The sequence below is a fragment of the Lissotriton helveticus genome, chromosome 9 (genome assembly GCF_964261635.1).
Source record: "Lissotriton helveticus chromosome 9, aLisHel1.1, whole genome shotgun sequence".
In the NCBI taxonomy this organism is placed as follows: Eukaryota; Metazoa; Chordata; class Amphibia; order Caudata; family Salamandridae; genus Lissotriton; species Lissotriton helveticus.
Window position 1 is genome coordinate 425623677 of NC_136070.1, and position 288358 is coordinate 425912034.

Genomic DNA, 288358 nt, shown 5'->3' on the forward strand with positions numbered 1-288358 from the left:
AAAAATTTCCAGACAATGGAAGTGTACCTCTCAGGACGTGCAGGCTCCTGTAGAAATCCTTCATTATTGGAATGTTCAGAATCAGATGATTCTTGCTGTCCAGAAGCCATTGTTTTTTAATCAAATACAAAATCAGGTCTCCAATCATCAAAAAATCAAGTTCTTCCTAGTAGAGTTGTTGCTCCAAAGACGATCTAAGAAGAATGATTAAAATGGGTGGAATAGTGAGAATAGGAAGTGTTATGAACCAATCAAATCTCTTTTTTTCTGGTCACATGGGATCCGCATAGGGTGCGCACAGACACCACACACCCAGCACTACTTAGCAAAATTGCATTTAAAAGTAATATAAGTTTATTAAAACTAAAAGAATATTATTTTTATGATTAGCTCAGATAATGTCTTGTCTTAATATTTATATTAAATAAATATATATATATATATCTTTTTAGACATAAACACATTTCGCGGGAGTCGCGCACCCACCGCGTTGAACACGTATATGACGTCACGCGGAAGCGCGTGAGTATCGCGAAGCGTAATACGTATATGTCGAGTATGCGCTTGGAGTCACGTACGAGTTGTATAGCAATCGCGCTGGAAAATACGCACCCATCGCGCACCCTATGCGGATCCAACACAATAATCCTAAAATGACGGCTAGGTTCCGTGCAGTGATCGAGGAAGGTTCGCTTTTGGTGTGCGACTCCCCCCTAAAATATGAGACAAGAAAACAATAAGGAAAATAATATACATATATTTAAAAAATAAAAATAAAAATATAGAATTTCAATATTTAAAAAAAAAAAATCAATTTATAATAAAAATATGTAATGTATTTTTAAAAAAAGATCTAAAATATTTTTTAAAAATGTAGTAAATCAGTATCAAAAAAATAAATATAACAATTAATACATTAAAAATTTTCATAAAAAAACCCTTTGAAGTTCACTGAAAACAACATAGATTTCAGACGTTATAGTTAGAAATTAGCATTTAAAAAACCTTTAAAATTCACTGAAAAAAACATAGGTTTCAGACCTGTTATAGTTAGGAATTTGCATTTAAAAAACCAACATAGGTTTTAGGGGTGTTATAGTTAGCTGGACATTTCACTCGTACAAAACCAATGAAACTCCTCCGTTATAGTTAGTTGTACTAACTATAAGTCGCGCACCCGCAATCCACTGCTGATGATGTCACATATTACATCATTCATGACATGGTTAGTGACATCACTGATGACATCTCAAATGACATCACTGATGACATCATCCACTTGACAATCAGATACACCTCATCATACACTAGTATAACCTTTCATCACTCACTATAAAATGTAAACTACCATTTTTTAAACCATTGACATACAATAGAAGTTTCTAGAAACCCATTCAGTGATTTGTAGATGTACACACATCTAAACACTTACCTATACATTCACTCATACTTGTTGACAAAGATCAAAAGAACAATGTCAAATATACTTATACACCTATATCAACATTACACAGCAGCACATATCCTACTCACTTACGCAGTCATCCTACTCACTTATGCAAATAATTGATCATACTTACATTTACTCAGCTACACACTTATACAAACATAACTTTATTGATATAGAAACTAACTCATAGTTAGTGTGTATACAATGTTCCATACAGTTACTCAGACAACAACTGATTCTTATATATACTTATTTATAAACACCACTTGTCACATGCAGTGCCTTTTGTATTTCAACATCATTGGACATGTATCATTGAGAAATATATTTACTCATCAACACACCCATAAAGAGATTCACTCACCCAAAAAACTGTTTCCACATGCAGTCTTAACATCATATACCTACGAAATCAACTATTTACACATCTTTGGAGAGTCACACACCTCCCACCCAACCACATACACATTTAATGTCCCATACAAATACTCACTTAACTAATTAAAAACTAATATAGAGTTTCACATAGGTAGTAACCAACTTATGCAGTAGTTTACACAACAAGAGACAGAGTGATACAGATATTCACACAGTTTAATCACGATCCCATATATTTAGTGAGACACTTTAAATTAGTCACGTTGACAGTCAATCACAGTGCTACTAAATTCTCCATCCAGACACTTATACATCCACTCTTCAATACAGATTCCTATATATATAATACTTATTTAAATATGGAACCAAACCACATTCACTGGATGATGTCATCAGTGATGTCATTTGAGATGTCATCAGTGATGTCACTGACCATGGCATGAATGATGTAATATGTGACAACATCAGCAGTGGATTGTGGGCGCGAGAGTTATAGTTTTACGGGCACATGCATCATTCGTTTTTGCATTCTCAAACGGTGCGATTCGCAGAAATCGGCCGTTTGCGAATGCAAAATTGAAATTTTGGATGCATCAATGTTAAAGTTCAATTTGCAAATTTAGGAATCGCAATATTGTTTGCGATTTCTAAATTAAATCGCAAAAAATAAGGAATCGCAATTTCAGTACAAAAAAGTGCATGCATGAAAATTCGCAATTTGCGATTTTCTTAGAAATCGCAAATTGCAATTCTTATTTTTAGAAGAGGTCTGAGCTGGTGGTATTTTTTTTTTCTAACAGTGAATCAGGTGAAAGTGTTTAGAAAGGCATATAAGGGGAACACCAATGCATCTTACATACATTCACTATGGCTGCTGTCATTGTAGTTGCACGTAGGATGAGGTTGAGAGCTGCTGCTAGGAGGAGAAGGATGATTAGTGAAAGAATTTTTAGATTGTGCATAACTTTATTAGGGCAGACAGAGCCAGAGATATATGATAAGTATAGGCTCAATGGTGATTCTATTTTAGAGTTGATTGCAGATTTGGACCCAATTTTGCAGAAGCAGACACGTAGGACCCAAGCAATTCCTACTCATGTTCAGGTACTTTGTTCGCTCCACCTTCTTGCCTCGGGGTCTTTCCAGGGTCTCATAGCCATTGCTGGTGGGGTCTCCCAGAGTTCACTGTCTAGGTTTTTAAATAATTTTCTAGATGCTATGTTGCAAAGGATAAGGCATTACATTACTTTCCCTACAACTGCGCAGGAATTGCTTCAAACCAAGTTAGACTTCTACAACTTGGCACATTTCCCACATGTCATAGGCTGCATAGATGGCACACATATTCCTATTTGTCCTCCTTCTGACAATGAGTACATTTTCCGCAATCGGAAATGTTAGCATTCTCTCAACATTCAAGCTATATGTAACTCCAAAACTATTATCACTGATCTAGTTGCTAGCTTACCTGGAAGTGCCCATGATTCCTACATTTTTAGACACAGTGCTATTCATGGTAGACTGCTGGCTGGAGAATTTGGTGATGGTTATTTGCTTGGTAAGTGATTTTTATGGAAATAAATTTAAGTAGTGAAATAATACTTTCCATTAACACTAATAGCTTGTATTCCACCTTTTCATGTACTGTAGGTGATAGTGCTAATGGTGTCAGATCATTCATACTCACACCCTATCTGACTCCTACTACTCGCAAAGAGCAACAGTACAACCACGCCCATATTTCAACATGCAATGTCATTGAAAGAACTTTTGGAGTTATGAAATCTAGATTTCGAATACTACATAAAACAGGAGGTGCCTTACAATATCGCCCTGAAGTTTGCTGCAGGATTGTTGCAGCATGTGCCATGCTGCACAACGTAGCAACTAAGAGAGGACTTGAATTGGATTTTGAGGATGTCTTGCAAAACAATGATAACCAACCCCAACAACCCCAAGCCAGAATACATGGACCAGACGCTGCAGAGGGAAGGAGAAGGAGGGCAGAGATCACACAACATTACTTTTAACACAGGTATGACACTTACAATGCTTATATTTTGGTGACATGTTCTGTTTATTAAGGTTAATTTGAGATGAATTGAAAAAAAAATTTAGACATCATAATGGCTCTTGGGTAAAGTAAAGTTACATGTATTGAGTTATTGTAAACTTTTGAAAAGCATAAATCTTATGATGACAAATGTATCATGTGACTTTTGGAAACATGCTATATCCTTCTACCTCTCACCCCTAAGGCTTTACTTGTGACATTGGCAGTGCCCTTGGTCATGCTGGTTCCTTTGCCACTTTTCCTATTGCTGCGGCGTTCCACAACTTGACTACTACTCCCTTGCTCTGCTATATCTGCCCCATCATAATTGACCTCCCCTTCCACAGGTATTTCACTATTTCTCACAACTTGCATGTTATTTGTGAAAGTCATGAGTGAGGACATTCCTCTGGAAACATCATCACAGCACTTTGTCAGGCCCTTCTGCATGGCAACTGCATTCTTGATAAGCTGTGCTGTGCTCATGCACATTCTATTCATTGCCCTACTACATGATTGCATAGAGATGAATGACCGGTTTGACCTTTTTGACTGTGATAAATATCGTGCCTGCATTGTTGCACACATGGAATCCATGGAAGCTGCTATTCGGTCCAGTTTTTGAGAGGACACCATATGTGCATTTCCCATGAGTGCAGATATTTGTGATACACTTCTACTAATGGCACTAAAATCAACACTCATGTTACTCATTTTTCTTTTAATGACCCTAATGACTTTTCCTTGCAGACGCTGAATTTTTAAAAGCTTCAATTCTACCACACTGGCACTGGTGTCATCATCATTATTTGATCTGCGCTGCCCATGACGTGTCCTGCGCCAAAAGAATTGCTGCAGTCTATGACGTCTGCCAAGCTGTCTTTGTGGAGGAGCAGGGTTTTGTGGAGTATCTTGAACTTGAACAATATCATTTTGTGGTATATCGCTGTCTGACTCTGGAAGTTGACGTACTCTGTGACGTGAATTACTTCTCTGGACTGTTGGTGAGGATGCATCAGAATGATTTTAAACAGAATTAAGCAAATCCTCAGTAAAAGACTCAGCAAAGTCTATGAAATGTGTGTCCAGGTCTGCATCTATGGTTAAAAGAGTGCAAAAATGTGGTTACTATGTGTGAAATGTACTTTATGTTTCATTAAATAAAGTACTTAATTTGTATCTTCAATACATGTTTACAGCCTACTTTTGTTGCCTATTACAACATTTTTTTTTAAACACAATTTACAAATGTTTTATGCAAATGTCAAGAAAAAACTACAAGTACCATGATGCATTGCAGCTACTATGAAAAGTAGTATTGCACACACATCCATAGGTAAAACATTGAAGCAGATGGTGAAACAAACCAACATCACTTATGATGTAGTTTGGAATGGCCAGCAGAGACAAACATTACATCTAAAAACACAGAAAGCATCTTTACCTTGAGAAGTTCCTGGAAGCTCTGATGTGTCAATGTCTATTAATCCAATCACCGCTTCTGTGGAAAGGGTTCCTTCAACAAGGTCCTCAAGGGGTGTAGTTGGCTTGTCTTTGGGAGTTCCTCCACCAGTCTTTCTGGCAGACTTAATGCGGGTCGCAAGTCTTTCTTTTGCGCGACTGCGCAGATCATACCATCTTTTTTGCAGGTTGGTGATGTCTCTGTGTGCTGCGCCTACTGCATTAACTTTGGCTTGTATTGCCATCAAAGTTTCCTTTTCACCCCTTCAGGCACCTTAAGGGACTGTTTGCCAAACAACTGATCCTGTCTCGCTGTCACCTCTTCTATTAGAATCTCTAACTCCTTTTCACTAAATTTCAATTTTCTTTTCCTTGCATGCTGCTCTTCGGACAAATTTTCTGAATCCATGCTTCAGAAGTAAACACAGGCTCCTCCACTACCAACAGGCACAGCTCCAACTGCCAGAAGTCTCTCCTGCAGTTCAAATGCTGAATCAGGTGCATTTGATTGCTTCCCTAGCTTCCTGGCAGTAATTGTATTGAGATGCATCATGTGTGCGATCTCGCTAGTTGCGAATTCGCAAAAATGCGAATTCGCAAATAAGAATTCACATTTTTATGCGATTCGGTAAAAATTGGGATTTTAACCGAATCGCATAAAAATTGCGAAAAAATCGATGCATTCCATTTTGCGATTCTTTATTTGCGATTCCATACATTTTGCAAATTAAGAATCGCAAAATGTACCGAAGATGCATGTACCCGTTAGTCTCTAAAATGCCTGGCAACCTTATACAATTCTGAGTCAAAAAATATACAAAAGATACTTTCCAAGAACTGGGACATTCTCAAATGTGACAATGTGATTGGAGAAGAAATCTCAAGCAGACCACGAGTTACCTATAGGAAAGGTAGAAGTATACTAGATATGCTGGTCCACAGTGATATTACCACCTACTCAACAGGGCATGAACATGGCCTCAAGGGATTTTTCCCTTGTGGCCATTGTAAGGCCTGTAAGAACAGTTACTTTACTAGCAAGGCCAACTACAATGGCATCCAGAGGGAGATCAAACAATTTCTCACGTGTAGTACCACCTTTGCTATTTATGTGATTGAATGCCCGTGTAAGTTGAGGTATATAGGGAGCACTACCTTGCTAGCAAAAAAATGTGTATTGGAACATTACCGCACAAGCATACATAAAGATGAGAAGTATCAGGTGGCCAGGCGTTTTAGAGACAGGCATTTCTCTAATCCCTCTGATATGAGATTTTTTATTCTTGAACAGATAACGAGAAATCCTAGGGGAGGTAACAGGGAACTTAGATTGAGACAAAAGGAATTGAAATACATCATAGAGTTCCAGATTAAAGACCCAGGGGTCCTCAACCAAGACGAGGAATTAGCCATACATCTCAGGGCATAGGAGCATCAACGCAGCTCTTGGATGCATGGGCTATGCTCATTTACTCTGGTTTCCATTTACTGTTCTTGGCCTGGAGCAACGTGACCATACATGATTTCCCCTTTCTGTGTGTTGTTTATCCCGACCATCTCCCCTTTCCCCCTTTGCCATATGTGCGCTGATAATTTAGAAGAATGAGAAATTTATTATCATGTTTTAACTTCAATTCACTCACCCTAATTTTCTTTCTTTCTTTCTAACAGACGAAAAGGAAGGGGCCCAACCACAGCATCCACTATCACGGCCATTGCTACCCTTTTCACCGTTGATTCACCGAGCACGATAGCACTGATGAGCATTGGCAGTACTCTGAATCCACATTTGCATTGCAAGCACTGTAAATATTTGATTTTTGCAATTCCGAAAATATGCCACATTTGCATTTAGTTTGGGAGACCTACTACCACGTCCCAATATGGATATTGTTGTATTTTATATGATAACTGGCTGTGCAGCTGCAGAAAAAATCATTTGGTCTTTCTTACATTCTGCAATGTCACTGCTTAGGCATTACTTTACAGCCAAAGACGGATAGGACACACAGAAACTTCATGTCACAAGATAAATTGTTTATTGGTATCTCGTATAGATAACGGTGCCTTTCTGATAGTAGTATTTTACACTTTCCAGTGACAAGTTGTGTACTTGGGTTTGGACTTCATAGTCCAGAGACCCGTTGAATTGTCGTGCGCATTAGTCCCCTTGCGCAGAGGCATTTACGTCATTATAACAGTACAGGCAGTGCCGTTCTTTGGTGCATTTGTATTTGCATTTTACTTGTATCCAGTCAATTGCATACATGCCCGCATTGACTAACATACAGTCTAGATGCAAGTTAACCCAGGCAAGTTACAGCAGAGGTCTCAATAATGTCCCACCATTGTATTAAAGGAGGTATGATTTAAATTCTTATTGGAGCGATATTCAGGCTGTGATATCATGTTTAGTTAATTAAATGAAACACTGGGAATCACATGTCCAAGGAAATTACAACGAGTAATGTATGTTGTTATATGCTTTTTTTAAAAACAGGTCTGACCCGTGCTTTATCACATTACAAGATGGCCACCGCTATTTTGAATGATCTTGCTGAGATTTAGTCTTATGTTTATGTCAATTGCAACAGAGTCACTGAATGCTTTATTAGTTTGTTGTATGCACATTCATTTTGACGAGAGCAAGGCTTTACAGCCGAAACATGTTGTCAGAGGATTAAACACCCTAGGAACCATTCCTGGTGTTTTTTCGTGCTATTGAGAGCGTACGACATTTGGGACGTTTTTGGAAGTTTTGAATACTGGAGTGTACGCCAATTCCCGCGGGGCCCTGGCCAATCGGAAGGAGCATCTTTTTGGTCGCCAGTAGGTATATATAGTTAGGATTTTTTCTCTATGGGATTTTTGAAAATTCTATGTCTAATAACTTTGGCGTTTGTGGACGGAATTGGCTGAAATTTTCAGGAAAATTGAACATTTTGTTTCTGAGCAGCCACTGAAAATTTGGGGGGGGTTTGTCAAGGGGGGGCTGAGAAAAAAGGGGGGTCCCAAAACGTGTTTTTAACATTGAGTTTTCCATAGGGCGGTTGGCCTCACTTTTAGCCCGAACGGCTGAATGGATTTGCACGAAACTTGGCAAAATTGTAGGGACTGGTAGCCCGATGTGCCTTTGCTAGGTCTCAATATATGTGCTGCAGTGGATTTTGAGAAATTAACGTTCAAAAAAAGATATATATCTGTAACAGCGGACCGGGCAGCGCTCCAGTTCGCGTACTTTTCGCGTTACAGAGCTTTGTGAAGCGAAGCTGATTGGTTCTCCGGCGTCTGTAAACATTCCAAACAGTCCGTAGCGGCCGCCATCTTGTCTCTCGGTAGGATCGAGAGACAAGAGGAGGCCAAAGCGAAGGGGCAAATGACCATAAGGGGGCATAGTAGATCCTCCCTGACCCCCTAGGTTTGATGTGGAGGTTTTAAAAGGGCCCCGCGGGGCAAAAAAAATAAAATAATAATAATCGAACGGCTGAATGGATTTGCACGAAACTTGGCAAAATATTAGGGACTGGTAGCCCGATGTGCCTTTGCTAGGTCTCAATATATGTGCTCCAGTGGATTTTGAGAAATTAACGTTCAAAAAAAGATATATATCTGTAACAGCGCTCCGCTTCGCGTACTTTTCGCGTTACGGAGCTTTGCGAAGCTGATTGGTTCTCCTGCGTCTGTAAACATTCCAAACAGTCCGTAGCGGCCGCCATCTTGTCTCTCGGTAGGATCGAGAGACAAGAGGAGGCCAAAGCGAAGGGGCAAATGACCATAAGGGTGCATAGTAGATCCTCCCTGACCCCATAGGTTTGATGTGGAGGCTTTAAAAGGGCTCCGCGGGGCAAAAAAAAATCGTTTTTTTGGTGGGGTGCGCCCGGTTAGCGTAACGGGAAGCGGACTGGGGAGCGTACTACAAGGAATGAAGAATGATTGACTTTTAACTTATTGTATGTTTATAGACTTTTTTTTAACTTTTTTTTCTGCTGAGTGACGTCTCGGCCTATCTTCACGGGATGCAGTCCCTACCATCTCGGCGTTTAAGCCCAGGGGGACCGGTAGTGTGGGAGAGATAACGGGGCATATTATCAAGGGGGTTTATCTCCGCTTTTTTGGCTTTAAAAGCCAAGAAAGCGGAGATAAAATTATCTCCGTATTACCTAGCTGTCGCTAACACCAGTTAGCGACCGCTAGTAGGAGATAGCGACTATCTTGGGCCCCACTTTGCATGTCAGTGATATTTATCACTAATGACATGCAAAGTGGGCATGCCAAGATGTTAGCGACTGGAAACCGTCGCTAACATCGCTATCTCCTATTATCAACTTTTGGAGATATTCGCGCTAAGCGCGAATATCTCCAAAAAGTAACACCTGCCCTGAGCAGTTCTTAGCCATGTTATCCAATGGGAGGTGGATAACATGGCTAAGAGCATTAGCTCGGTAATGCATGAATATCGCTGACTTTTCAGCGATATTAATGCATTGCGGCCGTTTTTTATCGCATTTGCTATAAACCTTGATAATAGCAAGGTTTATCTGCGATAATTTCTGACGATGCTTAGCGGTAAAAAATTCGTTGCTAAGCATCGTTAGGGTAAATATCGCTTAACTTTGGTAATATGCCCCAACGTCTGTTAACGTTCGATTCGAAGGAAATCAGGAAGTGTTGAAAAACATTGTCTGCGCCATCTTGCCTTTTTTCAAATGCCACACTTTTGTCGTGTACGGCAGCCATTTTAGATGACTTGACCAGACCCACTCTCTGCACGCTGTCGATCCTTAGCATGGCTCCCCACCCTCGCAAGCATCTCCCCCAGGCACTGGTCACCCCCGCTCTCTGTCTTATGCATGGGCAATAAACCTCCCCCCATCTGCGCTGCTCTTCCCTGAGAATCACAACCTGTGCCCGCCCGACACCTCCCTTTCGCCCTATTCACTACCGCACCCTCTGACACTCCTCTTCCTCTGTGTCCGATTGTCCAGGCTGGTCCCAGGCTATCAGCTAGCCCTGCAGATGTAGTTTATGGCCCCAGCTGTAAAGAATTAACCCTCTTCAAAGGAGTTATAGTAGATCAAGGCCCACACCCGATGAGATCCGTCACACCACACGCGTTCCTACTATCTGAAAACCATCCTGTATTGTGATTGGGGAGGGGACCGAGCCTGAAGCGGAAGATTCCAGGGATGACTCTTTGTACATCAAAGTTTTTACAATTATGTGTCACATTAAAAATATATAGCACTCCAACAAAGTAGTAGGATTATAAAACTTTAATAACTTATAAATATATACAACAAAACAAAAACAGTAAAAACATTTAAACATTTTTAGGGAAAAAGAAGGAAGTAGCGGTCGGTTGTGCGAATAGTCCCAAGGCAGCATAACGTCCAGATTTCTGGACGGCACCCAGGTGATGTTGCCTGGGTGCCGCACTGATTTCGGTATCCGGCGTGGGGCGTCGCGGGGGGTGGGTCATCAGTAGCGGTCTGTTGTGCGAATAGTTCCAAGGCAGCAGAACGATGGCACCAAGGTGATGTCCAGTAAGTTGCCGCCCTCCGAATAACGGCGTGGGGCGCCCCGGGGGGGGGGGAGGCGGCGTGAACGGGCCTCCCCAGGTGGAGCCTCGTCTGCTGTAGTGGGGCGCCCCTTTACCGTTTCAGTTGCCATTCCGTCCGCTTTTGGTCCACTGTGTCAAAATCCGCAATTCAGCTGAGTTGCCGCCCTCCGAATAACGGCGTGGGGCGCCCCGGGGGGGGGGAGGCGGCCTGAACGGGCCTCCCCAGGTGGAGCCTCGTCTGCTGTAGTGGGGCGCCCCTTTACCGTTTCAGTTGCCATTCCGTCCGCTTTTGGTCCACTGTGTCAAAATCCGCAATTCAGCCGAGTTGCGCCCACTCTTGCGGTGCAGCGATAGGCGGCTGTCACAGGACTCTCAAAATGGCGGCAGGCTCTTTCCTTTTTGGGCCTGGTCCACTGAAATGGCCCTGGGACACCTTGGAAATCGGACGCTTGTCTGCTAGGTCTTGGACCCCATTCTTGAAAGCGTCCCCTCCGCTTTGAGGATTCTACAAAAGTCTTGGGGGCCCCCGACTCCTGTAGGCTTCCGGTGGGGAGCGGCTGCCATGATTGCTCGCGGAATGACCACGACGGAGCCACGAGATGGTGGTGCTTTCATGCTGACGCCAGCTTCAGTCTGAAACATCCAGAAACAAGGTGGGGCTTTCATCGTTTGGGGAAAAAAATAGTTTTCATCCAATGAAAAGTGTTATTTTTAGGTCATATGATCAAGCCTTCCATCATTAGGAAACCAAAAGTAAAATGAACCAATGAAAAGTTTTATAAACAAGTCACATGACCTGTTATGCGGCATAGGGTATAAAAAGCGTAGAAAATCCGTTGGCACGTGAGGCGGCGTCAGTAGCGGACCGATGTGCGAATAGGCCGAAGGCAGCACAACGCGCCAAGATCCGGATGGCACCGAGGTGGTGTCCAGCAAGTTGTCGCACTGGTGTGGCCATCCTACAATGCTGAAAGTCGGCGTGGGGCGCCCCGTTGGCCTGTGAGATGGCGGCAGTAGCGGACCGATGTGCGAATGGGGCCAAAGGCAGCGCAACAATATTTTCTGAATAGAAGACACCACAAGGCGCTGAGATGCCAAGATCCGGATGGCACCGAGGTGGTGTCTAGTAAGGTGCACTGGTGTGGCCATCCTACAATGCTGAAAGTCGGCGTGGGGCGCCCCGTTGGCCTGAGATGGCGTCAGTAGCGGACCGATGTGCGAATGGGGCCAAAGGCAGCGCAACAATATTTTCTGAATAGAAGACACCACAAGGCGCTGAGATGCCAAGATCCGGATGGCACCGAGGTGGTGTCTAGTAAGTTGCACTGGTGTGGCCATCCTACAATGCTGAAAGTCGGCGTGGGGCGCCCCGTTGGCCTGTGAGATGGCGTCAGTAGCGGACCGATGTGCGAATGGGGCCAAAGGCAGCGCAACAATATTTTCTGAATAGAAGACACCACAAGGCGCTGAGATGCCAAGATCCGGATGGCACCGAGGTGGTGTCTAGTAAGTTGTCGCACTGGTGTGGCCATCCTACAATGCTGAAAGTCGGCGTGGGGCGCCCCGTTGGCCTGTGAGATGGCGTCAGTAGCGGACCGATGTGCGAATGGGGCCAAAGGCAGCGCAACAATATTTTTGGAATAGAAGACACCACAAGGCGCTGAGATTCGGTTAGCACCGAGGTGGTGTCTAGCAAGCTATGCAGCTGAGTTGCGTGCGCACTTGCGGCGAATAGGTCGAAGGCAGCACAACAATGTTTTCTGAATAGAAGACACCACAAGGCGCTGAGATTCGGTAGGCACCGAGGTGGTGTCTAGCAAGTTGCCGTACTGGTGTGGCCATCCTACAATCCTGCTCCGAATAACGGCGTGGGGTGCCCGAAGGGGGGGGGGGAGGCGGCGTGAACGGGCCTTCCTAGGTGGAGGCTCGTCTGCTGTAGTGGGGCGCCTCTTTACCGTTTCAGTTGCCATTCAGCTGAGTTTCGGCCGCTCTTGATGCTACAGCGACAGGCGGCTGCAAGAGGACTCTCAAAATGGCGGCCTGTTCTTTGGATTTGGGCCTGGTCCACTAAAATGGCCCTGGGACACCTTAGAACTCGGACGCTCGAATTTTTTTTCCTTTCCTCTACATGCAAAAAAAGGTAAATGCCCGGTACGTTACACGCTTCATCTGCCACGATGTACTCTCCAGAGGAACCGAAAAAAAATATAGTTATGGTAACTATACCATGCATCGTCATATGGAGAGGTGGCACCGATTAATTATAGTGCTGCATAAAAGAGAGATTTGGAGGAGAACCCCCGACCTGCCAGTACATTCATCAAAGAAGTGGCACTGACAGCATCAGAGGCAAGGGAAACGGTCCCAAATATTTAGAAGAACTTTGGAAAGATTAAAATGACATGTTTAGATTGTGGCAAATTAATTTCATGTGGACAGATGAGTGTTACTCTAATAAATACAGCATATGAACATCATCATAGTCGATGGTTGGTAGAGACATTTTGACTATATCCTGGACCTGCCCGTCCTCGCCCAAAATGGCGCCGGAATAAATGGGACTCGTAACTCCTTGTCGTGTACTGGTTGCACAACCTTGATATCACGAGATACGTATGCAGTTTTGAAGCACATGGCGGGCGGGGACGAGAATAGATTGAATATTTCGATATCCCTATTGATATTAAGTTCTGATGTGTTATTGATTACTGTACTATTGAAAGTTCGAATTAACGTCACCCATGGTACTTGCCTGCAAATGTATATCTAGATAATTTTATTGTAAGTGGCCCTGTCGTATTTTAATTATAAAATGTACGTCCACCGATTCCGCAACTGTTAGACACTTTAGTTCTTGCAACCTAATGGCCCGCCCGTTACGTTCCTCTACAGTGTAAATGTCTACTCATCATATACGATTACAGTTTGCTCCGTGGCCGCCCACGTGGTTATAGGCCCGTATTTGTATAATGACATTTTCACAATAAAGGTTTTTAAAAGAAAACATGGTAGTAGTATATACATTGGTAAAGTTTTTAATAATAGTCACTGTTTTCGAATCAGTAAAAGGCAAGTGAAATAAAGCAGTCCAATTACATGAAGGGTAAAAGGTATAATACGCAGGAACGCAGTAAAGATAAATGGTCAAGGGCTGTTGTGTTTTCTACTCCTGCAACATAAAGTGATCGATAAGAATCTGATATTCAGGCGTATCGGCGACTAAGACAGCAGGCCGTCGCTCTTTTGCTCAACGGCTCCGTCATGGGACGAAGAAACGCCCTTTTTCTCGAAAAAGGAATATATTTTACTTGCAGGACAGTTGTAAATTTTCCGGGAAAGTACATTAGCCTGGAACATTATAACATATATTTAAGAAAAAATAATGTTCGAAAGCATCATTAGAATAAGAAAAGTAAAATTAACCAATGAAAAGTTTTATTAACAAGTCATATGACCTGTTATGCTTACGTTACGCGCTGCGCGTCGCGCCCCGGATGACTTCCGGATGCGCTAACGCGGCGCGTCATATGACGCATTACGCGACAACGCAGGTCTAGAATATAGTCAAAATGTCTCCACCAACCAGCGGTCGGAACACAACCCCTTTCAGCAGGCTAAATAGTTCTGTTAAATGACAACAGAAGGGACAGGCAACAAGAACCATCAGCCAAAGAGGGGAGGGATAGTTCTTCTTTACCGGGTCACGTTGGGGCGCTACCGGAACTGATCGAATTGGTAGTCTACAGTGTTTCTGGATGTTTCAGACTGAAGCTGGCGTTAGCATGAGAGCACCACCATTTCGTAGCTCCGTCGTGGCCATTCGACGAGCAATAATGCTAGCCGCTCTCCACCAGAAGCCTGCGGGAGTCGGGGGCCCCCAAGACTTTTGTAGAATCTTCAAGGCTGAGGGGACGCTTTCGAGAATGGAGCCCAATCTCTAGCAGACAAGCGTCCGAGTTCCAAGGTGTCGCAGGGCAATTTTAGTGGACCACGCCCAAATCTGAAGAGCCGGCCGCCATTTTGAGAGTACTGTGGCAGCCGGCTATCGCTGCACCGCAAGAGTGGGAGCAACTCAACTACATGGTGAGCGAGACGCTGTAGTCGAAAGAGCGGGCGGTAAACAGCTGAATAGCGGAAGAGGCACAGTGTAGCAAAAGCGGGCGGAATGGCAACTGAAATGGTAAAGGGGCGCCCCACTACAGCGTGTCTTTAGGTGAAACGGATTGTGGGACAAGGTCAAGAATGGAAGAGTTACCAAAAGGCAAAAAGTTCCGCTTGATCCCGGGAGCCGGCCACCTATGTCGGGGGCGATCTCAGGCTACACCAGGAGAACACGACTTGGGGAGGGAGCCGGAGCCAAGCGCCCCCTCCGAGTCCGCGCCATCACACCGTCCCTCGGGGGCCTCCGTCAAGCGGTTCAGGGTGGCACCGCATTACATTGTTCACAAATGCAGTCACGTCCTCAAACAGTCCCCACTTTACTTTGACAATAGTGAAGCTGAAGCAAGTGCAAATAGGCTTCAGACAGTGTTACAAGCACTCCTCAAAACTTTGAACCATCAGAGTGCATGAGTTTCATGCTCGATCGATTGAGCTAGCCGGATCGGGCAACAAAAAGTATAAAATAGTTATGTAAATAGTTGTTTAATAAAATGTTTTACCCTGTTACTTTGCTGGTGTGTTGTATATATTTGTAATATTTGCATAGAGTTTATCGTTATTTTGGGCGGGGTGGGTGGCGGAGCCGAGCTGTATTGCAGCCATCATGGTGTGGAGTTCAGTTCATCTCAATAGTTTCGTGTTTGTCATGAGGGGTTGTTCCTAATGTTTCTATTTTAGCGAGGTCAAAAAGAGATCCCATTAGTGGCCTACTGATTTTGCTCGATTCCTTTTGTTTTTTTACACGATTTTTCGCTATCTGCAAAGACTAAACAGAGTATTGCGACTCTTTGCTTGTTTGTAAATAGAGAATGAACCAAAGAGAACCAATTCTAAAACAGTAAATGCTTGGATAACAATCAATCAAATGGAGAGAGAAGCAGGCACGACGGATTACAACGGGGGCAAAGGCCTGCGTTAACTACCCTTCACTATCTGCAAAGAGAGAGTACTCCTAATAGAAATGAGGGGGAGGGGGGGGGCAGCATTCAAAGCAGATCAGTGTGCATAAACACGAAAATGTTTTTACTTACCACGTACTTGACATTCGACAGCTTATGATATTTGCTATTAAAAAACCATTGAAATTCACTGAAAAAACCATAGGTTAGAGACCATATATAGTTAGGAATTAGCATTTAAAAAACCTTGAAAATTCACTGAAAAAACCATAGGTTATAGACCATATATAGTTAGGGCTTAGCATTTAAAAAACCTTATTTTACTCACACAAAACCATTGAAATTCCATATATAGTTAGTTGCACTAACTTTATATCGCGCACCCGCAATCCACTGCTGATGATGTCACATATTACATCATTCATGACATGGTCAGTGACATCACTGATGACATCACTGATGACATCTCAAATGACATCACTGATGACATCACTGATGACATCTCTCATTTGACATCTCAAATGACATCACTGATAACATCATCCAGTGACTGTGTGTTTCTGTAAAGTTTAAATATGTTTGATATATTGAAGAATGAGTGGATGTATAAGTGTCTGGATGAAGGATTTAGTAGGTGCGTGACTGACTGTATGAGTGAGTGAATAAATGTGTCGTACTAAATGCATGGGTTAGTGACTAAACTGTCTGAATGTGTGCATCAGTACGTCTGTTGTGATGTAAACTGCTGCATGTGTTGATCATTAGCTATACGAGAGGCTATATGTGTTATTGATTGGTTGCCCAAGTATTTGTATGGGAGATTGAGTTTGTGTGGGGGTGGCTGGGAGGTGTGTGACTCTGTGCATAGATGTGTGAGCAGTTGATTCACTAGGTGTATGAGTTCAAGAGTGCATGTGGAAACACCTGTATGGGCGGTTGACTGTGTGCATGAGTGTATTGGTGAGTGAATGGATATCTCAGTGCTACATGTCAAAGTAAGTACATATGTAAAACAAAGTACATGTGAGAGTTGGCATATATAAATAACTGTGCATGAGAGCTAGTGAATGTGTGAGTGGCTGTATGGATCATTGTGAACTTGTATCAGGGATTGTATAAGAGAGTAAATATGTGTTAGTATATGTTTGAATAAGTAAGGTGTGTATAACTGTATAGTTGAGGAAATGGAGGTGAGATTGTTTCTTTGCATGACTGACTAGGTGTGTGAGTAACTCCATGGATGAGTGACAGTGTGTGAGTGTCTGTATACACTGAGTGTATCTAAGGTTATATTAGAGTCTGAAGAGGTTTATCGTATTAGCACAAGAATGATGTCAAATGAGATGTCATCAGTGATGTCATCAGTGATGTCATTTGAGATGTCATCAGTGATGTCATCAGTGATGTCACTGACCATGTCATGAATGATGTAATATGTGACATCATCAGCAGTGGATTGCGGGTGCACGATATATAGTTAGTGCAACTAACTATATATGGAATTTCAATGGTTTTGTGTGAGTAAAATAAGGTTTTTTAAATGCTAAGCCCTAACTATATATGGTCTATAACCTATGGTTTTTTCAGTGAATTTTCAAGGTTTTTTAAATGCTAATTCCTAACTATATATGGTCTCTAACCTATGGTTTTTTCAGTGAATATATATATATATATATATATATATATATATGTGCGCAAACTCCAGACAACGCCACTGCAGCTCAAGCGCAAGAACCGGAACAGCGAGGCAAGCAGGAGACGGACCACAGCTGAAAATTCACAGGTCTTTTAATTGCAGGAAAGGTGTGGGGCAAGAGGGCAAGACGCGTTTCGGGCTTACAAAGCCCTTGTTCACATGCCTTTTTTTCAGTGAATATATATATATATATATATATATATATATATATTGATCACCAAACACCCACTCGCTGTTCAGAGGGCACACACAGCTTGCCTGCCATCCGGCATCAGAAGCTCCAACTCGCCCCCATGTTCCGGTGAATTTGTTTGCCGACGTGTTTCGAGGCTCTCTGTCTCTTCTTCATGGGCATATTCACAACCAGCAACACGCACTCGCCTTTCTCCATTATGGACCATTTAATTTATTTCCTTGGTGGCCCCCTAGTGGGCCTTGCTTATAACACATATATTTCAAGGTGTCCTGGGACATGTAGTCCTTCCAAGCGAGTAAACAGTCTCCCCTCAGTGGGTGTGTCACTGTTTGATAGATATATATATATCTCTGACATAATATTGATGTCAAAAATATCAGAGGCGTAATATCGATGTCAAGAATATCGAAGTCCTATCTACATTATGGTAAGTACAAAAATATCGAGAAAAAAAATATAGTCAAAAATATTGTTAAAATTATCATTTTTGAAAAAAATGTTTAAAAATAATGTACAATTAATTAAATAATACATATAATTAAAATGAACATATTTAAAAATATGTTTACAATTATAAGTAGTACATAGAATGTAAAATAAAACTTAAACATATACATATAAAATATAATATATATACTTACTTAATAATATTTACAATTAATTATTATAATAATTTATACATTGTTAAAAAACATTTTATAAATTATAAATACATACATACACATACAAAAATAATATTAATGAAAATATCCAAACTATAAATAACAAATTATTTAAAAAAAAGTTAAATAAATTACATACTACATCAACTCAAACAGTAAATATTGGATAACGAAGCAGTAAAAATTACTATTCCAACTCCAGAGATTGCAACAGTGGGGAAAGGGTTGGATTGCGTAGGGGTAAAAAATACTATTCAAACTAAAGGAAGTGCAACAGTAGGAAATGTGTTGGATAGCGTAGGGGTTAAAATTACTATTCCAACTCCAGAGGGTGCAACAGTAGGGAAAGTGTTGGATAGCGTAGGGATTAAAATTTCTATTCCAACTCCAGAGGGTTCAACTGTTGTAAACATATCAAGGACCCTATTTAAATATTCCCGATGTATGCCCTTATGTGGTTATATCAAATCATATCCTTATAAAGGCATAAGAATCATACCCATATTAAGTCATAGCCAATGCAGTCCAAATACGGCAAGGCTACTCCCATAGACTCCTAGAAAGCACAACGCGTTCTTAAACAAACCAAGCCTCCAGCAGCCCGGGAATTCCCCCTGCTTCTGTATTGATTTGTCCTAGAACTCCTGGAGTCCTGAAAGAACTGCGAGTTCTTAGTGACGTCTTATGTCCAACCTTACGTTAAACCCGGCACCTTCCAGGTATAAAAGTACCAGCATCTGCCCCAAGAAAAACACACGGTGGTTTGGAGCAGATCGGCTATCTACTTGCCCAACGCCCTGCTGTAGCGAGTGCCGAAGGAAGCCGACCCTCCCATTGACGCACTGAGAGAGACGCTTTCTTTTCTCCTGCTGAGAAATCTAGCTCCAGTGTTTCCCTGTCACCCTTGCGGGTTGCTGGGAGATCGAGTCCTGAGAGAGAGATACAAGACCTCCTTCATTCTATAACCAAGGTACGGAGCTGATTAGACCCTTAGAGAATTCTTGATTTAGATTCTTGGCAGAAACTATCTTAACTCAAACTACATCTCACTTACTCCTTCCCTGTACTAGGCTTAGGTTAGGTACACCGGGGTAGGCGTATCTTAGAAGGACCAGTTGAGTACTGTTAGACATGATTTTATCATTTTATGTATTTTATCCATTTTAACCACCGTATGGCTTAGAAACCATACCATGCTTTTACAGTATTATTTCATAATACTCCATTTACTGTACGCACTTTACTTTATGACAAGTATTGCAATTGTAGCAATTCACTTCTCTTGCATGAGAAAGAAGACTGCTCAATAAATAACCTCTTTTATTGAAAACGCCTATCTCTCTGTTTCTCTGCACTTCTGGTGAAACTAAGCATGCACGATTGACTGAGTAAAATAGTTATCTATTGTTTCCGCGACTCTGGAGATATACTCCTTGTTATAGGGGGGCAATGTTGTCATGTTTATGCGGTTGTCAGAAACTAATCCCTTCTTGTGTACTCGAGAAAGTTTCTACTGACCTCTGAGCTAGCTCCAATAGACGTCTGGAGTGGGTGAAAGGTTAATATCCGCCAAAACTTAGTAGGATGAGAATCCTATGTATTAATTTTTGGTTTAGTCAACTTTGAAGGATACAGTGTTCCAAAATATTTTGCACCTAATCTTTGCTTACTTGAAACTTGCTCTGCAAACTTTCTGTCAGCAAGATGACGGAATGTGAAGAGGAAAGAGAAAGAGAAGCGTTAGCAACTCAACTATTAGCTGAGGACACAAGTCTTCAACATAATAATCCGGATGCTATAATCATCCCAGTCAATGTAAGGAAGAGTGTAACTTACAAACTTATAAATAATGGAGTATCATCAAGAGGTGGTACAGTCATATTTGTGGTATAGGCCCATGAATATCGGCAGACAGAGGTATTCTACTCATGGATAAACTTTCCGGCAGCAAATGCTGTGACACGCGATTTCCACTACTACAAAGCAGAGGAACCTCCAGAGGAATACGTCCCTTTCGAGGACGTTGAAATTCCACTAACTTACCAAGAGCATCAGCTCTGGTTTAATGACGCCCTAAACCATAAAAATCACATCACCAGGCTCGGTCCACTAGGTAGACCAGGAGCCACATGGCCGGTTCTAGCCAGCTATACACCGCATCCTGACATTGAAAAAATGCATAGACAATTGGTCCAATATGTCATGCGGACTTTAACAGTCCAACCAGCAATAAAAATTCCACAGCACACCCCTCACCAGGGGAACACAAATAAAATTACACCACAGACTATACAATCAGTCATTGGCAAATTACCCGCTAAACGGGAACAAATTCCGTTCTGGTTAGCTCAAAAAATTACTCAAATAGAGGCAGTATTTCCTGATACTACACCTAATGAGAAACACAGAATTCTGACAATTAGTCTATAAATGGGGATCGCACCACATGTGGAGGACTGTGACACTTGGGGAACAGTCTTTGCTTCAATATACACAAAAACACATGGTGTCCCATTTATGGCGTTTATACCAGACGTACTAAAACAGATTCAAAATTAATACGGTCCAGAGCCTGCTTAAAATCTAGGTATGAAATTACTGAAAGACTTTAAGCAAGTCTCGGCTATACTACTAGCCAACATAAAAGGAGAAGCAGCATCTGTGGCGATCCGCCAAAAATTAAAAGAAACAGAAGTAACAGAACAACCTTTCGAACTTGCCAGAATAATTGAAAAGTGCTATGAAGAATTAGGTAGAGATAGTTTGAGTAGGAAACCACTAAAACCACAACTAACTGAAAATCCTGAAAAAACCTTTATTAAGAATAATCTCATTACTCCAAAAAAGAAGTGGGAGGGTAATAAACAAACCGCTCCCAGAGAAAAACAGTTTCAGTCCAGAGGAAGGTCTCCCCAACGGAGAAATAGATCTCCAGGACAAGGGGACAGGTCTCCACAACGGGAGCCCTCTGAAAAAAGATACAACCTTAGAAATAGGGATAATTTAAGAAAACCTGGCGGATATCAAGATAATGATACACGTCCCTCTCGATCTTTTCAGACTTCCTCACAGAAATCGGAAAGAAGAGGACGGTCAGAACATAAAGAAGAGCGCGTCAAGTCCAAAGACAAGGAACCTGCTCATCAAAGTAAAAAATTACAATTTCACAAAAAGAAGGTAGCTAGTATTAAAATAAAACATGCCGAGGATTCTCAGGACACAACTCAAGAACGGAGAATGGGCCCAGACAATGCTAGACAGCGCAGCAGAAGTGACCATAGCTCGCAAGATCCTAGTGAATCTTCTGGAGACAGTGGACACGAATGAATACATTCAGGTGGAAACTGCAGACACCAGAGTTAGTGTACCCCATAAATTATATGAGATAACATTACATATAGAAGGGGACAAAACTAGGAAAATAAGAGGTCTCTTTTGGAAGAATCTATCTAAAGGCTATGATATCCTTCTAGCAGAGAAAGACTGGCCACTAGAGTTTGTCAGGGAGTGCCCACATGGCGAAGAAATGATTATGCCTGCCTTCTCAAATCACATTCCAATTCATAAAAAATACATATATGCTAGAAAATGGGCAGTGGCCCAAGCCCCTGCATTATATAAAATACATGTAGGATGGGATGAGGATTCTCCTCACCATAAAATTCAGTTAAAGAATCAACCTACTGCACAGAGGCACTATCCTGTTAAACAAGAAGCTAAAAAACAAGTCAGGGAGATCTTAGATCAACTTGAATACGAGGGGGTGATTGAAACATGCACCTCACAAATGAACAACCCTTTGTTTCCTGTCTCCAAACCAGACAATTCATATCGTCTAGTTTTGGATTACAGACACCTAAACTCTTGTTGCAAAACATTTGCAGTATAAAACTCACACAGTGCAGCACTAATGAATAACATCGTGCGCAAAAAATATAAAACGACATTAGATATTTCAAATGGTTTCTTCTGTCAAAACATTGCACCAGAAAGCAAGTATTTGACCGCTTTCTCAAGTATGGGGGCACAAAGACAATTCTGTCGTCTCCCCCAGGGATTCAAGAACAGCCCAGGATTATATTCAGCCAGGGTAACAGAAATACTACAAATGTATGATGATGAGGCATTATCTTATGTTGATGACATCTATCTTACAGACAATGACCTGGAGACTCACCTAAAAAGGGTGAACACCATTATACTTGGGTTCGCATCTGAAGGGTATAAATTCAACTTTAAAAAATCACGAATTGCCCACCTCACTGTCCTATTTCTAGGATATGAGTTATCCAGTGAAGCATAAGCCTAGCAGACAACTTCTTAGAGAAGTGTGCATTACTCCAAGCTCCAAAAACGCTGAAAAACTTACAATCAATTCTAGGTTTCCTGAATTTCGGAAGAACTTACATTCTAAACTACGCAGAGAGGGTTAAACCCCTCTATGAGTTAATAAAACCTGATTTCAAACCAATTAATTGGACCCAGAAACACACAAAAATCTTACGATCAATACAATAGACATGTTAACTAAAACAAAACTGCAAACACGCGCAAACGAACGCAACCTTGTAATCCGAGTCATCCCAGGAAGATGCTGATTTACGTACCTGACCTCTAATGAGGGAGAAACTGTACCAATATGAAATTCAGTCCTACTGAATAAATTCTGACTGCGGTCCAAACTGTTGTAGCAAAAGAAAGAGCCCTAGCCCAAGGGAAGAGCATATCTGTTTTAACAGCAGTATCAGCCCTTGAGGCAGTAACAAGACCGAGCATTCCAAATGCTATGGCATTAAATCCAAAATGGATACAATGGGTTAATTCTCTTACTGCAACAGACGTGATACACGCAGTTGATCCCAAAATGAAAAAGCTCGAACATCTAGAATACGAACATGAATTTCCTCTGTCGATCAAAATTCTGCCTCTCGAACTGTACAGCTGTGTAATTTACACAGATGTATCTGCACAACACTACGTTGTGGATAAACAAGTTTACAATGCAGCATGCGCGATTGTTAAAGGTCGCTGGCGCTTAGGTAAATTTAGACCAATGGTCACTAAAACTGAATCACTCAGAAAATGTCCAGCTCAGCGAGCTGAACTACGAGCTTTAAAGATGGCGCTTGAAAATGCGCGAATTCCCCACACTAATAGTGTGCGATTCGTATTATTGCGTCCAGTCTTACAATAATTTCATGCAGACCTGGATTGAAAACGGTTACAAAGATGAGACAGGTGCCACAATAAAGCATAGGAAACTATGGGAACAAGTAGTTCTTTTACAGAAATAACTACAAAAGACTCACGTGATACATACGCAGAGTCTTCGACGTGATGGCGTTCACGTTGCAGGGAATTCATTGGCTAACAGAGCCACAACGGCAGCTGGTCAACCGGCTTCCGTAGCTACAAAAAAGCGTTCTAAAAAAACAAATAGATGGAGAAACCATGCTGGCAGTGAAAGCCTCATTAAAAGGCGACTATGCGGCATTACCTCTAAACTATCCACTCAATAATACATATATAATTGATGCGAACTCCGTTCCTTTTGCTCAAATCCCTGGAGTGGGGGACAGAGTAATTCCAAACACGAACCGGAGGGCTTACTTGTTTCAAGAAGCACACATGGGAATGGGTCTGAAGCACCAAGAGATCTTGAAATCTCTAATAGAATTGCAATCAAAATACTGGTGGCCGAGGATGAGCGTGCATGTTTTTAACTTTGCATTAGATTGTCAGGACTGCAACAGAGATCACAGTTGTGAACCGGACCAGATACCAGCCCAGACACCTCTATTAGACAGAATTAGGCTATCTCCACGCAGACATCCACATGGAAAGAAGCGATCCCATAAATATTAAGACGAGATTCATTTGGATGTGGCCGCAGCGCTCGGCTGACGCCAGAACTGTTATAAAAGATTTGCGAGTCTTTATCGGCACATACGTAATTGAAATGCTACATTCTGACCAGGGTCCTGCGTTTAGCTCTCGAGCTTACAAGGAGGCCATGGCCAGCTTGGACATTGCATTGCGGTACTCTAGTCCATTCCATCCTGAGGGAAATGCGGTAGTGGAGAGAAAAAACTGGGACATAAAGCAATCTATAACAGCAAGGGTATTAGGTTCGGGTGATGGGTGGGTCAAACATCTAATAAGTGTCCAACGTAGTCTTAATAATCTGCCAAGAAATTCTCTGGGTGGAATCACTCCGTATGAACTTTTGTTTGGTACTAGAATGATAATCGAAGACCTCGATAGTCAGACTTCAGTGGTGGAACAAAAAACCTTTGATATCAAAGATTGTTTGGCTGTTTTACAGGACTTAAATGAAACAAGAAGTCTAAGTAACACAAAGCTAAAGCCAACGGCCACTGAAGAAAAACCACCTGTCCCAGCAAGACCTGTCTGGATTCCAAAGATTGGGGATCTGGTCAGAGAAAAGATCGTGGTGAAGAAGGAATTTGGGCCTTCTTACAGAAAAGCAGTACCTGTCTTAGCTATCAGCGGAACAAGATCAGTAGTACTACCACCCCTTGCTGGTAAAAGAGAGAACAGAGTTGTATCAATCGACCTGGTAAAACCACAATCATGTGGCCAATAATAAGTAGTAGGCCCAGTGGACTCCCAAGATGTAGCAGACGACCAAACCTTGCTACAATTCAAGAGGTTCAAACTGAAAGACTAATCACATTTGATAAACCTGCAGTGAATAAAGAAGGACTTTGCAACAAAGCCATGGAACTTGCGCCTCTTGAAACCCAAATCGCAACAATTCATCATGAAACACCTGTCTACGGGGGCGTGGCTAAGCACGCAACTGTAATGGTCGCCTTTGGGTAGAGCTCCGCTCCGAGCTCCCCTTCCCGGCGAATTTATCCGACAACATACAACTCACAGCTTGCCGAAAATAGCAGGCGCCGCTACAGGACATTGAGACCGTGCATCCTGCCGATTTTGAAAGAAATCGGAGGCGACGACCGACACCGAGGCATTTCCGGAGCAGTGGCCGGGCGGATCGGAGCTGGGCCCGGCGCGAGCGCAAGAAAGTCCGAGGCTCTGGCAAGAGAGGTAGGCCCAGGAGTGCGGCCTGCAGCTGACGCTGACGGAGTTGGAGAACCCGGCGGGACACGCATGGGCAGTGCCTAAGTCATGGCCCTGAAGACCGGAAAGTGCAGTTTCTGCACGCAACCTGCCTTGCTGCCCGCACATGAGGGGTAAGAAGTGGTGACACGGCGGAAATACGGAGCGGACGAGCAGGGAGATTGAGTAAGGGACCCTGAGCCAGCGCCTGCCGGGGCCCCGGGCCGGACCCCCAGACATGAGGCCAGCGCCGGAGCGTTTGTAGACAGTGGGGGCGAGCAGCGGCACCTGGGGAGTCGCGGACGGCTGCAGCCTGCGACATAGGCGACAGGAGCATACCAGAGTGGGAGACCGAGGAGGGCACAAACAACCGCCGCCACAGTAACCGCAATGACTAACCCCAAGTACGTGGAGACAAGAGCAGGGAGGCGAGGTGTGTAGCACCCATATATCCACTTGCCCGCTGGCGGAGAAACCACTTGTGGGACACGAGAGGAGACACCGGACCGGACGGCGTGGCCGCGTCCCCCCCCGGAGAGGAGGCCCCGACGCCACGTGACACAAGAACGACTGCATTCCACCCTGGCCGACGCTGGGAATTACCGGACACTCAAGCGGTAACCGGGGAAACGACCACAGGTACCGCGGAGCACTAGCAGAGTGCGAAAGGGCGGTGGCTACCCCTGGACTCATAGCGCTACCGCTCCACACCTCAGCTCGCCATCCGGTAGACACGCCATCGCTGCGCCCGCGGAAGCAATCGAGAGTGTGACAGAGCGCCGATGTCCGGCGGGACCAGAGCCCGGACTGGAACCGGGGGCACAAACTTTAAAGGCAAAATGGACAAGACTGGGAAGAGCCCCGACCCGGACCAAACGTCAACCAAACTCGACACAATGCTGGCCGCCATGGAGCGACTGGAAGAGTCCATCCAACTGACCCGCCACTTCCTTGGCTACCAAAATCGATAGTGTCGTGATTGACATCACGCACCTGAGGGCCGACCACAAGAAACTGGCTGACCGCACCACGTCCCTGGAAGGCGACATGAAAGACATCCAGCCCCAAGTCAGCCAATCGAATAAGCAGATGCAAGACCTCATGAACAGGGTGGAATTCCTAGAGGAGAGGGCTGAAGATGCGGAAGGTAGGGCACAAAGGAATAACGTGCGCCTTGTGGGAGTGCCGGAAAAATGGGAAGGAAAGAACCCGGAAGAACGCGTGGAACAGTGGTTGAGAGACATACTACCGGAAGGGTCACTCTCCCCGCACTTCGTGGTGGAACGTGCACACCGAGTCCCGACGAGACCACTACAGACGGGCTCCAATCCACGACCAATGCTGCTTCGCATACTGAATTACAGAGACAGAGACTCCATCCTGCGGGAAACACGCAAACTCCAGGACATACGGATCGAGAACATGACAGTGATGTTCTTTCCGGATTACAAGGTGCAGGTACAAAGACAAAGACATTCCTTCCTAGCGGTGAAAAGGCGCTTGAGGCAGCTCGGCCTGCAATACTCTCTTATGTTTCCTGCGAAGTTGAGAGTGGTGGCAAATGAGAAAACACACTTCTTTACCGACCCAGACGAAGTGGAGGCATGGCTCGACAGCGGCACAGACACAACCCCTCGGGAGCCACTGACAAGTCTGCTCGACGTCCCACCGGGGGAGGCCGGCGGAGACGCAGACCCCGACAGAGAACACGGAGCGGCACGAGAGACGCGACAGGAGGCCCTCCCCCGGAGGACGCCGCACAACAGGAGAAACAAGACGCCCTTCGCCTGGTGATGGAACTCAGTCGATCCCCCGCGCAAAGTGCAGCGAAGGGCGGTAGCCTGCGGGATCTCCCTAGCGACGACGAAGCCATATATGGCGTACCGGACTCTCAGGCTTCGGAGGACCGACCAGACATCACACCTCAAACGGCGGATTACATACATTGACTGTGCATCAGGCTATGCTGCCCCAGGGACGCCTGCTGAGGAGCACCGATGAAGATACAGAACAAGGGACCGATGGAACAGTGGCGTTCCGATCACGAGCGACACTAGCTGCGAACAATGACACCCCTGAGCCCAACCACATATCAACAGGACGGGACCGCACCGGACGACCCCTCGATGGCCTCGAGAAAAGAGGACAAGACAGGAGCCCGTGAGAGACCGAAACATGGGGCCTGCGGTGACCTGCCTGGATGCAAATTGCTTGGGACACGTAAAGTATGATGACCAATACATGTGCAACAGGTTACCTACTTGCACGAATATGGGCTAGACTGATATATATATCCCGGGAGGGTGAGGGGCCCTCACGAGACAAACTTTGCTAATTCAATAACTGTTGTAGTGCTACTTGCACAGCACCCCCCCTTCATTTTAGACTTTGTTACTCTCTTAAGGAGTATGGACGGGGCACGTTTGGCAACCGACCTTTTGGTATTTTACATGCACATTGCATCCCATGGCTACTCGTTCTGCTAGTCAGGTTTCTCCCTCCCCCCTCCCCCCCCTGTCCAAATGCTGTGGTGTATGGATCTGGACACGTTTTCGAACTGCACTGGTGGGAATGTTCTTCTCGTCCGGTACCCGGCGGTCTGCTGGGAGGTGGAGGGAGGGCCGGAGAGGGAGAATTGTTGATAACTTGCAATGTCTACTGTTAAGATCTGTACATGGAATGTAAGGGGCATGCACACACCGTCCAGACGCTATCAGATCTACGCATACCTCAAACGCCACCACATTCAAATAGCCCTCTTGCAAGAGACACACCTCAGCGAGGCGGAGACTCGCGTCTTACGGCGTAGATGGCGCGGGCAACTATTTGCCACACACTACTCCTCCTATGCTAGAGGGACGTTGGTATGGGTAAAACCGGGCACCCCCCTGACAGTATTGGACTCACATATAGACCCCAGCGGAAGGTACGTAGTGGTAAATGGCAGTCTGGACGGGAGGCAAGTGGTCTTGGCCTCGATTTAAGCACCTAACACAGGCCAGGCAGAATTCCTAGCTCAGCTCACAGACACGTTGGCACCCTGGCACGGTATCACGTGGGTGCTGGGTGGAGACTACAACTGTACACTAGACCTGATGCTTGACCAGTCTCACCCCCCGCCACCAGGCACACAAGCACAAAACGCTGCGAAAACCTTACAGACATGGTCTACGCAATGGGACTTGCAAGATGCATGGCGCAGTCGGAACCCCCACACCAGGGTATACTCATTCTTTTCAGGAGCGCACGCCTTACACGTACACCTAGACAGGTACATGATCACCAGTGAACTGCTCCCACACGTGACGGACACCTGCTACATGGGCCGCACGCACTCAGACCACAACCCACACTTCATGGACCTGACGTGGGACCAGCCAAGACCCCCGGTGCCTACCTGGAGATTACAACCAGATCTGCTCCTGGACGGTCCATTCAGAAACTCCATTTGCACACACAAAGTGCAATACTTTGAGGATAACACGGGCACGGCGTCCACTCCACAATTGGAATGGGACGCGTTTAAAGTGGTACTTAGGGGACACTGCATGGGCACACAGGTACGCTCACGGCGACAGATAGAAAAAGATCTGCAGCGTTTGGAATTGGGCCTGCTACAGGCAGAGCAGGAGGCGGCCGAGGGTACTGACGGTGGGCTATTAGAGGCACGGGCGGAACATGACAAATTACTAGATAGACTGCGACACGTAAACTACATAGCACACTCGGCCCGCACACATCACGCGGGAGATAAACCCGGCAAGTTACTGACCTGGTTGATAAGTCGTGAGGATCGATCGTCACCTGTAACGGCGATACGCCCCGCTGACGGCCCAGTGGTGTACACACAGGAGAAGATACATGAGGCATTCGTCAAACACTACCGCGCGTTATACGAGTCGAGACTGCAGGTACCTCAACCGGGCATTACCGCATATCTCGATGAGGTCGCGTTACCTGCTCTGACTGACGACCAGCGGGAAGACTTGGGGCTGCCGCTTGCGCCGGACGAGCTACGCGACGCCATCTTTGCCCTCTCGAATGGCAAAGCTCCTGGCCCGGACGGGCTACCGGCCGAGTACTACAAAGCATGCTCCGACATTCTGATCCCGGAGCTCCTCCGGCTATACTCTGTGGCGCTGGAGGACTCGTCCTTACCCAAGTCAATGAACGAAGCGACCTTAGTATCTCTTCCCAAGCCAGGCAGGGATGGCACACTCCTCGGCTCATACCGGCCCCTGGCACTCTTGAATACGGATTACAAAATCCTAGCGTCGACCCTGGCCCGACGGCTGGCGTTCTTGGTGCCCGCCTTAGTACACAAGGATCAGAACGGCTTTGTGCCCACCAGGTGCACCTCCCACAATATCAGGAGGTTATTCAGAGTGCAGGAATATGCGGTGCGACGATGGCCGCGATCAGGATGCTTGGTCTTAGACCTTGAAAAGGCCTTCGACTCGGTAGAATGGCCCTATCTACTGACATTATTGCGCAAATTTGAACTGGGGGACGACTTCATAGAGATGGTCGGTCTACTTTACAAAAGCCCCGAAGTGCGAGTTCGCACGGGCAAATTGCTATCTGAAGCCCTTAAAGTCAGAAGGGGCACCAGACAGGGATGCCCACTGTCCCCTTTGCGTTTCTCGCTGGCGATTGAACCCCTCTCAGAGATACTGCGAAGTAGTGGCGCAACCTGGGGCATCCCGCTAGCGGATGGCATGCACGCAGTCTTGCTGTACGCAGACGACCTGCTCCTGTACGTCAGAGACCTAACCCGAATGCCACCGGAGCTGTCGGATATCTTTAACACATTCGAGGCAATGTCAGGCCTAAGGGTGAATTGGGCCAAATCAGGGGTGTACTAATTCGACCCTGACACCCCAGAACCGGATATCAGGATCAGCGGCGAAAGGCTACCTTGGTACCCCACCACGTTCAAATATTTAGGAATCTATATATATAGGACCTCCCCAGACATATTAGATGGCAACCTGACGCGAGCCATCACGTCCATACGGTCACAGGTCAACTTTTGGAAAACCCTCCCTCTCAACGTGCCAGGCAGAGTGACACTGGCGAAAATGATTGTGCTACCTAGGTTACTATATTACTATGCCAACATTCCAGTATACGTCCCAGCCCGCACGTTCAGGGAATTGGAATCCATGGTCAGAGAACTGATATGGAACACCGGGAGACCCAGAGTGGCACTGAGAAAATTATATATGCCTGTCAACGACGGGGGTCTCGCAGTGCCGAATCTGGAGCTTTATTATCTGGCGGCGCAGCTTCAATGGGTGGTGGCCTGGCTTGATGGCAGGAACCTGGAAGATACGGCCACTGACACAGACACGATGTCCCCTCTACAGATCCACACGATGTTTCATCCACTGACAAAAATGAGGAGGCAGGTACAATTACACGTAACAATAGCCGCAAAATGCTATAACAGGAGCCTCCGGCTTACGAAAGCGATTAAGCCGTATGCCCCATCACTCCCGCTCCTAGGCACCCCCAGGACCACAGGCGTGGTAACCGAAGCAAGGATGGAGCACTGGACACGATCGGGAGTGGACACCATGGCGGACCTGTACGCCGATGGTGCCCTGATACCTTTCGCGACCCTCGTGGACGACACGGGACTACCGGCTGGCCAATTCCTACAACATGCTTCCATAATACGAGCATACACGCAGCGGTGGGGGACCATTGCGGAAGAACCGCCCACGCACCAACTAATACAATACCTACACATCATGGGAAATGGCACACATGTGGTGCATTGGCTGACGCAGGCACTATTATCGCACACGCAACTCGCTCTGCAGCAACTACGCGACAAATGGGCGGTAGATAGGGGGAAAGAATGGTCCGATAAGGAATGGGCGATGGTAATTGCGAGCCCCAGAAGCATCCCACGCAATGCACGCTTTAAACTAATCCAATTTTACATATTGCACAGAGCGTACCTCTCACCAGACAGAATCAACCACTACTTCCCGGGCGCCTCAGCGAAATGCCCGAGATGCTTGTTGCCGGGAGCGGACCTGTTGCACATGTTATGGCACTGTCTGAGAATCCAGACGTACTGGCGGACGGTGCTGCCCTTACTTGAGCGTAGTACAGCCATGCCAATACCACACACGTGGGAGGCATGTCTACTCGGCCTATACAAGAGAACTAAACTTAACAGAGTCCCCTCCCGCTTCTGGGACTTAGGCCTGCTTACAGCCAAGAGGCTCCTCACTAAACATTGGAAACACACTGAACCACCACTGACTGAACACTGGCGCGCCTCCCTGGACAACTGGGCGAGAGCGGAGAGCATAACCCTCCATAATGAGGAGACCGCAGGCCTGCGGAAATTCCACATCGCGACACTATGGGACGAGACATTGGGCTCCTTCCATCAAGAATGCCGAACACAGGGAATCCCTTCGAACACTAATCCCCCAGACACACACACGACGCAACCGTCAGGGCGGACACAGTGAGCCACGGCCCCAACGGCCCCATTGCCAACATGCATGAACATCCAAATTGAGACAACCTTGACCCGATGACAGAGCTTAGGCCTAGCCTGCAAGGAAGCGTCCCTCATCCAAACAGCGGCCCTCCCGCCGACCGACGCACAGCCCACACAGCAATGGACAAGCAGTCATAGACGACATGAGACGGCACCTCTTAGCTCCCACCACCTTGACACGTTCTCACCATACCACACGACACACACCTTCTAGTTGACTACCCCATCCTCCCCTCCATATCCCCCCCAGTTTCCTCTTCCTTTCCCAGCGGCATCCCGACTTACCCTTCTACTTGATTCTCCTGCCTTCTTCACTACTCCAGACACGGTCACAAGTTTTCCCCTCATCTCCTGACCGATCTCCTGACCACACCGACGGAATATCGTGGGATACAACTGTCTATGAGGCGACTGACACCACCGACCGTTCCCAAACGGTGCTGGAAAGGTACTGAACCACCGGAACGGGGGAGATACACATTATCACACCTGGCATGGCGTTGATCGCCACTGGCAACCAGGTCTAGGGCCACTCTGTGGCGACTACAGGTATTCCTACTCGCCCTGACACATGAGTATGGCGTGTTAGTCCCATATCCCGACCCAGCAGCTGTCACTGCATTATCACACCAACTGCAACACCTACATCGAGGTATGTGGTATCAGACAGCTACCCCCCCAACGATCGAGACCTAGTGGCGGACATAGGGAGCAGGGACCACAATACCCCACATGATGCATGGATATAGGGATTGCGAGTGTATCATTACAGACCAATTGCATACGCCATGAACCGGGTGCTACACCAAATGTGATGTGACGCTATAATACATGTAATGGCCATGTGAAGATGCCACACATTGTTTCACTGTAAGCTACGGAAAGATGCACAGTTTGTATTTCCTTTTTTTGTGTGAAAACAATAAAGATATATTCAAAAAAATAAAATGAAACACCTGTCTACAATGATGTAGCCTCTGACTATACTAATATGTCACAAGAAAAAGAAACTACAAAGATTAATATGAATCCTGAAGCAATTCCAACAATTGACAGAACTGCATCTGGCTACTTCATCAATTTCGATGACTTTTCTGAAGATCCAAGTGAAAATGAAGAAAAGCCAGCAAATAAAACTTTCAAAGAAAAAATAACTGAACTCTTTCATCAACTTGGAGAAACATATCTGATTTCACCATGGATTGAATTATGGATTGTGTTAGGTGTACTTTTCCTCCTACTCTGGCTTGGGAAGATTTATTGATGGAAAATTTAGTACAATGGACACAGCAAGTCAGAAAATCAAGTTGGTTCTAAAGCCTCACAGATCTTCTCACATTGAAAAAAGAGAACTATCATCAGTAAACATCACAGCCATTCCTATACCTGGTGGTGTAGCATGGGACGCTACTGATTACGACATCTATGGCCCGGTTGAACTCTTGAAATATCCACACCAGTTCAAGGTTTCTTCAAGTGACTTTGTATCACCTAGTACTTTCTCTGATGATTGGGACTTTGAAAATATTAATAATATGATGTCAGATTTAGAAATGTCAGCAAAATTTACAGAACATGATTATTTAGAAGGTTCATCAGATTATGAAAAAATGTATTGCTTTAATCATTATGGGCACCACTATTTGCATAAATCTGCTAATCCTAGAAATGTTTTCACTTATAATCAATGGGAACATTGTCCAACACCGCCAAAAGGCAGCTCAAAAACATTTTATGAGAAATTCCCATACTTCTCAGGGTTTAATAACACTGATCCAGAAACGTTTTATTTTAAAATCATGAATAAGACAGGAATGAAAAACATGTTGACAAATACTAAATTGATATATTCTACAAAATTATATGAAAAATTGTCTACATTTGGTTTTGAATTTTGGAAAAACAACATTGAGACAAAAACTGTCTGGCGTACAAAAGACTGGCAGGTACAAGGTTTAGAATCATTATTCAGAGCCTGCATGATCCCAGAACAGATAATGTTCCTGAATGACACCATTCAACAAACAACCTGTCTTGGCCTAGCCAAGATAAAGGACTTAAACAGGGGGCGTGGTTTAGGCGCCGATGTAGGTGGAAGCGGGACTCCGGAGCTCCTCCGTGCCCGCCTCACACCGCCACATATCCTGAGCCCCGACTCGCGCTCCGTCCCCCCACGAGTGCTCAAGAGAGCATCAGGAACGCGCAGTGAGACTTTGGGGGTCTGGGGGCCTCTGCAACTACCCCTGCCGCACTCAGAGCGGTGGGCACGGCACCCGGCGATGGGAGCGCCTAAGATGGCGGCCGCCGTCCTGTAACGACGTGCCTGGCGCCGGAGCCTACGAGGCGGGGGAGAGCTCCCCTTATGCTGTGGTGGCTGGGGTCTACCGAAGTTGCCTCCGGAACGCAAACGGAGGTGAGGAGAGCTGGCGGACATCCTCGCGCACGGAGCTGCGGGGCAGAGGACGACCTCACTGCCTGACCCTAAGATGGCGCCGGCCGGGACACGAAGACCGGCTTGAAGCACTGACTGCGGAGTCTCTGGGTCCGTGAGGGACTCGGGGTCGGCGCAGAGCACCTGGTCCGCCCTACTGAGAGGACTCCTGAGGGACCCACACCGCGGGGGGGGGGTGTACAGCTCAAGAGTGTCGACAGAAAAGAGTGCAGGGGGTGAGAGGCTGGCTGCCCGCCCCTGCGACGCATTGGCGGGAGAGAGCGTCTACCTGCTCGGGGGCGCCCGAGACCAGTGCGCCCAATTAGCACTGGGGCCCGTAGGTGCACATCCGGCCTGAGCAATCTCGACGCGGGAACCTTGTCAGGAGCCCTGACCCGGGACTATTGTGCCCCACAACCCTGGTGGAGCGAGCCCCAGCACTTGGGTTACTGCACGGACTGGTCCCCACGGGGCGAGGGCCCAGAGATTGGAGTGGGCGAAGGTCGTGGGGCGGACCAGGGTCTGGAAGAGGCACGCGACGCTAACTGCCCGCCAGGATGACACGCGGCAGCAGGAAGAAGGGCTTCGAGGCACTGAAGCTGGACGACCCGGGGCACCCAGAGGACGAAGTCCCGCCGGGGGCGGGGGCCGGGAGTCCATCCCGCCCGCGGGACCCCTCCCTGGGGGACATAATGCAGGCGATAGTGGCGTCGCGGGAGGCCCTTGAGAAACGCATGGACACCATTGGGTCGGACCTGTCTCTGCTAAGGGACGACCACAAGAAGCTGAAGGAGCGGGTAGCGACGACCGAGGGTACCCTGAAAAGTTTGCCAGGAGACGTGGCGGATCTAAAGACGACCCTGGCGGAAATGGCGCAGAAGGTACGAGTGCTGGAGCTCCGAGCTGAGGACAGTGAAGGGCGCTCTCGGCGCAATAATCTTCGCCTTGTGGGGGTCCCCGAAAAAGCCGAGGGGCGAGACGCGGTCACCTACCTGGAGGGCTGGCTACGCTCAGAGGTGGCCCCGGAGGGACTTTCGTCGTTCTTTGCCATTGAACGGGCTCATAGAGTCCCTGCGCGTCCTCCCAAACCGGGGGCGCCTCCGCGACCGATCGTACTGCGTCTTCTGCACTTCAGGGACAGAGACCATATCCTGCGGAGAGTGAGAGACATCCCGGACCTGAGCATCGACAACAGTCGGATCATGATCTTTCCGGACTTCACCAGAGAGGTGCAAAAGCAGCGGGCCTCCTTCCTGGCGGTCAAGAGGAAACTGAGGTCGCTACAGCTGCCCTACGCTATGATGTTCCCGGCGCGGCTGCGGGTGGTCGCAGGAGAGCGCACCCACTTTTTCCTGACACCACAGGAGGCTTGGAGCTGGCTGGATTCAAGAGGGGCGTCGGCAGAGGACCGCGCTACGAGGACCCCCCCCAGGAGACACGCGTCGGAGACGCCGCCGGCGGGACGACCTGGCTCCCCATCGGACTGGCAACAGGAACGCGCCAAGGCGGTGCAGGCAGTGGCGACCATTAGCCAGGGGGACGCCAGCCCTTCCAGTAGTGCTTCGGAGCAGTCGAAGGCCAGTGCTCCCAGCCCTGGCTCCAGCAGTGGGCATGAGTTGTCCGAGACAGACCTGCCGGTTGTGACTCCCCAGACTGCGGATGGTATCCTGGACTGAGATGGTTCGCGGGACATCGATCACATGAGTAAGGTACCGGGATATGTGGGCGGAGGAGGGCCGCTTCAGGACGCTATGCTGTGGGGTGCGGCTGCCCACTGGGACTTCTTACTGAGACCTTGGGGACGGGGAGAGTCGGGGGACATCTCCTGTTGGTTGCTGGGGGTAGTGGGGCGGGGGCGGGGGACTTCGGGCCTGTCTGGAGCCGGCATTGCCGCCACTCCAACCCTATTTTGTAATGATACGCTTTTTTGCTAACTGTGTTTGGATGGGGTTTCCATGTTGGTTATCTGTCCGGGGGAGTGGGAGTTGGGGTAGGTTGCTAGTACAAGTTGGGGGGGGGACAAGGGGGGGGCCTAGGCGTGCTGGAGGGGTGGCTGAGAGGGGGATGGAGATATGGTGGTCTCTGCCATGGGATCCGACTTAGGCTACAAATGTCTCACATGGAACGTCAGAGGGATGCACTCGATGCATAGGCGTCATAAAATTCACTCCTATCTGGTCAGGCGGGGCATTCACATCGCCTTCCTTCAAGAAACACATCTGCTGGATAAGGAGGGGAGGGCTCTGCAGCGGCGTTGGAGGGGACAGGTCTTTCACACTAGCTACTCTGCCTATGCTCGGGGGGTGGCCATTTGGGTACGGGCGGGGGTACCCTTCCTGTGCACGCAACAGGTAATTGACCCGGAAGGGAGATACGTAATGGTGCGGGGCAAGCTGGACGGGAGGGACCTTAACCTGGGTTGTTTGTACGCCCCGAATGTAGACCAACCTGCTTTCCTCTCCCTTTTGTCCCACAAACTGGCTCAGTTCTTAATGGAGCCCTTGCTCCTGGGCGGCGATTTTAACAGCGTGGCCGATGTTACCCTGGACAGGTCCCACCCCCCCCTACAGATTGCACCAGCTGGTAGACTTGCACTTGCGCGCTCCGCCTGGCAACGACAGTGGGGTCTGGTTGACTCTTGGAGGGCTAACCACCCACTAGACAGGGACTACTCATTCTTCTCCGGCATTCACGAGCTACACGTCCGCATTGACGCCTTCCTGAGCTCCCAGGACGTGCACGCGGAAGTGAACCACAGTGAGTATCTCACACGCTCGATCTCGGACCATAACCCCCTCCTCGTGCGGCTGCGCTGGTCGCAGTTTCGCCCGAGGATCCCGGCTTGGAAACTACGTCCTGAGGCGCTGGATGACCAGCTCTTCCGGACCACAATTGCGTCAGGCATAGAGGGCTATTTTCAGGTGAATGCGGGCACGGCGGGTTCAGCTGTAACGGAATGGGACGCGTTCAAATCGGTGTTGCGAGGCCAATGCATAGCAATGGCGTCGGGAGTGCGGAAAACGCTTCTGGACGAAATTGGGAAGGAGGACGAGACCCTGCGGAGGCTGGAGAGGGAAAGACCTGAGCGGCCGGACACTCACGGAGACCTGCTGGGGGCGCGAGAGGCGGTGGCGGCGTCGGTGGAGCGCCTCCGGTGCTTTGACTACAAAGCCTACCTCACACGAGCGCACTCGGAACGCGACAAATCGGGGGCCCTCCTGGCCTGGCTGGCCAACCCGGCCCGCCGGGGCTCGGTCATCCTTGAGCTCCGAGACCACACGGGAGCGGCGAGATTCGATCAGCAGGGGATCAACGCGTTGTTCTACGACTACTATACTGAACTATACCGCAGCAGGGTCCTCCCTTCGTTGGTGGAGTTCCAGACCTTTATGGAGGATCTGGACCTGCCGGTCCTAGGTGAGGAGGATGCGAAACGGATCGGGGACAAGATCGTGGAAAGAGAGGTACGGGTTGCCATTAAGAGTATGGCAAGGAATAAGACGCCGGGAACGGATGGATTCCCTGCGGAATTCTATCTCACCTACGTGGACCTCCTTGCGCCCCGACTGACGTGGCTGTACAATGAGTCGAGGCGATTGGGCTGTCTACCCGAGACCACGAGGGAGGCGTTGATTGTCCCCCTTCTGAAGCCGGGCAAGGAACCATGGGACAGATCGGCATACCGCCCACTGTCCATGCTTAACCTGGATTACAAGATCCTGAGCAAGATCTTGGCGGCGCGTTTGCTCCCTCACATGTCCAAACTGGTGCATGCGGACCAGTCGGGTTTCATCCCGGCCCGCAATACGGCGCTTAATGTGCGGCGACTCTTACATATACTGGAGGCCGACACTTATGATGGTGACGAGGCGGTGGTGTTCGCTGTCGATATGGAGAAGGCGTTTGACAGCTTGGAATGGCCTTACTTATTCCATGTATTACGAGCGTTGGGCCTTGGGGAAGGCTTCGTAGGTTGGACGAGTCTGCTCTACCAAGAAGCGACGGCGAGAGTCAGGTCAGGGAGGGTTATCTCTGAGTTGTGCAGGGTGGGCAGGGGCACCCGTCAGGGATGCCCTCTTTCCCCCTTACTATTTGCCTTGGCTGTCGAACCCCTTGCAGCACGAGCCCGGCTGGGCCGGGCGTATCAGGGACTGGACGTCTATGGCCAAGTACACCACATAGCGTTATACGCAGATGATCTGCTGATGTTCCTGGCGGACTCGGCGAACTCTCTGCGTGGTGCTAAGACTCTCCTGCAGTCGCTGAGCAGTGTCTCCGGTCTTCGTGTGAACTGGGCGAAATCCCACCTATTTCCGACCCGCCCGCGGGGAGAGTGCCCGCAGGAAACGGAGGGCGTGACTTGGGTGGAGAGAGGCCTACGATACCTTGGCACCACGATCTTCCACGACAGGGCCGATATCCTTGAGGGGAATATCGGGTCGGCGATCAGGCATGCTAAAGGGAACTTCGACTTTTGGGGCACGCTCCCGCTATCACTCATGGGGAGGGTGGCGCTGCTCAAGATGGTGACCTTACCACGATTGCTCTACTTCTTCGGGACCCTCCCGATCTGGATCCCGGCGAGCTACTTTCGGCAACTGCGATCGATGGTCATCGGCTTTTTGTGGGGGGCAGGCAGGCGCAGGGTGGCTCACGCCACACTTCTCCGCCCTAGAGCGGATGGCGGGCTGGCACTGCCGGACTACGAGCTCTACTACTTGGCGGCACAGCTGCAGTGGCTGACGCAATGGGTAGCACGGGCCAGGAGAGGGACAGACGGATCGGGAGAACCGGCGGGTCCAGTCCAGGTGCTGTCGCGGATCGTACTGGGTCTACCGATGGGGGATTTCCACCTCACACAGGAGTTTGCGACGGCCCGGAAATGTTGGAACAGATATCGCCGGAGGTGTGGTATTGCGATTCCGTACGCACCTGAGATCCCTCTTGGGCTCTGCGGGGCACTTCCGCATGGGGGCTCGTGGCACGGGCTAGAAGGATGGGACCAGCAGGGGCTGTCATCCATGGGTGACCTGTACGAAAACGGGGCGATGTTACCCTTTGATCTCCTCCAGGACCGCTTTGGGTTGGCAGGCGGGGACTTCCTCCTTCATGCGGCCCTAACGGCGGCGATCCGCAGACACTGGAGAACGGGCATGTCGGAGCCACCATTGTCTCTGGGCTGCCAGTACATCGTGATGATGACAGGGACGGTCAAGGCTGTCGCGTGCCTGTCTCGTCGCATGGTCTCGGAATCTGTCGCTCCACTGCTGGCCTTGAAGGCGAAATGGGAGGCTGATTTGGCGATTGAGATCCCCGAGGAGGCATGGAAGGGAATACTGGAGGGGGCCCGAAATAGCACACGCAACGCAAGGTTCCAGCTGGTGCACTTTTATGTCCTGCATAGGGCCTACCTGACCCCTGATAAATTGCATACATACTTCCCGGCCCACCCGGCATCCTGCCCACGTTGCCCGGCAGATCCTGCCGACTTCCAACATATGTTCTGGTCGTGTCCCGAGCTGGGGCCCTTTTGGGAGGAAGTAGTGGAGGTTCTGAGGGAGGTGACGGAAAGGGACCTGCAACTCACCATGGCGCATTGCATACTACACTGGTTCCCACACACTTCAAAAAATAAAGTCACTAGCAAGTTTCTGGACTTGGGGCTTCTCCTGGCGAAGCGAGCCATCACGTCCCAATGGAAGGCGTCCCGGGGCCCTGTGATAGGGCGCTGGAGGTCTGAACTGCATAAGTGGGCTAGATGTGAGGGTGAGGTTCGCCTGCGAGCCGCGCTCAGGGCAGGCAACGACACAGCACTGGAGAGGGCCAGGGCGTGGGAGGGGATGGTCCTGGGACTCACTCTCGTGGACATGGAGGAGGAGGACTCCCCGGGACATAGTCCGGCTCCGGCGAAGCGCCCTTCCGACGGGGGGACGGTCTAGACCTGATTTGCTGCTTCCCTACCTTTGAGTTCCACTGTGAGGACTTACGAATGATAGCTGATAACTCCTGGTACTAAGTTCCGGATCTGGTCCTGTGATTGGGATTAAGATTCTGATTGGACGATACTCTGGCACGCCTGGGGGGGAGGGGGGTCTGGCTAGGGGTGGGAGGGCTATTAGGGGTGGTCCTGGGCGAGGGTGGAGGGGTAGTTGGGGTTGAGGGTGTTGTGGGAGAGGGGAGGGGGTTTGTTCAGGTTGGGTGACAGGAGGCTCTTGGTTCACCTGGCTTTGGGACAGGGAGTAGAGAAGGTTAGGACCAAAAGCGGCCATGTTATTCCTCCTCCGATTGGTGGCTACGGGCATGTACTGAACGCCCCTGTTAAATTTTTCTTCCCAACGTGTTATTGCCGCTCGACCTCTGGGTTGTGAGCTGAATGGCTGTGTAATACTGGGGGGAGGGGCGACACACCTCAGGCGAACCAAGGAGAGACGATGGAACATGCTGTTTGATTATATGCTCTTGCTGCAATAAAAAAATATTTACAAAAAAAAGATAAAGGACTTAAACAAACTGTCTATACCAAAGTCCATACCTGATAATAATAGCACTACAGATGTGGAAATAGACGTATCCCATATTTTACGCCAAAACAAAACTAATCCTGATTGGAGAAAATGGTTGATCTGGCCCACAGACACTAATAACTGTCAAGATAGATTCCTGAACAAAACACAGGGGTTCAAACAGAATAGGCCAGACCCAAGATATTCCCAGAGACAACATCCAGGGATAATAACAACATACAGTGTAGGAAAACTATGCCTCGAATGGCTACAGAAATCCACACTACCTGAAATTAAGCAACACTTGACTTTACTTAAAGAAGGTGCTGACTTGCGAGATTTCTTATTGGGACCTCGCAAACAGCGTCAAAAACGTTTCATATACGCCGGTATATACGCTGCTTACAACGAAGCTTGGAAAGTAATGCAAATTGAAACTGCAGAAAAGATACGAGAAAATGATCGTATTCATTTGGAAAAATCACTGTCTGTAGTGGACAATGGGTTAACGACTCTGTACTCCATAATTTATTCACTGGACAGCATTGTATCATCTGCTATTGTTATAATAGAACATGATATGCTAATGTTACAACATGGCAATCCCAATTACGTTCTATTGTACAGTTAGGCTGGACGTTACAAAATCTCCGTTCAGGCTACGTGCCATGGCGTCTAATCAACACAACGTCATTATTTTCTATCTTTAACCTTACAGATAAACAAATCTCTTTGGCACAAAAAGGAGCAGACTATACGGTGCTGAGCATTAAAAAACTAGAAAGATTGCCATTGACAGTCTCCGAAAGACCTGTCATTGAATGGATAATACATGGCACCATTACAATTCCGATAACGACTTTTCAGTTTCAATATTGCCAAAAGCACATACCAGCGGGCATGTATGAAAGGTTGGGTAAAGGGTACATCAAGTCAATCTGGAATTTACCTTACACACATAGATGTTGGAGTGGGGGGAAAAAGAGGTATTTCTTAGTGGTAACAACTGTAAAAATTCACTGAGCGGTACACTTCTGTGTCAAGGAATTAACTGGCATGGAGCCTGCGAAAGTTCATCGAATAACCTTTCATGTCACCTGCACGGCACTCCTGCTACAGAAATAGAGCCATTTTTCAGACAACTTTCCAATGGCAGTTACGTTATGTTAAGTGACCGCAGCTGTTGTGGCATGGTGCCAAGAACGGCCTATCTCGCCAGCGTTACATCCAGGGTCACTTGCTGTATGCAAGTATTGTATCCAAACAGCAAACCAGACAAGCAGGCAACGATATGGCCTTCTCTGAATATCTCTTCTATTCGAATTGATACTTTAAGCAGAATGAAGTCTATTCTTTTACAAACAACTGTGCCTTTAACCTCGTCTAGAGAAACGTATGATCTGCAAGTTGCAAGGACAGCAGCAAAGATACATGCATTATTATCAACAAATTGCCCCGTACATTTCGTAGAAATGTTAAGTCAAATCAAATCAAATCAAAATTATCTTTATTCGGTTTTCGAAGAAAGCCATAAAAGAAAATTTTTAAAACACATTGTCAATAAAAATAAAATAAATTTTTTTTAAAATTAATATGCAGAATGAATACATTGGTCGAAGTACAATAATTACACGGTATTAATATTAGAACGATGGTTAATACAATTTTTTTTTAAATGGGCAATCGATTTTGCGTACAGTTCATTTTCCAACAGTTGCAATGCCAGTAGTGCTGGGCGACATCTTCGGAGTCCCATGTTCTTTAGTATTGGGATTATCCAGCAACTACGGGGTGCAGCAAAAAATTTACAGAACAATACTGTATGAATGTTACTTTGGTCAGAAACACTATCACAAGGGCAAGTTGGAAGACTTGTTGACCAATCGTTTTGGGTGGGAAATGAAACAAGCCTGAAAAAACTACCCAATCTAAATCTAGTCAACAGAATTTTCTCAAAATGAGTGAGGTCTGATTTTAAATAGGGCTCTTGACAAAAAGTGGTTTGGATAGACAGTAAATGTAGTGCAGATTTTTTTCCAACTTCTTTGACCAATCTAAGGTCCCTCAGATGTAACAAGCAGGAGTTTTTAAGATCTTTCTTTGAAATTCTGGAGATCGTTAACGGCTCAGTATAACAACCTGGAGAACCCAGATCGGTAAAGAAAGATCTTACATATTACAGCCACCTTATTTTATAAAATGTATCTAGTGACATGCATTCCTTTATAAGAGCTCTGGTTAGATGGCAATGATCGTTCATCCGGATGTGCCTCCACATCATTATAGGCTGAATCTTTATCAGGTCCGAGATATAATCGATGCCTAGTTCTAGGTGGCATCCGTATGTGGTTGTGCTTCTGGGGACCGAAAGGAGATAACAAAGAAAGGAGTTCTCAACTTTCTGAATTTCGTCTACATTTGAGTATCCCCACACACCCGCACCGTCGCTTGCAAAACTAGTACATTTGGTCTGGAATATTTTTACCCTCTCCTCGGGCGATCTCTTCCCGAGTTTTTGGGCAAAGGATGTTAACGCTGCTGTGGCCCTTAGAAAGGATAATTTCCTCGGATCAATGGCTTTTGACCATGTTACTTTACTATCTATCAGAATCCCTAGGTATGGATATGAGGTGGTTGTATCTAAGACAGAGTTATCAATGTAAATGTCCTTTTTTTTCATTGTTTTTGTTTGTCCCACTGTCATAGTAAAGGTGTTCTTTATGTTTACATTTAAGTTCAAGGAGGACATATACTCACAGTATCTGTCCACCGAACGCTGTAGTTGGACTGGAGTTCTTGCTAAAATGACAGCGTCGTCAGTGTAAAGCAACCCGGTATTGGGCGACGCTGGATGGTGGGCAAATCATTACTATCTCTCACCATTTCTTATTCCAGACTATTAGTGTAAAGGGTAAATAAGAAGGGGGCCAGGACGCACCCTTGCCTGACCCCCCTCTCTATCCTGAATGAGTTGGTGAGGGCTCCATCTATACCATATCTGACCCTTGCTGAGGCGTTGAAGTAAAGTTCTCTGAGAAAGGTGACTAGTGCAGGTTCGACTCCCATGTCAATGAGCTTTGCCCAGAATTTTGAATGACTTACGCAGTCAAATGCTGCACTAAGGTCTACGTAGACCATGTATAGTTGCCCACCTTTAGCTGACACATATTTCTCAGTTTACAGCGTGAGATTTAAAACCTGATCGACTGTCCCAAGCCCTTCTCTAAAACCGTATTGCACATCTGAAACTATGCTATTTTCTTCTGCCCAGGTTTGAAGGCGTTCCAAAAGAATTCGCCCTACTGTCTTGCCAAGTGTATCTAACAAAGAGATGGTCCGATAGCACTCTGGATTGCTACGATCACCCTTTTTAAAAATTGGTACAAAAATCGATGTTGACCAAGATTCCACTAAACCTGCCTGAGTAGTTGCTTCAAGTACTCTCATCAGGACAGGGGACCATAGGTCCAGTTGGAACTTAAATAGGTCTACTGGGACCCCATCCGGCCCTGGGGCTTTAACAGATTTAGATTTTTTAAGAGCCTTTGTAATTTCATCGTATTCAAAGGTTATCTGTATTGGATATGTTGGGGTACCAATGTTATCGGCCAGGTCTTGCATCGATACTTCATCTTGTCTAAAAATGGTTGAAAAATGGTTCACCCAGGCTTCGGGATCAACAGCTACCTCTAGTTTTGGCAATTCCTGATTTACACAGAGGAATGGAGCTTTAACTGTTTTCCAAAAGGTAAGGGAATCCTTCACGAGGCAACTATGATGAAGTTGTTTCCATAAGGAGTCCTTAATTTGGGTTTTTCGTTTCCCTTGTGCTAGTTTATAAGCCTTCCTCAGATCTGCAATCTCCTGCCTATTCCTAATATCTTTAGTTAGTGCGTTCTTTAGTTTACTTAATGCTTTGGTGCATTCCGCATTGAACCACCCCCTCCTAGAATTTGGCCTATTTATCTTTTTAGTGATGGATAACTCATCACGTATTACTTTAGAAATGGACTCATAGCTGGTAAGAATTGTCTCCGGGCTGGAGTTCAAGTCTAGACATGCATTTAATTCGGGAAGTGCCTTTTTCACAACGCTTGTCAAGACTTTTTGTTGGTCTACATTAGCCCATTTTAGCGTAAAATCGTTTCATTTGTCTAAAGTAAGAGATTTTTGGTCCAAAAGGCTCCAATATGCCTTATCTGTTGTTGTGGGAAGGAAGGTTTTTTTTTATGATTAAAGACTTTTATTGCACAACGTACAAGAACACAGCCAATGGCCTACAACCCATAAATGGGCCGGCCGCAAAAATACGTCACTCATACATCCCACCCAATAATACAATCACTGTATCCGAGATGAAGAGCAACGCATTGTCAGATAACAATCCAGAACCTGAGTCTTGTGATAATTCTTATGCATAGTATAAGCAGTCTCAATTTATAGATATCCTAACACTAAGTAACCGTTTAACATCCCCCCCACCCAACACCCCAGATCTCAGAGCCTAACAGCAATGAGTCTTGTAGACAAGTATGCATCCAGAGAGGTATACAGAACAGATCGTAGAACATTTCTTGAGACAATGTTGAAGGCACGGCAAACCATGAGCTACCTAAATGTCACCATTATCAATCCTCACAGGGAGAAGCTTACCCACGCCCCAACCGTTCAACAGACTCCTGCATCCATACATGAAACAAACTAGGGACTCCCATCCTCTGCAAGCCTCGACAACATGTATACTGTGTACGGGTCCCATATATCTCGAGACCTTGAGGCTTCCGGCAGTTCCTCATAGTAACAGGTCAATTGGTCTCGACAATATGCCATGTCTTGCAGCCAAAGTTTGACATCTGGTGCACGTTTCCCCCCCCACGACACAGCCACTCCGCGCTTAGCAATTTGTAGTGCCAGCACTATCAAGCGTCTTACCCGGGTAGGCACTCCCAAGACCACGACCAACAAGCATAAACGCGGATCGGTAGGTATATCTATCGATGTCATCTCAGACAATGCCGCAGTCACAGCTATCCAGAACTTATATACCCGATCACATCCCCACGCCAAGTGTATAAAGTCAGCATCCTCCGCACCACATCGCACACATCTGGATTGGTCTCGCAGGCCATATCTCATCAATTGAACAGGCGTATAGTACCACTGCTGTAGATATTTATAGTGAATGAGACGGAAATTCCCATTAGCTGCAAAACCGCCAGTCATAGAACAACACTTGGCCCATTCATCATCAGTCAGCGGATCCGGCAAGCATGCATCCCACCTCGCTTTGGCCACCGCCCCTCCCCCTCCCTCATCCTCCTGTGAGGCCCGATATAGACGCGAGATCAATTTCACTCGGTCCGTTGATGAATATAGCAACTGTAAGGCACCTAACACCGGAGGCTCCTCTGGGAAGGAGGGATACAAGGTACGCACCGCAGCACGAAGTCTAACGTAAATGAATGTGGCCATAGTAGGATTATTCGTTTGATCTAACAGAGTCTGCAAAGGAAGGAACGCAGCAACAGGGAATACATTTCCCATAGTGAGTATACCTGCACCCTGTAAAAGCTGTAAGGCTCCCAATTCACTCGAGACCGATATCTCATCATGATAAAGTAGCGGCATAGCTGGGGCATATAGTGGCAATCTATTAGATTGTTTGCCCAATTCTTGCCATGCGCTGTACGTACTGCGTATCGTATCTACCTCCCCCTTCTCAAACACGGAATACGTGTTCACTATCATTGCCTTTAGTGGTCGTGGGGTGACAGCACTAGCCTCGAGCGCCACATGTGGTGTATACGGCGGTGCCGATAACCAGTAAGTAGCGAAATGGGCCTGAGCGCAAAGATAGTACAGCTTCATATCCGGTACCGCAAAACCCCCCCAGCTCATATGGTTTCGTCAACACATCCCATCGCACCCGCGACTTCTTTCCGGCCCAAGCCAGCGTGATAAGTAACGATTGTAGTTGTGCAAAGAAGTGGGATGTCAGGGTGATTGGCACATTAACAAAATAGTACAAAAACTTAGGGAGTACCACCATTTTGATGAGAGAGACCCTGTCCGCAAATGACAGCGGCAGTCTAACCCATCTCTTCACCTGGTCTTCCAATTTCGAGATGGCTACTCCGTAGTTAGCCCGTATCGTCTCACTGCAATCCCTGTGCACCCAGATCCCCAGATAGCGCACCGGTTCCAGCGCCCATTCCAATGGGAATTCTAGTGGGAAGGGCACCGTGGCATCCGTGAGGGGAATGATACAAACGTGATTCCAGTGGGTCACTGGGACCATCCCTGTGGGAACACCAATTTCTCCTCTTATGACTTCAGAGGATTCCACACAATTTTATCCGTGGTATTGAACAAATTTATTTGTATTCTTTATTTTTTATTTTTTCAAAAAAGTTCATTAACATAATTCCATTGTTCATAAAATGAGGCATCATCATTATTATAACTTATATCCAATGCATTTCGGGCTAACATGTAGCCCTTCATCAGGAAATAATACTGTTGAAACAAAATAATAATATCACATAGTTGTAAGCATATGATGCAAAATATCTATCACGTCAAACATATACACTGTTTACAAGCCTAATGTTGTATGGGTACAAAGAACGAATGCAAGAAAAAACGGATGCAAGAAAAACGTGAACATTACATGGTAGAGATAACTTACATGCCTGTCTTTGTTCGTGTTGGGTTTAAACGCTAAAGGTAAATGAAAAGGAGAAAAATCATTGTTGGCTATCTCGGGTTTATATCACCGAATAGTAGATGTAACGTGTTATTTGTTGGCTCACTAACCTGTTGTTTACGCTCGGGAATCTTAATTACCGCGATGTGGTTTCCTTCTACTTGAAAACGCCACTGTCAAGAGTGTTTGCCATTCCGTTTGTATAAACAGTGTTGGTCGCGATCATGTGATCAGCGGCAACTGAAAACAGACTAACCTAAAAGGTTGTACTGTTATTAGACGAATCTCTGTTGCTGGTTAATGGCTAGAATGTTTATCGTGAATGAAAATATATGAAGATATATAAAATGAGTATGTAACTGTTTGAGAAAAAAAAAAAAAAAAAAAAAATGTAAAATAAAAGATAAAAATAGAAACTGAAAAGGTTGACCTCGAACCCTGGCCTGGGGAAAGTGCATGACTTAGTGCGGTGTGCTATAACTAGATCTGAGTCACATTGTTAATTCATGTGGGTATATGCACAACAGTATTATAAGAAGTTCTTATGCAATCACATTAGTACCAAGTAGCAACAATGGAGTAAGTTCATAGGTAACATGAGAATTCTATTCTGTCATTGAGTCCATTCGGTTTTTGGGTGCATAATCTATATATCCAGGAATTCTCTCTTTGCAGTAGGTGTTTGGTATTGTCTCTTCCTTCTATCTTTTTGACACTTTCCAAAATTAAAAATTTCAATTGTGCAATGTTATGTTTTTCCTCCATGAAGTGCATTGCAACCATAGATTTAGCATTCTTCAGTCGAATGTTGGACTTATGCTCTGTGATTCTGACTTTGATGCGCCGCTCAGTCTTTCCAATATATAACTTGCCACAGGGGCATTTTTGTGCATATATGACATTGGGTGTGTCGCATGATCCATTTACTTTAAGTTTGATTTCATATCCCTTCATAGGGTGATTGATTTTGTTGCCTCTTAGAATATTGTTGCAATGACCACAGTTGTGGCATGGCTTTGTGCCTTTAAAAATTTCAACACTTGGAATTTGTGGTTGAATCATTTCTCCTATGTTTCTGGTTCTGGTAAAGGTTCTTTAAAGCAATCGTTGAAATCTGGTTCCAGGGTAAGCATTTGCCAATGTTTGAGTATTGTATTTTTAAATTTCTTGCTGGATGTTGAGAATTTTGATATGGCTACTATTCTAGTTTGCTCTTTTTCTGGCTGGGTTGTAGTAATGGTCTCCTATTGATTTGTGTAAGTTTAGATTTAGATTCTTCCATGATGTGTGTTGGGTACCCTCTTTGTCTGAATTTATTTTCCATTTCCGTTAATCTTTTTTCCATTGTGGTTTGTTCAGATGAGATTCTTTTTATTCTAGCCATTTGGGAAAATGGTAAAAATCTCTTGAGGTTGTGTTCATGGAAACTGGTATAATGGAGCATGTTGTTCCTGTCTGTACTTTTAACATGTAAGTCAGTTTCAAGTCCTCTGTTCGTGAGGTTCACTCTGACGTCCAGAAATGTGACGGTTGTGTTTGATATTTCCCATGTTAATTGGATTCTCTCGTCTATTTCATTGAATTCTGTCAGGGCTGTTTGTAGGTCTTCTCTAGAGCTTGTCCAAATTATAAAGATGTCATCTATATATCGAATGAAAAGTTTCAATCTTTCTCGCCATCTGATTTTGGAAAGTATATGACTTTCTTCATAGTACTTCATAAAAAGGTTCGCATATACCGGCGCTGCCGAATTGCCCATGGCGGTGCCAACAAGTTGTTGATACCATTTGTTATTGTGTTTGAAGTAACTTTGATATAACGAGAACATCATTAGTTCCATTAGAAATGTTTGAAAAGCAACATCCAGATCCGTGTCCACTAGAGCTCTTTCTATGGCCTCAATACCTAAGGAGTGGGGTATGCTAGTATATAATGAACATACGTCAGCAGTGCATAGTATTAGTTGTTCCTCTGGTTCAATGTTGATAGATTCCAGTTTCAGTAAAAAATCGGTGGTATCCTTTACGTAAGTTTCCATGTTTTTAACTGAAGGTTGTAAGTATTTGTCTAACAACTGTCCAATAGGTTCATGTAGGCTTCCTTTGGTGGATACAATTGGGCGTAATGGAGGATTGGTTAGGTTTTTGTGGATCTTCGGGACCATGTGTAATGTTGGACTTTTCGGATTATCTTTAGAAAGAAATTTTTTTGTTCTGTCATTGATAATGCCCATTTCAATGATGGTTTTCAAAGTTTGTGTGAATTCCATAGTAGGGTTTTGGTCTAATTTCATGTATGTGTTGGTGTCGCTGATATGATCCAATACTTTTTGCTCGTATATGTTACGATTCATTATAACAATTGCACCTCCCTTATCTGCTTTGGTGCAGATGATTCTTTCATTGGTGGATAGTTTGCTTAAAGTATCCAAGTCCTTTTGAGTGATGTTTTTCTTACCATGTTGGTACGGTTTTATTTTGGTAAAGTCCTGTTTGACCATTTTTTCAAAGATTGTTTTGTGACTGATAGGTGCCTGAAAAGAACTTGAAGGTCGTAATCCAAGCAATTGGTCTGCTTCCTGTGTGGTAGGTTTGGGTACTATATTGTCAAAAAGGTGTCGTAAACGAAGTTTTCGCATTAACTTGAAAAAGCTCACTTCCAACTCTAAATTGTCTGTTATATGAGTGGGTACAAATGATGTTCCTTTTTGTAATAGTTGTTTTTCATGATTACTTAGTGGGAAATCACTGATGTTAATAACTAGTTGGTCTTCAGTGTTTTCTTCTTCTCCTTGTTGGCTCCTGATACGCTCCTCGTAGTTGGTGCTTCTTTCTCCTTCTCCTTTTCTTTTTCTTTTATTCTGTCCTCGCCTGGGTCGCCTTTTTGCGATTGACCCTGTTCTAAAAAATGACTTTGTTGGGTTTGAACCATGACCGTTGGTTGTTCTGTTTGTTCTAGGTCTGTTCTTGTGAAAGATTGTGGTCCACTGGTTGTGGGTTGTTCCATTTGTTTAGTTAATTGTGGTGTTTGTCTGGTTCTCTGTGCTGTGTCACTGTCAGACGATGAGGTTTCAGTTTGAGATGTGTAAGGTTTATTTGATCTTTTCCTTGCATACACCTCTACCCAGGTGTATACCTCTCCTAGACGATAATCAAGGGTATCTCGTTTGTATTTCCGAATCTTGCTTTCATTTATATCTCTGGTATGTTTATCCATTTGAGTTTGTATGTCCTCTAATGTTTTTGTTAATTCATCTTTTGACATAAGACCAGATAATTCGGTCGATGTTTCCGCTATTTTTTTGGTGAGTTCCTCTCGAATTTCTGATAATTCCTCTATAATCAAAAGGATAAGGTCGAGAGAACATTTATTAAGAATTTCGTACCACTTTTCTTGAAATTTCTTTGAATTTTTACATACGGATGGTTTGAGGGCAATCCTTAGGCCCCGAGGTATGCGCTGGTTCTTGTGATATTTTATCAATGTACCTGCATGCATTTGTTGATTGATTTTCCTTTTGAATAGATAGATTAATTGTCTCACGCTTTGCTCCTTGGTGCGTGCATTGGACTCTTGTGAAAGCTCATCCCTAATTAAGGCATATATCCTGTCCGCCTCATCCGGTTTGAAAGCAAATGTTGAGGCCCTGGCCTCTGTGCTCTTCGATATTTCATCGTAATTACTCATATTTTTTGTGCGTGCTATCCTTCCTGTTATGAGGTTTAATGATTTGCAAAAAAGGTTAATTTGGATGGGTGCACAGCTGTTTGAAAATATATAGGTTTGTCTTTTCCGGGTTCACCGCAGGTGGCGTTATTACCCCTAAAAACGCCCTTTAATAAATGATACAAACGTGATTCCAGTGGGTCACTGGGACCATCCCTGTGGGAACACCAATTTCTCCTCTTATGACTTCAGAGGATTCCACACAATACCGCACTAAGTCATGCACTTTCCCCAGGCCAGGGTTCGAGGTCAACCTTTTCAGTTTCTATTTTTATCTTTTATTTTACTTTTATTTTTTATTTTATTTTTCTCAAACAGTTACATACTCATTTTATATATCTTCATATATTTTCATTCAGGATAAACATTCTAGCCATTAACCAGCAACAGAGATTCGTCTAATAACAGTACAACCTTTTAGGTTAGTCTGTTTTCAGTTGCCGCTGATCACATGATTGCGACCAACACTGTTTATACAAACGGAATGGCAAACACTCTTGACAGTGGCGTTTTCAAGTAGAAGGAAACCACATCGCGGTAATTAAGATTCCCGAGCGTAAACAACAGGTTAGTGAGCCAACAAATAACACGCTACATCTACTATTCGGTGATATAAACCCGAGATAGCCAACAATGATTTTTTCCTTTTCATTTACCTTTAGCGTTTAAACCCAACATGAACAAAGACAGGCATGTAAGTTATCTCTACCATGTAATGTTCACGTTTTTCTTGCATCCGTTTTTTCTTGCATTCGTTCTTTGTACCTATACAACATTAGGCTTGTAAACAGTGTATATGTTTGACGTGCTAGATATTTTGCATCATATGCTTACAACTATGTGATATTTTAATTTTGTTTCAACAGTATTATTCCCTGATGAAGGGCTACATGTTAGCCCGAAATGCATTGGATATAAGTTATAATGATGATGCCTCATTTTATGAACAATGGAATTATGTTAATGAACTTTTTTGAAAAAGCATATAAAGAATACAAATAAATTTGTTCAATACCACGGATAAAATTGTGTGGAATCCTCTGAAGTCATAAGAGGAGAAATTGGTGTTCCCACAGGGATGGTCCCAGTGACCCACTGGAATCACGTTTGTATCATTTATTTTTTATTTTTTTAAAAATCTTTTTATTAAATTCAAAGGTACAAAAAAAAACACACATAGTAGAAAACAAGAATTGTATCATTTATTAAAGGGCGTTTTTAGGGGTAATAACGCCACCTGCGGTGAACCCGGAAAAGACAAACCTATATATTTTCAAACAGCTGTGCACCCATCCAAATTAACCTTTTTTGCAAATCATTAAATCCGTGAGGGGAAGCAATATGGACTTATTCCAGTTGATGGACAGTCCAGAAAAGTGCCCGAACCTGATGAATTCCCTAAGCACTCTTTCCAGATTTTGAGCCGGATCTCTTATGTACAGGACCATGTCATCAGCGTACATGGACACCGCCAGTGACCTAAGTGGGAATCGCAACGCTGCGTCAGCATATCTTTGTCGCAGAATGCAAGCCAGAGGCTCCAGCATAAGAGCAAATAGCAGGGGCGAAAGAGGGCATCCCTGTCTAGTCCCCCAGTGTATATGGAATGTTGCCGACACATGTCCATTAATCCTCACCCGTGCCATCGGTTTTGTGTATAACAGAGTAATCAAGGACGTGAAAAAATACGGCACACCCATGCGATGCAGCTCTGCCATCATGTATCTCCAAGCTACAGAGTCAAATGCCTTTGCCGCATCCAAAAGCACCGCCACGGCTGCAAGATCCGGCTTGAGAAGATGCAGAACCGCGAACAAAGCTCTCAAATTGTGAGTAGTGGAGCGGAGGGGTACGAAACCGGACTGGTCAGGTAAGACCATAACCGGCAGAATAAGTCGCAATCTTGTCGCTAGCACCTTGGCAATGATCTTAACGTCTGTGTTCATCAGAGACAGAGGCCGATATGACTCGCATAGATTCAAGAGCTTGCCCGGCTTCGGCAGTGCCACCAACAGCGCTTCTCTCATTGTTGCCGGAAGCTGTCCCTGTTCCATCGCTTCCTCCAGTACACTTGCTAATCGCGGCAACAACAGATCCACGTACTCTTTATAAAATTCGGATGGTAAGCCGTCTGTGCCTGCCGCCTTGCCATTAGGCAGAGCGGTAATTGCATCCCGAAGCTCCCCCTCCGTAATGTGATGCATTAAGAAATCTTGCTGACCCTTGGATAGCCAAACCAACGCTATGTCGTCCAAATATCGTGCCAAGTCTTCCTCATCTGCCGTGTCCCTGAAACCATACATCCGCTCATAGTACTGTACAAAACAATCCAGGACGCCAGTCGCGCTAGTTATGGTAGCACCCTCATTCAATATCTCCTGAACCCCACAGTGCCTAGCCCAGGGCTCTCTAATTCTATCAGCCAGCCCACGGCTTGCGCGCCCCCCTCACTGTAATACCGCGCTCTTGTGCGTTGGGACAAGAATTTAATCTCCTGATCTGCGAGTTCGTTATAATCAGTTACTTTCTTCCGGATCTCCGCCAACCTAGCATCGTTCGGTAGCTGCTCCTGCTGCCGTTCTAATGATAACAGTTCATCTTCAAGTTTACTCATGGAGTTCCTCAATGATTTAAGGACCCCGGATTGCATGCCTATACACGTTCCACGAATTGTTACTTTAAAGGCTTCCCACACTGTTCCTATGCTCTCTACGGACCCCACATCTTATCAAAAAATTCTTCAATACTCGTTCTCAGTTCTTCACGCATTACCGGATCTGTTAGCATACCAGGGGATAGGCGCCACGAGAATGGAGCCGGTGTATGTGATGGCCAACCCACCTCCAGAAGCACAGGGGCGTGATCTGAATGCGTCCTAGGTAAATGACTATTCTTCCTGACCCACCCACTAACATCCCGCGTCACTAGCCAATAGTCCAGCCTCAACCATGTGTCATGCGCAGATGTGTAGCAAGTGCCTTCTCTCGCACCCGGATGCCCCAGTCGCCACACATCCACCAGTCCAAGTCCACTCATACAATCACGCACCGCATCAGCCGCTTTCCTGTGTTCATAGGGTCTTTCATCCTTCCTATCCAGCATCTTATCCAGCGTCACGTTCCAATCCCCTCCACAAACAACCGCCGAAGGCGGTAAGGCATACACCTTGTTCCACAGATTGATATAAAAGTCTGGATCGTCTATATTTGGACCATATACATTCAACATCGTTATCAATGTGCCATATAGTTTCCCCTGCAATATAATGTACCTGCTTTCTTTATCAATGTCTTCATGCATCAAAACAAATTGCAAATTTTTCTTGATCAAAATCATGACCCCACGAGCAAAGGTGGAGTATTCTGTCGCCACCCGAACGCCCGCCCACTGCTTAGCTACTGCCTCAACCGCCTTCCCCCGTAGGTGTGTCTCCTGACAGAAGACCACCTGAGCCCCATGTTTATTAAGAAAGGCCATCATCTGTCTAGTCTTCTGAGGTCTATTCAGACCTCGCACGTTCCATGTTATCCAACTCATCTCCCACCCTCAGCCATAGGGTCTACCCGTCCCAGAATCTGGAAGCATGCGGAGGAGGCAAATCTCCCAATCCCAACTGCTAATTACATGGCCGTCAAACAAATAACCATCCGCAGTAGTCATGCTAAGAGCAATGCAATGTGTCAATCCATATTTCTGAATCACAGTGTCCACAACCCTCAACCCCTCACTCACATACTTGAATAGCAATATACATACTTGAAACCCTCGAAATCCCACCAACCGCCCCCCACCCACTTCAGCACCCCCAACCTGCCAAAGCCTATCCCAGCCCCCCAGCCTCCCAACCTTGGTCCCTACATCAAACAAAGCGTGGGGAACTCCCATATGCGGGGGCGTAGAGGTGCCCAACTCCCACTAGTAAGTTAAGCAGGAGAGGATCGGATTAGTCGTTCAAACATCCGCCCCAGTCGTCCCAGCGTCACGGCCCATGGATGTATGACGTTATAACGCATACTTTTACAACGCCTACCTTTACAACGAAATTTTTACAACGCAAAAACTATTACAACGCATACATTTACAACGAATTTTTTTACAACGCATATACTTTTACAACGCATACCATTACAACGCAAGTATTGGTAAGTATATTATTTTTTTTAATGTAATATAAGTAAAATTAATATAATTTAATTTCATTTCATTTAATTAATTTATTTAAAAAAATTTTTTATCCTGTACCCCTGTACCCCAAAAACCCAAAACTGACCCTGAACCCTAAAAATACCCCTTTACCCAAAAACCCAAAACTGACCCTGAACCCTAAAAATACCCCTTTACCCAAAAACCCAAAACTGACCCTGAACCCTAAAAATACCCTTTTACCCAAAAACCCAAAACTGACCCTGAACCCTAAAAATACCCCTTTACCCAAAAACCCAAAACTGACCCTGAACCCTAAAAATACCCCTTTACCCAAAAACCCAAAACTGACCCTGAACCCTAAAAATACCCCTTTACCCAAAAACCCAAAACTGACCCTGAACCCTAAAAATACCCCTTTACCCAAAAACCCAAAACTGACCCTGAACCCTAAAAATACCCCTTTACCCAAAAACCCAAAACTGACCCTGAACCCTAAAAATACCCTTTTACCCAAAAACCCAAAACTGACCCTGAACCCTAAAAATACCCCTTTACCCAAAAACCCAAAACTGACCCTGAACCCTAAAAATACCCCTTGACCCAAAAACCCAAAACTGACCCTGAACCCTAAAAATACCCCTTTACCCAAAAACCCAAAACTGACCCTGAACCCTAAAAATACCCCTTTACCCAAATACCCAAAACTGACCCTGAACCCTAAAAACACCCCTTTACCCAAAAACCCAAAACTGACCCTGAACCCTAAAAATACCCCTTGACCCAAAAACCCCAAACTGACTCTGAACCCTAAAAATACCCCTTTACCCAAAAACCCAAAACTGACCCTGAACCCTAAAAATACCCCTTTACCCAAAAACCAAACATATAACATTTTAAATATAATTATATACTTACCAATACTTACGTTGTAATGGTATGCGTTGTAAAAGTATCTGCGTTGTAAAAACATGCTTTATAAATGTATGCGTTGTAATAGTTTTTGCGTTGTAAAAGTTTAATTGTAATGGTAGTGCGTTGTAAAAGTTGCGTTGTAAACGTAACATACCCGGCCCATAACACAAGGTACGTGCATACTATATTCGAGGAGGCAATGTTACCAGTATCCGCTTATAGCCACACTCCAGTAAACAGAAGATCAAAGTGTAACCCCCTCCCACATCCAAACCTTAGGCCATGTCCACAATAACGGTTCATCTCCCTTTCCAGTCCGGAGAACTAGCATCCAACTGCTGAACCCATTAATAATCAGTAAGTTGTTACACAAATGTCATATATCGTTAGTCAGGGTTCATGATGCATCTTTGGAACCGCATATTCATTCAATCCAGCACTTAACATCAGCAGCCATGCAGGACGAGATTGTCAGTTACAATAACAGAGTGTTAATGAGTAACAGCGCCCCAACAGAGCAAAGGAAGAGCAATGATCGTGCTGACGAAGAGTGCATGCTCACGCAGCTTCGTCATGTATTTCGTCCTCCCTGTCCTGCGCTGCATTTGCGTCTCGCTTTCTTTTTTTCTGTTTCTTCGCATAGTCCATAGCTGCCTTAGAAGAGGTAAAGATTTTATAATCCGACGGAGGTCCAATCCGGAGGCGCGCAGGATATAACATAGCATATGGAACGTCCTCAGCCCTGAGAAGTTGCTTCACCGCATTGAATTCTTTTCTCGTCGTTTGCACCGCCACCGTAAAGTCAGGGTAGAATTCGAGTTTACTGCCTTGCCAGTCTGTGGTGCCCTTCTCCCGTGCTAGGCGCAGGATCACATCCCTGTCTTTATAATTTAGTATGCGGGCAATAATAGGTTGTGGCGGTGCTCCAGCCACCGGTCGCTTAGCTAACGAGCGGTGCGCCCGTTCCACAATGAACACTCGCGACAATTGATCTTCCCCAAAAATATCAGTGATCAGTCGTTCCATGAAGGCTTCCATGCCGCCAACATTTGTAGACTCGGGCAGCCCCGTGACGCGGATGTTGTTGCGTCTGGACCTCCCTTCCAACTCCTCATTCTTGGCCTGGATGACCGCCAAGACGCGCTCCATGTTGAACACCTTTGTAGTCACGGTGGTCAGACCGTCCTCCGTAGCAGATACCCTTTGCTCTACCTCCCCCATCCGTTCGTTCTGCCTATCAAACTGTGTAGCCATATGATCCAATCTGTGATTCACTGCTTCCATGGTACCTTCAATGGATTGCAAAGTCGTTTGCATAGCCGCAAGCACCACTTCCAAATTTGGCATCCCGCCAGATGCACCAGCAGATTCAGTGTCCGGTGGAGCCTGCGAGGCTGACATGGTGGTTTTCTTCGAATCGAAAGTCAACTTGGGTTGATTTCTCTCAGTTCTGCCCATGACGCCAGCAGCTCAGCACACCCAGCCACACCCACCGCAGTTTTCAAAAAGCGCCAGAAGTAATCAGCAGGGCACCCCAGAATCCTCTAGCGGCAAGTCGAGCAGCACCAGCCTCCAAAAAAGGCACGCCCCAGAATCTACACAGGCCGCTCCTCGCGCCAAAAGTCACAGTTAGCAGAGGCCTAGTCCGCGCTCTCAGGGCGCCAAGCGTAACCTGCAGGACATGGGTGTGTGCAAACCCGGGCCCCACCGATCAGCAAGATGTCCACACTCCGCTATAGTTATGCCCAATCACTGATCAGGTCAGGCGCGGCCGCACTTTACTCCACGTATAGCCACAAGCGTCCGGGAGGTAGAGCTCCAAGCGCCACAGATCCACAGCAAACAGCTATCAATGCGGCTAGTTGGCCCCAGATACAGTTCCACTTCCAATGCACGCTAGTGGGCAATTATATTCCAGGCACCAACGGGTCACACCACGACTTTTATTCCGATCTGGCGGAGCCTCACATACGTGCGGCCATCTTGCCTGGCGCCCTCTAGTGCCCCCGTGGGAAGGAAGGTTATTCGAACACTATTAGGGAAATGATCACTAAAGGTATTTACAGATGTTTCGAAGTTACGGATTCTTGATGCCATGGACTTAGGAACCAGAATAAAATCAATTATTGTACTTGCTCCCCGACCAAAAAGGAACTGGGGGACTAACCAACTTGTTTGCAAAACCCAAGTCTTCAGTGACCATGTTAAGTCAAATCTTAAACATGTCTGATACCAGTGGCATTGCACATGTATTTAAGACAATTTTTTCGGGACTGTTAGTACCCTTCGAAGCAGTCCTGAGCATCTTCCCAAATTTCGTGCACTCTGTGTTCGGTGGCCTGCCTCTCATCTTGGGACTCGTAGCAGGAATCTTATTTTTTTCCTTCTGCTCCAATATGGGAAGTCCAGCCACAGGCAAAACTCAGGCTACAATGGAAGAAACGCTCCTAGCAATGCGATACCGAGATCGGATTACTAAAGTCCTCGGCTTGGCTCGGCTAAGAGATCTGAATACTACCTGGTTTCTTTCATTCAGACCAATCTGTCAAGATTGCATCCTACCTGTTCTACGATGCCTGCTTTGCGGAGAAGAATATGTGTTAGACGTCTGTCTCACACTCCCATCAGCAGTACCTATGGATGTCGATACTTTGCTTGGTTCGGTAACGGCTCATGCAACGTGTTGTCCCCAGCGGCTACCTATTCTGATGACGGCATTCGTTGAGACTTCACCATTATGATTAGGTGGCGGTGAGGTACGAGATGAAAGCGGCACACAGGTACAACCTTCTGTGACCATTGCTGATCTAGACACCGATGACGGCAATGCATCTCACATATGCACTATTTCTACTTTTTCGGACATTGTCCAACTTTCACCTACTGTTGTAGACGAATTATTTGCCAGCCTATCTGAATTAATGTTCTCTCCTAACAAAGAGAATAGCTTTTGAAAACACGAGCACACAGCGTTCACTGAACTCTGAATTCGACCTTCAGTTTTGATAAACAGAACTTCTAAAACAACTGTGGAACTATTTTTTCCCGTTCCCAAAATATTTACCTTTTTTGGCACGATACTCTGCTTAAAGTAGAACTATTCTTAGAGAACAAGATTTCTATTTTTGGAAAACTCTAGAGACAATATTTTGATTTAGCCTCTAGCACATGTACAGTGTCGTATAAATATGTGATGAAATGGTCTCGACCTTCTCTTCTGTATTAAGAGCCATTTCATAAATGTAATTTTCGTGATTCATTCAGTCAACATTCCAATGTACAAATATATGCATTATCTGAATGATACCACTGCTTACAAAAATGTACAGTATACTACTCATTTTCGTGTATATACCATTTCAAATGCATTCTATGTATTTTGGGGTAGGATGGAAAACACATGCATAGTTATATGTTTAAAATTGCTTAGTATTTAGTAATGATGGACATTATACGTGGAGTGGGTGTTGTAAACGTATCTAGGACCCTATTTAAATATTCCCGATTTATGCCCTTATGTGGTTATATCAAATCATATCCTTATAAAGGCATAAGAATCATACCCATATTAAGTCATAGCCAATGCAGTCCAAATACGCCAAGGCTACTCCCATAGACTCCTAGAAAGCACAACGCATTCTTAAACAAACCAAGCCTCCAGCAGCCCGGGAATTCCCCCTGCTTCTGTATCGATTTGTCCTAGAACTCCTGGAGTCCTGAAAGAACTGCGCGTTCTTAGTGACGTCTTATGTCCAACCTTACGTCAAACTCGGCACCTTCCAGGTATAAATATACCAGCATCTGCCCTAGCAAAACACACTGTGGTTTGGAGCAGATCAGCTATCTACTTGCCCAACGCCCTGCTGTAGCGAGTGCCGAAGGAAGTCGACCCTCCCATTGACGCACTGAGAGAGACGCTGTCTTTTCTCCTGCTGAGAAATCTAGCTCCAGTGTTTCCCTGTCACCCTTGCGGGTTGCTGGGAGATCGAGTCCTGAGAGAGAGATACAAGACCTCCTTCATTCTATAACCAAGGTACGGAGCTGATTAGACCCTTAGAGAATTCTTGATTTAGATTCTTGGCAGAAACTATCTTAACTCAAACTACATCTCACTTACTCCTTCCCTGTACTAGGCTTAGGTTAGGTACACCGGGGTAGGCGTATCTTAGAAGCACCAGTTGAGTACTGTTAGACATGATTTTATCATTTTATGTATTTTATCCATTTTAACCACCGTATGGCTTAGAAACCATACCATGCTTTTACAGTACTATTTCATAATACTCCTTTTATTGTACGCACTTTACTTTATGACAAGTATTGCAATTGTAGCAATTCACTTCTCTTGCATGAGAAAGAAGACTGTTCAATAAATAACCTCTTTTATTGAAAACGCCCGTCTCTCTGTTTCTCTGCACTTCTGGTGAAACTAAGCATGCACGATTGACTGAGTAAAATAGTTATCTATTGTTTCCGCGACTCTGGAGATATACTCCTTGTTCTAGGGGAGCAAAGTTGTCATGTTTATGCGGTTGTCAGAAACTAATCCCTTCTTGTGTACTCGAGAAAGTTTCTAGTGACCTCTGAGCTAGCTGGCATTCATAATTGAGTCTAACATATTCAATAGAGACCTAGTCAACCTCAGTCCTACGTCTAAACTATCGTTTATGTTATTCCAATGCGCAGAGCCTATTGGGAATATAGGAACTACACTACACAACAGTCGGGAAAGTGTTGGATAGCGTAGGGGTTAAAATTACTATTCCAACTCCAGAGAGTGCAACAGTAGGGAAAGTGTTAGGGAAAGTGTTGGATAGCGTAGGGGTTAAAATAACTCACTCATAATTATAAACAAATAATAATAATAATAATGTAATTATTAAATTACAATAAATTAACAATACCAATAAATATTTACTTAAACATAATTAATAATGAATTAACAATTACATTATTGATAAATACAATTAAATAATAATTATTAAACATTTTTACCAAATAATAATGAAATAAAAAAAAAATAATTTCCAATACCCCCAAAAATAATTATTAAAAAACATTTAGCAATTTCCGTCAGTATTTATGGGTGCATATGAAATTTGAAATATGAACTTACGTGTGTGTTACAGACACCTCTCTGTAGCCACTCAGCAGCATGTCATATTATTGTTTAGTATACCACTGCGGTTTGATATTATGTATTGCTACAATAATTCTTTGTACCAGAATGTACTTTTATCCAACACTACATCATGGCCGCCATTTCTGTGAACCAGTCCTATTTCTCTTTTGACTGTGTAAACTTTTGTCAAACTTTATTAGCTACTGCTGCACATGTGCTTTGTTCACGTGATCAAGACTGTCTTTCAGTCGAAACGCGTTGTGGATTAAACTTGGTGTAAACTATACTGCTGTCTTGCTTCGTATCCTGAGAACGTACGATTGAACTTTGTTGTTGTTGGAATTGATACTGACGGTACGCTCTGCCGGTGTGTACGCCACCCTTCTCAAGTCCCTGCACTTCGGAAGGAGCTTCTTGTTATTCGTTACTTGGATATATATATGTGAATACCAGTTGTTGTGGGACATGATAATAGTGGACAACGCTGCGTTCCCCTACCACAGGACCCACTTGGGGATTATTTGTGGCATATAAAGTACTGTACAGCAACCATTTGGTTTTCGTATGACTACTTACCCCAGAATGCAATGGCAAACAAGAAGTCCCATCAGGGTGGGGTTATGCTAACAAAGTCGACACAGTTGCTTGAACTTTTGAATGCTGCCAGTGATCAAGGGCCGTTGGCCCAAAACATGTTTGGCTTATTTGTTGGCAGGGAGAGCGCGACGTGTTTGCTGCCCACAATAAACGTAGGTGAAATTCACATCTGAGCTGGCGTTTCCTTGCAAGGCAACTTGATTCTTTTTGGAATATGAATAGCGGCTAGCCTCGCCGCGGAGACGCCCCACCAGGTATCCAGTGGACCTGCAGTGCCAGGAAGAGTGGCGCTGCGTGGAGCTGTGAAAACCAGTTGTTGTGGGACATGATAATAGTGGACAACGCTGCGTCCCCCTGCCACAGGACCCACTTGGGGATTATTTTTGGCATATAAAGTACTGTACAGCAACCATTTGGTTTTCGTATGACTACTTAGCCCAGAATGCATTGGCAAACAAGAAGTCCCATCAGGGCGGGGTTATGCTAACAAAGTCAACACAGCTGCTTGAACTTTTGAATGCTGCCAGTGATCAAGAGCCGTTGGCCCGAAACATGTTTGTCCAGAATCAACTATTGGAACTCCTTCTTGAATTGTCTCCCCAAAACCCATCTCACCCCCCTGAAACCTATGCTGGTCTCTCTCCACTGGTTGCCCATTGAAGCCAGGGCTATATTCAAGACCACTTGCATCATTCATAAAGCCCTACACACATCCATTCACCATTACCTGGCAAGCATACTCAAGGTATCAGGAAGTTCTAGACCAGCCACAGCTCGTGTAGGTAAGAGTGGTGGGGCGGGGAGGGAATGGGGGTGGGATTTCAACAGACAAGGGGAAATTAGTTTTCCCTTGTGGCCGTCTGTTAAATCCACCCACCAACCTGTTCCCAACGCTCTTAACTGCATGGTCCGAGGCTGTTCTAGACCATTGCGAAACTCTGAAGCATTGCAGCCAGAACCCCTGACGTTTAAATAGAAATATTCCTTCTCTGGTAGCACAACCAGAATTTGGAACTCACTACTTCCAAACTCATGCATTACCACCTCGATCGCGACCTTGAAAACGGAACTGAAAGCCCTCCTTCTTCAGCGATATTTTAGCTAAGACATTGCTGCTAATCCTCTCCAGTGAGGACACGTCCACTCACCTTTTGGCACAGACTACACTACCTCCATTTTATAAGTGTTTACGACATTTACACTGCTGGCTTTGAGTAGGAACACTGCGGGGCTGCTTTTCTTTTCCTAAACGGACCAACACCTATTTGCCTGACCTACCGCTCGAACTTGCGGGCCATCTGCTGTCGCTTCCTGTTACATCGTGCGACCGCCGAGGGGGGAGACTACAGCTCCCAGGTCTCCCTGCGCCCACGGCCACGCTCACTTCCGCGCCCAGTGGCGCTAAAAAGAGAGGTGCTGCTCCTGCATCGTGCGTGGGCGACACCGGGAGAAGCCCGGGACAAGGGCAGGACCGTCCTAGACCATCAGAGGCCGGAGGAGGCTGGGCTTGCCCCCCCTCTAACAAGGTTCTTTTTCAACGATATATATTAACTGTTCCTTTTCCTAGTACCTTATACAATTAAGTGAAGCACTGACATTTTGTTACAAGGGTAAGAACACGGCTTCAGGTATATCTGTTCCTTTTGGAGTATTCCATCCGTTTAGAAGGTTTCTAACAGGTTGCGAGCACTGGTAAATAATCGGCTATGGCAAAGCGACGTGCAAAAACCAATGCTTGAAAATGCGTGTAATACTATCGATACATATTTGGTAAAAGCCATCAGTGTCCTCACAGAGGAAATTGATCGCACCGAGAGACGCCTTTCTATGGGGTCAAGCATTATGTTGGTTGACCAGGCCAACACAAGCAAAGTGCCCAGCTCAGGTAGCGAAGTTATTCTGGATATGGACTTACCCGAGGGTATAACTAACAATAATAATGGTGATGATCTGTCTTGCATTTCAAATACACCTAGATTATCTGCTACGGACATCAGTCCATACCCTTCACCGACTCCCCCAACCAAAAACAAGGGTCATAAAAAGAAAACATCAGGACAGGGGAATTTGAAGGTGAAAAGGGATAAAAGAATAATCACAGCAGGGAATATGGTCACCACAAAAACTAGATCTAAACAAAATCTAGATATAGCCTCTGGTAATTACAACATAGAAGCTGTCTATGATAAATTAATTGAGCTGATTAGGCCTCTCCATGAAAAGATGGATAATTTGGCCAGGGAGGTCCATAAATTAAGTGGTAACCTGGACAAAATCAGCACGGGGTTCCAACGGGACAGATTAAGATCAGAGGTGAATAATGGAAATAATGGCAAAAAAGGATAACACCAAAGTCCTGAGTAATAACAGTCCCCGCATGGTATCCAATCTGAGTAAGGCTATTCCAGAAAAGCCACCAAATGAACATCTAGACCATGGGGAACTGTTAAAGATTACCTCTACATTTAATGGAAAAAGTGCAACCACTACCTCTGACCAGGTTGCAAATGAAAAACTGTGCCCACAGAAAATGTTAAGAGAAGCAACACAGATTTGATGATTGCTACCATAAAAAAGACCCCAGCTTTCATTAACCTGCCGCCTGAATGCGGTGCCTATGTAGCGGTCCTTGTAAACGTCCCCAAATTAAGGAAATACCAAGTGGAAAACCATGATACGCTTAAAAATAAAACCCTATACTGGTTGTCGAACAACTGTAATTTCCCCATAGAGGGAGCTAATCAGATCCTACTAACACAAAGGGTGGGATGGGTGGGTCCCCTTAGGAAAAACTTTGAGAGGGATTGTATAATCATAAATTTTAGATCCCCATGCTGGCCACAGAATACCCTTGCTAATGACCCCCTCCATCAGCATGGGAGTACAATACGACCCTCCTTCCATTAGGATATTTCTATAGGCATTTGGGGGCACCTAAATATCATGACAATCTAAGTAATAATTTTAATTTTGCTTCCAATAAAATATCAACACTACCAAAACCTCGGTCCTGCTTTACCATTCCAACTTACAATAGATTCCAGGCTTTTGATTCCTTAGAGGATAACGATTGACACATGTTGGTTTTGGATACAGTCCAGGATAATGGTCTAACAGGGAGCTTACAGAAGGTCATAGATGAAGCAGGTAGTAAGGCCTTGTCATCCTCCCCTTTGCTATCTTCTGTACCATTATCAGATGCGACTGAGCTACCCAAGTTATCCACAGATATTATTATGAAGGGTGGTATAAACAGTGTAACAAAAAGGGATTCAGTCACTACAATGTCATTAACAATGGAGTTAAAGTCTGTGACCCCACATAAAGAGACCCTAGCACCACCCCTATGTAATCCAGCATTTGTCAAATTAGATGCAGGATACAGCCTAGTTACATGGAATATCGGAGGCCTTAAAAGAAAATTGGACACTCCATTTTGGAGGGATTTCATTACTCCAGGTTATATCATCTGCCTGCAAGAAACATGGTGTAAGGAGCCTATTTTCATAGAAGGATATATCTCCCATTGGCTAAGCGCCGCCAATTCTGCAGCAGGCAGAACAAAGGGTGGCCTCCTACTCCTGGTATCCAATAAATTAACTTTATGTAAGATTAAAAGCTGTATATCTGTGGATATTTATAGCCAGTTGTTGCGACTAGAATTCAGTAAAGACAAAGATCTAGAACTTATCAACTACTATAATAATATTTTTGACAATAGTAGAGGGAATATTGTACACCCACTTGGGAAGAAAATTGAAAGGGTCCAGGCATCATCACGTAAACAGGCCATTATCCTTTGGGTAGGTGACTTTAACATCCAAACCTGACCATTGGTCCCGAGTAGGTCATGTGGATTCAGGAAGGAGACTGGAGCTGATGATGATGCCGACCATCTACATTTCCCCCATTGTGGCTATGGTACAACGTTAAATAATTTGATAGTAAAACTAGATTTGGAACTGTTAAGTTGCACTAAGAATAAGGAAAACATTAATTGCCCAAATTTTACAGGCAGGAATGCCAATACCAATATTGATCACACCTTGATCTCCTGTAATACCGATTATTCCAATTTATGGATTACGGAGCAAGCAATAAGAGATCATAACAGCATAATTATATCGCTATTGTGCTGGGGAAACAAGCAACCCATTAATAATATTTGTATTAATAACATTGCCGCTATAAGAACTAATGGCATGAGGATTAAGTGGGCTGGCATTGATCCCCAGAAGATGCAAAAGGAGGTGGTAAGAAAGTGCAGCACCGAGATAGATTACTGCCTTAGTGACAATGCCAACCCCAATACTTTGCTTAGTAGTTTCCTCAAGATAAATAAAACCATAGAAGGCCTATTTACCAAAAGAAACAGTGGAAGTAAGGTGATATGCACTGGCTGGTTTGATAAACATTGTATTCTGGCTTTACGTGAACTAAAACAGGCCCTGTGCACTAAACCCCGAAACATTTCGGTCATTAAACCTCTACGGTATAATTATAAAATAGCTTTAGAAAACCGAAAAAGAGATCTCCAAGAGGAGGCTTGGAATAAACTTAGCTTAGCAGCAGACACAAATAATGGTAAACTATTTTGGGAAACTATAAATAGCCCCTTTTTAAAGAATGAATGTGTGCCCGAATTAACTTTTTTTTTTTTTTTTTTTTTGCAAGACGTTTATTAAGTACTATCAGGTGTACACTGTGTCACGCCAACAACCCGGAGGCAGGCCGCTATTCGAGTATTTCATCAGGCAATTACATGACATCAAATACAGTTACAAACATGCAAAGGTCACAGCTACGAAGGATAACTTCATGACAGTACGCTTAACCAATTATCAAATCCATGCGTCTTACTTTTTTTTAAATTTTTGTTTTTCCCTGTAGTAACTTCAACTCGTGCGGTATCTGAACTATAAATGGGGTGTTCACCCACCAGTCAGTGCTGAGTCTATATCAAACCTGGTGCGCTATATAGAAAAACTCTGCCGTATTGTCCAGGTGATCCAGAACAAGCCCCAGTATCTGGAAATGAGAACAATCCACTGCAGCATATGCTCAGTCTTCAATAAACAGCCACCTAGCGCCCCTGCAAAACCACAGAGCCACACGTTGATGGCCATGTTGGCCTGCACAGGGACAAGAGGTGGACATCAATACCAACAATCAAGGCGACAGCCTGCGGGCCCAATAACCTGCAGTAGCACCACAGCAATAACAATCTCAGGACCCCTCTGCGGACACTTCTAACAGATAACATTGCAATGGAGCCCATATATCAGTGGGTCTGGAGGTGACAGGCAACAGCTCCGAGTAGGTATGCAATTGTTCCTGACAATAAACCAATAAACCAAATCATTCACCCAATCCTTGAACTTGGGGGCTCTCCCTCTCCCCCATCTGCATGCCACTCTTCTCTTGGCCAACAACATAGCTAGCGCTACATATTTGCGATGGGCTGCCTGAAGTGGTTCCACATAACCCAGCAGTGCCATCACCGGAGATGGCTCCACCAGTGTGTGTATCATTTTGGAAATGGCTGTGAAGACCTGCACCCAATAGCGGTGAACCTGGTCACACCCCCATGCAAGGTGTAAGAAATCTGCATCCGGAGCCCCACACCTGTCACAGTTAGCAGTAGCTCGCAATTGAAATCTGTGTAGCCATGCTGGTGTGTAATAGAGTCTGTGTATAAATTTGTAGTGAATAATCCTGTATCGACTACTAGACGATATGCGCTCCGTCTGCCGCAAACAGAAAGTCCATTGTCTGTCTGTGAGGGTCGTGCCTAACTCCTGGTCCCACCTCTCCCTGGCTGGTAAGTCTGCACATTCTACATTAGCACGGACCGATCTATAGAGCGCGGATACCAATTTGCTGGGATTGTCAGTTAGGAGAATGTGTTGTAGTGGGGCAAGGACAGGTGGTTCGTGTGGAAAGTCAGGTGTTATCGCCTGCAAGCCACGCCGGAGTCTGAGATAATAAAAGACATCTAACGGTGTGGGATCGTGACCATCATAGAGCTGGTCCTTTGAGCGAAATTCGCCCTCATGGTACAGATCCCCCCATGTACTAATATGTATTTTCTTCAGTAGTTTCTGAAAGCCTGGCTCTTGTAAAAGCGGCATTTGTGGGTGATAGACCAGCGACAACAGGGGGGCGTACAGCAGCTGCAGGTCTAGCTTCGAGCCTATATACTGCCACGCAGTAACAGTGCTCAGCACAGTGTTAGGAGTTTTATCTCTGCCCTCCACAGCGGAGTAAAGCGCGCCCTCGATGGGAATGGGATGCGCCAGCCAGTGCTCAGCCGCCAATTGGGGCATATACCTAGGCTGCCTTATCCAGAAATAGGCGAAATGGGCCTGGGCCGCGCGGTAATACAGCTCAAAATCTGGGATCCCAAAGCCCTCCTGCGAGTAAGGTCGAATGAGGACTTCCCATTTAAGTCTCGGCGATTTCCCGCCCCACACTAGTCGCAGTAATTCTGAGCGTAACAATCTAAAAAAATAACTCCCCGGGTGGAATGGTATGTTCAAAAAGAGATAAAGTAACTGAGGGAGTATAACCATCTTAATAAGCGATGCCCTGCCAGCCATGGATAATGGAAGGGTAATCCATCTGGAGATGTTATCACTGATCTTGTCCATGACAGTGCCATAATTGGCCCGCATCAGCGCCTCCCTGTCTTTCTCTATTCGTATCCCCAAATATTTGAAATCACCCTCACACCAGGCAAGCGGATAGTCCAAGGCAAACTTTTGCGTCGAGGCTGTAAGCGGGAATATACATGATTTGCTCCAGTTAATCTGGACACCAGAGAGGACTCCAAAGCGCACAAATTCCCTAAGGATAGGATTCAGGTTCACATCAGGGTGGCGAACATAAAGCGTGATGTCGTCGGCGTACATTGAAACTAGTATTTGCCGCTGAAAGCACCGCAATGCACTTTCACGGTGATGTTGACGCAACCTGGCTGCTAGGGGCTCGGTGGCTATGGCAAATAGAAGCGGGGAAAGGGGGCAGCCTTGCCTCGTCCCTCTGGAGATAGTAAATTCTGAGGACAGTTTGCCGTTAATGAGGACCTTGGCCACCGGATCTGTATACAATAACCTAATCCAGGATTTGAAGATTGGTGGAAACCCCATACGCCCAAGCACTCGGAAGACATAGTCCCACTCCAGTGAATCAAACGCCTTGGTGGCATCCAGAAAAATGGCTGCCATTGGCAAGTCTTCATGCACCGAGTCATAGATCGAAAAAAAGGTGCGGAGATTGTGTGATGTAGCCCTACCCGGAACAAATCCAGCCTGATCCGGGAGGATCAAAGCAGGTAACAGAAGGCTAATGCGCGTGGCTATCTATTTGGCGAGAATTTTTACATCACAGTTCAATAATGACAGGGGCCTATACGAATCACATCGGGTAGCTGGTTTCCCAGGCTTGTTATTAGGGCGATCCTCATGGAGGCGGGCAGGTGGCCTACCTCCAAAGCGTCTTCGTATACCTCGCGCAAGACCGGCGCCATGAAGTCTATATATGTTTTGTAGAATTCAATAGGAATGCCATCCAGGCCAGTGGCCTTTCCGGAACTTATATGCATAATAGCCTCTCTCACTTCGTCGAGTTCAAATGGGGCACTAAGGAAAGCACGCTGTGAATCACTCAGCCATCCCAATGACACATCCTCCAGGTAGTCGTCCAGGGACAGTTCACCAGACCGGGTTGAGGAATACAAAGCACTATAATGCCCTACGAATTCGTTCAATATTTGTGTGGTGTCTTCAATATTTGTGTGGTGTCCCTGAGGAGAACCCCTTCCGCCGCTTCCAATTCAAGGATGACAGTGGGTGATCGCATAAGTTTAACCGTCGCAGCCAAGGCCTTCCCAGGTCTCTCGCCCTCCCCATATCTTCTGGCCACCCAGTGCTTATTCCTAAATTTCACTTCCCGCGCAGCTTCATCTGCGTATTCCGACAATTTGTCCCGTATGGCTGCTAGTGTGTTGCTACTAGGTTCTACCCGAAGAGTGGCCTCCTCCTCCCTAAGTTCTGACTCCAGAGTTTTCAGCCTGTTCTTAATTGCTTTAAGCACCCCAGACCCTTTCGAGATGCAGATACCCCTTAGTGTAACTTTAAACGCATCCCAAATGGTCTCAACGTCGTTTACAGAGTCTTTATTGCGCTGAAAAAATTCCAGACATTCGTTTCTAAGCTCTTCCTGAAATTCCGAGTCTAGCAGCATCCCGGGTTGCATGCGCCATGCCGTCACAGGGGGTCCTAATTCCGCACCTCGCAATGTGATAAGGACAGGGGAGTGGTCCGAATATGTTCTGGGGAGATGTGTTGAGCGTAGCAGTGACGTGTAAAGCTGCGGTGTTACAAGAATGTAATCTAGTCTAGCCCAGGACCTTGCCTGCGCAGTAAAATGTGTACCCTCCCCCTTCGACCCATGCATAGCCCTCCATGCGTCCAGAAGTTTATTATCCTCGATCGTGGCCCGGAGGAATTCCCTCCCAGTAGTGTAATGATGGGGGGCTGGATGCGATCTGTCCAAGGCGGGATTCAGGGTGATGTTAAAGTCTCCCCCCCAAATCAAGTGCTGTGGCCCTGTTTCCACAATTGCCGCCCACAGATCAGCGAAATACTGCGGGTCATCCACATTAGGCCCGTAACAACTAGCCAGCGTTACAGCCATGCGCCCCAATCTACCCCACATTAAGCAAAACCTCCCCTGTGTGTCTGCCTTCGTGCCCGCCATATGGAAGGGCGAGTTTCTTTTCACTAAAATAGCCGTACCCCGTGCATATGAAGAATATGAGGAGAAGACTGTGTGTGATGCCCATCTCTTTCCAAAGGGGTGTAATCCATGTGGCTTGAAATGTGTCTCCTGGAGAAAGGCAATGTGGATCTTATGGCGGTCAAGGTAGCCCAGTATCTGTCTCCTCTTCCTAGGATCCCCCAACCCTCTCACGTTCCATGTAAGTACATTCAAGTCAGTGTCCCCCATACAGGCAGCTGGGAATATAAACCATAGGCCGCAGCCCACGCCGTGGCACCTCGGACACCCACTACCCGCTGAATACAGTCATGCAGCGAATACACCAACATCCCCAGGAAGAGCAAAGGACCAGATCCACAGAAAATAACACCGCCCCCCGTAGCAAGTTGTGGCAAGGCAGAGCCATAATAGCGCATCACAGGCGTAATCACACATCCATTGAAAGGCAAAACACCCAGATCAAAGAGTAAAAGCAGCTCGTCGATACATTTCGCACAGGTAACAAACAAAAACCAACACATTCCCCAAAGTACGCAACAATCCCACCCCACCCAAAGAGCCCATAACAGTCTCAGACTATGCACCATGGCATCAGCGAAAGTCTCTCTTCCCCCCACCATAGGTACTCCAAGCAAAAGTGCAAAGAGGGCCCATGCCTCGCAACCTGCATACACCCCACAACACACAACATCCCCACCACCCCCCACCCACTGAAGCATCCCCAACTTGCCAGCACCCGGAGCCCTCCCCCCTCCCATAATTCTACCCGAACATTCCAACATGCATAGCAACGATATCAAGTCACGTGGGGTACACCCAACTTTTAAACAGTTGCCTGACTATTCGGCGCTTGAGTCGTCTTGGTTGTCAGCGCCCGCAGCCGGTCTCCCTCGGTTCGGCAACGTTTTGATGTAGTCCTCAACCTGTTGCGGGTTGACAAAAAAGTGTTGCGTTCCTCGGTGCGTCACACGCAGTCTGGCAGGATATAAAAGAGCATAGTCAATTTGCAGGTCTCTAAGTTTCTTTTTCACCACCAGAAATTTCCGTCTCTGTTCCTGCACCACCGGGGTAAAATCGGGGTAAATGGAGAATGTCACTCCAGCATGCGTGAGGGTCCGATTTGTCGGCGCTGCCCGCAATGCCGCATCACGGTCTCTATAGTTGAGTAAGCGTGCTATTATGGGACGTGGCGTGGCTCCAGTTTTGGGCCGGGGCCCAAGGGATCGATGAGCCCGCTCCACTATAAATTGGTTGGAGAAGGCTTCTGCCCCCACCGCGGCGATAAGGATCTTTTCAATGTAGAGCTCCATCTTTCCTGTGTTGGTCGTCTCCGGTATGCCCGTGACGCGAATGTTGTTCCGCCGGCTTCTCGCTTCCAATTCCTCATTCTTAGCAGCAATCACTCTCAGCACGTTATCCATACGCGCCAGCCGCGATGTGTGAGATGCAGTGGTGTCATCATTATCAGATATTCTGCGCTCTACCTCAGTGAGACGCTCCTCGTGAACATCCATTCTTTGGGCAATACCATCCATCCTGGCCGAGAGCCTGTCCACTTTGTCCACGACCGTGGCGAACCCCTGGCGCATCTCCTGTAGCATTGTGGCAATGTCCGGTGCCGCCGCGGCCGGCGGGGATACCTCTGCAGCTGGGCTCCGAGGTTGGCCGCCATCAGCCGTGTGTCGCGTGCTCTTTTTCTGCACTGCCGGTTCAAACTGTAGTTTGGGTTGCCTACCGTCAGGTTTCCCCATTGCGCCACAAAATGTCTTGGCTCACCAAGTGTCAGCCTCAGCAGCCTCAGCCTGTAGTGCGTGATGGTCCTGCTTGCCAGATAAGGCAACTCAATGTACAGGCAGCCCATGCCGCGTCTCTAGCTAGTAAATAAAGGCCTGGTGAGTGCAAAAACGGTATCAGGCAGGGGAGAGATGGTCACTAATCCCAGCAGGAGCGTGTAATGTATTCAAATCCCTTGCGGCCGCGCAGCCGCGTGCTGATGCTTGGCGCGGTGCAGCCGGTAGCGTCTCAGGCCCCACCCGGCCCCGTGGAAAGTGGCAGAACTCCACGCTCGGAACCCGTCCCCGGTGTCACAGAGGCAGGGGAGTCCACGGCTCAAGCCTCTGCCCGGCGGGGTGCTGTAGGCCGGGGGGGGGGGGGGGGAGGGGAGTGAGGCGTCCGATCCGTCGCAAAGAATGCCGTCAACTACCGCCACAGAATCAGCGGATCAGAGCTCCCCCCTCCAGCAATCCCCCTTCTGCTTTCCTCTACCTCTGCCCGGTCCGCAGGGAGGCTCCTTACCGACAGCGGTGTCCCGTGAAAACGGGGCCGGGAGACAGCAGGAGTAGCCGCGGCCCGCCGCCGCAGATGCACTCGGGCCTATGAACCGCGTGGTGCGCCCCGGTGTCAAGTGTCCTCAAACGCCGCCGCAGGGCTCCACAGCGGCCAGTGGTCTTCCAGGCTAATACTTCAACTCGCTGCAATTCCGACGTCGAAGGACATCAAAGCACCAAACTTTCACCGAGTGCACAGCAGCATGCACTCGGCAATTGTAGGGGGTTTTCGGACGGGCCAGATCAGGTCAACAAGGATAAAGGACAGATTTCAGCGCCAGGCTGCCGGAGCCTCACGAGAGTGCGGCCATGCAGCTCGTGCGCCCTCTAGCGCCCCCCTGTGCCCGAATTAACTTCCTATGTTGACTGTAATGCATGGATCAAACATTTTACAAACATTTTTCATCCAGATAGGTTGGTTTTAGATATAATTACGTGCAATGACTCTATTTGGTTACCATTACCCCTGCAAATAAGTCTAGATGAGGTGCATGAAGGACTAATTATTAGCAAAGGAGGTAAAGGTCCCGGCCCCGATGGGGTTCCGGTGGACGTATAAAAAAATGAAATGAACCTATGGGCTCCTATATTAGCAAGAATTTTTTATGTTGCGGCTGTAGGACAATTTCCGTTGTCGTGGGGTCAGTCGTTAATCATTCCTCTTTTTAAAAAAGGATCAAAATCCAAAGCGTGTAACTACCGTCCGATCTCTTTATTCGACTCATCTGTTAAAATTATGAGCAGGATCTTGCTAAAAAGGTTGGAAACATGGGTTTTAGAGAATGACATTTTATTATAAGCGCAATATGAGTTCAGAAAAGGTTTAGGGACCCTGGAACAGTGCGTTAACCTTGACCTCCTGATTAATAAATATACTACTGTTAAGGAGGGAAATTTGTTCCTATGTTTCGTGGATCTGAGTAGCGCTTTTGATCTTGTAGACCCTCTATTTTATGGCCTACGCTACTCGATTCAGGCGCACCCGAGGAAATGGTACACTTTTTAGCAAGACTTTATGAGAGGCTATCCTGAAAAGTACGTTACAGTCCAGCCGGTGAATGTACCACCTTTTTTAAGGTCACTAGAGGCATCCGCCAGGGTTGCGTCTTGGCTCCTCTTTTATTTTATTTATTTATTAATCAAGTTGACGCAACACTAAGCCAGATACCCGCTGATGCCCCACTTATAGATGGGAAAGCTGTTCCAATTTTATTATATGCGGATGACGCTGTTTTATTATCACACACTCAGATCGGACTTCAGCGACTTATTGATAACTTTGCAATATATATAAAGAGGAGGAAACTTTTAATTAACAAAACTAAGACTTTCGTCATGACATGTGGGAAGAAAGTCAAGCCAGTTAGGACTTTTTACATAGATAACACTAAAGTGCAAGCAGTTAAAATGTTCTGCTATCTTGAAATAACATTGGCAGGGGGTGGGAAATGGACAAACGAGCATGAAAATGTGAACCTTAAAATGAGTAGGAACACAAATAGTATATTTAGATTTTCCACTAAACTGGGGGACCGAAGAATAAAAGACATGGTGGCCATCTATAATGCTAGGTGTGTTTCGTCTGCGTTATATGGGGCAGGAGTTTGGGGTCACCATTGTGGAAAGTCGCTCCAGTATGATGAAAACAAGTTCCATAAGCGCTTATTATGCGTACCCCCATCGGCGTCGACGGAGTTAATACACAAGGAAGTGGGAATTTACTACATTTCAGATCTAGCCACCTTACGTCCCCTGACACTCTGGTGATCAATTTGGTCAAAACATGAAACGTTATTCACTCAATCGATTATTAGAGATTGTATGAAGCTGGACCACTTTTCTCGTATTCCGTGGCTTAGATATATTCACTACTGGTATAACCTCCTGTTTAAATGTAACATCCTCTTGGAACCAGAGTTTGCAGCATCAATATCAAAGAAGGAGCTAAAAGTAATCTTGTTAGCTCACAACAGGGAGGCCAGAGAGAGACTTTCTGGGAAGCAACTTACATTTGTCTTCTATCAGGAATTAAACCTTAGAAGAGGCTTCCAGACATATTTAAACGTAATGACACGAAACTCCCACCGTTTTGTTTTAACGCGCCTTAGGCTGGGACTTGTCCACCACCTTGTGGCTTTTCCACATATGAAAACAAGCACTATCTCTACATGACCATGCGACAACATTTCGAAACAAAGTTGTTGTCACTTTTTAATGTTTTGTAAATTCTACTACTCTTTTAGGACATTTTATTTGAAACCTATCTTTTCATAATATAATGTTCGATCCACTAAAATGGCAATGAAGCTAATGTCATCTTTAGAAGGCGCAGACATTTGTTTTTATGTTGCCTCGTAAATTTTAAAATGCATAGCTGCTAGGAAATCTATCATTCTCTGAGTATATACCTCGCTTGTATACTAAACTGTAAAACGAGTATTTTACTAATACTAAGGCACTTTGTACAAATTGCACAGTGCACTTTGGTATTTGTATGTCATTAACACTTGGCACTTTAGCACAAAAAGTGCACACGAAGGATTAATTGCCAACATGCGCTATTCCAGGGCATAGTACCAAATATCTATATTGATATGATATTGTATGGAGTTATTTAGTAAGCACATGGCACCCCCATCCAGTTTTGTATTTCAATTTAATCTGCACAGAGTGCATAATTGTATATGACATTTTATTGTGAACCCTTCTCTGCTTATAATGTATTTTGCCTTTTTGCACAATGCGTAACTGTGGAAGCACATGTCACTTTTATGCGTTTTGCACTCTAGAAAGATTTGCACGAACTGCTTAGCATTCGACACTTTATTGCGATATTTGCACATAATATATTAACCCTAAAACATTTTAGAAAAGTTGTAGTAGGGGAATTATATGGAATATGTGCATAGCATATGAAGTGTTGTGTAGTAATACTGCCATATATTTTGTATTATAGATGGCACTTTTTGTATTTAATGGTGCTTTTCTATATGTGTTCTACTTAGTTTGATGTGTAATCTAGATGATCTTAATACGCACAGGTGATAAAAGTACTGTTTTTACTGTTTGCTTATATGGTTGTGTCTGACAAACCGAATATAGCATTTTGAACTGAGCTGAACACTGCTGTATATACTTCTCATACATTTTTTTCCGTTTGTTCCCGTAAGGATTTACCACTTTGTAATTCTTGACCTTGTGTAACTACATTTAGTAATAGTTAGAATTTTTGAACCCTCTGTAACTGTCTATTCAACAACATATGTCAACTGTAAAGCACTGTGGCACCTTTGGGTAAAGTCCGCGTTGTATAAAAATGCACAAATAAACAAACATTATCGAAACCAAAACTACAAGCCCCAGAGTGCACTGATGTTTTAAAAACAACGGCTCTTGATTCCAATAATGAAAGCTACTACGCCCCGCGTTTTTCCGAGCCCGACTCTGCTGCTGCCGAATACCAAGGCTGCCTAGACTTGAATTCTATGTCAGGACAGGAGGCTCCGATTATGCTTTCTCATTTCTTTTAATGAAATGCTCAGCAGCCAATAAAAGTAACCAAAAACTACATTTCCCATGAACACTAGGGAATGACCATAGAGACTACAGTATAAAAGGTCCCAACACTAGTCCTTCTTCCTCTTTCTTTGCTGCTCCGCAGCCAGTTAAGTGTTTCTTTATATTCATGCTTACTTGTTTGCTAAATGCTTGCTGTACTTTGGTGTTTTCAGACTTGTGTTTGGCAAATTGCTGCAGCGCGCTGTGTTCGCGCTCCGTTCCGCTCAGGCTTCTGCTGATTTGCGTGTGAGCTTCTGTTTTTCGTCCGTTCGGCATTTTGATAGTTGGGAGCGTGTGTACACCTCCGTTTTCAGTCCGAGCGCTTGTTGCTGCTTACGGACTTTGTGGAGCGGGAGCAGGGGTTCCGACTCGCGCAGGGAGCGCGAGCGCTCTCGAGTCGGGTTTCTGGTGTCAGGCGGCGGTCGCGCATGCGCGCTGCTTCTTTCCGGCGTCTGGACATTCTCCTCAGCGCCGGTTGAGTGACGGAGCCGTTTTTCAACGCCCATGCCCACAGCCTGTATCAGATTAACCCCGTGTGACGCTGGAGTCTAGGGAAGGCTCCGGTTGTGAACTATTTGCATAGGCTCTGCCTAGAGTGTATTAGTCTGCGCAGGCTTTTGCTCCCTCCACGCTTGAATTCCTTTGGAGTCAGGTTTGTGCCTGCTCTTTCATAAGCCTGCTGTGGGGTCTTTACACTCCCCCTTGACTGGTGTTTTGTGACACTCCATATTCCTGTGGTCATTTTGTGGGCTTTTGATACTACTTTTGAGGTAGAATGGCGGATTATTATGACGCAGATGATGACTACTATTATGGGGATGAGGATGACGGCTCTATGGAGCATAATTTGGTGGAGGAATTGGACAAAGGAGTCCAACTCTCGGTTAATAAAGCACTGGTATGTGCAATTAATCCTCTCAAGCGTCATTTAACTATGTATGCGCAGCAACAAGGCTGGCTGCCTCCATCTAAAAAATCTACGAAGTCACCTGTTAATCCCCACAAATCTGACTTCCAGAGACTGGCCAAAACTTTGGCGGCTGCGCCTTCAAGTGCATCTGCTCCTCAGGATACTGATTCAGACAATGCTCATTCCTCCACGTCTTTGGATCATGCTTCTCCCCCGCCGAAAAAGCGTGTCCGTAAAGAGCATTTTGTGGACGCTCCGGAACGTCCTTCGGTACTCACTTTTGAGCCAGCGGATATCGTACATCCGAATTCATCTTCCTGGTTGCCTTCACCTGCTGTTGCTGCCTACATTCAAGCACATATTCGACAACCTTTTGAGGCTTCGGTCCGTGCTAGACTCCGTTCAGAATGTCCAAGGCCTGACCTCGCTGACCATTTAGCTGAGACGCCGGAGGTCGACCCTATGATGGTCACCTATTTAAAGAAATATGCTAAGGACCCAAAAAAGGGCCTTGACCGGTCTTGGCGGTCTTGTCAAGACAAGATGTTAGACATGCTTGGGCCTCTTACCAGGATTCTTGACCTAGGTTTTCAAGCTAAAGAGGCATCAGCCCTTGTGGACCCGGACGAGTTGATTGAATGGGCACAAAGGGCGATCTGCCAATTGGGTAATGCCAATTGCGCGGTGTCTGCTGAACGGCGCAGGTCAATTCTTTTAAAACTGGATCCAAAACTGTCTGAGTTGGCGACTTCGGAATCTGGTCCTGATGCGCAAGGTCTCTTATTTGGACAGCCTTTCTTAAAAGAGCTTACTAAGTTTGTTTCCACATTCAGTGGCATTGACAAGGCACAGGCATCCTTGCGCCGGGCTATGCGTCCGGTTTTTGCCAAGGCCGGACGTGGTCGTGGACGCTCGTTCGGCCGTGGCTCCAACCAACAGTCCCACCGGGGTAATCCCTCCCATCGTGGTGGAGCGCACGACACAGGATACTCCACCAGAGCAACCTTCTATCCCTCCCGCAAGGGGAAAGGGCAGTACGGAAAAGGCCGTCCCGGAGGACAACAAGGACACTACCAGGACTCCAACTCTGCAGGTGAGCCTGATTCATGCTTGCGATGTGATGTTGGGGGGTCGAATACAGTTTTTTCTCGAAAACTGGCGTATGATCTCCAACGATGCATGGGTGCTAGAAACAGTACAAGGGTACAAAATAGAGTTCTATCACCCTGTGCATCAGACCCGTCCTCCCCCTTGTTTAAGTTTTTCCCTTCAAGATCAAAATTGCCTCTCCGAGGAAATACGTGTACTTCTCCAAAAAGGAGCCATTCTCCCAACCGTCCGTCATCCGACAGGGTTTGCCAGCTCAGTCTTTCTGGTCGAGAAGAAAGGAGGCGGATCTCGCCTAGTTCTCAACCTGAAAGACTTCAACGGTGGGGTGGTTTACCGGCACTTCAAAATGGAGGGCATCCATCTCTTGCGGGATCTCCTGCGCGAGGGGGACTGGATGGTACGCTTGGATCTCAAAGACGCGTATCTGTCAATTCCGATCTTCAGGCCCCATCGTCGGTTTCTCCAGTTTCAGTGGCGAGGAGTTTGGTACGAATATCAGGTTCTACCGTTCGGCCTTTCGTCAGCACCATGGTGCTTCACGAAACTGCTGAGACCAGTTGTGGAACATCTGCGAGCTCGGGGTGTTAGACTGATTATTTATTTGGACGATATTCTCCTTATGGCGGATTGTCCAATCCGGCTTCTGCAACATCTGGAGTGGTCCATCGGTCTTTTGCAATCTCTCGGGTTTCTGATCAATATTCCGAAATCAGTTTTGACTCCCACTCAAACTATAGATTTTCTGGGTTTCAAGATAGACTCCGTTGCCTGCCAGCTCCTCTTGCCCAGACAAAAGATTTGTTGCATCAAGAGGGAACTGACATCTATTATTTCCAAACAGACTGTGTCATTGAGATCGTTGGCACGGGTGGTCGGTCTGTTGGCGTCTTCAATTCAGGCGATCTTTCCAGGTCCTCTACATTACCGAGCAATGCAGCGTCTGAAGATCCGGCATCTCCGGAAGGGTCTCGGGTACTCGGATCAGATTCCTCTGACGGAGGAAGTGAAGTGGGAGATGCAGTGGTGGCTAGACCACATGGAGGCCTGGAATGGTCGAGCCCTATTCAGTGCGTCGCCGGAACTAGTAGTAGAATCCGATGCCAGTCGATGGGGTTGGGGAGCCCGTTGCGGACCTGTCTCGACGGGGGGTCGTTGGTCTCCTCAGGAGTTGTCGCTCCACATCAATTGCCTGGAACTCCTGGCGGGTTCTTTTGCGATCAAATGTTTCTCCCCGCGTCAAACCAGTTGCTGCATTCTTCTCCGGATGGACAACGTGTCCGCAGTCCGTTATGTCAACAAGCTGGGCGGGACTCGCTCCAAAGTGTTGGCTGAGATAGCCAAGGATTTTTGGCATTTTTGTCTGCAGCAGAGGATCACTGTTATTGCGGAGTATCTTCCGGGTCGCAGCAATCAAGTTGCGGATTGGCACTCCAGACATCTTCGGCATTTCAGCGACTGGAGACTTCATCCTCGAGTGTTCCGTGCACTTCTTCGGCGTTGGGGTCAGTGTCGCATAGACCTGTTTGCCTCTCGCCTCAACACGCAATTACCGATGTTTTACAGTTGGCGATCGAATCCGCTGGCTCTAGCCACGGATGCTTTTCTTCAGCATTGGCCGTCGACTCTGTGCTATGCGTTTCCCCCGTTCATGATGCTACCCAGAGTTCTGGCTTACACCAAACGGTTTCGAGCGGATCTGATTCTGATTGCTCCGCTCTGGAGAGCTCAAGCGTGGTTCCCGGTTCTCCTGGAGATGTGTTGCGAGCCACCTCTCCTTCTTCCCCAGAAGTGGAATCTGTTGTTGGATCCTCTCGAAGATCCGCATCCCCTGATTCTATCCGGCTCTCTCCAATTTCTGGCGTGGCGAATCTCGGGGATCGTTGGACGATCCCGGGCATTTCTAGCGACACTTCCAAATTCATTAGTGAGGCATGGGCTCCCAATACTCACAAGCGATACAAAGGAGCTTGGAAGCGGTGGTGTGATTGGTGTGTTCAACGGGAAGTTGATCCCGTTTCAGCTGATGTCTGTTTGATCATTAATTTTTTGGCATCTTTGGCCTCTTCAGGCCTGGCTTATAGGACGGTCAATAATTTTCGTTCAGCTATTTCGGCTGGCCACGTCCAAATTGATGGCAAGCCAGCTGGGGAACACCCATTCATTTCCAAATTGCTTAAAGGTATTCGTCTCTCGAAACCTCCCACTTCTAAGTATGTCTCTCTATGGGACGTTTCCATTGTCCTGCGGTTCTTGGAGGCCTGGCCTTCCAACCTGTTTTTGTCACGGAAACAGTTGTCAGCTAAGTTGACCATGTTACTGTGTCTTCTGTCTTGTAAACGTGTATCAGATGTCCGCGCTTTGGATCTTGCGGGTCGCAGTTTCACGCCTGAAGGTGTTTCTTTTCGCCTTTCCAGACGGACTAAGTGTGATACTTCTCTCATTACTTATCCGGCTTTTCCCGCACATCCCAACCTTTGTGTTGTGCAATGCCTGAAAGATTATGAGGTGAGTACTGCTTCTTTGCGTTTAGACATGCAAGGTCAATTGTTAATTGCCTTACAGAAGCCATTTCGCCCTGTCACTCCAGCTACTCTGGCGCGCTGGGTGCGTTGGCTTATGTCCGAGGCGGGCATTGATGTATCTGTGTTTGGTGCACACTCTGCCCGTGGAGCAATGGCTTCTAAAGCCTTTTCCATGGGTGTTACTCTTTTTGACATTATGAAGGCCGCAGATTGGTCTTCTGATTCAGTTTTCAAAACATTCTATTACAAGCCAATTGATAGTGTTGCTTCTGTGGTGGTGAAACAGCTTTAAACAAGCATAATCGGAGCCTCCTGTCCTGACATAGAATTCAAAATTTGCAAACATACGTGACAAGAATTTTCAATTCTATTAAGGACAAGGAGGCGAGGATTATCCCACCCATTGTATTTGATTTGCATTGTTATATTCTGCAATCTATTTTGATGTTATTGCAAATCTTTTATTCCTTGTTCTTTCCCCCCCCCTGGATTAATTTTGAATCTATTACATTATTTGGATGTTACGGCTCTATATCTCTTTCAGGTTCAGACCCGAAGTAGAGTTTGCCGACATCCTCCTGACGTTCATCATTCTCCTGGTTCATGCCCCTTTACGCCCCTTTACACCACCCTACACGCCCCGCCCTAACTGAAGCAGTCATGCGGGGGCAGGTATGTAGTGCTGCTGCACAGGGCGCACTCGCTTGAATACGCTCACGTGTTGCTCGCCACGCCCTTGCTTCTAAATGGCCTTTCTGACACTTCGTAATTACAGGTCTGAAATCCCTGCAGATGAGAGAGAGCAGACGATCCCTGCCCTGAGGGCGCAGCAGGTGCTCCATTGATAGCTGCAGGGCACGGGAGTAGGGGAGGGTTAAATTTCCATGTCACCAGAAGCTAGAAAGGGGGCATCTTCATGCCAGATCCGAGTAGGATCTTCCCAAGGACGAAGAGACTCCTCCCATGAGGCAGGGTACCTCTGAAGTGCACTCTCTCTCAAGGTTATTGCAGACACCACCCTCTGCATGCTATTCTCTAATTATCACGTTACTAGGTGACGCTTTCCCACATGGGACAGCAATTTCCCAATTTGGGGCGCTAATTTAACTGCCGACGCCGTGTGTGACGTCATAATCATTTCTTGCTTTCTGGCTAACAACCCTTTGCCTACGAGGAATTATAGGACAACAGTTCTGATACAAACTTACACCGTCCACAATACAAAGCGGTACTAAGTTAAACCAATTATGTAGTTTGCACCGTTGTTGTAAACACGGAACTACAAGTCCCAGAATACAACGTAAAAGTTCGGAACTAGGTCAGTTATTCACGATTGGAGTTGGGCAACTTGAGGCGTCGGCAGGTAGAACACACTAACTGGGACCAAACATCAACTTTGCATGCTGGGACGTGTAGTCGCGATTCATTTCCATCCTAGTTGGACTACACTGTCAGTTTACAATCCTTTGAAAAACTAAAAGCCGGTGCCGGTGCCGGAAACATTATCTTCATTTAACGACTGCCGGAAACATTATCATCATTTAACGACGCATCAGCTGCCCAGAGAACAGGCCTTGCCTTGTGTTTTCAGATTAATGGATGTTCGAACGGCCTCCATCCGGAGTCTGGCTGGAAGGCACGCGGTTCACATTGACAAAGGTCGGAATGCTTGGACAGCGGCTGCTCGTGACGCAGCATCGGGCAGGCAGTAGGCCCGTTCATTAATGCTGCGTGGAAAGGAGACAGAAAGAGAGAAAGACGCATGCACTGGTGCCCTGTCTCACAGACCGGAAAAAAACCCGTTCAGGGGCTGCTGCAGATGGCGTCCCATCCCCCACTGCCCCTACTTCCTCCTCCCCCTCCACCACGCTCTCCTGCTGCAGCTGAGAGTTTCATAACCCCCGGCAGTCTCCTGGCCGCGAAGCAAGGACCTGTCTATTAAATATTCCATTCCCGAACTGCAACGCTGTTCTTAAGGCGCTACAGTACAGTAAACTTTCACACTGTGCATTTTTCACAAACTGCATTCTGCTTGACTGACAGGCACAGTTATTGGTTTCGCCATCTTGCAGTCTGCTATTTAAAAAGACTATTGTTAATAAAAAAAATAATCTTGGCAGCTGTAACCCAGTGAGAGCTAATACTCAGGATTTTAAAAGACGATATGTTGCTTGCTTTGCGCGAAGAGTCTGCTAAAAGCGCTTGGCAGTTTATTTCAGACAACAGTAATGTTTATAGATTGGCGTACAGGGAGAAAGAAAGTATTAACTAATCACTGGTTTCCTTTGACTGAACAGCGAGCGCTGCATTGTTCGTATATTCAGTCTTTCAACTCTGAGGTGCAGACAGACACCTTTCCGAGGACGCTCGCCCCCGGACCGCGTTAGATTAATGTCCAGCAGCGTCCCTCCGGCAGGGAGAGCCAGTAGTTGATTAAAATACTGTTGTTTCAGTAAACATCCTGTAGATTTTTTAGCAATTCGGTTTGGCAGGGCCAGCTTTAGCGATGGTGGCCCGGGTGGCAAAATATTTTTAGCGCCCTCCTATGACCGCCTCCTCGGATTACAACACTACCTCCCGGCAAAAGGGCCCTTTCCCTCTTCATAGCCCTCTCTCACATACATTTCATTTGTTTTAAAGCTCTGGTAAATGCTGGCTTTACTAAACCACTCCGCTATTCACTTTAAATATAGTTCTGTTCTGTGCAACAGGCATAATTATTAACCCTCTGCGCCACTTTATGGTGAGTCAAAACTGCCCCTAGACAAAACTCCGCTCTCTCTCTGTAGCAGGAACATTAATCACGAGAATGATCTTAATATTTGTCATTGCTGCCTGAAATCGGGATGGCCAAGGACCTCTGACATCGGCTGCTTTTAAAATCTAAAGTTATTGCTCAACACTGAGTGCCCCCATCACCTGAGGTCACCGCCACCCCTCCCTCTAGGTCAACGCCCAGTGCTCCTACACCAGTTGCACTGCCCTAAAGCCAACCCTGGATTTTGGTGTGGGCAACAGACAGATAAAGAGAATGAAAGGAACCAAAATTCACATGTTTTTGTGGATTTACTTTCCCAGTCTAAAAGAAAAACTACAAATACCAGGATGCTAAATACTAAAGTAGAGTGAAGAACAGGGAGTGATAGAGGAGCACATGATTTAGAGCATCACACACGCTTGAGAATAGTGGGAGATAAGAAAGGTAGGGAATTGCTTGTCCTGCTGAGGTGAGAGAGGCAAACACTTTCTAAAAGTGTTGTAATTCTGAAAGGGAGTATAATCCTCCAGTTACACGAAAAAGGCCTAAAAACACCTGCTAGTCCTTCGGGTGGTTGTAAACCTGAGCAACCGGGGCTTGCCTTGCAAAGCTCCGTCCTTAAAAAGGCGTGAGTAAAGTGGTGGACCCATGGTTCACTGTATTTAAGGGCGTAATCCCCACATAACTGATAGCACCAAATGGGTTGGCCATGGTGCAATTTGGCTCTTCAGGTGGGCAGGGCAGTTTAAGTCAGTCACCGCTGCCTGCCCTTGGATCGCCCGTAAGTTAACCCACCACGTTGGCATACTTTTGTATGGAATAAACCTACAGCAAACTGTTTCCAACAAAATTATTTTACATGATTGTTTATTGCAATGCATGCCATGTTCATCAGGGGTGGGGAGGGTTGCCTATATAGGCACTAGGCCTAAAAACAATCCTCAAAATTAAAGACAGATCGCTCTTCATGAGGCTGTGGGGAAGTTTTTTGCTTAGAGCATTCTAAAATGTCTTTCACATTGGGCTGAAATGGAAAATCGTCTGTTGTCACGCAAACAATTTGGTTTTCGAAAGAACAACCCAACATTAGAAAATAAAGCGGTTCTCCAAACCATTGTTGATAAATATGTAAAGTTGAAAAAACAGTCAATTTATGCCACTTTTATTGCTCTATCCACAGCTTCAGACTGAGTTGATCGCCCCGTCCTCTGGGCAAAGCTATGCCAGATGGAGTTAGCGGCTAGATTACTAAAATTAGTAGTTGCTTTGCATTCATCAACTTGGTGCAAGGTGTAGTTAAGAGGAAATAGGGAGTCAGAGCCAATCATGACTGAAAATGGCTTAAAACAAGGTTGTATATTAGCTCCATTGCTATATTTCTTTGTATTAAGTGATTTATTAAACCTTTTCATGATATCAATAACTTTCCTGCCAAATTAAGACATTTTAGCTGCAACTCACTCAGCTTACTAAGTAATTTAAATGAGCTCCATGGATATTTCCAGAAACCCTATCTAAAAACGAATGTGTGGAAAAGTAAAGTCTTCGTTTTTTCCAAAAGAAAGAAATCATTATCATTCAGTAGGAAATGGATCATACCTGCAGCCTTTAATCTTTTGCCCGCATTGCTGCTGGGGGCGTTTGTTGGCGCCAGCCCCTTCCCTGTGACTCTCTCCGCCGCACCCGGTCTCCCCCTGCTGCCGCAGCTCTTTCCAACTGAGCACCCGGTCTCCCCCTGCTGCCGCAGCTCTTTCCAACTGAGCGCGGCCGCGGTGGGGGGGTGACCAAAAGGGCAGGACCACAACTCCCGGATGCCGCCAACTGGGAACCCGCGCCAGGAGGCGCTTAAAATTGAGCCGCAGGAGCGTCCCGGGAGTAGCCCGGGACAAGGGCGGGACCGTCCGAGGCCGTCACAGGCCGGAGGAGGCCGGGCTGGGCCCATCCTCTGACAACTGCTACCTGGGCTACATCGACTAGGCCCCGACATTCATACTTTAGCGTATGTACCCTGAATGTTTATATATTCGCCTTTGACTGTTGTCGCTCTGAGGGGGCATTAAGAATTATTTGACAATGACTAAACGTAAGGGAGCAGCGGGAACATTGATGATTTCCTTGTTAGGGCTGATAATTATTTGACGCACGAAATTGAGCTCACCGTACGGCGTTTGTACCTGGATGCCTTAACTGCTGAAAGACGTGCATCCCTGGACGCATTAAATCAGGGCGACACTCTTTACCCTCGTCTTTCTTTAACGCCGAACTTACAGCCATTGCCTGAGGCATCGCCCTCTCTAACGCCAGCGTTACTGATCATGGATACTCCGTCCACTGCTCCACCCAAAGGCCCAAAACTTGTAGCTCGGGCGCGCGCTCCCAAAACTATGGCTTCAACAAAGCTACAGGAGCCCGCAGCAAAATGGAAGCGAGTTGTCCCCCCTATTTAAAAAAAAACCTAATCATTTTTCCAAAACCACAAGAAGCATTGTTTCTCCCACACCCACAGTGATCACCTCTTCTATTGGCACCCAGACTGATGATGTATCACCCCCATTAAGAACAGATAACATCATGGATGCCCTGGAGTCTAGCATGAGAACTATGATGAGTTATGTAAAAGCATTTTTGAGAAGAACATTGGTTCACTGCAAAAAAGACTGGACGATTTGGAACGGTTGATTACACCAGAGCCTGTCATGAACAATCCCGGAGTTTGTGCCTCCCCTTTAATTACTGACCATACCACGGCGACTATGGCAGCTAGTGCCAGTAAATCATGCATTAATGACCAGGATGGTACTATCCTAAAACCTACTGTTGCTTCTGGTCCTGGGTTGGAGGACCGTAATAAGCAGCTCTCATCTTTGATATCCTCTAACGTTGGGGGGCATAAGAATAGACTGGTTAACATAAGAGCGTTGCCCATTTGTAAACACTCTAATGCTGATGTTTTGAATCTCTCCCCGGCCTCTTGTCCCTATGTTCTGGTTTTGGCAGGTGTTCCCTGTCTATCACCCAACGGGAGGGAGTCATGGGTTGATCTGTGGAACAAGTGCGTGGACTGGCTTAAGAAACATAAAGGTTTCAATCCGCCAACTTGCATGAAAGTTTAATGGTGCGTAGAGTGGGGTGGGTTGGTCTATCCCCCAAAAACATCACGGGGGATTGTATTGCTATCAATTTTAGTAAGCCCCAGATGGTGCGTAATGTTCTTTGTTCAAGGGAGCAATCTTTCGTGCCATGTACCGCTCTCCCTCTGGGCTACTTTTATAAACCTCCCACCCGTTCGCATTCTAACACACCTGCAGATTTACCTTTGGTTAACCGCTACTCCGCCTTGTCAGATTTGGACATTCCCGACTGACCACCATCCTCACAAACTCATCATGCAGAGTATGTAAGAGATCCCTCCCCCCCATCCCCACCCTTTAACTCTAATAATTTATCTAGACTAACCAGAACAGTGGGAGCTAATGATTTAAAAGTTCTGACCTGGAATATTGCTGGCCTCCAATCCAGGTAAGAAGACGCCGAGTGGCTTAGCCTGGTAAACCAGCAGGATATTGTGATATTTCAGGAGACCTGGGCCACACAAGAGTTGCACCTTAATGGGTTTCAATGCCATAACACCCTAGCTGTTAAATCAAGATTGGGCCGCCCTTCTGGCGGTCTATCGACCTGGATTAATATTTCTGCTGGTGGGTGTGTTAAGAATATATCAACTGATAATTCACATTTCCAAGATTTTTTATTTAAACGGAAAGTTTCATTTTTCTTGATTAATTTTATAATAATGATTTTAATACATCCCCTAACAGGAATTTTATCCATCTATTTAATTTTATTACTAACTTAGAGGCCAGGCAAGATTTTGACAAGGCCTGTGGTATTTTGTTGGGTGGAGATTTTAATGCTAAGCTGAATAGTGTGCCCTCGCATAGCAGGCCAAATGGGCAGGGCATTCTTTGCCAAAGGGGCACTGAATTGTTATCCTTCTTAAATATTCACAACCTGCAAAATGTTATGGACATTGTCGCCAATTTCTCTCTTAATGCCCAGCTAGTGCCAACGTTCAGAGGCAGGGGGTGTTCTTCAACTATTGACTACTTCTTTGCCTCACCCTGTTTAGCTGATTGTTTATTGGATGGTGCCGTCATTCCAACGAGTCAAGGGGACCACAACCCTATTAGGGTTGTTATGAGCCTGGATTCACGGCCCATCTTTAATAAGGAGTGTGGTGCCAGGAAACTCTCCACTACGACAGACAAACTCAGACTCAGATGGCGGGGTATTAACATTAGGGAAGTGTTTCATGTCTTAGTCAGAGATAACTTATATCTCTTTAACTCATGTTTATCAGATATGGCTCCCCATCCCAAGGCCGTCTGTGATTTTGTCAAGATCTATCTAGCCTCTAAAACTTTACTATCTACACCTCGTAGGGATACTGAATCAGGCCCTAGATGGTTCAATCATGAGTGTTCAATGGCAAACAGGGAACTGCGAAGGGCATTGTCTTCTTGACCAAACTGTCCTATTGAAGTAAGAGAAGCAAGACGCAGGTACAAAGCTACTGTAAATAAAAGGAAAACAGAGATTCTAGAAGGTCGCTGAGCCGCATTGGCCAGAGCTGCAGATTTAAAGAAGGGAAACGCCTTTTGGACAGCTGTCAAAGACCTACGCTCCTCCGGACAGCTCATGACCCCGATTAGTTGCACCATCACAGGTGAAGCATGGGTGAATCATTTTAAGGCCATCTATGCTGCGCCTCATTCGGAGCCGGCCCCACTGTCTTTCTGCCACCCACCGAGGGTCGATATAACTCTATCTGAGGTAGAAGATGGCATTAACCAAAGCGTGGGGAATAAGGCACCGGGCCCTGATGGCCTACCTATTGATATTATTAAATTAAATCTAGATGTCTGGGCTCCTCTCCTTTTAAATGTTTTTAATAATCTTACTGTCGCTCCGCTCCCTTGCACTTGGTCATCAAGTATTATCGTCCCTATTTTTAAGAAGGGAGATCGCTCTCAACCTAGCTGTTACAGGCCCATCTCCCTCATCGATAATACGCTAAAAATTCTTGGCAGGATCATATATAATAAGATTTTGTGTTGGACTGAGGACAATGGCATTTTGGAACGCTGCCAATTAGGTTTCCGCAATAGGGTTGGAACCATTGAGCAGTGTCTCAATTTAAACTTAATTTTGGGAAAATACAACATCGCTCGCAGATCGCCAGTTCATCTCGCTTTCATGGACCTGTCCTCTGCGTTCGATTTTGTTAATAGATCGAAACTCTGGACAGCTCTCTTGAACTACGGCTTAGACGAGCCCCTTTTGCACTTTTTGGCTTACCTACACAAAGATCTTAATGCTTGTGTCAGGATTGGTCAGGGGGGCGAAGTGACAAATACCATTAAATTCCAAAGAGGGGTTAGACAAGGATTTTTTTTAGCCCCCCTTCTTTTTATTATTTATATTAACGGTCTCCATAAAATCCTTACCCCTCTTTCTCACGATGTCCCAAAAATCATGGGCAATTCCCTCCCCGTTCTGCTCTACGCAGATGATGCGGTCCTTATGGGCCGCACCCCAAATGCCTTACGCATTCTGGTGAAGGGATTTGTCGACTATATGGAGTCTCTCGACCTAAAAACCAACTTTAAGAAATCCTTTATCATGTCTTGTGGCCCCAACAAACCACAGTTAGTTAGTATTTCGGTGGGCGCAGACAAATTTGGTCCACTAATAGTTTTTCTTATTTAGGGGTGGTCTTTGCTGCGAACAACTCCTGGACTGAGCATATTGCTCACTCCAGGGGTAGGTTCTCGAAGGCCATCAACTCAATCCTCAGCCTACCCCGCTCCAAATACACTGGCACTTTACCTGCTATAAAAATTTATAAAGCCCAGTGTACCCCCGTTGCAACTTATGGCGCGGAGGTCTTGGGTGTGGCTAAGAGCGGACCCATCCAACTAGAAGAGAACAGATTTCTCAGGAAGATGCTCTGTGTCCCTATCTCTACTACACAATATGTTTGTCATAAGGAGTTAAATCTGAATTTTATCGAAGACTTCGTTCGTGCTCGCCCTGCCCTTTTTTGGCTTTCTATCTGTAAGAACCCGGCGGCATCACTTACCAGAGACATTATTATCGACTGTTTGAACTGCGATAAATGTTTGAATATTCCCTGGCTCTCTAGAGTGTATAACAGTCTCTGTAGCATTAATCAAGGGAGTGTTTTACTAAGTATACTGCAAATAACCTCCCACATAAAAATGAAATAAGAAATGATCAAGAAAGATTAAACAGGGAATCCCTAAAGATCACTGTTTCCACATATCTGGCTTATGACTTTTTAACTTCGCCCATGCCTTATTATTTGACACTTCCGATGAGCCATTGGGTGCGGGGATTATTATTCCGCTTAAGGGCAGGCTCAATTAAATTTGCACTTTGTTTCCCCCTTGGCCATCAGAAAGAACTTGATTCTTTGCCTTGCCCGTGTGATGGCTTGAGTGGCCAATCTGCGTTGCATTTCTTATTCTTTTGTAAATTTTATATGAAATATATTAAATGGTTTTTAACTCCGTATTTTAAAAAACTTAAACCTATCAGCTTGGAAAATGCATATCTAATGATATTAACTATGGATGATGTTGAACTCATATTCCGCACTGGCACTTTTTTGCGCACAGCTGTCCGAGCCAGACAGACTATGCTTGACTTATGAACTTGTATGTATTATGTGAATTTATGATGCTTCTTCTAATTGTTTAGTGATTATCATTTTTCTTTTATGTATTTGTACTTTTATGGATACTTTGATATCCGAATAAAGTTCTTATTGAATTGAATTGAATTGAGTAGGAAATTGAGAGAAAACTGCATGTCTTGTGACAAAGTTTATCCTTATTTACGGAGACGTTTTGCACTGCACTTTGATACAAAATTACTTATGGAATACAATGGTTGGCTGCGAAGGAGAGGAGCGAGATGGGCCGGTAGTTCCTGAGGTCGGAGGGGTCAGCTATGGGCTTCTTGAGCAGGGGCCTGACTTCAGCGCGCTTCCAGTCGTCTAGGAAGGTGCCTGTTTTGAAGGTGGTGTTGATTGTGAGTTGTAGTTTGGGTTCGATGACGGCCACGGCTCTGTGGTAGATGTAAGGAGGAATTATAAACAACAGCAAGAGGGTATTAAGTATGCGGGAAGTAATGGCGCTCAATCACAATTTGCGTACATATCCAAATTTGGAAACAAACAGTCGTCACTGGTGCAAGCAGGGGGGGGAGACCCTACACAAAACCCCTCAATTTTAAATGTAAAAAAGTTTTTACACTTAAGATTCATGCAACAAAGTCCCGCGCACACAGATTTAAGTTTCAACAAGTATAGTACTCATATATGTAATTTACGAAAACAATAATCCAACGTCGATTCTTTAAATTTTGATGTGTCACTCCTTTTATTAGATGCTCACACCAATAGAAATTGACAGCCAGCCGACACGTGTTTCGTTATAGGTCCATACAATCATAGACACTATAACTCTTCAGGGCTCAATGGCTGAATCTTTATCTTTTAAGGGCCCAAGTCCGGTGATAATTCCAACCCGGCAGGGTAACCAATATTATCACGAAGACGACAAAATGATGCCGTAAGTATCCAATAGCCCTTTATATAGAAGACGCCCAGGTAATGCACGTTAGTGCTATCCAAATAACAATTGTATATGGGTCCAAAATTTGTATTCAGATCAGATTCATGACGGAATACCACATGGGTACGTGTGGTTTCCAGTGAAACCACACGTACCCATGTGCATTACCTGGGCGTCTTCTATATAAAGGGCTATTGGATACTTACGGCATCATTTTGTCGTCTTCGTGATAATGTCACTGACCATGTCATGAATGATGTAATATGTGACATCATCAGCAGTGGATTGCGGGTGCGCGATATATAGTTAGTGCAACTAACTATATATGGAATTTCAATGGTTTTGTGTGAGTAAAATAAGGTTTTCTAAATGCTAATTCCTAACTATATATGGTCTATAACCTATGGTTTTTTCAGTGAATTTTCAAGGTTTTGTAAATGCTAATTCCTAACTATATATGGTCTATAACCTATGGTTTTTTCTGTGAATTTCATTGGTTTTTTAACAGCTAATATCTGTAGCTGTAAAATGTATTCTTCTTTAAATCCAAAAATATATTTTATATGTTTATGAATAATTTTTTTTTAAAATATTTTTTTTTCTTCGTTCCCGCTTCGCGAATCGGGAAGCTTCCCGTTAGCTGACCTTGATGCCGCGAAATAGACCGCGAGCCGGTAAACGTTTCTTTACCGCAAGTGCCGCGTTAGAAAACAACATCGTGACGCCTCCCGTCCGCATGACGTTTCACGTTGTCGCGTGATACGTCATATGACGTGCTACGTTAGCGAACTGGTACGCGAAGCGAGTCGCAAAGCGCAGGTTTCTGGAAGCAAACCGGGAGGCCCTGCAAAGCGCTTAACGTAAACACAGCAAGTCATGTGACTTGGTAATAACACTTTTCATTGGTTCATTTCACTTTTGGTTTCCTAATGATGTAAGACTAGGTCATATAATCTAAAATGAACACTTTTGATTGGTTGAGAACTCTTGTTTTTCCCAAATGATGAAAATCCCTCCTTCTTTCCTCACTCTGACTTTCATCATTGTGAGAGAAAGACCCTTTGTGATCACTGAGCAATGGCTTCTTTAGTAGCTTCAGCTGGTGCTTCCCCACCACCTCCACCACATCCAAGGAAGAGTGGACCACCTGCTCAAGTTCTAATTCAACAAGAAGAAGAAGAAGAGGAACAGGAGGACGAGCACGAAGAGAGGCAGTTTTTGCCTGAGCAGCCCAGGACATCTCACCGGAAAGAAAACTTCATTTGGCAATTTTTTAAAATTCCCAAAGGTCAGAAAAAAGTAAATGCAAGATACGTAACTTGCCTTATATGTCAAGATAGACTGTCCAGAGGGACCGACAAAAAATACAGTTTCGGAAACTACACAATGCATCGCCATATGACTAGGTGGCATCCTAACAACTACAGTGCTGCACAGTTTCGGAACGACCTAGATAATCTCCCTATTATGGCCAGAAGATCTGTTGTACCGGAAGTAACGGGACCAGAGGGCAGGGAGATGGTGCCAAATATACAAATGAGATTTGGTGATGTAAAACACATCTGCGCATTTTGCGATGGATTCATTTCCTACGGAGAAAAAAGCATCACTCTGATCAACAGAGCTATTGACTATCATATGCAAGTTTGTCCGAAACGCCCAAAATAATAAATACTTCTTTTTTTTGTTTTGTTGCTCCTGTTGAGCCCTTTACAATGAATCGTTTTCATTGCCCCCTCCAAGAAAAACCCCAAAAAATATAAAACTGTTCCGAAAAATTCAAAAACAGTAAAAAAATGTTCTGAAAAAAAAAAAAAAAAGTTCTTTTCAGAACTACCTCCCCGTTATTAAAAAATTGGTACAATATTTGGAATTGTGCCAACCTCTATTTCTCTTAGTTCGCTTCCTAGTTCGCTCGCTGGTACGCGAACCGGAAGCGAACCAAAAACAGTAAGTATAAGGGAAGGAAACAGACACTTATGTTAAAAGAAACACAGCTATAAGGGAGTAAAGTAGAGATACCATTACCCGTAATCCACTGCTGATGATGTCACATATTACATCATTCATGACATGCTCAGTGACATCATCAGCAGAGGATTGCGGGTTTTTTGGCAACATGCCTTATCCACGGTTTAATAACGCTGCCTTTTGCTTTATATAAGTTTTCAAATTGTATGAAATATATACCAATAGGTCGTTATGAACCTTTAGGTAGTGCTTTTCTTCATGAGGTCTGGTCGCTTCCATACACATACAGATGTTTCAAAGATGATCAAGAAGTTTATCTGAATGGAGAGGAATGCACTGAGACGCCAGATCATTCACTAATGTGTAGGCACATACAGTTACACGGTTCATGCAACAAACACCGACCAAATATGGCTTGCGTGTTGCAAGGCACGCCAGTTCCTGCTATCATCCCCACGTTCAAGTTGTTGGAAAATGGTAGTTATTTGATGCTCAATAATGAAGATTGTTCTGAGTTAATTAAAAGTATTCCTTTTATCGTAACAGTAAGTGAACGGGTTATTTGCTGCAGAAATGTTCTATTTCCTCCCACACATGAACATAGGGAGTTTTCAATCTGGCCACAAATACCAACCTTGGGACACATTTCAACGGCATGGCAAGAATAAGAGCTCTTTTGTCTCAGAGAGAGGTGCCTTGAGTTCGGCCCGTGAAACTTTCGTACTTCACATAGCGAACACCCATACAGAGGTGCACACCCTTTTCAATTAAGATTTGCCTTTCAATTTCAGCAACATGTTTCCGACTATCTTTAACGCATCCTCCACAAAGTCCCTGGCACACTTTTTTAAAGTTGTTACCAGTGGTCTCGTGACTTCATTTGAGAAAATCTTTGGAGTCATCCCTGCTTCCTTTCATTGTATTTTCTGCACTCTGGTTCGTAGATTGGCATTTTTACTTGCATTACCAGCGGACGCTCTTGTGCTTTTTTACATTTTTAAATATGGATGTCCCTCCTATGCAACCTCCGACCCTGCAGCTGCTGACACTGTTCCGCAATCGCATGCTAGAATATTATGGCACAATGCCGTTGGCGATATTAAGCACGGCATATGGATTATCTTTTCGGTTCTCCTACTTCACCTGTGTCCAGCCTGTATTTCACTGCCTGACCTGTGATTTCGATTGGGCCATTGATTTGTGTCTCTGCGGACCGGTTTCTCCTGACGTCGACTTTAATCAGCTGATGACTCCTATCATTACTCACGAGTTGGTTTGACCTGGCGAAAGGATTATGGCTGTGGCATTGATGCATGGACTACTTGGTCCCTGGAATTTACTGGCGGCAGCACAGTCTTTCTTGGAACAGAGCTTTCTTGAAAACCCACCGAGCTGTCCTCTGATGGTGATAGAGGATCCGGTGCTGGGAGAGCACGTATGTTCTTTTCCGCTTTTAAATTGGATGGCTGAACTGTTTTCGGATGAAGACGGTGACTTCCTATTGGAGGCTGTTGCAGCTTATTTTGCATACACAGTTATGTCATAGACCTTTTTCATGTTTGATATGCTGAGTACTAGCATTTCATTGACAATTCATTGACTTATTTGTCAAGTTTTTATTATTTACCTTGCCTATTGGCTTAAGACTCGATAAAGTACTTGGCTGTTTTATTTTTCTTTAGCATTAAATTTTCCTAGTTTTTAATGCTTTACCTTGCGGACCGTCCACATATAAACTTGCAATCTGCTCTCATGAGATGGCACTTCTATTATCTTATTCAGTTCGTTTCCGGATCATGAGGAGGTGTCATCTAGGTCCTGGATATCTTTACACCGTGTTAAGTTAGCATGGGCTCATTACCGGTTTAAACGCCATTTTTCCTTTTTTGCAACTTCTGCACACGACACTTAGTTGTTGCTTTAGCTTTCCACCTAGTAGTTCATCGTGGTTTACATGAGAATAATATGTTATTGGTCTACTATCTGCTTTACTTGTTAAACTATATCTGTACAGCGAGTGCTAAAGTTTCAAGAACAACACGATACAGAATTGTTATGAGGTCTGATCTCCACGACTTCATACTCATAACATAAGTGCAACTTCTGCCAATTCTGGGCATGAGGCGGGTTTTATATTGCTTTGCCGAACACACATACACAACAGTTGATGCGGTTCACATGAAGAGAGAGCTGGTGTATGCTGATGTGATTCCTTCAAATCTAAGACACTAAAGTATGGGCACGCCCTAAACCAACACAAAGAGACCTTCTTAGCAAATAATATAATATGTGTATTAGGGAGGGTGAGATATAAGCAGCCGCGGGCCGTGGAGGGAGTTACGATGGGGCAGGGAGGCGGGGAGGGGGAGAAGCAGGGTGGAGCCCTCTCTACCTTGCCCCTCCCCCTCCCCGCCTCCCTGCCCCACCGTAACTCCCTCCACGGCCCGCGGCTGCTTATAAGTGTTGCTAACTCTTATTCATTTACAGCATGTTAACATACTGTCACCATTCGCTTTTTATGTACTAGTAACTATGCTGGTAATTTTGCTACTGATAATATGTGTACTTGTATTCTCCACCCTGCTTCTCCCCCTCCCCGCCTCCCTGCCTCACCGTAACTCCCTCCACGGCCCGCGGCTGCTTATAAGTGTTGCTAACTCTTATTCATTTACAGCATGTTAACATACTATCACCATTCACTTTTTATGTACTAGTAACTATGCTGGTAATTTTGCTACTGATAATATGTGTACTTTTATTATCTAAGGTACTACGCCTGAGAAGACGGCATTAGTAAATAAACATTTCAAATACACATCTGTTCTTCTTAACTCCATGTTCTGGTTTCTAAGAAATCTATAACGACCGACTGTTCATGAGTTCCACGTATCCTGAGGTACTATAAGTTCATATTCTGGATTGTCTAAACATTGAGAGTTTGTTATATCCAATGTGACACTGTACCTAGCTTGCTAAGGAGTTTTTGATTACTAACGTGAGTTTTGGGACACCCTAATTCGCCGAGGTTCCAATCCTCTGTCCACAGTTCTGTGTGAGAACAGAAACCCTGCGACAGGGGCACCCCCGACCCTTGCTGGAGCTTCATCACACTTGCGATACAACTCCAGCAATGCGCCACCTTTACGGCACAGATACATCACGCATCTGTGCTGTTTTTGCCCCATGATGCGCCGCATTGTAAATGCAGCACACCATAGGTGACGGAACAGCGGCACAAAATGACTAACACATCCCTGGTGATGCGCCAGTCATCATAAATGTATCCCTATGCTTCTTATCTTGTTAGAGATGAACCGCCATATGTATCATCAAAGTTATTTGCATTTCCTAAATAGCGAACTTTAAGGAATAAATAGCGATTCTTTACCATTCCTAGTTTGCGATGAGCTATTTGCTAATTAGCCGAATGTAGCCCAATGAAGCCCAATGTAGCCCAATGTAGCCCAAAGATGGCCGCCAGACACACAAAAAAACAAATGTAGCCCAAATATCAGCCAGATGTAGCCCAACTATAGCCCAGTGACAGAATGACCAATCAGCTTCGCAAACCTCCGTTACGCGAAGCGGAGCGCTGTTACAGATATATATCTTTTTTTGAACGTTAATTTCTCAAAATCCACTGGAGCACATATATTGAGACCTAGCAAAGGCACATCGGGCTACCAGTCCCTAATATTTTGCCAAGTTTCGTGCAAATCCATTCAGCCGTTCAATTATTATTATTATTTTTTTTTTTTGCCCCGCGGGGCCCTTTTAAAACCTCCACATCAAACCTAGGGGGTCAGCGAGGATCTACTATGCCCCCTTATAGTTATTTCCCCCTTTGTTTTGACCTCCTCTTGTCTCTCGATCCTACCGAGAGACAAGATGGCGGCCGCTACGGACTGTTTGGAATGTTGACAGACGCCGGAGAACCAATCAGCTTCGCTTCACAAAGCTCCGTTGCGCGAAAAGTCCGCGAACCAGTGCGCTGCCCGGTCCGCTGTTACAGATATATATCTTTTTTTAAACGTTAATTTCTCAAAATCCACTGGAGCACATATATTGAGACCTACAAAAGGCACATCGGGCTACCAGTCCCTACAATTTTGCCAAGTTTCGTGCAAATCCATTCAGCCGTTCGGGCTAAAAGTGAGGCCAACCGCCCTATGGAAAACTCAATGTTAAAAACACGTTTTGGGACCCCCCTTTTTTCTCGGCCCCCACTGGACGAACCCCCCCAAATTTTCAAGGGCTGCTCAGAAACAAAATGTGCCATTTTCCTGAAAATTTCAGCCAATTCCGCCCACAAACGCCAAAGTTATTAGACATAGAATTTTCAAAAAACCCATAGAGAAAAAATCCTAACTATATATACCTACTGGCGACCGCCAGTAGGTAATATATATATATATATATAAGTCTTCTTCAATTTATACGCAGATATTGTGACAACACAAAACATATGTGCAGGTGACGCTGTGCTCCAGTACATGAGTGAATATAGAAGTTATATATAATGGACACACAACAAATAATCACTGGTTACAAATATTTACAAACAGGAAACACGTGCATATAGTATTGCACCATGTGCAATCATCAATGATCCGTAACCGAACGAGACAATGTCGACGTTTTGATCCCCATTGATTCTCATAGTCTCTTCAGGACAAACAGTCGTCTGACTTAATATCTGCAGTAGGAAAAACCACAAAGATACCCCGGATAAACATCAGTAGATGTTACACCAAACCCGGTTCATTAATCCGCACACGGTCTAACTGACCTCTCATAACTTACCAATTAATGGTAATAGCTGTATATGGACACAATCATTCCCAGAGGGGAAGTGAGCCTCAGTCCATAATCCTCCATGAGAACCTCACTATGGTAAGTGGCTCCAATGTCACCACCACATCCACATAGCATGTGTCACTCAGCCTGTGCGTGTATCTAAAAATGCATAAATCATATAATGACTCATTATTAAGTAGAGTACATCTCACTGTCCCGTAAATGCCGGTGTTACTTTAATTACCCATACTGCAGCCCGAGAACATCACAGGATCTAATTGTGATGTTGATACTCTATACACAGCACCATTGCCCTGTGTGTGCTATGTGTAGCAATTCCATTTTGGAGTGGGCTTCTCATGCAGAAGGTGATCTAGTTCAGGAAAGGTGATGTCTCCCATGATTTAGGAATTGCATTGGTAGGACACTGTGATTGGAGGGGACCAAACTACACCTGTAAAGCATGATGTCACAGGCTGGGGTCGCTGTGGAGGTATGCGTAATAAATCGCTGCAACCCAAAGAAATGCAAGATAACAATAACAATGATCTGGTCGTGAATATGCCAATAGAGATGGCTGTGAATATCTATACAAACAATGCAGTACATACACCTATGTTTACGAATCTTATTGCACACAATCCATTTGTTAACCACGTAAAAGCAGGTCCATGCAGTGCATAAAGAATTACAAAGTATACTGACGGTGTTGAAAAATCACCAAGCGTCCTTAAGGTTGGACCTCTGAAAAAGAATCGAATGGACAAAGGGACTTCCTTTAATAGGCAATCTCCGTGCCCAGTGTCAAGTAGTAAAAGTCAGGCCCGGACTGGCCGTTGCGGGCACCGGGCAATCCCCCGGTGCGCCGCAACGGTGGGGGCCGGTTTTGGGCCCCTGGGGGCCGTTTTTGTTACAGGGCCGTTTTTGCAGCGTTGCTGCAAAAACGTCCCTGTAACAAAATCGGCCGAAAACCGGTCCTGGCAAAGAGCGCGGTCGCACCCCCAACCCTCCCCACTGGGGGAGGGGGGCCGGCCGAGCACTTTACCAGGGCCGGTTTTGGTTCCCAGTCCGGCCCTGGTGAAAGTACCCCATGTAGGAGAGTGGGGTCTGCAACCCTATGGTCACCCCAGATTTTTGCTTTTTGCTTCACTAGTTTACGACTTTCCCTGGCTGTGGGCCTGCTAATCAGACCCACAGCCTAGCTGTTCTCTCTCTAAATTGACAACCATGTACTTTAGGTGCATTTACCAATTGGTACTGGGCCACCTTATCAGTCCCTGTACAGTGTACCTTAGGTATCCAGGGCATAGGTGTACCCAGGGCCTACCAGGGGCTGAAGCATGTATTATGCCACCCCTGGCTGGCAATCTAAAACTGACACAACTGGCTGCACGACAGCTGGGGCAAGGTGGTGTAATCACCCTTTGCTGTAGATATAGTATACCTATATCTAACCCTAAAATGGACACATATCCTCCTATCAGTCACTCCTATGGCAGGCCTTAACAATCCTGGAGGCAGAGTGCTTGGAATTATGTGAGATGGTGCTCTGGCATGAGCTGAGCCCGTCTGCAGCTTGCGGAACCAAGTCCTAATAGCTGTTCCATGATAACGCTATACCATATACTCTTAAGTGCATTATCGACCTCGCGGTTGAATGCTAACTCTGGTATAACATTATCAAAACATGTCGAGTAAGGTGTCATACGAATTGGAATACTACCCCCTCGCCAATTCTGGCGACGGGGGTAGCATTCCACCCTTCTAGGGGGACACGACATGTATGTAACTGTGAACCCCGGTTAAAGTTAACTCGAGCCTTGGCATCACAAAATGGATGCTGCCACCACAGACACAAGTCTGACCTCCTGCTGCTGGGAGTCCTTCCAGCGAGGGCGGCTTGGACAAAGGGTTTCCTGCCTTGGGAGGTGCTAGCACCACCCCAGACAGGATTTTGTGTATTGGGTAGGATAGGCCTGAAAGGAATCAGACATGCCTGGGGCACACAAGGTGCCCTGTGCATACACCGGTTCAAACCAGTTGCTGGGGCACTCCAGCCCCAGCTCTGGTGGGAAACCGGACAAAGGATAGGGGGTGTAACCACCCCCCTTCCTGGTCCCACCCAGGGGAGGGACCGAGTCAGTAGTGCAGCTCCCTTTAGCAGGATAAAGGTAGGAGCTGGTCCCATTCCAAATTAGATTAGCCTGAACAACTTTGTAAGAAGAAACTCTGGACTTCGACGTTCTGCTCCACAGAAGACTGAAGAATCTTCCTTGTGGGCAAGGAGTGTCCACCCTGCATCTGCAGGCACCATCAAGCGTCCAGCGGCTTCCCTTTGTCGTCTTCCTTCCAGGATCCAGACTTCAGAGCCCAACGAGACCCGGATTCCCAGACCTCTCCGACGTCAACTCACATCTGCAGAAAAGCTGAAACCCGTGGGTGCGATGAGACACGTTGGACCGGCCATCTCGGAAGAAACTGCACTTCGCTTCCAGCACGACTCCCGAGGTAAACTCAACCAAGTGCTTTGGGGACTGAGAAGCCCCAGCCCCGAGCAGCCCCTGCACCGAACATCAGCCCTCCAGCATCCACGAGATCTGCGTGGGACCCTTCTGCTTGTCTGCTGCTCGACGCGTTGTCTGGTCACTTGCCGGCTGGCTAGTGGCCTCCTAGACGACGAACCTATGAATATTTGCTGCTGGTCTGGTTGCTCCAGACTGGCCCTTGCTCCCTTCCAAAAGAGGGGCACCCCGGACTCTCCTAGTCCGCACCAGGCGCTTTCTCCACACACCGCATGGGTTGCCTTTGCCAAGGCCTGTTGACGCCGATTCCGGATCCAACACCGCCGACAGCGAGAACCTGCGTGGGACAGCTCGTGCCTCCATCCTGGTCGTCGAAGACACCTCCTGGTCCACGTGGCTGCAGAGTCAAGCGTCCACTCTTCACCTGATCGCGACAACGACATCTGGTTCCTTCCTGGTTCCACTCCAGTCACTGGCTAGTGACTGTGAACATTGTCCCCTCTGCTTTCAGGTCTTCTTCTTCACTGATCCACCCATGGATCGCACCGGACATCTTCCTCCTGGTCGCCTGCAGCATCTTTTCTTTCAGGCTCCATTGACTTCAACGCGAGAACCCGACACGACTTCGCACCTATGCACCCGCAGCCCGTGGGTGAGGTAACGAGAGCATTTTGGTGCTCAAGGGTAGCTTGACTCTCCTAGTGTCCCGTTCCACAGTCGTTTTAGTCCTACCTAGTCAGGATTGTCCTTACTTACCTTTAACTTGAACTGTACTGTCCATAGACGTTGTTACGCATCTTGCGTGTGAGTTCACACTCTGCACACGCGTCCCGTGGGCCTCCTATTACTTACCTAAGGTGAAGATAGCGTAGTCCTAGCGAACCTCCAGCCTCTGGACAGCTCCATTCTTCTTATCGACTCTCACATTCCACTTACTTAGTATATGGTTTGTCGTGCCTGTAAGGCACCATTGTAATTTTGTGCAACTTGTCGTATTTTTCTTAAGAGATTGTCATGTGCTTAGCCCTCTGACCTCATAAAGAGTTCAGAGGTGTTTGTTATTAATAAATATACTGTTTATTTTCATAACCACCTGTGTGGTGTCCTTTCATCTGGTATTCAAGGGGTTATATTGTGGTAAAACAGCTGGCTTCACATGCCAAAAGAGTTTAGCCTAAGACTGCTTTGTCCATGCTACCATTAGGATAGCTGGTCTATAAGGTTGACTTACAACCAATCACCATAAGGGTTGTTTGGACTGATACAAGGTGGTCACTAGAACTAATGAACATCATATATCAGGCCAACTTCTCACATTGGTGTGCAGCGGTTAGGATTTGAGCTTGCTGTTGTTTTTACCACTTATAATCTTGAAATATCATTTGAAAGATCACATAAGGTACTATAGGTACATATAACAAGCTTAGAAATACTCTGAGTTCTACTGAACCAGCTGTTGTAGTAGAAAGGGCCTAGCACACCCTGACTACAACTCTTAGCAAGGGATCAGTAAAAAACCCATAGTGTAGGTAGGTGCATCACTTACACCTCACTAGAAAGCATGTCTACCCATGGAGATACTTCAGAGACTCCCCTAGTGGTTAGTGACCCTCCACATGTCCTTTCCAGATATGCAGCTCTCCGTTTCCAGGAGATGAGACAATTGTGTACCTCCAGGAAATTGAAACAGGGTTCTAACCCTACCACTCCTTTTCTGTTAGGTCTCTTAGAGACATATGATGCTAGAAAGGCTTCTAACACAGATGGGAGCATGCCAGCCTTAGAAGGTACTCTTGGTGATCCAGACCTCCCTGAAACAGAGAATGTAGAGGAGGAGGAGGAAGAAGGGGACACCTCTGGGGATGAGGCAGACAAAGGTTCTGTGGTAGTCAGCAGACTAACCAGGGCCAAGTTAGACATGCATAGGGAAGGAACTGGGGGACCCCCAGTGCCGACCCTGAGCAGGCCTAACATTGGGGTTAGGAGAGATAGATCTCCTTCTAGGGACTCCAATAGATCTGTGCACTCTCATGCATCTGCTCAGAGGAGAATGACTTCCCCTCAGAGGAGAGAGCATGAAGCAAAGATGAAGGAAGCTAATCTGAGGATCCAAAGGGAAGAACTTGCCCTTGCCAAAGAGAAGCTTGCCTTTGCTAGAGAGCAACAGTTGAGCGGGGTAGTCCCCACTGGTGGCAGCAATATCCCTAGGGATAGAGAAAGGGGTTTTGATACTAGAAACCTGAGTAAAATAGTGCCCTCCTATAAGACAGGAGATGATATCCACAAGTGGATAACTGCTTTGGAGAGAGCCTGCAAAGTACAGCAGGTACCCCAGAGTCAGTGGGCAGCTATATTGTGGCTCTCCTTTGAAGGTAAAGGTAGAGACAAGCTCCTCACTGTTAGAGATGAGGATGCTAATGATTACCAAGTCTTGAAAACTGCTCTTATTGATGGGTTTGGCTTAACCACTGAACAGTACAGGTTAATGTTCAGAGACACCCAGAAAACGCAGGCTCAAGATTGGACTGACTTTGTTGATTGTGCCACTAAGGCTTTGGAAGGCTGGTTACTGGGAAGTAAAGTTACTGATTACACAGGATTGTATAATCTAATTATGAGAGAGCAAATCTTAAATAATTGTCAGAACCAGTTGTTGCATCAGCACTTGATTGACTCAGATCTGACCTTTCCCCAAGAATTGGGAAAGAAGGCAGACAGATGGGTCAGGACAAGGGTCAAGCAGCAGAACCAGAACCAGGGTGGTGGCCAGAAGAAAGCAGACCAGAAGGGTAATGAGAATAAGCAAAATGACCAGAAGTCTTCAACAGGGCCCCAACAACATAAGGAGGGTGGGTCCCAAAATTCCCAAAAGAAGAAGAATGATGGTCCCAAGAAACCATGGTGCCAATACTGTAAAAGTAAGACTCACTGGTTTAGTGAGTGCACCAAGAAAGACCAAACTCCTACCACTACTGTCCCTAAGATACCTGCACCCCCTAGTACAGTTAGTAGTGGTAGTGTACCTCCCAAGGCTATAGTTGGGTTAACCCTGGGAACTGAGGTGGGTTCTGACTTAGTCAGAATTCCTACTCAGGCAGTTCTTGTTTGTACTGGGGACATGGATATGACCCCTACTGTAAGTCCTAGTACTCTGGGCAAATACAGACAAACGCCTTTAATTATTGGAAAAATGGCTCAGGCCTACAGGGACACTTGTGCCAGTGTCACTATGGTGACACCAATATTTGTGGACCCTGACCAGATCATGCTAGGTTCAGATTACCTAGTGACCAATGCTAGCAATGTCACTACCAATCACAGTATGGCAGTTGTTAATTTCTCCTGGGGAGGGGTAACTGGCCTCAAAAGGGTTGTAGTTAGTTCAGACCTTCCAGTAGATTGTCTTTTGGGCAATGATTTGGAATCCTCACTGTGGTCAGATGTGGAGTACAGGACTCATGTAGAAATGCTAGGTCTCTCCTCACATGTCCTTGCTGTGACTAGGTCACAGGCCAAGAAATGCCCAGCTGAACAAGTGCTGGATCCTGGAAGAATGGACCAGACACTACCCAAGAGAAGGAATGGTAGGGTTAAGGCAGAGCCTTCCCCCCTGCCTCAGGTTGAGGATCAGCCCTCTCAGGAGGCTGACCCAGGGACCCCAGAAGGAACTGTCCTAGAAGAGCTTGAACCTGATTCAGTTGAGTTTCTTGGGACAGGGGGACCTTCCAGGGCAGACTTGAGGCAGGCCCAATTAGACTGTTCCTCTCTTGAACCCCTCAGACAGCAGGCTGCTGCTGAGGCTGCAGGGAATGCTACAGGTGCCCATAAGGTATATTGGGAAGATGGACTCCTATACTCTGAGGCAAGAGACCCAAAGCCTGGTGCTACCAGGAGCCTGGTCATCCCCTTGTCTCTTAGAGGTTTCCTCCTCACCTTAGCCCATGAGATTTCCCTTGCAGGTCACTTAGGCCAGAACAAGACTTGGGACAGGCTTGCCCCACACTTTCACTGGCCTCATATGTCTGAAGACACTAAAGAGTTTTGTCGCTCATGTGTCACCTGCCAAACCAGTGGCAAATCAGGTGGCACAACAAAGGCCCCCCTTATACCACTTCCTGTGGTGGGGGTACCCTTTGAGAGAGTGGGGATAGACATTGTTGGACCAATGAACCCCCCAACAGCATCTGGGCACAGATTTATACTGGTGATAGTGGATCGTGCCACCAGGTACCCAGAAGCTATTCCCCTTAGGACCACTACAGCTCCTGTTGTGGCCAGGGCCCTACTTGCAGTTTTTACTAGAGTGGGGTTTCCTAAGGAGGTTGTCTCTGACAGAGGTGCAAACCTCATGTCAGGATACTTGACTGCAATGTGGAAGGAGTGTGGTGTGAACTACAAGTTCACCACATCCTATCACCCACAGTGCAATGGGCTTGTTGAGAAATTCAACAAGACCCTCAAAGGGATGATAAAAGGGTTACCTGAAAAGCTTAGGCGAAGATGGGGCATCCTTTTACCCTGCCTCCTGTTTGCTTACAGAGAGGTCCCACAGAAGGGGGTTGGCGACAGCCCTTTTGAGCTTCTGTTTGGGCATCCTGTAAGAGGACCCCTATGTCTTGTGAAGGAAGGATGGGAGTTACCTCTCAAAAAGCCTAAACTTGACATAGTGGACTATGTACTTGGTCTCCGCTCCAGGATGGCAGAGTACATGGAGAAGGCATCTAAAAACCTTGAGGGCAGCCAAGAACTCCAAAAAGCTTGGCATGACCAGAAGGCTGTCCTAACTGTGTATCATGCAGGACAGAAGGTGTGGGTGTTGGAGCCAGTGGTCCCCGCAGCACTCCAAGACAAATGGTCTGGACCCCATACCATCATTGAGCAAAAGGGAGAGGTCACCTACTTGGTGGACAAGGGGACTCCCAGGAGCCCCCACAGGGTGCTTCATGTAAACAGGCTCAAAGCATTTGTCAACAGGGAGGACATGGGCTTGCTCATGGCCACAGATGAGGGGCAGGAGTAAGAGAGTGACCCTCTCCCAGACCTGGTCACTCAGAACCCTGATGATGGGTCAGTAGATGGTGTAGTCTTTTCTGACAGCCTCTCTGAACATCAACAGGAGGATTGTAAACAGGTTCTTCAATCCTTCAGGCAAATGTTTTCACTGACCCCCAGTCAGACAAACTGGTGCACCCATGAGGTGGACACTGGTGACAGTCTGCCTGTCAAGAGTAAAATCTACAGGCAACCTGACCACGTCAGGGACTGCATAAAGAAGGAAGTCCAAAAGATGTTGGAATTGGGAGTCATTGAACCCTCAGAGAGCCCTTGGGCTAGTCCTGTAGTTCTAGTGCCTAAACCTCACACCCAGGATGGTAAGAGAGAGATGAGGTTTTGTGTAGACTACAGGGGTCTCAATGCTGTCACTAAGACAGATGCCCATCCAATACCTAGGGCAGATGAACTGATAGACAAGTTGGCTTCTGCAACTTTCTTAAGTACATTTGACCTAACGGCTGGTTATTGGCAGATCAGGTTAGCTAAGGATGCCAAGGCCAAAACAGCATTTTCTACCCCAGGAGGTCATTACCAATTTGTGGTGATGCCCTTTGGTTTGAAAAATGCACCTCCCACTTTTCAAAGGTTGGTGAACCAAGTTCTCACTGGGTTGGATGACTTTTGTGCAGCATATCTAGATGATATTGCTGTCTTTAGCTCCACCTGGGAGGATCACCTGATTCACCTGAGGAAAGTTTTGGAGGCCCTGCAAAAGGCAGGCCTCACTATCAAGGCTACTTAGTGCCAGATAGGGCAGAGTCAGGTTGTGTACCTGGGCCACCTTGTGGGTGGAGGCCAGGTTCAACCGTTGGAGAGCAAGATACAGGTCATAAAGGACTGGGCTCCTCCAACCACCCAGACACAGGTCAGAGCTTTCTTGGGCCTGTCTGGTTACTATAGGAAGTTTGTCAAAAATTATAGGTCCATTGTGACACCACTTAATGACTTGTCAAGCAAGAAAATGCCAAAGAAAGTTCAGTGGACAGTTAGCTGTCAGAAGGCATTCGATGACCTAAAGCAGGCCATGTGTACTGCACCTATTCTCAAGAGTCCTGACTACTCCAAAACCTTCATTGTCCAAACAGATGCATCTGAGTTGGGTGTGGGAGCTGTTCTATCTCAACTGAATATTGATGGTCATGACCAGCCCATTGCTTTTATAAGCAGAAGGCTGACCCCTAGAGAGAAACGTTGGTCAGCTATTGAGAGGGAGGCCTTTGCTGTGGTTTGGGCCCTGAAGAAGTTGAGGCCATACTTGTTTGGAACTCACTTCAAGATTCAGACCGACCATAAGCCCCTCTTATGGCTAAATCAGATGAAGGGTGAAAACCCCAAACTTCTTAGGTGGTCCATTTCCCTACAGGGGATGGACTTTACAGTGGAGCACAGACCAGGGACTGACCATGGCAATGCAGATGGTCACTCCAGGTATTTCCACTTAGAACAGGAAGACTCACCTGGTCAAGGTTAGTTTAATGTCCCTAAGTTTGGGGGGGGGTCATGTAGGAGAGTGGGGTCTGCAATCCTATGGTCACCCCAGATTTTTGCTTTTTGCTTCACTCGTTTACGACTTTCACTGGCTGTGGGCTTGCTAATCAGACCCACAGCCTAGCTGTTCTCTCTCTAAATTGACAACCATGTACTTTAGGTGCATTTACCAATTGGTACTGGGCCACCTTATCAGTCCCTGTACAGTGTACCTTAGGTATCCAGGGCATAGGTGTACCCAGGGCCCACCAGGGGCTGAAGCATGTATTATGCCACCCCTGGCTGGCCATCTAAAACTGACACAACTGGCTGCACGACAGCTGGGGCAAGGTGGTGTAATCACCCTTTGCTGTAGATATAGTATACCTATATCTAACCCTAAAATGGACACATATCCTCCTATCAGTCACTCCTATGGCAGGCCTTAACAATCCTGGAGGCAGAGTGCTTGGAATTATGTGAGATGGTGCTCTGGCATGAGCTGAGCCCGTCTGCAGCTTGCGGAACCAAGTCCTAATAGCTGTTCCATGATAACGCTATACCATATGCTCTTGAGTGCATTATCGACCTCGCGGTTGAATGCTAACTCTGGTATAACATTATCAAAACATGTCGAGTAAGGTGTCATACGAATTGGAATACTACCCCCTCGCCAATTCCGGCGACGGGGGTAGCATTCCACCCTTCTAGAGGGACACGACATGTATGTAACTGTGAACCCCGGTTAAAGTTAACTCGAGCCTTGGCATCACAAAATGGATGCTGCCACCATAGACACAAGTCTGACCTCCTGCTGCTGGGAGTCCTTCCAGCGAGGGCGGCTTGGACAAAGGGTTTCCTGCCTTGGGAGGTGCTAGCACCATCCCAGACAGGATTTTGTGTATTGGGTAGGATAGGCCTGAAAGGAATGAGACATGCCTGGGGCACATAAGGTGCTCTGTGCATACACCGGTTCAAACCAGTTGCTGGGGCACTCCAGCCCCAGCTCTGGCGGGAAACCGGACAAAGGATAGGGGGTGTAACCACACCCCTTCCTGGTCCCACCCAGGGGAGGGACCTAGTCAGTAGTGCAGCCCCCTTTAGCAGGATAAAGGTAGGAGCTGGTCCCATTCCAAATTAGATTATCCTGAACAACCTTGTAAGAAGAAACTCTGGACTTCGACGTTCTGCTCCACAGAAGACTGAAGAATCTCCCTTGTGGGCAAGGAGTGTCCACCCTGCATCTGCAGGCACCATCAAGCGTCCAGCGGCTTCCCTTTGTCGTCTTCCTTCCAGGATCCAGACTTCAGAGCCCGACGAGACCCGGATTCCCAGACCTCTCCGACCTCAACTCACATCTGCAGCAAAGCTGAGACCCGTAGGTGCGACGAGACACGTGGGACCGGCCATCTCGGAAGAAACTGCACTTCGCTTCCAGCACGACTCCCGAGGTAAACTCGACCAAGTGCTTTGGGGACTGAGAAGCCCCAGCCCCGAGCAGCCCCTGCACCGAAGATCCGCCCTCCAGCATCCACGAGATCTGCGTGGGGCCCTTCTGCTTGTCTGCTGCTCGACACGTTGTCTGGTCACTTGCCGGCTGGCTAGTGGCCTCCTAGACGAAGAACCTTTGAATCTTTGCTGCTGGTCTGGTTGCTCCAGACTGGCCCTTGCTCCCTTCCAAAAGAGGGGCACCCCGGACTCTCCTAGTCCGCACCAGACGCTTTCTCCACTCACCGCGTGGGTTGCCTTTGCCAAGGCCTGTTGACGCCGATTCCGGATCCAACACCGCCGACAACGAGAGCCTGCGTGGTACAGCTCGTGTCTCCATCCTGGTCGTCGAAGACACCGCCTGGTCCACGTGACTGCAGAGTCAAGCGTCCACTCTTCACCTGATCGCGACGACGACATCTGGTTCCTTCCTGGTTCCACTCCAGTCACTGGCTAGTGACTGTGAACATTGTCCCCTCTGCTTTTAGGTCTTCTTCTTCACCGATCCACCCGTGGATCGCACCGGACATCTTCCTCCTGGTCGCCTGCAGCATCTTTTCTTTCAGGCTCCATTGACTTCAACGCGAGAACCCGACACGACTTCGCACCTATGCACCCGCAGCCCGTGGGTGAGGTAACGAGAGCATTTCGGTGCTCAAGGGTAGCTTGACTCTCCTAGTGTCCAGTTCCACAGTCGTTTTAGTCCTACCTAGTCAGGATTGTCCGTACTTACCTTTAACTTGAACTGTACTGTCCATAGACGTTGTTACGCATCTCGCGTGTGAGTTCACACTCTGCACACGTGTCCCGTGGGCCTCCTATTACTTACCTAAGGTGAAGATAGCATAGTCCTAGCGAACCTCCAGCCTCTGGACAGCTCCATTCTTCTTATCGACTCTCACATTCCACTTACTTAGTATATGGTTTGTCGTGCCTCTAAGGCACCATTGTAATTTTGTGCAACTTGTCGTATTTTTCTTAAGAGATTGTCATGTGCTTAACCCTCTGACCTCATAAAGAGTTCAGAGGTGTTTGTTATTAATAAATATACTGTTTATTTTCATAACAACCTGTGTGGTGTCCTTTCATCTGGTATTCAAGGGGTTATATTGTGGTAAAACAGCTGGCTTCACATGCCAAAAGAGTTTAGCCTAAGACTGCTTTGTCCATGCTACCATTAGGATAGCTGGTCTATAAGGTTGACTTACAACCAATCACCATAAGGGTTGTTTGGACTGATACAAGGTGGTCACTAGAACTAGTGAACATCATATATCAGGCCAACTTCTCACACCCCACAGCCACTTACTTCTGTTGCAGAGTGTGATCTCTATCGATCCAGCTCTACTCTCTGCACTTCCAGAATTCAATGTCGGTGGAAAACTCCAGAACAAGATGGGAGATATCTATCTTGTGCGCGGCACCGCTAGAAGCTTTACCGCAGGCACCATCTTGGGACTGAAAACGTAGCACATATCCCAATCATGACGACCCTCACGTCTATTGTAATGAAAACTGTTATGTGTTAATAGAACCACAAGTAGCACATGTTTTTGATTATGTTAATGTTCATACATCATGGTATGTGCAGCGCGGGTCCCAAGCAGTTAATCAAACGAGTCCAGAGTATGGAATATTACCACAACAGCATATGTAAGGAACCAATAAAGAAAGGTGCATGTGGTAGCATATCCTGTGACTCATATATAAGGGGGTCACGTCCCTACCTACTCCTTGTGCCATAACCCATAGAACTCTACAAGTGTGTCTAAGGTATATGTATAAACTACCTCACGTCGGTGGTAAGTGCATATAAAAACCTCACACTCATTATAGGATAGGAATCCCGTGTTAATCCTGCTATAAGTATGCATCTATTCAATCATTCTTTATCTAAATATTGCCATAGTATTAAGGATAATCACCATGAGGTACAGTGTTGGATATAGGGGTTCTACACTGCTCATGGCGTGTAAGCGAGAATGCAGGAAATATGAGCAATTTGAGAAATAAGCAAGGTCCTTTAACAAAGGAAGAATAGACAAGCGCCTCAGTTCATCTACATCGTTCTGACTAATACTTGTGCTTTTGGGAAAATCCATCCATTTGCATTCCCTGCAGTCGAGTATGTCACTGATATTTCCTACATGATGCTCCATCTTAATTACTTCAACCACTTGCCAGAACAGATCGTTCTCAGTGTGTTGTAGATCTTGGTAATGGCTGACCAACAGAGCTCCTTCCACCTTGCGCCTGATTCTGCTCCTGTGTTGTGTGATGTGTTGTATAGAGGCCATGTCCCCTTTCTCCACCACTCTGCAAACGCACCTCCTGGTGCACTGCTGCTTGGGGAAGAAGCCACTTTAGTCCTGAGTCCCCCACCGGCAGTTTGCCGAGAGGAGCATTTGCAGTGTGGTGGGGAAAGGGGGAATGTCCTCCAAGCACCTCTCAGCAATCCCACTGTGTGAACGATTTTGGGCCCCGGGGACCCCGTCCCATGGGGCCCGATCCTTTAAAAAGAATATATATAAAAAATGGGAAAATGGGAGGGGGTCCATGTGGTCCCCCTCCCGGGCCATTTTCGTCCCCGGGGATCCCATCCCCCAGCTGTATTGTGGGTGCCGCGGTCCAACCCAGGGCACCCACATTTAAAACTTTGGAGTCTGTGAGGGGAGCCTCAAGGCCCTGCGGTCCCTGTTGGCTCCCCGCCTCCTGTGGGAGCAGGCAGTGCTTTGCATGTTAGCAGCTCCCTGGATCCCAAAGCAATGTGTCTGTTTCCCTGCTTGTTTCAGAGTGGGCAGGGAAACAGATACATGCTCTGCTTTCAGCAAGTGAGAGCATTTTGTGCTCAAGCTTGCTGAAAGCAGAGCACTTGTTTGCTATGGCTTGGCATGTCCCGGGTGCTGGCGTCCCGAGACATTTCTGGAGCCGGCCCTGGGGGGTGGCGATCCCCAGGGCCATGTATGGCTCCACGAGGGGGGCTGCATTGGCCCCCAGCCGGGTCTGGTGGCTCAGTGGACTAATGCATCCACTGCAGGAGCCTGTGTTCGACCTCATGGTCACAGGTTCAAATCCCAACGGGTCCACTCAGCCTTTCATCCATTTGAGGTCGATAAAATAAGTGCCATTGAGTTGGGTAACAATATACATCTGTTATTTCAGGGCCAAGATGCCCCATTGCTGGGGTGAACGTGCGCTTTACACATACACCTGTTATGTTATGTTATGTTATGTTATGTTAAGTAAGCCCCTGGGAGGTGGTGGTCCTCAGGGCTAGGGGTCTGCAACTGACTCTCTTCATTATTGTATTTCTGCCCCAGGGAGGTGGCGAGGCTGCAGATTAATATTTGGGGGCTGCGGGGGAGGTTGTAGGACTTCCCCCACATTGTTTAAAAAAATGAATTCATGTCCCTGGGGCAGTGGGGGGGCTGAGCACCCCCTCCACATTTGTACACAACAATGCCCGGGGAGGTGGTGGTCCTCAGAACTGCAGGGGGCCAAATGGTCCATGCAATTTTATTGTTTACAGCCCCGGGGAGGTGGCGATCCACAGGTATTTATGTAAGTTCAAGAAGGGGCCCCCATCAGCCCCCCTTCTTCATGTCCCCGGGATTTGGCCCACCCGGGGACTCTAATAAAAGATGCACGTGAGCCGCATGTCTTTTTTCTTTAAATTGTTCTGCAGCTTCGCAGATCCACCCACGAGTCTGAGGCTAAATAAAATAAAATGCTTTAAAAATGTGACAGGTCCCATATCTGGGGGTCAGGGTATTCCTACCCTATCCCCTTTTATTTTTTACTTTTGTTCTGGGACTCAGCTTCAAGCTGAGTCCCAAGATGGCTTCCAACACTTCCTGATTGAAGTGTTGGAAGCCAATCAAATTTTAGTAGGATTCGCAAGTCCACTGCAGAAACTTGCATTCCTAGATATCTATATTTTTTAAACTTGAATTTCACTATATCTACTGAACGGATTTGCACCAAATCACAAAAAGCACGCTAACTGGACCAAAATCTAGCTTTCTGTCATATTTGTTGTATTTCCATTCAGCAGTTCTGGCTGTAGTCGTGTTCAAAAAATGAAAAATCCCCAGAGACATAACATGGGTAAAACACGTTTTGGGAACCCCTCTTTTTCTTGGATCACCCTGAAACTTTCAACGCAGCAACAAAACCAAATTGGGGAAGCGTTGTGAAACTTTTGTGGAGATTCGTCAAGCTGCGCCACAGTTATTGGAAAAACAAAAAATGCTTTTCCTATGGAAACTTTGGTATAACTAGCTACTAGCGAAGGTACTTTGTATGTTTTCTATGTTTTAGCAAGGGCATGCATGAGTAAACAACAAAAGGGGTAAGATCTGTTTGCACAATTCCCTTGGGGATTAGAGGGTCATGTTTGAGGTTGTCATTTGTTACTCTGGTTTATTTAGGAGTTCCGTTGAGGCACTGTGAGCTAGCTAGGAATTGGGCCAACAGTTTCTGATGGTGTTGATGGAGTTAGTCCTTGCGCTTTGAATACCTGTTGTACTATTGCAAAGTCCTACATTGTCTTAGTGGAAACCTTATAACATGATGCCACTAACATTCTTAGGTCAGGCACATCTTTAAAGGGTCTCCTGCTCTTTCCTCATGGGAAGAACCCAAAGGGTCAGTGCCACTGCTCACATCGGAGACCAAGAACCTGGTCAGCGGAGTCCACTAGGGATGGTCCCTCAGCCCCACCTCGTTCAATGTCTATACAACTCCACTAGCCAACATCATCTGACCCCAAGGCATCACCATCATCTCATACGCTGATGACACCCAATTCATCCTCTCCCTGACCGGCAAGACAACCACCACCAGATCCAACTTCCCCACTGCATGACCATTGTAGCAGACTGGATGAGAATCAACTTTTTAAAGCTCAATTCAGACATGATAGAAGTACTGGTCTTCGGAAACAAGGCCTCACCATGGGACTCCACCTTGTGGCTGTCTGAGCTTGGACTGAAATCAATACCCACTGACCACGCAAGAAAAATTGGAATCATCCTAGACGACAAGCTCACCATAACAGCACAAGTAAATACAGTTAGCCCCTCATGCTTCCACATCCTATGCATGCTACTAAAGATCTTCAAGTGTCTGCCACAGAATGCCAGATGGACCGATCCACAAGCACTCATCACAAGCAGGTCTCGACTACAGCAATGCACTTTACCCCAGAATCTCCAAGCAACCCCTACAAAGACTTCAAACTATCCAGAACACCACCGCAAGACTCATACTGGACCTCCTGCACCACACCCACATCACACCATACCCCAAGGAGCTCCACTGTCTCTCCATTTTCAAGCACAGCCAATTCAAACTCTTCACATACATACAAAGCCTTACTCAACATTGGACCAGAATACCTGGAAAGCTGCATACACTTTCACCAGCTTGCCAGACATCTACACTCTACCTCACTCACACAGACTACGCATTCACAGAAGCAGAGCCGGAGATTGCTCGTTCTCCTACATCGCACCCAGAGCATGGAACAACCTCCTTCGACACATCATGGCCTCCTCTTCACTTTTTTCAGTTCCACAAGAGGCTGAAGACTTACCTGGCTCTTAGAATAAATCAACAGGACCACATGCCAACGCACCTGCTCAAGCACCTGGATACCCTCACAGGTGATTCGTGTGCACCACAACCACAAATCTACAAAACATATTAGCTGACCCAGCAAATATGAGTATTTCCTCTCTTATTTCCTAGAGTCATCCTAGGTCTCTGAAACATCATCATACGTCTTTGCTACACAATATTGCACAGACATCAGCCCCCCAGGATATTGCATCATAGATTACAAAATTTGCACCACACAATGGCACCATCTGCTTCTGGCTGAATAGTTACAGGAGTGTCTGCCTACAAGTTGTTAATGGAGGAGCTGCAGGACATGACGTGTCATTGTCATTAGAGGCCACATGTACAAACAAATCTGTACATGTACAAACCTTTTTGGCAGTCGCAAATGGGTCAAATCACAGAATCGGGCTGTTTGTGAATGCAAAAAGGCTTCTTGGGACGTAGAAAGCCCAATTTGCGATTCGGTAACCTATTACTGAATCACAAATTGGGTTGACGATTCAGTTTTCAGAAAGGGTGTGTTTAGGGCGTCCCTTCCTAATACCCAATTGCAGTAGTATGTGTGAACGTTTTGCAACTGCCCCGGAACTGCAGGAGCACGTGTACTACAAGTTCAGGTGATGTCTGAAATCTTGCTAAGCAGGACTGGTCTTTGATCCAACAAAGGGACGTCCTAGGATGCTTGCACACCACCCTCTCTCCTGCAACACCAGCCCTGCCAAGTTTCTCAGGTATCACACTCGATGTGCTGCTTCAGTCCAGTTTTTTTCCTTTGAATTCTGGCGCTTGTAGTCTTTTTTTTTTATCAATATTTATTGGTTTTTTTGGTCATAATATGCACATCATACAATGCCATCCGAGATGGACGCTACTACAGGTCGCCCAATGCAGTGAATATCATTCTATGACAGAGTGCATAGTTCAATATGTTAGAAACTCAATATCAAAAACAAACTAAGCCAAATCTGAGGCTTGTTGTCTTGTTTGTTCCATTATAAAGCAAGACTAGACATCCCAACATTCAAAGAGAAAAACCTGGACTGGACCAGCACATCACGCATGGGCATGGAAAACTTGGCAGCCATGAAACAGAACAGTAAAGTAATACTTAAAAATACTTTGCAGAATGGCAATTTTATTATAAGTATTTCTGCGATGGATGACAGCATAAGATGTCTCACCGCTGCTTCCTGTGCGAGGCACGTTCTGAGTCCAGTTCATCATTTGAGACACAAGCAGGTGCAGGCATAGGCAGTGATCGTGAGTGCCTGCATTTTTAAAGGCTGGTTTGTCAATTTCATGTCCCGGGATTATATAGCACAGTGAACCCACATAATCATGATAATTTAGGGACATTGTCTCGATATACTTGCACACTCCTTCCATTGCTGTGCAAAAGGCATGCATTCAACTTTTGTGTTTGTGTAGCGGCCCTCAGCAGCTTACACGAAGTAAAAAAAGATGGCTAAATAGTTTATTGGCTGCCCGTGGACATATCTGTGGACCTTTGTAGGTGTCTTGCCATTACATTTTTAAGTGAAATTACACCATCATCTAAGAAAAAAAGGTAGTATATTTCTACAACTTGAAACACTTTTCCTAAAGTTTCCAAAATGTATAAAAGGTTTTGAGCCTCTGTGACTGATCGTATACCATGATGTATGAAGGTTGGCCTCAGGAGGGTGCAACAGACGAGATGTAGAGCCGGACAGCAGCATAGTAAGTGGGGCAGCGGTTCCTTTCTACAGTCACACAGTCTTCAGCATATGATGTTTTTGATAGATTTCCAAACAATGTTCAGTTCTCTTATTGGGAGTGGCACCAGCCTTACCCATAGTATTAGTTGTAGGCGACGTTTGCCCGGTGTCTGGTGAAGGTGTGGTTTGCTTGACTGGTTTGTTTGAGCTTTTATTAAGGAGTCATGTGTGCTCCCCTTTCCTGCAAAGCTTTAATATCCATTTCTCGTGAGCGGATGTGCAATTGCTTTTTCTATCACAGCTTTGATGGCTGTGTATTTGATGGTATTTTGGGTTAAATTTTCGACTGAGAGTTACAGCTTCTCCTCCGCGCTTTTAAGATTCCTGGACCAAGGATTATTCTTGATTGTGAAAATTGTTATGCCTTATACAAAGTCTCTTCAAGTGAGATAAGACCTTTCTGTCTCATCGCCAGAAAACGGCAGATGGCATTAAAAAAGGATTTCTTTCATTGACAATTTGATATATGCAGCCATACAAAAATCAATGTATCCACAATAAACAGCATGTTTATGGATTAAGAGTCAACAGTGCCCTAAACGTTTGCTCAGTCATCCTAAACCCCCACTATATTAGGAAGCAGTCATTACCCGGCCCCTCAGGACATACAATCTACTTGGAGATTCTAAAAGACTTGTCTGTTTGGCCTAATTTGACTAAGTGGTAGATGCTCAAAATCAAAGGCATTCTGGGTCATTTCAAGATGTACTCTCCTGCAGGCCTGATATTCTGACACTCAACTCTGCAAGGAATGTGCTATATTGTATTGTATTGTAATTAAGATTTATGTTTCAACATATCAACAGAAGGAGTGCAATTGGTTTCAAAAGTTAAATACAGTTGTTCATGTGAAGGACTGTTCCCTTGTTGAGCAGCTCCAATGGAGAAGAAAGACTTACTGTGTGTGATTCGATTCTTCAACACCTCATCAGGGGTAGCAAGTGCTATATAAAGGCAAACCTTTTCCCTCTTCTATCCCTCCACTAATCTTCTCAATCAAAATAACGGACTAACATATCCACCACTCAAATTACTTTAAATCTCATTATTCTAGTTAACCACTAATCCTTTATGGGTGCCGGAGTAGCATGCTACTCGCCAATAAAAGCGCCTCGACACCTCATCAGGGGCAGTAAGTGCTATATAAATTCAATTTCAACCCATAATATATATATATATATATTCACTGAAAAAACCATAGGTTATAGATCATATATAGTTAGGAATTAGCATTTACAAAACCTTGAAAATTCACTGAAAAAACCATAGGTTATAGACCATATATAGTTAGGAATTAGCATTTAAAAAACCTTTTTTTACTCACACAAAACCATTGAAATTCCATATATAGTTAGTTGCACTAACTATATATCGCGCACCCGCAATCCACTGCTGATCATGTCACATATTACATCATTCATGACATGGTCAGTGACATCACTAATGACATCGCGTTAGAAATCAACATCGTGACGCGTCGCGGAAGCGTGACGTATCACGTTGTCGCGTAATGCGTCTTATGACGCGCCGCGTTAGCGCACCCGGAAGTGCTCCAGTACGCGAACCAAGACGCGAAGCGCAGCTCCCCGGAAGCGATCCGGGGCGCGTCGCGAAAGCGCGACGTATCGCGTTGCCGCGTAATGCGTCTTATGACGCGTCGCGTTAGCGCACCCGGAAGTGCTCCGGAGCGCGAACCGAGGCGCGAAGCGCAGCTCCCCAGAAGCGATCCGGGGCGCGTCCCGCAGCGCGTAACATAAGCGTAACAGGTCATGTGACTTGTTAATAAAACTTTTCATTGGTTCATTTCACTTTTGGTTTCCTAATGATGTAAGGCTAGGTCATGTGACCTAAAAATAACACTTTTCATTGGTTTAGAACTATTTTTTTTCCAAAATGATGAAAGTCCCCACCTTTTTTCTCACTCTGACTTTCAACTTTGTGAAAGGAAGACCTATTTTGCTGAGTGGCTTCACTAGTAGCTGCAGCTGGTGCACCCCCACCACCACCACCACCTCCTCATAGGAAGAGAGGACCACCTTCACAGTTCCTTCCCAACACAGAGGAGGAAGAGGATGAAGAAGAGGAAGAGGAAATACAGGCAACACAGTTTTTACAAGAGGAGCCCCGGATATCTCACCATAAAAATAGTTTCATTTGGCAGTTTTTTTCTTTTCCTGAAGGACAAAAAAAAGTTAATGCTCGCTATGTGACGTGCCTCATATGCAAAGAGGACTTATCTAGAGGCACAAATAAGAAGTATAGTTACGGCAACTATACTATGCACCGTCACATGCAGAGGTGGCATCCACTAAATTACAGCAGGGCAGAGATGCGTGACCTCCAGGACAACCCACCAACTCCTGTGGCCAGGACATCGGCACAGGTAACTCTGTCGGGGCCAGAGGCACGGGAAACAGTGCCAAACATTCAAGACAACTTTGTCCACATGAAGATAGTGTGTTTATATTGCGGTACCTTACTCTCATGTGGCAATATGAGTATTAATTTGATAAACAGAGCATTTGAAAACCACAAGTGCTCAAAACGCCCCAAAAAAATAAAAAATTTTTTGCTCCTGTTGAGCCCTTTCCAATGCCTGTTTTTCGTTGTTTCCCCCCCAAAAAAAACATAAAATTGTTAAAAAAATACAAAAAAAAACAAAAAATGTTCAGAAAAATAAAAAAAAATATAAAACAACAAAAACATTAAAAAAAGTTCTTTTCAGAACTACCTCCCCTTTATAAAAAAATTGCTAGAATGTTTAGCACTCTGGCAACCTCTATTTCTTTTGGTTCGCTTCCCGGTTCGCTCGCCGGTACGCGAACTGGAAGCTAACCGCGCTAAATATTTTAAAAAAATGTTTTTTTTTCCGCACATATGGGCCTCCTCAGCCACCCTCAGAAAACCTAGGGGGTCAAGATACGTCTATCGTGACCCCTTCTACCCATTCTGAACATTATTTGCCCTCCATCATGTATTTTAATTCGACCGAAACACAAAATGGTGGACTCCCGTAACGCTGCCGGTTCGCGTACCGGGGCGCTCACCGGAAAGCGCTCCATTAAAAAAGGTGGGAAAGTAATTTACAGAAGAAACCCTGGAGACACTTTCACCAAATATAGATTAGCTCATACTACATACCAATCCCTACCATTTTCACAAATTTGGTTGGAATTCCATTTAGCCATTTAGCCTGTAGACCTCTCTAAATACCCTGAGGTAAATTACTTCACAAAACACATCTGAAGTGTTGGAATTGACAACCAATTAAAATGTTACTTTCATTTTCTACTTTTTGTACCTGACATTTGATTGGTTATGTACCTGAATATATAAAAAAAGAGAGAGAAACACAGGCATTTTGACTACTACTTCCTGAACTACATTGCAAGATCATTTTCACTCACAACTCAAACTTGTTTTTAAAAGGTAAGATATTATTTTATAAATTTGAAAACATTTTCAGATAGTTATATACTATCCCTCTGTAAGAGTTAGACATTTAGAAAGGCTTGTTTATTATAATTATGGATTGATTTAGGTTTCTGTGGTATAATTATGAATTTACATAGGCTTTTTCACCGGCACTTTTTAATAGTACTACTTCATGCCTCAAAAGTACCTGTCAGAACTTAAACCCAACAGTGCCCTATCTCTACTGATATATTTATTTTTTATTCAAATTTCAGCACAAAAATGCAAGGAGAACAGAACGTTTCCTTTAAAATTGTCCTACACATGAACAATGAGGAAATAATTGAACCCATTGACTTGGAATTCATGGATGAATCACGAGACCATGAACTTCTACAATGTGTAGAATCTGTGGATTATTTACTTCATTATGATGACGGTCAAATGTGGGAAGTTATGTTCACTCATCAAGAGGACATATCAGACAGTCAAATGTTAGACGTTCTATTAAATTTTGAAAAAGAATCAGAAAAATAAAATTATATTTAATATTAAAAAATTGTTTGAGTCTTTAATCATTTTTATATGTAATTCATAAACTAGTACCAAATTGATTATAATGTAAAGTCAGACTTATAGTATACTGTGCACAATTCCAAAAATAAATTTATATTTAATAATCATTAATACTGCTACTTAAATAAAAATAAATAAAAAAAAAACAACAAAAAGAACAATCAATAAACATACAATATTTCAAAATATCATAGTCTATCATTCTTTTTTCCTTATAGTACGCTCCCCGGACCGCTTCCCGGTGCGCGAACCGGGCGCTACCCACGCAAAAAAAAAAATTTTTTTTTTGCCCCGCAGGGCCCTTTTAAAGCCTCCACATCAAACCTAGGGGGTCAGGGAGGATCTACTATGCCCCCTTATGGTCATTTCCCCCTTTGTTTTGGCCTCCTCTTGTCTCTCGATCCTACCGAGAGACAAGATGGCGGCCGCTCCAGACTGTTTAGAATGTTGACAGACACCGGAGAGCCAATCAGCTTCGCTTCGCGAAGTTCCGTTACGCGTCAAGTACGCGAACCGGGGCGCTGCCCGGAGCGCGCTTACAGATATATATATTTTTTTGAACGTTAATTTCTCAAAATTTACTGGAGCACATATATTGAGACCTAGCAAAGGCACATCGGGCTAACAGTCCCTACAATTTTGCCAAGTTTGGTGGAAATCCATTCAGCCGTTCGGGCTAAAAGTGAGGCCAACCGCCCTATGGAAATTAACATGGGAAAACGCGTTATGGGACCCCCTTTTTTCTCGGCCCCCCCTTGACGAAACCCCCCCAAATTTTCAGGGGCTGCTCAGAAACAAAATGTTCCATTTTCCTGAAAATTTCAGCCAATTCCGTCCACAAACGCCAAAGTTATTAGACATAGAATTTTCAAAAATCCCATAGAGAAAAAATCCTAACTATATATACCTACTGGCGACCGCCAGTAGGTAATATATATATATATATATATCGTGTGAACAAGGGCATCTGAGTCCGAAACGCGTCATGTGCTGAAAAATATGGTAAAAAAATAAACATCTCGCCTAAGATTCCTGTGATCCGTCTCCTTCTTCGCCATTTGGAGGTTGCGGGAGAATACGTTTGTTGGAAATATATATATATATATATATATATATATATTACCTACTGGCGGTCGCCAGTAGGTATATATAGTTAGGATTTTTTCTCTATGGGTTTTTTGAAAATTCTATGTCTAATAACTTTGGCGTTTGTGGACGGAATCGGCTGAAATTTTCAGGAAAATGGCACATTTTGTTTCTGAGCAGCCCTTGAAAATTTGGGGGGGGTTCGTCCAGTGGGGGCCGAGAAAAAAGGGGGGTCCCAAAACGTGTTTTTAACATTGAGTTTTCCATAGGGCGGTTGGCCTCACTTTTAGCCCGAACGGCTGAATGGATTTGCACGAAACTTGGCAAAATTGTAGGGACTGGTAGCCCGATGTGCCTTTTGTAGGTCTCAATATATGTGCTCCAGTGGATTTTGAGAAATTAACGTTTAAAAAAAGATATATATCTGTAACAGCGGACCGGTTAGCGCTCTGGTTCGCGGACTTTTCGCGCAACGGAGCTTTGTGAAGCGAAGCTGATTGGTTCTCCGGCGTCTGTCAACATTCCAAACAGTCCGTAGCGGCCGCCATCTTGTCTCTCGGTAGGATCGAGAGACAAGAGGAGGTCAAAACAAAGGGGGAAATAACTATAAGGGGGCATAGTAGATCCTCGCTGACCCCCTAGGTTTGATGTGGAGGTTTTAAAAGGGCCCCGCGGGGCAAAAAAAAATAATAAAAATAATAATTGAACGGCTGAATGGATTTGCACGAAACTTGGCAAAATATTAGGGACTGGTAGCCCGATGTGCCTTTGCTAGGTCTCAATATATGTGCTCCAGTGGATTTTGAGAAATTAACGTTCAAAAAAAGATATATATCTGTAACAGCGCTCCGCTTCGCGTAACGGAGGTTTGCGAAGCTGATTGGTCATTCTGTCACTGGGCTATAGTTGGGCTACATCTGGCTGATATTTGGGCTACATTTGTTTTTTTGTGTGTCTGGCGGCCATCTTTGGGCTACATTGGGCTACATTGGGCTTCATTGGGCTACATTCGGCTAATTAGCAAATAGCTCATCGCAAACTAGGAATGGTAAAGAATCGCTATTTATTCCTTAAAGTTCGCTATTTAGGAAATGCAAATAACTTTGATGATACATATGGCGGTTCATCTCTAACAAGATAAGAAGCATAGGGATAGATTTATGATGACTGGCGCATCACCAGGGATGTGTTAGTCATTCTGTGCCGCTGTTCCGTCACCTATGGTGTGCTGCATTTACAATGCGGCGCATCACGGGGCAAAAACAGCACAGATGCGTGATGTATCTGTGCCGTAAAGGTGGCGCATTGCTGGAGTTGTATCGCAAGTGTGATGAAGGTCCAGCAAGGGTCGGGGGTGCCCCTGTCGCAGGGTTTCTGTTCTCACACAGAACTGTGGACAGAGGATTGGAACCTCGGCGAATTAGGGTGTCCCAAAACTCACGTTAGTAATCAAAAACTATTTAGCAAGCTAGGTACAGTGTCACATTGGATATAACAAACTCTCAATGTTTAGACAATCCATAATATGAACTTATAGTACCTCAGGATACGTGGAACTCATGAACAGTCGGTCGTTATATATTTCTTAGAAACCAGAACATGGAGTTAAGAAGAACAGATGTGTATTTGAAATGTTTATTTACTAATGCCGTCTTCTCAGGCGTAGTACCTTAGATAATAAAAGTACACATATTATCAGTAGCAAAATTACCAGCATAGTTACTAGTACATAAAAAGTGAATGGTGATAGTATGTTAACATGCTGTAAATGAATAAGAGTTAGCAACACTTATAAGCAGCCGCGGGCCGTGGAGGGAGTTACGGTGGGGCAGGGAGGCGGGGAGGGGGAGGGGCAAGGTAGAGAGGGCTCCACCCTGCTTCTCCCCCTCCCCGCCTCCCTGCCTCACCGTAACTCCCTCCACGGCCCGCGGCTGCTTATATCTCACCCTCCCTAATACACATATTATATTATTTGCTAAGAAGGTCTCTTTGTGTTGGTTTAGGGCGTGCCCATACTTTAGTGTCTTAGATTTGAAGGAATCACATCAGCATACACCAGCTCTCTCTTCATGTGAACCGCATCAACTGTTGTGTATGTGTGTTCGGCAAAGCAATATAAAACCCGCCTCATGCCCAGAATTGGCAGAAGTTGCACTTATGTTATGAGTATGAAGTCGTGGAGATCAGACCTCATAACAATTCTGTATCGTGTTGTTCTTGAAACTTTAGCACTCGCTGTACAGATATAGTTTAACAAGTAAAGCAGATAGTAGACCAATAACATATTATTCTCATGTAAACCACGATGAACTACTAGGTGGAAAGCTAAAGCAACAACTAAATGTCGTGTGCAGAAGTTGCAAAAAAGGAAAAATGGCGTTTAAACCGGTAATGAGCCCATGCTAACTTAACACGGTGTAAAGATATCCAGGACCTAGATGACACCTCCTCATGATCCGGAAACGAACTGAATAAGATAATAGAAGTGCCATCTCATGAGAGCAGATTGCAAGTTTATATGTGGACGGTCCGCAAGGTAAAGCATTAAAAACTAGGAAAATTCAATGCTAAAGAAAAATAAAACAGCCAAGTACTTTATCGAGTCTTAAGCCAATAGGCAAGGTAAATAATAAAAACTTGACAATTAAGTCAATGAATTGTCAATGAAATGCTAGTACTCAGCATATGAAACATGAAAAAGGTCTATGACATAACTGTGTATGCAAAATAAGCTGCAACAGCCTCCAACAGGAAGTCACCGTCTTCATCCGAAAACAGTTCAGCCATCCAATTTAAAAGCGGAAAAGAACATACGTGCTCTCCCAGCACCGGATCCTCTATCACCATCAGAGGACAGCTCGGTGGGTTTTCAAGAAAGCTGTGTTCCAAGAAAGACTGTGCTGCCGCCAGTAAATTCCAGGGACCAAGTAGTCCATGCATCAATGCCACAGCCATAATCCTTTCGCCAGGACAAATCAACTCGTGAGTAATGATAGGAGTCATCAGCTGATTAAAGTCGACGTCAGGAGAAACCGGTCCGCAGAGACACAAATCAATGGCCCAATCGAAATCACAGGTCAGGCAGTGAAATACAGGCTGGACACAGGTGAAGTAGGAGAACCGAAAAGATAATCCATATGCCGTGCTTAATATCGCCAACGGCATTGTGCCATAATATTCTAGCATGCGATTGCGGAACAGTGTCAGCAGCTGCAGGGTCGGAGGTTGCATAGGAGGGACATCCATATTTAAAAATGTAAAAAAGCACAAGAGCGTCCGCTGGTAATGCAAGTAAAAATGCAATCCACGAACCAGAGTGGAGAAAATGGAATGAAAGGGAGCAGGGATGACTCCAAAGATTTTCTCAAATGAAGTCACGAGACCACTGGTAACAACTTTAAAAAAGTGTGCCAGGGATTTTGTGGAGGATGCGTTAAAGATAGTCGGAAACATGTTGCTGAAATTGAAAGGCAAACCTGTGTACGGGTGTTCGCTATGTGAAGTACGAAAGTTTCACGGGCCGAACTCAAGGCCACCTCTCTCTGAGACAAAAGAGCTCTTATTCTTGTCATGCCGTTGAAACGTGTCCCAAGGTTGGTATTTGTGGCCAGATTGAAAACTCCCTATGTTCATGTGTGGGAGGAAATAGAACATTTCTGCAGCAAATAACCCGTTCACTTACTGTTACGATAAAAGGAATACTTTTAATTAACTCAGAACAATCTTCATTATTGAGCATCAAATAACTACCATTTTCCAACAACTTGAACGTGGGGATGATAGCAGGAACTGGCGTGCCTTGCAACACGCAAGCCATATTTGGTCGGTGTTTGTTGCATGAATCGTGTAACTGTATGTGCCTACACATTAGTGAATGATCTGGCGTCTCAGTGCATTCCTCTCCATTCAGATAAACTTCTTGATCATCTTTGAAACATCTGTATGTGTATGGAAGCGACCAGACCTCATGAACAAAAGCACTACCTAAAGGTTCATAAAGACCTATTGGTATATATTTCATACAATTTGAAAACTTATATAAAGCAAAAGGCAGCGTTATTAAACCGTGGATAAGGCATGTTGCCAAAAAACCCGCAATCCTCTGCTGATGATGTCACTGAGCATGTCATGAATGATGTAATATGTGACATCATCAGTAGTGGATTATGGGTAATAGTATCTCTAGTTTACTCCCCTATAGCTGTCTTTCTTTTAACATAAGTGTGTGTTTCCTTCCCTTATACTTACTGTTTTTGGTTCGCTTCCAGTTCGCGTACCAGCGAGCGAACTAGGAAGCGAACTAAGAGAAATAGAGGTTGGCACAGTTCCAAATATTGTACCAATTTTTTAATAACGGGGAGGTAGTTCTGAAAAGAACTTTTTTTTTTATTTTTCTGAACATTTTTTTAATGTTTTTGAATTTTTCGGAACAGTTTTATATTTTTTTGGGTTTTTCTTGGAGGGGGCAATGAAAACGATTCATTGTAAAGGGCTCAACAGGAGCAACAAAACAAAAAAAAGAAGTATTTATTATTTTGGGCGTTTCGGACAAACTTGCATATGATAGTCAATAGCTCTGTTGATCAGAGTGATGCTTCTTTCTCCGTAGGAAATGAATCCATCGCAAAATACGCAGGTGTGTTTTACTTCACCAAATCTCATTTGTATATTTGGCACCATCTCTCTGCCCTCTGGTCCCGTTACTTCCGGTACAACAGATCTTCTGGCCATAATAGGGAGATTATCTAGGTCGTTCCGAAACTGTGCAGCACTGTAGTTGTTAGGATGCCACCTAGTCATATGGCGATGCATTGTGTAGTTTCCGAAACTGTATTTTTTGTCGGTCCCTCTGGACAGTCTATCTTGACATATAAGGCAAGTTACGTATCTTGCATTTACTTTTTTCTGACCTTTGGGAATTTTAAAAAATTGCCAAATGAAGTTTTCTTTCCGGTGAGACGTCTTGGGCTGCTCAGGCAAAAACTGCCTCTCTTCGTGCTCGTCCTCCTGTTCCTCTTCTTCTTCTTCTTGTTGAATTACAACTTGAGCAGGTGGTCCACTCTTCCTTGGATGTGGTGGAGGTGGTGGGGAAGCACCAGCTGAAGCTACTAAAGAAGCCATTGCTCAGTGATCACAAAGGGTCTTTCTCTCACAATGATGAAAGTCAGAGTGAGGAAAGAAGGAGGGATTTTCATCATTTGGGAAAAACAAGAGTTCTCAACCAATCAAAAGTGTTCATTTTAGATTATATGACCTAGTCTTACATCATTAGGAAACCAAAAGTGAAATGAACCAATGAAAAGTGTTATTACCAAGTCACATGACTTGCTGTGTTTACGTTAAGCGCTTTGCAGGGCCTCCCGGTTTGCTTCCAGAAACCTGCGCTTTGGCACTCGCTTCGCGTACCAGTTCGCTAACGTAGCACGTCATATGACGTATCACGCGACAACGTGGAACGTCATGCGGACGGGAGGCGTCACGATGTTGTTTTCTAACGCGGCACTTGCGGTAAAGAAACGTTTACCGGCTCGCGGTCTATTTCGCGGCATCAAGGTCAGCTAACGGGAAGCTTCCCGATTCGCGAAGCGGGAACGAAGAAAAAAAAATATTTTAAAAAAAATTTATTCATAAACATATAAAATATATTTTTGGATTTAAAGAAGAATACATTTTACAGCTACAGATATTAGCTGTTAAAAAAACAATGAAATTCACAGAAAAAACCATAGGTTATAGACCATATATAGTTAGGAATTAGCATTTACAAAACCTTGAAAATTCACTGAAAAAACCATAGGTTATAGACCATATATAGTTAGGAATTAGCATTTAGAAAACCTTATTTCACTCACACAAAACCATTGAAATTCCATATATAGTTAGTTGCACTAACTATATATCGCGCACCCGCAATCCACTGCTGATGATGTCACATATTACATCATTCATGACATGGTCAGTGACATCACTGATGACATCACTGATGACAACATCCAGTGATTATGTGTTTCTGTAAAGTTTAAATATGTTTTACATATTGAAGAATGAGTGGATGTATAAGTGTCTGAATGAAGGTTTTAGTAGGTGCGTGATTGACTGTATGAGTGAGTGATTAAATGCGTCTTACTAAATGCACGGGTTAGTGACTAAACTGTCTGAAAGTGTGCATCAGTATGTCTGTTGTTGTGCAAGCTGCTGCATGTGTTGATCAGTAGCTATATAAGTAGCTATATGGGTTATTGATTGGTTGCACAAGTATTTGTATGGGAGACTGAGTGTGTGTATGGCTGGCTGGGAGGTGTGTGACTCTGTGCAGATCAATGTGTACTTGTATCAGTGATTCTATAAGAGAGTAAGTATGTGTTAGTATATGTTTGAAAATGTAAGGTACTCTATGTTTAACTGTGTAGATTAGAAAATGGAAGTGTGATTGATTCTTTACAGGACTGACTAGGTGTGTGAGTAACTCCATGGATGAGTGGCAGAGTGTGAGTGTCTGTATAGGTGTATGAGTGCATATGATAGTGTTGTAAAGATGAGTGATTGTATGTATGAATGATTGTATGGGTGAATGAGTGAATGTGTGTGTAGACGTAGGAATCAGTGAATGCGTATGTAGTAACTAGTATTGGTGTGTCAATGGTTTCAAAAATTATACTCTGTATTTAACACTGGGTGTAACAGAGGTTATATTAAAGTTGAGGAGATGCATTGTATTGTCACATTAATGATATCATCATTGATGTGACCATTGATGTCAAAAGAGATATCATCAGTGATGTCATTTGAGATGTCATCAGTGATGTCATCAGTGATGTCACTGACCATGTCATGAATGATGTAATATGTGACATCATCAGCAGTGGATTGCGGGTGCGCGATATATAGTTAGTGCAACTAACTATATATGGAATTTCAATGGTTTTGTGTGAGTGAAATAAGGTTTTCTAAATGCTAATTCCTAACTATATATGGTCTATAACCTATGGTTTTTTCAGTGAATTTTCAAGGTTTTGTAAATGCTAATTCCTAACTATATATGGTCTATAACCTATGGTTTTTTCTGTGAATATATATATATATATACTCACTCATCTCCTCCGTTTGGATTCGATAGAACAGGACACAGCGGGGCTCTGTTTTCCAATTTTTAATTCACAGGCAAGCATAACCGGTTTCGGCAACACGCCTTTTTCAAATGCTTTTAGTCCCGACATCTTTTTTCCACTTCTTATATTTCATTGGCTCTGCCTTACCCAGTGGTGGTTGGCTCACTGCACATCATGCTTTCCCTTGCGAATAACAGGGGACTACCAGTACCATAATGCCGCAGAAGTGATGCCTCCGTGCAGTGTGGTGGGAATCTTGATGTACATCACATTTAAAAAAAATCTTTTCATGCCCCATACTTTCTTCCACCTTTAAAGATAGTCTCTCGAGGCGCAGTTTCCAGTGACAGCATCTCTGGTGTGGTGGAGGGCCAGGCAATTAGTCCGCTACTACGGTTACCATCAGCAAGGTTCCCATGTCACCGCGGCCGCTTTTCGGAAAGGGTCCTGCCTGCGCGTCATAGGAAACGCGGAAACATAAACTCACTCATCTCCTCCGTTTGGATTCGATAGAACAGGACACAGCGGGGCTCCGTTTTTCAATTTTTAATTCACAGGCAAGCATAACCGGTTTCGGCAACACTCCTTTTTCAAATGCTTTTAGTCCCGACATCTTTTTTCCACTTCTTATATTTCATTGGCTCCGCCTTACCCAGTGGTGGTTGGCTCACTGCACATCAGGCTTTCCTTTGCGAATAACAGGGGACTACCAGTCCCATAATGCCGCAGAAGTGATGCCTCCGTGCAGTGTGGTGGGAATCTTGATGTACATCACATTTAAAAAAAATCTTTTCGTGCCCCATACTTTCTTCCACCTTTAAAGATAGTCTCTCGAGGCGCAGTTTCCAGTGACAGCGTCTCTGCTGTGGTGGAGGGCCAGGCAGTTAGTGTCAGGTTGTAGACGTCGCGCCTGCCTAAAACTACAGTTCCCAGCAACACTGGGGGTTGGACTACGTTTCCCAGCATCCTTGGCGCAGTGCAGGATATCCATGGGAGGAGTTGGGCGCTCGATGCTAGCGATTTTGTTTGTGAGGAGGACGCGGCTGCTTCTCCTCGAGCCGGCGCCTTGGAGCTGTTTATGATTCAGTGAATCTCTGCCACGAGGTTTGAGACTGTGTTGGTATGCCTAGTGGACTTTCACGCTGCCTAGTGTGTTTGTTTGGTCAGCTGTTTCCTGTGACTGCAAAACGGGGAGCGGGCTGCTGAACTGCTGTTGATCTCGTAACTGCATGGAATACAAAAACGTTTTGTGTAAGTACTATATTCGACTGGCTGTCAGCTGCTTGCTTGTTGTGCAGAAGCCTTCACGTTATCATTTATATGCAAGTGGCGGAGTGCAGGGGGAGATGAGGACCTCCGCACTGCCGGCATGAATTGCCATGTGTGGCCAATCGACATTTGGAAGGGAGTTTAATTACCAAAGCGGATGTCAGTAGTTAACCCTACGTCATTCCGTGTTTGGATTGATTATGGACATTTGGACTTGTACATGCTTACAGTGTAAAGGAGTCATTTACACTAGTGGATATAAGGAGTTTCTTGTGCTTTCAACAAAGAAACTTTTGGGGCTTTATTTTCTTTCATTAAGTGACTGTTACCTTGTTACCTATTCGTCGTGTATATCACTGGATTTTTGGAACCTACTTCTAGAGTTTTGAAGGAGGCTATAGGGTGGGTTACCTATAGGTATCTTCTACTAGGTTGTTGTATATAGTAGGCACATGTTTAATATGTTCTCTTGTGTTAAACAGGTATGAAGGAAGGTTGGAGAAACTGCGGTATTGTGCCGGTTTACAAAGCCTACAGGTGATTGCTAGGAGGCTCTATAGTGAGAATTACATGAGTGTAGCAATTGATGTATTACTGATTATTCCTTTTTGTTTTCCAGTTTCTTTTTCCCTGCTGCCCTTCCCTTCTTCTCTTTTCTTTTGGGTTTTTCCCCTTTTGGGTTTTTTTCCCTCACCGTATCGTCTGACCACCCTGTGTATACTTACTTCAGGGTGATCGCTGATCGGAGGGTCCGGAGGTGGAGCATTGTTGCTGCATGCTGATCCTGCGGAACGCTAACTTGACAGAATCGCTAGCCCACGAATTGTCGTTCCGCCCGGTCTGCTTGTAGCAACAATGGCGTCTATGGAGGATGTGTTACATGCTTTAGTGTTAGTACAACAGGAATTGGCCTCATCCAAGGCCGAGACTGCCGCCTTAAGAGACAAAGTGGAGCGTTTGAGTAGCAATCCATTTAATGCTTCTGCCCCGTCCTCTGCTGTTCAGGTTACGGTGCCACCCCCCATCCCTCTGGCCACCCCGAAAGGTTCTCTGGAGACCCCCGTAAGGTGCATGTTTTCATGACTCAAATCCTTCTGCATTTTTCGTGTAAACCGTCTTCATTTCCCACTAACCATTCTAGAGTGGCATTTTTGATTTCTTATTTGGTGGGGGATGCGGCTGAATGGGCAGTACCCTTAGTAAAAAGAGATGACGCCATCCTGTCGGATTGGTCAGCATTTAGGAAAGAGTTCGAGAGGGTTTTTGACCGCAGAGCGACCACGTTCAGTGCTGATAGAGAACTGCTTACGTTGAGACAAGGCAGGGGTGAATTGGTTACATATTTAACCGCATTCAATCGTTTAGTAGCTGAAACAGAATGGCCGGAAGAAAAACGCATGTCCCTGTTTTATCAGGGTTTACATGATGATTTGAAGGATGTGGTGGCACATGTGGATCCTCAACCTACATCCTTCGTTGATATGGTGAATCTGGTGTTGAGATTGGATGCTCGTATGTCAGACAGGGGGAGTAATCGAAGGAGATGGGAAAAAGGGGTTTACAATAGCGGGGGAACCCAGCGTAAGGTCACTGGGGGGACCGAAAACCCTCCTGAACCTATGGAGATAGGAGCCCTTAGAGCCCCTCTGTCTAGGGAAGAGAGAGAGACCAGAAGAGTACAGGGCCTGTGCATGTACTGTGGAAAGAAGGGACACTATGTTCGGGACTGTCCATCCAAACCCAAGTCCTCCGGCTATGGTAGCAGGTTCAAGAAGGTCGCAGTGTCTAATATGGTGCCGGAAAGCGAGCTGAAGGGAGACAACTTGACTAGCGAAGAGAGAGGGCCACCTTGGAAGCTCACTTCTTTGTCTTCCAAGGGGGACGATGAAACAGAACCTCATTTGGTGATAGGTATGATGTTGGAGTGTAATCTAGAGATACACCCAGTCATGGTCATGGTGGATTCTGGAGCCACGGGTAATTTCGTGGATGAGGGCCTAGTAAGACGTTTGGCCCTACCTCGTGTCTCTAGGGAGAAGCCGGAGGAGGTATTGGCGGTCGATGGGCAACCATTAACGTCAGGTCAGATCACTGAACGAACCAGCGAAGTAGGGTTGTCTGTAGTGGTACACGGCATGGTGCACACAGAGGTGCTGTCCTTGAACATCATAGCAGCACCTCAGTATGAAATAATTCTGGGTATGCCTTGGTTACGGAAACACAATCCGGTGGTGGATTGGCAGACAAAAACCTTTCATTTTCTTCCTGCACATTGTTATGAGCATTTAGTGCCATGTGTATCTGCCAATGTCACTATGCTAGCCAGCCCTTTTTTGGCCGCAACCGCTGCGGAAAAAAATGTCGCAATACCAGTAGAATACTCCGGTTATGGTGACGTGTTCAGTGAAGCAAAGGCAGAAGTACTACCCCCTCACAGGGAATATGACTGCCGTATTGATCTAGTAGAGGGGGCCACGATACCATCTTGCAGAGTGTATGCTTTGTCGGTGCCTGAGACAGCCCATTTGAAGGAGTACATAGAGCATTACTCTCGTTTGGGGTTCATCCGGCCATCCCGCTCTCCGGCCGCTTCTCCTCTCTTCTTTATCGCTAAGGCCAATGGTGACTTGAGAGCGTGTGTGGACTACCGCGTTTTGAATAAAAACACCGTCCGCAACAGATACCCTCTCCCCCTCATCTCGGTTTTACTCGACCAGGTGAGAGAGGCCAAGATCTACACCCGACTGGACCTCCGGGGAGCGTATCACCTGGTCAGGGTAAGAGAGGGGGACGAGTGGAAGACGGCATTCAAGACGCGGTACGGATTATATGAATATTTGGTAATGCCTTTTAGCCTGTGCAATGCTCCCGCGGCATTCCAGTTCTTTATTAATGACGTTCTAAAGGAATACGTGGATCTTTTTGTTGTCATGTATATAGACGATATACTGATATATTCACAGGATGTGTCTTGTCATACCTCTCATGTGTGCATGGTGTTGGACAAGCTAAGAGAACATCACCTGTTTGTGAAACTGAGTAAGTGCGAGTTCAGTGTAACCGAAGTGGAGTTCCTAGGGGTCAATCTTAGTCCCCAAGGGTTGCAGATGTCGGAGAGGAAGGTACAGGCGGTAAAGGATTGGCCAGCTCCAAGGAATGTGAAGGAAGTACAGAGCTTCCTGGGGTTCGCGAACTATTATCGCCAATTCATTTTGCACTTCTCCCAGGTTGCTATCCCCATCACAAGACTATTACGGAAAGGCAAGGTTTTTGCTTGGACAGAGGAGGCCGAGGAAGTTTTTGTGGCCTTAAAAAATGCTTTCACTTCGGCACCTGTGCTGGCTCATCCGGTGCTGGAACATCCTTTCATTGTAGATGCAGATGCTTCGGATGAAGCCGTAGGGGCCATACTGTCCCAGAGGAACGCACACACAGGCCAGCTTCATCCGGTTGCCTATCTCTCTCGGAAGTTGAGCTCGGCAGAGATCAACTATTCCATAGCTGAAAAGGAGCTCTTAGCTATAAAGAAAGCCTTCCAAGAGTGGAGACCTTACCTGTGGGGGGCTGTTCAGGCTGTGACGGTGTATACCGATCACAGGAATCTGCAGTATATGGCTTCGGCTAGGCATCTCACGCAACGACAGATGCGGTGGATGTTGTTCTTTTCCGAGTACAACTTCATTGTTACGTTTCGTCCAGGCTCGGATAATAGAAAAGCTGATGCACTGTCCAGGCAGGAGATTCCAGTGAGAAAGGTTGAGGAGGACTGTTCCATCATCCCTGCGAATAAAGTGGTGTGTGTGGTCAGAGCCGAAAGCTTTTTGGATGACGTCAAAGGCTCCAGAGCTATGGGTTCATGGATCAGATGGGCGGCTGCCAAACCGGGTCGGGTACTGAAACAGGGATTGCCATTTCAGGGGGGATGTCTGTTTCTGCCCACAGAGGAGATAAGGAAGAAGGCCTTCCGGTCGTGTCATGAGGCTCCTATGGCTGGACATCCTGGGGTTACAAAGACCGTGAATCTGCTCAAGAGACACTTCTGGTGGGAGACCCTGGTCAGAGATGTTACCCGTTGGGTAAACATGTGTGATTCTTGTGCCAGAGCAAAAGGGGAAAACACCAGAAAGAAGGGCTTGTTGATGCCGATGCCCTCACCTGCTCAACCATGGCAGAATATCAGCTTAGATTTCATCACAGGGTTGCCAGCTGATCGGGGCAACACAGCTGTACTGGTGGTGGTGGATAATCTAACTAAGATGGGACATTTCATCCCTTGTGTGACCCTTCCCACGGCTAGTCAAACGGCGCAACTGTTGGCCTCACAAGTCATTCGTTTGCATGGCATACCAAGAGTCATCGTGTCTGACAGAGGGCCTCAATTCATCGCTAGGTTTTGGCGTATGTGGTGTAAGGCTTTGGGGATCGAGTCAGCGCTATTCACTAGTTTCCACCCTCAAACAGACGGACAAACTGAACGTCTGAACCAGACTTTAAAGAAGTACTTGCGCTGCTACTCCAGGGAAGCACATGAGTCATGGGTGGAATTGTTGTGGATGGCGGAATTGGCATATAACAATGCTTGGCACAGCTCCATAGGAATGTCCCCTTTCAGGGCCAATTTCGGGTTTGATGCAAACACACTGCCGGTATCCATCCCTGAAGACTTGGCGACTCAGCCCTCTGTATGGAAGCAAGTCCAAACTTTGCGGAGGGTGCATAGAGCTGTGCAAAAGCGTCTAATACAAGCCAAGCAGGTGTACAAGCGTTGGGAGGACAGGCATCGTACTTCTGGGCCTCAGTTCAAGATGGGGGACATGGTTTGGCTTTCCACCAGATACATCCGATTCAAACTGAGGAGCATATTTCATCCGCGCTTCATTGGTCCCTATCCTATTGTGCGACAGATCAACCCTGTGGCATATAAACTGAAACTGCCTGCTGCACTGAGAATACATCCGGTGTTCCATGTGCATCTGTTGAAGAAGGCCCTTACTTCCCGTCGAGCAGCGCCTCCTGCAGTGGCGACAGATGGAAATCTGGAGTATGAGGTGAGGTCCATTCGAGACTCCAAATACCGTAGGGGGGCGCTTTGGTATCTCGTCTCATGGAAGGGGTACGGTTCGGAAGAGGATTCATGGGAACCAGTACACAACATCAATGCCCCTCGGACGGTGTTGGCTTTCCACAGGAGATGTCCTACGAAACCTGGGCCTAGGAGGCGCTTGGGAGGAGGGCGTACTGTCAGGTTGTAGACGTCGCGCCTGCCTAAAACTACAGTTCCCAGCAACACTGGGGGTTGGACTACGTTTCCCAGCATCCTTGGCGCAGTGCAGGATATCCATGGGAGGAGTTGGGCGCTCGATGCTAGCGATTTTGTTTGTGAGGAGGACGCGGCTGCTTCTCCTCGAGCCGGCGCCTTGGAGCTGTTTATGATTCAGTGAATCTCTGCCACGAGGTTTGAGACTGTGTTGGTATGCCTAGTGGACTTTCACGCTGCCTAGTGTGTTTGTTTGTTCAGCTGTTTCCTGTGACTGCAAAACAGGGAGTGGGCTGCTGAACTGCTGTTGATCTCGTAACTGCATGGAATACAAAAACGTTTTGTGTAAGTACTATATTCGACTGGCTGTCAGCTGCTTGCTTGTTGTGCAGAAGCCTTCACGTTATCATTTATGTGCAAGTGGCGGAGTGCAGGGGGAGATGAGGACCTCCGCACTGCCGGCATGAATTGCCATGTGTGGCCAATCGACATTTGGAAGGGAGTTTAATTACCAAAGCGGATGTCAGTAGTTAACCCTACGTCATTCCGTGTTTGGATTGATTATGGACATTTGGACTTGTACATGCTTACAGTGTAAAGGAGTCATTTACACTAGTGGATATAAGGAGTTTCTTGTGCTTTCAATAAAGAAACTTTTGGGGCTTTATTTTCTTTCATTAAGTGACTGTTACCTTGTTACCTATTCGTCGTGTATATCACTGGATTTTTGGAACCTACTTCTAGAGTTTTGAAGGAGGCTATAGGGTGGGTTACCTATAGGTATCTTCTACTAGGTTGTTGTATATAGTAGGCACATGTTTAATATGTTCTCTTGTGTTAAACAGGTATGAAGGAAGGTTGGAGAAACTGCGGTATTGTGCCGGTTTACAAAGCCTACAGGTGATTGCTAGGAGGCTCTATAGTGAGAATTACATGAGTGTAGCAATTGATGTATTACTGATTATTCCTTTTTGTTTTCCAGTTTCTTTTCCCCTGCTGCCCTTCCCTTCTTCTCTTTTCTTTTGGGTTTTTCCCCTTTTGGGGTTTTTTCCCTCACCGTATCGTCTGACCACCCTGTGTATACTTACTTCAGGGTGATCGGAGGGTCCGGAGGTGGAGCATTGTTGCTGCATGCTGATCCTGCGGAACGCTAACTTGACAGTTAGTCCGCCACTACGGTTACCATCAGCAAGGTTCCCATGTCACCGTGGCCGCTTTTCGGAAAGGGTCCTGCCTGCGCGTCATAGGAAATGCGGAAACATAAACTCACTCATCTCCTCCGTTTGGATTCGATAGAACAGGACACAGCGGGGCTCCGTTTTTCAATTTTTAATTCACAGGCAAGCATAACCGGTTTCGGCAACACGCGTTTTTCAAATGCTTTTAGTCCCGAGATCTTTTTTCCACTTCTTATATTTCATTGGCTCCGCCTTACCCAGTGGTGGTTGGCTCACTGCACATCATGCTTTCCCTTGCGAATAATAGGGGACTACCAGTCCCATAATGCCGCAGAAGTGATGCCTCCGTGCAGTGTGGTGGGAATCTTGATGTACATCACATTTTAAAAAAATCTTTTTGTGCCCCATACTTTCTTCCACCTTTAAAGATAGTCTCTCAAGGCGCAGTTTCCAGTGACAGCGTCTCTGGTGTGGTGGAGGGCCAGCCAATTAGTCCGGTACTACGGTTACCATCAGCAAGGTTCCCATGTCACTGTGGCCGCTTTTCAGAAAGGGTATATATATTCTCTCTCTCTCTCTCTTTATTCTCTCTCTCCTAGTTAGACGGAGTCTTGTGGTGTCCAAACACCAGGACAAGAGTTCCTCTTTCTTCTCATGGAGAAGCTGAGATATCTGCAGCTATTTTGGCAAAGGCCAAAGCAGATATGTGAATGCGTCTGCTCAATCGCCTTTTTAAACTACAAAAAGAGGTTAAAGGAGGAAATGTTTCAAAATGGATAAGTCTGAAAACATCTCTGAAACCGGGTCCTTCTCTCAAGCATGTGAGATATGTATGCCACATATGTATACCTGTTTGTTTGTGTACAGGATGCATGTATGGAGTGTGTATTTCACAGTTGGCCATAGCCACACTGAAATCAATTTTGTATTGGCTATATCTAAATTAGTAGATTGGAAACAGTCTAGACTGCATATGTGGATTGCAAGGCCTCCTCCAGTACATTTAAGGGACCTTAGTAGTGAGTCAGATCTTTCAGTGTGAAGAGGAGGCAGAGGGCTCCTTTGAAGCTGAGGGAGTTTCTCCTGCCTCTTTATGGCCAATTGTTCACTCCAAGGGATCTCCCCAAAAGGGTATTGAAGAAGGACAGCCTCCCTGGCATTGTACACTTGTTTTGGATCTTAACTAGCCGGAGACCACCAGCTCCTCCCTACCATCCTGCCAGTGCTGTGTTACAAAGAACTTGGCTGGACCAGTAAGAGTAGAATATGCAAAAGGGAAGAATTGCCCAGAACTGGTCTCAGAGCTCACTGCTGGAATACACAACTACTGTCCACAACTTTCATATAAATATGGAATCAGAAAATTCCATCCAGGGTGCCACCATTTCTCAAGCAGGAACCCAGCTTCTCTCACCAGTGGCAGCAAAGTAATTCTTCTGTGCTACAGGATTGGGGTATCTACCACCACCTCCCTTTGCTAGATTCAGGGACAGAACCTTGGGAAGTTCAACAGTCTGGCAAGAAAATCTGGAACCTCCTTTGCAAGAAGTAGCCAACCACCTGTTGAGGAGAGAAATTGGAGGGGGCCTTGCAGAAGGAACATGAAGGAGCTGAACAGGTGGCAAACTATATGGCCTCCGTAGCCCCTGAAGGACCTGCACTAGTGATAAGATTCAGGTGACTCAAGTGCAACTACAGGGTGTGCTGTCCCATTGACGTGCTAGAGATCGAGAGACCTTCCTGAAGAACCACACATTTTTCAGTGGGGGATCCTCATATTGGAACCTAGTGGTGGGAAGGGAGAGGCCCTCATCAACCTCTGACTACATCAGCGGTTCCATCAGACGTAGCTGGGCCGAGAAAGAAGGCAGCCCCCCTTCACAGATGAGGACATCAGATGTCACCTGACCCACCTATGCTACCGGGATGAATTCCTAGATTTCTTTAGGCGGGAAGGCTGCCTGGTCCCAAGTAAAAACCCTTGGAGCTGGACTCACTCTAGAACAAGAAGCATGATCTTTGTTCTGGTGCTGGTACTGGTATTGCATACACTCCCCAGACAAAATGCACAGACAGCTGGGCTGGAGTGGGGACTGGGCAGTGCCTGTTTAGTATGCTGTGAGGCCATGGACTAATAACAAATGACTGTGTGAACCATCACCAAGAACAAAAAGGTACAGTATCATTGCCACAGCAAAAGAGAAGGAGGAGAGCACGCGCTGCCAGCGAAACCAAATGGCCAGTAGTTGGTTTTCCTCTGCGGGAGCCGAAAAATGTTCTCTTTATGGTTGGGCGGTTCTTGCTCAATAGCATGTTTAACTATTGGAAAGGGGGTTGGACGAGGTGGGAAGCAGCGTAGAAAGCTTTTTAGACCTGAATTTGGTCCTTATCTTGTCTTTTAGGCTTTTTACCTGCCGCTCCCCCCTCATCAGGAGATGCTGCCACCATTGTTGGCAGTTCTCTTACTATTCTGATTAGTGGCCCTTGTGAGTTCTTCTTCTCCTAAAAAAATTATATATATATATATATATATATATATATATATATATATATATATATATATATATATATATTTTTTTTTTTTTTCTTCAATGGCTCACACTGTTCTCTGCTGAGGGGTACTTCATCATCCACCCCATTGTGCTCTACTTTCTTACAGATGCTTGAGTGCTCCTCTTGCTATGTAATTGCTGCCACTCTCTCAAAGTGGACCGTCATTATCAATTTGCGATTTAAAATGGATGCTGCGCACTCCTCTAAGTTCTTGGCTTCCTCTGTCTTAAATGTTGCTGTGCATAAAGAGTCAAGAGGTGGTGCTAATAAAAGAGTTAAAAAAGACCATTCCTGGCGTAAATCAGTTATTTTTCCTCTTACAGCTGGGACGACTCGCTGGACCCCGGAATTTCCGTTAGACTGGTGCCCCGATTCGGTGAAATACTTAGGGATACATATACACCCTGACACTGAACAGATTATACGCCATAACTATGGAGTGGCGATCTCCCACCTAGAGGCCCAAATTGACTCCTGGCTCAAACTCCCTCTCTCCATGACGGGACGGGTAGCCTTAATAAAAATGATAGTACTCCCAAAGTTCTTATACCTGTTCCATTATATACCGATACCGCTCACCAACAATTTTTTCAGCACTCTACAATTGCACTTACTCAAGTTGGTCTGGGGAAACAAGACTCCCAGGGTGAAATGGCAGGTTCTGACGCTTCTCTGTGACCAAGGAGGATATGGAATCTCTGATTTTCACTTATACTTTTTAGCTGCCCAATGCAGTTTCGCACACACATGGTACCACCCGTGATGTAAGGGTTACCTACCTGCGCCCTGAGTCAGACTTCGTCCTACCTAACACACTGGCTACAGTTTTACCCACTGGTACCCCTAGGGACCCCAAAGATATACAACCAGTTTCTACTACCAGCTGGGCATGGCTTAAGCTGCGCCGCATAACCCACACACAAACATTATACTCCTCCTCTCTTCCACTCCCCAATGCTAATTTACTACCTATAACTGGCGAAAAGCTGGTGCAAAAGACCTGTATTAAATTCAGCATTAATAAAACAGGGGATCTCTTCCCTGCAGGCCATATTTTTGACCTAGAGGATATGTCTACCTTCTCCGAAGTCACATTTATGGATAGATTCATTTTGACCAGACTACGCTCTGCCCTACGGGCCTGGTGTTCAGACTACCCGCTGGAACCACCCTCGTTTCCCCCCCTTACATTGGTGATAGATAGCAGCAAGGGGCTCCATCTGGTATCTCAATTATATAGGGCATGCTCCGACTTGATCCCAGTAGACGATGAAAGAATATGCACTGCATGGGAATCTGACTTAGGCAATCCAATCACTGATGAGCAATGGACGGCCTGCTGCAGGGTTACTAGAACAGTGTCCTTAAACAGCAGACATAAATTGGTACACTTTCAGTTTTTGCGTAGAATTTATGTCACCCCGCTCGAACACATAAGATAGATCCCTCTAGACCACATTGCCGCCATCGATGTCAGGCCCAACAGGCTGATTTCTCGCATCTTGCCTGGTCTTGCCCACGGATTCACTCCTTTTGGGTGGCGGTTCACAAACTTCTGAGCAAGATGATTCAGGTATCGGTGGAACCTTTGCCCGAGATAGCACTCTTGGGATATATAGTGCAGGTTCCCCCGAAAGTTCGCAGATTTGGTGCCATCTCCCTATTGCTGGCTAAAAGAGAAGTCGCAATTTACTGGGGGTAGCAAGAGGGCCCTGACTGTAAATGGATGGATCAACAGCCTAGCGAGTTGCTCCACGAAGAGTGATTTATATGCTGATACTATTCCACCCTCCTCCAGACCTAAAGACATTTGGGGGCCCTTTCGAGCTTTACTCACACAGCAGCAGCAAGATCCCCCCACACAACAGGAACAGGGGATAGTCCCGACAGGGGTGGGCTGAGGGGATGCGCTACACTTATTATCTGTTTGAAAATATCCTATCTGAATATAATAAACAGACCTGTAGTTGCTTCTTATGTATGTGGACTGATGAGGGAACTGCAGGGGAACCCTGGAGTTTGGTGCGCTGACATACCACCTGCTAGAGTGTTGGACTGTATCAGCTATGATGTCACTAATGCTTGATTGTCCCTCGGTGCCAGAATGATTATGCCAATTATGACTATGTTGAGAATGTACCCTATGTATATTGCAATCAGACTCTGTGCTCTGCTTTATTTTTTGTAAAATGCTAAATACAGATAAAGACCATTCCTCACCTACGAGATCTCAACCTCCCTCGACCTTGGAAGACATTATGGAGGAATTAGGAAATATGAGACCCTTCATAGTAGAGACATGTGCATCCATACAGCGGATTGAGGAAAAGTGGTCAGTTCTTGATTTAAGATTCACTGAGGTGGAACAGAGGGTTAGTGATGCAAAGGATGTCTCTACGAAAGTCTCATACTTGACCAAGGAGGTTACACTGCTCAAAAGACTGGCTGAAGATTTGAAAAATCGTAACTGTCTGAATAATTTTCTAATTCATGGTATTGCGGAAGGGTCAGAAGGTCAGGATATGATTACATTTCTTAAGTTGAACATTCCAAAAATTGTTGGTCTGAAATCTTATATCCAGAGGGCCCATCGGCTTGGTCCTTCCCCTTCGGCATCATCTGCTAGACCTAGAGGGATTATTGATCTGTTTCTACAGTCTTCTGACCTTATGGAAGTCCTCACTACAGCCAAACAGCATAAGCAGATACTTTGAGCTGGTCATGAAGTGTTTTTAGTCAGGATGTTTCCAAGGCCACTGCCACGAGGCGAAAATAATTTTTGGACTCGAGACCGGCATCAAGATCCATGAATGCTCGGTATCGGCTCATTTACCCTTGCTTTTTTATAGTCATCTACCAACACAACCACCATTGAAGATCCAAAAGAACTCAAGTTGTTCATCCTAGAGGATAAGGGAGAAGACATGGAAGTTAGTAATACTTGATTTGCTTTGTCATATTCTTATGCTTCTTATTTATTTTATTGTTCCTTTTCAGGTTCTACTTTTCTTGGTCCATTGGTGTTGCTGTAGTGTCTGTTGATGTCCATCTTCTCTTAGTCTCTGCTTTGTGTAGTTGTTGCATCAAATTTTTCCTGTATGGTAAGTCTGTTTGCTGTATTTTTTTCTATCTACTCTGACGTAGCTCTGCTTTGTTACATGTTTCCTATTTAGCGGCTGCCCCGGCTTTATTTGTTTTATACCTATTCTCTCCTGGCCCGGTCATTTCTGTCTCGTTTCCCAGTACCACTCTATTATCCTTCTGTTTCTCTTTTACCAAGATGATTATGACTAAAGTCCTTCGACTTTCCGTCATCTTTTCATTTTTCTTCACAGTGGTGAGTTTTTTTCTTCTCCCTACTATTTTGTGACCTAGCTATACTTTTTCTCTCTCTTTTTCTTCTGTCCCTCTCCCTTTCATCAATCATATGCTGCTTTATTCTCCTTTTATTCACCACCTAGTGTTTTTGCTATTCCACTTATTTATAGTTCTTTCAAATGGCCTGTTTTCTCTCTTTTTCTTTTTTCTCTTGATATTGAATCAAACTTATTCTTGTTTCATAAAGTTACCAGTTATTGTTTATATTTTGTATGGTTACTCTACGTTTCCTGCAATGTAAAAGATCTTTGAAACCCTGTTAAATGACATAGGGTACTCATGCATCTGTCCAAATTGAAATGACATATCGCCTTGTTACAGGAGTCGCATCTTAAAGAGAATTATATTAAATGGATGCACAGGTAAAGGGTGGGTGCAGTATTTAGTTCATCTGCTGTTAACAATAAGAATGATGTTTTAATTCTATTACATAAATCTTTGCATATTCAGTTGCTCAATAAAACTAAGGATGATGCTGGTTGATGGTTATGTTTGAAAATAAAAGATAATGATTTTCCTTTCTCACTATGTAATGTTTATGGCCCGACATGGGTTGATTACCAATTCTGGGACCATTTTTCCTCTCTCTTATCTGCTTGTTCTTCAGATCATTTTATAGTAGGAGGTGATTGTACTCAACTAATAAACCCCTTTTAGACCATGATTCCTAGGTCAGATATATTCCCAATAAAATGCAAAAAGCCTTTCGGATGGCTATCACCTCCAGAGGTCTTATTGATGCTTGGAGAATAGCTCATCCTGACTTGTTAGAATTCACACATTTCTTCCTTGTTCAAGCCTCCCATTCCAGAATAGATTATTTATTTGGCACACAAAATGTTCTTCAGTCAATATCTAATATTGAGATAGGTTCCATTTTAATTTCCAGCCATGCTCCTGTAATTTTAGATTTAGACACCCCCAATGACTTTTCCCACTCTATTGGATGTAGATTCAAAAGTGCACTGCTGCTAGATAAACATTTCACTGATGCTTTTACACGCTTCACCAATGATTGTTTTGCCATTAACCTTACTGTTGATTCTTAGTTTAATTATATATGGGATGCCTTCAATCAACTGCTAGGGGTTTCATCAAAGATTTTGTTGCTACGAAGAAAAAAGAAATACTTAAGGACTCCACCTATAAGTTAAAGCAAATTAAAGTGCTAGAACATGAGTTCTCTCCTCTAACAATTCTGATACTCTATCTAAATTAGTTCAAGCCAAATTACAGTATAACAAACAGTCTTGGACTGATGCCTGGGCGCTCTACTTAAAATGAACGCAAAAATGTATGGCGGCCGCAATAAAGCTAGGAAAGCATTAGCTAATTATTTAAAAATAAAGAAGCAGAAACCTAAAATACACGTCATTACGAATACAAATGGAGTCAGTCATACTAATGACACTAAAATATTAGATTGTTTTTTACAATGTTATACTAAACTATACTCTTCAGCTCCTACAGCTGATCAATTAGACACTTTTTTCACTCTATCCCCAAATCATTGGCTCATACATCTGGCCTTTCTACTTTAGATACCGAGATAACAGAGAAGGAACTTAAACATGCCCTACTTCAACTTCTTAAAGATAAGGCTCCAGGTCCTGATGGGTTTTCTGTCCAATTTTATGCACATTTCTCACATCTTTTGCTTCCAAAACGTTTATTTTTATTTTCCCACTTTACCACACAACAATGCACACAAGGAACTTTCCCTCAAACTATGATTTGCTTACTTTAAAAAAAAAGGTCAAACTCTATCACCGTGTGGGAATTATAGGCCTATATCTCTTATTAACACTGACTGCAGGATATTTGCTAAGGCTCCCTGTTTACGTATTAAGCAGGTTGTTCCAGACTTGATTGACATTCATCAATCAGGATTTGTGAAGGGTTGTCTTCTCTCTGACAATTCCAGAACTTTTCTCAATATAATCAATATGGCATCCAAATCTAATATACCATATGCTGCCTTGATTGGGTCAACTAGGATTATATGTTGAGCACCTTGAAATGGTATGGGGTTGGCTCTCATATTATTAGTTATATTCATCCTTCACACTCTCAACCTTCCACTTCTATTTTCGTTAATGGCAAACAGTCCTCTTATGTTCCCCTTTTTCAAGGAATCAAACAAGGATGCCATTTTTCCCCCCTTCTTTTCATTTTAGCCTTGGAGCCTTTTCCAGAAAAAATCCATACGTCTTCTGCTTTTTCTGGATTTAAAGACAAACATTTAGAAGTGAAATTCACTGCTTATGCTGATGATATTTTACTTTATGTGTCCAACCCACAAACCACATTTCCAGCCTTTTTTTTCTTTTATAAGAGTCTAAGAAACCGTTTTTAGTAGGTTATAGAAAAGGGCGCACAGCTGAGTATTGACACAATATTATTTCGTAATTTTATGGTGAATATGAGGTGCAACATTGGGTGAGGGGATAAGCCGTATAACCCCTCAATGTAGTGTCAATCAAAACAGACACTGTATACAGTAATTTTCAAGACTCATGCACACTCTAAATAGTAAACAAAACTGTCAGTGTAGACATTTTAGTACAATAGAAGACAAAGCGTTAGATTGCAAATAAGTAATCAATATTCCTGGAATCAGTCTTGAGAAAAGGGTGTATTTTAATGTTCAAGGAAGCCAGCCGACACGTGTTTCGTCGCTTCTGGGACAATCTTCCCACGACTCCTCAGGGCTATGGCGCAAAGTATTATCATGTGGAGAGTCGCTCCGTCGGTGATACTTCCGACCCGACAGGGCCCTGGACTGTTTAGCAATAGACACGATGAATGGAGGAAATCTATCAAGTTAATCTTCGTAGTGCGAGATACATTAAGGTGAGCGAGTGTTACATGGGACACTCCGAACACGTTGGGAACTATTGTAGTTGATGATTTGAGATTATGTAATCAGCGTTCCTCCACGGGTATATTTGATTGTAGGATCGGTGCGAAAGAACTCAGAAGTAGTTAAACTCGGTATGTCAGACCGGCCACGGAACAGGTGCGGGCTGGTTTCCTTGAACATTAAAAAACACCCTTTTCTCAAGACTGATTCCAAGAATGTTGATTACTTATTTGCAATCTAACGCTTTGTCTCCTATTGTACTAAAATGTCTACACTGACAGTTTTGTTTACTATTTAGAGTGTGCATGGGTCTTGACATTTTTTTTTCTTTTAGACAAGTATTCTTCAGTCTCAGGATATAAACTCAATATAAAGTAATCAGAGGTATTGCCATTCAATAAGTACTGCCTTCCTTCTATGTTGCATAATTCAGGTTTTGCCTGAACTTCTAAGCCCATCAAATGTTTAGGCATTCTTTATTCTAATACTATAAAAAGGAACTAAGGAACTATCCAGTTCAATTTAGATCAGGTTAAGGAATAAATTATTAATCTGTCCCTTCATTAGTCTCCTCTTTATCTGTCCTGGTGGAGGAGACTAGCTACTATTAAAATGATGATATTACAAATTATCAATTTTTACTTGTCCATGCTTCTGATCACGCTCCCTGTTAGCTATTTTAAATCCATTAATCGGTTACTTATATCTTTTTTATAGAACAAACGCAAACCCAGAATCTCTTTATTAAGACTCCAACATCCTAAGAATAATGGAGGGGTTAATTTTGCCAATCTTAGACATTATCATACAGCTTTCTCTCTTAAGCAAGTTTGGACCTCTCTTTCGACTCATTCTTTGGATGAACTTACAGTCTGAGGTCTCTTAGAACAAGCCCAAACTGCCCTGTTCTCATTTGACGAGTCGGTTCATATTTCTCAAGCTGCTAGAGCTTTTATTACACCTCTACTTTTCCATTCCTTTTCTATTGTCACTCCCCTATTGCTCCAATCCAATTACCCATTAAAATATTTTCTACTAACTCTGTTATGGTATAATAAGCAGATCAAATTAAATAATTGAGCTCTTTTTTGGAAGAAATGGATCGACAAAAAGAATAATAGTCATTGACCATAATATTTCCAATGATTCTGTGCTAGAATTAAAAGACATTAAATCTAAATATGATGTTTCATCCTATTATGTGGCCCACTACCAGCACCTTAGTCCTATTCTTCTTCATTGTTTTACGCAGGTTTCCTCTACGTCATAAAAGGTTTTTGTCTCTCATTTGGGATAGAATTAATACTATTTCACCTACAGACATTGCATTTAATATTGTAAATCTTTTTTTGGATGGTTCCTCCCCCCTTTGGCAATCTCAAAGGGCAATAGGGAAATGTATAGATTTACTGATAGCTTTGGCCTTACAAGTTATTACATCAAATTGGAGGGACACTTCAAAAATCACTTTAAATGATTGGTAGAATTTATTATGTCACCATCACAGGTTAGATAGAGCTTATGCCACCACACTTCCCTGATGATTAAAAAAGATTTGATTTGACTACCTCTTACATCTTACCTATCTAGAACTGTTACCTCTTCCAGACCTGTTAACCCTGCCAATGCTTCTCCATCAGGTGATTATCATTATATTTGGATACTTAGATGCTAAGGGATGGTTGTAAAACTATGTTATTGTATATCTTGTGATTGATCTCTTCCTTTCCTCTCATCTTTTTCCTTCTTCTTCTTTCCCTCTCCTTCTTCTTTACTCTTAAGAAACCAAACATTGCTAAAATTCTTTCAATTGTTTTGACTATTATGATGCTAAGCATTGTGGTTTTCAATGGCTCTGCTCACTAATATATAATATTTTGTTTATGTCTGTTGTTTCATTGTTCTATATCTGATGCTTAGACGTTGTATATTACTGTATTCATCAAATTGTTTCACAATTCTCTTCAATAAAACATATTAAACTGTAAAAAAAAAGAAAAGAAAGCAGTTATTGGACAGACATTGACTTATTATTTGTTAACCAATATGTTATTGGGTGCTGAGTCTTCACCTCCACACTGCCTCTCTGAGTAAACTTTAGAACTGCTCCAATGTGCTGCCCTGGGAGTCAAGTGCTGCTCAGTTTTGGGCTCTTCAGCTCTGATTGGTGCAGTCTTAGCTCTGTAGCCCTTGAGTGCCTTAGGACTCCTAAAAAGATTCCCACAGGCCCTCAGAGCTCTATGCTCCACAAGTGTATAAGATTTTGTCACCTCCACTCCAATTTGTATCCGATGAACAAATTAATGTGCAACTGGAGGTGTTGGGCTTTCTCTGGAAGGGTGTAACAAAACTTTTTCCACTCCACTCTTAGGTGTTTGAGAGCAGCATATTATTTTTTCAAAAACATCAACAAATTTTGCTCAGTCATAAATGTTCTCTTCTACTGCGGTTTTAGGATGGAAATTGTAATTTACATAATGTATATAATGTATTATATTCCTTCAAGGAGGTGGTATGGTGAGGTTGGACTTCAAGATTGCCTTTCTCATGGTTCCAGTCTTTCAGGATCACAGAATGTTTCGCCAGGTTTAAACAAGATCAGGTTTTTCAATTTAAATGCCTTCTCTTCAGTTTTTGTCCACTTTACAGTGCTTTACGGAGCTCCTAATGCCCTTTCTGGCAGTGCTCAGAAAGCAGAGAATCTTAATGTTTGTGTATCTGGATGACATGCCTTCCCTGACTCAGAATCATTTGATTCTTCAATATCAACTCCAGTCTGTAGTCTGATTACTGCAGTGTCTTGGGTTGTTTGTTAAATAGAAGTCTGTCTTAACCATGCCATGTCTAATGATGAGGGCCGGTTATGATAGACATAAGTAGCAGGGCAGGTTGGATGTAGTGGATAGTATCTGGTGGTGTCAGAGGGGTTACAATCTAGTAGGGCATTATTGGAATGGGCAAGGAATGACTAAAATTAAAGACTGACTAAAAGTTTAATCTCAGGAACCTTTCAGGATGGTATTTGTTCACATGTTGTACAGCATCGCTGTAAAACAAGTTTGTTTATTTAATTTCTGGTTGTGTTATTCTGAAATTACAGACATCCAGCATAAAGGAAAAACTAAGGGAAGCACCCTCCTCTTCCTCATGTTTCTCTAAATCAAGAGCAAACCTAGAGGGTCAGCTAGGATCTTCTATGCAGTAGCGTTTCCAGACACACTTTATATCAGAGTCCTTCAAAGGTTTAAAGATCCATCATTTATAAACAGTGCTGTCACAGATAGCTTTCATTCTCTAGGCTCGGGTACTACAAGGGTGACTCAAGAATCTGCATTCCATAAATGGCTGAGCAATATTTAGTACATACCAAGGGCTAGTGTTTGAATCCAATGCCAGCAAGATGATGCCAATTCTCAATTAGTTGAATATAGTATTGAGCGGACTCAACCATGAAGATCAAGTGTTTCCACATTCAGGCTGCTCTGTTTGCCTTCAGGAGTTTTACCATGCACATGGGTTTTACTGTGTCTGCTTGTAGATGGAAAATTAGCCTGTGATCATTTACATCAATCATTTTTGGGGCCGTAGGCCAGACAATTAGCAGAAATATTGAATAGGTTTGGGGAATTTTGTCAGCTCTATCATATCTCTGTTAACGATGCACAATACATATGTGGTCAATCACTCCAGTGGTTCCTCGGATTACAGCAGGAGGCAGCTTCATTCTTCACTGTTTAAATATTCGAGCATTGTATGAGGTCCTCTCATTAGAAAAAAACTGCTCAGTTAATTCTCATTTTCTCTCTTTTTTGGGTGGTGGCCAGACATGGAGTCATTGGCCCTTATTGAGAGCTTGGAGGATGGGATACTCTGTCAAAACATGGTGGGAATCCTGTCAGCTGTATTCCAGTGCTGTATGCTACAATGTCCTTGCAATACGATGGATGGGACATTAGCTACCTAAGTGACAAAGTAACCGTCCGCCAAACCTCAGATAAGGCTCTTTGTCCTTTAACATTTTCTCCAAGTTTGGTATCAAAGCTGGAAGGACACTTTTCCTCCTTTTTATTATGGCTGGTGACTGGCACAGACTCATAGGAAACAAGCTTCCTCGTTTTCTGGTGACACTTCTCTTGTGCTCTGAAGTGTGGTTGTGGTTATTTTGAATTATAATAATAGATTGTCCAATTCTCCTATTTCCTTGGCTCACCTTGAATCTACCGGGAACTTCTACTACCCTCCAGTTACCGGACACCAGTAATGACCCAGGCTTACTAGACTGCTTTGTTAGGTGGTATTGTTAGTGCATGGATAAGAATATTGATCCTTTTTCAGTCGATGTCACTCTTGCATTGAACTTAAGGGCTAAGTGCCTAATCTTGACCAAGAGGTTGCAGATTGGGCCCACCAGGACTCTTTATTGGCGAATGGTACATATTTTTCATCATCAGACTTTGTACCAAAAGACAGAGAAAGGCGGCAAAGGAGAAAGCAAAAGAAGGAAAACAGTGACAAAGGGAAAAAGCATTGATGAAAAATAACCTGCAAGAATTATATAAATGGGCCGGCACAGGTATTCGAAGAAAAAGACATGAGGGGAAATCAAGACTAGACAGCCTTGTTATTCAGCAACTGCGGCATTCAACAGTGGCACTGGCGGGCTTCTGAGAAAAACTTTGGGCACCAGCACTCATTCTTTTACAAAGAACTGCCACACAGCTATCTCTGCTTCCTCTAGCTTGTTGAGTTAAATCGATTATGGAGTGGTGGGCCCATCTTTCTTTCTCTCTCACCCAACCAAAGGTGTAATCGCATATTTAGATTACTGAGCTGGTGCCAAGCTTCAGGACATTCTTCGATCACCGGAATAGTCCAGGAGCGCTATATTAGACTCTTTTTTTATTGCTAACTAGCTTACCCGTCGCGCGTTGCTGCGATCTCCGAAGAAAATAAATTCAAGGAAACTCGTCATGATAACATTCAATTTACATTGTGTCATTTTTATTGAAACATATTCATTTTAATATGGAAAACATTTCAAAGTGTCGTTTTAATTCTATTTATTTATACAAGTGCTTGTGGATACACAATATTTTGTTTTTCCATCTGGTGCGTACATCAGTATTCAAAAGATAATGAGGGCCCTGAGGGGCGATATTTAAAAACTGTTTATGCCAGAAACCTTTGCGGGAGTGTACTCAACAACTTCCCAAAGTTTCATGGCGATCGGATGAATGGTGTTTTAATTCTATTTATTTATTGGAGTGCTTGTGGATACACGATTTGTTGTTTTTCCGTCTGGTGCGTACATCAGCATTCGAAAGATTATGAGGGCCCTGGGGGGCCGATATTTAAAAAATGTTTATGCCAGAAACCTTTGCGGGAGTGTACTCAACAACTTCCCAAAGTTTCATGGCGATCGGATTAATGGTGTTTTAATTCTATTTATTTATTCGAGTGCATGTGGATACATGATTTGTTGTTTTTCCGTCTGGTGCGTACATCAGTATTCGAAAGATTATGAGGGCCCTGGGGGGCCGATATTTAAAAAAATGTTATGCCAGAAACCTTTGCGGGAGTGTACTGAACAACTTCCCAAAGTTTCATGGTGATCGGATGAATGGTGTAGTAATGCATATGCCATAAACCTTCGCGGGAGTGTACTCAACAACTTCCCAAAGTTTCATGGCGATCGGATGAATGCTGTAGTAATGCATATGCCAGAAACCTTCGCAGGAGTGTACTCAACAACTTCCCAAAGTTTCATGGCGATCGGATGAATGGTGTAGTAATGCATAAAGGACAAACAGACAGACAGACAGGCATACATTTGTTTTTATATATATATAGATAATTAATTCACTCTTCCATGACTGTTGTCTATCTGCTTTAAATGACAGTAATAGGATCTTACCATAAAATATTGGTTTTCCTACCTGGACAGCATCAGCTAAGTCCTAGTTTCATCAATGCCACTTACGATCTTTATCTGTGAAAATTTGCCCCCTCTTTGTATTATTGCTACATTGCCTTTGCATGTTGCTTAGGTCTCATCTGTGACTGCGCATGCGCTAATGATCTCTCACCTGCGAGGGGTATTGTTTGCACTAAAGGGTTTGAAGCCCACCTATTGCTTACCATGTGTTGCCTCTCTTGGTTTATTCGTACAACTAAAATAAAATTACATTTTACATGGGTTATGATGAATCCGTTATAAAGGGCCTGTGTTATGGCCCCGGTCATATGTATTTCTATTGGCTCTGTGACTGCTGCTGTCGTTTTGGCTGCTTCATTTGCTTAGTTTATGTAGTGAAGTATAATGTAGTAAATGGCTAGTTACCCTTCATTTGTTATATTATGATTGTCATCTAGGGCTTTCTGTGCTCTTTTGACTGCCTTTTCTAAAACCTCAAGCTCTTTTTTTTCCTTTTTCTTATGTGATGAACCGAGACCAAATAATATACCTCTGAGGTAGGCTTTATAAGTATCCCAGACCGTGTCTAAAGGTGCAGACCCGAGGTTAATGTTAAAGAATTCCTTTGTGGAAAGTTTCAGGGTGGTTATTATTGTTAAATCCAATACTAAGGATCTATTCATAGTCCATCTCCTTTCATCGGTATTATGTTGTTTTATCTCAAGATATAAAACAACTGCAGAATGGTCTGACAAATGTTCTGGTATGTGCAGAACCTTACTTATCTGCTGACTAATTGAAGATGAAACTAAGAAGAAATCTTTTCGTGACCTATGGCCGTGCTTTTTATTATAAAAAGTGAACCTCCCTGTTGCTTGTCGATGTTTGGGGCCCTTTGTAGACCAAATATCTACCAAGCCTAGGTCTTGCATTATTTGCTTCTCTACCGCCCTCATTTTTGGGGTTGAAGCTGCTGACCTCTTAGATGTAGAATCGTGACTTGGATCCAAAATGATATTAAAATCACCCCCCATAATAATAGGGAGATTCACCTCAAGTAGATGTAAGAATAAAGTTTTCAGGGGTTCTGTATCATCTAAATTGGGTCCGTAATACCCCACTAAAGCAACCCAGAGACCCTGTACTTTAAGCTTGACTATGATCCACCTCCCTGATGGATCAACCAATGTTTCTCCCAGTACACTGTGACATGTTTTTTTGATCAAAATCGCTACTCCTTTTGTAGTAACTGATTGTGATGTATATAAACAGTAATCTAGCCAAGGTAAATATTTTATTAAATCTGGCCATTCATCTTTTGTCAAATGTGATTCCTGAACAAAAATAATATCCGAATCGCATAGTCGCAAATATTCTAAAATTCTTTGCCTTCTAGGTATGACTCTTAGTCCGTTGACATTCCATGTCATTATCTTCAGACCGCTAATTTTGTTCTGTACCGGCATACCAAAAAATTATGTAAAAGACACTCCATGTTGCTTGGTAGATGAAAAAAAACTAAACTACGGCTGTGACAATTGAGGACTTTTTTTTTGGTTTTTTCCCCTAATGCTCCCTCACCCTTTGTGACATTTTTCTTGAGATTTTTTATACATTTTATTTGCGTATCTGTGCCCCCCCTCACCCACCCTGGGGAACCCTCCCATTTTTCCTGAGGTATAATATTACACATCCTTTTGAGCCTTTCCCTGTCTAGCCGATTACTTAGAGATTAAGATAAAACAAAAATGGGAGGCGAGTAAATTTGCAAATAATGAATATGGGGAAGGCTGCGGCAAATTTGTAGCCTGGAAAACAAGGGCAGACCTAGTTAGGGACACTATAAAAGAAATCAAATGTCCGGAAACTGGACTAGGAACAACAGAGGAGGGAGGGATTAATGAAGCATTCTCACGGTTTTATCAACATCTCTATACAGAGAATCTAAGCCCAGATACTGATCAAATAGCAGCCTTCCTTCAAGATATCGATTTCCCAAGTATTAGTGAAAAAAAAAAGAAAGAACTATCAGCCCCCTTCACGATTGAGGAAATTTGTGGAGTCATTAAAAACTTGAGGAAAGGGAAAGCTGCAGGACCCGACGCTCTACCGAATGAAATTTACTCCATTTTAAAGGAAGAGTTAGCACCTATATTATTGGATATGTTTAACTCCTTTTACATCTCACAATCGGCTTTACCTGTATCATGGCAAGCAGCCACCATAATTGTATTATTAAAACCTAATAAAGACCCAAAGATATGTGAGTCATATAGACCGATCTCCCTACTCAACTCGGACTACAAACATTTTTACCCAGTTAATCACCAAGAGATTGGAGAGGGTGATCGGTCTTGTTGTCACGAGGATCAGAAGGGCTTTATTAAGGGTACACATCTGCACGATTTAACCCACGAACTAATAGGCACAATCGACCTGGCCACTACAAACCATAAACCGCTAACAATCATGACCTGAGACGCAGCTAAAGCGTTTGACAGGGTGAATTGGGTGTTCTTACAAGAAATAATTCGGTGCTGCAATCTAGGTGACACGTTTTTACAAATTGTTAAATCCTTATATAACACCCCAGTTGCACGGGTACTGGTAAATGGATGCCTTTCACTGCAATTTAAATAGGAAGAGGAACCAGGCAAGGGTGTCCCCTTTCTCCTCTGCTTTTTGATATGTTTATTGAGCCACTTGCCATTAAGCTAAGAAATTCTCAGGAAATAACTCCTTTTGTTTGTAACGATTGGAAAAAAAAAAAGCCTCTACGCAGATGACCTTATGATTTTTACGGGTCATTTACAAGATTCAATATCGACTATTTGGGAAATCATAACAAAATTTGGGGAAATATCCGGTTATGCAGTGAACCACGACAAAACTGAAATTATGCAATGGAACACATTTTACAGTTGTCCACAGATTAAGCAAAAGATTAGGTATTTGGGCATAGAGGTGGTACAAAAAATTGAATCAATAGCAAAAGCTAATTTTTATAAAGTAACAGCGAAGGTAAGAACTTTACTACAGAAATGGGAGACCTTGCCATTATCCTTTTTAGGTAAATCCAACCTTGTAAAGATGTACATCCTTCCTAAGTACACGTTTTTATTTAATTCTATTCCTCTGGAGTTTAAGAAGGAATGGATTAATAAGGTCCAAAGTCTTTTTATTAGTTTCATACGGGCAAAAAAACTCCCCCGAATAGCCTGGCAAAAGCTTAGAGCTAAAAAAGAGAATGGTGGGATAGCAACACCAGATCTTCTTCAGTATCAGAGGGCATTCCATTTAAAAATCTTCAGGCAGTTGCTGGGTGATACCCCAGCATTTGCGCCACTATTTCAGGTCCTAACAGCTGTTTATAAATCCCAAGCTAGATTCTTCTTGTTTAAATTTGGTGATCCAAAATACTATAAGAAAGTGAAACTAAAAGTCCTATCAGCAGCCTGCAGGGGATGGCATCAAATAAGAGTTTCACAATGTATCCCCTATTACAGCTCTTTGGCCCCAATTTGGAACTCACCGGGAACCCCAATTTGTCTACAAGATTCCCTAGCCAGAGCAATTCAAGACAACGGAATAGAAAGGTGGGGGGAGTTGTTGGAGGGCTATGAATTAATATCATGGCCAAGTCTTCTAGTTGCAACGAAGGGGGACATCTCCAAATTTAAATATCTTCAATTACTAAACTGGGTTAAATCACTTAAAAAAACTGGAAATGGTAATGGGTGGATTGAACAGAAGGCAGCGACTTTTCCAGTGGGACGGAAGGAAATTGCCATATGGTACTGGAATATGATTCAATCCCATGAAGATTTGCAGCAGTGGCCCGGATCTATTTGGAGGAAAGAGCTGCCAAGCTACGATCGGGATACCCTATGGCAAGTATCTCTATCTTTTCTATGGCAAAGTGTTAAAGCTGCACCTTTAAGGAAAAACATTTATTTACAGTTCAAAAGGCTTATTGGACCCCGAGAAGATTATCCAAGTTTGGTTCCATGAGAGTGATATGTCAAAAGTGCGGGGAAATAGAGGCTGATGAAGTACATATGTTTTGGAGATGCCCTGCAATTCAATCGTTTTGGGAGAAAGTTGGCGAGATGATTTTCGGCATCATGGGGTTTAAAGGAAAGCTGAGTCTCCCACAGGTAATTTTTGGGGTAATTCCAGATGAGGATACATCAACCAGTTTTTCGAAGAAGAATAAAAGATTAATGTTTGTGCTAATTTTACTGGCACGAAGGGAATTATGCATTAATGGGTTTTACCTGTCCCTCCGTCAGAGAGTGAATGGATTAACTCAGTCCATAGGGTAGCTAAATTAGATAGGGCAATACGTACAACAACAAAAAACTAGTTTTTGGGATATTTGGGACAACTATTGCAAAACCAGATAGGACTAGTTGAAGGGCCACACTAGCTATAGTGTAGTAAACACCTTTTTAATGACCTATCTTCTTTTACTCCTCCTATTCCTTGGTAGACACGTTATTTTTTTTTTGTGGTTTTCTTCTTGTTTTTCTTTCTTTTTCTAAAGTTAGGGGACTTCAGTCCTATGATTATGTTTAGCCATACAGGTTTGGGATAGTCCATTGGATATGGACTGATACCCCAGAGCAGAGCCATCTGCAGGACCTTTTATACTGAAGAGCGAGCCTGGGGAACAGAGAGATGGATTATGAGGTTATAGGTCATGGCCAGGCGTGGACCCGATGTGTTGTGAACACGCCTTCAGCGAATGAAGTGTTCGGTAGTCCCCAACATTTGGTGATCTAAGGCCATTAGACTTCGGGCCTCTTCCTCTTTGGGTTTTGCCTCTGTCTCTTCATTCGACCTCTCAAAAATATATCGGCTATGTACCAATGAGGACAAAAAATAAATAAATAAATAAATAAAAACAATAATGTCGTAAATGGCAGCAGACAGAAATACTTCAAGATGTGTATTTATTAGCCACAGCTGCAGCAGTCCTAGAGTAACTGTTTCACATAGAATCACTTAACTCGAAAGACCACACATGACATTCTAGATTCCAATGACATAATCTTATGATGTAATGGACCCAATATCACCACAATATCTCCCTTCTTTTACACAAATGAAAGTAGAACAAACAGTAATGAATTAGAATGACATCAATACATAAATTACAGTAATAAATTAACATAACATCAATACATAAAATACATAAGTATGCGGTTAGATATATAATAAGAATGAACATCAATCGCGAAACCTTAAAGGTCTGACAATATTACGTCTACTACTCCTACGTTCAGATTCTGGAAGAGTAGAAAACTTTGGTTCAGTGACATGAATATCAAAAAAGGAAGATGAAGGAGGAACAACAAGAGAATGCAAAGATGACTTGAATGAAACACCAGGATCGTGGGGAGGAACATCATGAGTATGCTCCTTCACCACTCTTCCCTTATTCCACCACTCATTTCTGCTAGTTCTCACTGCATTCCTGGTCACAGCCTCAAATCTGACATGAGGTTAACAATTTCGACATTCCCTTAGGAACATGATTGGGATTCTTGACACGAACCCAGTCTCCTACACGTAGTTTGTTTTCTACGGGTTTAACTCTGTGGAGAGTGTCATAATGACTTTTCATTTTACCTGTGAACTCTTTCACTTTGGGTCTCACAACTTGGTCCATATTTAACATGTGATCACTTTTATGCTGACACTCTCTTAACCAGGCAGGACATAATCTAGAGGCAGGTGGCCGTCCTCGCAAGAGTTCAAATGGTGAAATGCCTGAAACAACATTAGGACAACATCTATGTGACCACAACATTTCTTCAACGGATTTACAAATATCAAACTTGTTCTGAATGGCCCACTGAATGCACTCAACTAAAGTGCGATTCATTTTTTCTACAAGACCATTGGCCTGTGGGTGATATAAAGCAACACACTTGTGTTTGATAGCATTGTTGTCTAGAAAACTCTTCATCTGCTTTGAAACAAACTGGACACAATTGTCCGAGACAATTTATTTAGGAAACCTTCTCTTAAAAATACATTTTTCAAAAACTTGATAGTACTAACAGTATTAGGTTCTTCAACAAACTTTACCTCCCACCATTTGCTGTAGTAATCAACAACTACGATAGCAAATCTTAGCTTCCGTTTAAGGGTACCAAAAGGACCTATAAAATCTATGGCAAGCTTGGACCAAACAGTGTTTGGTAATTCAACGGGCTGTAGAGGAACTGCTTCAGTGTTAAGACCTTTGTCCAAGTGACACAGACAACACATCCCCGAACACTGGCTACAATGGCAGAATCCAGTGTCGGCTGGTGAAATTTGAAAGCAGTGGGGCGTAAAATTTGTGTTGGAGTGCACCACAGCGAGTGAGCATAGCGAGCGAGTCCGAACGACCTGGTTACATGTTGAAAAATTCATTTTTTTATTTGAAAATGTAATTGCTTTGTAAATATAGTTGTGAGAATTTTTCATCCATTTTATTAATTGCAACAAAATGGTGACTAATGTAAATTATTATTGAGATCTTCCCTTATAGGTGCCTGTGAGAATGAGATGACAAATGGATACATGATGATGGTGCAGAGCTCACTTCTGGAAGGAGTCTTTTGAATTGCATCAAAAGCCAAACTTAATTGTTCTCACTTTGAGAACACCATTCCTGTCTAAAGCTGATGCTTGAGTTGTGAAACTATACTGCTGTGAATCGCACACCTCAAAAACATTCCCATTCCGTCTGTGTAAGGTAAACAAATGCGTTCTTCAATCCGGAAGTAGTATCTACAAGATCTGAAGATTGGCCGCATCATGGGGACTGGACTACCAGACTACTGCACTGGTGCCAGCATGAGCGTTCAACCTCTTGGGCACCTTCATGGTTCCCTTCTCTGCCTCCCTGAGAGTGCCCACTTTCATTTTCTTTCAGTGACACACAGGGCTTTAAGTGGAATGAAAAAACAGTGGGTATGAGAGCATAGGGGCATGGCCGCTGTAATTTAGGGCGTGGCTTAAGACAGTTAAGTAAAAAATCTGTGCTTAGCATAGTGTGAGCCCCACTGGTATTTTGCTGCTTCTGTCTATTCGTCCAGATCTATAACGCAACAAGTAACATTACACCTACATACACCAAGCCAGGACTATTGGCTTTGTCAATGGCTTTAAATTGCATAGGATAAATAAAGAACTACTATGACTTTTTCATATAATATATTGCAAATGCTTCTATTCTTGAGGGCGAGGTTGTTTAGTGAGGCTAGAGCTACTGACTTTAGAGCTGAGAAAGCAGGTTCAAGCCTCAAGTCGGCTCAACATCCTGTGATTCAAATATGTCCAAAACCTTAAGTCTGCAATAGTACAACCGGTCACTGCCTTTGATGCAACTTCAGAGACTCGTTTTTCAGGTTTATTTAGCGCAAACTTGGAATGTTTTACATGAGCACCAGTTACCAGGACATATAATAGGTCCTGGTAACTGGGGCTCATGTAAAACACTCCAAGTTTACACTATTTTAAAACTGAAAAAAACGAGTCCCTTTGAATTTACAGCAAAGGCAGTGATGGCGGGTTGTACAGTACAACCCATCACTGCCTGTGTGTCCTGGTAACTGGCGCGCCTTCAAAGCGCTGCACGAAAAACTAGTCTCTTTGAAGTTACAGCGAAGGCAGTGATGGCGAGTTGTACAGTACAACCCATCATTGCCTGGGTGTCCTGGTAACTGGCGCTCATGTAAAACACTCCAAGTTTACACTATAATACAACTGAAAAACAAGTCTCTTTAAAGTTAAATTAAAGGCAGTGATGGGTTGTACTGTATAACCTGTCATCACTGCCTTTGATGTAACTTCAAAGAGACTCGTATTTCAGTTTTATTGTAGCACAAATTTGTAGCGCTTTACATGAGTATCAGTTACCAGGACATGTAAAATGTCCTTATAACTGGCGCACCTGTAAAGCGCTGCAAGAAAAACAAGTCTATTTGAAGTTCCAACAAAGGCAGTGATGACGGGTTGTACAGTACAACCCGTCACAGCCTGTGTGTCCTGGTAACTGGCGGGCCTGTAAAGCGCTCCACAAAAAGAAAGTCTCTTTGAAGTTATATTAAAGGAAGTGACGGGTTGTACTGTACACAACCAGTCACTGCCTTTGATTTAACTTCAAAGAGATTGAGACTGGTATTACTGCGGAGTTAAGGTTTGGTTTATCACACACTGAGGGTAAAAAAATGGAGAGCCCCTAAGCGTCCCAACATGATGCGACATCTACTCACATGACGTCACATCTTAATCCTGATCCGAATCTTTAGGGCACCAACGCACATTGCCCAGCCAACGCCAACTTAATGAAGTTGTGTGCGAGGTCTGGTTGTGTGCTAGGCCTGGCATCGACCCAGGGAAGGGGCCACCATGACGGCAAGCTCAGGCCCCTCAGCTCTCTCTCTCTCTCTCCACGCTCCTGGTTGTCGTGTGTAATGGCGAATACCTACGCACGCAGAGGGGAGGGGGAGAGAGAAAGTCTCAGAGCTAGGGCAGATTAACCAATCACTGCACGGTTTCACAATAAAGCCATGCAGCAATTAGTGAATATGCACGAGTCCCGTGGACATGATGCCCATTTCCTCTGGCTCTCGTTCTCTGTCCAGAGACACTAAAGCAGCCAAACCAGGCGCTGCTTGCAGTGCCTGGATTGGTCAGGGCAGGACAACTCGCCGCTCGTCAGGAGACCGGCGGATGCAGCTTCAACCTCACTCCCCCCTGCTCCTGCAGTCTAGATGCCGGAGTACTGAAAACCGTGCATGTCGGACTGGTCAGGAAAAGGCACCGACCAGCGGGCATGTGCAGTTGTTTACACTGCACTCTGACTGACTGCTCTAAGCCCCACCTCCCTAAGCCGGGAAGCCTAGGGATGTAATGACGTGCGTCTCACTCACACGTGATCGCCCCTGAGACTGTGTGCTGACTGCAGTGGGCGGGCTGAGAAATAAATGAATGTTTACTTTCACTTATCAAATGTATTAATAATATTTATTACACATATTTTGAGTTTTATTCACAGCAGTGCTCACAGCTGCCTGGGGCAAAATAATGAGGGGGGCGACGCCCAAACGCCCTCACGGAGGAACCGCCACTGGCAGAATCCATCCCGGGCCACCAATAACTATCTCTGTTATTGTTATGGTTTGACCCAGATGTCCCTCATGACCATACATAATAATCCTTTCCCTCAAAGAGACAGGTGGAATGAATTTGTCTCCCCGTACCAGTATCCCCTTTTCTTCAATTGACAACTCATCTGCTACTTTGAAATAAGGTTGTACATTTTGGGGTAGTATTTTTTCTTTTACCCAACCAGACATAACATACTTCCTAACATTTTCCAATTCCATATCTTTCAAGGATTCAGAAAACCATTCATGTTCACTGAAAGTAGTATCACGGCAGATATCAACACTTGCAATCAAACATTCTTCATTATTTTCTTCACAATTTTCAGAGTAATCGGTAAAACTCAAAGGTGAACGGGATAAATAATCCACTCTTATGTTTTTACCACTTGGTATGTATTCAACAGTGAAATTGTACTGTAGTAGTTTAGAACTCAATCTTGCTATCCTTGGAGTGTGGTCTTTGATATAGTACCACTCAAAATACAGACTAAAGGTTTGTGGTCAGTCTTGAGCACACATTTTCTCCCCCAAATAAAGCATTTGAATCTTTCAACTGCCCAACAACAACGCAAAAGTTCATTTTCAATGACTGAAAAGATTTTTTCATTAGACCTCAGAGACCTAGAAGCAAACCCAATTGTTACTTCAGATTTGCCTTTCATCTGTGCAATGGTGGCACCCAGACCGTCATTACTTGCGTCTACAGTAATGATACACTCTTGTGAGGAGTCAAACGGTGCAAGAACACCAGCTGAAATTATTTCTTTTTTTAAACCCTCAAACTCCTCTTGACAGTTTTTCTGCCATAAAAATGTTTTGTCTTTCTTCAATAATTCTCTTAATGTGACAGTTTTTGCTGAAAAATTGTGAATGAACTTTGAATAAAATTCACAGAGTCCTAAAAATTAAGCCACATTCTCCTTTGTTTTTGGTGTAGGAGCTTTAATTATAGCATCAACCAAGCCTGGTCTAGGTTAAACCCCTTGTTCAGAAATTGCATGACCTAGATACTCTATTGAATTTTTAGCAAATTCACATTTACCGCAATTTGCAACAACACCAAACTTTTGTAATCTTTCTAAAACAGTAAACATACGTTTGTCATGAATAGATTGATTCTCCCCTGCAATCAAAATATCATCTTGGAAGGTTACAACCCCTTCAATTCCTTCCAACACATTCTCTAACACATGCTGAAAGACGGATGCCGCTGATGTGAGACCGAAAGGCATCCGTTTAAATTGATAAGAACCCATTGGGGATACAAAAGCTGTAAGATGTCGTGAAGATTCTTCAAGCACTATCTGATGATAGGCAGATGCTAGGTAAATTTTCGAGAACAACCTAGCACCAGAAAATGTACTGATAATGTCGTCAATCCTGGGTAATGGGTGAGAATCAACCCAAATTACTTTGTTAAGACTTCTTAAGTCCACACACTCTCTCAATTGCCCATTTTTCATCCTTGCGATAACTAATGGACTTAACCATAAAGATGACTCGATAGGTTCTATGACACCATCATCACACATTTTTTTAAGAATGTCTGCTAAGTCTTGACGTACACTAAAAGGCACATTCCTCAACTTGTGTTTTACTGGTGTAACATTATCTTGCACTTTAATCTTATGCTTGAATCCTTTTATTTTCCCTAATTTCTCACCAAAAACTTTAGGAAATTTCTCAACCCATTTGGTACTGTTTTCACATTTCTCAAATGTCTCCCTGTTTTCCTCACCATCAGTTACTAAAGAAACTTGTACGTCTCTCCCAGGTCTAAGAGTCATTCCAAAAAGACCTTGGTAATACCATCCAAGGCCTTTCTTTGCCATATAAACTTTTCCAAAAATAGTACGACCCTTGAATTTGAGTTGACACTCAAAATATCCTGACAATTCAATCTTCCTTCCATCATATGTGACAGGATTCCTATCTGGAGGAAATAGTATACGTTTATCCCACACTTCATCAAACAGCTCATCAGTTATCATCGTCATTCTGGCATCAGAGTCAATTAGAAGTCTCAGATCTTTTCCATCTACTTCGATGTCTTCATAAGGGTCTACACAATCAGACTCATCATCCTGTACAACCACTATCATATCTCTAATTCCTTTTGAACAATGTTGTTCTTCCTCTGAGCTGTCACTCTGATCTCCATCTAGAAGAGAATTAATTTTATCTCTGGGTGTTTGACAAACTTTGGCGAAATGTCCAATTTTGTTACACAACTTACATTTCACACTTCTCACAGGACAGGGTCTACCATTAGGTCCATGCTTTGAATTCCCACACATAAAACAAATGTTTTTCTGAGTACAAAAACTATTTTTGTTCTCTTTTTTCTTTACAAACTTTTTAAAGCTATTGTTTTGCTTTGAAACTGTGTTTTCATTCACAACAGACACACCACTAGTTTCTTTACGAGTGAGTTCTCTACGTGCTTTTCGTGAAACCTCAATCCCTTTTACTATGTCAATTGTTTCAGTAAGATTGGGATTTCTCAACGTGAGAAGTTTTTCCTTTACTTTTTCATCCCAACAACGCACAACTATTTGATCACGTATGAGTTGATCTGTGAAATTTTCAAATTCACATTCTGCAGCCAACACACGTAAAACAGCAACATAAGTATCTATAGATTCATCTTGCATCTGCTGCCTTGTGAAAAACGTATGTCTGTTACCAATCAAACTTGGTTGTACATCAAATTGTTTTTCTAATTTCTTCACAGCTAGTTCAAATTCATCTAAATCTTCTTGATCATTGGGAATGATATAAGGTGGAAGATGTTCATATATAGATTGACCTTCGAAACCTAAATTGTGTTATAATAAGAACCTCTTACGTTCAGGTCGATATCTATTACCACCAATTGCTCCTAAATATTTAGTAAAAGCTCTGTACCAATTTCGCCAAGGCACAGGGGGATCACCAGGGGTCTGAAGAAAAGAAAAGAAGGAGGAGCACCAACATTCTGCATTGTTGCCATGACCTAAATGTGGAGAAAAATTATTTCCAAACAAGTTTTTTTTTTTTAAGCTACACAGTCTAGAAATAAAATGTGTAGAATTTATCAAATGAATTCAATTGACACATCTAATAACATGTGAATGAAAATTCTCACTGCTGATGGCGTGTGCACATCACGGACGTGCAGACTCTTCCAAATGGCTTTGAAAGGTAAGTAATATGTAAGGCTTCCTTCAGTGAATTGTAACTTTTATCTTCTCCCAGAGTCAAGTATAGAAGACTTACTGATTGAAGCAAGAGTGTTTGTTAATGGAAAAGGGCCCTGATTGGCTGACTGATTGGTTCAGTGCCTTCTGGGCAGTGTAGGTCTTTGAGCGCTTGGCTGAGAATTAAATGTGCAAAGAGAAAATAATACTTCTCCCTGTGTCTTTAATAATATTGAGAGAACTGACCCTGCTTACTTAGTAAAATCTTCACTGATTCAAATTATGTGACTCAAATGAATTGTCGGGGAGCTCCTGTGTGAAATATATCCGAGTTTGGAGACATAGACCCTGTGCAAGTAGGATGACTAAAATAACCCAATATCACTCAGACCACCTTTCATTTTGCAGCCCAATGAAATTTGATATTTTAGCTAAGTCTTTTAAAATAGACAATGACTACAATTCCCAGAATGCATGGGATCATTAAATGAAGGCCCAGGACTCAGATCACATAGGCACTAGGGACATGTAGCTATCTGAAAATCGTACATCAAAAATTGTAATGCAGATACAAAATGTCTGTCATTCTGAATCATGCACCTTGTGATTTGAAGCTGTCCTGTGTTAAGTTAGTACTTCACTGCGTCTTATTTTCTTTGTATTGCAGTACCTGTAGTGTTGAGTTTATAACTTAGAAAGTAAAAACCGAAGGCCACTGTAGCTGTCTGGCAGACCTCATATCACCACACAACACGCCACACACAACAAAGAACACTACATATGCATACATATGTAGTAAGGGAAGCTGGCTGGGCAGGAATATCCGCCATGAACACAGCGGGCATCACATCAGTTCCTCTTCTTGGGCGCCTATGTTCGATTATCACATACACACTGTTCATTTCCCTGCTTGAGCTCTCGCCGTCTCCCCGTCATTTCCAGCAGGACGTGCTTTGCGTCACTACCCCGCGCATGCTCTTCCTTTGGCCATAGAAATGGTCACATGCACCTACACCGGCAAACGCCACATCAGAAAGTGATGTGCTGACTCCAAACCCCCATGTGCTTCCATATAAGAAGCAAGGTATCACCAAGCGCCCCACATAACCAGAGTTGGACTGGTCGTAGCAGGTACTGGACATTTCCCCAGGAGACGGGAAGGGTGGGGCCAGTTTTTCAGCGGTGAGGGCAGTTTTGTTACTGGGGGCCGGTTTTGCAGAGCTGCGGCAATATCACCCCAGTAACAAAAGCAGTAGTGCTTCACACTTGCACAACCCATGGGGAGCTGGTCTGACAGCATTGCCAGTGCTGCTTTGGGTTTCCAGTCCAGCCCTGCACACAACGCTTTGCAACTACAGCTTCAACATGGACTACCAAGCCCCATACGCACAGCCGTGATCACGAAGCAAGCACGGTGGTGTAGTGGTGTACTCCCTACATGCAGGCCTCCACTGTGGCCCACCAGAGAAATCCTCTGACAGATAGGCATTGCCTCTAGAAATATTGCGCTGTCATTATTTATTTATTTAGCATTTCTATAACAGCATAGACATTAGCCAAAGGTGCCTGAGCGCTTTACAATAGAAAAGTAATATTACTTAGCAATATTATCATTCCATAGGTCATAGAGTTACATTAGGCAACAAGCATTGTATTAATAAAAAAGTATTAGTTACAGCAGTCCTAGATTTGATGCATCAGGATTTCGACTGGTGGCAAATGTGTGTTGGAGTCTATTGAAAGTGAGGTAGAACAATAAGCATTAAAGGCACAATTATTAATTGAAATTGGGGAAGATAAATTAGCTAAAATGTCTTTGCGAGAGAATGGCTTTCAGTCTAGTTTTAAAGACATTGATTGTAGCAGTGGTGCGTAAGTCCAGAGGTAAGGAGTTCCATACTCTGGTTGCTCTTCCTGAGAAAGGATTTTGCCATAAGTCGTTCCTTTTTTAAATGTCAGGATTTCCAGCAGCAGTGCTTCAGCATTCTGCGATGCTCAAGTTCCCCCAGATAGTTATGCCAGCCAGGCAATATGCAGAGGATGGCAGTAGGGCTTTGTGAGTAATGTACGCTGTAATATATATGGCCCTGGCTTCAATGGGTAGCCAGTACATTGTGATCAGTATTGGTGAAATATGGTTGTTCCTTTTGTCTCCATAGACGAACCATCCTGCCGAGTGTAGGATTGATTTAAGAGGGGTGCAATGAGTCTTGAGGAGACCGGTCAAGAGAGAGTTACAGTAATCGATTATGGATAGCATCAGAGATTGCACAGGAGTTTTTAAATCTTGTTCAGGAATATAGTAGCACATTCCTCAGAAAAAGATGCAATTGATTGTTCACATTTCTGGCCATGGAGTTGACCTGCATTTGTAGGCTACACCTTTTAACTTGGATGGTTCAGGGGAATTTGGCACTGTCAACAATGATGGCTTAGTTGTTGAGGATGCTTAGTGTATTCATCCAGGATCGTACCGGCAATAATGATTTTGATGAGAAATTGAGGAAGAATTCTGATTTGGAAAGATTCAGCTTTAAGTGATGGAAATATATCGAGTCTTGAACGGCCTTTAGTGTGTTGGCAAGATGCAGGATGTCATTGGGAGAGAAGACCATTAAGTACAATTGAGTGTCATCTGCATATTGATAATAGAAGATACCCAATTTTCTCAGTAAGACTCCAAGAGGCTCGATACACAGATTGAATAAGGTTGGAGATAGGATAGATCCCTGATGGATCCCTTGATCTACGGCCATCAGTGTTAAGAAACAGTCATCAACTTATACCATCTGTGACCTGCCCATGAGGAATGATTCAAACCATCTAAGTACCAGGCCATATATTCCCATTCTATTTTTGAGGGTGTTGTGGAGCATATTATAGTTTATTTTATCAAAGTCTGCCGATAGGTCCAGAAGAATCAGGAGTTGCCACAGTTTTGGACTCGAAGCACATTATCAACCACCTGGAGCAGTTCTGTTTCTGTGTTGAAGCCTTGATTGAAGCCAGACTAGTATTCATTTAGGGGATTGTTGTCTTGGATGTGTTGGTTGAGTTGATCCGATACACATCTTTCGATGATTTTTGCCAGGAAAGTGAGGTTGGAGACAGGCCAAAAATTGCTGAGGACATTCACATCTGTAGTTTTTTTTTTTGAAGAGTGGGGTAACTTGTCCAGTCATGAGACATTTGGGAAATATTCCTTGGCTGAGTGAGCGATTTGCCAATTCTGTTGAATTGTAAAGATCTTTGACAATGTTACCCTGAATCGGGTCCACAAAGTGGTTGGATGATTTGGTATTCATGATGGTTTTCAGTAAATCACGATCACTAATTATGTTGAAAAGTGGCCATGTTTTTTTGGATTTCCACATAGTGTTCAGATTCGGGCAGACATCTCAAGGCAATAGCGATTTCACTTTGGAGTCGAAGAACTATACAAATTCTATTGTTTTCTTGGTTGGGTAATCAGATTTGATGGACATGGATGTAGAAGGATAGTTAGCGGTTTTGACTAGATTGAAAAGTTGTTTAGGTCGATTCTTGACTGAGTCTAGTAGAGATCGAAAGTGCTTTAGTTTCGCATAGTAGATGTTTCTTTTGTCACGTGATCTAGCCTTTTGGAGATGCAAGGTTAAAGGTGGAGGGTAATTGTCTCCTTTCCTTTTATAGGATTCGCAGAGGTTCCATTGTGATAGGAACTATGTAGGTTCCAGCTACCCTGTGCCTGCTTTGAATGAGATTGAGGTTTAGTTCTGGTCAATATAATAGTAGATATTCTGTATTGGTAAAGGTTGGATGGAGTAGTGAGCGTTGAGGGGGTGCAGGAGTTTGAGGCTAGAAGGGTGTTATGACTAGCAAGTAAGTTCACAATATTGGCCTGTGAGAGGTCAAGTATGGGCCTCTTGGGATGAGGTAGACAGTTGCTCAGTGGTCTTGTGCACAAGGAAGTCTGGGACCCTAGTTCAGGGAGTAGAGAGTCCAGGTGAGCAGAAGATCTAAGATTAAGTTGGCTAAAGTAACATAAAGCTGGGGAAGTTTTGAGTTGAGGAGATCAAGTTTGTGTTTCAGGGGATGCTGCATCTGAGACCCTAGCTTATGGAGTAAGGAGTAAAGGTGAGCAGAAAGCCTAAGGTTAAGTTGGGTTATGGTAACATAGAGCTGGTAAAGTTTCAAGTTGAAGAGGGCAGGTTTGTGTTCCCGGGGATGTTAAGTTGTGGAGGAAACTTTGTTATGGTGTTCACCTAGAGTTCTTATCCATTTACGATGGTTGTCATTGAGAGTATTTGAGAGCGGTGGATAATTGTAAACCAGCGATGTATTGTATGGTGCCGGTCCAGTATTCTCATTTGGAGATTGGTTGGGCCCAATAATATATTGGGATTGGATCAGTTTTTGTCATTGGCGAAGAGGTGGTGTGGTTGTTGCATGGTCTCAACAGCATTGGATGGGAATGGTTATTCATGTGAGCAGGGCAAATAGTGTAGGGTGAGTAGAGTTCTCAAGGGGAGTTGCTTTGTGTGGTTAAGTGAGGTGGGGAGGAGTGAATGATGGTGCGAGGAGACATCAAATAATAGCATGGTGTGTAATGAAGAAGGGGATAGCAGTAAGTGGTCTGTAGGGGGTGGTTGAGCAGGGTGGAGAGGGGTGGTAAAAAGTGTAGGTCAGTGTTGAAGTGTGAGAAGGTGTATTATGTGACGACTTGGGAGTTCCACAGAAAGTCATTGAGGAGGATGTGAGTAATGTGCACGCAAAGCAGCATAAGGTGAGACTGGTTGTTCGTTTGTGCAGGTATAGATATAGCGTCAGGAGAGTAGGGCTGTCCCAGTGGGTTTTTGGTATGTAGGGAGAGTTCTCCTTCGGGTGGTATATTTCAGTCATTCTTCTGTGTTGGGTGGCACACTATATTTCTCACCAACCTCAACCAAAACAAACAACATGGAACATCAAAATATCTTAGGTACCAGCCAGCTCAACATAAGAAGTCACTCAATGATAGCTGAGGGCTGTGCCTGAGGTTATACCTAAGGGTGTAGCTTCATAGGGGGTTGTGGCGTGTCCCACCACCCTAATAAATGCTGAAAGATGGGTCTGGGAGGCCATGTGGGTGTGCCATGGCCTGATAGTGTCTGCTAGTGCCTGACACTGACTGCCATAGGTGCTGAGTGTATTTTATTTTGTGCATGCTCACAGGTACTGAGTAGCACAGAAACAAATCAGCAGGAGCCAATACATAAGTGTACAGAGTGCCACTAGGCCCTGCAGACAGTGGAGTAAAATAAACTTGATATGTTGCATTGCCTCTAAATTCTGTCAGAGGGAGAAGGCACGTAGTTCAACTTGAAATCTTTTAGTAAAACAAATTGAGAAATAAGGCGAGGTGGGGAATCCTGTTAGTAATTATAGTGCAATGACTAATTTCTGAAATCTGACATTGTCATCCGAGGTTCACATTATGCTACAGAAATGGATTTAATACATTATTGGGGAAAAAAGAACGTGCCAGAGTGTCCTTTCTGCAAAGCATGTGCCTGTCTTGTGCTTTGTAGCTGAGACCACAAGAGGGTGCAGGAACTGGTGCCGGATCGGATCAGGACCGAATATAAAAGTGACAGGATGTAAAACTCTCATAAAGTGAGCTTTGCCCACCAGTGGAACAAGTTGTTGATGCACAAAACTGAATAATGGGGCAGATACAGACAAAATGGTGATGAAGGTTTACTATTTTGGGTCTATCACTTTATCAAACCCTTTTTTGCCTTTTATGATGAAGACAATTTGTATGTTAATACATTGCTGTGGATGACATTCTGAACATGCTTCATGTCTCTACTTATGTGTGATATACAAACAGCTCATATGTGATATACACACAGCTTTCAGAACTATGCCCTTTCCATAATGCTTTTTGAGGGGGGTGGACCTGATGTAATGATGATACAAGTGTATGATTGTAGAATCTCTATTTTTGATTTGTATACTGCAGTGGTTCTTGGTAACACCCCCTGAATCCCACTGACTAAGCTGCGCCCCTGCTTCTACTGGCTACCTCCTTGTTCCTGATGGCAAGGAATTGGGTGGGGTGGGGCTCCTCAGGCATTGAGCCTTGGATTACCCTCTGAGGTGGCTTCTCATAGAATGAGTCCGGCTGACCAGTTTTGGCGGCTGTCCCACCCGAGCCGTCTTTCTCCACTGCCGTTGCCCACAGGATGAGAGTGTCTCTGTAGGGAGTGGTGACTTTCTTCAAAAGCTATATGTTCCTGGCACTGCTGCTTGTTCTCTTTTGCCCGTCACCATGATTCTTTGCACTGTTACTGCTAGCTACGGTTTGCTCTCAAATGGAGTTTGGAATTTGCTTCCTGGGGCTCGGTCTTGCATGAGGACCTAGTCACCTTCATCTGTTCAACTCGACCTCTCCACTCATACTTTGCTAGCTTAGTTGTTTTTGCAGACTCATTTCCTCTGCACTTGTTTCATGTCTATTGCCCTGGGGCTCCACTGTGGGCATTTGGTATAATATTCCCTGTTGGCAGGGTCAGTGGAATTATGCAGCAAAAAACTAAATTAGGTGTCACGTTGACTAAATCATGCAGCAAGAAAAGGCCAATTATGCTGCATAATGCAACCCATTTTGTGATAGTATTGTCTCAATATTTTGTCATTTTTACACCTTAACACTATCTGTGCAAAGGGTTAATCTGATGAGAACCAATCTGACACCCAAATACTGCAATAAGCAAGAGAAAGATGATCAGTCAAACTTTGCGAAGGGAATTTTTTCCGTGTTGCAGTGTTTTTAGTAAATTATGATTAGGGCTCCCGGTTTTATGGTATTTATCCATATTTATTTTTTGGGCATTTTATCTGTATTTATCTATATTACTTTTATGTTTTGTTTATAAATGATGCTTTAAAACTCTACATTTCCATATTTATTTAACTGATAGAGACAGACTCATTATTTGATGTATGCCATGATATAGCTATTTAAGCTGCCAAATATTATATAACATTACATCCATTAAATATTAGCATTATACCACAAATGTATGTTGACATATGCCATTATTTAAAGAAATTTCATCCTGTTTTTTAATTTTCCATACTGTCCATCTGCTCAGCTGTTGGGCTACAATTCATGAAAGACAGCACGGCAGTCACTTAAAAGAAGCACAATTTTTTGCATTTATCCATTTTTAAAAATAAATTCAGACAGAAAACACATTGTTTTCTGTCTGTATTTTTTTTATTTTTTTATTATTCAAAGCAGCAGAATTAGTACACAAGAACACAAAAAGTACACAAAGGCATAAAAGAAACAAAACAAAAAAAAGGATACAGGGCACATGAAATACACTTCTACTCCACACAATATGCTCATAATAGGTAAATCAGTTTTAGATTGAACAAAATAAATCTAATTAAATACAATAATATCTCAATCCTGGAAATATTCCCTGAATGTTCCTCATATACTCAAACCAGTCTTACACTTCTTTGCCCCTTTCAAAGAAAACAGGCCGCTTTCTATTTTGCAATAATTGTACATTTTCGGGCGCCACAGTTCAAACACTGGTGGTTCTTTCTGAAGCCATTCTTTAGCTATACATAAGCGTGCTAAGGTCATTGCAAAAAAAAATAATTTTCTATGTACATACAGTGAGTTATCCCAATTACTCCCAGGCCCCATCCCGATTACCATCATCGCAGGTTTAATAGTCAACCTTACTTTCAAAACTAATGACAGGAAATTTTCTAAATCTGATATAAATCTCGACAACTTATCACATTTAAAAAAAATATGTACACTATCTGCATTTTCCTCTTGGCAGCGAAAACATTTGCCATCAAATTTAACCCCCCACTTAACCATACGCGCAGGAGTGTAGTATAGATCAAACATAGATTAAAAAAATTGAGCCCTCAGATTTGCAGACATAAGTACTTCCATAGATAGTGCAATAAGTTTCTCAAAATTGATATCTGGTTCCCCCAAATCCCTAGACCATTTTACCTTATACTTATCCAGATCATCCAAATGATTAGCTAATAATAATTGATATACTTCTCCAATTCTGCGTTGCCGCCTAATTTTTTTCTATTAAGGGATGGAGTTCCCTAATAAAATTAGCCCGCTGTAGAAAGTCCCTTATCTGCAAATATTAAAAAAATTGTGTTCTGGGGATACCATACCGTATAGCTATATCTTCAAAAGATATACAAACCCCTTCCTTAGAGTAGAAGTTCCCTAAGATTCTAATGCCCTGTCTCCCCCATGCTGAGGCAGTATTATCCTGACAAATACCAGGTAACAACTTCCCAGCATGCAGGGGTGTATAATAAGAGATTTTCCTAACTTTTATCAAAGTTCGAATTCGTTTCCAAGCTTTCTGAACACTAATTAAAAACTTAAAACTCGTGCGCTTCTAATAGCTGCCATCCACTTCAGTAAATAAACATTGCCTAGCAATAGGACCCATTAACATTTCAAAAATGGTAGGTGAATTAGCGATGCTACTAGCCCCTTCACCCGTAAGTATCCACCGCATTTTCAACAAAAAGCAAGCATAATAATATAAAACAAAGTCCGGGACTGCGAGACCCCCTCTCTCCTGGGGTAGAGTCATAAAACGCATTGCCCGTCTGGGCTTACCTGGACTCCAAATGAATTTCCCACAAATTGACTGGAGAGTTTGTAGCATAACATTTGAAACTTCTAAGGGAATAGAACGAAATAAATACAAAGCCTTAGGTAAGATCTTCATTTTGATGATATTGCAGCGTCCTATTATTGTGAAATTGAGCCGACCCCATCTATCCAAAGAGTTTTTAACATTTCCAATAAAGGAGTTCCAATTTACCTCCATCAGCTCATTAATATCTGACCGTATTAATATACCCAAGTATGTAACTTCTTTGATTACTCGGTCATCTATAAACTGAGTAGTGTTCGAGCACAGAATTTGTGACTTTAGGACATTGAGCTTGTACCCTGACTTCGCCCCGAACTCCGACGCTAACCTCTCGATTTTATCCATTGTGCCAGCAGGGTCTACAGTGATCACAGCTAAATCATCAGCATATGCAAAAACAGAAAATTCATAACCATGAACCAAAAAGGGAGGAATCCGAACATTATGCAATAATCGTTCTAAAAAGGGGTTTATGTACAAAGCAAATAATAAAGGAGAGCAGGGACAACCCTGCCGTGTGCCTTGGGTAATAGGAACCACATCTGAAAGCAGGCCCATTGCAGATATCTTCGCCGTGGGCACCTCGTATAATCCCTGTATAGCTATCAGAAATTTCTGTCCAAAACCTTTTCGCTCCATTATCTGCCACAGATACTCCCACTCCACTCGATCGAACGCTTTTTCCGTGTCCAGCAATATTAATGCTAATTCCCTTTTTTCCACGCTAGCCAAGTCAAACAGCGTAACAACTTTATTGATGTGTTCCGTAGTTCCACGTTGAGGAATGAAACCATGCTGATTCACAGACACCAAGGAGGTGATAACAGAGGAAAGGCGATTAGCTAAGATTTTGGAGTAAATTTTATTATCGCAGTTTAACAAAGAAATAGGCCGATATGACCCGACCGAGTCTGGAGGTTTATCTTTATTGCAAAAAAACGCAATTGTGGCTTGCGACCATGATTTAGGTGGTTGCCCAGCCTGCGCCTGCAGAAATACCTTCAACATCTCATCTTTAATAAGCGGGAAGAAAAGCCTATACACCTCCACCGGTATTCTGTCCGGTCCTGCTGCTTTTCCTGCCGCTAGGCTTTTTACTGCCCTTTCTAATTCTATCAAGGATATCGGAGAGTCCAGCTGTTCTGCAAGCATCGGATCTAATTGTGCCGCATCCTCATATCCCATACCATTGTTCCCCCCTTCTCCTCCTCCTTGATGTGTGTACAAATCAGCATAGAATTCCTGAAATATAGCAAGTATCTTTTGCGGGTCCGAGTGTGTCAAACCATTCTGATCTTTCATATTCTGGATAGCTCTAGCTGAACCCTTCATTCTCAGGCGCAGCGCTAGTGTTCTACCAACAGTCTCGCCAAACTCATGAAATTGTTGTTTCGAAATGAGATATTTCCTAGCATTCTCTTCGCTCCAGAAGCCAAGAACCCTCGACCTACATTTGGCCACTGTGTTTAATAACTCAGAAATATCCTGCATACCTGAGACAATACCTCGTTAACCCACATTCCGCCTCCCTGAGTGCCTCATAATACCCAGCCAACTCCTCCTTTTGCTTCTTCTGTAAATATAAACTAAAACTAAGCACTTCCCCTCGAAAACAGGCTTTAAAAGAATCCCAAATTATATCAATCGGTGCAGACAACCTGTTTTGCAAAAAAAAATCCCTAATCCAAGTCCCCATATACTCCTTAAATTTATTATTTAAACACAATTTCCTATCAAATGTAAAAAAGTTGTACGGCTCCCTAACCCGAGTGGCCAGAAGCTCTAAAACTACAGGGGCGTGATCCGACGATATCCTCGGAAATACCTGAATAAGTGCACCATTTAGTAAAAAAGGGGGGGGGCAAAAAAATGGTCCAGCCTAACAATTTTTTTATGTGTATGTGAGTAAAAAGTGAATCCCAGCTGCTGTCCCTTTATTCTGCCCCACGCATCTGCCAGCCCGTGATCCCGAGTTAAATCATAAAGTGCTTTGAAAACTTTAGGTTTCCGTCCAACATATTTCTGTGGCCCCTCTAATAATGCCTGGTTTGTCAAATTAATATTAAAATCCCCACATATTATCAGAGGGGCTGGCCATACCGCTAATTCTATATTTAAATCATACAAAAGCCCTGGCTCATCCAAATTGGACCCATAAACCGTGCACAGCGTGAAGTGATAACCTTCTAACTCACACTTTACAATGGCCCACCTACCCAGCTTATCCGCCAACCTTCGCCCACATCTCACCAAACTGCTAGCTGCTAAAATTGCTACCCTTGTAGTTGTACCGAGCTGCCCAGAGGCAGATAATAAAGGAAACCCTAGATCTTTCAATATCGTTCTGTTAGACCAAGGTATATGTGTCTCCTGTATACAGAGCAGATCGGGCCGAATTTGGCAAACTTCTGCTGCCACCTTTTGACGCTTTGCCCAGTTGTTAAGACCTGATACATTTAACGTACATATCTTTATCCCTTTACCCGACATTGTCATAATTATACATCGATCCTCTCTCCACAACCCCAACACATCTGTAACAAAACAAATAAAGAAAACACAAAGGCTTTGCATCTCCCTCTTGTCTTTTATAACCTCTTATGTACACATTTTGATATACCATTTGCAATTTGTACCATTTCCTGCTGCTTTGAAATTTTTTCCCCCTTTCCCCCCCCCAGCAAACACACCCCAACCCCTCCCAAGACCCCTTCACCCCTTCACCCTTAACAACCCCCCCTCCCTGTCTACCTCCCCCCCTCATTAACGAGGTTTTAGGACTTATGGTCCTTTAGATGCGAGCTCACCACCACCCCCCCTGCCTTTACCCTCGGACAAATAACCATCCTTCCTACCAATACACCACACAAAACAAAAGCAAAAAAGAAGAAAGGAAGAAAAAACAAACCAAACGGAGCAATCAATAAATTCTTTGGCCCTATAATTTGAGAACACACTATCCATTGTTATCTAATTAACTAATTATGCTACATTGAACCCAGAAATTCTTTAGCTGATCCAATTGTTGTGAAAAAACGTGTGCGCTCTTTATAGCTTATTTTCATTTTAGCAGGAAATATTAAGAATGCCTGATCCCCCTTAGCTTGGAATTCGGGAATCAGTTGACGATACTGCCAACGTAGCTCTACAGATTGCTTGCACAAATCAGGGCGCACAAAGAATTCAAAGTCGCCTCCACTTCTTTTCTTATCTGGCCGTGCTTTCACAAATACCTTCTCGCGAGCAAGAAAACTATTGAATGCCACTAATATAGCTCTCGGCTTCTGGTCTCGCTGATCAGCTCTGATAGAGAATGGGAATCGGTGCGCCCGCTCGACCTCCCTAGCCCAATCCCACTTTGTAGCTTCCGGAAATGCTTTTCTAAAAAGGTCAACAATGAACCCTCGGGGATCCGACCCCTCCTTCCCTTCAGGAATTTGCAAAACCCTCAAGTTATTTCAGCGAGACCTATTCTCTATGTCCGCTAGCTTCCAGTTAATATCTTCCTTGGTAGCCAAGTGAGTCTCAATAACCGTCTTGTGTTGAGATACTTCATCCTCCAGGCTGGGTATGCGTGCCTCAGCTTCATTTACTCGTGACAAAAATTCAGCATGTGATTTAACCAAACGCCTAACCGAGTTCTGCAATCTGCGATAAGAGTTCTGAACCCTTTGGCTCTCTTCTCGAGTCTCTACCCGGTGCTGCATAATTGACTGGTAAATCAGAGCCAGTGAGATTTCATCCGGTTCTACCCCTGTATCAGACGGTAAATCACCCTGCTTCGCAGGGATTTCTGAGAGCATATCCTTTCCATTTGCATTCAAACACAATTTTCTCACTGTTTGGAGATCATTCTCTGGCTGATCTTCCAAGTCCAAGCTGCTATGCATACTACCATCTCCCATGCTCATGTGCGTTGCGTACTGTTGGACAAGATCCTCTGAAGAAGACATCGACTGTTCTGAGAGGGAATAAAAGTCGGCGGAACCAATCTCAGGGATCTGCGGCTGGTGTTCCAGATAATCTTGATTATCCACTTTTGCGCTAGAATCCGTTCAATCAGCTTCCATAGATCCAGGGGCAGCCTCTACAGCCTCAGAAATAGCCACCACACCCCTATCCATAGCAGTTTCATCTGTTGCTACATTTGGGGCTTCCGTTTCCACTAATAAGTAATTATATGGGGTGCTAAAAGTGTTAAGAGTCCCACTGCCCTGGAACCCTTATCCGTTTTCAGCCAGCTCTACCTCTATATCAGCATCCAACACGACCGGAGTCCCTGGACTCTCCTCTGGTAACTGAACTTTACCTCCTCGCTGCTGCCTTTCAGTCTCCTTGCTCTTCACAGCCAAAAATAGCTCCGGGATTTTCTTGCCCATTGTCAGTGCAGCAGCCGCTACTTTGGCCCGAGTAGCCACCACACCGGAGCCTAGGTCAGTTACCTTGTCAGTTACCTTGTCCCCCTTCTCCGTCTGTACAGCTCCCCTCGCCTTAGCCTTAGCAGACCCGGTCACACTCTCCACACCGTCAGCTGGCTCCGCGACTGCTCCTCCCTGCGCTCGCCCTCGTCCAAAACGCCCACCGGCCTCTGCTCCGCCACCGCCACGCTCTCAACACCGCAGAGAGCCTCAGCCGCAGCATCCGAAGCTGCAACCCGCCACAGCCCGCTCACAGTCAGCAGAAAGTCCTGTAGCCAGCGGTAAGTATAGCTATACCTCTGCCGAGGCCATAATACAATTTCCTCCCTTCTCCTTCACTCTAGCAGCAATGTCCGAGAGGTCCGGCAGGAGTGATTCGCTCACGCGTCCATCGCGGACTCCATCTTGCCTCCACGGTTTTCTGTCTGTATTTTTCTGTAAAAACGGAAAACAGGGAACCTTAATTATGATCTATTTGAGCGAGAAACAATTTTATGCTAAAAGCTGCAGGTTATGCAGCTGATGGTGGATTTGAGAAAACTGTGGCAATTCCATAATTATGCAGAAATTCGCAGAGCCTGCAGAATCGCATAATTCCATTGGCCCAGACCATTGGTCTTCCAAACATTAGATATGCCATGGCACTTTGGTTGAGCACTTAGGTAATAGCCGGTATATTCTCAGAGGATAGTGGATGGCCTTTTCTAAGATGGTGTGTTACTCCACCTCTATTCTGATCGTCTTGAGGGTGCACATAAATCTTTCAACTTTCCTGTTAGCCTGTGACGATTGATCTTGGGGTGATTTCACCGTGTCGGATGCCCAGCTCTGTAGGCTTTAAATTGGGTTCGCTGAAAGGAAGGGTCTTTGTCTGTCTTTATCAGTTTGGGGATGCCGTAGGCTTCATACAATTTTTAAATTTTGCGGCAAACTTGTTCAAATGCTGTTGAGATCACAATCTCTATTAGAAGGAACTTGGAGTGGCCATCTACAATTACTAGTGGCTGTTTCCCATTGGGGAGTGCACAAAGGTCTGCACTGGCATTAGTTCATGGAGAGCTGCTGACTTCTTCGTTGATCACCAGTACAAATCAGTTAGGATTTCCCATGGCCTGGCACATCATGCACTCTGTGGTCATTTTGTATATGTACCTATCCATGCCAGGATTACAGAGTTTCTCTCTAAGGCCAGCGTTGGTGTTGATGATGTGTCCTAGTTGGACAGCTCAGTCTCGTAGAGTTGAGAGGACATCTATTGTTTTCCTTTTAGCAGTAGTCTTTCTGCAGTCGAGCTTAATTCATCTCATAATTTCTTTCCACAGGTCTATGAGTGTTTGCTGGGCGTTGGAGGACCTGTACTTTGTGAGAAAAAAAACCATTCCAGGCGTTTTCTCTGGTTAGTGTCATTTTTAGGCATTGATCTTTTGCGTCTTCTGCGAGTTCCCCTAGGGCACTGCTTTCTGGCATGCAGTTTCAACTCCCCAGGTACCGTGACAGGAAGTTGATGAGATGGTTGCGCCCTGTTTATATGATACCTTGATTCTATATTATCAGGAAGGTCAATTTTTCAATGCAGGATGATGCTAAATGTGTTATCCATGGGAACAAGTGGGTGAGATATAGCAATGGAAATGCAATCAAAATGTGCACATCCCCACCGGATGTGGAGGGCCTCATTCTTGTGTGTGAAAGCATTGTTTTTCTGTACTCAAAAGGTCCTTCCTCACGAATGGCACTGACACCCACATGTCAGTGTCATGTAGTTCTAGCAACATTACCCCCAGGCCTACCGGGCTGGCATCTGTGCCCAATTTGTTTTCAATTTGGGGTTGAAGTATCTTATTGCTGTCTCACCTAGTAAGGCGCTTTTGATATTTGCTAATGCGTCTTGGTGTTCAGTCCACTGCTCTGGTTGTTCTTCTTTGTCAGAAGTCTCAACAGCTCCATGAGGGTCACTAAGGTGGGGAGGAACATTCCACAATATGTGTCCATCCCAGGAAGCTTCTCACCTTTATTGTGTTTTGAGGAAGCATGGCGTCTCCACTGCTCGATGCATTTTGTCTGACACACATTCAGAGAGTCTATAGAGGACTGCCCTCAACCGCTGGTGAAGTCCCTGGGTAGACTATGCATAGATCAGAATGTCATAATTGACACTGAGGACTCCCACTAATCCTTTTATGCTTCTCTTATCATGCTTTGGAACACCTTTGCTGTGGGAGAAATACAGAACTTTAAAAGCTTGTACCAGTGCAATCCGATGAGCATAGAGAAGTAATGAAGTACAGACTTGCTTCATCATCTTTATTTGGTGCTATCCAGAATGAAATCAGGGAACCACTATTTATTTATTTAGTTATTAGGTGCCCAAACCATGTACGAATGCATCTCTAGGTGCCATAGAGGCAGTAGACATATTGCAGTACGATGGCAGGGTTAAAGGTTGAACGGCCATGTTTTCAGAAGTTTTTTAAAGAGAGTGAAATAGGAACAGGTGTGGATGAACAAGGGCAGCTGATTCCAGTGATGTGGGCCAGGAGTGAAAAGGAGCGACTCCCAAATCTGGTCATTCAAATACGTTTGGGGCGTAATAGTAGTAGATCATTAGATCTGAGCTGGCGGGTAGGAATATACGGCTGTAGTTTGTTTTTGAGGTAACACCGTCTATTTCCGTGCAGAGTTTTGCAGACTAGACAGAAAAGTTTGAAAAGAGCACGTTTTTTAATGGGTAGCCAATGGAGAGAACACAACGTGGCTTCTGATGAGGAGCGAGGAGGGAGGTTCAAGATAAGGCGTGCGGCTGTGTTCTGCACCACCTGCAGCCTAGCAAAGAGGCTTTAATTTATTCCTTCCAATAGGGCATTTCCGTAGTTGATGCGACTTACTATCAGAGCTTGGACTAGAGTTTTCCTGGCCTGCAGAGGGGCCCACTAAAACACTTTCTTAAGCATGCGCATGAGGCCAAAACAGGTTCTGGAGATGCTTTTACCATGCTCACTCATGGAGAGATTATCATCTAAGAGAACTCCTTGGTTCGTTAAATGCTTTTTGGGGGTAGGTGGTGATCCCAGCTCTTATGGCCACCAGTCTGCCGACCAGACTGAGTTGGCTTTTCTGAGTAAAAGGATCTCCGTTTTATTAGGGTTAAACAGTAGAAAGTTTACGGTCACCCATGAGGCAATTTGTAACATACAATCTTGAATTTAATTTTGGTACGAGTCAAGTTAGGATCCATAGTAATGACGGATTGCGTGTCGTCGGAGACCCATTGAGGTCATGAAGCAGGTCACTGATCGTTGGTGTGATATCTCTCTCTCATTGTATGGATTTTCTTTGGCAGCCTCAGGTCAACCCAGATGGGTACAGCACCCATGGCGTGGGCCCCAACTAATTTTTCATGACATCAAGGCCCTATAGTTTTTAGTGCTCTTGCTCCACAATGGGTTGAAGATGGAACAGAATCTTGCGAAGTCACAGGCCTGTGGGGCAGATCAATTTGTCAATGTGCAGTTTAACTAGTTTTGCCTGTAAGCACCCTAAAAAAATGCAGTAGACGTTCTTCAAAACATCTCTATCCCATGTCACATATGTTCCTTGTAAATGCGATGTGATTATGAGCGTGCAAGAGACTGTTTTTGTGATAAAGATTCTTCCCATTGTGGCCTTGGTTCGTGGGAGATGTTTGTGGTAAAGGTGCGATCAGTGGGATTGGCTTAGTGTTCCCATAGGTTTGGTTTTCCTTTGTTGAGGGCTGGTATCCAATCATTGAAATTGTTGATAGCACATTACAATTATTGAGACTTCTATGTCTATTAGGGCACGCACTGTGCAACCTGATAGCTGGACCGTGCATTTTGGCGACAAATGTTTGTTGTTTGTAAGGGCTCAATCAGATAGATGATAAAGATCTCTTCGCCATCTTCTTTGTCATTAGTTGCTGTTGACGATGTTTTAGGTTGGCCAAGTGTATCATCAGATTTTGGTAAAATTGTATGGAGTGGCTTTTCAATTGAGTTTGCATTTCTCAGGGTGCTTCTCCTCTGTGTTCCTTGACAGACTCATCTAGTGGTTCAATCTGCCCGGTTGGAAGAGGTCCCGCCCAGAGCATACTATTGTACCACAGGATGAGATTCTGTACTACAGTAGCCATAGAGTCAACGTTCTGTCTCTCTCTATGCAAATTGCCGGGTGTTACCTCTAGAGCTGCGCCCGCCTCTCAATGCGTTTATTATTCAGTTTTGATCACTGGTCTACTTTCTGACTCATCTCTAAGGGGTACTTTGGGGTGGTCTAACTCCAAATTTACTTTTCATGTATTCTTAAGATTAGTCAGTGCAAGCCTGATGATCTGCACCTCTGAATGAGCTAAGATCTTAATTCTTTGAATAGGTTGTCCTCGGTACATGTGCTGACTATGTCCGGCAGACAGGGATTTGACTTGGGTTGCCGTAGTTTACAACATTCACAGAGAAGTTTAATTAGGGGTTGAAGTGAACTTTAAGAACAGCCACTGCTTTTTCATAGTCATTTACTCCCCCTGTTTTGTTTATATTTTCAAACAATTCAAGTGTTTCCTCCCTCTCAAATTGGAGTAACACAATCTTTTGACTCCATTGTCCTTTTTTTCAGTGCGGTAATGTAGCTGATTAGCCTGTCCAGCCACACCCGCCATCTAGGTGCTAGTGAGACTGGGTCTACAAACTTGCTAAAAGGTGGCAAGGGGTTGCTTGCTGTTCCGCTTACTTGGTGGACAAAAGTTTTTTGCTGGGGTGTCTGTATTCATGTCATGTGGTCTTCGGTCTAGGGCCCTTTTTTCCCCTTTGTCCCCTCCAGGGTTGTAAAATGATCTTCTTCGCCTTTGGTGTCTTCACATTCATTCATGGTTATTGACTCTTATTTTTTCTGTGTTGATCCTTTGGATGGGTTTCTTTCTTGCTTGGTGTTGTGAATTGTGGAGGTGACTCCAGTTTCTGTCTTTGATATCTTCCCTTGTTGCCTAATTCTGTAAGCTCCTTGATCCTGTGGGCCTCAGAAATCTGTAGATTCTTGCTCTGGTGTCCCTTACAGGGGGGAGGTCCGCCGTAAAGGCCATTATATCTTGGCCCTCTGCTCCATGCGGGACCGCCCTGATGCGTAAATTGTTACTCCAACTTCTATTTTCGAGGTCCTCCTGTTTGAGTTGTAGATTGATATGTTGATCTCAAAGTTCTGCCTTCCGGCTTCAGAGGCTCTCGTGGTCCTCCGCCCCCGCATCCATCATGCGTTCAAGGTCATCCAAGCGACCCCCGATCTCTGTGACGTCTCGCCGGATTTCCCGTAGGCAGGATTTAAAGTCTTTTTTTAACAATCCGATTTCTGCCTTGATCTCGTGGAGGAATGAGGTGATCGTCACTGCAAGCGGACCCCCATCTGCCTCAGAACCCGGAGGGTCAGATGCGGACAGTGTCTGAGGGTTAGATTTCAGCCATAAGGAGGCATCAGGGTTGTCCTTAGTGGGGTCCGGGTCATTGCCCATCTTAGATTGAGGCATGATCAAAGGGATGGTATCAACAGATTGCAGAGCTCTCCAAGGGGATGCAGTGCTGGCGTTGGCCCTGTGGGGAGAAAAACCCCTTCAACGTTCGAGGGGCCAGAGCAGATCGGCCACAAAGGAGGATGGTAGGTTGTGAGAGTTGGAGTAGGGCAGGCTCAGGGCCTGAAGGCAGTCCACCAGGCTCGCCCGGTAATACAGCGGAGGAGGGCTTCGCCAGAAACCCAAGGTCGAGGTCGCAGGCACTCACTTAGACGTGTTGTGGGGTGTTGGGGCACCACAGGGGGAGTGTCATATGAGAACCGACGCAGCCAAGGAAGACCCCCGAGCCTCCAGGCATTATAGGTGGCTCTGTATGGGCTCCGGTGAGATCATGAGATCCGGGTTAGGTGAGCAGTAAAGGCGTTCCTAGTCCAAGGGGCCGATGAAACCACTTCACAGAGGCCCTTTCCTTGGACACCCAACGTGGCCCAAGCCAGGGAGCTGGCAGTTGTCCAGCCACACCTCGAAGAGCAAGAGCGGGAGCCCACACCAAAGCACGTGCCGGCAGTTCAAGCCACTGATCTCCCGCAAGCGGCCCCCCCAGAGCAACTTCCCAAAACGTATGTCCCTGCCAGTGGTGCCTTCTAAGCAGTAGGGGGGTCTGCTCCAGGAGGTGAGGAAACATCCAGGGGGTGAGAGACAGAGGGATGGGAGGAGTGCGCCGACCCTCAGAGCCGATCCCCCAATCAAATTAATATTTTAGGGAGGCCCCCACTCCCCTGACCGCAGGCTCGACACATCAAGTGCAGTCTCAGACTAGCTGTCGGGACCTCAATGAACTCCAGGAGGGAGGAGCCCCAAGCACCAGACAGAGCCGAGGAGGAGACCATCAACAGAGCCAGCAGGAAGCCGGGAACACCCACCACGCGTGCCCCGCAGCCGACCACACTCACCTCCGCAGCCGACCACACTCACCTCCCAGGCGAGACCACTACTTCAGCAGGAGGGGCAGGGTTTTGGCGGATCCAGCGTCACGATGAGGCCTCAGGCACCCCATGAGGGCAGGGCTTTCCCTCTAGCAGTCTTCTAGTGGGGTCCCGCCCGGCCCTCCCGCGTCGAACAGCAGATGAGAGGAAAGGCTGGGTGCCCGCGCAGGCCCTGGGTGCAGCAATATTTGCCCCGTTTGCACTAGCTCCCCTGGCTGGAGAATCCGCAATGTCCACAACAGAGACAAGGGAGCCTGCAGACCAGCAGATCGGCTCCTAAGATTTTGGCTGCGTCAGCGCGGGCCTCTGTCTCCAGGGCGCGGGCATGCCAGAAGACCAGGTGGGCCTTCATCAAATTTCAGCTTCAGGCGGGGAGGTCCCCCGAGCCTGCATCATTGTCAAGGGAAGCTGGTGGCTCCAGGGAAAGCGGGATTGGGCCACGGGTCCAGGCGATGGCCGATGACCGGGAATCAGAGCAGCGGAGGAAGACTTCTCCAGGCGATCCCCCTCGCAAGGCCCAAGATGGCGGGTGCCAGCCAAGAAGCATGTCTTCTTCGTCCAGTAGATAAGCTCTGGTGCCCTCACAGTTGCCGCTTAGGCCAGCCGTAGGTGTCCAGTGACGACCGGAGATTGGACCCTCAATGCTATGGCCGTAGGAAAGCCGGGCAGCCAGGTATCAGCTTTAGCACGCCGCGGCGGAGCGTAGAATCGGCAGGAAGCATCTCACTCCATTCACAGCGTGGTCAGGCCCCCTTTGACATTTTTAAATCCCTTGTCAATGTGAACTCTCAGATCCAGGCGGGGGCGAAAGCGGATGGTCAAGAGAGGCTTTGCCAAGAACCCATGGAACCCACCCACGTCATGGCGGGCTGCTAGGGACAATCTGTGCCTTTTGGGTCCCTATCCCACCGGTTTGGATATCTGCCCAGCACATCTGAATATCCCACTATGACCAAATACCAGCACTGTTGCACTTTAAGCGTAATTGTGCAGACAGCATAGGGCTTAGTTAATTTTACTCTAACGCAGCGCCACTGTGGGATACCAGGTAGAATCAGGGCTCATCAGCTTTCCATCTTATATTGGCTTCTGATCAAACATGACAGAAGACCGGCACTGTTGCACTTTATGGGCTATTTTGCACACATAGGTAATATCCGTTACCTGCTAAATGCCTTTTTGTGTGCATAGACCTCACATGATTGGTTGTCCTTAATTTCCTCTTTTTGTACCTACTTATTGACGATGTTAATTGTATATGGAAAATAATTACTGTATCATTAGAGTCTCTTGGGCATCCTATGGACTTTAAACAAGTCTGGTGGTCCATGGACCGCCATACTCACGGAGGTGCAGTGGTGGAGATCTTCTGACCTCCCCATTACATCCAGGGCAGTCAGGCTGCCCTAGGACCACCGCAACGTGGTGGTGCAGCGGTATTGAGGCCGCAATATGCTTGGCGGGGCTGCTGCGGCCTCGCCAACCATATTACGAGTGTCCTCATTGCCACACTTTTTATGGCTGTGCGACCGCAATGAAAAGTGTGGCACTGAAGAAACAAAGCTAGGGCCCCCTTGTGCCTCCCGCCATGTGGATGCACACAGGAGGGCACAACATGTGCACCCATGTGTGCATGCACACCAGTACCGGCATGGACTGCAGCTGCCCATGCCATGCAGGTACTGATTTTGACATTCCCATTGCTGTGCCTATGCCCTGGGAATGCCTAAGAACTGCCCTGCCAGACAGGAGAAAACTCCTAAACTGACAGGTGGTTCAAACATGAGTTTGGCAGTGCGAGAGCGGATCGGTCCCGCTCCCGCACCGCCAAACTCATAAGGCTCTATGTGCAGAACGCTTTGTAGTGTAGTTCCTATATTCCCAATAGGCTCTGCGCATTTGAATCATATATACTATAGTTTAGACATAGGACTGACGTCGACTAGGTCTCTATCGTATATATTAGACTTAATTGTGAGTGCCAGCTAGCTCAGAGGTCACTAGAAACTTTCTCGAATTCACAAGAAGGGATTAGTTTCTGACAACCGCATAAACATGACAACTTTGTTTCCCAAGAATAAGAAATCAATCTCTAGAGTCGCGGAAATGATAGCTATTTTACTCAGTCAATCGTGCATGCTTCGTTTCACCAGAGGTGCTGAGAAAATAGAGAGACAGGTGTTTTCAATAAAAAGTATTTATTGAACAGTCTTCTTTCTCAAGCATAAGAAATGTACTGCTACGATCGTAATACTGGTTATAAAGTACGGGGTATATAATACGAACAGTATTATAAAGGTCGTCCACCTAAACCCCCCCTGCCTAAAAACACCTGGTTTAGGAAGTGGGATAAGGCCGTCCTCCCTGATGTCTGCTCCTCCCTCGCGGGATCTTGCCCAGAGCTTTGTGATCTTTCTCTTCCCACTCAGCTCACAGCCATCAACACCTGGCTGCAAAAGGCATGCAACAGCATTGTTCCCCTTAAGAAAGTAGCCATTAAGCGAGCCCACGCTGCTAACAGGTGGTTTTCCCCCCTTCTTAAAGTTAAGAAGCTGGAGGCGCGCAGAGCGGAACGAGCTTGGCGACGCACCTACTGCCCCCTTCTCAAAGCCAAGTATTGCCTTGTACTCAAGGAATATAAACAAGACATATTAACGGCTAAGGCTGAGTACTTCTCCGGTAAGATCTTGACAGCTGCAAATCAATCGAAGGAAATATTCGCCACGGTGCACGAGCTCGCTGCCTCTGACAGGGTGATCTCCAAAATTCCCCCGTCCCAATCACTATGCAATTCCCTCAATTCCTTTTTTATAGAGAAGGTGGCTCTCATCAAGGCGAATATCCCTCCCTCACTTCCTATCCTGTCCACTGTGGACCCGCATGCCGATGCCTCACTTCTTACTCAATTCCCCCTTCTGACACGGGACACCCTTCTCCCCTTACTGGCTCGGGTCAAATCGGGCTCACCGCATGACATCGGACCGGCATTCGCCCTTAAAGAGATCTTTTCCAGTTGTTACTCCCCCCCTCTCACTTTAATCAATAACTCCCTCAATTCTGGCATTGTCCCAACTGCCCATAAATCTGCAGTTATTATCCCTATTTTAAAAAAGCTAGGCGCTGATCCTTCCCTACCTGCCAATTATCGCCCCATCTCCTTGCTCCCTTATCTGGCGAAGGTCTCAGAGGCTCATGTCACCTGCACTCTGAGTTCCTTTGTGGAGTCTACAGGCCGCCTCTCCTCCCGTCAGGCAGGCTTCCGCCCACTTCACTCAACCGAGAAGGTGGTAGTGTCAGTGATGGACAAACTGAGGGAGGGCACTGACATCTGCACCCCCCAGGCCTTGGTCCTCTTAGATCTGTCCGCCGCATTCGACACGGTGGATCACGACATTCTTCTGAACCGTGTCGAGGCGGCGGGCATCAGGGGCACGGCCCATGCCTGGCTCCGTTCCTTTCTAACGGACAGGGAGCAGGCAGTCCACCTGGCAGATTTTGCCGCCCCCCCTCGCAGAGTGACATGCGGCGTTCCCCAGGGTTCCTCTTTGTCCCCCTTGTTATTTAATTTATACATCTCACCCCTCATTTTTGCTTTACAGCAGATGGAGGTCTCGGTGTTCAATTACGCCGATGACCTCCAACTTATTTTTAACCTTTCTCACTCCCCTTCTTCCGCCTGGAACTTTCAGAGGGTGATGCTCTTCATCCAAAACTGGATGAACTGCAACCACCTCAAATTAAACCCCGACAAAACAGAGTTGGTTTTGACTGGGGGTGGTTGCAGCCCATGGTCCCCATCTTTCTGGCCCGACTCTCTTGGTTCCCCTCCCTCCCCGGTCCCCAAGGTCAAAACCCTCGGCATCTTTATCAACTCCCAGCTTTCGCTTCACACTCAGGTTCACTCGGTGGTGTCCTCCTGCTTCTTCTCCCTTCGCACTATCCGTAAGGTTTCCCGTTTTTTTTCCGTTCCTGCCCTTAAGCTCATCCTCATGGCCATGGTGCTATCGCGCCTTGACTATGGGAATGTGGTCTACAATGGCGCCCCAGACTATCTGATCCACCGACTTCAGCAGATTCAGAATCAGGCTGCTCGCCTGATTTATGGACTCCCTAAATTTCACCACACCACTCCCCTGTTGCAATCATTGCATTGGTTACCGGTGAAGGAGAGGGCCCTCTTCAAGCTGGGCTGCATGACTTACCAGGCCAGATCTGGGACAGCCCCTGCCTTCCTCTGTGAGATTATATCTCCTTACCTCCCGGCCAGAGAGCTCCGTTCCTCCAACCAAGCTCTACTGACAGTTCCTCGCTTTAGGAAGCGGAGGTCTGGGGGGACGAGATTTGCGGTCCTAGCCCCCTCTTTTTGGAATTCCCTACCTTTTGCCCTCAGAGCTTCCACTTCCTACGTGGAATTCCGTAAACTCCTCAAAACTTTCCTGTTTCCCAGACCCCCAGCAGTCTAGCACCCGCATTCGTCCCCTCCGGCTTACCGCTACTTAGCGCCAGGAAACCGCCCCGGTAACAGAGCGCTTTAGAAAACCATTAAAATTCAAAAATTCAAATACTGTAAAAGCATGATATGGTTTCTAACCCATAAATTGCCTTAAAACGTATAAAATACATACAGTGATAAAATGATGGCTAAAAGTACTCAACTGGTGCTTCTAAAATACGCCTACCCCGGTGTACCTGACCTAAGCCATGCACAAGGGAAGAAGTAAGTGAGGAGTAGTTTAAGTTTAGTATTTTCTGCCAAGAATCTAATCAAGAATTCTCTAAGGGTCTAATCAGCTCCGTAACTTGGTTTAGAATGAAGGAGGTCTTGTATCTCTCTCTCAGGACTCGATTTCCCAGCAACTGCAAGGGGAGCCTGGAAACACTGGAGATGTATTTCTCGGCAGGAGAAAAGACAGAGTCTCTCAGTGCGTCAGCTGGAGGGTCGGCTTCCTTCGGCACTTGATGCTGCAGGGCGTCGGGCAAGTAGTTAGTCGATCTGCTCCAAACCACCGTGTGTTTGTCTGGGCAAATATAGGCATATTTATACTTTGAAGGTGCCGAGTTTGACGTGTGATTTGACTTAATAACTTCATCAAAGACTCAGTTCTTCGAAAACTCCATGATTTCCTAGATAAATTAGTATTCAGGCAAGGAGATGTCCCTAGCTTCTGAAGGCGGGTTTTTCTAAGAAATCATTGTTGATACTTGGAACGTATTGGAAGAAGCCATGCCGTATTTGGGCTGCATAGGCTCAGTCTAAATATGGTAATGATTTCTATGCCTATATAAGGATTAGATAATGTGTACCTATATAAGGGGATGAATCGGGAAAATGTACACTAAGGTCCTCGATTAATTTACAACAGTTTGAGTACCCATCTACCCAATAAACCACATTTAGAGCCCGCCATGTCTATTATAGTAAATCCTCCTTTGGGGTCTTTCTCTTTATGTACTGCAGTACTGTTTGTCCATAACCCCAGGTTTGATTTGATCATTTAGGGTCTTATTATGAGTTTGGTGGTGCAGGAGCGCGACCGCGCTGCACCTCCAAACCCATGTTTGAACCGCCTGCCAGATTAGGAGTTTTCTCCTGTCTGGCGGGTGGTTCTTTGGCGCTCCCCAGGCAATGCCTATGAAATAGGCACCCCGATGGGAACGTCAAAATCAGCCCATGTACTGCATGGACTGCTGCAGCCCACTTTTAATGGCGGTCGCACCGCCATGAAAATTGCAGCGGTGAGGAAACTCGTAATATGCTTGGCTGGGCTGCAGCAACCCTGCCAAGCATATTGCGGCTTCAATACTGCCATGCCACCGCCAGATCTCTGGCATTTGTGGTGTTCCCAGGGTGGACCGCCACCCTGGTAGCAATGGGGTGGTCGGAAGACCACCACCACGCCCCCCCCGTGAGTCTGGCGGTCTGTGGACCGCCAGACTCGTAATAAAGCCCAAAGACAAGTGATGTTACACGTCAGTACTCAAAAGTTATGCAACTCCTTCCATGATACCAGCTCCATGTGCAGGTCAAGCGTCTGTCTTCCCACTTTACACCGCCATGTAAAAGGAAGACAACATTCCAATTAATAAACTTCCAAAATAACTTCCTCTCTAAGTCCCCCACCCCAGCAGTATCTGTTCTTCACTCTTTATTTCCTATCCCAGATCCATAAGATCACAGAGTGGACGGCTCCTTCCGCAGTCAGCATAGGAAATCAAAGATAAACTTCCAACCCCATAAAATGACTAATAGAGTTTAGCAGAACTAACAGTACACACAAACTACAACAGGCATTGGAAAATCCAACAGATCTGGTTTTGGCTGCCAGCATTTTATCTTTGCCAGTGCTCGTTTTATTTCTCATGGTTTTTGTAACACTTAATTGCTGGAGGAGCTGATGGGCCCTCGCAAATAAATTAAAAAAAAATCTTCTGAAAGCAAAAATGTGCTTGTTGGTTTTATCCACACTATGGGGTCGATTAGGATCGCGGACGGACTTGAGTCCGTCCGCGACCCCTGAGGAGGAGGGAACGTCCGCATGGGCTGCGGCGTTCCCTCCGATCAAATTAGGATGTGACCGCCAGTGTGGCGGTCACATCCTCCATCTCTAACATTGCGGCGGGTGCAGCTTCAAGCTGCATCCGCCGCAATGTAAAAAATCCATGCACAGCATTTGCGTGCACAAAGCGGCAGGCACCGCGCGGTGCCTGCTGCATTGTGCACGCAAATGCAGGGGGGTACCATAGGTACCCCCCATGTGCACCCCCCACCCCACCTTCACCCAGGGGGCCCGCAACGGGCCCCCGAAGTGAAGGTCCGTATGCTTTTCCACGGCGGTAAAGTCGCCGCGGAAAAGCATATATTTTCAGACATCCTAATATGCCTGGCGGTGTCTGATAGACACCGCCAGACATGTTAGTGCTTTTCCTCCGCGGTCGCCTTCCGACCGCGGCGGAAAAGCGGCGGACAGATTATCAGACCCACCAGCCATCCTAATTTGGCGGTGGGTCTTTGGAGTCTCCGCCGCGGTTTTTCCGCATCCTCCAGGCCGGCGGACACTTCCGCCGGCCCGGAGGATGCGGAAAAACCGCCATCCTAATCGACCCCTATGTGTGGGAGGGTATACTCAGACGTGAGTCCCTTGCTCATTGCACCATCAGGATTCAAGCAAGCCGGGCCGAAGAAGGCTGTGATGCCAGAAACCGGTCCCCGGAAGCTTGTTTCCTTCCCAGTATAAGAATTGGCTTGGTAGTTTGGTTTGCCCTGTTCCCATCATGCACTGGGACAGGAACAGACTAATTTGCATATAGCCAGGTTCTGAGCTGGGATGGTGCAGTGAGCTAAAAAACGGTGATGGATTAAAACCATGATCTATTGACTTGGTAAGAGTATTCTGCATCATTCAGAAACTCTGTCCATCACCACCCCCCTTTTCTAAAATCGGTTTTATCCACACTATGTGTGGGAGGGTATACTCAGACGTGAGTCCCTTGCTCATTGCACCATCAGGATTCAAGCAAGCCGGGCCGAGGAAGGCTGTGATGCCAGAAACCGGTCCCCGGAAGCTTGTTTCCTTCCCAGTATAAGAATTGGCTTGGTAGTTTGGTTTGCCCTGTTCCCATCATGCACTGGGACAGGAACAGACTAATTTGCATATAGCCAGGTTCTGAGCTGGGATGGTGCAGTGAGCTAAAAAACGGTGATGGATTAAAACCATGATCTATTGACTTGGTAAGAGTATTCTGCATCATTCAGAAACTCTGTCCATCACCACCCCCCTTTTCTAAAATCGGTTTTATCCACACTATGTGTGGGAGGGTATACTCAGACGTGAGTCCCTTGCTCATTGCACCATCAGGATTCAAGCAAGCCGGGCCGAAGAAGGCTGTGATGCCAGAAACCGGTCCCCGGAAGCTTGTTTCCTTCCCAGTATAAGAATTGGCTTGGTAGTTTGGTTTGCCCTGTTCCCATAATGCACTGGGACAGGAACAGACTAATTTGCATATAGCCAGGTTCTGAGCTGGGATGGTGCAGTGAGCTAAAAAACGGTGATGGATTAAAACCATGATCTATTGACTTGGTAAGAGTATTCTGCATCATTCAGAAACTCTGTCCATCACCACCCCCCTTTTCTAAAATCGGTTCCCAGGGTGGACCGCCACCCTGGTAGCAATGGGGTGGTCGGAAGACCACCACCACGCCCCCCGTGAGTCTGGCGGTCTGTGGACCGCCAGACTCGTAATAAAGCCCAAAGACAAGTGATGTTACACGTCAGTACTCAAAATTTATGCAACTCCTTCCATGATACCAGCTCCATGTGCAGGTCAAGCGTCTGTCTTCCCACTTTACACCGCCATGTAAAAGGAAGACAACATTCCAATTAATAAACTTCCCAAATAACTTCCTCTCTAAGTCCCCCACCCCAGCAGTATCTGTTCTTCACTCTTTATTTCCTATCCCAGATCCATAAGATCACAGAGTGGACGGCTCCTTCCGCAGTCAGCATAGGAAATCAAAGATAAACTTCCAACCCCATAAAATGACTAAGCAGAACTAACAGTACACACAAACTACAACAGGCATTGGAAAATCCAACAGATCTGGTTTTGGCTGCCAGCATTTTATCTTTGCCAGTGCTCGTTTTATTTCTCATGGTTTTTGTAACACTTAATTGCTGGAGGAGCTGATGGGCCCTCGCAAATAAATTAAAAAAAAATCTTCTGAAAGCAAAAATGTGCTTGTTGGTTTTGAAAAGCACACATTGTCATAGTGGTCTTTAACATTGAAGGAAACTACTTTGTGTATAGATGTGCTCGTAGTGGAATGGTAGAATGCGGTCACTTATAGTGAACTTAGCCAATGGCTGAAGTGGGATCAACCATTGCCCCATGTGAGCAGAAGAAAAATATGAATGATGCACCAGCAGACAAAGGGAGGAAAAGGGCTGGCTCAAAGCCCCTTCAAGTGAGTATATTATCTATGTAATTATAGTATAATCAAAAGGTCTTGTTTAATGACAGATCTTATAAAATTGCTTATATACATCTCACGCCTTTTCATTCATCACACTACTGAGCACTGCATTCCATAACACTATAAATGCTCATTGGTGGTCATCATACATGCCCTGGAAACACTTCCCTCATAGACTCAAAGCAAAGACAACAGACTTCCATCCACACATCCACATCGCAATGTCCACAACAGAGACAAGGGAGCCTGCAGACCAGCAGATCGGCTCCTAAGATTTTGGCTGCGTCAGCGCGGGCCTCTGTCTCCAGGGCGCGGGCATGCCAGAAGACCAGGTGGGCCTTCATCAAATTTCAGCTTCAGGCGGGGAGGTCCCCCGAGCCTGCATCATTGTCAAGGGAAGCTGGTGGCTCCAGGGAAAGCGGGATTGGGCCACGGGTCCAGGCGATGGCCGATGACCGGGAATCAGAGCAGCGGAGGAAGACTTCTCCAGGCGATCCCCCTCGCAAGGCCCAAGATGGCGGGTGCCAGCCAAGAAGCATGTCTTCTTCGTCCAGTAGATAAGCTCTGGCGCCCTCACAGTTGCCGCTTAGGCCAGCCGTAGGTGTCCAGTGACGACCGGAGATTGGACCCTCAATGCTATGGCCGTAGGAAAGCCGGGCAGCCAGGTATCAGCTTTAGCACGCCGCGGCGGAGCGTAGAATCGGCAGGAAGCATCTCACTCCATTCACAGCGTGGTCAGGCCCCCTTTGACATTTTTAAATCCCTTGTCAATGTGAACTCTCAGATCCAGGCGGGGGCGAAAGCGGATGGTCAAGAGAGGCTTTGCCAAGAACCCATGGAACCCACCCACGTCATGGCGGGCTGCTAGGGACAATCTGTGCCTTTTGGGTCCCTATCCCACCGGTTTGGATATCTGCCCAGCACATCTGAATATCCCACTATGACCAAATACCAGCACTGTTGCACTTTAAGCGTAATTGTGCAGACAGCATAGGGCTTAGTTAATTTTACTCTAACGCAGCGCCACTGTGGGATACCAGGTAGAATCAGGGCTCATCAGCTTTCCATCTTATATTGGCTTCTGATCAAACATGACAGAAGACCGGCACTGTTGCACTTTATGGGCTATTTTGCACACATAGGTAATATCCGTTACCTGCTAAATGCCTTTTTGTGTGCATAGACCTCACATGATTGGTTTTCCTTAATTTCCTCTTTTTGTACCTACTTATTGACGATGTTAATTGTATATGGAAAATAATTACTGTATCATTAGAGTCTCTTGGGCATCCTATGGACTTTAAACAAGTCTGGTGGTCCACGGACCGCCATACTCACGGAGGTGCAGTGGTGGAGATCTTCTGACCTCCCCATTACATCCAGGGCAGTCAGGCTGCCCTAGGACCACCGCAACGTGGTGGTGCAGCGGTATTGAGGCCGCAATATGCTTGGCGGGGCTGCTGCGGCCTCGCCAACCATATTACGAGTGTCCTCATTGCCACACTTTTTATGGCTGTGCGACCGCAATGAAAAGTGTGGCACTGTATAGTGTGTAATCCATATAGAGAAGCCTATCAGCACCTCACGTACGGTTAGTAAGTGCTATACAAATGCTGTATTACAATGCAATACAGGTGGCAGGCATTGCAGAGCCTGTGAAAACTACATATCCTTACACATACTGATGGCAACGATGTTATTGTTGTGCTAATAATACACTGACCATCGAAATGCAATGCAATAGGGTGCATGCATCCGTTATGAAGTTGGCCAATCAAATGAATTTCAAACAAGCATTGTCAAAACCAATAGGACTGGCTTATAACTGAAAGTGCAAAGCATACCTATTGACTTTATCAATGCATACTTAAATATGCATGATAGTCTGTGGAAGTCTGCAATATTTATGAATACATTCCATTTTCCATATGTATGTGCGTCCTCAAAATGAGTACGGCCCCCACAACTGAAAGCCAAAATGATAAAGAGTCATAATATTATATATTTTTTATATTTTTATCGCTTGATATCACGCTTACTACTGATTCGGCAAGTGAGTAAATTACCTATTTGAATTTAAAATAGTAGAAACATATCAACATGTACAACCACACAACACTGATATAAACGTTAGAATATGGTCAATAAATCCCATACACATAGCTCAGAGCAGACGTAAAAGGTACATGGCAACAGCTCGTAGAGCGGAATGCATGCTATGTTTAGGGCCCAACACAGTTTGGGAATTTTAATCGGCTTCAGAATCATCAGAAGTCTGCAGATGAATAAACAGCCACAATGTTTTATATGGCTGACGCATGCCGTTCGACGGTCGTCATGCACCACTGCACATGCGTGCAGATCATCCTTTGCCTTCCGCACATTGCTGGTCGTCTAACAGGAATACCTCCTCTGTAAAAATAAAACCTCCCTATAAACTGTCAGCGTACTTACGTCTAGAGCACAGTCAGCAGAAGTATGTCAATGTGTGTCTTTTCTTCTGTTGGTTTGTAGGACTTTGCCTCTCTAGATAGATTCTTCCTACGTAAAGACCTAATTACCTGTAAGAAAAGTGTTAGCGCATTCTTTACACGCAGCAGCACCCTGTCTTTCCGGCTTGTGAAGTTGCAGTGTCAAGAGAGTAGGGCGAGGCTTCAGGGAGGCGAGAAGAGGCGCCCACGTGAGGGAGGCCTGCACGAGGCAGAGCGCCGAGGCTGCTGGCGCTGCAGCAAAGCCTGCGGATCTCTCCCTCAGCTCTGTTTGAACAGAGTACAGTCTGAACCGCTGTGGGCAAGCTGTGAGGAAATGATATACGAACTGAGAACCCTCAGAAGAGCTTCAATCCATTTTTTTTTATATTTCGTGTGAAGAATGCCTAACAGACTTCACGGAAACACATCAAGCAGGCCAGGCCAACCCTGCTGCATGGAGTGACTCGTGTCATCTATAACTGACCTGTCCTTTAGTATAAAGTAGAACATGACTAGCTCAGTACCAGGGTAGAAAACTGCACAAATTACCTTTAGCTGCAGAGTTTTTAAAGTGTATAATATTCATTAACTTTTAATTGCATTCAGGGCTGGTTCTAGGATTGTTGGGGCTCTGGGCAGAAAGGGAATGTGCGCGGCCCCTCTAATTCGCACAAGTGACATATTCAGGGCTCCAGAAGCTGCTTTGTTCATACTTCCCCTGGACCACAGCTCCCCTCTCAGCCTCCTACAAGCACCTCTTTTACAGACCATTTCGGGCTGAAGGTGTGAGAATTGCTTGGGGGCTGAGAGTTAAACCTTTGGGGCGCTAAAGTGCTGAAAATGGGCGCCCTACGGTGGCTCTGAATGGGCAGCCAGGCAGGAGGCCTAATTTCAGGACAAACCTGCAAAATACATCCCCTTGCAACTGGGACACCATCCCTAAGAGGCCCAGGGAGGGCCCCTCCCCTCCCTCTCATGGGCCCAATTGCAAAGAGACACCTTTCTATCAATTGAATGGGCAGGAGCACAAGATGGCTGGTGGAGTGTTAAACTGGTGCCGGGCCCATGCTGGTGGGCTGAGTACCAGGCCCTGGGCAGCTGCTTACACTGCCCATGCCTAGCGACTGCCCTGATTGCATTTACATAGCACTTACTACAATGAACGGCAATTCACCAAAATGCCAGGGGTAGCAGAAGTGACATTACGCGCCCTTTCACCTTCAATTTAACTCACGCACACACACATGCTTACACATACACACGCATTCACACTCACACACATACACTGTCTATCACCTAAACACTCACCAAGAACAACTCACACAACATATATTTAAATGTATTTTTTTTACTTACGCAAAAAGAACAATTGATGGACAGAATGCAGAACAATCTCATACATTCACCCCAGTACAGAGATCTGGGCCTAAATCCATCGTTTTTTTGCTCATATGCCATTCCAGTTTGGAGCCAGCCATATGCACATCAGTCTTGACCCTGCGCCTAATGGGAACAGTGCAGCCCAAACTGCCAGGCCAGGTCCTCCCTGGGCTGGAATCAAGCATCCTAGGACCGGTTTCGGGCTTTCAGCCCTCATCAGCCAGGATAGCTTGACTCTGGCATGGAGTGCACGGGACCCACGCCTGGGCATACCCGTCCCACTCGGGGTGACAAATTCAAAAAGAACGATTGATGGACAGAATGCAGAACAATGTCATACATTCACCCCAGTACAGAGATCTGGGACTAAATCCATCTTTTTTTGCTCACCATGCCATTCCAGTTTGGAGCCAGTCATTTGCGAATCAGTCTTGACCCTGCACCCAATGGGAGCTATCCAGCCCGAACTGCCAGGCCAGGTCCTCCCTGGACTGAAAACAAGCATCCTAGGACCGGTTTCGGCTTTCAGCCCTCATCAGCCAGGATAGCTTGACTCCAGTGGCAGGGGGAGCACGGGACCCGTGTCTGGGCATACCCGTCCCACTCTGGGTGACAAATGCAAAAAGAACAATTGATGGACAGAATACAGAGCAATGTCATACATTCACCCCAGTACAGAGATCTGGGCCTAAATCCATCGTTTTTTTGCTCACCATGCCATTCCAGTTTGGACCCAGCCATATGCAAATCAGCCTTGACCCTGCACTTACGCAAAAAGAACAATTGATGGACAGAATGCAGAACAATCTCATACATTCACCCCAGTACAGAAATCTGGGCCTAAATCCATCGTTTTTTTGCTCACCATGCCATTCCAGTTTGGACGCAGCCATATGCACATCAGTCTTGACCCTGCGCCCAATGGGAGCTATCCAGACCGAACTGCCAGGCCAGGTCCTCCCTGGACTGAAAACAAGCATCCTAGGACCAGTTTCGGGCTTTCAGCCCTCATCAGCTAGGATAGCTTGATTCCAGTGGCATGGAGAGCACGGGACCCACGTCCGGGCATACCCGTCCCACTCGGGATGACCAGTGCAAAAAGAACAATTGATGGACAGAATGCAGAGCAATGTCATACATTCACCCCAGTACAGAAATCTGGGCCTAAATCCATCGTTTTTTTGCTCACCATGCCATTCCAGTTTGGACCCAGTCATATGCGATTCAGTCTTGACCCTGCACCCAATGGGAGCTATCCAGACCGAACTGCCAGGCCAGGTCCTCCCTGGACTGAAAACAAGCATCCTAGGACCAGTTTCGGGCTTTCAGCTCTCATCAGCCAGGATAGCTTGACTCCAGTGGCATGGGGAGCACGGGACCCGCGTCTGGGCATACCCGTCCCACTCGGGGTGACAAATGCAAAAAGAACAGTTGATGGACAGAATGCAGAGCAATGTCATACATTCACCCCAGTACAGAGATCTGGGCCTAAATCTATCTTTTTTTGCTCACCATGCCATTCCAGTTTGGACCCAGCCATATGCAAATCAGTCTTGACCCTGTACCCAATGGGAACAGTCCAGCCTGAACTGCCAGGCCAGGTCCTCCCTGGACTGGAAACAACCATCCTAGGACCAGTTTCGTGCTTTCAGCCCTCATCAGCCAGGATAGCTTGACTCCAGTGGCATGGAGAGCACAGGACCCACTTCTGCACCATACCCGTCCCCCTAGGGGTGACAAATGCAAAAAGAACAATTGATGGACAGAATGCAGAACAATGTCATACATTCACCCCAGTACAGAGATCTGGGCCTAAATCCATTGTTGTTTTGCTCACATGCCATTCCAGTTTGGACCCAGCCTAATGCAAATCAGTCTTGACCATGTGCCCAACGGGAACAGTCCAGCCCGAACTGCACACATATACTGTCTATCACCTAAACACTCACCATGAAGAACTCACACAACATATATTTAATTTTTTTTTTTTACTTACCTCAGCTGCCTGAGAAGGTCATATTGCAGCTAATTGTACTCCATTTTTTAATTACAGTAATAGTGAATAATAAAACATTATTCACTATTAGTGTAATAAAAAAAATTGAGAGAAAAGAGAGAGTGAAGCTCGAACCAACGTCCATAATGAGGAGCTGCCACTGTTTTACTGGCACTGATTTTGCCACCTCTGAGGCTGTTTAGCAAAGGCAGAGCCAGGTGTCCAAGGGGCAAGCCAGGGGTTGCACCATCGAGTCTTGGCAACCCCCAAATGACTTCCAAGTTTACTACCCTTTCCGAGGCGTTGACGCACTTAATGACAGGTCGCATACTACTCTGGAACACACGGTTGGTGGTTAATTTAAATGATTTGTAGTTAGCCAGTTTAGTCCTGTGTTCACAGAATAGGCCCTTACATGCTATTTACCCAGGGACATTTTAAGGATTCAGGGACCCCTGTACGGAATATCTTTGAACGTATGATCCAATTTCAGCACTTTTATGCTCTCTTTGGCCAGGTCACTGACAGCGCACTGGCACACTCGTCCACATTCTTTATGTGTTTACATCTAATATTCAGGGATAGTGTTGTGTGTGTTTTCAATATTGTAACATAGAAGCAGCTCCCATTTCTTATATGTGAGGTCTTGTTGCGGTCTAAAAGAAACTTTTTATGGATGTCGCATGAAACATAAACACAATCCTAAATATTGTCAATAGATTCTCACACATTACCAATAAATTCAAGGAAAATTATGTTTAAAACAATCTGTTTAAGAATTATTCGAGGTAATCAGGGCAAGACTCTGCAGAATGGAGATGGCTCTATTGGGATTCGGGGTGGGGGACCCTGAAAGGCTGAGTCTACTTTTCCCATGCCTTAAAACGCCTCTGGCTTTACTCCAGTTTTTTTGCGATTGAATTACAGGTGGAGGGATGCCATAGCTAGAAGAGTGGTGATCTGTTGGTTCATGCAAATGATTAGTGAGGTGAGTAGATAGCGATGTAGTCTCTCACAAGGGCGTTAGATGTTAACAATAGCAGGGTTCGGTGTGCTAGTTTGTGTGAATGATTGGTGGGGCGAATAAATCGGGTAGAGGAAGCACAGAAGATTGATAGATAACAGGCAAATTATTACTTTTGTGGGAAGCAAGGATTGTTGCTATGTGCCTAGAGAGGGCAGTTCACACAGGTCTATATAGAAAAGTAACGCAGAGGCTGTGCAGCTTGGTGTAGGAGTTGGGTAAGGAGTGGACATGCACTTTGGAATAGAAGGTGAATAGAAGGAGTAGGACATGCAGAGGATTGTGGCTATTGGATGGTCATAAATCAGAGTTTTTATTTTGTGCAGGGTTTATGTAATATTGTTGGAGGAAGTTTATTGGATATCATGTAATCTTGAACAGGTGATAGCTAAAAAAGTGAAGTATTTAAGGAATAGATAATACTTTAATTGTACATTTGACTGTACAGTTACTGGATCTGTTGCAATAAATGATTTGAGATCTTGCATATTGGGATGGAAATGTCCTCTGCATGGTTATGGATGTGCATCTCTGCCCTGAGTGCCCAACTGTACCGTAGTTTGGATCTTGCTGACTTTTGTTGTCATAGGCAAACATAAATCCTGCGTGTGCGCCATGATGTAGTCCTGTCTCATGGATTGCAGTCTTGTTGGACTGGCAGTTGGGCCTAACGCTTCACCCTCATAGTGGTCGAAGGCTACTGCTGTCACCAAGAGTTAAACAGCATGAATGCGGTGGTAGCAGCATCACGTGTAGTGATCAGTAGTAGTGAACAGGTTATTTTTAACCTGTGTCACAGGAGGGAGGCCTACAGACTCACTCACCTTTTTTAAGTTCCACTGCTGTGTGCTTAACTCACCCTTGGCCTATATCAGTTAGATGTAGAGTGCTGCGCAGTGCAGGAGTGGTGATTCTGCGCCGGATGTATTTGCGCCTGGGAAGGGTACATTACAGAGATAGAGCGGTGCTGTGCAGTATATGCATGATGAGTGCAGGTACTGGGTTTATGTATAACTGCGAGGGATAAATTACATGACAGATGTAGTTCTGTGCAGTGCAGTGCGTGAGCAGTGGAAGCATGTGCTGAGTGTATGTGTGCATGCAAGAAGTACACTACATGAAGGGCAACGTGTTGTGCAGTACGCACATGGTGAACGTGTGTGCTGGCAGTGTGTATGTTTGAAAGTAGTACACCAGAGCACAATACAGAAAGATTACAGTACTGAGCAGCACGCACAGAATGAATGTGAGGGTTGAATGTGTGTGTTGGTGATGGCACAATGCATGGAGGTAACAGTACTGGATAGTGTATGTGCTATGGACATACACTGAGTGCAAGGGTGCCCGTAATGGTACATTACATGGAGGACCTTGGGTTCCATTTTGGGAAGCCAAGGCCTGCCTGGTGAAGACATGAGGAGTAGAGGAGTCCCCCAGACAAATTTGTGCATTGCTGCATTTCAGTGAGCTGGGTGGGACACGGTGGAGGAAAGGAGAAAGAGACTCTTCCTGTACATTCTGAATGGGTGCTTTTTGATTCAGTGATAGATCACAGGGAAGGGGCCTGAATTCATCTCAGGAAGGAGATGGGGCTGATAAATCATATAGAGTAGGACTGAAGGCCTGTGATTAATCTGATTAATCTTTTGATGCTCATATCACTGACATCAAGGTATCAAGGTGCGAGCTCTAGTCACTTTTATGGTCTGTGTGGTAGGACTATCCACTTCTGACTATCTACTGGTGTGACAGACAGCTTTTCAGGAGCAAGAAGAGAGAGAAAAGTGTACACTTCAAAAGAAGCAAAACCCCAACATAAAACTTTAAAGACCAGACCCTAAACTAATTTAGTGTCTAGAAATAAGGTATAATAAAGGGAGATTGAGACCCCAAAATATTTAATTTACCAAGAAGCCAGGTGGGCTGTGTGAGGAGGGGATGCACTGCAAGACTTTTGTCTGTGACCAGAACTGGGGCCAAGGTCTGTTAGTCTCACTGCTGGGTGAGAGGACATCACCTAGTTCCCTAGGTGATGGAAACCATGACCACCTCTTCTGGAGCCTAGATCACCAGTGCTGTAAGACTTCTGCCTGTGTCCAGAACTGGTTGGCCAAGGCCTGCTAGTCTCACTGCTGGGTAAGGGTACTCCACCCTGATCTGGAGCCTGGAGCACCAGCGCCAGCCTGCTTGCCAAGACCAGTGTGCCCTGTGAGGAATAGGAGAGCCTTGGAGGAAATGACGTCCACTGCTGAGTGGACTCCTCGTGTGAGGTGTAAGGAAACAGCAGCCTCACCAATTGGGTCATTGTCCGTGTGCAGTTTTCTATGGTGGAGGAACGATGTGAGATAGCCATGGGTGGAGTGCTGTGCAGGTCCAGGGAAGCTATGTGGTGACTTTGGTGGCAACCCCTTATGCCAGGTGGGGCCACCTTGAAATGTATTACTGGATCAGAAGGGCCTGTGTGGAGCCTAGTGGCAACCCTGAATACTACGAGGGGCCGCTGTGGCTTGGACAGGCACCTTAGCATGTATAGTTCGGCAACCCCGTATGCCAGGAGGGGCTGGCGATACATAAGTGGTTGCAAGGATTGCCCTTTGCCCGAGAAATATAAGCTGTGACTCAGGGTCACCATAAATCAACAAGGATTGATCTGGAGCTGCTCCCGTGAAACTGAGCAAGACACCATGTGTGCATCATTGCATCACTAGAACCCCGACTGGGAGCCCAGGAATCCAATCCCTCTTACATCCATGTGTGGACCGCAAGACTTACCATACAGGAGGAGTACCAGAGAACCTCTGATCACTGCTGAATCTGGCTGTCTATGCTCAAGAGAGACAAGTGTGCAGCCAACTCTCCACACAGACTGGAGCAGTGCGAGTGTCCGCAGTCGGGGCTCTTGCTGGTGCAATGCAATCTTCCTTGCTGCTGGAGTGGGTATGAATGGTTAAGGGCCTATTGAGATCAGAGAGATATCGCTGCTGTGGCACAAAGACAATTTTCAAAATATACAAACAGGTTTTCCCCAGGTCGTCCAATTGTAATTACAAGTATAGAAATTGAGATTTGCTTAAAAACATTACATTTATTAAAACATTATAAATCAGCACAACACAATAATTGCACAATGATCACTATAAAACTATAAAATACAATAAAAAAAGGAAATTTTGTCAGAAGTCAATACAAGAGGTGACAGTATCCACAGAACAATAAACAATTAACAGGACATAAAATATGACCAGCATAATTGTAACAGACAGAAAACTATATGACATAAAGTTTGTCAATTGTTGATTGTACATCCAAGTTAAACTCTAAGACTTTATATTTATATTTCAAAAAATTAATATTTGGAAACAAACTAATTATTCATCAGATTGTACTCTTTCTTGCGTCGACGCGTTTCGATGGTTCTTTCTTGATTATACCATCTTTTCCAAGACAATTCACTTTGTTCTGTCTCCAAGAAGTGTTACAATTTCACTCCCTATAAAGATATATAGGATATTAGATCACAATCCCTATTGTACTAGATACATGTTTCCTGGAATGTGTCTAACTTCTCTCATGTCTAACAATAACATCACATTCTATCGATATACAATCCTGTTATATAGGTCTTCCAAGATCAAATTTCAAAAACGAATCCCAAATTGATTTCGAAAATATTATATCTGCTATGTCATTAAAGTGCCTCCATCTAACTCACTCCCTCCCCTCCGGGGTTAGGACCACCCTCCTTTATTGCATTAACAGGGATATGTACCTGTATATTTCAACGATTAGCCCTTTCCTGATTGCTATCAGTTAGATACTAGCTTTCAGCAGGAGAGCCTCTGTCATGATCGACCTAAAAGTATGAATAGATATTTAGATAGAGTCTTATTATGTCCATCTAGACTGGTCATTGTAATCTCGATTATATTTATACATCGCCTCACCTTGATATTAATATTCTGTTTCACTTTTGTGGTTCATGTGATTAAAATCGTAGCTTGAATTGATGGGAACTTGGTTTTTATTCTTATTCTACCCGTTGATTGGCTCAAGGCTCTTTAGTGATGTATGGAGTCTGTAGGGCAGAAAATATATACTGAATATTTGTGGTATTACAACCTAGTTATCTATTTTGTAGAGAACCTTAAGATATATATTTACCTGATAAGTTCTCAAAAATGAGCAGTCTAACGATGTTGTATCTCGTAGTAGAGATCTTAGCTTTCAATATGGGCAAATATGATTCTTTGTTTGCTTTGAGGCCACTGCATGAAAAGATAAACATTTAAACGGTTCGAGTTAGACCCTTTTTTCTACTATATAATTTAACACTTAAAAAACGTTGCAGCCGGGACTGGCTCATTTTAATTATAGAGACAGCCCAGGTACTGCTAGAAATGGAAAAAAACGAAATAGATGACTTAGAGAACCAATTTAAACAAAATCCAGCACTTGATGACGCAAAGAAAAAAATTGAAGAATTGGAATTAGAAGCTGATAGCTATAGGGAATATCAATCCAATACAAAATTGAAAAAGTTCAAGAAAGACGTAGAAAGATACTCAACAGAAGGAGTGTATCCCTATACCAACAAAGACTATTACACCAACAAAAAAGAACAAAAATGAGAAAAACCTCAATTTTATAGGCCAGTCTATTCCAGAGGAGGCAACAAAGGGTTACCTTCTCGGAAACTTCTGGCAGTAGTAGTGAAGATGATTATGATCATGCACAGGGAAATAGAAATGGCCCCCAGTTCGAACAGGAACATGTTTTTTTAGGGAGGCGCCCATTCCGGGGACAAAGGGGATACAGGGGGTATCCTCGCCAGGACCCAGTTCGGAGCCATCAATCTCCGAGTGGAGGACAGGAATACCTGGCAACTCGGAACAAACAATACAGGAGATGAATGAATTCCCCATAATCAACCTATCTAGTAGAAACCTTAGTAAAGATGAGGAAGCAATTCTGCAGAAAGGTTTTAGTTTTGCCCCTACGAACAAACCCAATCCATTTGAATTAGAAAGTGATTTGAAGGGGTTTTTCAGGAAAACTTGTTTAAATAAATTCTTTGAAGATAAAACCTATATAGAACAACCAAACACAACAGGTTTAAAACCAAAGTCAACCTTCACACCCCATTTAAATCCGGTAGATAAAAATGTTGAGATCTTTGAGAGTGTTGTTGAGTTAGAAATTAAAACACTCAATAAAAAAAAACCAACAATAATTTTAACAATAATCTTAATAAAGAACAAAGAATAGCCCTCATTACATTGCAGAATTGTGATGAACTAACTATAAAACCGGCAGATAAAGGTGGGGGAGTGGTGGTCTTTGACACCCCTAAATATGAAGATAAGATCTTAGACCTTTTAAGTGTGCAGGAACATTACCAACGTAGTACATTCACGGAATTAGGGAAAATTAAAACTGAGGTGGATGCACTTCTTATGAAGGGCCGTGATGAGGGGTGGCTTTGTGAGCAAGAGTATAAATATATGATGAAATCCCATCCCCTCATCCCAGCAATCTATGGATTGCCTAAAATCCATAAGAACTTGCTAGATCCCCCCATGAGACCAATAATTAGTGGTATAGGCTCCCTATTAGAACCTCTAAGTAGGTATGTGTATTATGTCTTAAAACCTTTAGTTAAGAAACAAAGGTCATACTTAAAGGACACCGCTCATGCTATCTCCGTATTCGAGGGTCAGGGCTTCAGCAGGGTGAACCAGATTCTGGTCACCCTAGATATTGAGGCCCTTTATACGAACATTCCCCAGGATAGTACCATCAATGTGATATCTGGGGTGTTAGCAGAGACGGAGATAGAAATGGGACACAGGTATTTCATTGAATCCTGTATCCGTTTGATCCTTAAGAAAAATTATTTCTTATTTAAAGATGATTTGTACCTACAAACTAAGGGGACCAGCATGGGAGCGACCTGTGCCCCCAGTCTGGCCTGCCTTTATGTGGGAGCATTTGAACAACAACATATTTTTAATGAACTGACACCGTTTTATGAAAACGTCACATGCTGGCACCGTTTCATAGATGATATCATCTTCATATGGAACGGTGCCAGCAGTGACCTTGATACCTTCCTGGAATGGTTAAACCTAGGGGATCCTAACCTCAAATTTACAGCACACTGCAGCACAGAAAAGGTGGAGTTTTTCGATATTTTGATAAAAAATGAGGAGGACATTTTTCAAGGTCGAACTGTATACAAAACCGACCGACAAAAACTCTTTTCTATTATACACAAGTAATCATCCCCATGCACAAAAAGACAATATTCCCTTCGGGGAATTTTTAAGGTTGCACCGAAATTGTAAGTCTCTAAAAGATTTTTATTATCATGCGGAAAATACCTAAAAAAAAGCCTAAGGCGAGAGGATACCCTAATCAGTTAATTAAAAACTCATTAAAAAGAGCAAGATTTTACGATAGGGATAGTTTATTAGACCAGAATAAGGTAAAAAAACAAGCAACTTTAGATAGAGTAGTCTTTGTTACACAATTTTCACATTTAAGTAATCAAATTAAAAAGATTGTGAATAGAAATTGGAAAATTCTCAATTATAACACAGACAAACCTCTGCAAAAACCTTTATTTTCCTTTAGAAGGAATAAAACAATCAAAAACTCCCTGGTCTCTACATACAGAACACCCAAAGAAAGTCAAACCACTCTAAATGGAGCTAAGGCTTCTGGTAACTATAGATGTGGGACTTGCTTTATATGTCCACACTGTATAGAAGACAAAGAATTAACTTTTGTAGGGAAGAACTTAAGACCCAGAACCCTCAATAATTGCCGCAGCAAGAATATAATCTATCTCCTCTTATGCCCTTGTGGGTTAGATTACGTCGGAGAAACCGGTAGAGAACTCCGGACTAGAGTTGTGGAACATAAATCCGCAATTAGGAATAAAAAAATCCACGCACCGCTAGTTGAACACTATGTAGATAAAAAACATGATTGTGAAGATCTAAAATGGTTTATATTAGAGAAAATTAGAATTAACAGACGCGGAGGAGATGTAGAAGTCAAACGTAAGATCAGAGAACAATGGTTTATGTGCTACCTAAATACAGTTGAGACAGGCCTAAACACCAGAGAGGATTGGGCAAAGATCATACAGTACCAATAGAAGGTCACAGCCCTCTAACCAGGAAATGTGTTTAACTCTCGAGGGAAGGATGGTTTATATACTTGCTCAAACCCTTGCCTCTATTAGTTATTCCCTTCATTGAAAAGTTACATTAGGTGAATATATATATGGACCATTCCTTTTTTTCGCCGCCTAGATAGAGAAAACTAACCATCCTGGTTCTATTATCAGTTTATAGAATATATAATAACATTAGTTAACAGCTAGGAACTAGGAGGAGGTTGGATACCTCACATAGATACTGTAGGGGTTGCATTGAACTTTACGAAGAACGTGCATCAGCGACATACGCGTAATGCATGGTGGGTTTAAATTGCCACGAATTAATCCAATACAAGCACTAGTAGCAACCTACACATGACCCTCTAGGGCGAATCATCTCGCCTAATACAAAACATAGGCAGGATTCGCTCCATTAAACAAGCCTCCAAATCAGCCAATGTGTCAGGTGACTCACGACTAATACCAATCGAGTGAGAGGTACTTTGTGACCGTGCTAACAACCCTGGACCAATAGCTATCCCCGTAGGATAATCTCTTATGTAGGCAAACATTGGCCGTAGCCCGTAACCTATTAAAAAGGCTCCATAGCTATTTTACATAATTTAGCTTCGGTTTACCCAATGAGAGCATGGGGATTAGGATATTTAAGAACAGACATTCACGGTTGTTCCGTCTGACGATTTTGCTGCCGAAACAAAACGAAGGCTGACGTGAGATTTAATCCACGGTAAGACGTTGGTTGACAGGCACTGGGGCTTTTTTAAGTGTTAAATTATATAGTAGAACAAAGGGTCTAACTCGAACCGTTTAAATGTTTATCTTTTCATGCAGTGGCCCCAAAGCAAACAAAGAATCATATTTTCCTATATTGAAAGCTAAGAACTCTACTACGAGATACAACATCGTTAGACTGCTCATTTTTGAGAACTTATCAGGTAAATATATATCTTAAGGTTCTCTACAAAAGAGATAAGTAGGTTGTAATACCACAAATATTCAGTATATATTTTCTGCCCTACAGACTCCATACATCACTAAAGAGCCTTGAGCCAATCAACGAAATAAGAATAAAAACCAAGTTCCCATCAATTCAAGCTACGATTTTAATCACATGAACCACAAAAGTGAAACAGAATATTAATATCAAGGTGAGGAGATGTATAAATATAATCGAGATTACAATGACCAGTCTAGATGGACATAATAAGACTCTTTCTAAATATCTATTCATACTTTTAGGTCGATCATGACAGAGGCTCTCCTGCTGAAAGCTAGTATCTAACTGATAGCAATCAGGAAAGGGCTAATCGTTGAAATATACAGGTACATATCCCTGTTAATGCAATAAAGGAGGGTGGTCCTAACCCCGGGGAGGGGAGGGAGTGAGTTAGATGGAGGCACTTTAATGACATAGCAGATATAATATTTTCGAAATCAATTTGGGATTCGTTTTTGAAATTTGATCTTGGATGACCTATATAACAGGATTGTATATCGATAGAATGGGATGTTATTGTTAGACATGAGAGAAGTTAGACACATTCCAGGAAACATGTATCTAGTACAATTGGGATTGTGATCTAATATCCTATATATCTTTATAGGGAGTGAAATTGTAACACTTCTTGGAGACAGAACAAAGTGAATTGTCTTGAAAAAGATGGTAATCAAGAAAGAACTATCGAAACGCATCGACGCAAGAAAGAGTACAATCTGGTGAATAAAAATTTTCCAACTATTCATTTTTGGAAATATAGGAACAAAGTCTTAGATTTTTACTTGGATGTACAATCAACAATTGACAAACTTTATGTCATATAGTTTTCTGTCTGTTACAATTATGCTGGTCATAATTATGTCCTGTTAATTGTTTATTGTTCGGTGGATACTGTCACCTCTTGTATTGACTTCTGACAACATTTCCTTTTTTTATTGTATTTTATAGTTTTATAGTGATCATTGTGCAATTATTGTGTTGTGCTGATTTATAATGTTTTAATAAATGTAATGTTTTTAAGCAAATCTCAATTTCTATACTTGTAATTACAATTGGACGACCTGGGGAAAACCTGTTTGTACATTTTGGTAATTTACCTTATTTCCCTTGGCTAATTAGGGGGTACCTCTCTCTATCTTGAAACAAAGACAATTTTGCCTTTTTTACGAAGAGTGAGAGTGGACCCCTGAGTTAAGTCCTACTGGTGATATTTCTCTGGATGTGGCCACTGGTACATGGGTAATAACTTCTACAACAATAACAAGAGTAGGTGGGAGAGGGATTTGAAAGAAAAACACTAGAACCCCGACCTCAAGGGGAAATGTGTTATTGTATATATATCATAATAATGCTGAATTACAATACGTCCTTTTACTGGACATTGAGTTTATTGACTGTGTGCTCTTTGAGTTATGAGTCGTGTTCACTGATCTATATTCACATTTTCCTCTGAGGGAATCTTGGACTGCTCAACCATAGCTACCGCTGAGTCAATGGCAGAAGGTATACTTGGCCTAGTTCCTCAGGATCCATTGTATGTCGGGCCCTGGGACATTAGGAATAAAAGGCCTCAACCTCCACACTTGGGCCCAGTAACTAGTCCGTGCCCCATAGCACTCTGAAATGGTTTCTGATATATGAAATTGACAAGTTGACCAGAGCTTCTGATTATAGAGAGAGCAGGTTTTTTTCTTGTTGTGTGTCCTTTTTCGTGGCAGATGAAGCATCAGGGAACCCATGACGGTCGGGTTGGGAACAGCCAGCTCCTAAATTCCAGATGGTTGCAAACCACAGTAGAGTTGAAACAGTAGAAATAGGTATATTTATTCACCACAGTATTCACATCCAAGCTAGCAGATAACTGTCATAACGGTACTCTGTTCATAGAGAACCCACAGAAAGAGTATCGTTTCCAGCATTCTTCTAAAATCTGCAAGGAGGAAATATTAGGAAAATAGGACACAGAAACAGAAACAACTAGTATAGTGTATAACACATTTTATGTATTTTTTAATGAAAAAATAAAAATGAAAGGGAAGGGAAGAAGAGATAAATGAGAAAGAAAATATGAAGAAAAATCCAGCTAACTATGAAACAAACAAGAGCTAGCAGAACAAGGAAGCACATGTAAAGATGACAAAATATTGATTTGAAAGGCTTAAGAACAACTCTATGTCATAAGTCTGTTATCTTATATATCTATAGTCGGTTTTCACACAGAGAAAACAAAAGCATAACTGAGTACATACATTCAAATCATGAGTATACATTTCATAAGCAAAATATAAAAAACATGTATACCAATAAAAAGACAAGAATGTCCAATCCAAATGAATATTTACAGTTGGCCTTTTTTAAAGTAAGGTGTACAGATTCAAAAACACATGTACAATCAGTAAGCAAACATGATTGAAAAATATTTTTTAAAATTTGGAACATTGAATATTATCCATAACACATGTCCTAAAGATCAAAACTCAAAGCTTTCCTTAAACAAAGAGACTTCTTAAAGAAGTATCAGTGCAACACAGACCGTTATGGATTCTAATTTTTGCAGGTAAATAAGGGCAGGCCTTCATTGTCTAACATTCCAAATCATGAACTTTCCAAAACGACATTGTGGGTATTTATAAAATGTGCACATAAATATAAAGTGTATTGTGCTTTGCGAAGACAGACCCGAGGATCCCTAACCCGTAAACAGCAGACTATTAAATAATATTTCATAATGAATTGGAACCTAGTCAGTAAGAAACAATCCTATGATTCTGATAGTGATACAAGGTAAAGTTGCACATTTTTAGTAGTTAGTAACAATTCATGGCTTACCTCTGTTACCTTACCATAATCAACTCACTCTCTCCCATTCCAGAACAGATTTTGCTTTGTTTTGACTCGTTTTGACAGACTGGATGCCCTAGGGTCTGTAACATTCAAAGTTATTCCCACACTCTTAAACATCTTCCTGATATAAACCAGCTATGGCATTTAAAAAACATTGTCAGGGCCTTGGCAGTCTACAATAATTGATCTTTTTTGATCTGTTTCTGTATCAGTCCATATTGCATGCCAGGGTGTATTTTAATTGTGTATGGAAGTGGCAAAACATGCTGAGTGCTTTTTGGTATTTTTATCAACCTCTTTGCAAAACCTTTCTCAATTATGTGTAGACTATGAGAGGCTAGCCATACATTGCTGCCAATATATATTTACTATCTATCTATCTATCTATCTATCTATCTATCTATCTATCTATCTATCTATCTATCTATCTATCTATCTATCTATCAATTCAATTTCAAAAAGCTTTATTCGACAGGAAGTCATAAAAGCACACACAATACATCAAATACAAAACACAATAAATAGTACATGACAATAATGAATGAATGAATGAAACAACACTTGTATAGCGCTAACTACCCGGAGGCCTCGTAGCGCTTATGACAGGAACTTAGTTAGCGAGGGCTCAAGGCAGGTCAGCAGAGTGTAGCATACAAGTGTGTTTTCAGAGTTTTCCTGAAGGAGATACACATACACAGAATAAAAAGATATTAAATTCCTTTGGTTACTGTTGATTAATAAGCAAGTTAAAATTCAATTATAATCTAATAAAAATTAGTTTGTGAGATAAAAACAGCATTGATAACGTCATACAATATGCTAGCTAGCGTCAAGTGGCAGAAAAGTGCGTGTGCATATAATCCAGGCCCATCTTTGGAATTTGGCTACAGCAACAGCTATGCAGGGTGAACAGTCTGACTCTAATATCCTTAGGGCTCTATGTGCCTCCGGGTGCCCAAATTTGAGCAGATGGGTTTAACCCATTTACGTCGAGGGGGAGCATACAAAAAATAAATGGGCTATAGTCTCAACCGAGTTTGGGCAGTTATGACATTTGTCATCTTGCGTTTGCGCCCATTTATAAGTAAGAGCTTTGACTGGGAGGGTTCCTACCCTGAATTGAAAGTACAGTTTGCAGTCTAAGGGTCTCTCAATGATATCCCAATACGCTTCACAAAAGGGCAATGATTTATGGTCTAAAAACGGCCAGTTAAGGTGGTGTTAGTACTTGCTCTAAGGGATGATGTCAAAACCACTTCCCAATATTTTTCTTTCAGTTGTTTTTTGGATGGGAAAATTGATGTGTCAGGTTTTTCCCATAAAAGGCTTAGATCCAGCTTTTTTAAGAGTGACCTAAGCTCTTTAAGCCACTGAATTGTGTGGAAGCGATCTACCGAGATCACATCATTCAATGCCTGGACATAATGAGCAAGTTCAGGGGTGGTCCAGATTAGTCTCCAATACAATAGTGGCCGTAACCTCACTATGTCTACCACATTTTTCCTGCCAACATCAAGTAAGAGCGGAGCAGTAGGGTTGCTTTGGGGAACGCCAACTAAACTGCGTAAAACATTTTTCTCCGCTTTTGCTAGAGGGCTCAAGTTGGTAAATCCCCATAGCTCTGATCCATACAGGTAGCACTTATTATTTTCATATTATAAATCTCCAAAGCAGGTGTAATTAGCTTTGTGAGTGAGGATTTGTGTCTGGAGGATAGGGCACCTGCAAGCTGATGGAATTTTAAAGTAGCCATGTCTGTGTGACCTTTCCAACCCATATTGCTCTGGAGTGAAATACCTAAATAGGTGAAAGCCTCCACCTGTTCTAAGAGTATGTCATTCAGAAGGATTCTACCTTTAAAGGATTGCTCTGATTCAGGGACATGAACTTGGTTTTTGAGGTATTAATCTCAAGTCCACGCAGTTGGCAAAATTCCCCAAAGGCGTTGACAGCCTTCTGCAACCCACTCGAGGGTGTCGTCCGCGAACATGAGGATGGGTACACGAACCCCAGCTATAACAGGGGCATCAGTGGGGGTACTACAAAGATGGTCAACTATTCCATTTATATATGAGGAAAACAGGGTGGGGGCCAAGACACAACCCTGCCGAACACCACGCTTGACAGGGAATAAATCAGTAACCTCACCCTGTACCCCCATCTGATTCTAGCAAAGTTGTTCTCATGTAAGCGGACGAGGAAGGTCAATAGTTCAGGGGCCATCCCCAATTCAGCGAGAACCTTCCAGAGTTTAGAACGGGGGACTAAATCGAAAGCCGATTTCAAGTCAACAAAGACTGCATAGAGTGACCCTTTCCTCAAGACCACATTCCTCCAATAAAGTGCAATAAAATAGAAGACTTGGTCAATAGAACTAGTGCAGGGAAGAAACCGGCTTGGAATGGGCACAAAATATTGTATTCCTCTACCCAAGTCTGTATTTTATTTTGTACTAATCGGCCAATGAGTTTTTGAGCTGAGTCTATGAGGCTAATAGGCCTATAGGTACTTGGGAGAGATTTGTCACCCTTTTTAAAAACAGGAATTATTTCAGCTCCCTTCCACGAGAATGGAATGGGAGCACCCCTGGCCACTGAATTAGCTAGCAGTGCAAAATACTGGCACCAGGACGATCTATCACTAAAAAAACGTCAGCAGGGATGCCGTCCATGCCTGGAGCTCTACCCCCAGTCACACAGTCTGATGCTATACTAACATCTTTAATGGTAAAAAGCTGGCCTTGGTAAAAGATAGCAGGAGGTAAAGAGCACTCCTCCTCTTCCAGGCTTCGAGCATATTGGGGCTTAAAGAATTCCAGCCACTGGGACTGGGCAACATTATTTTGAGGAGGTCTGCTAGACCTCCCCTGTCCCATTTAATAATATTCCAAAATTGCTTGGAATCTTTAGCTTCGCAAGCATATTTCAGGTCCCGCCACCTAGCCTCATCCCACTGTCTTTTGGCAGCCCTCTGAGCGTATTTATATGAATCCCTTGCCTCTCTCACTCTAGAGGGATTCTTTATCCTTAATTCCATGCTCAGTTTTTGACGGGCAGATCTACATGCCTCATTATACCACCTAGCCGTTTGTAACTTTTTAGCTCTTTTTTCCGGGTTTAGGACCTTCATAAAAAAGGATTTAAGTCTAGAGAAGAGTTGGGTATGTGCCTCTAGCATTACTTGGGGAAAATCCGGGCTACTAGTTTGTGGATTAAGTTGGGCCAATTCGCTGGCAACCTCAGCTTTAAGCGCATCCAATTTCACGGGGTTCTCAATAAATTTGTCCCATTTAACATGGCGCATATTGTTTGAAGCAACAATGTCTAGTGTAATCATCCCTCCCCTAGGAGGCTCATCTCTATCCCCCTTTTGTGCTTGAAACATCGAACAAAGGGGGTTGTGGTCACTTTCCAACCTAGGTTTGATGACCATATCTACTAGACAATGCCATAATCTTATGTCCACCAGCAAATAATCTATGCGGCTGCTGTTCCGTCCGTTATCAAACGGGATCTCTCCCTGGCGGTCTGAGGGGGTTCCCCCGTTTGCTGCTCTAAGCCCTCTTTCTAAGCACATAGCCTTTAGTTGTATGGCTGCAGCTGTCCATCTTTTTATAGTAGGTACTTTGAGTTGTGGGATTCCCCATCTATGGTCCTGGTCTGCCGTGAGATCCTGGTCCTCTAGGCCAAGCGGTTCGAAGGTTGTATTAAAATCTCCGCCCACTATCGGAACGATCTGGTCTGGGAGAGCCTCAAGCTGGGTGTCGAGAGCGGCTATTACCTCAGATGTGTGCCCCCCTACTAGCCCCCTGGCAAAGACATTAAAGATAGCCACCCTATGGCCATGGGTCCATTCGAGTCTAACCATCATAATATCATGCATTGGGGACCTAATTTGTTGCACCTTACATCGTAGACTCTGGCACACCCAAATTACCTGGCCACCTATTGGCCGGCCTTTTGTTTTTTTTGTTGCGGGGGACATAGAAATTAAGGAATCCCATGCGGAATACTGGAGCAATTGACCAGGACTCCTGAAAGAGTTTAATATCATACTGGTCGACAAAGCTACACCATTCAGGAGACAATACCTTATTACCAATTCCCGCGAGATTCCATGAAAGGGGAGACAACCCTTCCTTATTTTGCAGGGAAATACTCATATCTAAGGGATGCTCCTAGGATATCACCCTCGCTCTCTGGTGTTTGCTCGATGATTTTTTTTTTTTGTATTTGTATGTGTCTTGTAAAGCGCACTGCTGCCCTGAGGCGTCGTGGCGCTGTAGACCGCTGGGGAACCCGTCCTGGCTATCCCTGTGAGATGGTCCCTACTGGGTATCTCCAAGGTGAAACCAGGCATCCCCGGCGAATGTGGGGGTACGTTGTAGAGATGAGGCAAGCTAATGCCCAGAGTTGCCGAGTGTGATCCTTGGTTAGAGTAGGCACCGAGGCGAGAATTATCGAGTCCTCTGACCCTGGTCCACGACCCTTCCGCGTCGGGAATTGAACCCTGGTCCCGTGCCGTTCTCTGCTTCCGGGTCTGCTGCCTCTAACCAGTGAGCCACACCACTCCATGATAATATGCTTTGGGGAATGGGAGTTTAATGGAATTCTACATGTGGTGCAAGGACCACACTCTCTTGTGGGATTCAAACATGCCACTAGCGGAGGGGTTAATGTCATGAGTAGTCCCAACATTCACCGACAATTTTGCTAAAGGTTTTGACAGTGGTATGGAATCTTGGTGGATATCTACATTACCCTGTACCAGATGGTCATTCACTCGGCCATTCGATGATATATCTCCCTGGGAATTATTATAGACACCCTGCAGTCAATCGCATTCCTCCATATCGGTCAGGGCCCCAAACCGATTCATCCGACTAATTCCGTCCACCAGGGATGGGGTCACCCTCCCGAAAGGCATGAATGCGTGCAAGCGTTTTGAACTAGGTCTGCTGCTACTCCTTGCACACCAACTCCTATCATAAAAAAATTCTAGGGTTAGTGGAATTATTGCAGAGCCCCTTTGTTGTGGAGGGAGTAGGTTTGCCAACACATTGGTCAGCACTTGGGGGCTCGAAAAATTCATAGCTATACAATCACCCTTGAATCTTTTCTTATGATCGCCTAACCATGTCACCCTTCTAGCCATTATAATTTCCCTGGCTAGTTGCTGCCTACCCCTTGCAGATATCCTCATGTTATTAGTCAGCCAATGCAAAGCTTTGTCAATTAATGTGACTGCAGTTTGCAGAGGCCTCCGGGTAGTCACGCGCTATATAAGTGCAATTTTTCATTTCATTTAATTTCATTTCACTTGGCCAGAACCCAGAGGCGGAGCATTGGCCAAGACAAGAACTAATGGAAGGGCCTCGGGTACAAATTGGAATGCCTCTCTCTCTAACAAAGGTGCTATGTGTGTGTCTGGGGGGAGAGTCGGGGAGGTAGCAAGAGTAGCAAGGGGAACCCCCTTCTCCAAATTTACCGGTCCACTGGTATGTTTTGGGGCAGCTGTTTCGAGGGTTTGATCTTTGATAGCCCCTCAGCAGCAAATGGGGGGTCAGATATACCCAGAGTTAAGGGGATTGGGGGAACCGGCCCCTTTGTAATAGCTGACTGCCCATCAGGTACCTGGTGTGCTAATACTTATCCTACAGTGGAGGCATTAGGCTGGGATATCGAACCACCATTTTGCTCCAGAGCAATCCCCCTGTCTTCAATAGAGGATAACCTAGACATAATTGGGACCAAGGTAAGATCTAATTTCTCTTTGATGGTTACCCAGATGGTGTTAGATAAATCCTCCAATGAGGGTTGGATGATTGGGGGCGGTTGTTTAGATAATTTGGATTTTACTTTTGGAAGCCTTACCCCCTTCTGTTGTTTAACCTTTCCAGGGGGTACCGCCCCACCAGCCCTAGTACATCGTCTCATGATTGGAGCGGGCGACGGGGAATTACAATATGAGACATCATCGGTGCAACCTGAAGGGGAAACATTTAGGCACTGGACATGGCTACTCGTTGACATACAGGGTGGTTCAACCAGATCTATCAAATCCCGCGGTAGTCCTGGGGATGGAGTCAATGGCTCTGGGATGTCATGTACCATGACAGTAACGGTGCGGCCTGGGTCCAACGAAAGCCTCCTTTCAGTTCTTTCAATTTCATTGTTAAGCATACTTGATACTTTCACCCGGTATGAGTCCAGGGCCGCTCATCCCCCACCATTTGGTTTACAACCCTCATGTCTCTTTTTCCCCATAATCGCTTGGCGGAATAATTAGTGTGGAACAGTACCTTTGCTTGGGGCGGATGTTAGAGGGGGGCCCCACCCCAGCCCCTGACGGCCCGCCCTTTGCCCGGGCTTAGCCCGGCGCCACCCGCGCACGTCCCGCGACGCGGGGGCTGTCCTTGGTCTTTATGCGCCTCCGGGCGCGAAACAGGCGTATAAGGCTTCCGGGTGCAGAGGATGCTGGAAATTGAAGTCCCCCCCTCACTGCGGCCGCGCCGTGATGGAAAAAGGCTGCGGCGGCAGGGGGAGACCAGCAGCAAGGGCACGGTGCAGGGTGCCAGCAACAGGGAGCCAAAGAGCCTCAGGAACCCCCGCAAACACACAGGTCAGTTGGTTTGTAGAGCCCCGCTCCCCTGGGGCTGTCCTTGGTCTTTATGCGCCTTCGTGCGCGGAACAGGCGTGTTAGGCTTCCGGGTGCAGAGGATGCTGGGAATTGAAGTCCCCCCTCACTGCGGCCGCGCCGTGATGGAAAAAGGCTGCGGCGGCAGGGAGAGACCAGCGGCAAGGGCACGGTGCAGGGCGCCAGCAACAGGGAGCCAAAGAGCCTCAGGAACCCCCGCAAACACACAGGTCAGTTGGTTTGTAGAGCCAACAAATAATGTTTTGTAATTAAAAACAGCAATCAATAACTATCATTAGTACATTTAAAATGTATTACAAGATCAACAGTTAAAAATGAGCGATGGTTTCTTCGACACGCGTTTCGACACAGGAGGTGTCTTCGTCAGGAAATTACCATCAAACACAATAATTTATAAAATCCAAAGCAGTTGAGCAAATTCCGGTTCTGGAGATTATTCTCGATAAAGCCTAGTAGCTCTGAAATTGAACCTTGTTCTGAGGTTAAACGCTGCAGCAATGTGATCGATTATGTAAAGAAGCAATCGTTGATTCAAAGGGCCTTTCCGTGTCCCTTTCAGATAAACACTCGATATATGTTCATTAATTTCGAAAATGAGCACTCTGGCGTGTATGTTAATGACGCGCAAACGGGTAAGCGTAAGGTTAAGTAACGGTCTTGGAAAGACAGAGTGATGACGGAGGCACAAAAAGGGCTGTGTTGTTGGCTCCTGATAATAGTGTGCACTCTTTAGGGTGCCGGTTTGAATATCTGTCTGTCTATCTATCTATCTATCTATCTATCTATCTATCTATCTATCTATCTATCTATCTATCTATCTATCTATCTATCTATCTATCTATCTATCTATCTATCTATCTATCTATCTTTCTATCTATCTATCTATCTATCTATCTATCTATCTATCTATCTATCTATCTATCTATCTATCTATCTATCTATCTATCTATCTATCTTTCTATCTATCTATCTATCTATCTATCTATCTATCTATCTATCTATCTATCTATCTATCTATCTATCTATCTATCTATCTATCTATCTATCTATCTCTCTCTATATATATATGTATATTACCTACTGGCGGTCGCCAGTAGGTAGTTATAGTTAGTACCTAGTTTCCATAGGAAATCCTCAACATTCTATTTGGAATAACTTTCGTGCCGGTTGAGGAAATTCTCCAAGAAGATGGGGCGGTCCGCTCCGCTTCTTCCCTGAAAGTGTCGGGGTGATTGGTGAAGCGGGGGTCGAGAAAAAAGGGGGTCCCAAAACACATTTTCCCCATGCAATTTTCCATAGGGACCTTTAAGTGAGGCTACAGCCCGAACCGCTGAACGGAATTACACCAAATTTGGCAAAAGGTAGAGTTTGGTTCGCAGATTACGCTTTTTGTTAAATGGTGTAAATTCATTCAGTAGTTTGTGAGAAAATCAAAAGTAAAATCATAGATATATCTATAAACAAAGTACCGTACGCGTACTGACAGAGAATAGTATGCGTACCATTACGACCACGAGCTGCATGCTCATTGGCTGTCGACTGTCTGTCAACACTCCAAACCAGGAAGTGTTGACAGCAAAAGAAATGCGAAAAACACGCAAATGGGGCAGGGTAGAAACACCCTGAGCCCCTAGGCCTGCTCAGGGGGTCCCACAAGGACCCCCAAGGCAAATTTCTTTTTTTTAAAAAAGTCGCGGAATACTCGTAGGGTACGTGTATGCCGGGAAAAAGAAAAAAAACAGAAGCCCGCTTTATTGTTAATTAGTCCCGGGGGAATGTTTTTATTTATAATGGGGGGCCCAGAGGGGGGGCTCACTCTTCTGACCAGGCCTTCACCGAAATCCTCTGTATTCATATAACCAGACAAAATGCACACCGTTCTCGTACATGATGGCCAAGACCTGGAAAGAACTCCCCCTCAGTATCAAATGAACCCCCACACTGAAAGCATTTAGGAAGAGTCATAACACCCGCCTTTTCGAATGACCAAAGCTGCACAAATCCCCCATACATACTCCCCCAGCGCCTGGAAACCCTCACAGTTGAATAGTGAGCTCTATACATCCCTAATTGATTAATTCATACGCCACCACAGTTTGTGTTTGAGTGTTATGAACAAGCCCTGTCATTGCTTTGGCTGTCTGTAACTCTTAAAGGTGTTGAAATGAGTAGTACTAAGGGCCATATTATCAAGAAAGGGCGATACATTATCGCAGTTTTTATTGGCAAGAAACTGCAGCTAAAGCGGCGATAATGGGCTTGATAGTATGTCCTTGTGAATTCCCATAGAAGCCCAGGTTCTGGTGTTAACCTGGGTTCTATGGGAATTCACAAGGGATATTATCAAGCCCATTATCGCCGCTTTAGCGGCAGTTTCCTGCCGATAAAAGCGGCGATAATATATCGCCCTTTCTTGATAATATGACCTTAAATTCTTTAATATACACAGAATCTCTGAGGGCCATATTATCAAGAAAGGACGATGCATTATCGCCGCTTTTATTGGCACGAAACTGCCGCTAAAGCGGCGATAATAGGCTTGATAATATGTCCTTGTGAATTTCCATAGAAGCTCAGGTTCTAGTGTTAACCTGGGCTTCTATGAGAATTCACAAAGGATATTATCAAGCCCATTATCTCCGCTTTAGCAACAGTTTCCTGCCGATAAAAACTGCGATAATGTGTCGCCCTTTCTTGATAATATGGCCCTGAGATTGGTTTGGTTTGGCTTCACTTCTGAGAGCTACTTTTAGGGTGCTGGTGAGCTACCAGTAGCTCCCGAGCTACTAGTTGGAGACCCCTGGTATATATAGTGAGTGGGGAATTGTAGTCCTCAAGCATAAATGTAAAGGTTATTACACCACTACATGCATAATACATAGCACTTTGAATCACTGCATTTCCTAAAGCCTGCCTCACTGCATGAGTACATGCTTACTGAGTGAATGATTACATTAATATATGGTAATAAAGAAAAATAAAAAAAAGTTTAAAAAAAGGGAAGGTACTAGAATAATAAGTCGAAAAAAAAGGGGAATTAAAGTTAATACTCCTATTAAAAAAAAGTAACCTATAGAAATGCTTTAATAATAAAAACGAGTTTAAATAAAGCATTTTAGAAATTATACTAAAGTTAAATAGTATGTAAAGAGGCACATTTGCATAAACACGTGACACGCTAAAACAGTGGAAATGAGAACACCTGTCAACTGAAAAACGTGATTTAATAGTGGGAGGAGCAATACAACCAAAAAGTATATAAACCACACCCGTGGGATGATTAGTTTAGTTTCAGAAAATCAATACGGGCGAAGAAACTACGAGCAAAGGAATGATTCAGAACTGCTAAAACATCTTCACATTATCTTTCACTTCCTCAGAGAGTACATATTGTTAATGTATATTTAAAATACATAAAACCGAATGTACTTTCCAGAGGAGTTGGATGAATTTCTACGGAGGAAGGAAAGAATATCGAAGAGAGGTAAATTATCTGAATGGAAATATAGGTTATTTAACAAATGAGTACGTGCAAAGTATTGATTAGAAGCGATGTCATACTCTTTAATTTATCTTTCATTTCCACAGAGGGATCATATTGTTAATGTACATTTTAATTTATATATAACTTTATGATCCTTCAACTGGAGTTGGATGACTTTCAACAAAGCTATTTTTTGGTATGCAAGTATTTCTTTATGATTGAAAAATGTACTAAAATGTACTAAAACAAAACTCTTTATCTTCTAGAGTGAAATTAGACTAAAAGTATTTATATTAAGTAGTGCTTTTTCCAATTTTGACTCATGAAGAATAGGAGGATTATCTTCGCAAGTACCTTTTTGACAAAATTGTGGTTTAAAATGTTGTGATTGTTAAATGTAATGTAATTATGACATGAAATGTACATAAAAAAGAAAGATGAAGTGGTAAGGGAGTGTTTGTCGTAGCACTTCTATTCTACTTTATCTGAAAGTAAAAAAAGCCCAAACATTTATAAAAAAGATGACGGGGCAACACTTATATAATGTAAACATAAGGAATGAGTGCTTATGATAAAATAAAATAAATGTGGTCCAAAGCGTGATACCAATGAATGTAAAATAATTTTTGCATTTCACTTATATGATGAATATAAAAGACTCAATAAAAATATTTTGAAAACATGAGCATTTTTCTTTCAAGGATGGTTTGAAGAATTATACATTTTATAAAAGAACATAGTGCTCCACGCTAAAGGAGAAAAGTCAGCACAATTCTGATAGAATAGAAAATATAATAATATTTTAAAATACTTTTACAGTCAACAAACTTGTAAGTAGAGTACACAGTTTAAGTTAAAAACACTCTACCACAACTATTTTTGAAACGCATAGTAAAATAAAGTGCGTCACAAAATGGCTACATACATGGTGAGTGTATCGTAACGTCACATACAATAAAGAAAGGCAATCCAAATTAGCATCAGGAAGGTAGACGTAAGTACGCAACAGCCAATGAATTTTTTTTTCAAAAGTTTCAAAATCTGCGCAAGGAAAGGGATTGGTCGCTAATACGTCTTTTTACAATGCTTCACAACCAATCAAAAGGAGGTGTTGAAAGTTTCTGTTTTTAACATACTAGCAAAACAGATATCTTTGAAGTCCCTAAAAGACTTCTTCCAGAATAAGTACACACTTCACTGCAAAACCCCATTTAATGATTATCCAGGCTCTGAAGCTTAAACACGTCAGAAATCATCTCTCATCACTTTCTCTTCTTTTTTAGTATATTGTGTGAGGTAGACTGTGTGACCCTATGCCCAGAGCCCTCGAAGGCCTGGAGACTGCCATGCCCAGGACCAGCTCCTGCAGTGTCCAGGAGCTCCGCGGTCCCCCTCCCAACATTTAAAAGCCCCGGGGGAGGTGGTAAATTAATCGAGACTGAATACATTAGTACAGCCCACTCCGCTTACAACAACACTACATGGCCCAGTTTTCCATTGTTGTGATTTCTTAGTTCCAGGTCTAGTTGTCAGAACGGCACACTTCCTCATGGCTGGTATACACCCACACCACACCCATCCAGCGCATACGTCACAACACACGTGACCCTACCAATAAAAAAGACAGAGCGTACAATGCCCCCACGGTCCTGCGGACTCCTCGTGTCCTTCTGGAGATGGCATTGCTTTTACACATGGGGAGATGCTAAGTTGCATGTGGAAATGCAATCTTGTTTGGATTTTGAAAGTGAGAACATATTTCACTGCTGTGCTTTTCAAAGTTCAAACTAAGTTTGCCATGGGAGGGTGGGAGCCGCAAGACTTCCGCCCTCTCATAGCAAATTTCAGTGTCCCGGGGGTAGGCACCCCGGGACACTGCAGGAACCGGCTCTGGGTGTGGCGGTCTCCAGGGCTCTCGAGGGCACCAGGCGGAGGTCCACCGAGCCCCTGTCACACAGTACAGAAATCTCCAGGGGGTGTTTGTTCCCGGGGGTTTGAGGGGCGTCATTGAGGTCCACACACTTTTAATTTTGTTGGGGGGGGCGTGGACACGAAAGTGGCGCAAGGGGGTTGTAAATCTGGTACACAGTGTTTTGTTTTACTTTGCTTTCCTTTCTGTCTTGTAGAGAATCCAGGGTAAATATAACGGTTTTTGTACCTCCAGTACCTTTCAACGCTACTCTCACATGGCTTTCTGCCTGTTACCATAGTAACAGTTCATGGAACACTTACGTGAGCACAGAGGTTAAAAGTTCACCACAATATGTTGCTAATTGAAATAGTTACTGTGCTGGAAATTTCTTTTTTTTTTCATAGGAACCCTTAGTCGTAGAAGAAGTCAGTGGAAAAGTGTTGTTAGCGATTCCTTCCTGTTTGGGGAGTATTAGAGTAACGTGCTCCAAGCGGGACTTTACGAAACTTAATGTTCATTGGCTGTGAAGTATTAAAAGTATAAGTCTTGGCAGTCATTCCTTCCTCCTGTACGGAACAACATGGACATTTTATTGGCTAAAGTGTTCCAAGCACAAGGTTGCTCCTTATTGGGTGTGAACGGTTGACTGTTGTCAGTGATATTGTGACAAGAAAGTAGTAGAGGGCAGGTTAGGAACACTATTAACCCTGTACAGTGCCCATAAGGTGGTGGAGAGGGATTATGAGGGAAATTTTTTTTTTTATATGTTTCAAGGGCCATTTATAAAATTGAGGTGTGACGTATGAATCACGGCGGAAAAATGACAGTGTCTTGCGCTGTTTTTTTAATCAAGTTTGCGGGTGACATACTTCTTAGGAGTACTATTTACTTATAATGTGGTGTTTACTTTTCTGATGGGGAGGTGTGGTTACGCAGCAAAAAATTCAGTCTAGGTTTGAAACAGTTTTTATTAAGCAAATACAAATAAACTTTCTTTAGAAACTGTCGCTGTATATATGAAAGGGGTGACAATTAAAAATGGAATTTCATAAAATATCAGTTAAGCGTGGCTATATCCTTTTTTTTTCTGCTACAGTTTGTAAAAGTGTTGCCCCACATTCTTGATGTAAGAGGGCATCAGTTACTTTTAGATAAAGTAGAATAGAAGTGCTACAACAAACACTTCTGCACTACATTATCTGAGATCAAGAGAACAAGTAAAAAACAGTTAAAAACAAGTGACTTCATATTACATAGACATGTATGCATTATTATTTTTCAAATTTGTATTCTGTAGAATTCAGGAACGCTCTGTCGTAGTGTTTAGAGGTTGCACACTGTTCCGCTAACAAATCACATACTCACTAAAGAATATATAGGATGGTACTCTTATAATATATAGTACTGGTCCTATATATTCTTTAGGGGGAAGGTGAATAGGAACCACAAATAAGAATATACATTTGAAAATAACATTCAGAAATGTAGGGTTTATTAAATATTTAAAGTAACAAAGTATGCATGATAGCTATATTTTTTATTCTGCAGTTTCGTAAAATATGTTTCTTGAAAAAAATATCTGATCAAGTACGTTTTAATATTTGAAAGCTATATTACAGATGGCGCTGAAAAATCTACTATTCCTCTTCTGTAACAATAGGACAATCTATTACAATATAACGATTAATACCATTGTTACAGTAAGAAGAAAAGGAAAATAAAGTTATGTATTTAACAGAACATCCATAATGAAATGCTTTTGAGCGGTAATCATTTAGTGAACTTCTTTTCTCCGGGAGGTGAAAAAGTTTGATTTTTATGGCGACAGGTCATAAACTCCTCTGAGATCATGACGGTGAGAATTATAATATGTATATATTTTCACAGTACATGATCACAAGGGGGAAACAGACTGAAAACTGAAACCGGTAACGTTGTTTACATATCGTTATTCTTTGTGACGACGGATCATGAACTCCACTGAGATCACCATAACTGTTAATGTTATAATATACATATTAACAATATATGATCTCTAGGGAAAACACGATAACAATCGGCTTTAGTTCTTCTTTTAGACGCGGAAAAAGCTTTTGATTTAGTAGTTTGGGACACTCTTTTTTTTATTCTACTTCGCTTTGGTATCCCCTCCCGAGTTATTACCTTGATTAAAAACCTATATCAGGGTGCAAAATCCCATATTTTGATTAATAAGTCCATGGTGGGAACGACTTTAGTCCAAAGTGGTACTAGGCAAGGCTGTCCCCTTTCCCCTACCCTCTTTGCTTTCTCAATTGAGCCACTGGCAACCGCAATAAGAAAAAGTAAGGATATCTCTCCGCCCATAGAAGGCATGGATAAAATCAAACTATATGTATGCAGATGACATTATGCTTTTACTGAAACCCGAGATGCAGTCACAAGTACATGTTTTCTCCATTTTTACACATTTTGAGGCCTTGGGGGGGTACCGTATTAATAAAAGAAAAACGGAGATCATAGTCTGATAATAAGAATCCGGTTTTGCATCCAGACATTCAGAGATGTATCAATAACAGACCCAAGTGATATTTAGGGGTATACTTTTCATCTTCAGCACGGGATCTGTATAGGCTGAATTTTGAACCCTTAATACGGAAAGTCCGTGATATGTTTTCACGATGGAATGTATTGCCTCTATCTATTCTTGGCCGAGTGGCATTAAATAAAATGTCAATACTTCCCCTGTTTAATTTTTTGTTCTCCACCATTTCTTGCTCCCTTCCGGGGTTTTTTTTCTTAAAAGTTGAATCTCTCTTTTCTGCATTTATTTGGGCTAAAAAAATTCCACGATTAGCCATGAAAACTTTATACGTAGATAAGGAACAAGGCGGTTTGGGGCTATCCAACTTGAGAGACTATTACTACGCATATTTCACACAGTATCTTTCCAGATTAAAACATCCAGCACCCAGAGAGAAATTGTTTATAAACTTTTTTTTATTTAATCTGTAAAGAAACGGATATTCCTTCCCCACTCTCAATTTTTAAATCTCCCAAATTGGTCCGATATAAGGTTCTGAGCTGGATTCTCAAAAAACGAGAGGTCATGCTAAAGAGATATTCACTTTCTTTCCTTACCCTAATATCTCCATTAAAAGACGCTATGGTTGGAATGGGGATAAAAATAGGATCAGAAATTATATGAAATTGGGCTTTCATGAAAAACGGAGCATGGATGACTCTTGATGAGATGTCCATGGTAATCCGTGGAAATATACTTTTAATGGGCTCATACGTGGCACTATATAAGTTATTGGTTGATATAGACATTTCACAGATAAGTCAAATCTCTAATGTATCTAATGATCTTTTTTGGTCCCCAGTATTTAAAAGGGCGGGAGCATGGAGAAAAAAAATAATACAAAGCAGGGAGGAGGATATAGGTGCTAAAGTAATTAAAACATGGAACAAACATGAAAGCTTTCAATTAACGGATATAGCCTGGAAAACCCTGAATAAATTTAATTTTACGGTTCTTAGAGGCGCTAATTGGAGGCGTATGCTTTAGCAAGTGGCTTTTGTATTATACGCCAGCAGTCATGTCTAAAATGTACAGTAGTACGTCGTCTATTTGTTTTAGGTGTACTCAATCGGACCCGGCTAACTGGTCACATATTATTCTCTTTTGTCCTAAAATTAAGGTATTCTGGGAAGATATGTTTGCTATGCTGTCTCAATATTTACATTTTTCAATTATATGTTATAATAATTTAATTCTACTCGGGGTCGATCCGGAGCTTAACCTGTCTGTTTCGTTAGCAAAGCTTTTGTATATCTCTGTAGCTGTTGCCAGATCACTAATTCTCGAATTTTGGAAAACAGATAGAATTCCAACTGTTGATGAGTGCTTTAAAAAAATTAAGAGAGTTAGGAGAAGTGAATACTTGTTTGCTCGAAGTATCGGAGCATTACGAAAATTTACTAAAGTTTGGAAATCTTATTTAGATTGAGATAATTGCTGGATTCCGATTTTAGGAAGGTAATGTCTAAGTCTGAATATCATTTATTATGATCTTGTATTCTTTATTTTATGTACTACATTTGACCCAGCTTTGTATTGTATAACTTTTGGATTTTTGCTCAACTAAGGTGTTGTTGAATCTTTGTCAAGGACTCAATAAAAATCAAAATTAAAAAAAAACAATTGGAAGATGGGGACGTTGATTGTAAATGTTTAGGGTTTGCGTCGACGGGTCACCAACACCTCTCAAGCGAAGTACAGTGTCAATATTATAATATAAAAAGTCACAATATATAAGCTGAAAGGAGACAGAAAAGGAGCAATGTTTGTTGTGATCTATCTGTTTCAAAAACAAGCTGCTGACGTTATAGAGAAAAAGCGAAAAACATGCAATTAAATTTTTTTTTAGATATAAATGTCAAAATATTGCCAAATAGCCACAAATTATAGCTAAGTACTATGCCTATGCCATATTGAAACAACTTGCAACTCCGCAATATGTTTGTTGACGCAAAAAAAGAATCTGATGCTAGAAAACGGAACCTGCATCACAGATTGGCGACTCAGAAATAACTCGCGAAAACAAAACTAATTGCACAATAGGTGTGGTTTATATAGTTTTTGGTTGTTTAGCAGTCTACGGAAGGAAGATGTGGCTCTGCCTATTTAGATGTCACGATTTACAGTTTACACGTGCTCACGTTGTAACTGTTTTACTTCTGCACGTGTTGGGAAAAGTTACAAACTGTGAAGCTGTAAAGGTTTCGATTTCCATAGTAACACATATAAGGTATTATTTTCTACATACGTTGGAGAGTTTAAAAAGTGTTACTCAGTAAACTGTGCTCTTTGCATTCTCATGATTAAAACCATCTAAATAGAAGACATAAAAAAATATCGTTAACATTAGAAGAAAAAAAAACGGATTAATATTTGTTATTACTATGCTTCTTATTTAAAAAAATTCTTGCATTTGTAAATCGTAAACCTACCCTCGGAAAGGTGTGCTTGCGCTTGGGGAGTTGGGCAGATTAAGCAAGGTATTACTTACAGTGGGATAGTAGTGGGCTAAGATGCTGATGGACTATGGAATCGAACAGTGAACGGTGTTGTTGAAAGTCAGGTATTATAGGTGCTGTGTCATACTTTTACCACACTTATATGTTAATTACTGCTAATTAAGTTGAAAATATTCTTAAATTATAAGTAGGGCTGCTTGATTTATGTTTTTACTGATGTTTACAGATAAATACAAACAGAAAAGTATTTATTTTTCTTTTTGTATTTATTTTAAACTGTGCATGAATACGGAAATTGTTTTTTTTTTAGTGTTTGTAAATGCTGTCAATGATGAGTAGTAGGCCGATAGGTCTGTAGTTCTAAAAGTAAAAGGGTCAAAACAATAAAAGACTTTTAGAAAAGATCCTTAAAGAGCAATATATATTCTTGTATAATAAAAGTTGCACATTTTAATATGAAGATTGTGTATAGTTTATCATCTAAGAGTGTTTACATGAGTGAAAACGGTCAGTCTTTCAGCCATGAGTGCATATTTTTCAGTAAAATAAATGTGGAACTATACTAATTTCAGATTAATTTTTTTACAAAATCTGAAATATATATGTGTAAATAGATATACAATTATTTAAAAAAAAATATGGATAAATATAGATGGAAATGTCCCAAAAATAAATACCATAAAACCAGGAGGTATAATTATAAGTAATAAAACACTACTGTTAAGTTTTTTTTACTATAAAAAGTATACAATTGTTTTTAAATTTTACTTAACAAATACTATAGGTTATAGGGATATTGTAGTTAGATATTGACATTTAACAAACCTTTGAAATTCACTGAAAAAATCATAGGTTTCACACACGTTATAGTTAGGAATTAGCATTTAAAAAACCTTAGAAATTCACTGAAAAAAACCATAGGTTTCACACATGTTATAGTAAGCTGGACATTTCACTCATACAAAGCCATTGAAATTCCCCCGTTATAGTTAGTTCAGCTAACTATAGCTTGCGCGCCCGCAATGCACTGCTGATGACATCACATATTACATCACTCATGACATGCTCAGTGACATCACTCATAACATCTCTGATGACATCTCAAATGACATTACTGTGAAAGAGTGGCACACCTCCTCTCAGCGTAATATAACCCTTGATACACACATTCAAAAATAGAAACTAAAATTTTCAAAAAATGGAGATACCATTACCAGTTACAACAACCTATTCAGTAATTCCACCATCTACATACACATCCACTCATTCACCAAGTTAGTCACTCATACATGTACTCAATCATCATATGTACTCATACACCTATACATCCTGTTACACACCGACACTCATCCATAGAGTTACTCACACACATACTCACACATGCAAATAAACTATCAAACATCCATTTATTTGCATATACAGCTATACACACACCACTACATTTACTTTTACAAAAAACGTACACATACTTACTCTCTTAAACAATCACTTATAGAAACACATACTTATTTATACAAGAACTCTTCCAATCTCTCAATCTCACATATAATCACTTATATACATCAATACTCACATATACTAGACTAAAACATATATATTTACTCATAAAGATACTATTGAGACAGTCATTCACTCACTAACACACCCATACACACACTCATCCACCCATACAGTCCTGCACACATGCTGTCTTCAAAACACATACAAACAGTGAGTCACTCATTCATGCATCTATGCGCTAAGTAATACCCCCACCAAACCATACAGACACTCATACTGATACTCAAAAAACCAACTAATAACCCATGTACACACTCATGTAGCTACTCTCCAACCCATGCAGCCACTTATACACAAAGTGCGACACTGATACAGATATTTACATATTTAAACATTACTTGCTAATACATGTATTCACTAAGATGCACTTAATAAGTCAGTTGTACAATCAATTTTACAAAAAACTCATCCATTTAGACATTTATTTACCCATTTATTCTTCCATCGACCTTTAGATATACATATAAAAAAATATTTATTTTTCAGAAAGACACACAATCACTGGATGATGTCATCAGTGGTGTCATCAGTGATGTCATTTGAGATTCATGAGTGATGTCACTGACCATGTCATGAGTGATGTAATATGTGACATCATCAGCAGTGCATTGCGGGCGCGAGAGTTATAGTTAGCTGAACTAACTATAACGGGGGGATTTCAATGGTTTTGTATGAGTGAAATGTCCAGTTAACTATAACATGTGTGACACCTATGGTTTTTTTCAGTGAATTTCTAAGGTATTTTAAATGCTAATTCCTAACTATAAGGTGTGTGAAACCTATGTTTTTTTCAGTGAATATATATATATATATATATATATATATATATATATATATATATATACACAAACCACTTCCCTTAAAAAGAGAAGCGCGGAGGCCAGAGGGGGGTCATGTGGAAGCCCTTTATTTCTCGGTGGTATCAGTTGGCAGCAGCAAATGCATTTCGGCTTAACACAAGCCTTCCTCAGTGCTTACGCCCCAACACAAAGTCACGCATATCTCCATCAAGGCTGTTTTGCGAGTGCTGCAGTCGACATTGTACTCCTCCCCTTAAGCGTTGGCTCACCTGTTGGAAGTCACGTGGGTATGTAGAGACTTCAACTCCCAGCATGCAACATGGTCTTGCAGCTGGGCCGGTGGTGTGGGTGCAGACAGTCTATCAATGTCCGCTCCAATGTCCTTTACAGCCTCGTATGGTGGGACTTATAAATGAAACCTCCGTGTCCCAAAGTTCCTCCTCAAGTCCCCTCGGACTGCTGGACCAAATCACAGAGAGATTCTGGCTATGCGAGGACAGCAGTGTAAGCACACAGCGTCCCGGGGTAAGTACCACCTTTTGCACTCCTTCTCCTGTTGCTTTGGTGGACAACAAACTATCTCGATCCCTCGAGCAAAAAACTGCACTGCAAGCAGCGCGGTGCCAGTCTCGTTCGTGTCTTCTTGTCAGCAGGGCCATCCGTAAGCGCTCCTGGCTTGGCGCGAAAATATACACAAACCACTTCCCTTAAAAAGAGAAGCGCGGAGGCCAGAGGGGGGTCATGTGGAAGCCCTTTATTTCTCGGTGGTATCAGTTGGCAGCAGCAAATGCATTTCGGCTTAACACAAGCCTTCCTCAGTGCTTACGCCCCAACACAAAGTCACGCATATCTCCATCAAGGCTGTTTTGCGAGTGCTGCAGTCGACATTGTACTCCTCCCCTTAAGCGTTGGCTCACCTGTTGGAAGTCACGTGGGTATGTAGAGACTTCAACTCCCAGCATGCAACATGGTCTTGCAGCTGGGCCGGTGGTGTGGGTGCAGACAGTCTATCAATGTCCGCTCCAATGTCCTTTACAGCCTCGTATGGTGGGACTTATAAATGAAACCTCCGTGTCCCAAAGTTCCTCCTCAAGTCCCCTCGGACTGCTGGACCAAATCACAGAGAGATTCTGGCTATGCGAGGACAGCAGTGTAAGCACACAGCGTCCCGGGGTAAGTACCACCTTTTGCACTCCTTCTCCTGTTGCTTTGGTGGACAACAAACTATCTCGATCCCTCGAGCAAAAAACTGCACTGCAAGCAGCGCGGTGCCAGTCTCGTTCGTGTCTTCTTGTCAGCAGGGCCATCCGTAAGCGCTCCTGGCTTGGCGCGAAAATATACACAAACCACTTCCCTTAAAAAGAGAAGCGCGGAGGCCAGAGGGGGGTCATGTGGAAGCCCTTTATTTCTCGGTGGTATCAGTTGGCAGCAGCAAATGCATTTCGGCTTAACACAAGCCTTCCTCAGTGCTTACGCCCCAACACAAAGTCACGCATATCTCCATCAAGGCTGTTTTGCGAGTGCTGCAGTCGACATTGTACTCCTCCCCTTAAGCGTTGGCTCACCTGTTGGAAGTCACGTGGGTATGTAGAGACTTCAACTCCCAGCATGCAACATGGTCTTGCAGCTGGGCCGGTGGTGTGGGTGCAGACAGTCTATCAATGTCCGCTCCAATGTCCTTTACAGCCTCGTATGGTGGGACTTATAAATGAAACCTCCGTGTCCCAAAGTTCCTCCTCAAGTCCCCTCGGACTGCTGGACCAAATCACAGAGAGATTCTGGCTATGCGAGGACAGCAGTGTAAGCACACAGCGTCCCGGGGTAAGTACCACCTTTTGCACTCCTTCTCCTGTTGCTTTGGTGGACAACAAACTATCTCGATCCCTCGAGCAAAAAACTGCACTGCAAGCAGCGCGGTGCCAGTCTCGTTCGTGTCTTCTTGTCAGCAGGGCCATCCGTAAGCGCTCCTGGCTTGGCGCGAAAATATACACAAACCACTTCCCTTAAAAAGAGAAGCGCGGAGGCCAGAGGGGGGTCATGTGGAAGCCCTTTATTTCTCGGTGGTATCAGTTGGCAGCAGCAAATGCATTTCGGCTTAACACAAGCCTTCCTCAGTGCTTACGCCCCAACACAAAGTCACGCATATCTCCATCAAGGCTGTTTTGCGAGTGCTGCAGTCGACATTGTACTCCTCCCCTTAAGCGTTGGCTCACCTGTTGGAAGTCACGTGGGTATGTAGAGACTTCAACTCCCAGCATGCAACATGGTCTTGCAGCTGGGCCGGTGGTGTGGGTGCAGACAGTCTATCAATGTCCGCTCCAATGTCCTTTACAGCCTCGTATGGTGGGACTTATAAATGAAACCTCCGTGTCCCAAAGTTCCTCCTCAAGTCCCCTCGGACTGCTGGACCAAATCACAGAGAGATTCTGGCTATGCGAGGACAGCAGTGTAAGCACACAGCGTCCCGGGGTAAGTACCACCTTTTGCACTCCTTCTCCTGTTGCTTTGGTGGACAACAAACTATCTCGATCCCTCGAGCAAAAAACTGCACTGCAAGCAGCGCGGTGCCAGTCTCGTTCGTGTCTTCTTGTCAGCAGGGCCATCCGTAAGCGCTCCTGGCTTGGCGCGAAAATATACACAAACCACTTCCCTTAAAAAGAGAAGCGCGGAGGCCAGAGGGGGGTCATGTGGAAGCCCTTTATTTCTCGGTGGTATCAGTTGGCAGCAGCAAATGCATTTCGGCTTAACACAAGCCTTCCTCAGTGCTTACGCCCCAACACAAAGTCACGCATATCTCCATCAAGGCTGTTTTGCGAGTGCTGCAGTCGACATTGTACTCCTCCCCTTAAGCGTTGGCTCACCTGTTGGAAGTCACGTGGGTATGTAGAGACTTCAACTCCCAGCATGCAACATGGTCTTGCAGCTGGGCCGGTGGTGTGGGTGCAGACAGTCTATCAATGTCCGCTCCAATGTCCTTTACAGCCTCGTATGGTGGGACTTATAAATGAAACCTCCGTGTCCCAAAGTTCCTCCTCAAGTCCCCTCGGACTGCTGGACCAAATCACAGAGAGATTCTGGCTATGCGAGGACAGCAGTGTAAGCACACAGCGTCCCGGGGTAAGTACCACCTTTTGCACTCCTTCTCCTGTTGCTTTGGTGGACAACAAACTATCTCGATCCCTCGAGCAAAAAACTGCACTGCAAGCAGCGCGGTGCCAGTCTCGTTCGTGTCTTCTTGTCAGCAGGGCCATCCGTAAGCGCTCCTGGCTTGGCGCGAAAATATACACAAACCACTTCCCTTAAAAAGAGAAGCGCGGAGGCCAGAGGGGGGTCATGTGGAAGCCCTTTATTTCTCGGTGGTATCAGTTGGCAGCAGCAAATGCATTTCGGCTTAACACAAGCCTTCCTCAGTGCTTACGCCCCAACACAAAGTCACGCATATCTCCATCAAGGCTGTTTTGCGAGTGCTGCAGTCGACATTGTACTCCTCCCCTTAAGCGTTGGCTCACCTGTTGGAAGTCACGTGGGTATGTAGAGACTTCAACTCCCAGCATGCAACATGGTCTTGCAGCTGGGCCGGTGGTGTGGGTGCAGACAGTCTATCAATGTCCGCTCCAATGTCCTTTACAGCCTCGTATGGTGGGACTTATAAATGAAACCTCCGTGTCCCAAAGTTCCTCCTCAAGTCCCCTCGGACTGCTGGACCAAATCACAGAGAGATTCTGGCTATGCGAGGACAGCAGTGTAAGCACACAGCGTCCCGGGGTAAGTACCACCTTTTGCACTCCTTCTCCTGTTGCTTTGGTGGACAACAAACTATCTCGATCCCTCGAGCAAAAAACTGCACTGCAAGCAGCGCGGTGCCAGTCTCGTTCGTGTCTTCTTGTCAGCAGGGCCATCCGTAAGCGCTCCTGGCTTGGCGCGAAAATATACACAAACCACTTCCCTTAAAAAGAGAAGCGCGGAGGCCAGAGGGGGGTCATGTGGAAGCCCTTTATTTCTCGGTGGTATCAGTTGGCAGCAGCAAATGCATTTCGGCTTAACACAAGCCTTCCTCAGTGCTTACGCCCCAACACAAAGTCACGCATATCTCCATCAAGGCTGTTTTGCGAGTGCTGCAGTCGACATTGTACTCCTCCCCTTAAGCGTTGGCTCACCTGTTGGAAGTCACGTGGGTATGTAGAGACTTCAACTCCCAGCATGCAACATGGTCTTGCAGCTGGGCCGGTGGTGTGGGTGCAGACAGTCTATCAATGTCCGCTCCAATGTCCTTTACAGCCTCGTATGGTGGGACTTATAAATGAAACCTCCGTGTCCCAAAGTTCCTCCTCAAGTCCCCTCGGACTGCTGGACCAAATCACAGAGAGATTCTGGCTATGCGAGGACAGCAGTGTAAGCACACAGCGTCCCGGGGTAAGTACCACCTTTTGCACTCCTTCTCCTGTTGCTTTGGTGGACAACAAACTATCTCGATCCCTCGAGCAAAAAACTGCACTGCAAGCAGCGCGGTGCCAGTCTCGTTCGTGTCTTCTTGTCAGCAGGGCCATCCGTAAGCGCTCCTGGCTTGGCGCGAAAATATACACAAACCACTTCCCTTAAAAAGAGAAGCGCGGAGGCCAGAGGGGGGTCATGTGGAAGCCCTTTATTTCTCGGTGGTATCAGTTGGCAGCAGCAAATGCATTTCGGCTTAACACAAGCCTTCCTCAGTGCTTACGCCCCAACACAAAGTCACGCATATCTCCTATATATATATATTACATCTGTCGCCAGAAGGTAGTTAGGACCTAGTTTCCGAAAAGCATTTTTTGAATTGTCTATTTCTCTAGCGCTGGTTGATGAATTTTTCACAAACTTTTCCCCATGTCAAGTGTGGGCCGGGAAAAAGGGAGAGATCACAAAAAGTGTGATTCCCATGTAAACTCCCATAGAGATTTAAAACATGACTACAATCCGTACCGCTGAACGGAATTACACCCAATTTGGCAGAACGTTATGTCTTGGTTAAGAAAGCAAGCTTTTTGTTATTTGCTGTAAATCCATTCAGTAGTTTTTTACTTCCCTGGGACAACAATTGGACATTGACCAGACCTTTACCCTATCCCCTAACCTGCCTACAAATCAGGACGTGGAACCTGTGGAACCTACCCCAGACTGTTGAGACCTAGCGATTTGGCTGATGCCCGGTGGAGCTACCATATAGCTAAAGAGAATATGGGTTGTGGACTCCCCCTCCCTGCCGTCACCTACCCAGCCGGACCTTGGGCAGATTTTCCCCTCATCTCTACATCCTGTCTTCCTCCTACCCCTTTACCCTATCCCCTTACCCTTCCTGCTCCATTCACCTTGTCCCCTATGTTCTTTTAATGCTTTTCTTGATACTTATGTAACTTTTAACTGATGTAATTTGCAACATTATTGTCTCTCATGTAAAGCACTCTGATTCCATCAGGTGTAGCCAGCGCTATATAATAACTCATTTATTAAATTTGTTTCCATTTAGTACTCTTTCTCCCTTTGTCTACCTCCCTAGCTCCTTTCCACTCTCCCCTGAATCTCTCACCTTGCCTGCTAGTCTGCCTAGCCCCTGTCCTTTTTGCCCTTTGACTAAGCACTCCTTCTCCCCTTGTTGGGGAAAGATCCAATATTTATATTCCGGAGTCTCAGCGTACCTGCTGAGAGAGTCCACTGCGCCAAGGGAGCCACTCACAGCTGAGGTATGGTATGGTACCCCTTGCCAAAGCACTCCCAATCCCCTTTTTGGGGAAGGATCCAGTATGTAGGCCTTGGAGTCTCAGAGACCCTTCTGAGAGAGTCCACTGCGTAAAGGGAGCCTCCCACAACAGAGATAGGGAAGTGATACCACTTCTCCTGGGATCACAGCTTACTGGACTTTGGACGTTGCTTTGACTCGTCTACCGGTTTGTGTCCCTGTCGCCCTTCCCCTCCTCTTTCCATGCAATGTCCTTCACCCTCCCCTCCTCTTTCCCGCCTTCATTACCTGTCTACTTCCCCAGCTCCTTCCCCCTCCCCTGAATCTTTTCCCTTGCCTGCTTTTCCCTTTTCGTATTTGTGCTTATTGTTTATCTTGACCTTACAAGTAACTATGTTGCCATGCGCTAATAACTGTGTAACCTTTGTAACGATGTAACCTGTAACCATGAAATGATGCACATGTAAAGCGCTCTGATACTTCCGGGTCTAGCCAGCGCTAAATACAACCTTTAAAATAAAATAAATAAATAAAATAAATACATTTGTATATCTAGGGATGTGGATCCTCCGCAAATCTTACTTTTTTGTGCAGATATCAGATTGGCTGTCAACACTTCAACCAGGAAGTGTTGGTAGCCATTTTGGGACTCAGCTGAGTCCCAAAGAAATGTGAAAATAAAGAGAAGGGGGCAGGACAGGAATACCCTGATCCCTCTAGCCCTGATGCTTGGGTCCCCCAAGGAACCAGGGCAAAAAGGTATTTCCTAAAAAATGTGTGCGCTGAAAATCGCTATGGGTTCGCAAATTTGGGGCAAAAAGCCCAAAAAACAAGTGCAGTTTCGTGCGCTTCTTTAAATATTGGCCCTTTAGTGTGACGGGTTCAGGGGGCAAGCATTTATTAAAGAAAAAGGGAGGGGGCATATGCGGCCCCCTTCCCCAAGAGCAGTTTAAGCCCCAAGGACCACCACCACCCTGGGGTTTATTTGATAAAATAAAGGTAGGGGGGCTGTGTCCCCCCCTCCTGTGGCCTTTTAAGGCCCCTGGGACCACCACCTCCCTGAGGATTCTATATATATTAGGAGGGTGGCTGCATGGACCCCTCCCTTGTAGGGCTTATAAGAGCACCAGGGACCACAACCTGCCTGGGGCTTCGACAGTAAAATGGAGGAAGGCCGTGCGGACCCCTAACTTTGTGCAGGATTGTTTTGGGGACCACACCTCCCCGGGGCCCAAAACATAAGCATAAGGGGGAGGCGTTTGTGCAGCCCCTCTCTAGGGCTGTTCTCGGCCCTTCAAAAAGCATGGAGGGGGCTGTGTGGGCCCCGCCCTCTTGGAGCCTGTAATGACCCTGGGGACCACCACCCACCAGGGCCTGCTCCCGATGTCCCGGGGTGCCCATTCCCGGGACATAGTTGTTTGTTCTCACTTGACGTGAGCTTTGACGGCCCCTGCTAACAGATAGCAAACACTAAGTCTGCTCCCAGTGGGTGAAAAGAGGAAAACTGCTCTGGCTCACTGTGAGCTGACTTTTCGACAGTGGGCAGGAAAACAAATGAAAGGATTGCTCCCACACACAGGAAAAAGCATTTTTGCTGCTCCCTATGCGTCAGAGCAATGCTGGCTCCAGCTGCAGGCAGAGAGTCGGTAGAGACCGTATGGGCATTAAGTGTCACGATCACCAGGTTATCCGCAGGATTGGATCGAAGTTTAAAAGGGTCCACCACTTGACAGCCCCAAGTCCGGATATAATCAATCCCCTCGGACTAGTGGGATGGTCATGGGAGGGAAGGACAGGGTAGGAACAGCGGGGAAGGAGACCTGAGAACAGATAAAGAGAGAAAAAACAATATCACCATACAAATGAATGCTTTAACTGTTTGTTACTAAAGGGTGTTATGCAATGGGAACTCACTCTACCTGTAAAGAAAATAAGGATGGCTTTCTGCCGGGCGAGATGTGAGGGTAAGTACAAGGTAACAGCACATTCATATTCTATTGAAGAAATAAGTATGGCTGGTAACATGTCCCATCAGGCATGGAGATATACTACCTCTGTTCTAATCAAATAGTCCTAATTACACTACTCATAACTTTTTTCATAGAACGTGCTTGCCCTTACCGGACCCCCTCAATAGATCTCCCCTAAAGGATGAAAATACAACAACAATAAGCCAAAGTCTGCTGTAAGCAAAGAGTAAGCACAGATATTCTGGTTTGTCTCTCAATAATTCCAAGAGTTCGTTAGCAAGTCCCCTCTGTTAACCATGAAGAGGTTAGACTCCCATCAAAGAGAAGCCCACAGCATATACCAAAGTTTAGTAGAAATTCTAGACCTCGCTCTCAAGTCATGAATCGTAAATAAAATATGCGCTCCCACTTTTGCTTCAAAGCGAGAGAGTAATTAATGCCCAACTCGTAGTGCACATGAACAGGATTCACAGTAAATACATCATTACCTTCCGCATGAGACCACCGGAAAATAGTGTGTCTCTTCAACTGGAGGAACCAAGGAAATGTGCTCCGGAAGCCTCCGTAGCACACAACATCAAAAGCACAGCACAAGAACAAATGTTGGTGCGAGATCGCACCCTTACCCCGACCGTACTTCCTGGTACTCGGGCGTCCTCAGTATAATTGGCGTCTTCGTGAAGGCGTCTTCTCCAGATATCTGGTTCTGCTGATGGCACGTCTACAGCGTGCCACGTCATTGTGTACATCTGACAGCGCTGGTGGATAACGGGAGCTGCAGTTTCATTTCCCGTTCGTCTCCGCTTCCGCAGTCAGTGCGCTAACGCTCTGTGTGCCCTGACAATTAAGGCTCCCCAAGGTCCCCAACGCAGCACTATGGTGCCCTGGGTGGGTTCCAAGGCCTCATTAGCAAGTAACCAGGCCTTGGGGGATGGAGTACCCGGGTTTGAAATTGGCCTGGGAAGGGGGGACCATGCTACAGTCCTCATCCAATACTTTTTCGCTGGGAACCCAGAGGATGGGGTCCCTGGGGCCGGATGGGGGCCATGCAGCCCCCATCCACTTCCAATATTGGCTGCGCCCCAGAAGATCGACTCACAAAGCCATTCAGGCACTCATGCACCCACTCAGACACTTTCACAGCCACTCACAGACCCATTCAGACCCTCATCCACCCACTCACAGACCCACCCAGATATGTATACCCACTCACAGACCCTCTCACTCATGCACCCACTTACATAACCACATATACTCTCTCACACTGACTCATAGACCAACTCAGACACGCACTCACAGATCTACTCAGGCACTACCTCAGACACTCATTCAACTACTCAGATATTCACGCACCCACTCACAGACCCACACAGACATTTATACACCCACTCACACATCCAGCGAAACACTTATACACCCACTTCCAGACCTACTGAGATACTCACACACAGTTAGGAAATAACATTTTAAAAAACCTTAAAAATGCACATAAAAACAAAGGTTAGAGGGATGTTATAGTTAGGAAATAACATTAAAAACCCTACAAGCTCACACAAAAAAGAAAAGGTTACGGGGGAGGTTTTAGTTAGAAAATAACATAAAAAAACTCATTGAAATTCACTGAAAGAAATCAAATGTTACAGGGACCTTATAGTTAGAACATAGAAGTAAAATTTAATGTCAATTCCTAACTATAACGTCCCTGTAACCTTTGTTTTCTTTAGTTTAATAAAGATATATACATGTATATATATATGTGTGTATATATATATATATATATATATATATATATATATATATATATATATATATATATATATATATATATATATATATATTTAGATATGTGTATATATATCAACTGGTGCTATGTTCTCTGGAGTAAAAACCAGTGTTTTAACGGAATTTTCAATGTTGATGCAAGACAAACAAAGCAACAACCAAAGATATCAAGGGCGTGGAAGAGGCAACAGAGGAGGAAGAGGCAAAGGTACATCTACATTAGGAAACTTGGGAAGCCCTGTGGGAAGTCGCACAAGGGGCCAGCTGAAAGCGAAATGATGCAGAAAAGGACTGTCATCAATCTGTCAGATCGTATACTGACCACCCAAGAGGTAGAGTTGTTATCTTTGGGATTGACTTTTTGTCCTTCGAATACCTTTAATTTGACTCAGAGTAAAATTGACTTATTTTTCTTTACTAGAAAGTTAAAAATAAGGAAGTGGTATGCAAGTGAACAAAAACAACCCTATCGCTGTAGATAAACCATATGATTTGAGCATTGCAGAGGTCCAGTTAACACACTCACTCAATGTACTAAATGAAGATTGGGAGGAAAGTGATGACCCATATCAGGATCTAGTAGCTGCTAATGTAACATTGGGGTTGAGTGCCAACACTAACCTTAAGCCGAAATCGATATTCCTTCCGCAGATTCGTAATGACACCATTGAGGTTTTTGAGAGATGCATGACTAAAGAATTAACAAAAATATCAGACCACAGATATCGCCAGGGGTGGAGTAATGTCACACAAGCACAGAAAAAGTCACTTGATGACCTGAGAAATTACCATACTATAGTAATTAAAAATAGCGATAAAGGTGGCAACATAGTTATACAATCTAGAGAGAACTATGTAGCAGAAGGTTTAAGACAGCTATCTGACACAAATAGTTACTGCAGAAGTAATCGCATGGAGTATGAGAATTCCATTAGACTGTTTCACACGCAACTTACAGATTGGAGAAATAAGGGTGTGCTTGAAGAAAATGAATATAGATTTTTATTCTGTTAAATTCCCAGGTTGCCGGCCTTGTACCTCCTGCCGAAAATACACAAGAGCACCACGAATCCACCAGGGAGGCCTATTGTTTCTTCGAATGGTAGTTGCTTTGAGTGTGCTTCCCAGTATGTCGATTACTTTTTACAGAGCTATGTCCAACAATTGCCATCTTATGTGAGAGACTCAGGTGACTTTTTGAAAAAGCTGGAGAATTTGGTATGGGAGGATGAGTTTTCTCTTTTGTCGCTTGATGTAACAAGTTTATATACTTCGATCCCTCACAAACAAGGCCTTGATGCATGCATGCATTTCTTATCCAAGAGATCCGTATCTTATTTACATCACACACAGATGTTGATTAGGATGATGGAACTATGCCTCACGCAGAATTTTTTCCTGTTTGACAACAAGATTTTTAAGCAGACTCTCGATACCTCTATGGGGACTTGCTTTGCTCCTTGCTTTGCGGGTCTCTATATGGGGGACTGGGAGGAATCTGTAACATACAGGTCACCTATGTACCACAGACACGTTATCAAGTGGATGCGTTATATAGATGACGTGATGGTCATCTGGAAGGGAACTGAAGAGGAGGCACACATTTTTGTGGAGGAACTCAATGCCAACGATTTCTATTTGAAATTTACAAGCAATTGGTCCAGAAATAATTTGGAATTTCTTGACCTAGAGTTAAAGGTTTCTGACAACAAATTAGAAACATTGTTGTTTAGAAAAAAGACTGCAGGGAATAGCATTCTCCATGCGCGTAGTTGCCACTCTAACTCTTTGATTAGGAGTATCCCGGTTGGTGAACTTTTAAGAGCGAAGCGCAATTGCAGTACCAGAGAAGCTTTTGAAATCGAAGAACGAAACATGGTTGCAAGATTCTCTGAACGAGGCTATTCGAGGAAAATCATTCTTGAATCCCAAAAAACAGTGAGCAAACGCTCAAGAGAATCACTATTACAACCTAAGAGTCAAGAGTTACAAAGTGAGGATGATAATAAGACACGCTTTGTTACTACGTACAGTAGTCAAGCAGGCATGCTTAAAAAGAGTCTTATCAAATTTTGGCCCTTGCTACATAGTGATTCTGATTTAACTGAATATGTCAATGACTCACCCCAGATTTCCTTTAGAAGGGCAAGGTCCCTTAAGGATCAATTATGTAGTGCAGTAATTGCCAAACAATCCAAAACTTTAGGTGTACAAGGTTTCTTCACATGCAGGAACTGCAAAGCCTGCAAAAATAGTCGGAACAAAAAGAAAGTCCAGTTTACATCTACATCAGAGACTTTCACAATAAAAGAACATACATCTTGCACTAGCGACTATGCAGTCTATGCATTATTTTGTCCCTGCAATAAGGCCTACATAGGCAGTACTATTAAGCAAGCGAAGCTAAGGGTATTGGAGCACTTACGGGCAATTGTTAATATGGACAAGACATATCCAATAGCCCGCCATTTCCACAGTCATCACAATCAAAATGCTAATTTATTGAGTTTTTGTGTATTATGCACAGTAAAATTCAGTGAGAGAGGTGGAAATCGGATCCAAAACCTACGCAGGCTGGAATCGAGAATGATTATTCAGTACAAAACTATGACCCCAGGAGGCCATAACTGTGATGAAGAAATGGAAGTACACTTGGGTTAATGAATTAATTACTATGCGATTCCAGTTATAGATGAGCCTTCTGCAGTTTTTAGTCTAGTGAGGATCTAATTGGTGATATGATTCAGAGAATTGTCAGTTTGCCCTAAACTGTTTTTAATCTCTCATGTCTTAAATTTCTAGGATGTGAATGGTTTTAATGTAAAATGAGGAAAGATACATACGTTTTCTATTTATAGTCACAGATTTCATTCTTATTGTTTACAGAGGCGGTGTTTTTTCAAGACTTGAATTTAATTTGGCACAAATCGGTTCGAACGGTTGAAGGAAGTAAAGTTGGCCGGATAATGGTATTGATAAAGGACTATAATGCCACTATGGCTATAAAGCATACAAAATGAAATTGGAAGATGTGAAGGTTGTTTCATGAATTAATATGAGAATGACATATGTAAATGTAGTGTACTTGATTTAATGCCACACTATAGTCTCCCACATGGGAAAGATTGACAAATCAATATTTCATATGCATTTATGGTTTATTATCCACTGGGATTAGAAAGTAATAGTTTTCATGTTTACAACAGATGACGGAGAGTCCGTTTTCTATTTTTACGGCCGAACATGTAAGAAATGAGTTAAATCATCGAGTTAAACTGTTCGATATGTATACAATGTTGTGGGAACATTGGTTATTATTTGAGAAAAAGATTTGCCATTATTCATGAACAAACACTTTAATTTACATCGTTCTGTATAACATATGGTATTTTGATTTTTTGTTCGTGTCAAGGCGCGAGGAGTATTTTCTTTATGTTTATGCACATTGTCATGACTATAACTCTAGCACACCAATCACTGTTCACTGACTCGTGATCAAGGGGAGGAGCCCCGAAACGCGTCGAGTGACAAATGTTTCTACTGCCGAGAAACGCTGAATAAAGGATTTTTCATTGAAAAACGCCGACTGTGTCCGTAATTCATATCGTCCTAGCATAGGACCTTGGTGTGGATTTCTGAAATATATATATATATATATATATATTACCTACTGGCGGTCGCCAGTAGGTAGTTATAGTTAGGATCATTTTCCATAGGAAATCCGCAACATTCTATTGGGAATAACTTTGGCGCCGAATGAGGGATCTGCCTGTAGTTTTCCTTAACTTTGCCTCGCTGCGCTCCGCTCCTTCCCTGAAAGTTTCGGGGGAATCTGCCAAGCGAGGGCCGAGATAAAAGGGGGGTCCCAAAACGGGTTTTCCCCATGTTAATTTCCATAGGGCGGTTGGACTCACTTTTAGCCCGAACGGCTGAATGGATTTCCACCAAACTTGGCAAAATTGTAGGGACTGGTACCCCGATGTGCCTTTGCTATATCTCAAGATATTTGCTCCAGTGGTTTTTACAAAAATTAACTTTGAAAAAATGTATATTGGGCTACATTGGGCTATATATATGTTAGAGCCCAAATGTAGCCCAATGTAGCCCAATGTAGCCCAAAGATGGCCACCAGAGACAAAAAAAACCCAAATGTAGCCCAAATATCAGCCAGATGTAGCCCAACTGTAGCCCAATGACAGAATGTCCCAGAGTGTTCTAAAGAACAACTAGAGCGCTAACAGTCTTACTTATGACAAAAGTATGGCACACCTGAAGTCATCTTGATTGGAATAAAGTGTTAACACTTAAAACATTTTATTTGCAAAGGAACAAAATGAGGGGCTTCATTTTGCCATAGAAATTATGATTAGTGCTGAAGAAAGAAAAATTAGGGCACATTTTGAGTGACTTCTCAAATCCTCTTATATTTCATTAAAAAAATTCTGATATGCAGTCTCCCAAGATGGCCACCAGAGACACAAGAGCCCATATGTGGCCCAAATATCAGCCAGATGTAGCCCAACTACAGCCCAATGACAGAATGTCCCAGAGTGTTCTAAAGAACAACTAGAACGCTAACAGTCTTACTTATGACAAAAGTATGGCACACCTGAAGTCATCTTGATTGGAATAAAGTGGTAACACTTAATACATTTAATTTGAAAAGGAACAAAATGAGGGGTTTCATTTTGCCATAGAAATTATATATATATATTACCTACTGGCGATAGCCAGTAGGTATATATAGTTAGGATTGTTTTCCATAGGGAAATCGCAACATTCTATTGGGAATAACTTTGGCGCCGGTTGAGGAATCTTCCTGAAATCTTCCTTAACTTTGCCTCGCGGCGCTCCAGTCCTTCCCTGAAAGTTTGGGGGGGATTCGTCAAGCGGGGGCCGAGATAAAAGGGGGGTCCCAAAACGTGTTTTCCCAATGTTAATTTCCATAGGGCGGTTGGACTCACTTTTAGCCCGAACGGCTGAATAGTTTTCCACCAAACTTGGCAAAATTGTAGGGACTGGTAGCCTGATGTGCCTTTGCTATGTCTCAAGATATGTGCTCCAGTGGTTTTTACGAAAATTAACTTTGAAAAAATATATATTGGGCTACATTGGGCTATATATATGTTAGAGCCCAAATGTAGCCCAATGTAGCCCAATGTAGCCCAATGTAGCCCAAAGATAGCCACCAGAGACAAAAAAACAAATGTAGCCCAAATATCAGCCAGATGCAGCCCAACTATAGCCCAATGACAGAATGTCCCAGAGTGTTCTAAAGAACAACTAGAGCGCTAACAGTCTTACTTATGACAAAAGTATGGCACACCTGAAGTCATCTTGATTGGAATAAAGTGTTAACACTTAAAACATTTAATTTGCCAAGGAAAAAAATGAGGGGGTTCATTTTGCCATAGAAATTATGATTAGTGCTGAAGAAAGAAAAATTAGGGCACATTTTGAGTGACTTCTCAAATCCTCTTATATTTCATTAAAAAAATTCTGATATGCAGTCTCCCAAGATGGCCACCAGAGACACAAGAGCCCAAATGTAGCCCAAATATCAGCCAGATGTAGCCCAACTACAGCCCAATGACAGAATGTCCCAGAGTGTTCTAAAGAACAACTAGAACGCTAACAGTCTTACTTATGACAAAAGTATGGCACACCTGAAGTCATCTTGATTGGAATAAAGTGGTAACACTTAATACATTTAATTTGAAAAGGAACAAAATGAGGGGTTTCATTTTGCCATAGAAATTTTATATATATATTACCTACTGGCGATAGCCAGTAGGTATATATAGTTAGGATTGTTTTCCATAGGGAAATCGCAACATTCTATTGGGAATAACTTTGGCGCCGGTTGAGGAATCTTCCTGAAATCTTCCTTAACTTTGCCTCGCGGCGCTCCAGTCCTTCCCTGAAAGTTTGGGGGGGATTCGTCAAGCGGGGGCCGAGATAAAAGGGGGGTCCCAAAACGTGTTTTCCCAATGTTAATTTCCATAGGGCGGTTGAACTCACTTTTAGCCCGAACGGCTGAATAGTTTTCCACCAAACTTGGCAAAATTGTAGGGACTGGTAGCCTGATGTGCCTTTGCTATGTCTCAAGATATGTGCTCCAGTGGTTTTTATGAAAATTAACTTTGAAAAAATATATATTGGGCTACATTGGGCTATATATATGTTAGAGCCCAAATGTAGCCCAATGTAGCCCAATGTAGCCCAATGTAGCCCAAAGATGGCCACCAGAGACAAAAAAACAAATGTAGCCCAAATATCAGCCAGATGTAGCCCAACTATAGCCCAATGACAGAATGTCCCAGAGTGTTCTAAAGAACAACTAGAGCGCTAACAGTCTTACTTATGACAAAAGTATGGCACACCTGAAGTCATCTTGATTGGAATAAAGTGTGAACACTTAAAACATTTAATTTGCAGAGGAAAAAAATGAGGGGGTTCATTTTGCCATAGAAATTATGATTAGTGCTGAAGAAAGAAAAATTAGGGCACATTTTGAGTGACTTCTCAAATCCTCTTATACTTCATTAAAAAAATTCTGATATGCAGTCTCCCAAGATGGCCACCAGAGACAAAAGAGCCTGTGCTTAAAAACTCTGTTAGCAAAGCAGGCATTTGAGATTTAAATTTTTTTTTAATATATAAAAACGTTATCCGCTAATACAATTAGCATTTAAAAAACCTTGCGAATTCAATGAAAAAACCATAGGTTTCAGGCCTTATATAGTTAGGAATTAGCATTTAAAAAACCTTGCGAATTCACTGAAAAAACCATAGGTTTCAGGCCTTATATAGTTAGGAATTAGCATTTAAAAAAACCTTGCAAATTCACTGAAAAAACCATAGGTTTCAGGCCTTATATAGTTAGGAATTAGCATTTAAAAAACCTTTGAAATTCACTGAAAAAACCATAGGTTTCAGGCCTTATATAGTTAGGAATTAGCATTTAAAAAACCTTGCAAATTCACTGAAAAAACCATAGGTTTCAGGCCTTATATAGTTAGGAATTAGCATTTAAAAAACCTTTGAAATTCACTGAAAAAAACATAGGTTTCAGGAGTTATATAGTTAGGAATTAGCTTTTAAAAAACCTCAAAAAACTATAAGTTTTAGTGGTGTTATAGTTAGCTGGACATTTTACTCGTACAAAACCATTGACATTGCTCCTATATAGTTAGTTGTACTAACTATATTTCACGCACCCGCAATCCACTGCTGATGATGTCACATATTAGATCATTCATGACATGGTCAATGACATCACTGATGACATCTCAAATGACATCACTGATGACATCACTGATGACATCATCCACGTGACAATCACATACACCTTTTCATACACTATTACAATTTTTCATCACTCTTTGTAAAATACAGAGTATCATATTTAAATCCATTGTCACAGCAATACAAGTATCTAAAAATCCACTCAGAGATTCATAGATGTATACACACATCTAATCACTTACCTATGGATTCACTCATACATGCTGTCAATGAACAATAGAACACTATCAAAAATACTTATACATCTATATCGACATTAAACAACAGCACGCATCCTATTCACATATGAAGTCATCCTACTCACTTATGCAAACAATGGATCATACTTACATATTTACTTAGCAAAACACTTATACAAACACCACTTCTTCTATTCATTTAGATAGTAAGTCATACTTAGTGAATTATAAAATTATTATTACAAGTATACAGTTATCCATACAGTCACTCACACAATCATTGTGTCTTATGTATACTTATTTATATACAACAACTGACACATACACTGCCTTTTATTTTTCTAGTTTGTTGGACCTGTACCATTGAGAAATATATTTGCTCATCACCACACCCATAAAGATATTCACTCACCCAAACAACTGTTAGAAGATGTAGTTTTAACTTCATATATCTACTGAATCAACTATTCACACATCTTTGGACAGTCACACACCCCCCACCGAACCACACACACTTTCACACTCCCATACAAATACTCAGTTAACTAATCAATAACTAATATAGACTTTCACATAGCTGGGTAACCAACTGTAGAATCAGTTTACACAACAACTGACAAAGTGATACAGATATTCACACAGTTTAGTCACTATCCACTATATTTAGTGAGACATTATAAATTGGTCAAGTAAACAGTCAATTACACTGCTACTAAATCCTCCATCCAAATATTTATTTATATATATCCACTTATTCTTCAATGCAAATTGCTATATACATAATGCATATTTAAATAACGAAGCAAACCACATTCACTGGATGATGTCATCAGTGATGTCATCAGTGATGTCATTTGAGATGTCATCAGTGATGTCACTGACCATGTCATGAATGATCTAATATGTGACATCATCAGCAGTGGATTGCGGGTGCGCGAAATATAGTTAGTACAACTAACTATATAGGAGCAATTTCAATGGTTTTGTATGAGTAAAATGTCTAGCTAACTATAACACCACTAAAACTTATAGTTTTTTGAGTGAATATATATATATATTACCTACTGGCAGTCACCAGCAGGTAGTTATAGTTAGGATCGTTTTCCATAGGAAATCCGCAACATTCTATTGGGAATAACTTGGGTGCCGAATGAGGGATCTGCCTGTAATTTTCTTTAACTTTGCCTCGCTGAGCTACGCTCCTTCCCTGAAAGTTTCGGGGGGATCCGTCAAGCGGGGGCCGAGATAAAAGGGGGGTCCCAAAACGTGTTTTCCCCATGTTAATTTCCATAGGGCGGTTGGACTTACTTTTAGCCCGAACGGCTGAATGGATTTCCACCAAACTTGGCAAAATTGTAGGGACTGGTACCCTGATGTGCCTTTGCTATGTCTCAAGATATATGCTCCAGTGGTTTTTACGAAAATTAACTTTGAAAAAATATATATTGGGCTACATTGGGCTATATATATGTTAGAGCCCAAATGTAGCCAAATGTAGCCCAATGTAGCCCAAGACAAAAAAAACAAATGTAGCCCAAATATCAGCCAGATGTAGCCCAACTATAGCCCAATGACAGAATGTCCCAGAGTGTTCTAAAGAACAACTAGAACGCTAACAGTCTTACTTATGACAAAAGTATGGCACACCTGAAGTCATCTTGATTGGAACAAAGTGGTAACACTCAATACATTTAATTTGAAAAGGAACAAAATGAGGGGTTTCATTTTGCCATAGAAATTTTATATATATATAAGTATATATATATATATATATATATATATATATATATATATATATATATATATATATATATATATATATTACCTACTGGCGGTCGCCAGTAGGTAGTTATAGTTAGGATTGTTTTCCATAGGGAATCCGCAACATTCTATTGGGAATAACTTTGGCGCAAATTGAGGGATCTGCCTGTAATTTTCCTCGAATTTGCCTCGCCGTGGTCCGCTCCTTCCCTGAAAGCTTCGGGGGGATACGTCAAGTGGGGGCTGAGATAAAAGGGGGGTCCCAAAACGTGTTTTCCCCATGTTAATTTCCATAGGGCGGTTGGACTCACTTTAAGCCCGAACGGCTGAATGGATTTCCACGAAACTTGGCAAAATTGTAGGGACTGGTAGCCCAATGTGCCTTTGCAATGTCTCAAGATATGTGCTCCAGTGAATTTTGAGTAATTTAGGTTAAAAAAAATATATATATCTATAAGCGCGCACCGGTACGCGCACCGGGGCGCGTACCGTATGCGTAACGCGAGTACGCGAGCGGAAAGCTGATTGGTTCACGGGTGTCTGTCAACATTCCAAACAGACCGGAGAGGCCGGCATCTTGTGTCTCGGTAGGATCGAGACACAAGAGGTGCCAAAACAAAGGGGGAAATAACCAAAAGGGGGCAGGGTAGACCCCCCCTGACCCCCTAGGTTTGATGTGGGGGTCATAAAATGGCCCCGCCGCATAACAGTTTTTTAAAAAAAAACGATTTTCGCGAGGGGAGCGCCCGGTACGCGCCCCGGTGCGCGCACCGGGGAGCGTACCCTGGAGAAAAAACAATGACAGACTTCTTTACAAATGTAGAATTTTTTAATACATTGGAGGTAGTTATTTTTAATTTTTTTAAGAACACAGCTCTTTGATGAGAATTGGAGGTAGCTCTGAAAAAAACTTTTGTTTTTCTTCTTTTTTTTAACAAAAACAAAAACAGGGAACTGGAAACAGCTCAACAGGAGCCAAAAAAAAAATAATTAGGCCTGGGAATGGCAGTGGTGGTTCTCGAGAGCTCGAACCATGAGTGTGACTCTTTGCTCCCCATAGCAAAGAAGATGGTCACATTTTCTGCATTTTATTATAGCCTGATTAAAAGCAGGCTGAATATTTGGTATCATCTCCTGCTCACGCCGACGCACAGAAGGTGTTGCTCCACCGGTAGAAGTAGAGCCACCATCCCTGGGAGCCTCTCTTGCCAGAGCCCTGACACTCTCCCGTGCATAGTTCCGGGGATGTTTCCTTGACACGTGGCGTATCATCGTCCAGTTCCCGAAGCTGTATTTTTTTCTGGGATTTCCTCTCGATAAGATGGTGTGGCATATTTTACACTCCACCTTTGGAGCATTTACCTTCTTCTCCCCCTCTGGAATTTTGAAAAATTTCCAAATGAAATGTTCATTCACAGTTCGTTCAGGAACCTCCTCATCAATGAAATCCTCAGTCTCATCACTGCTGCTGGATGCTCTTGCAGCCATGATAATAGAAGTAAATATGAGACAGGTGCCAAAAGCAGGTCTTGCACTCACAAAAGTGAAACAAGAAGTGAAGGAAATGGGTGGGGATTTCAGTCTTTGTAAAAAAAAAAAAGTTATGACTTGTTACGCTTACGCTATGCGCTCTGGAGCGCTTCCGGGGGCGCGTACGCGGCACGAACGTGGGCGCTTCCGGATGCGCTTCCGGGGGCGCTTACGCGGAGCGCCTAAATGACGTTTTGCGATCTTTTTTTTACGCACGGGGAAATAGCGCTTCCGGGTGCTCTCTCGGGTGAGCGCACCGGTGAGTGCACCGGTGCGCGCACCGTGAGCGCACCGAGGAAATTAAAAAATATATATATATACATTGAACAAATAATTTTGTTTTACAAAAAAAAAAAAAATTAATTGTTGTAAAAAACAGCTAATAAAAAAAAAACTTAGGTTACAAAGTCGATATACAAAGGAATTAGCTTTTAAAAAAACTATGAAATTCACTGAAAAAACCATAGGTTTCACAAACGTTATAGTTAGGAATTAGTTTTTAAAAAAACATTGAAATTCACTGAAAAAACCAAAAGGGGGCAGGGTAGACCCCCCCTGACCCCCTAGGTTTGATGTGGGGGTCATAAAATGGCCCCGCCGCATAACATTTTTTTTTTTTAAAACGATTTTCGTGAGGGGAGCGCCCGGTACGCGCCCCGGTGCGCGCACCGGGGAGCGTACCCTGGAGAAAAAACAATGACAGACTTCTTTACAAATGTAGAATTTTTTAATACATTGGAGGTAGTTCTTTTTAATTTTTTTAAGAACACAGCTCTTTGATGAGAATTGGAGGTAGCTCTGAAAAAAACTTTTGTTTTTCTTCTTTTTTTTAACAAAAACAAAAACAGGGAACTGGAAACAGCTCAACAGGAGCCAAAAAAAAAATAATTAGGCCTGGGAATGGCAGTGGTGGTTCTCGAGAGCTCGAACCATGAGTGTGACTCTTTGCTCCCCATAGCAAAGAAGATGGTCACATTTTCTGCATTTTATTATAGCCTGATTAAAAGCAGGCTGAATATTTGGTATCATCTCCTGCTCACGCCGACGCACAGAAGGTGTTGCTCCACCGGTAGAAGTAGAGCCACCATCCCTGGGAGCCTCTCGTGCCAGAGCCCTGACACTCTCCCGTGCATAGTTCCGGGGATGTTTCCTTGACACGTGGCGTATCATCGTCCAGCTCCCGAAGCTGTATTTTTTTCTGGGATTTCCTCTCGATAAGATGGTGTGGCATATTTTACACTCCACCTTTGGAGCATTTACCTTCTTCTCCCCCTCTGGAATTTTGAAAAATTTCCAAATGAAATGTTCATTCACAGTTCGTTCAGGAACCTCCTCATCAATGAAATCCTCAGTCTCATCACTGCTGCTGGATGCTCTTGCAACCATGATAATAGAAGTAAATATGACACAGGTGCCAAAAGCAGGTCTTGCACTCACAAAAGTGAAACAAGAAGTGAAGGAAATGGGTGGGGATTTCAGTCTTTGTAAAAAAAAAAAGTTATGACATGTTACGCTTACGCTATGCGCTCTGGAGCGCTTCCGGGGGCGCGTACGCGGCACGAACGTGGGCGCTTCCGGATGCGCTTCCGGGGGCGCTTACGCGGAGCGCCTAAATGACGTTTTGCGATCTTTTTTTTTACGCACGGGGAAATAGCGCTTCCGGGTGCTCTCTCGGGTGAGCGCACCGGTGAGCGCACCGGTGCGCGCACCGTGAGCGCACCGAGGAAATTAAAAAATATATATATATACATTGAACAAATAATTTTGTTTTACAAAAAAAAATTTTTTTTTATTGTTGTAAAAAACAGCTAATAAAAAAAAAAACTTAGGTTACAAAGTCGATATACAAAGGAATTAGCTTTTAAAAAAAAATATGAAATTCACTGAAAAAACCATAGGTTTCAGACCAGTTATAGTTAGGAATTAGCATTTAAAAAACCTATTAAATTCACAGAAAAAACCATAGGTTTCACACCAGTTATAGTTACCTGGAAATTTTACTGACATAAAACCAATGAAATTCGCACGTTATAGTTAGTTGGACTCACTATAACTCGCGCGCCCGCAATGCACTGCTGATGATGTCACATAGTACATCATTCATGACATGGTTAGTGACATCACTGATGACGTCACTGATGACATCTCAAATGACATCACTGATGACATCACTGATGACATCACTGATTACATCATCCATGTGATAATACAATACACCTCCTCACACTGTAATCTAACACATTATACACCTAGTGTTAAATAGAAACTACCATTCTTGAAACCATTGACACAGTAAAACCACTTAACCACATATGCACTCACTGATTTCTAGGTCTACACACACATCCACTCATTCACCCATACAATCTTTCATGCATACAGTCACTCATCAATACAAGAACAACATATACACTCATACACCAATACAGGGACTCACACACTGCCACTCATCCATTGAGTTACTCCTACATCTAGTAAGTTATGTAAAGAATCAATCACACTCCCATTTCCACAACTATACAGTTATACACACAAAACCTTGCTTATTTAAACATAGACTAACATATACTTACTGTGTTTTACAATCACTGATACAAGTACATATTGATAGATATAGTCACTTATACAATCACAGGCAGTTAGATATAGTCATTTATATATGACAACTCTCACATGCAGCAGCTTACACAACAATACACATAATGATGTACACATTCAGACAGTTTAGTCAGATACCCATGCATTCACTAAGACACATTTAATTACTCACTCATGCAGTCAGTCATGCACCTACTAAATCCTTCATCCAGACACTCATAGATACACTTACTCTTCAATATGTAAAACAACTTTACAGAAACACACAGACACTGGATGATGTCATCAGTGATGTCATTTGAGATGTCATCAGTGATGTCATCAGTGATGTCATTTGAGATGTCATCAGTGACGTCATCAGTGATGTCACTAACCATGTCATGAATGATGTAATATGTGACATCATCAGCAGTGCATTGCGGGCGCGCGAGTTATAGTGAGTCCAACTAACTATAACGTGGGAATTTCATTGGTTTTATGTCAGTAAAATTTCCAGGTAACTATAACTGGTGTGAAACCTATGGTTTTTTCAGTGAATTTAATAGGTTTTTTAAATGCTAATTCCTAACTATAACTGGTCTGAATATCAGTGAATATATATATATATATATATATATATATATATATATATATATATATATATATATATATATATATATAAAGCCTACTGGCGGTCGCCAGAAGGTAGTTATAGTTAGAACCTAGTTTCCATAGGAAAAGCATTTTTTGATTTGCTAATAACTTTGGTGTCGTTTGATGAATCTTAGCGAAATTCTCTAAAACAAAAGTCTATCTAGGTCAGCTCCTATCCTGAAAGTTTGGGAAACATTCGTCAAGCGGGGGCATAGAAAAAAGGGGGATCCCAAAAGGCGTTTTCCCCATGTTAATTTCCATAGGAAATTTTGAGACGGGCTACAGCCTGAACTGCTGAACGGAATTACCCCAAATTTGGCAAAAAGGTAGTGCTTAGTTCAGAAAGGGACCTTTTTTTAAAATGGTATAAATCCGTTCAGTAGTTGCTGAGAAATTAAAAAAATAAGAGTAAAAAAATCAATTTCCCATAAGAAAATTTATGCAAGGCTACAGCCGAAACTGCTGAACTGAATTACCCCAAATTTGGCAAACAGGTAGTGCTTGGTTCAGTAAGCGACCCTTTTTAAATGTTGTAAATCCGTTCAGTAGTTGCTGAGAAATTAAAAAAATTAAAATATCGATATCTATAGCCATGGTGGAGTCACGACCCCTCCCGACCACGAGCTTCATTCTAATTGGCTGTCAACACTCTTGTAACTCGGGAGAACCGAGTCATAAGAAAACGGAAAAACAAAGGTGAAAAAAAAGAAAATGGGGCAGGGTGAATCCCCCTGACCCCCTGGGCCTGCTCAAGGGGTCCCACAAGGACCCCCAGGCCTAAAAAAGCATCAGCCGGATTTGCGCTGGGTGTGCGCATCCGGATGAAATGAAAACAAAAAACAAAGCGCGGGCTCCCAAGCTTTGTATTCAAAAAGCCCCTGGTGGGCCAGGTCCCGAGGACACGTATAAATAATGTTGCGCCACCTCCCCGGGTGAATGTTTCTCCAAGCAGTCTGGCGTGTTACACTCTACTCACAGCACTCTTGACAGGTTGGATCACCATCTTAAAACCTTCCCAGAGCGTGGAAGGGGAATCGACAAAGCCTACATTGAGGTCAAAGTAGTTTGTAATTGCGGTTTGGAGCTCATCACAGAATACCAAATCCTGGAGCACATTGTGGGGCAGCCGCCAAGAGAACATGTGCCACGGGAAGTGTGGGAGTTGCATACAGAGGCGAGCGGGAGCGTAGTTAGTAGAAAGAGTGTGTGCCATATGTTCTGAGTGTAATGTTAAAATTGCCCCCCAAAGGAGCGCAGCTGGACCCAGAGATGAAATGTGCTGCCAAACCTGCTTGAAGAATTCAGGGTCATCGGAATTGGGACCGTATAACACCGTAAAGATCAGTGGTTGGGCCAGGAGAGTGCTGCGCAGGATGACAAAGCGCCCCCCGGGTCTAGTGTGCCAGGGGAGCCCTCTGTGTATTAGGATGGACACCCTAGGAGAATAGCTGGAGTAGAAGGAGTAGTGAATTTCTACCCAGTGTCTATAGAAAAGCCTGGAGGAAGTGGCAGGGAGCAGATGGGTCTCCTGAAGGAAACAAATGTCAACCTTATGCCGGATAAGGTGGGCGTGTACCAGGCGGGCCTTGCAGTGGTCATTGAGACCACGTAAGTTCCGAGTCCAGAGAGTGGTGTCCGTCATTTCTCTGTGCCAGCGAAGTGAATGACGGATGGGGGAAGATGTGCAATGGGAACCATGAGCAGTGAAGATGGGAAATGCAGTGTAAAACGCAATGCAGCAGATGTCGTATTATAAAATAAAATGTAAAACACATCAAACAACAAGGCCTCAGGAGGAGGCAACAAACCCAGAGCACCCAACCCCCCACCACCCACACCAACCCTCCAATTAGGTTGAGGAACCAACTCAACCCGCCCAAGGGAACCCCAACTGGGAAGGGAAAACTCAGTGACCAGGAAGGGAATTATCCAGTGGAGGCATGGTTTCACTCGGAATACACCCCTGCCATAGAGACAGAGTGGCCAAGCCATGAGCTATTGTGGACAGCAATTTCAATCTAGGGAGGACAGCGGGGGTGCCTGAGAAACAGGGGCGCAATGTACAAAAGCAAATGATGTAGCGGGGAGCCTGAAATGGAAGCTAGCGGGGATCATGGGAGGGGAGAGATAAGGAGGAGGCCAGTACTGCAAGAGCAGTGAGTAGCCCCACAACTATAACAAGCCCCAAGGCCTAATGGTCAATGAGCAGGAGTACAACAGTGGAGAGAGGGAACACATGCAGTAACTGGGGTAGAGTGGATATCAGCTAGGGAAGGCAACATTACACCAGAAAGCGCAGACTGCAAAGACACAATAACAGAGGCAGGAGTCAGTCATTATCACTCAAGTTGCCGCCGGCAACACCCTGGGAGCCAGATCGTGACTGGTCAAGTTTCTTAGCGTAGGCTAATGTCGCATTCGGCTCCATGAAGATATGCATTTTGGAGCCCTGCCTGACACACAGCTTAACAGGGTATGCCAGGGAATATGAGATGTCTGTTTTTTGGAGTAGTCGCTTGGCCGGGAGGAACTCGCGGCAGGCAGCCTGCACCGCCATCGTGTATCAGGAAAAAAGGCAAAGGAGTTCCCCTGATGTCGGATTGCCCCCTTTTCCCTGGCTGCACGAAGAACAGTGTCTCCGTCCCTAAAGTTCAGTAGCTTGGCAATGATAGGGTGAGCTGGCAGGCCAGGTACAGGTCGAGGACCAAGGGAGGGGTGAGCTTGCTCAACAATAAAAACAGGGAAGAGGACATCGCCAAATAAGTCACGGATAAGCAGCTCCACAAAGTCTTCCATTTTGGAGATGTTGGAGGATTCGGGCACACCCATGATGCGAAGGTTACTCCTACGGGAGCGCGGCTCCAAATCGTCATTCTTGTTCTTGATCAACTCGAGAACCATGTCCATTTGAAGAAGCTTGTGATGGTCTTGTGTTGCGGCATCCGAGACTCTCGGCTGCCGCGAGTTAAATGTGTGTCATGCGAGTCAACCCGGGCCTTAACAGTGTCCAGTCAGGCTGACAACTGATCGAGTTGGGTGGCAATGCCAGTGACTGTAGATTTCACATCCAGCATGATGGCCTTTAAGTCATCCTCTCTCTTCGGGCCAACATCGGTCTGGGCAGCCGACTCACCTGAGTCACTGACCGTCCCATCTTGTCATGTTTGCCGAGATTGATCGAAGGCGAGTTTAGGTTGCCTGGGGTCAGCTTTCCCCATGGTCAGGCACAGTCATGTGGCCAGAGCCACTGGGGGTCAGGAAAGGCAGGGCGGCAGCTCAGGGTAAGGCAGGCCGTGGTAGGAGAGGCATTGGCTGTGAGAGGCGGATTGGGCAGTGCGGCAGGTGGAAGGCCCTAGAAGGAGGCTGTTGAACAAGGAGAGCCGGCCAGTGAACAAAAGAGCTGCAGTAAATCAGGGCTCCCAGGCAGACAGAGATATCCGGAGAGATGGCGGAGATGTGTAGGGCTACTCCAGGTGAAGTAAGCAGTTTGAAGAACAACAGAAGGCAATGGCAGCAGTGCCAAGCAGGGGAGGCGGGACAGGGCAGAAAGCAGATGGTGGTGGTGAGAGGAGAGGCAGTCAAACCAGTAGCCGCCACAGTGGCCGGAGCACCCACAAGGCCAACCCAGCACCAGACAGGCCACACGTCGAGGAAGGAGCTGATGAGAGCCCGTGAGCGCCGCCGCTCATGGTGATGCACGATGAAGGCCTCAAAGCAGGTCCACAGGCCTCAGAGGAGGAGAAGTGCGCGCCAAGTGGCGGCGGTGAGCGGGCAAGAGGCAGCCGCGCCGACCCCGGCCCCTGTGGCAGAAAATCGGGAGCACTGAGAGGAGTTCACGCCCGCGGGGGCAAGGGCAGCGGGGAGCATGTAGCCCATGTCACGGGGCCCGAGGGAAGCAGCTGGAAGTAATGGGCCCGAGTGTCGTCGTTAAGTGGCAAATGGAGAGAGGAGAGGCCCAGGCCCGCGGTATGGCACCTGTGACTCCTGCCCCCGCATCAGCGTGACTCACCGGGGTAAGGAGAGGCTGGGCGGCATGCTGGCTCCGATAGGGCGATCCAGTCCACGAGGATCGGCACAGGCGATCCAGCAATTCGGCCGCCGCACAGCAGCGCGGCGCAGATGCCAGCTGCATGCCAGCAGGAGGGCCCAGCAGCCACACCTGGAACCAGCAGCAAAACTCGATGTAGCAGCGGGGCCCGCAAGGGGATCGATCGCCCCCCCCCCCGGATGAGGAGAGTCAGGATTGACTGGCAGAGCCCACTCAAGGTGCAGCCATTTTGCAGCCGGCTAAGCCATGCCCCCGCACCCGACTAACAAACTTAACCTTGGACTACTTAGAGTGAAAATGTACAAGAATTAAAGTATACAGAGCATCACTTGGTTGAGAATTAAACTATCCGGAGATGTGGAAATGTATATTTTCACAAGGACTCTTAGGACCAAGGAACAAGCACGAGGACCTGGCCTTATTTTAAATGACCTCTTGCTAAAACTGCATTGAGGACATTCCCTCACCCCATGATCTGCCAATCTGGTCAAGACCCGATCACCAAAACTGCACGCTCAACAACCCCTTTTTTGTTCCACATGCCAGTAAGACCTTTATGAGCAGCTTTAAGACTGCACCTACTTCCTTAGTGCAAAGGGCTGACACTCTCAGCTTAGGAGCAGATAGCTGTTTATACCAAAAGCTTTTAAAATTGAGCACTTCAATAAAATTGTTACATTAAAACAACATTTGTACACTAGGACGGCATATCCTTAACCCACATCAACACTTCACATCATCATCTATAAGATTATTTACTGCGTCCCAGCGAGCATAGAGTAGTTTTAAACCAATCAAATTCTTTTTAAATGCTATTCGCATTTAGGATTTGGGTAGCTCTGAGAGATATGGGCACACTGTTTATATGGCATAGATTCACTCAGATGAAGTGTGGAACTCTTTGCTGAAAGGTACTGAGATGTCTTAGCCTGAACTCCATAGTGCAAACTATGGTTTCCTTAATTCTTTTCCTAATCATTTATTTGACCCAGGCATGAAATTTCATTTGTATGTTTAAATGGGCCCAAGATCTCTCAAATGTGTATATCCTTTGCGCTTTTTTAAACCATTGTTTTATCTTGAAATGGAACTATTTAATATAAGTATGATATATAACCACTGTAACCTATAGAATTAAACTTTTTTTATCTGTACCACTTTCTAAAGTCCACTTGGATAATGTCTGCGCTATAGAAAAAATAATCAGTGCCCTTAGAGTCTTGCAAATCATTAAATACAAAAAAACAAGTACGGAACAGCGAAAAAACATTAAACTACACTAGAACCTATTCAATGCAAAACTACTCTCATGAAATATTTAAAAAACGAATATAGGCCCTCATCGGTGGAAGAAGTGAAGAAGAGGCGGTTTTAACTGGGTGCAGGGGCAAATTAGGACTTTCTGCATAATGTTTGGCAGACCTTTCAAGCTGCTACAAAGACCATCTGGTTTCACCCTATATAACACAACTATATTATTATATTCTGGATTTTAGTGGTTGAAGATAAATTGTCCCTAAACTAAGAAGCATTGAATAAAGGTTAAATTAGAAAGGTGTCAGCTGTCGGAGTCTTCAGTAGAAGGCACTCCAACCATGGGTCATGTAGCATAAAGTCACAAAAGCAGAAGCATAGATCTGCTCCCTATGAAGTCCTAGGATGTCTCTCTTGACCCTCACTAAGTTATAGCATACATTATTAGTTGCATTCAAGGTAGACAATCCCTCATGACTATCTCCACTGCTTTTCGATGATTCCGGCACAAATTTTGTTCTTCCCACATCGGTAAGTTGCAACTTAATTCGTCCTTGGTCATTCTTCTCTTCCTCCATGAAAACTCACCTCCTTGCTTGTTATCATATTTCTCCTTGCCAAACTTTGTCTTCTCATACCATGCTATCTAATGAAAACAAAACCCTTTTATGCTAACTAATGAGATGTTGTTCACACCTGCAGTTAAAGCAAAAATACAAACAAATACATTTTATATTGAAGGTTATATATGAATTACATGCTATTCTTTAAACGTGATCTTGAACTGAATGGTTCTTGAGGTCTAAACTCATGTCAATTTAGCAGTGCACATCGGGCTTCTGGGTTCTCCTTTATCAATTTCTGCTCCTTCTTAGCGCTAACTCTTCTTATGACTATTTAGTTCTACAACACTTTGTTAGCATTAAATCTTTGGAAACTACAGTTCTAGAGAACAGAAAAAATGTCAACCACTGACATCACTTAATCACTCTGGCCATATCAGGGTTAACCAAACTGGTAACACTTAATGACAACCAGTTTATAAGAGCATTCAGGTACTGCAATCGAGCTTTACAAACAACTGGTACAAAAACGATAATTGGTTAGTAGAGTTGAAGGATCAAAGGGACAAAGAGATACATTTTTCTTGGATAACACTAATTGTGAGTGATCATTAAAGTCTGATATTTTTTATTTTAGTACAGTAATAAAACCACTTCCTACATAGGAAGTACATATATTAGCCATTAAAGAAGTTAGACTTCTGTTACTCCAGGAAAACCTCCTCTGTGAATGTTCTTCAAAGCAACCTTCAACTAAAGCTAGATTTAATTCCAAACCTCAAGTTAATAAATGTGCCACGCCCTGATCATACGTTTATTTGACAGGAGAGGAACATCCAGACTTCAGGTGGCTTCTACCTCAGAAAACCCATTCTGAGTGTAAAAGGGGATTATAATCCTTTATCTTTTTACCCCACCAAGCAGACAAAAACTCACCATGTGCATACCCCTCCTTTTCCAATCAGTGCCCTTTCATTGTCACCAAAAATCCATGTCTCTGCCACTTGCTTTAAAAACACCAACAATTTGAAGCAGGGTGATAGTGGTGCAGGAAGGGCCGGACTTGCGTAACAAAAAGGCATGTTACTGTCTGAGCACATTGTTGAAATCTCGGTAAACCATAGCCAGACATATGACCTGATCCCTGCTCGTGTCATTACGAATTCCTTCCAAAAGTTTAATTGGTCAATTTTCACACAAAAATCCATCCAAAGCAGTCCACATTGTACTAGTGGAAATTAATGACCAGATTTTATTGTATGATTATACACATGAGAGTTCTGCTGACGGGGAGTGGGATTGTAAAACAGGAAGAGATACATTTGAGTAATGTACCTTTTGAAGGACTGACAGCATGAATTTGTATTTTCTATGGTTGGAATGTTACCTTTAGAACTGTGGTGAGTGCAGTTTTTTCTAAAGCAATTTAGAGGAATACAATGAAGAGAGAGCAAATGGTGGTTAGGATTGTCTCACTTCTGCTAGGGAAGATGTTGGGATCTTTTGAATGGTTGAAAGGTTTTGGAATTACATGAATCATTATAGTTTGGTGGGGAAGGGCAACACCATACTTACAACTTCTAAATTACGAGTCTAGAAGTAATGTGAGTCCCAAAATTCTCTAAAAATTGCTTCAGCTGGGATGAAAGTCTTCAGCATGGTTTTAGAAAACTGGGCTCCTTCATCTTCATCATGTCTGGAGCTTGGCTGTAGGATGTGTGTCTGTGTGGTTTGTATGTGGACCAGTACTGAAAAAATGTGGGGTCTTTTCGGACTCTGTCTGTGTCCTGCACTAAAAGTTGGTCGCCTTTGCGTTAGAGTTGCTCATGCTCATCTCAGAAATCACTTCCTGTTTGTTCCTCCCCAAACCATGTTTACCTGCTGTGTGAGGGATGATTCTACCATTCCCTTTGTTCACTGAAACTTTTGAAAGCCTAGGTGAAACTCATCCTGTGTTCTGACCTTAACTGGGTACCGAGTCATTAGGACATTACACCATACGCACCAAGTGTGAGTACAAGTTAAGGGCTGCACTTGTTCCTTTTCTTTTAAAGGAGACTGATAGCGCTCACTTTTAAGCCTTTTCCTTTAGAGGGCTGTACCTTGGAATCTACAGGTGACAATCATCCTTCTTGCAAGACCATACCTAAATGTTTAATCCAATAAAAAAATACTTTAGATTGAATATCATATCCTTCACATCCAAGAGAGCCCTTCTCTTACCTGCAGCATTAGACAGCAGCTGCATTGTACAGGTAGTCCAGGCCGTATTAAGTTACCTGCCCTGGACAACTCCTCCATAAACATGAAGTACTGATTAGCCAAGTTGACCCTTCTCCTCCAATCGGGCTGCTGTACATGGATTACTGCTCCAACAGAGTTGCTTCAACAAAGTCAACTGTTCACTGAACTTGTCCTTGTATTATTGAACTACAGTCCTATGTCCACATTAACTTAATTAAGTTGTTCAGCCAAATGTTACGGAACAATAAACTATATCCCTTAATTGTTGAAACTGAGTTTTTGGACAGAGTCTAATACAACAGAACCAATACTTTACAGATGCTAAAGGAATTGTAACAGTTGTACTCGTAAGTCCTTGTCTTTCTTTTAGGTGTCACAGAAATCACAAACATATGTTCTTGTTTTGTCCTAGGGAAAACCCCAAACTGCAACACTGGCCCTCAACCTATAAATTATAGACTAGACATAGCCTAATCAAAATCTCCTCCTTGACTTTGAACTGTGCACAAGGCTAACTAGGAAAAAAAAGCCCTACATAGCTATTGAATTTGGCTTTACTTTACATTCTAATCTGGACTCTCTGTTCTTCCAATTTATGGGCCGATTTTGATGTCGGATGGATCTGAGTCCGTCCGACATCATTCTGGAACTGGGACCGACCTCCTGTCAGTGGTCCCAAGCCAGCAATTAGGATGCGACTGAACACTGCTCGGTTGCACTCCTATTCTTTACAATGGGAGCATACATTCCGACCGGAATGCATGCTCTCATTGTAAAGAGCTACGGTGTAGTTAATCCCTGCACCCCGTGGCAGGCACCTTGTGGATCAACAGAAGGGCCTTGGGTGGAATGCCACCCGGAGGCTTTTCGTCCATAGGGGACATGCTAGGGCCCCCCAAAGTCAGATTCCGACAGCCTTTCTGTGTCAGAAAGGTCAGCACAGAGAGGCTGTATGAATCCACCATCGTAATCCCTCGGGTGGAAAGATCCAACCTTGGGATTACTGGCCCCTTTCCAAATGGCAGACGGGTGCTCTAAGCCTGTCGGAAGCATTCGGAAAGCCCGTTCTGGTTTATTTCTGGCCGAACACATCATAATGGGTCGGTCGGAAAGGAATCCGAATGGGACATTTCAATTCAGTCGGAACGGCTCAACCGACGGTTGGAGCCATTTCCAACCACATCGAAATCAACCCCTAAGTGTTTGTCTCCCAACAGAATTTCAGATGTGAGCATCACATGTGTAGACATCTGGGAGCACACAAATAACAAGACGATAATGGAGGGCTAAAGGGACATTTAGAGACCAGCCTAAGTTGTATCCCCAGAAAGAACAGCATATACAACAAACAGACAAACTTAGAGGTCTAAGCTAGATCTCTTTCAAGCTACCTTAACGTCTAATTAAGTCCATTAAGATAAGGAAGTGACTACCATATTTGACTAACAGAACAGATCACCAAAAAATGGGCCACCTGTGATTGTCGATCAACCTCATTGAGGATTCCCATCAATGACTTGTATAGATCAATATTCTCATCTGGTAATCCTGCCAGGGTATTGTGTCTCTTGATCATTGAGACATCTGGCATACCCCCATCGTTGGCTTGGGGTAATGACCCACAATCACTTTATTGAACCATATGATGTTGATCTGATGAGAAAGTGCAGTGCAAAAAATAATGATGAGTGTGGTGATTAAAATAGGATAGGGAACTTATCAAAGGACTATTTATTAGACGTAAGCCCCTTCCAATTTAAAAACAAGAACAGTGCAGAAACGTAATCGCAGTTTAAACAAATAGCTGCGAGAGGGTCAACATGTTTCAGCCTATCATGGAAAAGGACCATAGGCTTTCGTCAGGGCCTCTGTTCTATATAGATGCTACTGCCTAATTGTAGTTAAATGTGTGAAAAAATAAAGGAAATTATAAAAAACACACAAGTGAATTAACAACAGTAAAGGATATGATTCTCCTTCATCTGTCTGAATTCCTCCTTGGCACCTGGTGTATTGTCAAAATCTGTAAAGAACAAACACATACGTGGACCCTATTGAGCTAACGTGGTCTGTTAGATACTGAAATCTATTCAAAATTTGAAGATATTAAAGTACTCACCCAGTGTGCCCGGGGAAAGGACCTCATCTCTTCCTGGACCTGGCTCAGGAACTGTGAGACCCCGCTCTGCAAGGACAAAACAACCCGCACTTATCAAGGGCAGAGAGAGCTTACTATAACCTGCTCTGTCCTATAGTTGTGCCTAGGGTTCAAGGATGTCTTGCACGCAGAGCAAAACCTACTAGTATTAACCTGTCCCAAAGTGAGGACTTTAACTCGCATCCACAACTGTGACTACTGCTTGCAACAATAGGTTACATTCAATCCATTGAATCTAATGTTGGACAGCAAAGACCTATCCCATAATTATGTCTGAACAAATTAGATCTACCAGTGTTCAGTGAGGTTATAAACCAATTATCTTTCCCTTCTCCAAAATCGTTGGCAAAGCGCGATCAGAGACTGAAAATAAAGTATAGCCCTACTGGACTTTGTGCCTACCTGTCCGTCATTGTCTCGGTCTGTGACTGAGTCAGGGGGAGGCACTGGGCTGTTGTAAAGAACTTCTATTTAACTGGTTGTGGCGACCTAGCATCAGCCAATCGGCGTTTGATGCCACCAGCACAGCTGCCTCCCGATGGACAATAGAGGCTTGCTTCTATTCCAAAACTTTGTGTGTTATATCCTTGTATTTAAACCCAGGCAAACAAAACAAAACAAAGAACTAAAAAAAAACCTCACTCTTTAGCCGAGGTGCAGTCACCCGGGGTTCACTTTACCACACCGCCGCTTGGTTCGCGTAATCGCTCGAGAGGGGGAAATTGAAGTACAATGTGATGTCACTCACCCGATGTGTGTAGTTTGGTGAGCATTGCACGTTCGAGGAATTACTTCCGTTGTAAACATTACCACACTTGAAGTTAAATTTGTAGTATTAAAGCCCAAACAAACACCACTTGGTCTTCTTTTCTAGGGTGCAGCCAAACGGGATGACATTATCAAAGCACGGCTTGTCTCGCGTAGTCTCGCGAGGGAGGGAGGTGAACTACAGTATGACGTCACTCGCCTAGCGAGTGTAGTTTGCAAAACATATCCAACCAAGTTGTAGTCAACCGAGCTATATTACTTATTGTATCGCGAGAAAGGTGAGATAGCATCTGATATCATGGTCTCCAAAGGTAGTTCAATACCAAGTAGTAATATACATGTCTTTAGTTATATGGGATTTACAGAGATCCCAAAACAGTCAAAGAGGGTCCCAAATGGCATATTCAACATAAACTGATTGCATGATGCCCAAATCAGTCTTTTTCCAAGGCCAAATACCTATTCATGGATGGTCAAGTGGGGCATGCTGGAAGTAGAATAGCCTTCTTCTTATATTACATCAACAGACTTACATGGGTAGTTTGCAAGATCCATGGAACATAAATATTCCACTAGTGGTGTACTCATTGTAAATTGAACCACGGGATGTCATCATTAAGCCCACGCCTGTCTGTGCGTTATTTAAAAACCCATTTCTCTTCTTTTTGAAACAGGAATTTTGATATATCACTTATGTGTGAGGGAATAAAAGGTTTCTCAAGAACAGTCCACATGAAATCTGTTTCGCTATGGTTGTGTTGTAAAAAATGTTTTGTCAATTTTGAAACATCTTTTTTGCATCGAAACGTGCTCTTGTGTTCTTGCATCCTCACTCGCACCTTCCTGGTGGTCATGCCTATGTAACGTGAATTGCATGGGCATGTTAGTTGGTAAATCAAGTTGGTGCTGTTACAGTTAGTGAAATGCCTCAGCTGCCACGGGCGATTAGTGCCTATGTCTATGCTCGTTGCCTTAGAAGTTTGAGGACAAACAGAGCATCCACCACATGGATAATGGCCCGTTACGGGGGGTAAGTCCCACATGGTACCCACCTCTCTTTTAGATGTCTCTTTCGGGCGGGTATGTATTAGACGATCCCTTAGGTTGTTGGACCTCTTAAGGCAAATAATGGAAACTCTATCCTGTCATTGCTGCTATTTAGTATGCGCCAGTGTCGCCTGATAATTTTCTGGATACAATTGGATTTTGTGTTGTAAGTACTAACCAGTGTAAGGCGATCCAATGGGGCCTTCTCAACTCTTGGCTCGAGAAGTGCCTCCCGATGGTTGTTGGCAGCACGTTTCCAGGACCGCTTAATAAGTCTCCTAGGGTAATGTCTGGTGGTTAACTGTTTGGACAACTCCTCTGCGTGATACGCAAAAGTTTCTGGAGTGGAGCAATTCCGTCGAACTCGGAGGAATTGCCCGAAGGGCAAACTGTCACGCAGGGATTTAGGGTGCTGACTGTCATATAGGAGTAGCGAGTTTCTTGCCATCGGCTTTCTGTATAATTCACTTTCAAGACCAGTCTCCGTGGTGTAGATGGAGAGGTCCAGAGAGGAAACCCTTTTTTTGCTGGTTTCTATGGTGAAACGCAAGAAGCTATTTTGGTTGTTTAACCATTGGTGGAAGTGGACAATTGAATCATTGTCGCCCCTCCACACCAATAGAACGTCATCTATATAGCGTTTCCACCATAGTATAGATGAAAAGAACGGGTTAGTTGGATTCAACACTGTTGTCTGTTCGAACATATGGACATACAGGTTAGCTAGGGTAGGGTGCAAAAATACTGCCTCTGCTAGTCCCAGAGACATGATGGTATACCGTATCTTCATACATAAAAAAGTTTTCTTCCATGGCTAAAGTGGCTAAAGCCATAATAAAGGGTACAGAAGTGATGGAATCAAGTTCTATACCACCCAGGATGGATCTGATGGTCTCTAAAGTCTCATCCTGGGGAATGGAAGTGTACAGCGACTCTACATCTAGGGAGACCAGATAGTCTGTCTCCCGATTGAAAGGAATATCCGGAATCACCCTCAGAACATCAGTAGTGTCCTTCAGGTAAGTAGGCATGGTGTGCACTAAGGGTCTTAGAAAGTGGTCTACGAAAGCCGAAAGGGGCTCTAAAACTGAGCCCTGGCCAGATATAATTGGCCTCCCCGGTGGTGGTCTCTGGGGTTTGTGCACCTTAGGTAGGGTGTAGAAATAGGGCATGATGGGATGCTGTGCCTGCAGAATTGTGACTCTAAAGGAGTTATCCAACCCTCTGTTAGGGCCTCTTCAACTAAGGCCTTGATCTCATTCATCAGTCTTGGTGTGGGATCTGTAGTTAGTGGCCGGTATGCATTAGTGTTGTTCAACTGTCGGAGGCATTCAGTCCTGTAAGTCTCCACATCTTGCATTATGATAGAACCGCCTTTGTCAGCAGGCTTGATGACTACTGAAGCATCTTGAGTTAGTATTTTCAATGCTTGTCTCTCCATTCCTGACAAGTTATTATAGCCAGTTTTGGGAGAGGTCCAGATTTTGTCAATGTCATCTTTGACCGCCTGCTCAAAAGTGGGTACTTGAGGTGGTATAGCATGTATGGGGGTAGAAAAGTAGATTTAGTCCTTAGACCAGTATTGACTTCTTTCTCTATGTTGGACTCCTCATTGCTTCTATTCTTGAAGAAGTAGTGTAACCTCAGTTTCCGAAAAACTGGGCTAATTCTATTTGGAGTAGAAATGGATCACCGTCATCTGTCGTCACAAAACCTAAGCCTTTGTTAAGAACCACTTCTTCAATGGTGGACAAAGTTCTTTTACTCAGATTGACCACCAAACTCGTCTCAGGTTTTGAGCTTACTCTTGAGCACTCCGTCTCGTGTGGCTCCGGGTCCCGGCATGAGGGCCTGCCGTGTCTTCCCACTGGACCTGTGGCTGTCCTTGCGTTTGTCTTTTTTTGCCCCGAGATCGTCGGGGGCCAAACGGTAAAAAAGGCTGGTTATTGTATTGTGGATAACCAGGAAACGGACCCATAGGTGGCTGAAACGGGTGCTGAAAATTACCTGGATGTCCCCATGGTGCTGGAGGCCACCATGGTTGCCCTGACATATTGTATTGTCCTCTGTAATTCTGATATCTGCCGGCTGTACCTCGGCTTCCTCCTGCATTCGGAGGTGGATTAGTAGCTTCTGGATCACTGCCTGAATCAGAGCTGGATCCAGAATAGTTGGATCCATACATCCGCCCACTTCTACTGAAGTCGGGAGCTTTGTAGGTGTCACTTGTATACGGATATACACGCTCTAATTTAAACTTGGCCAGGTCTTTTTTGAATTTTTCTACCTTGGTCTGAAGTATAGATTCAAGAAAGTCCTTATTGGTTTTATCTGACTCGTCTTTCTGTTTTTTAAAAACAGCAGGGGTAACCGTCGCCCTGATCTGTCCTTCAAGGACTTGTATCTCCACCAAAATACCGTCTGCCACCCGCTTGGCTGTGCTGATGATTAGTATCAGCCAATCGCGGGTGCAGCGCCACGCAATCATTGACCAGTCTTTAAGAAAAGATTTGTCATTAAGAAAAAGTCGAGGAGCATTAGTCACTATAAGCCCCGGAGGGGCACAGCTTGCCCTCATATACTCTGCCATGGTAATCCCATGTGTCTGTGTACGAGAATGAGCTTTTTTGAGTGTCAGGACTTTAGTCCAATCATCAATCGCATTTATTGTAGGTGCTGGGAGTATTTCAAGAATACTAGGCATATTATCTAGAATGGATTGATAAACAGAGTCGTCATAGGCTAGGCCACTGCGTTCGGCCATATTTGCAAGCTAATAGAGAGTGTGAAGGGAGTAAAGACAAACCAGGGACCAGTGTGATACACGTAAGTCTAAAAACCAATTCCAACCAGAAAATGGTGAAGGACCGCTTATTCAAATGTGGTCGCAAGATGAAGCCCGCAGCTGGAGGCTGCTCAAATACGCAAATAACAAGACGATAATGGAGGGCTAAAGGGACATTTAGAGACCAGCCTAAGTTGTATCCCCAGAAAAAACAGCATATACAACAAAAAGACAAACTTAGAGGTCTAAGCTAGAAACCCTGTTGGGATCTCTTTCAAGCTACCTTAACGTCTGATTAAGTCCATTAAGATAAGGAAGTGACTACCATATTTGACTAACAGAACAGATCACCAAAAAATGGGCCACCTGTGATTGTCGATCAACCTCATTGAGGATTCCCATCAATGACTTACGTCTAATAAATAGTCCATTGATAAGTTCCCTATCCTATTTTAATCACCACACTCATCATTATTTTTTGCACTGCACTTTCTCATCAGATCAACATCATATGGTTCAATAAAGTGATTGTGGGTCATTACCCCAAGCCAACGATGGAGGTATGCCGGATGTCTCAATGATCAAGAGACACAATACCCTGGCAGGATTACCAGATGAGAATATTGATCTATAAAAGTCATTGATGGGAATCCTCAATGAGGTTGATCGACAATCACAGGTGGCCCATTTTTTGGTGATCTGTTCTGTTAGTCAAATATGGTAGTCACTTCCTTATCTTAATGGACTTAATTAGACGTTAAGGTAGCTTGAAAGAGATCCCAACAGGGTTTCTAGCTTAGACCTCTAAGTTTGTCTGTTTGTTGTATAGACATCTGGGAGTTCAAGCTCCAAAGCTCTTGAATATGCTGAAAACTCCTGAGATTGCAACAGCAATTCGCTACCTACATGAAGCATTTAAGACTGCATTCAGTTAATCTGAGATTCAGTTTTAAGGTCTTATATTTAAACCAAGTGCTCTCGACCTGTTGTTAGCCAAATCATTATTCCATTAGATGTTGCACATTTCATAGGACTGCAATCTGTTGTGGCATGTCTATCTCCTGAACCACTTTCAGCTCTCCAGCATATTCCCCAATTCTTACTTAAAATCTGGTTTCTTTGTATGCTTGCCCACTTTACCATGCTTGTCCAGTGCTCTGAAGTGACCGTTAAGGAACATTTTGGGCAATAAAGCCCCCAAATACATAAATAATCAGGACCCAGAAGACCTGCCGGTGCATTTGGAGCCCGACAGTGGCCAACAGTAAAGAAGTTTTATTATGCAGGACCCAGAAGACTTACAGTTACGTATGAAACACGGCAGTGACCGATCATAAGTGCTGCTACTGGGTTGTTAAACTGCATCAAGATCTGCATTGCAGAGCTGGCAAGTAAGGATATAGTGTGTGCCTTACTGTCTTTGTGTTCCAGGATGGTGGCATGTTCCTCACAAAGGTTCTCTTCAAGTTTTCCAGGGTACTGCCAATTCCTGCAAAAACAGAAAAATATGCTACTCTGTTCCTGAGAGGACTACCCGACAGCGCCAGAAGCTTTTGTAATCATAGCACTTCTATAATTTCCCATTGAAAGGTTCATCCTGTCATAGCCATTGATAGGGCATACATCCAATCCACCAATCTTAATTGGCTCTTCCCGTCTTGCACACTTGTCTGAATGAGAGGATAATCTTTATACAAACAGCAGGGACAGGGGGAAGTTGGGAGTGAAGTAAACACTTACCTAGCTCAGCATGTACCACTGTCTCCACTTATCCTGAGCAAGAAAATGGTAGAAAACCCACAGCTAGCTCACCACAACATTTGACCCTGCATTTCCTACTAAACTGCCTAAAGGAATCATGTGATATCAAAATGCTCAGCAACCTTGTTATAACCTAGAAAAATATTTTTTCTAAACCTAACACAAATAGAGAGAAAAAACATGGTCCATTTGGTGAAGAAAAATAAATCTGCTCTAGCATAAGATCTTCACATCACCTTTTAGAAGAATTATTATATTATATTAGCAAATAAAATGAAATGAAAGAAAAGTAGCTAGAGACAGGAGCACCATCCAGCATCATCTACGTACAAGAATCTCAAGGAAACAGTCAGACAGGATTTTCTGGGTGAGAAGCAGTAGCAGCTTCTGGAGGGAGTGCTGCGGGGCGATGGGGTGGCATGGTGAAGGGTCAGGGTGGATGTAGTAAACTCCGGCATATGGCCGAACTGAGGTAAGTACATTAATAAATAAATGAAACGAATTACATTGCGCAGGCTGCAATACCAAATGGCGATGCAGAGTGCGCAATGTAATTTGTTTTATTTATTTATTTATGTACTTACCTCCGTTCAGCTGTATGCCGGAGTTTACTAACCCCACCCTGCCCCTCCCCGCCCCACCGCCCCATAGCACTTCCTCCAGGAGCTGCTACTGGTGAGAAGTCTTGCAGAATAATTTAAAAGAACAAAGGGAATCGTGGCTTAAGAGTGAGTAACGTTTGAGTTAGCAATCTAAGTGGACCAGCATGGGATTTAGTAGCTTATCTATGAAGAAAGGACACCTATCTAAACATTCATTGCAGAGCGTGCCTGCAGTCCACACCAAAGTGGCTGCTGAGATTGTTGTGAATGACACAGGTGATTTGAACCACTGGGAAGGAGTCTATCAAACATTCTATTGCAATGGTATGTTTGTGGCTCAAGTTGTGTTTGTGTGTTGTATGGCTGGTTGTATTCTGCCTTGGAGGTAGGGTTCTTCCTGCCCGAGAATACAGGTCGGAGATTCCAGGGCTGTCAGATGTTACTTGGCCCTAATTGTAACAACCGGGAGCCTTTTCCTTCTATGTGTCCAGGGATGCCCTTACTGCAGATCAAATTGGAAAACTAGTCAGCCTTTTAATAGTTGACTCATGGTAGTGAAGCAGAGCAGTGCAAGGCTTGTTCAGGGAACTGCTGCAGGCAAGACCCAGAATCCAGCAACTCAGCAAATATCACTTAATACATTGAGGTGCAGTCTGTGTGTTATTTCTTTTAAAAGGGAAAACGACTTAATTACGCACAAACATAAATATTATGCACAGAATTGCAAATATATAGACACACTAGCAGGTATAATTACCAACAGTGACATCATCACAGGGACGAATTAGCCTTATCCTACAAGAGGAAGGGTCTGGAGAAGGAATCTGCATAAGTTGATTATCTGCCACAGTCTGATAAGTCTGTGCATGCTATTCTTAAGAGACAAAAGGAAGTCTTGGAGGAATTTATGATGTTACAACGCAAACAATTACAACGCATGCTTTTACAACACAGTTTTTACATCGCAACGACCATTACATTGCATGATTTTACAATACATGCCATTACGCCGCGTTTTTTAAAACTACCATTACTACACATTCCATTACAATGCATATAATTAAAATGGTTAATACTTTTACGGCAACAGTAGATTAAGTGTTGAATAGTGTAGGGTTAAAAATTACTATTCCCACTCCAGTGAGTGCAACAGTAGGGAAAGTGTTGGATAGTGTAGGAGAAGAAATTACTATTCCCATGTACCCCAAAACCGATACCCACACTAAAACTGAAAAATCTCCATTACTTACCTTATAATGGGTTGTAATGGCATGCGTTGTAATGGTATGCGTTGTAATGGCATGTGTTGTGGTGACATGGGTAGTAATGGCAAGCGTTGTAATGCATGTGATGTAAAGGCAGTTGCGTTGTAACAGTTGCATTGTAAAGGTAGTGCATTGTAATGACTGCGTTGTAATGGATGTTTCCTATCTTGCAGGGAAGACACCAGTTTTGGCTGGGAGGAGCTAGATTATGTGGAGAGTTCTTCCAGACCATTGGTGGATACATCCGTTTTTAAAAATCCCAGAATGCTGTGTAAGGGTGGACAGCCTGTGAATGCTCGAAGGTAGTGTCACTTAAGGTTGGACTGAATAGGGATGCCCAATTTCTAAAACTCTCTGGATTGAATTGGCATGCTCACTTTCTAGAACTCTCCACCTATGCTTTTGAATCCTTGGAGAGACTTGGAGAAGCATGGAGGAGCAGAAAAAGCCTTGTATGAAGCACTGTTTGAAGCGAAGATACATTCTGGACTTGTATGTGTTTAATCCCCACTCCCTCTGGGGCACAGCAGAGGGTGAACTTGCTGGAGACCCTGGCGTTGTGGAGTGGTGTGGCTCACTGGCTAGGGGCGGCAGACCCGGAAGCAGAAGTCGGCCCGGGACCAGGGTTCGATTCCCGACGCGGCAGGGTCGTGGACCAGGGTCAGCGCACTCGATAATTCTCGCCTCGGTGCCCACTCTAACCAGGGGTCCCACTCGGCAACTCTGGGCATTAGCTAGCCTAATCTCCACAACAGCCCCCCTCAACGCCGGGGATGCCTGGCTCCACCTTGGGGATTCCCAGCAGGGACCATCCCACAGGGAAAGCCAGGACGGGTTCCCCAGCGGTATACAGTGCCAGGACGCCGGCTGGCAACAGTGCGCTTTACAAGTATACACATTACATTACATTACATTACGTTAGAAAGCTTTTTCGGACTCATGTGGACTGATCCTGGCTGTGGAGGTCCTAGAAGGGTACCCAAGGCATCTATCTACTGGACGCGCATCTTCCCTGCAAGTTCGGAAAGGTCGTGGATATTTGAGGAATGCTAGCAGGGCAAGTGGTGTGCCTTGAGGACCAAGGTATGCTGCTGTATTAAGACCCCAAGGTCAGGAGATCCCCCAGCTGGATGGGAGCATATTCCCAATGCCTTACAACAGGCAGAGTCTTTTATCTCTAGAAGGAAGCAGCAGTATCCAGGTACTGAAAAAGGCATTTTTGAAGCATGCATCCTAAGGAACACCCAAATATTTAGAGTCCAACAGACATTGAACTGACACCCCTGTGGCAGGTAATATCCTTATTGACAAGTCATTTGTTAACAATTATAGAACAGCAAAAGTTCATAGACTTTAGGTATCACTCTTTACCAGCAGACCAATTTAAGAAAATGGTAAAACTGAAAGTAGTTTAAGTGTCATATTCTGAACCCATCTCTAGATTTCATATATCGAAGAAAGCATTAGCACGTTGTATAGCTACACTATTTAACATTCCCAAAGGTAATTAACTAAAAACAAGAACCTATCAGTAAAACAAAGATAATCCTACACTACGATTGCGCCTAGTTCCTATTGGAGGGGTTAGGGCAGTTCTGAGAGATGCGACACAAGGAAGAGTCAATTTCTTATTTAATATGCATATTTCAGCTCTTTTAAATGAATGATAAAAAATAATAAAAATATTGGTTCACACTTATGGCCTTGAGAACTATCAAAAGACCAACTTTTTTTTTGTTTTCCTCGTACCATCTTGCAATTCATAGACAGATTGGCCAAATACTGGGATATTGTATGTTCTAAACTTTAAGGACCGGGTCTTTTGTTACCATTCGTGGAAGATGGACATGTAAGTGGAATTACTTTGTTTGAATGAACATTATAATATGTTTTAAATAGTAATATTTTAACAAGTGAATTTTATTATTGTGCATGTAGAGGCTTAACTAACAATAATTGTAGATTCTGTTACAGCAGGACAGCCACTTTTTGTTTTTTGTTTGATTTTATGTTTTTTTATTTATTGTTTGTAATGATTTTAAGAACCAACACAATAAAATTATTTTTGTTGTTGTCTGAGGCATGCCACCAGGAGTCAAGAATAAAACCCATGCAAAACAGCACATCAGAGCTGGAAATATCTGCTTTAGTGGATACTGCTCTTGTATGGGCCGCCCAGCAGGCATCCTGAGGCTGCCCAGCCCAGAAAGTCTTTACCGCTTTCAGCAGTTTATCAGACATCCCTGGGAAAAGCGTGAGCATCTGGATCCCCTTGAGGCAGTGGTTCCCAAACATTTTTGACCAGCGGCTCCCTTGACCCATTGGCCATTGCCCATGGCTCCCCAAAGTAACTTTTTTTTAGGAGGGTGAGGGGGGATGTAAGCCCAGCCACTGGAGTACTTGCATTTTTCTCCCTGAAAAGAATTGGAATGAAGCTGATGAAGTTGTTATAATCATGTACGCAGAGTGTTTTGTATAACTAAGGTGGCGCCTCTAATAAAATATTCCTAGCTACACTTCTTTGGCCATGACTTTTTTAGAGTACCCTCTTCAACATTTTTATCCCACTTACAGTGCTAGATAGCACCCCTATGCATGTAGGCCCCATTGCCAAAGTGTTTCTGCACTAGAAGCATATTTGCATGCATTTCCATTTCCACCCATGTCATACATGCCAAAACACCTGTCTCAGCAGGGAGACTCGTGATTTTTAAACCCCATACAGCTTTATTTTTTCTGTCCCCTGCATGAAATTGCCTCCAAATCAATGCAAGTAAAATGAATTCCTCAGATTTCTTTTAAACCTTCCTCTTTCTGGCTTCCAAATATTGGCATTTTGCTATATATGGTGTTTTACTTCCCTGTGCTCAAGGAGAGAGCAGGCCTGTCTGGAAATGTGTGTGTACTGAAAGAAATGTGTACTGAATGTACCTATGATTCAAGTACAACTGTCAATACTTAATAATACTTAGTGTGTTTAATAGGCAGGACAACTGTACTTTCCTGATACCTTGCATAGGTGTAAAATGCATTTGGAAAAAAAACACTATTAATGAATCTAACAAAATAAATCAGGCATCTTCCACTTACTTTGGTAGTGTTGGAATGTGGGGATCCAGTGAAATACGGAGGTCATCTCCCTCGACATGCCATCAATTAAGCACTACGTTTACAGCTTTAGGCATGTCACTTACAAATCATCGACATTATGCATTTAAGTCTAATTAGTTTAACTGAAGCAAACATCCTCATCAACATTAAATGCATTAAAGTGCTTGTGCGCGGCTCCCCTGGCTAGGTTTGATGGCTACCTAGGGAGCCACTGCGCACAGTTTGGGAACCACTGCCTTGAGGGAACTGCTGTGCCATGTACACCATTGTGCTATATTTACTTATAGATCCGCAACCTAAGAGGTGGTGGAACAGCATTCCATCCTACCTAGAGTCTCCACAGGATTTTGGACTCAGATCTCAGAGGAGCGGGGGGGGGGCTTCTCAGGTCATTGTGTGTAGCCTGCCCTCCTTCCCTGAACTAGAAGGAGGCAAACAAAGAAGAGAGAAAGTAGGAGTTTGTGCATTTTCCTATCAGATGACTATGGTGGAGTGCTGGACCAGTGGGAGCATGGAAGGTTACGCTGCCCCGGTGCTCACTGTGTGGTCCAGGAGTACAGCACAAGTGGGTGTCCAGGAGGTAAAAGGCCATCCAAACAAATTCCTTCCGGCTGGTATGCCTTTTAAAACAACGGGAAAAACACAGAAAGAAAAAAGAAAACAGCAGGTTCCCACATCATACGGGAAGCCCAGGCTGTAAGGCGTGCCCCACGAGTCCGAGGGGTGGCCAGCAAAATTTGCATATTCATGTTTATCAATTCCACGAGGGCAAGGTTACCCCAAAAGAGTATCAATCTATTGGGAGATACCAGGACAGCTGGAGGCTCCCTGTGGAGTGCAGATTTATTTATTATTAAGTGTGCTGTTCTAAGGGCCTTATCACTACTACAATGGGCCATGGGACCACTATAGTCACGGTGGCGGTCCGCTGACCGCCACACTGCTAGACCTCCCACAGCATTACAACTGCGTCAGGCGGACTGCAACTGGACAGCTGCAACCGCCAGCGGTCCATGATCCTGCGGCCGTGGCACAGCCGACTGAGGCAGCAATATGCTGGTGATACTGCAGCGGCACCACCAATCATATTTACGAGTTGCCTCACCGCCCTCCTTTTTAAGCCTGCCATGAAAAGGGTGGTGATAGGAAACTAAGGGGCCCTCGGTTGCCTCTGTGCCATGGGGTGCATGCACTCTCTGTTCTTCACGGCATGAACGTGCTTTGGCGCCTCCATTGCGATGCCTTTCTAAGGCTCAGATTTGAGCCTTAGAAAGGCATGGCTATGGGACCTCTAAAGCACCGCCTCCCCGAACACAATTAAACTCTTAATCTGGCGGGTGGTTTTGGCCATCTTGCAGTGGGGCGCTGGAAAGGCGGCCCGCTGCGAGACCACCAAAGTCATAACAGGCTCTACGTCTGATCCACACATCTACCAGGCCAATCTCTTTTTCTAAACTGCGAAGAGCTCTAACACGCACAGCTTACGACCTGCATGTGTACCAGTTGCGTCTAAAAGGGCGCCCCTGGACCCATTAATATAACCACATAAGATATAGGGGGCAGGCCATACAGCTAATTCAACCGCTAAAAAGTCCAAGATACCTGGATCATTTAGAGTTGGGCCATACAGTGAGCATAAGGTAATGGACCCAATATTATACCACCATTCTACTATTACTCATCTTCCATACCAGTCTACCAACCTATGGCTTAAATCACAGAACTTACTTAATGGCAGAATAGCGACCCCCCTTAGCCTTTGTGTACTGGGTGGGACTTGCTACCAACATTGAACCTAATGTTTCCGGCAATCTTGTATTAGCTCTGTCAATGTGTGTTTTCTGGGGACAATAAATATCTGCCGAGGACCTTCAAATCCTTTGTTACCGTTCTTTTATCCCCATCATTGAGGCCAAAGATGTTTACAGTATCAATACATAGGGCCATATGCATCAACACATTTTCCCATAGACATAGAATGGGTGAAACCCTTTGATACATCTGGCCCATAGTTTAGACATGATATTGGATCCTGGCCAACCCACTGCCGAGAACCACCCCATAGTACCCTCGATCCTGCCTCATAATCACCAGGAGATTCTCCAGTCCCTAGAACTATGCTGCTAATGCTAGTGATTGAAGGCTAGAAAATATATAAATTCTGCGCAGGTGAGAAACAATGCTGTGATGCTCTTGTGGAGCGAATCAACATCTATTTCTTTAATAAGGTATTTTTAACATTTTCACACCATGTTGACTGTATTATCATATCCTAAGGGGCCGATTATGATGCAGAAAATCTGGAATTGGAACAGAATAACCTCCAGTCGTCGGTTCCAGCCCAGGATTTAGGATGCGACCAAACCCTGTTCAGTCACAATCCTTTACTTTGCAATGAGAGCGAGCATTCCGAATGGAATGCATGCTCGCATAGCAAAGAGCGGGGGTGCAGTTCATCCTTACACCTCGTGGCAAACACCTCAAGGTGCCTGCCTCCGGGTGCAGGGATCAACCACCATTCAGCAGCCTTGCACCCATGGGGGCCCTGCCCCCAAAGCTGTTTCCCAAGGCCTTTTTTTTACCAGAAAGGCCAGCACAAAAAGGTAATGGGAAACTGCCATCGTAATCCCTTGGCTGGAAAGAGCGGGCTAGGAGATTACTGGGGGCCTTTTGAATGGCAGAGGGGTTCGTCGTAAGCCATTTGGAAGACTGATTCAGATTCCCTTCTGACTGAGCCCACCAAAATGGCACGGTCGTAAGGGAATCCGAATCGGTGATTACAATGCGGGCAGGGGGGCTCCGACGGTCGAAACCCTTCCTGCCCGCATCGTGATAGGACCCTAAGTGTCTATTGTCATCCTGTCTAGAGTTTTGCATCATCTCTCTCTGAAATCCTGAAGCAGTACAAACTGCTGGAACATATAGAACAGCATAACCTGGAACTCCAGGCTCAGAATGGTTGCACGAACAATCACTGCTCTCACAACAACGCAGGTCTCTGGGGAGGCACAACTCACTGAGATCAGGTTTTCGTATTTTCTTTGCATTCAGCACCACAACATATGGTGCTCTATTAGTTACGCTGTATGGATTTCTTCTTTGTGTAAATGGCTGTTGATGTCTGAATCATGGTGGAGAGGTTACTGTTGGTCAATGAAAGCCAATCTGGAATGGTACCGAGGAGTTCTGCTTGTTGGCCTTGCAAGGATTGGCAGCTTCTCTGTGGCTTTGCAGCATGACTCCATTCTTGTGGATAATTCTGCATATTATAGATATTAGTGGTTTCTTTGTTTGGAAGGAATATCCTACAAACTATGAAAGAAAACATAAAAGGGGTTGTCCTCCTCTAAATTGATAGTAAATCATAACTACTCTTTCAGCCAATTATTTACAGGCTATGAGAAATATGTTTCCTAAGGGCCAGATTTATCATCGGATCCATAATGCTTGAAAGGATGGTACCTGTGTTAAACTTTAACCCACATGGAAAAAGGAGGCAGGCTGTGGTGTCGATTGGACAAAAAGGAACCAAAGGAAATATGTTGGGGAGGATGAAGAGCAAAGTACAGGGGTGAGATTCATCCTCACTTCTTTGAAACTTGTGTGAGATTAGCAAGAATACACATATTTGTGCATTTGGGCATAACAACATATTGGTCATAGCTAGGGCTGTTCTAACAGAAAAGTGGCATTCCAGCTTGGGGAATTCATTTTAATTATGTTGATTAGAAGTTAGGTGGATTAAAAGACAAGTGAATGTTTACGTTGAGTATGGTCTTAACCATCCTATTCCTTTTTGTTCACTGACAGGCATCCAGTGAGGCTGCCAAGAACATTGTCACCTAATAGACGCTTGTGCTTTTTTGGTGTTTGGACAAAATATTGAATAAAAAAATACCATGATTCAAAAATATGTCAAGAGTATCAGGAGGTCAAAAAATATTGTCGACAGGAATATCGAAGGTAAGAATATAATTTTAAGTGTTGTTTTTAATATCGATGTAAAAAATATTGTTAGATAAAATACTGATGTATATTATACAATTTTTTATGTGTTATTTTATGTGTATTTTATTGTAGCGTTTTTTATTTCAGTTTGGTAATATTTTGGTTAGTGTGCTTTGAATATAATCTAATTTACTTATATGACATTTCTAATATATATATTTTTACATTTTAGTAAAGTGCATAATTAATGTTTATGTTATAATGTTATAGGAGCGGGGTGTTAAGTTTTTAAAAGATAAGAGTGGGGAGATTTTTAAAATGAGAACATTTTGATTTGATATTATATAAATGTTTTATCAATATGCAAATTTTTTATTTGAAATGTAAATGATTAATTTTATTTATTGATATAAGTACATAATAAAAATATATTATTAAAAATTGAAGTGTTTGAAAATGTTCTAACTTAATGTATAATACATTTATATTTGTGTGTTTTTAATGTTAATTTTATAGCCTTTTGTATAGTGAATTTTACAAATATATGGAAATAATTAATTTTGAATTCAAATATCGAATTGTTTTATGTAAATATTTATGTAATTTTGTTACATTTCATTATTTTAACAACATTAAAACATTTTCTTTTTTTAACTTAAGTACATTATATATGTTTTGGTTTTCCTTTAGAAATCTGGATTCGTTTAGTTGTAATATTGGTAAGTTGTGTATAAAAAATTTTTTATATTTAAAATGTTAATATTGTAATACTTCTAAAAATAATATTTTATGTTACTTTTTAATGAAATTGTTATCACTATGTATGAAAGCTAATGGATTGATAAACATTGATATTCATATTTATATTTTATATGTATTATAATTTACAAATACACAACTGTTGTTTATTTGTTATGCAACAGGTAATTGGGAAGATAATTTATATTTGTTTCAGTTACTTACTAAATATATTTTGTTAAAATATGTTATGCTTTTATTACTCTTTGTGCACATATTTATTTTTATTTTATTTAGTTGAATTTTGTTATAATAATAAAGATTATGGGCCAGATGTACGACCATTGTAAATTGCGCCTCGCAATTTCCGCTCGATTGGGAATCGCGAATTACAAGGCGCAATTTACAATGTACTACAGTCTCGGAGACACTGATTGTGATTCCCAATGGGGTCGCAAAATGCGAGGCTCATGAATATTAATGAGTCACTCACAATTTGCGAGCCCATTGGGAATGGCTGGCCCTACCAGGGATGGTGGCCAGCTGGACTCAGCAGACCTCCATGTCTGACACTCCTTTTCAACAAAGCAGTTATTTTTTTTTTTAATGCAGCTCGTTTTCCTTAAAGGAAAATGGGCTGCATTTAAAAAAGAAAAATTTAACATTTTTATTTCATTTTTTAAGGGGTAGCTGGTGGTCCCTGGGACCACTGCCTGCCCCTAAAAAATATTTTCCCCTATATTAGCAAAGGGGAAGGAGCCCTCTGGGGCCCCCTTCCCATTTGCGACTGCATTACCACCCTCTTGAAGAGGGATGGTGTTTTGCAACCACAATTGTAGTTTCAAAACATTGGTGCATAGCTTGTGAGTCGCTATTACGAAGGGAACTCCCCTTCCTAATAGCGAGTCTCAAAACCCTATTTTGCGAGTTTCAAATTATTTGCGACTCGCAAAATAGTGTTTGTACATAGCCCTATCAGAATTAGCATGCGCAAACAGGACGCAAACCCGTTTGCGCATGCTAATTCTCATCGTACATCTGGCCCTATGTATAATTTATTACATTTTTCAAATAATACAAATATTTAGTAAGTTAATATTTAATGATAAACATATAGAAATGTTTTATTTGATAACTGTGTGCTATAAGTAATGTTTTTATTTATTTTAAAAATTTAAATCTATTATGTTTTACTATGGAGTATGTATAGTGTATTTGACCCTTTTAGTGTCCACCACCATCCCCAAAATTGTTTATATTGGAGAGGGGGTAGCACATGTAACCCCTTTAGTGTCCACCACCTTTCACAAAATGATTTAGATCAGAGTGGGAATAGTACATTGAACCCCTTTAGTGTCCAACACCTTCCCCAAAATGGCTTAGATTGGAGTAGGATTAGTAAATTGAACCCCTTTAGTGTCCAACACCTTCCCCAAAATGGTTTAGATTAGTGTGGGAATAGTAATTCTGACCCCTCTAGCGTCCAACATATTCTTCAAAATGGTATAGAGATTGGAGTGGGAATACCAAATGTAATACCTTTAGTGTTCAACATCATCCCAAAATAGTTTAGATGATAATAGGAATAGTAAATCAAACCTCTTTAGTGTTTATAACATTCCACAAAATGGTTAAGATAGAAGTAGAAATAGTAAATGTAACCTCTTTAGGGCCCGATTACATGTCTGGAGGCGCTTGCGTAGGTGCTGTGGTGGCGGTCCAGCCACCACCGCACTGCCTGTCCGACCGCTCCATTGCAAGTTGGGCGGTTGAACCGCCCTGAGACCACTGCCGCCGCAAAGGATCTGCCATTCCTTGGCGGTCTAAACACACACAAAAATGCCCCCTTCTCACACTACTTACAATATGACTTTAACAAGGACCAAATAAACAATTTCATTAGATCTGGCCTGGTACATTTATTTATACCTATTATTTGTATATTCTATATGGAAACTAGTATCCTCTAGACGAAATTTTTTCTGGCAGAAAGAGAATACACATATCAAAAAAACACTTACAGTATTATTCAATTAGCAAAGTGCATTTCAAACTAACATGAAACATTACAAAAACATCCAAGAAGATAACATCAAAAAACATCCAACAAACATTACAAAATCCAATTAATCAATTTGCAATACACTAGATCATTTCCTTAATCACAATCTTAAAAAGAACATAATTCATAACAAGAGCAACAAAGCTTGTGTCAATTAATCAAAAACACTAGATGTAATAATTAGCTCTTGATGGATTTTCCGACGCGTTTCAGGTTCGGGTCATTGATCCCCAAACCCTCATCAGGGCTCTGTTAATCGTCTGTTTAGGATGCAAAAAAACATAAGTTTTAATGACAACCTGTTGACCTCTTCCCTGGCTATCATAGCGTTTAGACAAGATATATTTGTACCTGTATCTTCCTATCCAGGTGACCATTGGTCACTTCTGTCGATAGATGCACTCTTTTCTTCGGGTCTCAGATGGGGCACCTTTTTATCTAAAAATCAACAACATATTGCCTCTATTTATGAAGTATGTACCTTTAAATTGGTGCAAAAACTAATAGAATTAGCTAAGAAATCCATACCTCCGTCTGCGCGGACTGGCGCTGCGGGAGGAGCGGAGGAATTTCTGTCTCTGTTTACTTTTGTCCTATTTAAACAAAAACACATATGATGCTTTTAGCAGCATTGTTAACGTCAATTGGCATTTTAGTTATCTTTATGTATACTACCATACCTTGCATGTATTCCACTGTTATAGTGCAGCTTGGCTGCGCCACCTTTTCACCAGCAGCTGTCTCTTTCACCTATTAGAACATTAACGTTCCGTTAGGGCCCCCACTTTTCACATGACTATTCTTAAACCTTTATGTCACGTAGTAAGCCACTACCCTACCTGTTTTCATAAGCAAAACACGGTGACTCCTCTCGCCCCCGTCTGTTACCCCGTCCGGGGCTCAGCGTATCTTAAACTCGCCTCTGCTTCTGCTCGCACGCTTTTATTTGTTCCAGAAGAAATCAATTACTCTGTACGGAGAGAAGCGCGCTATTATATCAGTCGCATTTTCTCCGACTTAGTAAACATGCAGGAACAAACGCTGCGTTTGTACTTAAACAATACCTGAAAGTGCGGTCTGCTCCTTTTCACAATGAATAACGCACAGCGCCCTGTAGATATTGACAAGATGCTTCTTGAAAAAGAAGCATATTTGATTTTGAAATTTAATTGTATAATGACTGGGTTGAATAGTATGTCAGAACTGTCAAGAATCTGAGGTTTGGGGTCGTGCTGCTGGATTGTATATTCTGTGGTTGCAGTAAGATGTTGCAATGAATATGCATGGTCTCATATAATATAATGAGACCCATTGGAAGCATTTATGTATATATTCTACCACCTGCGATCAGAATGAAGAGTGATCGATTCAATTTCAATTTGGTCATGCAGTAAGCCACGTTTCAAATAACCCCCTTTAAAATAAACGTGATGCTAATCTTGACCCCGGACTATTTGAACACCATCGGGTAGTTCATGGCCACGTACACGAGTCGTTTTAAACTACAGCTCCCATAATGCATTCAACATGACACTGGACTCCTTAAGCATCCCAAAATGGCCGCCGGTTTCAGATACGGCGAGTGAGGGACGCAGTAGCACTGATTCTATCAAGCGGAGCAGACCGCACTTTCAGGTATTGTTTAAGTACAAACGCAGCGTTTGTTCCTGCATGTTTACTAAGTCGGAGAAAATGCGACTGATATAATACCGCGCTTCTCTCTGTACAGAGTAAATGATTTCTTCTGGAACATATAAAAGTGTGCGAGCAGAAGCAGAGGCGAGTTTAAGATACGCTGAGCCCCGGACGGGATAACCGACGGGGGCGAGAGGAGTCACCGTGTTTTGCTAATGAAAACAGGTAGGGTAGTGGCTTACTACGTGACATAAAGGTTTAAGAATAGTCATGTGAAAAGTGGGGGCCCTAACGGAACGTTAATGTTCTAATAGGTGAAAGAGACAGATACTGGTGAAAAGGCGGCGCAGCCCAGCTACAATATAACAGTGGAATACATGCAAGGTATGGCAGTATACATAAAGATAACTAAAATGGCAATTGACATTAACAATGCTGCTAAAAGCATCATATGTGTTTTTGTTTAAATAGGACAAAAGTAAACAGAGACAGAAATTCCTCCGCTCCTCCCGCAGCGCCAATCCGCGCAGACGGAGGTATGGATTTCTTAGCTAATTGAATTTTGAATTTGAATTTAAAAACATTTGTACAGCGCTCGCATACCCAACGGTTTCATGGCGCTAGTGATGATCAGTGGGGGCAGCAGAAAGGAGTTTTAGGGGTAAGCTTGGGTGAACAAAAAAGTTTTAAGAGATTTCCGAAAAAGGGGGTAGGAAAGTGAGGTGCGCAGAGCAATCGGGAGGGAGTTCCAGAACGTTGGAGCCAGGACAGCGAATCTCACTCCGCCCGCCCTCTGCTTTTTAAAGCGAGGGATGGTAAGGAGGGCTAGATGGGCCGAGCGGAGTTCTCTGCCTGGGCAGTATGGTTTGATGAGTGAACAAATAAACTTGGGAGCAGTACCTGCTCTGGCTTGATAGGTAAGGCAGCCGAGTTTAAACAGGGCCCGCTCCCTTATAGGGAGCCAGTGCAAGGTCTTAAGTAAAGGGGTAACCCGATGATATCTGGGAAGGCCATGGATCAGACGGGCCGCCTGATTCTGCACAAGCTGTAGACGATGAACCATGTATGCAGGGGCCCCGTTATAGACTATGTTGCCATAGTCTATACGGGACAGTACCATGGCCAATCAAAATGATTTTTAAAGCTGGAGGGGAAAAAAAACGGGAAACTTTCCTAATTACTCTGAGGGAAAAGAAAGATGAAGAGACCACAGAATTTACTTGCGGGAGAACTGTAAGCTGGGGATTTAGAAAGATACCCAGGGTCTTCACTTTAGGAACCGGGAGTGGAGGGACACCAAGGGAAGAGGGCCAGAAAGAAGGAGACCAGGGACTGCAGCCACCTCCGGTCAGGACCAATTCGGTCTTGTCCGGATTGAGTTTGAGGTGGCTGCAGTTCATCCAGTCTTGGATGAGGGTCATTGTGGTTTGGACATTCAGAGCAGATGAAGGAGAGTGAGATAGATTGAAAATTAACTGGAGGTCATCCGCATAATTGAATACGGTGACCTCCAGTTGCTGTAACATAAAAATAAGGGGAAAGATATACAGGTTGAACAAAAGAGGGGAAAGAGATGAACCCTGGGGAACCCCGCACTCTACCTTGCGCGAGGCCGCCGCAAAGCCAGCCAGATGGACACCCTGTGTTCTCCCAGCAAGAAAGGACTCCAGCCAGCTAATTCTATTAGTTTTTCCACCAATTTAAAGGTACATACTTCATAAATAGAGGCAATATGTTGTTGATTTTTAGATAAAAAGGTGCGCCATCTGAGACCCGAAGAAAAGAGTGCATCTATCGACAGAAGTGACCAATGGTCACCTGGATAGGAAGATACAGGTACAAATATATCTTGTCTAAACGCTATGATAGCCAGGGAAGAGGTCAACAGGTTGTCATTAAAACTTTATGTTTTTTTGCATCCTAAACAGACGATTAACAGAGCCCTGATGAGGGTTTGGGGATCAATGACCCGAACCTGAATCGCGTCCATCAAGAGCTAATTATTACATCTAGTGTTTTTGATTAATTGACACAAGCTTTTTTGCTCTAGTTATGAATTATGTTCTTTTTAAGATTGTGATTAAGGAAATGATCTAGTGTATTGCAAATTGATGAATTGGATTTTGTAATGTTTGTTGGATGTTTTTGATGTTATCTTTTTGAATGTTTTTGTAATGTTTCATGTTAGTTTGAAATGCACTTTGCTGATTGAATAATACTGTAAGTGTTTTTTTGATATGTGTATTCTCTTTCTGTCAGAAAAAATTTCGTCTAGAGGATACTAGTTTCCATATAGAATATATGAATAATAGGTATAAATAAATGTACCAGACCAGATCTAACGAAATTATTTATTTGGTCCTTGTTAAAGTCATATTGTAAGTAGTGTGAGAAGGGGGCATTTTTGTGTGGGTTTAGATATATAAAACGGTCCAGCCCTCCCTCAGCCCCTCTAAGGACCTAACTCCTTTTGTGTACAATTCCTTGGAGGTAGCGCGGCAGCCAGGAGGCCACAAGTTGCTAGGCCGGACCACCGTGGTCCCACCAAGCATACTCCGAGTTTCCTCTTCGCCGGCAGTGACATGGAGGTTCCTCCTCCATGTCAACCCTGGCAGAGAGGAAGTGCCTCCTCCGCTTGTGCATGCACACAGAAGGACATAACATGTGCCCCCCCAGTGTGCCTTCACAAAAGTTCCTGCACATCATGGACTTTTCAGTCCATGCCTTGCAGGAACCTTGTGAGGTGTTCCCATTGCAGTGCCTTTTTCAAAGGCACTGCGGGCTTTGAAAGGGTCACTGCCCTGGGAACGCCACACTGCTCAGCAGACTATGATTGACTTGTAATCTGGAGGGTGGGCGGAGGTAAGTCTCGGCGGTGCGGACGTAGCGGTTGAGTACCGCCTGCCCCCTCACAGACGAAAGTCACTATCGGGCCCTAAAGCGCCCATGCAAGTCTAGCAGACTTTGCACCGCCAGACTCATAATCGGGCCCTCAATGTACAACACTTTCCCCAAAATGGCTTACGTTGGTGTGGGAATAGTAAATGTAAGATTAAATCAAAAAGAGACTAGCTCAAGTTACTTTTAGGGGAGGGGGAAGACTCTGATATGTTTTGTCACGGAGTGTGAACACCCAGCAGGTGTGTTCAAAAAGCCCTCACCCACCAACTAGGTTGGTGGGTGAGGGCTTTTTGAACACACCTGCTGGGTGTTCACACTCCGTGACAAAACATATCAGAGTCTTCCCCCTCCCCTAAAAGTAACTTGAGCTAGTCTCTTTTTGATTTAATCATATATTAACCGGGGACATGGACTAGCTTTCTGGTCCTACCTCTCTCTCTTGATTACGCACAATAGTAAATGTAACCCCTTTAGTGTCCAAAACCTTCCCCAATATGGTTTAGGTTGGAGTGGGAACAATAACCCTTTTAGTGTGGAGTGGGAATATTAACTCTAACCCTTCTAGTGCCCACCACATTTGTTAAAATGGTTTTGTATGAAGCAGAAGTAGTTAATGTAATTGAATGAGTATTTAAGACCTACTGAAAAATGGTTCGCTTATGAGTTGGTTGTGCATATTTTATATACAGAATTTAAAACTACATATTTTATTATAATAAGGGTAGATAACAGTTTGTTATATTTATTTCTAGTTTTCCATTTTATTTTTTTATATATTTATATTTGTAACATATATTTGTACTTATATATGAAAAATAAAAACAAATCATTGTGACACAAACAATATTTTCATGCAATTTTATTGTTAAACAAAACATGCAAAGTATATTTATACAGTCTTTACATTTTCTGTAAATGTTTCCATTGATTCATATTTATTTTCAAACATTAATGCAGTTGTTTTCACGTAGTTTTAAAAAAAGGTTTTTACATAACTTTTTAAAGTACATAATAAATAATAGTATATTTTTATAGTATAATTTAATTTATACTTTACAGTTTTTAACATATTTTAACAACTTTTTTACATGCTTTACATTTTTACATGTACTTAAACTTTTATCAACATTTTAACATTACATTTCCTTTGCTTTCTATGGACAGATAGTTCATTTGTTTTAGTTTCATTTAGTGGGCATTTTATTTCCCTGCTAACTTCCTTTTTGTAGTCTATTTGTCTCATTTTTAGTCTACTTCCTGGGAGTAAGTCACAGGAAGGTGCTGCTGCTCATCGGAACAGTTAAGACTGTTTAACAATATTTTTTCAGGATTTTGAGGCTGGGGGGGATTTGGGGGTACTTGTACATTGTGAAGCTAGTGTTATTTTTGGGTTTTTGGTAGATTTAGTCACACTTTTTATAGTTTTATTCATTAGTGTTTTGGACTAAGTTTACGTAGAGTTTGTTAGTAATGTATTGTTATATTATGTTACAATATGTGCTCTGTGTTGATTAAGTGTGAGATATATGCTAAATTTTAAGCTACTGTTTTTTGATGGATAAGTATTGTCTTCTAATTTAGAGGTTTCATTTATCAAAGTGTCCTATGGAAGGTTGGACTTTGCACCTTTTTTTTTAACGAAAATCAGTTTTGGTTTCTAGTAAATCAATATATTTTACTTTGTTTTCCTTTCTTTTTCTGGTTTAAAGGAGTATTTCGTTTTTTAAAACACTTTTCTTGTTTTTTATGGTTCTTGTGGACTTTGGATTGCTTTGATGGATCTATATTGCACTTGTTTTATTTTTGCTTTTTTCTGGGGGCTTTTTGGAATTTGTTTTTCAATTTCTGGAAGATTTTACTTTTTGAGTACATGGGTATGGGGTGGATCTGGACCTACAGAAATAAAGTTATATTTAAGTTCTTTGTTCTGAGTGGGAAATATATTTTATGAATTATGTGTATTTTATTTTATGTGCTAGTTGTTAAATTAAATTTTATGTGTTGTAATTAATTTTTTTATCGATTTTCGTTGTGAATTCGGATTTGTGGATAATGAGATAAATGTTTTTATATAATTAATATACATAATATTTGTATTCACCGGTTTTATTTGAAAATGTAGTTTTATATATATTTGTCTGATGTATACAAATAATATGTTTATTTATGTAAAAATTATTTTTGTTATGCTGCTTTGGATTATTGTTTTGATTTATTGGGTCTTATGTGGTTATTATTTAATTAACATTAGAATTTTGGCTATTAAATCTAAGTAGTGTACACCTTTGTTATTAATAACCACTTCTACTTTACATTGTAGCATGTCGTACATTCTATTGGTTTGCTTGCTAACTTTTTTTTTAACAAACTTTATTAATTTTATCCAATTTCAGCACAGGTAGAAAAGGTGTACAAATGTGATTTACACCAAAATATGACTATAAACATATGTGGTGTGACAACAAGGACATGACATTTCGCATCTGTGTAATACAAACATGGTCCCTCCACACGGGTATGCAGTTGAGCAAGTGTCTTTTTAACTGATCATTTCTTCA